The following is a 288,358-nucleotide window of genomic DNA, read 5'->3' as shown; positions in this document are numbered from 1 at the left end:
GATAGTCTCTCCAATAAGTGGTGCTGAGGAAAATTGGACAGCTGCATGTAAATGAGTGAAATTAAAACATTCTCTAACACCATACACAAGAATAAACTCAAAATGGATTAAAGACCTAAATGTAAGACTGGATACTATAAAACTCCTAGCAGAAAACATAGGCAGAACATTCTTTGACACAAATTGCAGCAACATCTTTTTGAATCCATCTCCTAAAATAATGGAATTGAAACAAAAATAAAGAAATGGGACCTAATTATACTTAAAAGACTTTGCACAGCAAAGTAAACCATAAACAAAATGAAAAGACAAGCTACAGAATGGGAGAAAATATTTGCAAAGAATGCAACCAACAAGGGATTAATTTCCAAAATATACAAACAACTCATGCAGCTCAATATCAGAAAAACAAACAGGGCTTCCCTGGTGGCGCAGTGGTTGAGAGTCCGCCTGCCGATGCAGGGGACACGGGTTCGTGCCCCGGTCCGGGAAGATCCCACATGCCACGGAGCGGCTTGGCCCGTGAGCCATGGCCGTTGATCCTGCGCGTCCAGAGCCTGTGCTCCGCAACGGGAGAGGTCACAACAGTGAGAGGCCCACATATCGCAAAAACAAACAACAACAAAAAAAACCCAATCAAAAAATAGGCAGGAGACCTAAATAGACATTTCTCCAAAGAAGACATACAGATGGCCAATAGGCACGAAAAGATGCTCAACATCGCTAATTACTAGAAAAATGCAAATCAAAACTACAATGAGGTATCATCTCACACTGGTCAGAATGGTCATCATCAAAATGTCTACAGATAATAAATGCCGGAGAGGGTGTGGAGAAAAGGGGAACACCCTACATTGTTAGTGGGAATGTAAATTGGTGCAGCCACTATGGAGAACAGCATGGAGGTTCCTTAAAAAACTAAAAATAGAGTTACCATATGATCCAGCAATCCAACTCCCAGACATGTATCTGGAAAAGATGAAAACTCTAATTCGAAAGATACATGCATCCCAATGTTCATAGCAGCACTATTTGCAATAGCCAAGACAAGGAAGTAACCTAAATGTCCATCGACAGATGAATGGATAAAGAAGGTGTGGTATATACAATGGAATATTACCCAGCCATAAAAAGGATGAAATATTGACATCTGCAGCAACATGGATGGACCTAGAGATTACCATACTAAGTGAAATAAGTCAGACAAAGACAAAATGATACCATTTATATGTGGAATCTAAAAAAAATGATACAAAATGAACTTATTTACAAAACAGAAATAGACTCAAAGACATAGAAAACAAACATGGTTACTGACAGGGAAAGTGAGTGGGGAAGGGACAAATTAGGAGTTTGGGATTAACAGATACACACTACTATATATAAAATAGACAAGCAACAAGGACCTACTGTATAGCACACAGAACTACATTCAATATCTTATAATAACCTATAATGGAAAATAATCTGAAAAAGAATATAAAGTATATATATAAACTATATTTATAGTATAACTGAATCACTTTCGTCTACGCTTGAAACTAACACAACTTTGTAAATCAACTATACTTCAATTAAAGAAAAAAGCAGGTGGAATAAAAATATTTTAATCACAATAATTAAAATCATTTAAAATGCTTTTGCTAAAATTAAGAAACATCTTTCCCAAACAGAAAAAGTCCTGAAAACCAGAAACTGGGGCGGGGGGTGGGTAATGTTTAAAACGAAGCAGCACTTAGAAACATTTCGGCAGCTTTCGTATATCAGAGACTTGTAAGTGAACATCAAAACCAAATTATGATCCACAGAACAGCATTTTTCTTCTTCTTGTTTAATGGGAACTATTACAAGCAGACATGGCTAAAAGGCCATAGCAAAGAAAAAGAGGTTCTAAAGTGAAACCTAGAGCATTTCAGTAACCAAATATCTGAGTGAAGCTTGAGGAGCTGTGACATAAGAAGAAACATGTGTGGACACATTTCTGAGTTTCCACAGGTTCTTGAATCTTCTATCTTCAGTGAGAAAAAAACACTCAGACTCTAAGTTTCCCCGACAATGGGTCCTACTAGAAGTTTAAGGAATTCTAAATTGCTCTTCAGTAATTCTCAACCTGGAGTGCACATTAAAATCATCTGGGAAGGTCTTTTTTCTTTTTTCATACCAATGCCTGGGTCCCACTCTGATCAATTAAATCAGAATCCCTGGATATGGAAACCAGGCATTTTTAAAGCTCCCAGAGGTTCTACTGTACAGCCAGGGCTGAGACTCACCAGAAAAATGCTGAGAAAAGTCAAGGATGACTATAGTTACTGTGTTTGAATTTTAGTTGTCACAGAAAAAATTTTTCAGAGAGATAAATGTCTTTGCTAATGCTAGGCTGCCCTTCTTCTTATATGCTTACTGTCCAGTGTAGGATGCTTATTAAACCCCTCAAGATAATGACATCCACCATTAATTGAGCACTTATGTGGTGCCAGGCACCATGGTGGGTGCTACCCCCAACACAATTGATAATCCCCAGTATCCTGCAAACCAGGTATTAAACCCATTTACCCAGGCAGCTGTGAAGGAGGGGTTTATTTGCCCCATCACAGACCAAGGTGAAGAAACTGGAATTAGAACATACATGTGTCTGATTACAAAGCCATGTTTTATTTTCTTTTAATTTTATGTATTTACACTTTTAAAGTTAATCCAATCACATTTCAGAGGTTTATACACTATAAAGATTTATAAGGTGTACATGTAAGGTATATAAAAATCCACAGTAAATACAGTCATACCTAACTCCTGTCACTCAACCTCTCTATCACCTAGCCACTCAGTCTCCCCCCTTGGAGACCAAGTTAGCTGTTTTTTTTTATCCTTCCAAAGATATTTAATGGATACATAAGCAAATATGTGTATGTAAGCATATGTGTATATACATGCCATATATTTGGATTCCTCCCACCTCATTTTAAATGATGGTAGCATAATTCATACACTATATTGCACATGGCCTTTTTCACTTTAACAATATATCTCAGATATGTAGTGTATATATATATATATATATATATATATATATATATAAAATGGAATATTACTCCACCATAAAAAAGAAACATTGTCATTTGCAGTAACGTGGACAGACCTAGAGATTATTATGCTTAATGAAATAAGTGAGACAAGACAAATACTGTATGACACCAATTATATGTGTAATCTAAAAAATAATACAAATGAATGTATATATAAAAGAGAAACAGAATAACCTTGAGCAACTTAATTTCATAACTAAGTACAGATAATTATAGCTGTAGAATAAATTTTTAGATGTCAAAAGTTATGCCCTTTCCACTATTCTACGCTGCCTCAGGATTCTAAGAAATAACACAGACTCACGATGATATCCATTTTAATTATTTTATTTTAAAATGTCACCTAAATACCCAAATTACACTTTTCATTTTAATAAAAAATTAAAAATTGTTTTTCTGAATATGTTGAAGGACCAAAAGGGTCTGAGAGATAGTTTTATGCCAGAGAAAAATGACCTCAAAACCAGCAGCACAAATACTGTACTGGCTCTCACTTTACATTCAGAAGGTATCTGTTCCCGAGGACTCTGTGTCCCCCTGGACAGTGCTGATGCTCAGAGACTGAGAGCGGTCCTCCAGGTTCACTGAGGCTGGTGTCACGGACATCTTGGCAGGTGACGTCTGCGAAGTGAAGAGTGGAACTGCTTTACCACCTGTAAAAAGGAGAAACTCCTTCAGCTAAACAAGTGTACCTGAGTATTTACATGCCTTAAATTTTCCTAAATAATACTGGGGATCAAAAAAGGATTGCATTTGCGATAATTTCTTTTCTCAAGGTGCTCAGAACTTGTCACAGAGGTAAAATACACCCTCCTTTCCACTTCCACCCCTGAACAATTAAGAAACAACATTTTAGAAGTATATGTTATGATCTGAATGTTTATGTCTCCCCAAAATTCATATGTTGAAATCCTAATGCCTAGTGTGGTGGTATTAAGAAGTGTGGCCTTTGGGAGGTGCTTAGGTCATGAGGATGGAGCCCTCATGAATGAGAGTAGTGCCTTTATGAAAGAGGCCCCAGAGAGTTTGCTAGCCCCTTCGACCATGCTAGTCCTTCGACCATGTGAGGACACAGGAATCAGGAAGAGGTACCTTGATTCTGGATGCCCAGCCTCCAGACTGTGAGAAATAAATTTCTGTTGTTTAAAAGCCACTCAGTCTATAGCATTTTGTTATAGTAGCCTGAATAGACTAAGATGGTATACAAGTGCCCAAAGCTGTGGTACAGATGATAAATGCTAGGTAAGACCAAGTCAGGGAGGCAGTTTGAAATGAAGAATTCATTAATATGTTTAAAAAAACCCAGAGTTGACTACATATATATATCTATCTGCATATACCCTAATTCACTCCTCTAAGTTTAAAAAGCACATTTCCTAAGAGCATAAAGAATGCCAACTTGGTACTATCTGAGACCACAAAAATCCTCATTTCAAATTTCATGTACTTACCATATATACATAATAATAAGCATCTTAAAAGTAAATTATCCTAAATAATCTTAAAGACATCTCTGAGTCAAGAGTCATAGTAATTTTTCTAAAATTCCTTTATACTTTTAAAATAGCTGCCACAGTAATAAAGTGAAATTTTCCATCAAGTTTTTACAGGGACCACAGTAAAAGTAGTCAGTTTTGGAGATTCAATGATGACTCAATCACAGCTGTTCAAGATGATCAAAATACTTGTAAAAGAAAAATTCCTTTCATATTAGGAAGTCTAACACAGACTATTTTAATATACCGTTCCTTTTTGTTACTTGTATCAATTTATTTTTAATAAAAGAGGAAAGGGAAGTAAGATTTCGTATAATTATAGCAGTACTACAAACTGTAATGCAACAGCATAATCCTTTAAGAAGAAAGCAATTATTATATCAATTTAAATAGAACAAATATTTTAAATAGGAAAAGACTTGTTGAAATTTAGCTCTGTCAGGATATGATAAAAACTAAAATTAAGAAACATTGTTTATAAACTTATGGTTTATTCAGTACTTGTAGTCTCTGTGTCTGGAATGATACCAAACACATTTTAAATGCTGAAAAAATATATATTAAATAAACATTCAAGGGACTTCCCTGGTGGGGCAGCGGTTAAGAATCCGCCTGCCAATTCAGGGGACACGGGTTCGAGCCCTGGTCCGGGAAGATCCCACGTGTCGTGGAGCAACTAAGCCCATGCGCCACAACTACTGAATCTGTGCTCTAGAGCCCGCAAGCCACAACTGCTGAAGCCCGCGCACCTAGAGCCCGTGCTCTGCAACAAGAGAAGCCACTGCACTGAGAAGCCAGCACACCACAACAAAGAGTAGCCCCTGCTTGCTGCAACTAGAGAAAGTCTGAGCGCAGCAACAAAGACCCAACGCAGCCAAAAATAAAAATAAATTTAAAAAAGAAATAAATAAAAAAAAAGAAACAATAAGAACTTCTTTTAAAAAATCTTCATAGGGGCTTCCCTGGTGGCACAGTGGTTGAGAGTCCGCCTGCCGATGCAGGGGACACGGGTTCGTGCCCCGGTCTGGGAAGATCCCACGTGCCACGGAGGGGCTGGGCCCGTGAGCCATGGCCGCTGAGCCTGCGCGTCCGGAGCCTGTGCTCCGCAACGGGAGACGCCACAACAGTGAGAGGCCCGCGTACCGCAAAAAAAAAAAAACCTTCATAGGACATAAGCATTGTTTAAATATTCTGACATTTTACAAAGCCGTGATGCAGAATATACAAAATAACCAAGAGAAGTATCCAAGATCAGAGCTTACCTCGTCAATAAAGAAAAAACCAATACAGGCTATAACTAAGGCTTGAGAGCAAAATTAATTTTCAACCTGTAAAATTAAATGTTATCTTCCCCCGATTAAGAAAAATTCCATTCCTTGCATTACTTACATATCTGTCAAAAACTACACTGATGCCAGATATTCTTCTTTTCTTTGTTTTCCAGTTTCACAAAACTGCTTTACATGTGCCTTTATTTTCTACTCTGCACATTAAATTACTGATTAAATTGTTCAGTGATGTAACAAGAGCTATAACTATTTTTTATTTTGGACCTTGAAGAAGTTTCCAAGTCTCAAGGAACATATTAAATTCAATTATTGTAAAGTTATGCTATTTCTTATAGTTACTGCCTTAGATTTATACAGCAATTAAAATTTTGCAAAAATCTTTTGCCCATCATATTATCTCATCCTAACAGTAATTCTGGGAGGCAGACAAGGTAAAGGTAACTGAGGCACAGAGATGTCAGAGTGGGCGTTTCCAAAAGCATATGCTCACTAACTAAACATCTATACAAGCCTACTGTATGTGTGGAGCTAAGATGGTGTTGAGAAGATGATACACAGGTGAAAAAGAAATAGTCCTCATCTTCAAGAAGCTTAAAACCTAGTAGTGGAGATAAACATGTAGAGGAATACTTGGTTTAAATTAGGTGGAAGTAGCAGGTGAGATAGGACTTAAAAGATGTGGAAGGCAATGAAGAAAAGAGGACAACAAAATAAATGATGACAGAAATAAGAAAAGGACAAAGAAAGGTGAATAAAGAGAAAATAGAGGAAGACAAAAGGGAAGTGTTAGATAAGGAGGAAGAGACCCAAGAATGAAGAGTCACACAAGGTAAGAGTCACACAAGGTTTTCAAAAGAGTCTAGTATAATTCACCTAATTCATAATTGGTAGAGCTGAGACTACAACTCATTGCTTTTTGCCTGATACCAAATACCTTAATTATCCTCATAAAAAATTAGTACTTTTAAAGGTTGTTGAGGGAAATTCCATTTTAGTAGTGGTATGTAATGGTAGGGGCAGCTAAGGAGAGGAGCAGTGATGAAGTTTCAAGCACAAGTCCCTTTATGATCAGTCAAGTCTGGGGTCCAAATGAGATCTATTGTTCAGTCACCTGGGAATGGTCCCATCAAGACTGTCAGTGTGAGGTTTTCATGTGGGAAGGAGTAAAAGAGGAAGGGGGAGGAACAGAGCATGGACTCCATAATAGGGCAGGGCTAGGCTCATCCATTTGTTAACTCAATAAATATCAACTGAGCACCTATGTGCCAGGCACTGTTCTAGACTCTGGAGATTTCGGCAGTGAAGAAGACAAAGGCTCTAATCTCACTGACATCATATCCCAGCTGGATGTGAAGGGCAAATGACAAACAAGTAAGGAAACAAACATATATTATGTCAGGCAGTGATGAGTGCTATAATGAAAAATAGGTAAGGGGTATGAGGGAGAATGAGTGATAAGGGACTTTTGGAAAGTTACATAACTTCTCTAAACCCTCATTTCCTCATCTACAAAATAAAGGTAAGAGTACCTACCTCAGAGGGTTTTATGCGGATTAAATGGGATAATGCATATAAAGTGTTTTGAATAGTGCTGGCAAATCAAAAGCACTTAAAACAGATTAGCACTTACTTTTATGGAACTGGAAAGAAATTATCCTAAGAGGCAATGACCCTCAGAGTGGGCTGCAAAAGGCAGTCGACTTAGGAGAGAGGGATAAGAATGTGTCACTGAAATACACTAAGAAAAAAAACCCCACAGCTTTAGAAGGCCTCCAAATAATTAGGCTACTTTTAACTCTAGTAACTGAGTTTTTTTTGGTTGTTTTTTTTTTGCAGTACGTGGGCCCCTCACTGTTGTGGCCTCTCCCGTTGCGGAGCACAGGCTCCGGACGCACAGGCTCAGTGGCCATGGCTCACGGGCCTAGCCGCTCTGCGGCATGTGGGATCTTCCCAGACCGGGGCACGAACCCGTGTCCCCTGCATCAGCAGGCGGACTCTCAACCACTGCGCCACCAGGGAAGCCCTAGTAGCTGAGTTTTAATCAATGAGTTATATCAATAAAATACATCACCTTATCTAAAGGTGTTTGTTAATGTACATTTTGGAAAGGTTTTTTTGAAGTGCTCATTTACACAAGCTAAACAGTCACAGTTTTAGAGCTTTAAAAGAGAACTTTTTAGACTGGAAATGTTTTTCAAAAGCATCACTGTTAACAGGCAAAAAGAGTCACATTCATATGCAGTTATGGTCCTCACAGAGTTTAATTTGTTTTTAAAGAAAAGACATAATATCTTAATAAATCATCATTAAAGCAAACATAAATTTTCTACCTATATTAAATGTAGTTTGATGCTTTCAAAGTTTGACTTTTTAACTTTCCAAAGTCATGTCATTACTCTATGATGTAATTGTTTCAACAGCTGTTTTCAGATTTGTTTTTAAAAAAGGGAGATTATTCCTTGATTCTGTGGGTAGGCAGTACGTCATTTAACCTGGCATGCATTTAAGCAGGAGATGTCACTGAGCGAGACCATGTATTTGAAGCATCCTAAGTCGTATTTGTAAAACTCTTTAGGCATTTGAAATTCAATTTTTTTGCTTTAAAAATATTTAAAATTCATAAAGAAATTTTGTTTTCTATTCTTTGATTGTAAGACTAAGGAACAGAAAATCTAAAACTAATTTATTCTAAGTAATAAAATAATAATACGAGGTTTTTTATGTCCATTTAAGAATTTGCCTGTATATCACATGTGTATTTTTAAAAATACATATACAAAACTTTCTAAAAGCTTTTTAGGTTTAGATAATCCATTTCATCAGCAGGTTTTAGATTCTGACTCTAATCTTCAAACAGTTGGTAACACATTATTATGTCTCTGTTATTTGCAAACTGAGAGGAATCCAAACAAAGTATTCTCTCCTAAAACAACAGGAGACAAGCAGAGAAAAGAAGTAAAAAATTCCTCAGTAACTTCACAGAAGAATGCAGCACTGCACACTCCTCACTCAGATTCAGTAACTGCACATGGCATAAGCCACATAAACTTATGGGATTCTTCTATGAGTCGACGAATAGATAGTATAGTGACTTTAAATTGCCTGGATTTGGGTATTTCTACATGCAGGTCAAGATGAGTTTCTTATACACTGCACATTTAAAAATAAAATTAAAAAGGAAACAAAGGTAATAATCTTTAATCAAGTACCCGAAGGATCTGAATCCAGAGTCCATGGATGGGTGACCCAGGATCTATTTGTGAATACCCTGAAACCATATGCAAATTATTTTCATATAAGTACAGTTTGGAAAGGAGGCAGGTAGTCATAGCTATCAATGTCTCTAAGGGGTCTGCAGACCCTAAATACTCAAGAACATGTGCAGATGAATTACACTCTGAGTTGTTTTCCCAGCCGTAGTGGTGAAATACAGGGGTTCCTCTCCTGTTAACTGCGGATGCCTTATTCTCTGAAGGCAATGTTACTGCAGCACATAGGAGACTGCACTGTAATTATTTATGTGTCTGTCACATCCACTGGACAATATATTCCTTAAGAGCATGGACTGCAACTTACACTCATTGTCTTCCGAGTGACTAGTACAGTAGGTACACACTAAGTATCTGTGACCTTATCTCTTGTATTACTGTTATTTGCTTGTGGGTCTGTTGCTCCTGTTAAATGTGCCCCATGAGGACAACAACTTTGTCTTGTTTACGTCTGCATTCTACAAAGTTGTAGCATAATGCTAGGTACACACTGGGCCTTAAAATGATTGCTGAACCAAACTGATTTGTTTCTACCTAGAGAGTCTGTGGTTCCTTACGGCTACCAGCTTGCTTAGACTCATCCAGTCTTTAAAATCAACCCTGAGTTCCAGCAAAACAGTTGCTTCCCAGATGTCTATGAAAATGTTACAGTATTTCAGCTGTGTTTTACTGAGTTCTTGAAGCATTTTTTCCTGTCCACCGTGGGTTCATCTACTCTTGCTTAAATTCCTTGTTTAAGCAGCTGCTAAACTCTCCTGCTGTATTCAATTCTCCTCACATACTTAACCCAGCCCTACAGATTTTGCAACATCATAGCTTCAGTGCTTGAGAACAAATACTACAAGCCTTGATGAAGAAGATGCCTGGTCATTTGATGTTAAGTATATAGTATGTAAAATGAGATTTGCCTCCGCTTTACAGAATTAGTTAGTATTAAACATTTCTTTCCTTACTTTCATGTTTAAAAGAGTGATTTAAAATGTTACTATAATCTCATCCCAAAATGTGTTTTAGAAATAAACACCCTATTACATTTTTTAAGTTTACTATTGCTTCTGTTTTTTAAGTGAGTTGACAAATGCTTATTTTAAAATTTATAATTTAAGATAAAAATACAGCAGTTCCTATAGGAAGAATAAATGTATTGGCACCTGTAAAAACAAGTCCAAATCTTTTTTTCTCTAAAAACGTGAAAGATTTGTTTCTTCTTATGCCAGGTTCCAGCTGCTTCACTTTGTTTAAAACTGACTTCAAAGTTTAAACAGTGTCCTGTCCCAACAAATAACCTCCCCCAGATGGAATTATCTCGAGTACTAGCCTCAGTGCTCTGAATACCACACCTGCAGCCTTTTAATTCAACATTTTATAAACTTTCCAAAAGGAAATGATAGATTTTTTTTTGTCTCCTAACTTTTGGAGAGTTGAGTTTAGTGCATGAAGGGAGTTCTATACCTGGGGTAAGTTTATAGATATTTTAAAAGAATAAAAAATTGGAATTATTTTCTCTACTGTGTTGATTATTATGAGAGAAAGAAAGAAGGAAATGAAAAAAATCTGAAACTTTTAAAGTAAAAAATCTTACCTGTAAATACGGATGCTAGGTACAGATTGGGCTCAATTTGTGTCCGATCCATATCACCTGGTGAAGCTACAGTTAAAAATTTTTTTTCATAAGAAAATCAGTTAAGCATAGAAATAATCATGATTCATTCCTGCTATTAAAAAAAAAAAAAAAACCCACAAACCAAATGCACTCCCACAGTTACTTTCATAAAACCAGGCAAACAGAAGCCTGACCTTGTGGCCTTAATATGAAGAAGGAAGTTAAACAGCTGAATTTTAATGACCGCCAATAGAATAATACTTTACCTAATAGATGATTATCTTTATGCATCGAAGATTAGGGAAAGGGGGAAACTAAGGATCATGAAAGAATTTGCATAATTATTTGTATTTAATAAGAGAAACTCATGGGCCATTTCTTCCAAGGCTAAAAGTTTTCACAGATTCTCTTACTTAAGGATTTAATCATTATAAAAAAAAGTTTAGAATTTCCCTTCTCCCTAGGCCAGCCTGGGGCATATTGCCCAACACAATCCATGTGAAAAAACCAGTAAAGTTGTCAGGGAGCACAGAAGAACACTACCCTGTTAAACCAAAGCCAAATTTTAATATTAAAATGAAATAGGCTGGGGAAAAACTCTTTTTATAGCTAGAGAATTATAAAGCCGAGAAAAGTTAAATAACTGAAGAGAGAAACCTGTGGTACATATAGTTCTCAGGCCAAAAAGATATACAGGGTGCCTAAGGCATATGCCCCAGTTGATGGCATGCTGTTAACCTCTGCTCTGAAATATAGTCAGTTACTGTTAATAACCACTGTTATTCAGAATGATTCAGGAAAAATTTACAGTATGGTATAATCAGTATGTTCTGATTTTCTCTAAGATAAAAATCAGTAATCTCTCAAACTTCCTTTATTTCACGAAAATTTCAGGTGGATTTAAAAGAAGATAATTAAATGAAAGTGATTTTAAGCATTACATAGTTCACTAAGCCAAGCAATATATTCCCACTGGTGACAAACATTCATGTTAAACTACTGTAGTTACGCTGTAGGAAACACATATTGAAATGTTAAAAAATTAAATGCATAACAGTTTGTACCTCTTAATCCCTTACACCTATATTGCCCCTCCCCTCTCCCCAATGGTAACCACCAGTTTGTTCTCTGTATCTGTGAGTCTGTTTCTTTTTTGTTATATTCACAAGTTTGTTGTATTTTTTAGACTCCACATATAAGTCATATCATACAGTATTTGTCTTTCTCTGTCTGACCTATTTCACTTAGCATAATGCCCTCCAAGTCCATCCATGTGGTTGCAAATGGCAAAATTTCATTCTTTTTTATGGCTGAGTAGTATTCCACTCTGTGTGTGTGTGTGTGTGTGTGTGTGTGTGTGTGTGTGTACACACCACATCTTTTTTATCCATTCATCTGCTGAGGTACAAACTATTATGTATAAAATAAGCTACAATGGTATATTTTACAACACAAGGAATATAGCCAATATTTTATAACTATAAATACAGTATTACCTTTAAAAATTGTAAATCACTATATTATACACCTGTAACATATAATATTGTATGTCAACTATACTTCAATAAAAAACTTAAAGGCAATACAGATCAATGAAGAAAAATTAAAGCTTAAAAAGTATAGTTTTAGAAGAAAATATAATTTTATAAGGGTAAATTTGTAGGCGAATACAAATTACTTATACACTGATAATCTGAAAACTGACCCAAATTGAGCATCTGATTTTGATAATTTCTAAAAAAAAAATCTTTAAATACATTTTTTAAATCTTTAAAAGCATTAAAAGTGCTTACTATGATGTTACTATTAGACACTATCTACATTCACTTCCCCCTCTGTCTTTAAGTTTCTGAGCGTTAGCAGTGAGAGAAGTCACTGCTAGGCACCTTTCAGATTCTATATAGCACCTACAGTACAAACATGGAAGCAGAGGTATCAGTACCACCGCAGAGGCCCCCTCCACTGAAGAACCATTTGTTTGTAGCAAGTAAATTAAACAGCAGTCTTCTCTGAGGTGGTTGCCTGGAAGCCCAGAATTCAAACTAATCTATTGTATTATAGTAAGAAATAAGCAACAGCATCCCTTTCAGACTAAACAAAATTGGGTGGAAACTAAGAAAAAGAAAACCTACCTTAGGTCTAGCTAGGGTTCAATTAAAAAAATTTTTTTAAATACCTTTTATGTGTCCATCATTATTATACTAGGTGCTGTGAAGGCCACAAAGAGTAAGACATTTTGTCTCAATCCTCCTTAACTGGAGGACTTCCCCGGTGGCACAGTGGTTAAAGAATCCACCTGCCAATGCAGGGGACACGAGTTCAATCCCGGGTCTGGGAAGATCCCACATGCCATGGAGCAACTAAGCCCGTGCACCACAACTACTGAGCCTGCGCTCTAGAGCCCGCAAGCCACAACTACTAAGCCCATGCACAGCAACTACTGAAGTTCACATGCTCTAGGGCCCGTGTGCCGCAACTACTGAGCCTGAGTGCTGCAACTACTGAATCCCGTGCACCTAGAGCCTGTGCTCTGCAACAAGAGAAGCCACCGCAATGAGAAGCCTGCACACCACAACAAAGAGTAGCTCCCGCTCACCACAACTAGAGAAAGTGTGCGTGCGGCAACGAAGACCCAATGCAGCCAAAGGAAAAAATAAAAATAAAAAGTTAATAAAGAAGGTGCTAAATAGTGTACCCAGATACTTTGGAAAAAAGAGCTGTGATACCTTTTTCAAACCAGTGATTTTCAACAGAGGGTTGGGGTAGGAGAAGTGAAAGTCTGAATCACTTCTGGGGCTTTCTCAAACCAACAAGGGCTCCCTTCTATTCTGACAGGCTCACACTCCAATGGGGATGTATCCCCCAGAGGGAGTTGCTGCTACAATGGAACACTCTTCTAAATTCATAATAACTAAATGGGAATTTTATACACTCCATTTTTTTTCAATAAAAAATGGAGAATGTTTTCTCTAATATTCAGGTCCTTTGCTTAATAAAAACATTTTCTTGAAACTTTCAAAAGCAGCTTATTTTTGCTTTATTAAAAAATGAATTTTAACTAAAAAAAATAACAACTATTTCATTAGTCCAAACCAAGTAAATGTTAGTCATCTCTTTACAGCCAACAAAAAGTTAAATTATTAGTAAAATTGTTTAAATTAAAATAACATACAAAATCTGTTATTTTTTTTAAAGGAATGTCTCCAATAAACCACTTCATAGGCTGAAGTAAAATTACTGCAATGCCAGATTTCCTTAAAGGACAAGAAAATAAATGGTTCCCTCCATTATCTTTCTTCATTTTCCCTAAGATGCCTACTTCAGTTCTTTGTATATAATTGTTCAAGAAATATCCAGCTTACCAATGTTTCTGAAAACTTTATATGGAATGGATATAATACTCTATGATCTTTTATAGATCATTTTCTAGAAAAAATTGCTTTTTTTCTGTTCTTTCTATACTGTGGTATGCAAGATAAAAAAATTTTTTGGCAAGTAAATAACAACCAGACACTCTTATTAGAGAGACAGCTGTAAGCTCAAGGCTAAAAGCACAGACTTAGAAGCTAAGCTACCTGAATGCAAATCACAGTGCCAACCACTGTGAGACCTGGGAGAAATACCACACTCCGTGAAGTATCACCACTTTGTGCTTCTATTTCCTCTTCTAGCTCATAGGTTTCTTATGATCATTAACCGGAACGATATATATAAGTAACTTAGAGCAGTGCCTACAGAGGCACTCAATAAATGGTAGTTGTATTATTATTTAACCTATGATTATTTTCTAACTTTTCCCAATTGACAAAAAAATTGATCTCATTAAGGCAATCTTTTCAAAATATATTTTGACAGGGAGACTTTTGGTTTAAGATCACATATTACAGCAGTAGAACTATAAGGGATCTCAGAGATGATCTTATACTTACTAATAAGGAAATCGTGATTCAGGAAGTTTCACTGACAAAGAAATCAATGTCACAAATTAGTAGTAGGAACTAAAAACCCATAGTAAACAGTTCTTTCCCCACCACCCAACATTTTCATACTCTTCTACCAAGATGTATCTTCAGATATTGAGACCTGTAAGAATAATCAGAAATTATCTGTTCTACTTTTTAAAAATTGTCAAGGAAGGAAATATATAGTATGTTGAAGAGCATAGCCTTTGATTTCAGAATTGGACTTGGTGTGACTCCTAGCTCTATCATTTATTAGCTGTGTAACCTTGGGCAAAATATGTAACCTCTCTGAGTCTCAGGTTCCTCAAATATGAAATGAGACGACTATTACCTACCTAATTGGACTGATTAAGGATCTTAGCAGAGTACATCACATAAAGGAAGTAAACATAAATGGAAGCTATTACATATTGTCATTGCTGTTACTATAATCATAAACAAAACTCTCCTGTACCAAAACTGGGGGAGAATCTTTATCTCTACAATGATTTCTCCTAATGGTTAAAAAAAAAAAAAAGGCCACCATGTCAGTATCAAAGTTGACTATTCTCATTTTTTCCTGTAGCTGCCTCATAATTGTCACTTGCTGGTGACAGGGTTTACTGGAAGTGTGAATACTGTGCTCTGCAGGTGAGGATTAAGGTAGCAAACACAACTTCCACCATGGCCAATGTGCTTTGAAAACTGCTTATCAAGTTTGTTGGTTCTTACACTTCCTCATCCTGCTGTTCAAAATTGAGCAAACATAATACTCATTGGTATTTAAGTGAAAGAATGAGAAGAGAAAATTTCTAAATATTTTATCTATAAATTTCTATTAACATTTCTGTGGAAATTCTGAGTGGATAATATTGACTAAAAATTGAGTCATAAATTACCTATGAATATAATTTAGCCTTTTACCTTTATCACAAAAGGCAAATGTGTTAACCTTTATTTAAATGTTTAAAAGTACCACAAAATAAAAACAAATGATCTTAGATTTGGAAATAGAATCCAAGGCTGGGAAAGCAGGGATACTGCTGAAAAAGCTTTAAATGAGGGCACACCAACGGTACCGGGATTGTACCACTTGTACACTACGCTTCTTCCAAACACTCACCGTATTTCAGTACTTTAACTTATTTTAAATGGTCATTCAAAATCTTGTAGCTATATGGTGCCAATTTGAAAGTAACCATGTTGTATCTCAAAAAGTGGTATTTAAAAGGATAGGAATCTGGGCTTTATGTTCTACTCTTGTATTTAAAAAATTTTCATTTTTGGTTGAAAATTTATCTTCCGCTCTGTAATACTATCTTTAGTAAGAATCACTAGTATAGCAATACTTAAAGCTGTAAACCATTATATTATTGTTTTAAACAAATTCTTTACGTATTTAAGAAAACCATGTAGTACTACAGGACTGTTAACTGCAAAACAAGGATATAAAGATGAAGGCCTCCAAAACATGAATTTTTTTAACCCCAAAACAACAGTTTTTAAATGAGTGACATCCAGAATTTGAAACAAATCTAATAAGGAGAAATCTAAAATTAGTAACATTCAGAATAGCTGGTGCTTTTATACTAATTTGAGTTCACTGAAGGAACAAAAAAGGGAATATTATTAAAGTAGTTAAATATATATAGAAGAAGTTAACACTTTTGAAACAAATAAGTTACTCATTGGCTGCATATCTAATAGGTATACAACTCTTGTCAATAATAGGATTTTCAGAAATAGTATCTTGGCAGCATAAAAGCTTATATTCAAATGCCAGGAAACTGATTAGTAATTCAGAAAATAGATGACCCACCTAACCTGAATGCAGACATGATTTATTTGAATAATGTACACTCAATTATTAAGGCTCATTAAAAACCATTTAAGTGCTTGAATGTATTGCTGTGTAGTGTAATGACAAAGAGAGTTCCTGCCTTTCAGGGGCAGGAATGTCTAGAGAGACATTCCAGCATTAAAATGTGGTTGAGAACGGAGAGACGATGTTTTAGTAGACAACTTTATCTACAGGGTGCTTCCTGTTGGTTGAACAGCCTATGACACAGCTACTAAAACAAATTCCTCTCAGATAATCCTTTATAAAAACATGCCATAATGGTTTGAAAACTAAAAGAATCTTAAAAATTACAATAGGTTTGCCTTGTGAAAGAAGCCATACATTCTGTATGATTTCATTTATTTAAAGTACAAAAACAAGAGAACTAATCTATGCTGCTAGAAGTGAGAATAGTGGTTATCCTTTCGGAGGTGGAAGCTGTGTCTGAAAGGGAAAGTGAGGGGCTTTGGCGGTGCTGGCAATATTCTGTTTCTTGAGCTACGTATGGGTTTTACAGGCGTGCTCAGTTTTTGAAAATTCTTTCAGCTGTACACTTATGTGTACTTTTCTGTATGTATATTATACTTCCAGAAAAACTTGAGGTTGAAAAAAAACCCAATAGGTTAGTTTCATCAATTAAAAGATGATTCCCTTAGGGGCTTCCCTGGTGGCGCAGTGGTTGGGAGTCCGCCTGCCGATGCAGGGGACACAGGTTCGTGCCCCAGTCCGGGAGGATTCCACATGCCGAGGAGGGGCTAGGCCCGTGAGCCATGGCCGCTGAGCCTGCGCGTCCGGAGCCTGTGCTCGTCAGTGGGAGAGGCCACAACAGTGAGAGGCCCGTGTATCACACACACACACAAAAAAGATGATTCCCATATAGTTTTAAACTGCTTTTCCAATGAATGAAAATGCCAAATAACTAACAGTACTAGGTAGGCTTTCACATCAAGTTAACATCAGCAGCAGGCCACACTGCTGACTAAAGACAAATTCCTTCCTATTTCTTTTCTTAAAATCTTGAAAAACCTGTAAGCTGAAATTATTCAGAAGCAGAAGGTGAGTTTTTGCTTTTGTCGCTGTTGCTTTAGTTTGACTCTCACAAGTCTAGTTTGACTTACTACTTAGGATGCTTGATGTTCACAACAATCACCCACTCAATTTAATTGAAAGCACAAACCAATCTCAGTTTAACTAATCTTGAAGGCATTTCTAAAAGCATTTCTAAAATATTAATACATTCTGGGACTTCCCTGGTGGTGCAGTGGATAAGACTCTGCGCTCCCAATGCAGGGGGCCCGGGTTCAATCCCTGGTCAGGGAACTAGATCCCACATGTATGCCGCAGCTAAGAGTTCACATGCCACAACTAAGGAGCTGGCAAGCCACAACTAAGGAGCCTGCCTGCCGCAACTAAGACCCGGTGCAACCAAATAAATAAATATTTTTAAAAAATTAAAACATCCTGTAAAAGCCACTTAATTCCTTATTTTGGATACAAAAAAAATCCTTGCTGCTTCAGTTTATGTCTATAAAGCAATGATATCATAACTACATTTAAACTCAACTATAACTCTTACTCAATAGTAATTCATATAACTTTAATTACGTGAGGCCACAGACTGTTATAGAACGTCACTATTATCACATTCTTATAAATGATATTTGATAGCTAACAAAGCTGAAGGCAAAGTAGGTCCCTAATATAGTTACTTAACAGTTTGAATCTAAGAGCTTCTATAATTTACACACAGAAAATCCATTTTCTGAGATGGAAATTCTAATATGAAAACCTCTCTCAAGTTCTGGCCTGTGACTATAGCTAAAAATACAGTGTATTATTTGTGTAGTCTTTACAGTGGATTTTGCCATATCTAGTCATTCCTAACTAAATTTGGAAACAAAAATTAAATGTGACATAGTGACCAGTTCATGTCCCTCAAGGCCAGACCTGGTAACTTTTGAAAAAGAATGAAAGAATGAAAAATGAGCTTTCAAATACAGGAAGCCACTAGAAAATAAGAACAACACTATTCCATATCCTAAAATTAGAGCTTTAAAGACTTTCTGTTGACTAGTAAGTTTCGGGGTGAGGGGGCAGGCAGGCAAGGGGGAATTTCTGCTCAGTGTACACACGACACCAAGGGGAATAAGGGCCAGTCCAAGTTCTATGTTACCATTACTCTGGGTAATAGTTCCAAGCTGTGAGGCACAGCTGTATGGGCCCTGCCAGCAAGGCCATCGCAGCATGCTTTGATAGCATGGGGCCCTGAAGTGTCAGGATATAGAGAAGGCAGCAGTTGTTGGCTGTGAAAACAGTCTGATACAAACCAGATGGGAACTTACTAGATGGGCAACACAAAGGAAAACAATTGGCTCATTCAACAAAGTCAGGCCCCTGCCCCAGAGAATTCACAGAAGACAATAACAGTCACCCAGAGTTGATGCAAACAAGAAACGGCCATGTGGTTACAGTTTAAAGAATTGTTTTTCCTCAGACTAAACGAAGTTTTGCTTTCTAATTCTTGTATTCATTAACTGTAGTTTGGTGTACAGGGCTTTTTGCCAAAGAAAAACATTTCATTTATACAATATATATTTTTGTGACACCAAGAGAAATATATGGCGGCATAGAAATTTTATGCTGCTTCCTGTAAAGTGTTATGAACATAGGTTAAGCTATTTCAAGAAATTGGCAAATTTAGAACATGATTTATCAGGCTGACACAGTAATTAGAAAATAGCCAATATAATATTTCCATGACTTCCTAAGTCTGATTTGTTTTAACGTAGGCAGAATAACACAAAGGCAGTAATCACAGACTTTCGGAACTACACTTCTACCTACGTGATTTTTTTCTGACTTTATTAGATGGGACAGTATTATTGCAATTATATTCACAGGAAAAAAGTGCCAGTGTTCTCCATAACCTTACTACCTGAGTCTCATCACACTAAAAAGTACCTGTCCATCTTAAGTTGACAATGTAACAGAGATTAACAATTAGATTCTAAGATAACTTTTGGCAATAACATTTCACTTAAAGACTTTGTATGTATATATTCCACAACAAAGCTGTTTGTTCTGCTATTTTAAAAGATAGTAAATAGCATTCTAGCTTAAAATGATTCACAGGTAACTGCATCTTTTTCCATTGGAAATCCCAGCACAACCTGGGCCTCTGCATTTACTACTAATTTAAAAACACACCCAAGGGACTTCCCTGGTGGTTCGGCAGTTAAGACTCCGCACTTCCAATGCAGGGGGCCCGGGTTTGATCCCTGGTCAGGGAACTCGATCCTGCATGCCACAACTAAGAGTCCACATGCTGCAGCTAAAACGTGGCACAGCCAAATAAATAAATAAATAAATATTTAGGGGGAAAAAAACCACACACACACCCCAAGAAAGCCTTATATTTGTAATCACTATTCTTAGGTGATGAATAAGGAGCCCATCAAAGAAACTCTGAAAATAAGAGCATTTTTCATGTACGTATTTGAACATATTTTATAATTAAGTAAACTGTTTTGTTTCGTACTTTCATAATAAACACATTGGTTTCTTAAAAGAGAAGACATGTATCTGTGGAACTGTGAAAATTACTGTGGTACTTGAGACACAACTCAGGTTTCCCAATTTGCATTTGCTGCACTATCCAGATTATTTTCATTGACTCTTCCCACCCTAAAAACTGAGGCTGAACACGTGAACACACCCTTCCTCAGTCTTCCTAATCTTAATAAATGGCACTATCATTTGCCCAGTAAGTTTCAGACCAGAAATCTAGGAGTAATTAATCCTTGACTCTGCTTTCAATTACATTCCACATCTAATCTGCTTTAATAAGTAACTTTTGAAATAATGTTATTCCTCAGCTTTATCAGGTATATGCCATCAGTACACAGCCTGAACCTGACCACTGTGACACCTCCACTAGGGCACAAGCCACCATCACCTCTCATGTGTAATACTGCAACGGTCTTCCAGTTGATCTCCCTGCTTCCATGACTGTCTCCCTATGGTCTGTTCTCCACCTAGAAGCCAGGGGGAACCTTTTAAAAATGTAAATTAGAGTTTGTCATTCCCCAGCTCAAATCCTCCATAGGCTTTTCATCACACTCAGAATGAAATCCAAATTCCTTCCCAGAGTCTGCAGGGCTCGACAGGATCTGCCTACATCTCCTATCTCATTTCCTACCACAGCTCCCTTGCACACTCCCCTCCAGCCACACTGGCCTTCTTGCTGTTCCTTGGGCACAACAAGTTCATTCCCACCTTAAAACCTTCATTCTTCCTACTTTTTCTAGATGAAATACTCTTCCCCAAATGTCTGCAAGTTTTCTCCTTCCCTTCGTTCTATATGGAAATGCCATTCCTACAGAGAGGACTTCCCTAACCACATGATCTAAAGGAACAAACCACTTACTTTGCTTCCTTCACTATTCATCCCTGCTTTATGTTTTTTTAAATTGATACTAGTAGAAATATTAATACAAATTGACATAGACATTATTTTTAAAATAAATAAAGCAATACCTTTTAAAAATGTTTTGCTTTTTATTTGGAAAGAATTTCATACTTAAGAGAAAAATTACAAGAATAGTATAAAGAACACCTTTTTTCACTTACCCAGATTCACAATTGTTAACTTCTTCCCCATGTTTTAGATTGGTGTGATATTTCCCTGTAACTACATTCAGGTTATGTACTCAGATATCCCATCTGGAGGCACACAGTATTCATTTGTTCCTCTATGGCGATACTAATTTTGATCATCGATTCTGGGTACTGTCCTATGTTTTCCCTTTATACTAAATGAACCAATCTATGAGGAGATACTTTAAGACCATGCAAATATCCTGCTCTTTATTAAAATTTCCCTCTACATTTAGCATTCATTGATGACCTCTGCCCCATCTAATCTTCACTAGGATGGTTACAAAATGCTGACTTTCCAACATTAGTAGTCACTCCACATTTGCCCGTTGACACCTGGCATTCTTCTGTAAACCTTTTATGTTTTTTCACAACACTTAACATCATCTGAAATTGCTGTAAATTAATTTACTTTTTTCTATGATGTACACAAGTATGTAAGCTCTGTGAAAGCAAGGATTTCAACTAGTATGTTCACCACAGTATCCCCAAGGTTTGGAACAGCACCCAGCACATAGCAACTACTCAAGAATGAATAGAAAAAGGAAGAAAACTGTTAACAAGGCCCTTGCACTAGATGGGAGAATAAGACTACCTAATACATTTGATCCAATAAACATTTACTGGGAACCTACCATTTAGGGTGCTGTGCTAGAGAGCAGGTGGTGCAGAGATGAATGAAACAAGGCCATTGTCTCTAAGAAATTTACTTTCTAGAGAAGGAGAGGCTATAAGAAAATAATCCTACAAGGTATGATGCAAGGGCTAAAAGTGATATATATACCAAATACTACGGGCCCTTCAGGGACACAAAGTGGACCAAGAATGTTTGTTTCTAGGTTGGAAAGATGGTGAAAGAGGGCAAGGGAGGGTACAGTTCCAAGTGAAGACACTGAGAAAGGCATGGCGGAGGGGAGCTTAGGAGATCCTGGTAAGTGTAGTAGGATGAGGGTTGAGAAGAAATAGAATTATGAAATGTGAATGGCCACAACTGACCTGAAGAATCATCAAGCCCAGCCCTCATTCTGTAGATAAGAATGAATGATCCTGCTTATTCCAACCTCATTCCCCTGCACCCCTGCTCTTTCCCCTTCTCCCCCTTCCCTTTCTCCTCTACTATCTCATGTAACCCCACCTTTTCCCTTCTTCCTATTCCCTCCCTTCCTTTCTCTGCACTCTTTCCTTCTCTCAGGATTATATCTTTCTCCCTCTCCCTTTGTCAAGAGTAGAAATGAGATGGGATCAAGGCTCCAGGTGGAAGAGTTATCTTTAAGGAGGTTTTAAAAAGCACAGCTCTTTCTTCAACCCAAAAGGGGAAAAAAATGCAAGGATTAATGTAAAGCCATAAGAAGTTGAAGCTAGAGTAGTTATAAATGAAAGAGTAGAACTTTTGAAACACATTTGAAAGAGTAGAATTTAGAAAAACAAAAGCATATATTAAAAGAGAATTGAGGGCTTCCCTGGTGGCACAGTGGTTGAGAGTCCGCCTGACGATGCAGGGGACACAGGTTCATGCCCCGGTCCAGGAAGATCCCACATGCCACAGAGCGGCTGGGCCCGTGAGCCATGGCCGCTGAGCCTGCGCGTCCAGAGCCTGTGCTCCGCAACGGGAGAGGCCACAACAGTGAGAGGCCCACGTACGGCAAAAAAAAAAAAAAAAAAAAAGCCATCTTAGAGAACTTAGTTCCAGCTAATTAGTACCCTACTACTTCTGAATGACATCATATAAGTCCAGGTCTTCATCTCTTCTATTCCTTAAAGGAGATCACTCTATGTACAAAGGGAAATAAGAGAGTCAATAACTTGAATTCTCCCTAGACCAGCAATGAGAACTGTTTAAAGACAATCCCCTTGGAATTTCTTCTTCTTAAAGACATCATAAACACTGTTCAAAATCAATAAAACTTGCCTAGAAGACTTCATAGTCCTAAGCTTAAATTTTAATTTGTCTCTCCCATCTCTAAACAATGTCTATGATTCTCATTTGTACTTCACTTCTAAATCACTACAGGTTTGCTTTGGTAGAACATGTCTTCAAAAGCTGCCATTAGGCCTGAATTACATGTTTACATATGAATTACATGGTTAAAAATATGCCTTTTACTTCACCAATGTTATTTGTTTTTTGTAGCAAAAGATGATCTTGGGAGATTTTTCCCACTTCAAAAAATGTTTTAATGATTCTGTAATAAAGCTAGTAGTATTAAGCCTACCCAGATGATGTTAGAACTTTGTTTGGAGTGGGGATAGGGAAAAGGCTGAGCCCAAAGGCAAAAATTGAGGGCATTTTATATAAATAAAATCTTATTCTATATAACATCAATAATAATAGTGATAATAGTGGTAAAAAGCAAAATTATTATGGATAAGAAACTTTAAATAAAGTACTAATTTAATAAAATAAAATATGTAAGTACAATAAAACGGTGAAAAATGTTTTTCAAGAACACATGAGGAAGGTTCCTAGGAATGACAGTGAAATTATATCGCCTTTTGCCATTAGAGTTACAGGGTTTTTTCCCTAAGAAATTTAATCATTTTAATACCTTTATGTGTACCCAATACTGCCCCTAATTTTAATCCTTACTTTTAATCAGGATGCCACAGCTCATAAATGATTACTGAGCTCTTGAGTTATCAGTTTCTCTCTTGGATTAAAAAATGAGAGAACTGCTGACAGAACGCAATTCACCAAAACAGTCACTTGCCAGTAGATAGGATTATAGATTGGAAATCATCCTGGTTAATAAGCTTCACTATATTTAATTGTCCAACATGCAAATCAATTTAAAAATTTTGTAAAAGAATTCTAGGTGTTGTTCGTTTGTTTGTTTTTGTTTTGTTTTTTTAACATCTTTATTGGAGTATAATTGCTTTACATTGTTGTTAGTTTCTGCTGTATAACAAAGTGAATCAGCTATACATATACTTATATCCCCATATCCCCTCTCTCTTACGTCTCCCTCCCACCCTCCCTATCCCACTCCTCTAGGTGGTCACAAAGCACCAAGCTGATCTCCCTGTGCTATGCGGCTGCTTCCCACTAGCTATCTATTTTACATTTGGTAGTGTATATATGTCAATGTCACTCTCTCACTTTGTGCCAGCTTACCCTTCCCCCTCCCCATGTCCTTAAGTCCTCAAGGTTTAATAAATATAAATTATCTTAAATATATGCACTGAAGAGTAAAAAAATTTGTTGAAAGTCACTTTATCTCCCTAACACTATATGGAACATGTACCATCTCTAGCATTTTCTCACCAACGTCCTTAAAGCTCAGAACCAATATAGATTCAACGACTATCTGTTAAAGAAGAGCTGATTACAACATGGTATTCAAAAAAGGAGAGGTGTCCTGGAGACAGTCACGCTAATAATAGCTAATATTTTCACAGCTCTTAATATGTGTCAAGTCCTATTCTAAGTGCACTACTACCTGTCTTCCACTAGGATATCAACCTTCTGGAAGAGATACCATATTACAGATGAAAAAAGCACAGAAAGGTTAAGCATCTTGCCCAAGGTCACCAGCTAGTGAATAGCTAGCAGAGTTAGGATTTGAACTCAGGCAATCTGACTCCAGAGTACAAGCTGTATGCTGTAGTGCTTCAAATTCTACAGTAGAACAGACATCAGCATGAACATCTGGAGTCATTAAGCAATGTTTCACAAAGGGTGGTCCTTCTTCTTCTGCATCAGAATGACCAGGGGTGCTAGTTTAACATTCAGATTCCCAGGCCCCACCTCAGGCAACCGATCAGAGTCTCACAGTAAAGCCAGGGATCTGCATTTTAAATTAGAAATGCAAGAGATTCTTAAGTCAAAGTTTGAGAGACAATGTATTAGAGACTAACAAACAATCCAGGAGTAGTGCATCCTACAAGTATAAAAATATTACTTCTCTGTTCTAATTCATTCTGAATTGAAATAATCCAGCTTCTCTTTTATTTAGGGTAGAGCTGGGTTAGTAGAATAATCCATTGTTATTGTGGTTGAAATAGTCTATCTAATTTGTATTTTATTTATATAAAACTAAAATCACAAAAAATTTAAATGATTATTCTGTTGATTGGAAGAAAAGCATCTGTAATACACTAACTTGTCAATGTTGTTAGTTTTACTTGGAGGAGGGCAGTGTAGTATGATAGAAATACTACTACACTAGGAGTAAGAAGATCAGATGCTACCACTAATCAGAATTATGACCTTTGGTTCTTGGGAGCAGGGGCATCATCCCCAGTTCAACAGAACCAAAAGTCATAATTCTAATTAGTGGTAGCATCTGATCTTCTTACTCCTAGTTCAGTATTTCATTGATATTAAAATATAAAGATATTATCAAATCTACACTTACCTCTGTGATTATTTTGGAAGGTTAAATTTTGCTCAGTGGCTGTTGAATAAAAAGGCTACTAAGTTTAATGAAGAGTTTAAATCATGTTTTACATCAATTTGGTTTCTAAAAAAAATAGCATAAAAACTTTAAAGTCAGGTTTCAGGAAATCTGGCTAAGAACAATGAAAGGGTTGCAGAGGTTTCTGGAATACTGGTGAGTCTTCAGAACAATCCTGGTATATGTATTTGGTGAGACAGGTTTAATATCAAAGACTTGAGAAAAATCTACATGCTCCATACACAGTGTATAAATAATTCTACAACAACAAGAAAATTAAATAATTTCCACAATTAAAATACTCTTACATAGAAAAAGAAATCACTTTAGCACCAACAAGCAAAAATGTTATGGAAATCCTTGAATAATTTTCAGTGTCTTTTCAAATAGATTTTCCCTATCAATCCTCTTTGCATTTTGCTTATTTTTAGGGAATAGCCTTAGTTAAGCACATTTATCTCCTAGATTTTATATATATATATATATGTGTGTGTGTATATATTTCTATTTTTTAAATCAAAGGTGTAAATCCTTTCTTGTAGGAACAAACAGTTGAAATAATAATCTATGATAAAAAGTCATTAATGTGCCAGAAGAGTGTCTTTTCTCATATGGTTTATGCTCCCACCTCCACCCATTCAGAAAATATAAGAAATGTATATACATAAAGACAATCAGCAAGTTGACCTAACACACTTGCTGCCATGTGTTTATTTTTTCAGCACTATAAGAAAAAAGTGACAATTTGACAGTATGATTACCTAAAGATGTTTGTCTTTTTGAATTTCATAGTATTCTAACAAATTATTTCTGAGACTCAGTGTTTTAAAGAAATTATTCTTCTCAAACTACCCCCTTTATTCTTCTTCTTCTTTTTTTTTTTTTTTGTGGTACGCGGGCCTCTCACTGTTGTGGCCGCTCCCGCTGCGGAGCACAGGCTCCGGACGCGCAGGCTCAGCGGCCATGGCTCACGGGCCCAGCTGCTCCGCGGCATATGGGATCCTCCCAGACCGGGGCACGAACCTGCGTCCCCTGCACCGGCAGGCGGACTCTCAACCACTGCGCCACCAGGGAAGCCCCCCTTTCTTCTTCATATCCCTTGAGAGCAGATGTTTTGTCTTATCCATCTCTCTAGCTCCAAAGCACCTTCTACAGTCCTTTACACAAAAAAGATGCTAAAAACACTGACCTAAAAATAAATGTACAATGGAACATTATTGAGCCATAAACAGGAATGAAGTAATGACATCTGCTACATGAATGAACCCTGAAAACATGTTAAGTTGAAGAAGCTAGACACAAAAACCACATATTGTATGATTCCATTTGCATAAAATGTGCTGAATAGGTAAATCCATAGACATAGAAAGTAGACTAGCAGTTGACAGGAACGGGGGGAGGGGAGAATGGAGAATGAATACTAATGAATATGCGATTTCTTTTTAGGGCAAAGAAAATTTTCTGGAATTTCCATAACTTTTTAAAAATATTAAAAATCACTGAACTGTACACTATAAAAGGGAAAATTTTACGATATCTCAATTAAAAAAAAAAGAATGAGTGAATGAATGCTCACACTATTTCTCTTTCATTTAGAGTTAAAAAATACTGCCCACTGACTAACATGTAACCCGATTTAACTTTCTCTACCCTTTAGCATATGCTTGGTTGCCCCTTCCCCTTGCTTAACTAATATGTCCTCCAAGAACGAACAATTTTTATACTACAAAAGAAATCACAAAATCTTTTAGAAAAGTAAAACTGACTTTACATTATTCCACCGTGGCTGTCTGTACCATGTCTACATTCAAAAGTTTCAACTGAAAAATGATTATAAGGAACTATTCTCATTTTTCACCTTTTCTTCTTCCTTGTACCTTTTTACTAAATAACAGCATTAAACGTTGTTTGGTGTCAAAAGCAAATGATGGAATGAATTATCAAATTCAACTCAATGAACACATTGACTGTATTTAAGCACAGTGCTATGTTGGGAAACAAGGTCTATTAAATAAATAGGAAAACCTATCTTAATAAATAAACCACAAAACTATCCCATATATCACTTTCTCTGAAACTTTAAATAATCAGTCTGGAGAATACAGTGATGGTAAAGGCAGCTCTTGCCACAAACTGTTAAGTCACACAAATATTTATTAAGTGCTTACTCAATAAAATGGTATAAAACAAGGAAAAGAGCATCAGCTTTGCCCTCAAGTAGATATGGGCCTGAATTCCACACCTTCATTTGCTAAACTGTGTGCGTTGGGAAAATTAGTTAACCTTCATGAATCTTACCCTTTCTCGTATAAATGCCACACTACCTGCGTGGCATGGTATTATGAGGAATAAATGAGATAGCATAAGGTGCCTAGCAAGGCTTCAGTAAATGGAAACTATTGTTAAGATTATGATTATGTTCCGGGCACCAAAGATCTGGAGGGTGGGGTTAAGGATGAATAAGCCATTTTCAACTGGAGGTTCAGTAAGGACTCAGGAAAATGCAGCTGAATGTTGAAGAATAAGAAGTTTCAATTCAATTTGGTAATATTTTGTAGAGGAATTTTCTGTTTATGTTCATGAGAGATATTGGTTTATAATCTTCTTTTCCTGTAATGTCTTTGCCTGGTTTTGGTATCAGGGTTATGCTGGAAAGAATTCAGTCCTTCTGGCAGTGGCGGCCACTCTCCTCTTCCAGGCCTGCACCAGTGAAGAAGAATCTCTCCAGTCTCCTAATCTTTCTGTTTCTAGAGGTCTGTGGAGAAGGGACTGCAAGTGAGAGTGAACCACTTTTGTATCAGTAGCTACCAATGGCTCTATGCTTGGCCTTTAGCAATTCATTAAAGAAAAGTCTAGTCAAATACATCTTATCTGCTTGTATGGTGCCTGGTATCTCTTCCTGTAACTGTGCTCTGGCACAGTGACAGGGTTCTTGTGTCTCATATCTCGGGAGGAGTCTGTCTTTCCGTGGACTTCAGGCTACTTAGTTGCTGTACATCATAAGTCCTCTGATGGGTTCAAGAAATGTTATGATTTTAGAGTTTATCTGACATTTTATTACAGTTAGGAGAAGAGACACTCTCCACTTTCATCCTCCTAGGTGGAAACAGAACGCCCACATTCAGCAACATTTTAAAGTGAATTTCTATTTTATTAATCAATAATAGCATGGATTTGTGAAAGACACATTTATTCAGATTACACCTTTGGATTCATGGACTTTGGGCAGATTTATTACTCTGTGCCCCATCCCTTCCCTATCAGAGATCTACACACATGGCTTTTAAATCACTGTCATACTTTATGAGAAAAAAAATCAATTTAAAAAACTTTTAACTGTGATTTTAAAATTACTAAAATCAATTGTAATTTTGAGCTATTATAATTTAGGTATATTTCAAATACAAAAGCAAAAATTTTCATTTGCACATACGGTTAGAAATGGCTTCTAAATATATATAAGCTTTGAATTTCCTAATTCTCACATATCTAAAGTCACAATCACTGTATGTTAAGGTATAAAAGGTGCTACGATGGCTAGGAATTAAACTCAGGACATAATGTCAAAAAAAACCTATTGTGATTTCCCACAAAAATGTAACCTGCTTTTGATAAATTAGTGCAATTACATTAGTAATTACTTTTAGCACTTTGATACATATTTTCTGAGCAACATATTTCATCTACAAATAAGAAAACTGAAGAATGCTGTGGTTTTCAAACAACTTTGACAACTAATCTGTCCTAGCATTTAACCATACAACATATGTTCTAATTTTCCCCCATTGATTATAGTATAGCCTATTTGACTTTCTAATTATTCTTTATTATGCGGTTCTTAAAATTTTAAGAGAAAAACTAAAGAAGAAAAATATTTTTAAAAGTGAACTATTTTAATACATCACTTTATAGAATTTAATTGTTCCTGGGTTCATAACAAATAAATGGATTGAAAACTAGTCTCTCATTTGTACTGAAGAAAGTTAACTGCACAGTGAAAGGGAAAAAAATTTTAATGACTTACTAAATTACTTAAAAAGTTTGCTTTCACTATAAAACTGTTAGACACATTAATCAGGACTTAGAATCAGATAAGTGGTATCATGTGCTCAAAAATATACCCAATGAATTAAATACCAAAAGAAACAGATATTATCTTTCAGAATTCAATTCAATTTCTCTCTTTTGTATTAAAATCTGAAAGTAATAATCAAGCGGAGAGGAAGGAGACAAGTACTTTAAAGATATCCCAGAAGCATAGTGCTAGAACTTACGTCCTACCATATCGTCAGTCAATTTTTAATGGATGATCACTAAACTACTGCTACTGCTAGTAAACGGCTTGATTTCTTTATATACATATATTAAACTACTATGCATTTCAAAGTGAAATACATAATACTTCTTCCTGAAACAGCCATAATTTGGGCTTCAAGTATTCTTAGAAGCATTTATCTTCCAGAAAAGATGTGGTTTTGATTCCCTTGTGATAAGGTGAATTTCCTTCATTATCTTCAAGCCCTTTGTATATGATAGGATTGAATTCCTTCAAGGTCACTCAAAGTTGTGAAAGCCCTAGAGGATTATTTTGGCACTCTGACTCTCTTATTCTTTGAAACATTTGGCAGTGTATCAGAGCTTCATCAGAGAAAAAAATTAAATCCACAAAATTTATAGGGGAAAAAGTCATGACTGACTATATTTGCCAAGGGAATTGTATTCATTCAAAAAATATTTAGTATGGAGATATGTATCAATTATAGAGTGAAACACCTGGCTCCTATTTAAAATGTTTTATCTATAGCCCACTGGGTATTTATTTATCTTGGTTAAAACTGACATAGGCCTGCGGCTCTCCTAACTTCTGTATTGCATGTAAAATTAAATGAAAATAATTTTTACACATATTAAATCCAACTGTTCTAGATTCTTTCTAAATAAAACTTCCTCCTACTAGCTAACACATTGGTTTCTTTTATTTTTATTATGATTTTTACTGACATTAAATGTTAACTGCACACTATTATTTAATGACGTTGTAAGTCAACAAAAATTTAAATATTGCCATCTTGTGGTCAGACATTCATATATGTGAAACAGAAAACAATGCCACTTTCCTAAAGAGAGGTATTTACCCTTAAAATCTTACCAAAGATATTTTCCTATCAGGTGAGAAAAATGATCACACAACATCCTCCAAGAAGACAAAATTCATTTATAATTTTAAGAAATTATAATTTAAAAAAAAAACTAAATTAAATATATAGTCATTCATCATGAATAGTAACAGAATTCAGTAGAAGGACATCAAGTCAGTCCTGATATTATCTTAGAAATATTCATTTGCTTATATCTATATACTGTCATGATTAATTTTTAAACACAATGAGGAAAGTGTTACAGGTAATTTTCCACAGGATTTTAAGATATAACACTAACACTACTCTACCACTGTTAGGTTTTAAAAAGTGGTCAGGAGGGGAAAGTTCTGAAAAGCTGGAGCAAGAAAGGAACAGAAAACAAGCAGAAAAGTAAAAACCTAAACCTCATATAACATAATCTTAAGCACTTCCTCATTTAGGTCCTCCCCAAACTGCCCAACAGTTACATTTGTAATTATATTGGCATTCAATATATGAGATAAAAAAAACACAATTACAAAAGTGAAGAGAAACATTCCACTGCTCAAAATACTCCTAATACTTCTACCTGGACTGTAGACAGAAAGTTTTTAAACAGAAGACATCTTAATTTCTACTGCCAAATTTCAGAATTTAGGTTATATAAAATTTAAATGACAAAGAAGCAAGAAGGCAAACTAAGCACAAGGCCAACAGCTTTGCAGAAACACAAAGACAACATCAAATGCCGGGATGCTGACTGCAGAATCATTTAGCCACACAATTTTGGTAATCAAGCAGTACAGAAAAGTTCATTCATATGATAGCATCTAACATGAGTTCTTTGTTTTCTAACTTGTACCTGTTGATCAAATCGCCACACAACATAAATAGCCTTTACAAAGCTCCTTAACAACCATAACCATTGCCTTTATATTATAATTTAAAACAGACAACTATAATACAGATACAGACTTATACATAGATAAAAAGACACTGACATTCAATTGTACAAGAACCAAAAGGTAAGATTAAAATAAAAATACTACCTAAGAGTTTTTAAAATCCATTAGAAATAGTGTTTATTGGTAAAGAGAACTAACAAATATACTCAAATACAATACCAAATTCTTTATCCCAAAGGGCTAAATCAAAGAAAACAAAAAAAACCCCTAGAGAATAAGAATAAAACTTATATAAAAGAATTCTCATTATATATGTGTTCAATTCACAACATATATCAAACTCTTATATTATTACAAGGAAACAAATCTTACCTTGTTGCTGTGAAAGTGAAATATCACATTTATTTCTTACACGTATTAAACGACTTTGAACTGGCTTGTGTTCAACTTGCTTAACATCTTGGTCTTGTTTTTGTTGGTACTGAAGAATTTAAGACATGAAGTCATAATATTATTTTTTAAGTTACTTTAAAAAGATCTGAGCAATTAAATTATTTAGGTGTTTATTATATAAAATTTGGATATCATGCATGCTTTCTAACTACCAAATGGGTGATGGAGTACATATTACTAAAGAAAAGATATTGCAAATAAAATCTTTCAAAAGATTTGGGTAATATACACAGATTTCAGATATTCAAATCATTTCTATTTTTCCTAGAGAATTCAGAGCTACTTATAAACCAACTATTCTAGATACATACATGATGGATTTAGACAGGATAAAAACTTAATTTGACTGTAAGCACTTCCATATAACCATTTTTGCATAAAATGAAAATCTGCATAATGTACTGCAATTTTCAAAGAGCTTTTATATATAATAACATCACTGAATTCTCCCAAGTGTTGAGTAGGTATTGTTACCCTCCTTTGCCATTCAAGAAAAGTACACTCTACCATAAGCCCCATCATCTCTCTTCCTTACTACCACCTAACGAAATTTGAAATTTACAGTAGTCACAAATTCCTTCACAATCACACATTACAAATTGTGATGACTTTAGCCATTTTCTTTCTCCCCTTTCCTGTTTTATGAGCCTAATTATGAATGAGTCTCTGAAAACAACTGTCAGATATAATTTGACAGGAACCTAAAAAGGTATCTCTGAACTCTTAACAACAGATACAAGCAGAGGAGAATCTGAAACACCTGTCCACATGGACTCAAATGTAACCACTCCAGTTCTGGCAGGTACTTATTTATCTACAGATAAAAATGAGTAGCTTTAGTCTGCAATAATAACAACTAGCCTCACCTCTGGTCTTCTAAGTTTAGAGCCATTAGTCATATAGGTTTCTTCCCTGAAGGAAATATTATTTTGGTGTGTATTTCTAAGATGGGTACTATGACTCTTTTGTGCTGCTTCAATTTAGAACCTTCCTACTGGCTCCCTTCCTTAACCACAGGGATTAAGAGCTGAGTATTGTGGAGCTAAACTGCTCGTGTTCAAATTTGGCTAAGTCATTATGTAGCTTTGACCTTGGGTTAAGTTACTTAACCCCCCAATACCTCTATTTTCTCATTCATCAAATGGGGATGATAATAATAATAACTACCTCAGTAGGTTGTTAAAAGGATCAAATGAGTTAATACATAATGAACTTAGAACAGCCTCTGGCAGAGTAAGCACTATAAACAAGTGTGTGCTAGTATTAGTACTAGCCATATTTCTCTGTTAATAAAAGAAATCTAACAAATGAATTTTTTTGAAGCCGTTCTTCTGGTAACACCTTGCAGTTTTATTTTAAAACAGGCCAATAATTAAAGGAGAGCAATCTTTCTTTTATTTTTTAGAATATCTTTATTGAGGTATAACTGATAGACAATAATCTGCATGTATTTAAAGTGTATCATTCGTTAAGTTTTGACATATGTATATACCCATGAAGCCATCATCACAGTCAAGATAATACGATGAACATATCCACCAAGCTCAAAATAACCTGAATTCCCTCCTATAACTATAGATTAGTTTGCATTTTCTAGAATGTCATGTAAGTGGAATCGTAAGGTATGCACTATTTTGGGGGAGTGGGGGTTCTGGCTTTTTCCCCTCAACACAACTTTTGTGAGAATCGTCCATGTCACTGTATGTATCAGTAGTCCATGGCTTTTTTCTTTTTTAATAAATTTATTTATTTATTTTTGGCTGTGTTGGGTCTTTGCCACTGTGTGTGGGCTTTCTCTAGTTGTGTCGAGCAGGGGCTACTCTTCGTTGTGGTGCATGGGCTTCTCATTGCAGTGGCTTCTCTTGTTGCGGAGCACTGGCTCTAGGCGTGCGGGCTTCAGTAGTTGTGGCACACGGGCTCAGTAGTTGTGGCTCGTGGGCTCTAGAGCACAGGCTCAGTAGTTGTGGTGCACGGGCTTAGTTGCTCCATGGCATGTGGGATCTTCCCGGACCAGGGCTCGAACCCGTGTCCCCTACATTAGCAGGCAGACTCTTAACCACTGTGCCACCAGGGAAGTCCATCCGCAGCTTTTTATTGCTAAGTAGTATTCCATCTTATAGATATGCCACAACTTGTACATTCAGCAATTGATGAATATTTATGTTGTTTCCAGTTTGGGGCTACTACCAATAAAGTTGCTATGAACATTCATGTGCAAGCCTTTGCTTAGACATATGTGGTAGTTTCTCTTGGGTAAATAAATACCTAGGAGTGAAATGTCTGGGTCATATGGTAGGTGTACATTTTATCAATACTTTTTAAAGAAATTGCCAAACTCTTTTCCAAAGTGGTTGAATCATTTTACATTCCCAGCCAGCAGCATATGAGAGTTTAAGTGCTCCACACCCTCGCCAAAACTTGGCATGTTAGTCTTTTTAATTTGAGATGTTCTAATGCCTGTGTAGTAGTATTTCCTTGTGGTTTTAATTAGCATTTCCCTAACGATTACCGATGTTGAGAATCTTTTTATGTGCTCACTTGCCATCAGTATATCTTCTTTGGGTAAGGTATCTGTCCAAAGATTTTATCCATTTTTTAATTGGATTGTTTGTTTTCTTAACATCGTATTCTGTGAGTTCCTTATATATCCTGCATATAAGCTTGTTACCAGATAAGTGATTTGCAAATATCTTCTCCCAATCTGTAGCTTGTCTTTTCATTCTTTTAACAGTGTGTTTTGAAAAGCAGATATTCTTGTTTTTGATAAGACCAGTTTATTAATTTTTTTTCTTTCATGGATAGTGTTATTGGTGTCATTTTTGCCTAACCCAAGGTCACAAACAATTTTTCTTTTATTACAGAATTAATTAACAGATATTTATTCATGACTAGTTTTTTCCTGATCTTTGCTTGGTCACAGGTTATTAATACTGAACCCTACATAATAGTGTGTTCCATAAGCAATCTTTATTTTATATACTTTTGGCTTTCACCCTCAACACCATGCAATGCAACACAATACCATACCATGATGACTATTTATTGAATAAATTAATCTACAGTGAGATTACACAGATTAAAAAACTGTATTTAATTTAACATGAGCATTTTTTTTTACACCTTGGAGAGTAATTATCCTATTTTTTCAGTACACAAGATTGCATGGGTCATTGGCTTAACTCAGTATGAAATATCTCATACTTTCACGGTAACACACTTCACAAATTTTAAAAGAATAAATTTTTATTGAGTACCTATTATGCACAAACTACTAAACTAGATATTGCAGGGGAATATAGAGGTGTAAATGATAATAGCTATCTAACTTGGTAATAGGCATTTTTACATACATTATTTTAATCTTTAATTTAAAGATGAGGGAATTAAGGCTTAGGAAAAGGCTAAGTATGTATTCAAGGTCACAGCTAGAGATTGGATGAGCTAAGATCTATAGCCAGGCTTGAGTTAGTGAAAAAAGGAGGCATGATTTGAGGCTGTCTGACTCCAAAGACTGTGCTCTTGACAGTGTTCTATGCTAAGGCAATATTGTTACCATTCTGATTTAAGTAAAGTACAAGTGCTATTAATTGGGTACCTGAGGAAAATCTTCAGCTGCTACTGATAATTTAACATCATCTTCTTGTGTTGTCAGAAGTTTTGTGGGAAGGGCAAGGTGAGGATCTGGCTGCAACTCCAATTCTCCCAAACTCATTGGACCATGACTAGCACATAAATCTTCATAAATATCATCTGTTATCAAGTATGTAAATGAAAAGTTAAAATAAATTATTTCTTAGAAAAAGAAAAATTGGCTAAAATTACCAATATTTCTTACCTGCTGAATTAGAAGTACTTCAACAGAAAATACGTGTCACCAAGCCTTCACTGCAATTAAATCCAAAGCTCATAGAGAATGCAAAAAGTACCTATGTTCAAACAAATCTATGGACTATTCTAAGGTTCCAATCAGCAAGCCGTTCACGCAGTCCACACCCAACACTCACTCCTACACACCAACTCCTAACACTCCAGATTACTTTTTCTATCAATAAGAGTCAATAGAATACTTTCCATCTAAAATGTAATCTTAAATCAAGGGGCAATTTCCTGACTAGAAAATGTTGGTATTGCTTAGTTCTGTTCTGGTATTTTTCTTCAAAAGATCAAGCTCCTCTTTTCCTCAACCAAATGGCATCTCAATGAAATCAATAAAAAGAAGACAATAAGAGCAGAGATAAATATTTATCTACTAATATCACTGTACATTTACATTACATTTTATACTCCAAGCACTTTCACATATAATATCTCATTTAACTTGAACCTCACAATCATTCTGTAAGGCAGGAGGATCCGATAGTTTTATAACTGTCTTTCACTCTAAGGCTCAGGGAAGTTAACTGTCAAAATATCAGAGCTAAGAGGTGAAAAGGAACTAAAATCCTCATCTTTCAACTCCTAGTCACTGTTCCTTATTTCACATTCTTGCTAAATTATTTCTAAGAAAATTGTTTTTCCTAATTAATGGTCACCTTTTAAATATAGCACAATGCAGTCTCATTTTAATCAGTAGAAATAGACCTGAAGCAATATACATAAATTGTTTTAAATGAAATGACATTTTAAAGACCCCACAGGTATTTTCTATTTAAAAGCAGTATGTTGACAATTTCTTAGGTTTAGCAAATAAGCACTCTCTGGTTTTTTTATGTTAATCTATATTTTTAGGTGGGTTTTACATAAAGCAGAATACATACACTGACTTTTAAGTTTTACCTTTCCAGAATTTGATCTACACAAAACAATTTCTCAAAATTATTACCTGTTTTATTCTCATTTTATTTATAAGATTAATTTAAATAATTGTAATAACATGCATCATTTAGAGCAACCATTGTTCCAAGCCTCACATTGGCCTTTTTATATTCTGATATGGCTTTTTCTATTCCTATGTCACTTTTCCTACATTTTCTTAAGACTGGCAAATGAATTAAGATAAAAGAATTCATACATACATAAAAACTTTTTGTACTGATTATATATGATTATATACCTAGAAAGCCCTGGAGTCCCTAGTGAGGAAAAATAATTTTATTAGACGTAATAAGACAATTTGGTACTATGACTGGATACTAAAAAAATATACAAAAGTCATTGGTTTCTCTCTATATTATGCAATATGCACTTAGAAATAGAAAAATAATCTTTTACTATAGTGACCAGAACTGTAAAATAATTAAGAAAGGTATAGAAGAAGAAAATGAAGAAAATTATGAAATCTTATTGAAGAGCACAAAACAAGATCTGGACAAATAGTAAAATACATAAAATGTATTTTTATACATACATATAAAAATGTCAATTCTTCCAATATTAATACATAAATTAGCACAATTCCAATCCGGGTGATTTTTAATTGAAAAACATAATTTTAGAGTTTATATGGAAGGATAAATGCCTGAGAATTGTCAAGAAAAGCAGGAAATTTTTTTTTTTTTTTTTGCGGTACACGGGCCTCTCAGTGTTGTGGCCTCTCCCGTTGCAGAGTACAGGCTCCGGACGCGCAGGCTCAGTGGCCATGGCTCACGGGCCCAGCCGCTCCGCGGCATGTGGGATCCTCCCGTACCGGGGCACAAACCCGTGTCCCCTGCATCGGCAGGCGGACTCTCAACCACTGCGCCACCAGGGAAGCCCCAGGAAAATTTATTTTGAAAAGTAAACTTGCCCTATCAGATAACAGAATGTACCATAAAGACACAGTATTCCAATGTGTTTTAGATCCTAAGGAATCTAGAATACTTAGAATAAAGAATCGAGAAAAAAAAATTCCTAGATCTATGAGAATTTAATATACAAATTGGTTGATATTTTAATTCAGTAGGAAAAAGATACATAATAATTGGCACAACTGACTACTTATCTGGAAGAAAATCAAATTGAACTTCTACCTTATACCACTTGCAAAAATAAATTCCAGATAGACTTAAATATAAATATATACTAAATAATGAACTTGCAAAAAGAATCTGAGACTACAGGTATAAGCTTGTATTGGGGGAAACCTAACCATGTGATGAAAACACAGGAAGTATAAACGATGTAAACAATTCTGTAAAATTTTTTAAATTATATGGAAAAGAATATAAATAATGTCAATGAACAAAGTACAAATCTGGGAAAAGACATTTGCAATACAGATGATAGAAAATATCTAAAATACAGAAATAGTTCTTACAAAGTTACAAGAAAAACTTAGAACCTAACAGATGGGGGAAAAACTTAAGTAGGTAATTCACAGAAGAGCAAATACAAATAGCCAACAAACATAAACTCAGCAGTAGTCAGCCATATCTTTATACTTTAACTGACAAAAATAAAAATAGTAGTAAACACAATTTCTAGAAGGGATATAGAGGGAAGGTTGTAATATATTACTAATAAAAATAAATTAGTTTAAATTTTTAAGACAGCAACTTGGTATATCTATTTTAAATTTTTAAATATATTTTCCCTTGGGCCCAGTAACTACTTCTGGGAAACTATTCCCTAAATATAAAATGCAGCAATATGTTAGGATACACACGTGTGAATATTTACTTTAGCACTGTTTATAGTAGGGGCGAAATGATAATAAAGTAAATATTCATCAACAGAGCAATGATTGAATACATTATCGGAAATCCATACTAAAAGTGGATAAAAAGTCAATAAAAAGATGAATTTAAGCACTACTACTTGACCTTGAGTAATTTCTGCAGGGTTTACTGGGTGAAAACAAAATGCAGGTGAGTGTGCACGACACAATCTCAACTTGTAAAATAACAACAAATACACACACATCGTATGTACCTATCATGTATACTGTATGTGTGTGTGTATATAATTATTATATATGCATAAGGAAAAAAAACCAGGAAGGTTACATACCAGAATCTTAACACGAGTTAAGGCATAAAGTGGGACAGGAGAAAATGTGAGGAGGAGGGGTAGATGAAGAGCACTCAGAAAAAGTCTATAACTTAAAGTAATATATGATATAACCGTATTTTATTTTTATGTAAAATGATATGTGGCTGATGTATGGGTGTAAAGAAAAAAGTTAGTTGAAAAGGACACAAGGGGGCTTCCCTGGTGGCGCAGTGGTTGAGAGTCCGCCTGCCGATGCAGGGGACACGGGTTTGTGCTCCGGTCCGGGAAGATCCCACATGCCGCGGAGCGGCTGGGCCCGTGAGCCATGGCCGCTGAGCCTGCGCGTCCGGAGCCTGTGCTCCGCAACGGGAGAGGCCACAACAGTGAGAGGCCCGCTAAATATAGAAACAAAGAAAGTGTATAATCAAACATCGCCCAAAAGCATTAAAAGTGCATAATAGCTTTCAGCTCATATGACACCCTATCACTTAACCTATATTTACTGACTATGCTACATACTCTGCTAGATGACAGGGCTATGACAGTGGACAAGATAAAGTCTCCATTTTCAAGTGAGATTACAAATCAGTGTGATAAGAGCAACATTAGGCAGGCGACATTAGAGGACTACACAGAGAGCATATTTGACGGTACCTAACCCAGTGATAAGGGATCAGGAAAGGATTCCATGACAGCAATCACAACAATGTTGAACTTGATATGTCACTTCTAAAAAGTATGCTCATTGAGTGTAATGTACGTTAGTTAGCCCTTTGTAAGAAACACTTAAAGTATTATTCCATTCAAGACAAATTTAATTAACCATAATTTAAAATCCCTAATTTTACTTTTCTAGAATCTTACTGCTTTGAAAAAGCAACCATGGTAGACTTTCAGAGAAGACTAAGTCTGCTTGAATTGCCAGTGCCAGCAGCAGCTTTGGTTCTTGCCTGTCTAATAAATTATTCCATTTGTATGAAACCCAAAGGTACCTCAAATTCCACATAGATGAAACCCCACTCATTTTTATTTCCTCCTAATTCTGTCTTTCCTCCAGAATCCCTCCCTCCCTCAGTGAATGGAAATACCATCTATCCAATCATTCTAGCCAAAAACCTGGAGTCATCTTAGACCCTCCCTTCTTTTGCACCTCTCATATTCAACTAAGTCTTGTCCACTCTCCTCCTCAAATGTCTGTCAAGCCTCCCTTTTCATATTTCTTCGCTGCTGAATAATGTCTCACCAGGTTTACTTTAATAACTGTCTAAGCCAGAGGCTCCTTGCCTCTAGTCTTAATCCTCTGCAATCTATCCAACACACTGCACCTCACATGATCTTGCTAAATAAAAGGCAAATATAATCATGTCACTCATTTACATACAATCTTTAATGGATCTGTGAATATCACAAAACATTCAGAATTGACAGAAATTCAAGACTGAATTTTCCATGGGCATAAATATAAAGTAAGATTGGAATTACTTTCCGTTTTGCACACAAACGAATCTCTACTGTCTTAGAGTAAATCGAAAAACCACTTGATATTATTATCTATATCCACCTGGTTTCTGCTACTGTTCCAATCCCATTGCATCCTAAAGTCTAATTCACTGATAAAGTACTTACATTTCCCCGCTGAAGTTTCACTGTTTTGTTTTGTTTTTACTTTATCCCCTTGTCTCATTGCATATTCTGCCTTGGAGGTTTCTCTTACACTTACTACACAGCAAACATCTATTCATCATTGAGAACTCATTTCAAGTTAGCTCCTCACACATGAAGTCTTTCTTGATTGCCCTCCCCAGTTACAACTGACCTATACTCCCATCCCATACAGACTGCTTCACAATAACTACAGTAATTTATTGCATGTTTTTGCCTTCTCTCTACTACCTCTACTAGAGAAAAAATTCATTATGGACAAGGCCTTACCAGGTTTTATATTCCTACCACCTAGACTGTGCTTAGAGCAGAGCAAGCACTCAAAAAATATTTTCTGAATAAGTAAATGAATAAACTGGAACGTGCTTATCACACTTCATCATCTGGCTGATTTCTCTAAGATTCAGTTTCACATTGGCTCTTGTGGGAAACCTTCTCTGAGCTCTCATGTGTGGGCTGTTCCTCCTCTGTGCTCCCAAAGCAGTCTGTGTTGTGCATTAATCACGCAATATTAAAATTGCTGTCTCATATTCTTCTACACGAGTTTGTAAACTTCCTCGAGAGCAGATGTCTATTACGTCTGCATCTCAAGACCCTAATATTGTACTAATATATTGGTACCGAGTACACAGTAGGTACTCAATACAAGTTTTCTGAGTAAATGAAGAGCTATAATTGGTAGTAAGTCCCAGAGTCCTCACAGTTTGTTCAAAATACCAGTTTACACTTTAGGGTTCTCGGGACAATTCTTCAAACCTTATTTAGCATCTTTTTGTTACTCAACCCAATGTGAAAGCCTCAGAATTAGAAACAGTGATAGGGGACTATAGGTTGCAAATAGGATGCTTTCTGAAAATGAGCAGGGGTGGGGACAGGCAAGGTAAGAATAGCTGAGCCTCTGTAAACAAAGTTACTAAAAATCAACATGAAAGGCATGAGATTAGCCAGCAGCAGAAATAGTGATACACTGGGACTCATTCTTCTACAGTAAACATAATGTAACAAAATACTTAAAGCAAGAGGAACAAACTAGCTCTCTATAGGCACCTTCCTTTTAAGCAACTGTGGATAGTTTCTGGTTCCATTAAATACATTTGAGAAGGTATTGATATTTTTACATTCTCCAAGCATTATTAAAGATAGTAACAGTTACCATGTGCCAAGCACAGTGCTAACTACTTTATGTGCATTGTCACCTACTACCCACCCCTAATAACCTGAGGAGGTAGATATTGTTTGCAATAAGCAGCCTCCACGATGGTCCCCTAACATCTGGGTCCTGGTATTCACACCTTTCTGTAGTCCCCTACAATATTATTCCAGGATTGGTCTGTGTTATCAACAGAATGTGGCAGAAGTAATGGCATGTCACTTCTGAGACTAGGTTATAAAAGACATCGTGGTTTCCATCTTGGTTGTTCACTTTCTCTCAGATCATCCACTCTGGGAAAAGCCAGCTGCCATGTCATGACAGCTCTATAGAAAGGTTCCAGTAATGAGGAACTGAGGCATCTTGCCAGCAGCCATGTGAGTGAGCTTGGAAAATAGATCCTCCAACCCTAGCTGAAGCCCTCATATGACTGCAGCTCTAGCCAACAGCTTGACTACACCTTCATGAGAGATCCTGAGAACCATGCAGCTAAGCTACTCCCAGATTCATAACTTTCAGAAATGTGTGAGATAATAAATGTTTGCTGTCTTCATCTGCTAAATTTTGGGGTAATTTGTTACATAGCAATAGGTAACTAACACATTAATATTATCCCCACTTGATAGATGAAGAAACTTGGGCTCAGAAAGATTGTTACTTGCCCAAAAATACAGAGCTGGAATTCAAACTGATTTCTGAAACTCCAAAAGCTCGAACTCTTAGCCCCTCTGTCATACTGACCCATCTATATGCTCAATCTTACGCCACATTGCTTATTATTTTTTCCAATTAAATTAAATATCTATAGCGTGCCTACAATTAAAAATGAACTGTACTATAAGTAATCTGCTAGGCGATACCAGGGTATAAGGAGGGGCTAAACAGGATATATCCTCATGGATTTTATTCTATAACATTTATTATTTATTTATTTTTATTTTCTGTAACAATTTAACAAGTACCTTTGTTCGCCAAGTACCAAGCAGCTCTCAAGTGATCTGCGAGAGCCATCTAGTGTCAATTCTATTTAATTGCACTCTGTACTGTTAGCTGGATACAAATATAGAAGTCATATTTTAATGCCACTTTGAATACTAATTTTTAAAAATGTAAAAAAATTAATACTCTTACTATGTGCATAAAATAAATAATTCAAATATTAATTTACATTCATTCCCATAGAAAATTCAGTCTTGAATGTCTCTCAGATATGAATGGTAAGGTATTCGCTCATACTTTGTGCCAATGTTTTTCTAACTTCCAGCATCTCCTCTTCTAACTTCTGGCAAATCTGCATACCTCCAGAAGTTCTTTTCATTTAAGAGAATGCAGCAATGGGCATGAGAAAATCAATAAATGAGAATAAAGCTGATCCTCATTAATTTGAAGATTCCATTTCTGCAAATTCACCTATCTGATAAAATTTATTTGTAACCCTGAAATCAATACTCACAGCACGTTCGCAGTCATTTGTGGACATGTGTAGAGCAGCAGAAACCTGAATCACCCTACACACACTTCAGCAGATGAGGTTGAACACGGTGCTGCTCTGCTTTCTTATCAGCTCTTACACTGTGAACAAGAGTTCTTTTTCGCTATTTAGTGACACATTTTTCACATTTTTGAATGCTTTGTTGGTGATTTTGTGGGTGTTTAAAATTGCCCCCAAACATAGTGCAGAAGTGCTCTCTAGTGTACCTAAGTGCAAGAAGGCTGCGATGGGCCTTACAGAAAAAATATATGTGTTAGATAAGTTTCATTCAGGAATGAGTTAAGTGCTGTTGGCTGTGAGAGTCAATGTTAATGAATCAACAATATCTATTAAATAAGTGTCCTTAAATAGAAACACACATAAAACAAAGCTATGTATTGATCAACTGTCAAAAATGTGATAATCAGAGGCTCACAGGAATCTAACCTTGTATTTCCCCTAGAAGCAGTGGCTCAGTATTTGCTAATTCAATGTTTCTGGTGACTCTACAGGACATAAGTACTATAGATAATGAAAATCAACTACATATCCTAGAAATTGGTATTCTCTATTCTACTCTTATTCCCAAAGTGTTACAGCAGAAAGTTTAGTTAATAAAATTCCAAAACAGTCCTGAGTACACTGAGCACTGAGTCAGAAGACTGAACTTCTACAGTACTACCTAATTTAACATTGTCCTACACAAGATCTGTTATGTCACAGTTTTGATGTGCTGGTTATATTTTTCCAGTATATATTAAAATAAATACATCACTATTAAAAATTTTTAGGTGGACACATGCATATTACCAAAATTATCTCATGCCCCATCCAGTGACTCACGTACCAACACTTTGGGGAAATACTGCTATAAATACCATAGAAAAAGTCATTATCAAACTTTTCAATTATGAATACCCCTTTTAATAAGGAAATTTTGTAAGCCCCTACCTGAAAATAGTTATGCTTTTCTTAATTCAGAGCAGGAACACTACTGTAGATTATAATACAAAATACAGCATTCAACATGGAAACAGTAACCAAAAAAGTATGATGGGATTCGAAGTGAATATTCTAACAGACAATACATCAAGAAGCAATATTTTGGTGTATACCTGTAACTGTGTCACACTGCTGAGATAATGGCTTAGGAGCACATCTTTGATCTGAAGACTCTGCGTTAGTTACAGGCTGCTGCATATAGGTGGAATGTCCCATTAAGATGTTCTCTGCTGCTGCTGTCAGCCTGGGCCTTTGTCCTTCACTAAGTTCACCTACACTGTTTTCCAAGTCCTGTAAAAAGTAGAAACCATTGTTACAAACATTACATTAAAATCAAGTCAAAACAAGAAATATTTGTCAAATGTATCATGATGCAGACCATGTGACTGCTTGAAAGCTATTTTAGGAAGTCCTTATTATGCCACATACACGCTACAGGAAAGTTAGTTTAATAAGATATCTAAGTGCAGGCTTTGTTCTCCATATCTTATTTCTTATGAAGTTAAATACCCATTATCTGTTTTCTTCAACCTCCAAATTAGACAACAATAAAACACACTGGAAAAATGTTATTATTTAAAACACTAAATGCTGTCACACATTATACATTGTTCATACAGCTTAATTAGAAGAATAGAAAATTCACCTCTTGTTCTTTATGAATGAAAATTGGCTAAAGTTGCTAGCGTGAACTTTATAATAAAACAACTGATGAAAATGTACAAAAAGTATGAATATGTTTATCAAATACACAAAATAAATAAAAACTAAAAAAATGATGAATTCTATTTTCTTTTGGTATTAAAAATAATATGCCCTAATCACTAGCGCATCTTGTGACTTGGAGATATTCTAATAAATGAGTTTACTAATCAAGAACTGAATAAAAATTCCAGTATATGAGAGTTCTCATGTTTTTTATTAAAAGGAGTTTAATTTCAACCAAGTAGAGTTTTTTTACTAGAATATATGAAGAAATCACTGCTGAAACATCTTTGATGACTCTGTTGATTACAAAATAAAATCTAACTGTTTAGCTCATCATTCAAGATTTTCTACAATTTGCCCTAATTATCCTCTACAGATTTGTAGCTCCCCTTATCCTGTAATCTGACTTTTCTTTAAGAAAAGTTGCTCAACACTCTTTAAAAAGAAAAAGATTGTTTTGCAATTAATATAAAACCCTTGGAGATTCTTGGGCAAAGTTTAGAATGACAGCAGATACATTTTCCCTAGAAATTAATTAAAAATATTTCACAGTGCCTATTTTACTCTGCCACTACCATATAAATGTTGTGCAATATATAGTACCTTCTCTGTTGTGAACCAATTTTTTTAAGGTACTTGTAACTGCTGAACTACTTAACACCTTAATACTCTATGACCCTACTGAAGATTTAGCTTCCCTATTCACAAAATGCTCTCGTACTCATAAGCAGTTATCATTTTAATATTATACTCAAAGCTCAGACTCATGTCAATTCTAAGTTAGGCTACCTATGATCTCTAGTAGTACACCTGGCCCATCCACATAAATGTACAAATTGCAGTTTTGTCATCAGACTACTCTCACTGACCTGATGCTCCCTCTGGGCAAAGAGTTGTTTAAGCACAAAGAATGGTTACTATTTTCTTACCAAAGCAATATTTTAACTTACAAATCTATCATTACTACCAGTTCTTATTACAAACAAAACAAATGTTTGATAGTTCTGTAAATGTAGGATAACACACTAAACGTCGCTGTTAATCAGACTGGCAAAAATTTTAAATTAAAAATATCATATGTGGGCTTCCCTGGTGGCGCAGTGGTTGAGAGTCCACCTGCCAATGCAGGGGACACGGGTTCGTGCCCCGGTCCGGGAAGATCCCACGTGCCGCGGAGCAGCTGGGCCCGTGAGCCATGGCCGCTGAGCCTGCGCGTCCGGAGCCTGTGCTCCGCAACGGGAGAGGCCACAACAGTGAAAGGCCTGCGTACCGCAAAAAAAAATATATATATATATATCATATGTGGTGTTGGAAAGGAATCTCATATAGTTGAAAAGCAATTTATTAGTGTCTGTTTAAATTATAAATGCTCGTGCCTTTTGAGTAATTCCACCCCTCATCTTCTATAGAAAGGCAATTCCTCATAATGTAATTCTTATTACAGTTTGGAGAGAAAAAAAATTGGAACCAATCTAAAAATCCTTCAACAGTGGAATAATTAAACTAGGGTATACTACATGGTAGATAAAAAGGATATGGTGGATCTTTAGGATTTATAGTTAAATTTTAAGAATCAGATGGCAGAAAAACACATACACATACCTCAAAATTATCCACACATGACCACACACAAACATACACAACCACACATATGCAAATGCTTAGATGCTTAGAAAAAGATCTGGAAAGGATAAACTTCCAACTTCTGGGCTTCTGGTCTAGCCAAGATGGCACACTAACAAAGGCTGCCAGCTCCCTGTCCCCAAAACAATGTTGTAGTAACTACATACGTGGGAAGAAACCAGGATTCTGAGAACTAAGTAAAAGTTGTGAAAAACCACTAAGAAAGACTGATGACTAGCTTGACTTGGTGTGTGTGGGGAGAAAGGGGCTGCATCCTGAGGAGGAGGGTCGCTAGAGGAGGTTTAGTGAGAAGAAAGATTGGTACAAAGTGCTGCTGTCATTCCCTTTTTCCTTCATTAACGTGAGATCATCACTGCTTGTCCCTTAACCATAAAGATCTTGGCAACAATCTGGGCTGCAGATACTAGTACCCCAGAGTAACATCAGGGAGCATGAAGGCCCAGCCGGGGTAAAAAGTTATAGGTGACATCTGACCAGGAACCCATGACCATTCATTCCTTCACTCTCTCCCTTCTTCACCCCAGGACAGGAATACAAAACTTCCCAAAGAAACTTCTTCCTAAGGGTTTTAAAGACACAACAACCATCAGAAACACTAAACGGTAGAGTACCAGCAAACAGCAGTGGCCACGATCAATAGTGGTTCTGTGCTGCCTGAGACGCCCATCCCTGGGGCTCATCTCCTCCTCTCTTCTTATATTCACAGGAACAGAGTATGGCCTGATTTTAGTCCTTACGCAATACGATTTCTCACAGAATAGCTTATTCCCACCGCCACCACCCCACCCACCCCGGCCCCGGAACATGAGTTCATATACCAAAAGAAACAGATTCTCTTATAAAGCAGAAACTAACACATCATTGTAAAGCAATTATACTCCAGTAAAGATGTTAAAAAAAGAAAAAAGAAAAAAAGAAACAGATACTCGAGGAATCAATTAGTGTTTTAAAAAAAAGTGAAAAACATTAATCATACATACATACACACAAGGAATAAAGAAAGATATTAACAATGTGAAACAAAAAAATCATTAAAAAAAAGAACCAAGTAAGACTATCAGATATGAAAAATATAATAAATCAGGTAAATAGTAGGCTAAAGAACAACTTAGTGGTTGGCAGATCAGATTGAAGCACTCTCCCAGAAGAGACTAGGAAAGAATGAAGACGTAGAAAGTCTAAGAGATAAAACAAACAGAAGCAGAAGTGTTAATATCTGGAAATAATAGTTCTAGCTAGTGGGGGAAAAAATGAGAGGAAGAAAAAAATTGAAAAAGTAGTGAGAGAAATTTCCCAGCATTAAAAAGATGGAAAAGTCTGAGCATCGAATTAATAAATGAACCAATATGACTGATTTCCAAAATGAAGGAAAGCGGGATTAGTTAGTGGAACTTCTAAACTACACTGACATTTCTACTAGTTTTTGTGCCATTTGTTTGTCTCATTTTCTCTCTCCTCTTTCTCTCTCAGCCTACTGGTTTCTATAGTAAGCAGCATGGTTTCTACAGCTATGAGAGTACTTTCTTGAGTTTAGCAACAGCAATCACAACTAGTATCTTTCCAGTGAAATCAATTTTTGGTCAAGCTAAGTAAAGTTGCAGAAAATTTAGTCATTTTTCAATAAGAAGGAGTAAGTAAATTTCCATTTTTTCCATTACTAAGTTCCATATCGTTTTTCTTCTACCTTTCCTAAGAATTAAAATTTTTAAGATAAAAATTAATAGAAAATAAAGCCAGCCATCTCCTTGGATTCTGTATAGTCTTCAGATCTTCAGCTCATCTAAAGCCAGTTTCACACCTGTTCAAGCAAAGACAACCAAATACAATAGAAAGAATACTAAATAGAATCAAGAATCCTAGTCCCACCTCTATCATTAACCAGCCTGAGCAACTACACTGTACATTTCCACCTGGAATTTCCTTAAGCACCTTAAACTTAATGTTTCAAATCAAATTCATTACCTTCCCCACAATACTTAGCACTCTTCTCTCTGCTTTTCTAAGCCAACAGCTACACAACCACAACTTCCCTTAACCAGTGACCAATTACTGCCAATCAGTACTCATATTTAAATCTCTCTCCTTTCTATTTCTACTTAACTGCCTTTGTTCATGTTCTCATTCTGGACTACTCCAGTGGTGTTCTGACAAACCTCTATCTTTCCCTCACTTGTCCACGGCTCCATATGTCTTCCTAAATATCTTAGCCTGTGACTCCCTTGCCCAAAAATATCTTAAGGGGCTCCATAGTGTCCAAGCCTTACCATGGCCTACAAGGTTCTTTACGATCATATTGTTCAATCTACTTCTCCAGCTATTTGATCAGTTACTGCATGGCAGAGTAATTGTTTAAGCTCTTTTCTCCCTACAGGACTGTAAGCTGCTTAAAGGTAGGGACCCTGCCTCATTCATCTTTGTACCTTTTCGGAGGTTGTGTCTGGCATATAGTAGATACTCAGTAAATGGTTGCAGAAAGAAAGAAAGAATGAATGAACGATCCTCACAAATCATTTGAAAGGGCTTCAGCTTTTTTCATCTGTAGAATAAGAGAGTTGGAACAGATGGCCTAAATTCCTTTCAGCTGTAAAAGTCATAACTACGGTTCTAGGTTAAAGTTACTGCAAGGCTGATCCCTGAGTAAGCTGAAGTATTAGAGTGCTTTAACTAAAAGTAGGAATATTTTTGTTATCTTTTTCCTGTATTTAGATCTAACAGAAAAAAAATTAAGGTTAAAAAATACCTCTGAATGATAGACCATTTGCTGTGAAACTAACGATTCCTGGTTTTGTTTAGCAAGAAGAGAAAGAATTGCATCAGCATGAATTTCTTTATGGGGCATCCTAATCACTTGTCCTTCGCTGGGAGGATCATCTTCCTAAGTAAAATATAAAGACAATACAATAAAAAAACAAAAATTAATGCATCAATTACATTTTTCATAATTTATGATTAATAAAACTTAACAGTCATCATGAACATGGTCATATTAGCACTTTACAGAAAGAAGATGGACTCTTTATTATCATTTAGATCTCACTTCCATTCGACTATACTAAAAACCCTTTATTTTTGCCTCAAATGTAAATAACAGTATAAAATAATTGGGTTACATTTAAACTAGGGATTTACTATAAAATCATATGAAAGTTGGACCCTTTGTCCCATGTGATTGAGTTACAATGATTCATAAACGTTTTATACAGTGTCATCAAGTTTTTGGCTCACACGGTTTCCTGCTTCATGTTGATGCAGCACACAAAGCTGCGCCCCCAGTGTGGCAATGGGGGCAAAGCACTGTAGCAGTGGTGCAACCTGGACCACAGGCAGAAATGAAAAACTGCAGAAATACGCTGAGGCACCTATAGACCTTTGATTGTCCATTTGCCTTTGCGCTGACAGCCAGTACTCGCTAGGGAGCAGGTACTGAAAGTCCTAGTTGGAAGACCCAGCTTAGACTTCTTGGTGCCTCAAAATAGACCAGTCCCGAAAATGAAGGACAGTGTGGGCCACAGTCAGAAAACTGGATTCCCTTGTAAATACAAGGATTAGCATGATTTTAAACTCCATTAATAGTATTTTTTTTTACTTAAGTATCTTACATTTAATGAAATAAAGTTTAACTCTGGAGTACAAGTCTTTATCCCCCAGGTGGACACAGATAAATACCTACTGGTACATAACTGCAAAGTTAGTCTTTTTCAAGATTGTACTTCTGCATGTGATTTTATCATGAATTTGTAGCATATCTGATTTAGGCTTAGTAAAAATATCAAAATTAAAGTTTAGTTTCAAATGTAAAAAAAGAAAGATGTTATAATTTAGTCCTGGTTCAGTTCAGCTATTTAAACAAACTTAAATGTGCTTTGGCACCATGATAAAGTTCTAAGAATGGATAAAAATGCCCTAATGACATATTAAGTAAGCCAAATGTTAGTGTAATGCTCCTCTGAAAATAAAGACTTCTCCTTTATGCTTCCCCCCCATATTATTTTATAAAAGTGATTTCCACTCTCTTCAGAACAGACTCAATTACTTGTAATAAATAATTACTGTTTAAAAAGTAACTGCTATTAAAATCTTATCAAAACTCTCCTTCATTAATTATTTCATACTCCTACATATAGTAAAGCAAATTGTTTTAACACATTACTTGAATATATGAATCTCCAGATTTGGCATCTTTACCCTGTTGTGTCTTTAATAGTGTAAAGATGCTACATGGCATCTTTTGCTTTTTGTTTGTTGGACTTGACAAACACCGGACACACACACCCAGCTGCTTGCAACTCAAGCTTTAGGATTCATATAGCTCCTATTAGAACTCAAAATTTACAGTTTTTAGCTTAAGTTGATAGCTTAAGATGAAAGACAAATTATCATGTATCCATATAAAAAGAGTTGTGGATCTATCACTATACAGCTATGTGACACAAACAAGTGATTTAACCTCATTCAATGCAAAGTAAAATGAGTAGTTACTATTTTTAACAAAGAATGAGCATCATCTTTTGGGATGCTTTTTAAAAACATACAGGTTTAGGCTTCTAACTGCCCACACACATGCATGCATACCATATAACACTCATGACCTACCGAATCAACATATCAGAGGGTGGGGGCAGGATGCATATTTCTAAAAGCTCCACTGGTGAATTTAATATACAATCCTAGTTTACATCACTTGAATAGGCTGCTTTAAAGAAATTTCTAGGGAGTTCCCTGGTGGCCTAGTGGTTAGGATTCTGGGCTTTCATTGTTGTGGCCCAGGTTCAATCCCTGGTCATGGAACTGAGATCCCGCAAGCTGCGTGGCACGGCCAAAAAGAAAGAAAAAATAAGAAATTTCTAGCATTATGATTGTAAGGGGATAGAAGGGCATGATGTTTCAAAAGTACACCAATCTCTTTCTTTTTTCATCATGATCCTATATAATGATACAAATGGAAAGATAAAAATGCAACTAGACTTCTAAAACTTCCAGTCAAGGTGGAGTAATAAGAACCAGATACACCCACCCCCTTGAAACAACTAAAAAATGGACAAAGTATGTGAAAAACTGCATTTCAAGACATGGAACATCAGGTAACAAAAGACAGTGATCCCTGAGAAATGAAAAACAAGTCAGAAGAACCCTATGACTGCTCCAGCTTACCATCTGGGAGTTCCCAGGCTGTGGCACAGGAGCCTAAGCTAAGAAGATGGAGATGTAACTCCAGGGAGGCCAAGACAGCTAGAGTTCATAAGACGGACGGCTAGAAAAGTGAAAGCTGCAGAGGGAGAAAACTCTGGAAATCTGCAGAAGATCCCCCTTGAGTATTAAGCTAAGTACTACTCAGCAGATGCTTTGGAGATAACTACATGAGGCTGGAGGAATGAGCACCTGAGAAGGGACTGGATATAACACTGCCTGATGCTCACACAGGGCTTGGATAATGGTTGTTCCCACTAGCCAGGCTGGAAAACCTCATTAATGAGGCACTGGGTGGAGTACATAGAAGTGTCTTCTCTCCATAGCGGGGGATAAATAGCCCTAGATTGAGTACTGTTCTGGTACTGCCTAACAAATCTTAAAAGCAAGACTCAAAAGGGTAAAACTGTCTCTAAGTACTTAACCATGTCCTGAGCAAAGCTCCAAAATATTTATAGTAATATAAAACCTAGAAGGAAAAAGTCTATGCAAAATTTTGGCAGATGAAATTAAACAGCTTTTCTTTTTTTTATTTAATTTATTTATTTTTGGCTGCATTGGGTCTTCATTGCTGAGCACAGGCTTTCTCTAGTTGCAGTGAGGGGGGGCTACTCTTCGTTGTGGTGTGTGGGCTTCTTGTTGCAGTGGCTTCTCTTGTTGTGGAGCATGGGCTCTAGGCATGCGGGCTTCAGTAGTTGTGGCTCGCAGGCTCTAGAGCACAGGCTCAGTAACTGTAGCATGTGGGCTTAGTTGCTCCGCGGCATGTGGGATCTTCCCGGACCAGGGCTCAAACCAGTGTCCCCTGCATTGGCGGGCGGATTCTTAACGACTGAGCCACCAGGGAAGTCCTAAACAGCTTTTCTCAAAGATTAAGATATAACTACCATATTATCCATCCATTCCACCCCTAGATATTTGCCAGAGAGAAATGAAGGCATATGTCAATACAAAGACTTGTACACAAGTCTTCATAGCAGCTTTATGTGTAATAGCCCCCAACTGGAAATGAACCCAAACGTCCATCAACAGGTGAATAGGCAAACTGTGGCACATCCATACAATAGAGCACTGCTCAGCAATAATAAGGAATGAACTATGATACAAAGTATAACACAGATAAATCTCAAAATAATTATACTGAGTTAAAACAATCAGACAAAAAAAAAGAATACATGCCACGTGATTCCATTTATATACATCTAGAGATGCAAACTAATCTATAGTTACAGAAAGTAGGTCAGTGGTTACTGGAAGAGGTATAGAGAATGAGAGGAATGATGAGAGATGAGAAGGAGGGATTACAAAAGGGCCTGAGGAGAGATTTGGGAGTGATGGATGATGAATATGTTCATTACATTAACTGTGGTAATGGCTTTACAGATATATACATATGTCAAAAATTATCAAATACGTTTTTTTTTTAAAGAGCAACAATAATAGCAATGCTTAGCAAAGGCTATGGATGAATGTAGATGAAAGTTGAGCACAACTACCCTTACTTGCTTAGGTTGTTTGAAAACATAAAAAGTAAAGATTTCTATTCCTTAATAATTTTCAAAAGAAAATCCCTATTATCATTTCTGTATGGTATTTTTATATATATTATACATGTTGATATATTATATATGTTAAGATATATATTTTTAAATGCGAATTTTCCTTCCATAAAGCTAGATAATAACTAGGAGAGTTAGTACCCTTGGGTCCTATTTCAGTATTTTTTAAATTATTTTTTAAAATCTTTACTTATTTATTTATTTTGGCTGCGCCAGGTCTTAGTTGCGGCAGGTGGACTTCTTAGTTGCGGCATGTGGACTTCTTAGTTGCGGTATGCGGACTCTTAGTTGCAGCTTGCATGTGGGATCTAGTTCCCTGACCCCACAGCTCCTCAGGGATCAAACCCGGGCCCCCTGTATTGGGACCACGGAGTCTTACCCACTGGACCACCAGGGAATTCCCAGTATTTTTTTTTAAAGCCACTAAATTCAATTATTTTTTAGCATAAAGAATTATAATCACGATTAGGGAAAAATTACAAACGTATTATAAGAGAGTTGGTTTCCACAGCTAAGGTCCTGCCTGAAACACTGTAAAGGCAACATATCCAGGTGACAATGTGCCTTGACTTAGATTTTCATTACCTAATTACATTAACTGCATTTTTCAACTACTGGAGCCACAGGGGTTAACAACAATTTTCTATTCATTCTCACGATTATGATAATGAAATGTGTAAATATGATAATGACATGTGTAAGAAATCTTAAATTCCTTCATGGATATTTTATTAAATTTTATGACTATAACTCAAATATTTGAGAAAAAACCCTGATCAGTAGCAACAAGTTCATCAAGATATTCTTCATCTCAGAATTCAATGTGGAGTCAATCACTTCTTACCATTTCGAGGGCATCATGCAGAGTACTGGATAAGCTATCATTTAGGTTTGTCAGATACAGTCCTTCATCTCCTAAAACTAGAAATTAAAATGCAAAAATTTGGAAAAAAGAAGAAACATAAATTTAGTAAATAATCTCACCATAAAGCCATAGAATATTACACTTAAAACTTACACAATAAAAATACTGGCAAAGTTCATAAATCATAGTTCACAAGCTATTCAATCTCACTAGCTCTTTGAAAAGCACATTTTAGGGGCTTCCCTGGTGGCGCAGTTGTTGGGAGTCCACCTGCCGATGCAGGGGACGCAGGTTTGTGTCCCGGCCCGGGACGATCCCACATGCCGCAGAGTGGCTGGGCCCGTGAGCCATGGCCACTGAGCCTGCGAGTCCGGAGCCTGTGCTCCGCAACGGGAGAGGCCACAACAGTGAGAGGCCCGCGTACCGCAAAAAAAGAAAAGCACATTTTATAACAAAGATGAGATTTTTGTTTCACTTACCAGCTTGTCAGAAATTAAAAAGAGCTATTAAACATCAACTGTAACCATGAAATTAAAAAGAGGCACTCCTATATACTACTGATATAATTAATAACTGATTAAAATTAAAAACTGATTCACCTTTCTGGAGAGCATGTTGGCAATGTATTGCTATTTAATTTTATTTTTTTGGCCACGCTGTGTGGCTTGTGGGATTTTTTAGTTCCCCAAACAGGGACTGAACCCAGGCCCCTGGCAGTGAGCGCATGCAGCCCTAACCACTGGATCGCCAGGGAATTCCCTATGTATTGCTATTTTAAAGGTGCATACTCTGACTCAGCAATTCCACTTCTAGGCATGTATTCTAAGGAAGTTATCAGTTATGGAAGTTCACAAAGATAAATAAATATATGTGCAAGGATGGTCAGTGGAGAGTTATGTATAGTATGAAAACACTGAAAACAATCTAAATGCCCACCACTATGGCACTGTTTTAGCAGACTACCCAGCCACTAAAAAAAAGAGGTAGGGCTATATGTATTAATATAGAAAAATGTCTATAACATATTTAAGGTTAAAGAATTCAGATTTCAGAACAATATGTATAATATGACCCTACTTAAAAGGTAAAAATATATATACATACAAATGTATTTAGGTGTCTATATATGCATAGAAAAAAAAAGACTGGAAGGGTATACCCCAAACTTTCAACAGTGATATTATTTCTGGAGGGTGGGATTTATGAGGGAGATTTTACATTCTGAGGTTAAGGTGTAGAAAAGTTAACTTGCGGAGTCCATGTTCTTTCTACTATACCCTGTTACATCTTGAAAATTAAGTAAAAACACTTTAAACAGAAAAGCATTACTTAGGAATTATCATAAGCTAACCAGTGAAATCAACTGATGCAAAATTAACTTACGCTTACGAGCCACTTTTTGACCACAATTAAATAAAATCTCTCCTTCAGAGATGGGTCTATCTAAGGTTTCAGTTTCAGTGGCAGTAACGCTCAAGGTACTCTCCACTGTTGATGAATCTGAACTTGACAACTGTATGGGGGAAGGGGCCTTGGTGCCAGCAGGAAGCGGCATAAGGGGAACTGGCTCTGGAGGTGCAGGCTGAGCAGGGAAGTCCATGCTCTCAGGTTCTTCATCCTTGGCCACAGACATTACACTAAGAAGAAAGAGACATAGTTTGAATGTATTACATCGGTGAAGGCCTATATTAATTTTTATATAAAAAATAGATTCAAAAGTACTATGTCTCCTTTAGACATTTCTATATCAATATATAGATATATCTATATATTTCTATAATCTGCACTACTATAATTAACCAACAAGATTTATTTTTCCAAAATCATCTTCGTGCTTTAATCACAGACCATCTTGAAAGTTCTACCATCTCTAAAATAAATCTACATAGGGATATATGGTAATATAAAAGTTAACTGATCATAGTAAATGAAGATTCACACTGGGGAAAAATCTTCTTCTATTTTATTAACAATATTACAGTTATCTTTATTTTAATCTGTTTTCCCCAAAATTTTGTTTTAAAAGAAGAGAACTGAAAGTATAAATAAATCTGGTAAAAATTTTAAAAACATAAAATTTATGAAACTTCTTCCTACTAAAGTATAGATTAGCTTGTGGTTTATCAACCTTCATTTATCATTTCTGATGTTTTCAATGGGTCACCTAAGTCAACATAAGATGAAATGTATAGTTACTAAAAATGAATATACTGTCATTTACATAGCTCTCGGGTGAAGTTCTTTTTGAAGAGAGTTGGGATTCTCTTCTTCCAGTGGCAGGTCTCCATTACTCCATGGCTTGGGAAGCTCTGGGCTTGACATCTTCAATTTATCAATAGAAGTCTCTGACAAAGTTGGGGTAAGAGCTGCTGCGGGAGGAGGTGTAGTTGCAGGGGTAACAGTTGGAGTATTAACAAGTGTGATGGGAGGCATATTATTTCCTAAAGGTTTTTTGTAAAAGCAAAAAAAAGTCAATAAGAATTCCACAGGAAGGCAAGATATATTGTTTAACATTTTGGCATACAAATAATGGCAACAAGAATTAATAATAATAATGATGGCCATTAATGGGAAAAGCTCCAAATTAATTTAGTAAAGTACAAAAAATAACCTTGAAAAGACATCACTTTCAACATCACCATGAACTTAAAATAGTCTAAATGTCTACTAGATTATATACTTTAAAAAGTGGTAACCAACCCCTTAGTTTCCTTGTAAGAAAAAATGACTTACTAGAACCTAGTAAGCAACTCAGGTATGTGTATACTAATCTATAAAGACTCTTATAAAACAAACCATGATATTTTATTTAATAGTTGCTAAAATTAAAACTGAGTTATAGAAATAAGGTTTCTACCTTCTTCAGCAAATATTTCTTTCATGGGTAAAGCTACATCATGATCTGAAACACAGGGAGAAGAATCTGGAGTTTTTACCAACACACGCTCCTCAGGAGGTGATGAAGGTGAGAGAGGAGGAGTTGGCTGTGGGGTAGCCACTGGGGTACACACTCTTGCCTAAAATAAATAAAACAAGATAAGTGGTGCTTACAATCCCCAAATAAGGGTAATTTGAAAAATAAACTGATCTCATTCAGAGTTACATAAAATTTAAATGGATGGGGGGTAAAAATGGAGTCCTCTGTATCCTAGCTCTTGAACTTCTAGCTATTAGTTTCAAGACCGGACTACAGAAAGCCTCCAGCAACTGAAACAGCTCTGCCTCTGAACTAGGTCCCCTTATCTAATATAGAGAGGAAGATTAAACAGACAGCTGAAGATCAAACCCAAACACAAACTGGGTAGACCATGTAACAGAAAGAGAGCATTTTAACTAACTGACAAGATTATCAGAAACCCCCTTTCAGTACAAAAGAACAAAGCTTATAAAAAGCAATGGAAGGCAGGAATAAAGACACAGACCTACTAGAGAACAGACTTGAGGTTATGGGAAGGGGGAAGGGTGAGCTGTGACAGGGCAAGAGAGAGTCATGGACATATACACACTAACAAACGTAGTAAGGTAGATAGTGGGAAGCAGCCGCATGGCACAGGGATATTGGCTCGGTGCTTTGTGACAGGCTGGAGGGGTGGGATAGGGAGGGTGGGAGGGAGGGAGACGCAAGAGGGAAGACATATGGGAACATATGTATATGTATAACTGATTCACTTTGTTATAAAGCAGAAACTAACACACCATTGTAAAGCAATTATACCCCAATAAAGATGTTAAAAAAAAAAAAAGCAATGGAAGGATAAGAAAAAGTAGGAGGGATAAAAGGAAGACAATGTAGAGATGGAAAGTCCTGGGGAAGAAAAAAGCACACATTTTAAAATCAATTTGTTAAACAGGTAATTCAAACGATTCAAACTTCAAAAGGATGATGGTGAAAATTAAGTCTCCTTTCCTACCCATGTCCTGTCTACTTAGTTCCTTTCCTCAGAATTATCAAATATAATCTTGTCATTTTTTATGTCCAGAATACTCTATTTTTAAAAATTTTTATACAATTTTTAAAGGTTACACTAGGTTTACAGTTATTATAAAATATTGGCTATATTCCTACTTTAAAATTTTTTTTATTGAAGTATAGTTGATTTACAATGTTGTGTTAGTTTCAGGTGTACAGCAAAGTGATTCAGTTATATATAACTGAATATATATATTCTTTTTCAGATTCTTTTCCACTATAGGTTATCACAAGATATTGAATATAGTTCTCTGTGCTATACAGTAGGTCCTTGTTGTTTATCTATTTTATATATAGTAGCTTGTATAAACTACTAATTTGTTAATCCCAAACTCCTAATTTATCCCTTCCCTACCTCTCCTAGGTAACCATAAGTTTATTTTCTATGTTTGTGAGTCTTTCTGTTTGGTAAATAAGTTCATTTGTATCATTTTTTAAGAATCCACATATAAATGCTATTGTACGATATTAGTCTTTCTCTGTCTGCCTTAGATAATCTCTAGGTCCATCCATGTTGCTGCAAATGGCAAAATTTCGTTCTTTTTCATGGCTCAGTAGTGTTCCATTGTGTGTGTGTGTGTGTGTGTGTGTGTGTGTGTGTGTGTGTGTGTGTGTGTGTACACACCACATCTTCTTTATCCATTCATCTGCTGATGGACACTTAGGTTGCTCCTATAACCTGGCAATTGTAAGTAACGCTGCTATGAACGTTGGGGTGCATGTATCTTTTCAAATTAGTGTCTTTGGTTTTTTTGGATATATACCCAGCAGTGGGATTGCTGGGTCATATGGTAATTCTATTTTTAGTTTTTTGAGACTTAAGTCATTTCATATGTGTATAGATTTTCTACAGAATAAATTCCCAGAAGTGAGACTGCTTGGTTAAAGGGCTAATTGCATTCTTAATTTGAATACATATTACCAAATTTCCCTCTACACGGTTATATTATTTTATCAATGCAATAACACCAGAAGGTATGAGAATTCCCAATTCCCAAAGATTTGCTGAACCATGGTGTTAATCAAACTTTTAGAGTGTTACCAATTTGATCAGTAAAAATGGATTCAATGATTTTTTTTTCTCACTATCAGTGAGACTGACCATCTTTTTGTATGTATGTGGGCCATTTGTATTTCCTTTTTGTGTGTGAACTGTCTGGACATGTCTTTTCCCCATTTCTCTATTTGTCCTTTTTTTCTCTTTCTAAAACATATTTTTATAGTGGGGTGACTGGCCTTTATTCTGTATTATGAGTTGCAAAGAGATACACAATTTAAAAATTATGAAGCACACAGAAATTCTATAGAATTGCTTAATTATTAGCATATCCTTAGCTTTGTTTTTTAAGTGACAGAAATATACTATGTTTTATTCTTCTTGACTGCATAAACCTATAGCCTAAGACAGCTGTTTTCAAATATAATGCTACTGACTCATCATCATGAGAGGATTTAAAGGTATCCTACTAGTCTTGGTAATGGGTAATAATGATAAACAATGAGTTACTGAGTATTTACCAAGTTCCAGGCCCTAGATTAAGCTCTTTCATATACCATCTTATTGAATCTTCCACAAAATCTTCTATGATAGCTCACAAGATACAGTATCATAAAGATGTCAATTCTCCTCAAATTAAACCAATCAAAATTGAATTAATTCCCCCCAAAATCCCAACAAAATATTTTACAGAACTTGAAAATTAATTTTAAAACATATATCAAAGATGAAAAGGCCAAAAAAAGTCATGGCAATTCTGAAGATAAGGAACAATATGGCAATGGGGGAGGGGAACTTGGCCTCCTTAATATTTGGAAAGCAGATTTTGGTAAAGCCGTCATCATTTAAACTCTGAGTATTTTATCTCTAGTATACAGACAAGACTAAAGTAACAGAGCTGAGGGTTCATATTCAGAACTTCCCAACTCCAGAGTCCATGCTCTCAACAATTACATTTATTTCCTATTTATACTGATTTTTCTGTATTTTCTCATTAAATCACCCTTATGAAAATATCCGAAATATATGGGCAGAAGACAAACCAAAGTTAATTAGCATAGAGATAACCACAATTCTGATATTGGCATGCATTACTAATGAGCTAATAAATAAAGCACAGAACAAAAGTATGTACCAAATCTCTGGCACACTAATCACACTACACCAATTACATTACACCAACCTCCATAGAATTCAAATATGTAACTTTATGTTTATACCTCAGATGAGTCAGTTTAAATGTTTCACCTATATAAAATGATGTTTTTATGATCAACAGGATCAGAATTGACCATTAAGTTTTAAACAGTTGGTAATACAGAGTACATTCTGGTTTTGTATAATTTCTTTTTCTTTTCAGTTTTTTTAAATTTTCATACAGTTTTTAAAGGTTACATTCCATTTACATTTATTACAAAATATTGGCTCTACTCCCTGTGTTGTACAGTACATCCTTGAGCCTATCTTACAGCCAATGGTTTGCACTTTCTACTGCCCCACCCCTATATTGCTCCTCCCACCCTCCACTGGTAGTGGTTTTGTATAATTTCATGTTGCTATAATAAATTAGAAACTCTATTTAACATAGAAAGGCTGATTAAACAAACAATAACAAAAATGTCTGAAATATACTTTCTTTTAAAGATTAAAAATATCACTTTACATAAGAACCAAAAGCAGTACATGTGATTTTTAGCTATATCTTGAATTTTAAAAGAATTAGCTATAAGGATATTCTTGGAACAACTGGGGAAATTCAAATATAGACTCTATATTATATAGTATTAACAGATCCATGTTAAATATGGAGAGCATAATAATGGTATTTTGGTTATGTAATAAAGAATCTTGTTCTTAGGAGATACTACTGATGCTTTTAGAAGTGTCATGATATCTGCAACTTTCAAATGAGTTTTAAAGCATATATAATAAACAACATATAAAGACAGACAAAGAAAATGTGTCGAAATGTTATCAGCTGGTAAATGTAGGTAAAGCTTACACAGATGTTCATTGTATCATACTTTCAACTTTCTATAGATTTTAAAGTTTTTAAAATAAAATGCTGGAGGAACTGTTATTGTAATCAAAGCCACAAGAAACCAATCTCCACCACAAACTATGGTCTTATGACCCAATTTAAAATCTGTCCATTTTACTGTTCTTTAACAAAGGTATCAAAAATTCCCCAGCACTCCAAGTCATGAAGGAAAGTCACACTTACCAGCAAGTGTGTTTTGCTTATTGAAACATCCCCAGAAACACTTGTAACAACAGGACCTGGCTTCTTTGCTTCTCTGTCACCCAGCAAGATGGCAATGGTTTCAGCAAGAGCTTCATTCACAAAATGCCTAATAATGTCTGAATTCACAGGAACACCGGCATCAACAAAAAGCTGGAGGGCACCACTGCTGGTTCCTTCCACTAAAAAAATGAAACAATTTCAGAGTAAGTGTGCAGGAAACATGCTTGCATTCTAAGCCTTAATTCTTAAAATTTTAGAGATGTGAACATATGTGTATGAGATGGTGTGAGGAGGAATAAAATGAAAATACAAAATCTACTTATTGTGACAGAGAATAAGATGGTAACTCACATAATGAACATCCTCTCTAAACAAACTAAAAAGGGGAGGAAAACATCCGATGAAAATTTACTTATATGGCCTCTTCCCTACCACTACAACATTTAGTGATAAAAAGGATTTGCAGGGACTTCCCTGGTGGTGCAGTGGTTAAGATTCTATGCTCCCACTGCAGGGGGCACAGGTTTAATCCCTGGTCAGGGAACTAAGATCCTGCATGCCGCTCAGCATGCCCCACCCCCGCAAAAAAAAAAAAAGATTTGTATCCACATTAAATGTTTTCATCTGAAAACAATCCACATTTCCAAGAGTAGGGCACCAGGAAACACTATGATAGATCTTGGCAAAACACAGGGACACAATGACTGTGGGGGGATTTTAGAGAAATGGCAGCTTCTTCATAAATATGAAGACAAATCTTACTTCCGTCTAGTTTCAGACACTTCAGTTACTAACATTACAGGCTAATCCTCCTCAAACTTTTAGAGAAGTTTAGGTGCTTGATGTCAGCAGCTCTATAGGTATATTAATTTTCCAAATGGGTTGTACTTTTCACTTGTGTGAATGTACATGAAATTCAGTAAAACTTCCTAAACAGACTTTATTAGGCTTAAAGTGGTTATATTTCTAAAGCACTGTGTGGAAAACATGTAAACAGTGATCTGTAAAATTTGATGGAGACATGACCTCTCCAAAGAGTACTCCTTAATTAGTACAACTATGGCAGCATTACAGAGAATTCCCTAATAGGTAGGTACAGGTGTCTTGGCATCACTTGTTGAGAGATAAGTAATAGCAATTTACTCTGGAGCTCCATAGCAAAGACTATCACAATCCCAAATTTATATTCAACAGTATATATCAACACATCTCCATTTTTAGTTCCCATAATTCATTGTTTTGGCATGACCAAAAATCAGAGTATCTCTGTTAGAAAACCCAAAAGCCCTACCCAGACATAGGCAAAACAAAAGCAAACACACATGCTTTTAAAGAAAAGGGAACAGGATCTAAATACCCTCTATATTAGACCATCTTTCCTTAAGGCTACAAAGCCTGAATTAGTCTCACTGAAACCACCACCCGACCCATGTGAAGGACTGCTAAGAGGACTATCACTAGCCCTGATTTGCGCTAGCAGGAGAGACTGGTGGAGAGTCCAAGCACTCCAAAATATGCCATCGAGGTGTATGACCTAGCAATGAAGAAAGCATCTGGCAGTTTGGACAGTATCCATCATAAACCGGACAAATCTTTGGAGACACTTGTTTGTTTTCCTGGACTGGTCTCCTTGTCTTGGGACTGCTGAATACCATCTCCACAACAAGAATTTTGACCAAAAGCTACAGAAGTCCGACTGTGTTTCTCCAAGGCATATTTCATGGTCCTTTGCCTTTTTAGCTTCCAGTTCTTTTTTATTCCAGTTTCACTTGGTATTTTCCATCTGTTCCTTTTTCAACAGATTTTGAAATAGTCTCAGAGCAATTATTTGTATGAACTGGTTTTGGTTTTCTTTTGGATTTGTATTCCTAGATGTCTTCTTCTGAAAAAGTATCTTCTAACATGACAAAATGATTTTATCATTAAAGAAGCACTAATCTTAAGTAAAAAAAATTTCCTCATAACTTTGTTGGTCATTTTATTCCTTCCTTCAAAAAATGAGAAGATGAAAGAAAACCTGGGATAGTAGCAGTGGAAGAGGCATTCAAGTTATACTAAATAGGAAGAATTAATCAAATATAAGAATAAATTGCATGGAGCCAGGACATTGGACGTGGCTGGGTGTGGACTGAGGAAGACCAAAGAAAACAAGGTAGAACAAGTGATATTCCAAGGCTTTGGAAACTGGGCACTTGGAAAATAGTGGTATCATTAACAGAAAGAGCAACAAAGGAGAAATAAGGTTGGTTAGAAAAATGAGATGCATTCTGGACACACCAAGTTTGGTATGCCAGTGGAGCATCAAGTAAAATATTCATCAACAGGCAAAACTGCAAGTTTACAGCCTAAATGTGTAGCTTAGGGGTCATCAACTGACACAGGATAACTATCGCCAAGAAGAGACTAGAAAAACAGAAAAGAAAGAGGGCAGGGGACAGAAGCTTGGGGGAAATTTTTTATTCAAGTAGAAAAAAGATGAGGAAATGAGGTCCTAAAGAAATTAAAAAGATAAGGGGAAGAACAATAGAATGAATTCTAAGAAACCAAAACCAGTAGAACATTTTAATAATTAGAGGTAGTCAACAATGCCCATACTAGAGCCTTCTAGGAGAATAAGGATTTGAAAAAAGGTTATCTCTGAGAACCAAATGCTGTAAGAGAGGAATTTCATTAACGAGAAGGAAGAAGAAAGCCAGCTCATAAAAACTAAAGAGAAAGTGAGAAATGAGAAAGTAAAGCAGTAAATACAGACTCTAATGTCTAGGATTTAGGCAGTTAAGGGGTAGTTTAAGAAGGAGGAAGAGGAGGTTATTCTGGACTGGAAAGAAGTGGAAAAAAAATAGAGGTAACAATATATAGGAATGTTAAAAAAAAAAAAGAGCTAGAAAGCTGGAGAACTTATACCATCCAATTTCAAGACTTATTTTTAAGTTACAATAATCAAGAAGCCCAGTGTTGATGTAAAGACAGACTTGTAGATCAATGGGACCAAACAGCAAGTCCAGAAACAGATCCAAACATATATAATAGCCAGATGATTTCCAACAAAGGTGTCAAGGCAATTCAGCAGGAGGAAGGATAATCTTTTCAACAAATAACGCTAGAAAAATTGGATATCCATACACACAAAAAAAATCTTGATCTTTACTTCACTCCACATATAAAAATTAACTCAAAACACACCATAGACCTAAATTTATAATCTAAAACTATAAGGTTTCTATAAGAAAACACAGGAGAAAATCTTAATGATGTTGGGCAAAGATTTCTTAAACAGTATACCCCCAAAATCACAAGCGATAAAAGAAAAATTGATAAATTAAACTTCATCAAAATTAATCTCTGGTCTTCAAAAGACAATGCTGAGAAAGCAAAAGGTAAGATAAAAACTAGGATAACACATTGCAAAACATATGCAATAAAGGACTTGTATCCAGAATAAAGAACTCAATAATAGTAAGACATAGACCCCAGTTAAAAACTGAGCAAAAGAGTTTTAAAGATACTTCATCAAAGTAAATATACAAATGACAAATAAGCACAAGAAAAATTGTACAACATCATTAGTTACTGGGGAAATGCAAACAAAACCCACGATGAGATATCTCCACATGCTTAGTGAATGGCTATAATTAAAAACATTGACAACAAGCATTAGTAAGGATGTGGAGCAGCTGGAACTCTCATTCACTGCTGGTTGGAATGCAAAATAGAACAGCCACTTTGGAAACATTTAGCGGTTTCCTATAAAGTTAGATATCTACTTACCATATGACCAAGAGAAATTAAAAGATGTATGTAAAAGATTAGTTTGCAAATATACATAGCACAGCTGTATTTATAATAGTCAAAAACTAAGACTACAAATGTCCATCAACGGGTAACTGGATTAACAAATTATGGTACATACATGGAGTGTAATATTTATTACTATATGCAACAACATGATTGTCAAAGCATTATGCTAAATAAAAGAAACCAGACACAAAAGACTAAATACTGTATGATTACATAAGTATGAAATTCTAGAAAAGGCAAAATTCAATGATAGAAAGTAGATCAGTGGTTGTTAGGGTGTAGTAGGCATGGGAGGGGGTTAGGGATTGACTGCAAAGTGGCAAGAGGGGACTGTTGGGGATGATGGAAATGTTTTTCTATAACATGACTGTGTGGCTAACACGTGGCTGTGTTTGTTTAACAAAACTTGTCAAACAGTACACTTAGCATTCGTGAATTTTACGGCAAGTAAATTATGCCTCAAAAAGCTAATGGAGAAAGAGGGGGAAGAAGAGGGAAGGAGAGGAGGATGAAAAGGAGGAAGAAGGAGGGAGAGAAGAGGAAGAGGAAGGAGGAAGAAGAGGTGAATGGTGTGGGCTCCCTAAAGAAAGAGGCTCTATCCATTCAGGGAATACTTAAACTCTTCTTAGGTGTCAGTCAAGGGCTAGGCTCTAAAGGAGAATCACGCTTACTTGTGAGTAATTTATAGTCTAGTGAGTGAGACAGATATGCAAGCCAATCATAATACAGTTTGATGGTTACTATAACAAAGGTACACAGACACAGGGGCCTCCCTGGTGGCGCAGTGGTTGAGAGTCTGCCTGCTGATGCAGAGGACACGGGTCCGTGCCCCGGTCCGGGAACATCCCACATGCCGCGGAGCGGCTGGGCCCGTGAGCCATGGCTGCTGAGCCTGCGTGTCCGGAGCCTGTGCTCCGCAACGGGAGAGGATACAACAGTGAGAGGGCCGCGTACCGCCAAAAAAAAAAAAAAAAAAAAAAAGATACACAGACACACAAACAAACACACACAAAGTGCTATGGGAAAGAATGGAGAGATTGGGGGTAGGAGGGATGGACGCTGATAGCATAATCTGAATGCTGCAGTATGTAATAAGGGACTGAGGGAGAAATAACTTCCACTACAGAAAACTGGGAAGTGACGTTGAAAAGAAGACGACTTTTATCTTTTGTCAACCAAGGACTATGTGACCTCTACAATATATAAATCCACAACAACCTGAAGGTTTTGTCTTATAATAACAAAAAAAGCTAAAAGATTCCATTTCACTTACCAATGTCAGAAGTCAATGGCTCACTGGCCTCACTGACTGAGACACTGATGTCAGCTGTGGCCTGCTGTTGGACTGGAAGAAGCCCAGAGATCATTCTTGACATTATTTCTTGTTCTACCCTGGGGGAAAAAAGTTAAGGATTCCTAAATTTAGTTGAAATGTATAGTGGTTAGAAATAACACCCTTAAAAATAACTGGTACCGGGCTTCCCTGGTGGCCCAGTGGTTGAGAGTCCGCCTGCCAATGCAGGGGACACGGGTTCGTGCCCCGGTCCGGGAAGATCCCATGTGCCGTGGAGCAGCTGGGCCCGTGAGCCATGGCCACTGAGCCTGCGCGTCCGGAGCCTGTGCTCCACAACGGGAGAGCCCACAACAGTGAGAGGCCCGCGTACCGCAAAAATAAAAAAATAAAAAAATAAATTAAAAAAAATAACTGGTACCCATGGACACAAACATTTAAATGTGAAAGCAGTCATTCTGAAAGTTGAATCTGGAAAGAAGAAAAACTTCCAATATATCTCCTAGAAAAACAAACCGAATCTCTGTGGGAGACAGTTTATCAAATTAAAATCTTTCTGATCAGTCTAATGAAAACTTCAACAGCCCTCGTAAATTCAAAATAAGGTTTAGGTCAATGATTACCTGGCATATCATGCACCTAAAATGTTGGGTTCCCTACTCTGAAAGCACATATAAAACCCCACAAGATCAAAGCTAGAAAAGGAGTCCAGCTGCCCTCTCTTCAAGGAAATAAATATATAGACTGCAACACAGGTAGTTTTCCTCTGAAAAGGGAAAGAAAATTTCAAGGTCATTTTTAGGAAGGGAAGTAGGACAGGAAAAGGAAGGGAAACACAATAAGAGACTGCTTTTTTGTACATTTCTTTAGCGAAGCTAACAGCCTTCTTAATTATTATTATACAAGTAATAGATGTTCATTGTAAAAATCAGAGAACGCATAAAAGTTAAAAAAAAAAATAAGGCTCACTCACAATCCCAGATTCAAGAATAAACAAAGTTAGTTAACAATTTGGTATTATTTTTCAATATTTTTCGCACGCACATTTATTTTTGAGTGAGCTCTTCTAAACTGTGGTTGCATCATTAGTACCCTGCTTCATTTATGCACCAGTGTTATTAATATCTTTCTACATCATTAAGTATTTTTCTAAACCCAATCATGATAACTGTATGAATATTCAGTTGTTTAGTTTGTTCCATAACTTCTTTAAGGTTTCCCACAGGTAAATATAGGTATAAAAGTAGAGTTTATGAGTTTATATAAGTAACAAACAAAACAGTGCCTTGTTTGTAGTAAGCACTATAAGTGCTAAGTATTCTATGGCCTAGTAGCAGAACTGATTATTTCCTTAGGATAAATTTCTGTTAATAAACCACTGGATTAAAGAACTTGTACATTTTTAATGCTTTGTTACTCAGCAATAGCCTCTTTTGTCATAATAGACTGCCTCAGTACAAATATTCAAGGACAGAAACAATACTTGCAACAGTTAGTTAAACCCTCAGCCTCATGTCAGATAGTGTCCAGTGACTACAGCAAAGGAAAAATTTAATAAACAAAAGGAGACAAGGAAGATTTTCAACCAAAATTTCATACGTTCCATTTACACTTGCTACTATAATTCTGTTCATCCCAACACCACTGTAAACTCACCATTGAATTAAGCTATTTTCCAATGTTTCTTTTCTCTGAATTACTTCATCCAGAACATCAGTAGTGGGCTGAAAAGTAGAAGCAACTGGTGGAAACGGAGGGCCATTATATTTTGTAGAAACAACTTTAACACTTCTGTTAAACTCCAGAATTGGTTCAGAGTATTCCAGAATTTCATCACATTTTTCCTCTTCCTGGTAATAATAAAAACAAAACTATTATATTCATGTATCTATTCAACACTTACTGAGTGCTAAGTAGAGATAACTTAGGTAGGTGAATTAACCAACACTTCTAAATTAATCAATAGCATTTTCTAATTGGTGATATCACATTATTTATAGTATACACACTTGTCATATAAATCACATTGAAGAAACTTAATTACACAATTATATTGTGTTTTTAAAGCCCAATATTCAGGGACTTCCCTGGTGGTCCAGCGGCTAAGACTCCATGCTCCCAGTGCAGGGGGCCTGGGTTTCAACCCTGGTCAGGGAACTAGATCCCACATGCCGCAACTAAAAATCCTGCATGCCACAACTAAAAGATCCCACACATCACAACGAAGGTCCCACGTACCACAACTAAGACCTGGCGCAGCCAAATAAATAAATAAATATTTAAAAATATATATATTTATTTTAAACAATCATAAAACAAACTAGAAAACTTGGTTATTCCTACATAAAACATTATTAACATTTCCCTCTATAAATTTATTATCATAGTAAAACTAACACTTCCAAATATTACTGCTCACCCTTACAGAACATATAATTTACAGTTAAATATGCAGCTAGGTCATCTTACACATTATTTGTACCATCACATCATGATCAAAAGAGTTACTTCCGGAATTTTTAAACTTTTTATTATGAAAAATATACATGTTTAAAAGTGAACAAAATAGTGCTCATGCACTATATCTGTTACATATAAATAATAAGAATCCCACTTACCTGTTCCCCAGCTTTAACAATTATCAACTCATAACGAACTCTGTGTCATCTATACTTCCCCCATCCACTTTCCCCTTTGCACACCATTTTGAAGTAAACCACAGATACCATATCATTTTATCTGTAAATAATGCAATATGTATCTCAAAAAAAGTTAGGGCTCTTTAAAAAATATAACTCAATAATATTGTCCCATTGAAAAATGAAGTCCACAGCTATTAAGTGGCAGAGCAAGGATAGAAACACTTGTCTTTGAAGTCCAAATTCTTTGCTATTTCTACAATGTTCCTTTCACTTATATATTGAACAGTTGTCTAATGTCTTTGTTATATTCTTACCTTCAAAACATTCATGTTGAGCTCACATGAGAAGACACACTGGTGAGCAAGTAACATTAATGTAGGGCATATCTCTTAATGTTTAAAATAGGATTTTATTTTATGATTGACAAAACTAGTCTTGGTTCTGAAAGTCTAAGAAATATGAACAAATGTCTTCTTTAAAGTTCACTGACACATCATTATTCAAGTAGTCTCTATGTTCTATGATCTTTTCTCCCATCCTTTATATTTTACTTCCAGCTACTTTTTCCCTCCTTCTATTTAACCATTTCTATCATTTCTATATCTCTTCCTGCTATATGGGCTCTTCCCTTGGATTTTAGACCCCTCACAACTTTTTTTCTGAATATGAACTAACTGGCGAACTTGCCAATAATCCAGAAATGAAAACAGACAAGTGTAATAGAATGAAGAAAGGACAGACTGGAGAGACGGAAACCAAAGGAAACAAAAAGGAAGAAGGAAGTAGGAAGCAGGAGAGAGGACATGCAGGTGGGAAACAGCTAACAATCATTAAGTTTCATGGAGGTAGCTAGGTGATATAGAAGATAATACTGTACTACAGAATAACAACCTTACAATTTTAAAATAAAAATATATTTAACTGCAAAGTAGAAGGAAGTTTCTCAAAGCTCTGTTACATAATACTGATGGTCAAAAGATATTCAACCGTCAGAAACAAGGCAAGGATGTTCCCTCTCACCACTCCTTTTCAACATTGTACTAGAAGTCCTTGCTAATATAATTAGACAAGAAAAGAAAATTAAAGGTATACAGATTGAGAAGGAAGAAATAAAACTATCTTTGCACATGACATGATCGTCTATCTTTGCACATGACATGATCGTCTATGTAGAAAAGCTGAAAAAATCAACAAAAAGACTCCTGGAATTAATTAGCAATTATGGCAAGTTTGTAGGATACAAGGTTCACATACAAAAGTCCATCACTTTCCTATATGCCAACAATGAACAAGCAGAATTTGAAATTAAAAACACAATGCCATTTACATTAGCACCCCCCCCAAATGAAATACTTAGGTATAAATCTAACAAAACACGTACAAGATCTATATGAGGACAACTACGTAATTCTAATGAATGAAATCAAGAACTAGATAAGTGGAGAGATATTCCACGTTCATGGAGAGGAAGACTCAATAACGTTAATATGTCAGTTCTTCCCAAATTGATCTATACAGTCAATGTAATTCCAATAAAAATCTCAACAAGTTATTGTGGAGATATCAACAAACTTACTCTAAAAGACATATGGAGAGGCAAAAGACCCAGAATAGCTAATATGATATTGAAGGAGAAGTACAAAGTTGGAGGACTGACACTATCCAACTTGAAGACTTAACAATAATCAAGACAGTGAGGTACTGGTGAAAGAACAGACAAATAAATCAATGGAACACAACAAAGAACCCAGAAATAGATCCACATAAATATAGTCAACTGATCTTTGGCAAAGGAGCAAAGGCAATACAATGGAGCAAAGATAATCTTTTCAACAAATGGTGCTAGAACAAATGGACATTCACAGGCAAAAAAAAAAACTTAGACACAGAGATTACACCCTTCACAAAAATTAACTCAAAATGGATTACAGGGCTTCCCTGGTGGCGCAGTGGTTGCGAGTCCGCCTGCCGATGCAGGGGACACGGTTTCGTGCCCCGGTCCAGGAAGATCCCACATGCCGCGGAGCAGCTGGGCCCGTGAGCCATGGCCATTGAGCCTGTGCGTCCGGAGCCTGTGCTCCACAACGGGAGAGGCCACAACAGTGAGAGGCCCACGTATGGCAAAAAAAAAAAAAAAAAAAATGATTTACAGACCTAAATGTAAAATGCTAAACTATAAAACTCCTAGAGATAACATAGGAGAAAACATAGATGACTGTGGGTATGGCAATGACTTTTTAAATTTAAGACCAAAGGGACAACCCATGAAAGAACTAATTGATAAGCTGGACTTCATTCAAATTAAAAACTTTTGCTCTGTGAAAACAAATGTCAAGAGAATTAGAAGATAAGCTACAGACTGGGAGAAAATATTTGCAAAAGACACATTCTGATAAAAACTGTTATCCAAAATATACCAAAAAACCCTCTTAAAACTCAATAATAAGAAAACAACCCAATTTTCAAAATGGGCCAAAGACCTTAATGGACACCTCACCAAAGGTGATATAACGATGGCAAACAAGCATTTGAAAAGATGCTCCACATCATATATCAGCAAAATGTGAATTTTTTGATTAATTTTTATTCGAGTATAGTTGGTTTCCCATGTTGTGCTAGTTTCTGCTGTACAGCAAAGTGAATCAGTTATACATATACATATATCCACTCTTTTTTAGATTCTATTTCCATACAGGTCATTACAGAGTATTGAGTAGAGTTCCCTGTGCTATACATTTGGTTCTTATATTACTTATCTATTTTATGTATAGAGTGTGTATATGTTAATCCCAATCTCCCCATTTATCCCTCCCTCCTCTTTTCCCCCTTGGTAACCATAAGTTCCTTTTCTACGTCTGTGACTCTATTTCTGTTTTGTAAATAGGTTCATTTGTATCATTTTTTTAGATTCCGCATATAATCAATATCATACGATATTTGTTTTTGTCTGATTTCACTCAGTATGAGAATCTCTAGGTCCACCTGTGTTGCTGCAAATGGCATTATTTTGTTCTTTTTTATGACTAATATTCCATTGTATATATGTACTACATCTTCTTTATCCATTCCTCCATTGATGGACATTTAGGTTACTTCCGTGTCCTGGCTATTGTAAATAGTGCTGCAGTGAACACGGGGGTACATGTATCTTTTTGAATTGTGGTTTTCTCCGGATATATGCCCAGGAGTGAGATTACTGGATCATATGGTAGCTCTATTTTCAGCTTTTTAAGGAAACTCCATAATGTTCTTCATAGTAGCTGTACCAATTTACATTCCCACCAACACTGTAGGAGGGCTCCCTTTTCTCCACAACCTCTCCAGCATTTATTGTTTGTAGATTTTTTGATGATGGCCATTCTGACCAGTGTGAGGTGATACCTCATTGTAGTTTTGATTTGCATTTCTCTAATAATTAGTGACATTGAGCATCTTTTCGTGTGCCTGTTGGCCATCTGTATGTCTTCTTTGGAGAAGTATCTATTTAGATCTTCCACCGATTTTTTGATTGTTTGTTTTTTTGATATTGAGCTGCATGAGTTATATGTACATTTTGGAGATTAATCCCTTGTCAGTCACTTCATTTGCAAATACTTTCTCCCACTCTGTGGGTTGTCTTTTCATTTTGTTTATGGTTTCCTTCGCTGTGCAAAAGCTTTTAAGTTTCATTAGGTCCCATTTGTTTATTTTTGTTTTTATTTTCATTACTCTAGGAGGGGGATCAAAAACGATCTTGCTGTGATTTATGTCAGAGAGCATTCTGTGTTTTCCTCTAAGATTTTTATAGTCCCTGGTCTTACATTTAGGTCTTTGACCCATTTTGAGTTTATTTTTGTGTATGGTGTTAGGGAGTGTTTTCATTTCATTCTTTTACATGTAGCTGTCCAGTTTTCACAGCACCACTTATTGAAGAGACTGTCTTTTCTCCACTCTATGTTCTTGACTCCTTTGTCACAGATTAGGTAACCACAACTGTGTGGGTTTATCTCTGGACTTTCTATCCTGTTCCATTGAGCTATATTTCTGTTTTTGTGCCAGTACAACACTGTTTTGATGACTATAGCTTTATAGTATAGTCTGAAGTCAGGTAGCCTGATTCCTCCAGCTCCGTTTTTCTTTCTCAAGGTTGCTTTGCTATTCAGGGTCTTTTGTGTTTCCATACAAACTGTAAAATTTTTTGTTCTAATTCTGTGAAAAATGCTATTGGTAATTTGATAGGGATTGCACTGAATCTGTAGATTACTTTGGGTAGTATAGTCATTTTAACAATATTGATTCTCCCGATTCAAGAACATGGTATATCTCTCCATCTGTTTGTCTCGTCTTTGATTTCTTTCATCAGCATCTTATAGCTTTCTGAGTACAGGCCTTTTGCCTCCTAAGTAGGTTTATTCCTAGGTATTTCATTCTTTCTGATGCACTGGTAAATGAGATTATTTCCTTAATTTCTCTTTCTGATCTTTTGTTGTTAGTGTATAGGAAAGCAAGAGATTTCTGTGTATTAATTTTGTACCCTTCAACTTTACCAAATTCATTGATGAGCTCTAGTAGTTTTCTTTTTTTTAATTAATTAGTTTATTTATTATTTATTTTTGGCTGCATTGGGTCTTTGTTGCTGCATGCAGGCTTTCTCTAGTTGCGGCAAGTGGGGGCTACTCTTCGTTGCAGCGTGTGGGCTTCTCATTGTGGTGGCTTCTCTTGTTGCAGAGCACAGGCTCTAGGCGCACAGGCTTCAGTAGTTGTGTCACATGGGCTCAGTAGTTGTGGCTCGTGGGCTCTAGAGTGCAGACTCGGTAGTTGTGGCGCATGGGCTTCGTTGCTCCATGGCATGTGGGATCTTCCCGAACCAGGGCTCAAACCCGTGTCCCCTGCATTGGCAAGCGGATTCTCAACCACTGTGTCACCAGGGAAGTCCCTCTAGTAGTTTTCTGGTAGCATCTTTAGGATTTTTATGGATAGTATCATGTCATCTACAAACAGTTTTACTTCTTCTTTTCCAATTTGGCTCCTTTTACTTCTTTTTCTTCTCTGACTGCCATGGCTAGGACTTCCAAAACTATGTTGAATAAAACTGGAGAGAGTGGGTATCTTTGTCTTGTTCCTGATCTTAGAGGAAATGCTTTCAGTTTTTCACTGTTGAGAATGATGCTTGCTGTGGGCTTATATATGGCCTTTATTATGTTGAGGTAGAGAAATGTAGATTAAAACAACAATAAGATACCATTACACACCTATTAGAATGGCCAAAATCTGGAATGCTGACAACACCAAATGCTGGCAAGGATATGAAACAGCAGGAACTATCATTCATTGCTGGTGAGAATGCAAAATGGTACAGCAACTTTGGAAGACAGTTCAGCGGTTTCTTACAAATCTGAAAATACTTTTACCATATAAGTCAGCAATTGTGCTCCTTGATATTTACTCAAAGGAGTTAAAAACTTATGTCCACAGAAAAAATCAGATGTTTGGTTTTGTTTTGTATTCGTTTGTTTGGGGTTTTTTGGCTGCACAGCGTGGCTTGCGGGATCTTACTTCTCTGACCAGGGACTGAACCCGGGCTCCTGGCAGTGAAAGCACGGTATCCTAACAACTGGACCACCAGGGAATTCCCTCAGATTTTTATAGCAGCTTTATTCATAATTACCAAAACTTGTAAACAACCAAAGTGTGGTTTAGCAGGTGAATGGATAAATAAACTGTGGTCCATCCAGACAATGGAATATTATTCAGTGCTAAAAAGAAATGAGCTATCAAGCCATGAAAAGATATGGAAGAAACTTAAGTGCATTTTACTAAGTGAAAGAAGCCAATCTGAGAAAGCTGCATACTGTATGACTCCAAGTAGACTGCATTCTGGAAAAGACAAAACTATGAAGACAGTAAGAAGATCAGTGGTTGCCAGGGACTGGGGTGGGTAGGGGGGACAGATGAATAGTCAGAACACAGAGGATTTTAGGGCAGAGAAAATACTCTGTATAATAGCATAATGATGAACACATTTTTCCAAATCCATAGAATGTACAACATAAAGAGTGAACCCGGGCTTCCCTGGTGGCACAGTGGTTGAGAGTCCACCTGCCGATGCAGGGGACACGGGTTCATGCCCCAGTCCGGGAAGATCCCACATGCCGCGGAGCAGCTGGGCCCATGAGCCATGGCCACTGAGCCTGCTCATCCGGAGCCTGTGCTCCGCAATGGGAGAGGCCACAGCACTGAGAGGCCTGTGTACCGCCAAAAAAAAAAAAGAGTGAACCCTAAGGTCATTCATGGACTTTGAGTGATTATGAAGTGTCAGTTTTTAACAAGTCAAAATTGTTGGGGTATGTTGATAATGGGGGAGACCATGCATGTGTGGGGGTAGGGAACATATAGAAAATTTCTGTACATTCCTCTCAATTTTGCTGTGAACCTAAACTGCTCTAAAAATAATAAAGTCTTTAAAAAGAAAAGATAATCAAATCACGTAAAAAAATGCTAGTAGAAAAATAAATTCACATGATTGCTAATAAGCTTTGTTACCTGTATGATATCGATTACTTCATCGAAGTTAGTTCCTGGAAACTTCACCTCTTCTTCATCTGCCTTCATAAATTCTGGAGTCTAAGAAAGCATTTTCAGAAAGTTTTGGTTGTGTTTAATGTCTTTTTAATTTATACCTAATTTATCATAATACCATAGCATAAGCTTATAATTACATGCCCCTATTTTTTATTTTGATATCCTGCTCAGACTTGATTTAACTAGTAAATGAAATCCAAGCTAGTCTCCAAGTTATCATTTCAATACCTATAAAAAACTAGGTATCAGTTTTTCTATCAAGGACTCCACCAACAATGCAACTTAAGTCAATTGATCAAGTTGATATAATTGTGATTTCTCTCCTAGAATTAAGGTAAAGAAATGTGTTTGTATGTATAGATATATGAGTTTACACATATACAAACTCACAAAAAGACAGATACAGAATCAAATAATTTAGAAAGACAAACAAAATAATTATTTTACAAATTTAGCCTCTAGGCCTCACTATATATAATCTAGTCACCAAAAACCACAATAGACAATTCCTGAGAGCAGAATGATGAACAGTCCAAAAAATTATTTGTAATCATATATGTTTTAATAAACTTCTGGTTAAAAAAATTATTGATGAAAAATAAAATTAGGCACAAGAGCCATTCAGGGCCAGTTCTATTTTACTATTTCTGATTGTGAAAAAGTGATGTTCTTCCTCTCCTTAAAACTGTATCCTCAATGAACAAGTTTGCTTACAATAGAGGAAACCTGGGGAAATGTTACAGTGCTATTTTGCTGTGTAGTAAAGTCATAATTTTGTCATTCAATCACAAGCAGCAAAGAAATATTAGAAAGAAATGCATATTTTTGCATCGTGTCAACAGTATGACGACAAAGTAACATCCCAAAACATAAACTCCAATTGTCACTATAAAATTCACATTCAGGAAAACTATAATTTAATTCCCATTTAAATCAAGATTCTTCTCCAAAGAGACAGAAATTCTTTCTTCACATATGAGTCTTACAACTTAAGTTACCAAATAGTTACACTAAGGATTATCATTTTCAGAACATTTATAAATGTAAGGATATTAAACAAACTTTCTTTTTCAAGTTCATAAGCAACTTCAGGGACTTCCCTGGTGGAGCAGTGGTTAAGAATCTGCCTGCCAGTGCAGGGGACAACAGTTCGATCCCTGGTCAGGGAAGATCCCACATGCTGTGTAGCAACTAAGCCCGTGCACCACAACTACTGAGCCTGCGTGCCACAACTACTGAGCCCACGTGCCACAACTATTGAAGCCTAGAGCCCGCACTCTGCAACAAGAGAAGCCACTGCAATGAGAAGCCTACGCACCGCAATGAAGAGTAGCCCCCACTCGATGGAACTAGAGAAAGCCCACGCGCAGCAACAAAGACCCACGCAACCAAAAATAAATTAATTGATTAATTAAAAAAAAAAGCAATTTCACATTTGTTTTGAATCTTTTCCTTAAAACGAAAATTATTAAAATAGATTATAATGGAAGACTTTGCATGGAATAACATTAGTTAAAAATCCATAGTAAGACATTGCTCAAAGATATAGAATACATTTCTGAACATACCTGTATCCAGGTTTTCAGAGGAGGAGGAGGAGATGCTTCTTTGGGACAAGACGGAGATAGACCAACATCAGCACTACCATTTGAAATGCTGTCAATATCTACATTGGGTAATACCTAAAACAGAATACAACATCCAGTTTTCAGTTCATCATTTTGACTTAAATATTTGTGAATCTATGTATCAATAACATATTTAACTTTTTATTGCAAAGTCAATGGATAACAAATTTAAATTATGAAAGCGTATTTTACAAAATTTGGAAAATAAAAGGGAAACACAAAGAATCCTATTATCTTACGACAACATCATTTTTACTATTCCCTTTATGTTTTTACTAACCACTTATGCATAGCTAAAATCTAAAACAGTTTCATTCCTGATTTTCCATTGTAATTAGGTCATAAACACCTTACTATACTTCCATATAGACTTCATAATAGTATTTTAAATGACTATATAGTATTTCAAGAAAATACATGCCTTATTTAATCATTTCCTGTTGGTAAACATTTAGGATATTCACTATTAGATAGATAGATATATATCACTCCAAAAAACGTCATATATACATAGGGTTTTTTTCCCTGAACTTTGAATTATTTCATTATGCTAGATAGCCAGATATTAGGCTAACTTCTTGAGCCAAAAAGCATAAATATTTAAGATACTTGGTAATTACTGCCCAAATGCAATGAAGAGCTCTATTTCCATCATCAAAAACATAATTAATTGTTTTATCCAACCTTCACCCAAACTAGATAATAGAAGTGTTTCAGCCAGAACAGTTTTTAAATGGAGGTATATTATTGTTATTTTAATTTGCATTACCTTGGTAACTAGCAAGATTTAAATTACTCAATTTGATTGCTTATAACTTCCTCTTCTGTAGAGTCTTATACATGTTCTTTGAATATTTCTGGATTTGCTCTTATGTTTTCTTATTAATTTATGGAGGTTTTTATATTTAAAAATTAAAACTTTCTGTCATATTCCTTTCATATGTTCTCACTGTATGTTGTTTTTCCTTTTCATTTAGGAATCTTTTACATATATAAGTTTTAGATTTTATAGATTCAAATCTATTTTCTATCATAACTAAGATTTTTCCTCTATATCCAGACTTAACTTCATTTTTGATAAGGACTACACGCAATTATCTTCTAATTCTTCTATGTTTTTATATCTTGTAGTTATACTTTAGCCTATTGCCTATTTGGAACTCACTTGATACACAGTAAAAGTTTAGAGTCTAAAACCGATCTACTTTCCACACTGCTAACTAATTATAACATACATTATTTCATTTAAAATAATCTTATTTCCCCCTGAATGAACTATCTATCACATATTACAGTCTTTTTAAATAACCAAGGCTATTTCTGAAATAGGACCAGTATCAAAACACTTTAACTTTTCTAAACCTTTGTTCTTTCAAATGTCAAAATGATCCTAAAGTTCAGGTTTTAAAAAAATATGGCTTTTATTGTTTTTAATACAATTTCACTTAAATTGTACATTAACTTAGGAAGAATTGTCATATTGAATATTTAAGCTTCACATTATAAGTTCTCTCTCCATTCATTCAAGTCCTCTTATATATGTTTGTATAAAATTAAAGTATTAATTATATAAGACAAACACATTAAGTCTTTTTAAAATTAATTATTATATACTATTGAATTGTTCCCTTTGGAATATCATCAAGTCAACTGGATATGAGTTATCAGCTTAGAAAAGATAGCTTAAATCATGCAGAACAAGGATAGCAATATCACATTAATATCATAGTTTTAAAGAAGGAAAGACCCATCATGAAAGCACAGTTTTCATGAAGCGATATAATAGATTTTAAGTACTAAAGTTAAGCCAAATATTTTTTTCCTTAAATTTTTCTGTTCATGCACACTGAATACCTGCACAGTAAGCTGAGGAGGATCCCTTTTTTCTGACTTCATTCCTACAACTGCTATGTTAGGTTTCTTTACTCCAGTTTCTGTTTTTCGAGATGATGGTGGAATAGAAGTAGTCACTGTTACAGGGTGTGGCTTGTTTACAATTACTCCAGCAGGTGGCATGGAATCACTATTACTTTGGGTTTGTCCTAAAAAATTTGGGGGGAAAAGAAGTCAACCATTTCAGAAGTAAAGAGAAATTCTAATATAAAACCTAGATCTTTATGCCTAAATTCTCATAGGAAAGGAAAGCACTATCTGCAATCACCTTTTCCTCTATCATCACCACTGCCATCATACTCACCATGTCATCCTTTTAGCAGCGACTAACATTAGGTGCTCATATGTACTAAACAGTTCACATACACTATCTAATTTAAATAAGCCTATGGAGTATTAATATTATCCACATTTTACATTTGAGGGAGCAGAGGTTTAGAGACATAACTTAATTTGCCAAAGGTTATGACAGTAAGTGGCAAAGCCAAAACTAAAGTATATTGCATTGTGTTGTATTATTTTTATTCTCAAATCTTCATAGGGCAGCAACAGACAGAAATAAAACCGACAACAAAATACTAGTGTTTGACTACCAATAAAGAGCACGTAGGCCAACTATCTGCTAACTATCATAGCTGTCAAAATTTTGTTACCTTTCACTTCAAAAGTTCCACTTGTTTCCTAAATTTCAAAGTAAAGAGGGACAGTGCAGTGCATTCATTAAAAACACAGACTCTAAAGTCACACTGCCTGGGTTTGACTCTTGGCTCCACTCTAGCTATGTGGCCTTTGACAAATTACTGAACTCTTCTGTGCCTCAGTTTCTTCATTTATAAAATTGGTACATTACCATGCATTTTATACAGTGGATTAAATAAGTTAATATATATAAAGTGCTTAGATCTGTCCCTGGCACACAGTAAGGACTTTATAAGTATCAGCTATTATTTTAGTAGAAGACATGTTTGAACAGACAGCTACCAAGTTGACATGCCATTAACACATAATATCAAAAATAAAAAATTCTCTTATGTTGAAAAATATTCACATTTAAATAATTCACCAAAATTAAGAATCGCAGTGATATTTAAAGAAAAAAATAGCTATCAAAATTTGAAGAGCTAGTGTGAGAACAAAAATTATTTGCTCAACTTTTACAATGATGGATCTGAGAGGCCTCAAATAAGTTAATAACAAACTATTAGCTTAGAACACACAACTACATAATTTTTACTTATCACGGCCTAGTGCAAAAGTATATAGAAGGTAATTCAAAGTACTTTCTCGTAAGATATGATGATATTAAACCAATCAAAATCCTCAAGTTCTTTAATTATTATGAATATCTATGACATGTCTAAACATTATTTTAATTTCATTTCATCTACAGATATATATTATAAAATACCAAAAGAATGTTTCCTGTAAGTGAAAATATAGCATCATTTCAGAGACTGCTACTACACAAGTAAGACACATTCTGAGGTCCTACTCACAAATACAAACAACACATAAAGGAAAAGGTAGGTGACTACTATGTCAGTATCACTTTGTAATTTCTGCTATTGCTGATTAGAATTCTAAAATTTACCCCATATATTTTGTTGCGTCTTACCTAAAAGAACTGCCATAGGAATTAGATGACCTTCCAGTGTACCTGAAAAAGTAGGCATTTCCCGGCTTGGGCTGAACAAATACTGCTGCTCACCAGGAGACAGTGTAGTTATGGTATGTTGCAGTTTAGAATCTGTCTTTGTAGGTTTTGTTGCATAAAAGTCAGTTTGTGTTCTTATTGACTTCACTTTAGTGCCTATAATAATGACCAATGGCAGATATTTTAAAATATTGTTTGAACATCTACTATGCAGTCATCTACAAATATAGCAACCCTTCTTCACAGAAAGATCTCATTCTATATAATAAGGTTACAGGGCCCCAAAATATAAGTAAACCAGGGGTTGGCAAACTTTTTCTTAATTGGTCAGATAGTAAATATTTTAGCCTCATTGGCCGTGTGGTCTCAGTGGCAACATCTCAACTCTGCTGTTGTAGCATGAAAGCACTCATAGACAATACTTAAATGAATGAGGATAGCTATGTTCCAATAGAGCTTTATTTATAAAAACAGGCAGCTGACCTGCAGGTCATGGTTTTTCAACCTCTGAATAGATATAACAACTTGTGCAGCTACTATGATAGAAAAGATACAATAACTAGAATAAAATGTTGAATAAAGATTCAAAAGAATATTCAGAACGTATTATTTAACTCGTTACGTTTTTTCCTATAAGAAAGTTAATAATCATTTTTGGAATTGAAAATTTTTTCATCCTCTCATTATTCTGTATAACCAGGCTTTATCCTTTGAAATTATGTACAGATAATCAAATTCTATACTTATTAAAACCTTGCAGAAGTTAATAACATTATACATTTTTAATCACTAGTAAACCTATATAGATATTAAATCCTGAATTCTTAAATAATTAGAAGTTATCTGTCTCTCTGGAGAAGAACATAAATTTCTGTGGAACCTGAGAAAAGTGAAGAAAACTAAAAGTGTAAAGGAAAAGAAACTAAAATCTCCTCTATTGATAAATAAATACCTGACATTTCTACATTTTTACTTTTAATATAAGAGTAGTTTTATAAATCTAGACTTTTAAATATAGTTTTATGATCCGAGGAAGAAAAATATTAGTACCACATCTATATATTTTTTTCATCATGTTCTCAAGTATTCATTCATTCAATTGAAGGAATATTTTTCTTGAATGTTTATTTATTTTTGATAAATTTATTTATTTATTTTTGGCTGCATTGGGTCTTTGTTGCTGCGTGTGGGCTTTCTCTAGTTGTGGTGAGCGGAGGCTACTCTTCGTCGTGGTGCATGGGCTTCTCATTGCTGTGGCTTCTCTTGTTGTGGAGCATGGGCTCTAGGTGCACGGGCTTCAGTAGTTGCAGCACACGGGCTCAGTAGTTGTGGTGCATGGGCTTAGTTGCTCCATGGCATGTGGGATCTTCCTGGACTAGGGACCGAACTCATGTCCCCCTGCATTGGCAGGCGGATTCTTAACCACTGTGCCACCAGGGAAGTCCTCCAGTTTAAGAGGATTAAGACAATGTCTTACTCTTTGTGGCCTTCATAATACCTAGTATAATAATAATGGACACATAAAAGGTATTTGTAAAAAACTTTTTAATTGAACCCTAGCTAGACCTAAGGTAGGTTTTCTTTTTCTTTTTCTGTTTCCACCCAGTTTTGTTTAGTCTAAAAGGGATGCTGTTGCTTATTTCTTACTATAATACAATAGATTAGTTTGAATTCTGGGCTTCCAGGCAACCACCTCAGAGAAGACTGCCATTTAATTTACTTGCTACAAACAAATGGTTCTTCAATGGAGGGGACCTCTGCGGTGGTACTGATACCTCTGCTTCCATGTTTGTACTGTAGGTGCTATATAGAATCTGAAAGGTGCCTAGCAGTAACTTCTCTCACTGCTAACACTCAGAAACTTAAAGGCAGAGGGGGAAGTGAATGTAGATAGTGTCTAATAGTAACATCATAGTAAGCACTTTTAATGCTTTTAAAGATTTAAAAAATGTATTTAAAGATTTTTTAGAAACAATATCAAAGTCAGATGTACACGGGCTTAGTTGCTTAGTTGTTCCACAGCATGTGGGATCTTCCCGGACAAGGGTTTGAACCCATGTCCCCTGCACTGGCAGGTGGATTCTTAACCACTGCACCACCAGGGAAGCCCCTTGAATGTTTATTTAAAATATATTTTTTCAGCATTTAAAATGTGTTTGGCATCATTCCAGACACAGGGACTACAAGTACTGAATAAACCAACTGTATTCATGTAGCTTACACTCTAGTAAGGAAAAAAATTGATAAACAAATAAAAGTATAATGTCAGATGGTGAAAAGTGCTATGAGGAACAACAGGCAGAGCAAGGGAATAGAGAGGGTTAGATGATAACATTTTGGATAGGATGGTCAACATAGACCTCTCTGAGGAGCTAACAGCTATGAGCAGAGATTGAAAGAACTGAGTGAGCCATGCAAGGGTCTGAGGGAAAAGCCCTCCAGGCAGAGGGAATAACAGGCACCAAGGCCCAAGGAGGAGCCTGGGTCCATAGGTTCTCAATCACTTCTACCATTAAAAGGGTTACTTCATAAAGTGATTTTTGGATTTAAAAGTATTTTAAAACCTTAACTTATTTTTTTGCAAAGGCTTACCAAACCCCAAATATAAGTCAATAGCAAGGTCTAAGAAACAAGGAAACATTAGGGTAAATATCATCCACAAGCCTAGTAAAATAAAATCTATAGGATTTCAAGATAAACTGACACCCTATATGATCAACTAACTTTTGGAAAGGAAAGGAAGGAAAAATAAAGCAACTGCCACAGCTCCAACTTCCAGAAAGGATCAGAAAGGAAAATGAGTTGGGATCCATGAGTGACAGCATGTTGTCAAAGTGCCTTACAGACTGCTAAAGCAACAAGTTGAGAAACTTCAAAATGTAACCAAAGTCAACGGACTCAATATTTAACTAAGAGTTATATTTAAATATACTAGTGAAATGGTAGGTGTGAGTCAAAACATATAGTGATAAATAAAGATATTTTTAGTTGTGTACAAAAGTAACAAAAAATTTTCCCCTTTGCTAACTAAGGCTCTTTGAGGACAAACCAAACTGCAAAAGTGCCCATAAGCACTTTTATGATAATGTACAGCATATGGCTTATCTTTCTGTTCATAAAGAATGTGATGGGGCTTCCCTGGTGGCACAGTGGTTGAGAGTCCGCCTGCCAATGCAGGGGACGCGGGTTTGTGCCCCTGTCCGGGAGGATTCCCACATGCCGCAGAGCGGCTGGGCCCGTGAGCCATGGCCGCTGGGCCTGCGCATCCGGAGCCTGTGCCCCGCAACAGGAGAGGCCACAGCAGTGAGAGGCCCACGTACCCCAAAAAGAAAGAAAGAAAAAACAAAAAAGAATGTGATGGAGTAAGTTTTGCAAGGAAATGTCTACGTTCCCTAGATTATAATTTAAATTGCTTAAAAGTCATCATCTCATAAATTTTCTCATGCTTTATCTGAAGATACCATCTAATCCTATTTTTTCCCCACTGATCCTATCTTGAATCTGGTCTATTTTTCCTTACTTTCCTAAAAGGAAATATTTCCATCCCTAAGCATTACATAATTTGAACAGTATTTATAAGTAATAAAAAGCAAAAATTAAACTTTACATATTAAACCGATACCACAAAAAATGAGTTTTATCACCAAAAAATGAGGTTCCTTACCTTTAACTTGTTCTATTACTTTTGGTCTCTGTGGTCTGGACTTAGGAGATGGAGAATTAAATCTGAGATATGGTCCTTTTTTAAGAGTGCTGCGATGACCCTGATAAACTGGTTTTCCATAGATTTGTAACATATAATCCTTGTCTTGTACCACTGTGGTTGCTTTCAAAAACCCCTAAGTACACAAAGTTATTCAACTCACCAGCAAAATAGTCATCAAACACTTATCTCATTTTTCTAAAAACTCCTTTTGCCAGCTTAAGTACTATATTAAGAATGATCAGGTCAGGAAAGTCCTCTATGTTGAATGGCTCTTAAATTCTGGAGATAGTTCTCAAACTACAGTTGTAAAGTTTTCCAAAGCATAAAAATTAAATACAAAAATCATCCACCCAAAAAACATGAAGGTTCTTACACTACTAAGCATAGTATCAGCACCAAAAAGTAAGCTTAAATACATTTTACATATGAAAGTAATAACTGTCAAGTACAGTAAAATAACATAAATCAAGTCTTTAAATAATTTCCTACATTCCTGATCTCACCTTCAATCATAATCTAAATGCCACAGAAAGGTAGCATTTATTGAGCATCTATTAAGTACTTAGTACTGAATTAATCAGATGCTTTATGAATCTGCCCAACAATCCATGTTTGGCATTAACAAAGTTACAGCTTAGTTAGAACAGCCAAAAAATTCCCTCTAGGATCTAGTACCATGCCTCCCAATCACTAGGCACTAAACAGACATTTGTTAAACTGAAAAATAAACAAACTAAAATTGATACACACACACACATATACAACATACAAAGATGAAATACAATTTTGAATACCATGAACTAGAGGATCTAATTTTTGGACTAGATGATCTCTAGATATACCTGCTGTAACTGAAATACTGTGATTATAAGTGTGAGATGTCAGAAGGAAGGAACTGTGTACTTTGTGCAGTGATTTCTACATTATGGATATCCAAAACTCTAAATATCAATAGTTTAAAGATGGTTTTACATTTGTATAGTCATTCATATTTTTAAAACATTTTCACAGTCATTTCATTATTTATGTCTTTAAAAAATGATCAATTATAATGCAACATTTACATCACAAAACCAGATTAGGATCTTACCTCTTTTCTCTCTTTCTGTAAGCTTGAAGCAGGCATGCTCCTTGTAGGTGGATTTCTAATTTGCTCCTCTTTTTGTTTTTGAGAATGTTTTCTTGGAATTACAGAGTTGTTTACCATTTTGTCTTGTGTGTTGGTTTTAATATCTTTACTCATGTTCTGAACTCTCTTGGTCCTTTGGTTCTTCTGATCAAATCTCTTTTGTTCATAATCTTTTCTTGCCAGTTCATCCTTAACATAACCAAAATTAAAATTACTTAAAATCTATCCAAGTAGTAATGCTTTCACATCAAAAGTACTAGAATTCATTTTCTGCTGCTATAGAAATATAATTTAGCAGTTTTAAAGGCTTTATAAGTAAATGATATTGGTTTACATATGAATAAAAATTCTTTTTAGAATAAACGAAAAATTTAAAAGACTGGTGTTTTATGGAGCAGAGGGAATGAGAAATAGTAGATGATGTTCAGGGATAAGAGGGCAACTTTTCATTATAAAGCTTTTTACACTTCTTGATGTTTAAACCATATGAATATAGTAACTGTTCCAAAAATTAAATTAAAAAATAAGTTTCCAAAAAGTAAACAATTTTGTAATAAAACGCTGAGATTTATTTATAAATTAAAGTTACTTGTAGGTTTAAACAAGCATATTTTGCATGAAATCCACAGTTATAGAGTGACATATATTGCTAGTCGTCTGCAGAACCAGATATGAACTCCAAGTCTTCTGACGCTTAGCTCACTTTTTTTCTGGCGCATTACATAGCAGTTAATATAAATTCTTTATAACCACATTAAAGATATATATTCTTAAAACAACAGTGTTTAAAAGTGTATATTAGGGAATCCCCTGGCGGTCCAGTGGTTCAGACTCTGTGCTTTCACTGCTGAGGGCCCAGGTTCGATCCCACAAGCTACACAGTGAGGCCAAAAAACCCCCCAAAAACAAAAAACAAGAAAGAAACAAAAATAAATCCCCCAAACCAAAAAAACTAACACTTCATCTTCTACCACTGTGAGTACGTAGATACACACATCTTACAGTCAGGAAAAAACACTTTCCATCCCAAGGTAAAAATGAGTTACTCTGTCTAGTTTTGCTTCTTCAAATACATAGAATTTTAAGAATTTCCTTTAAATTACTGACCCCTTGATAAAAACAACTGTCGTGGATTTTTGCAATGCTAATGTCTGAAGATACACCATGAGCTTTGTGGAGGTGAGAAAGTGGCGGTTTTTCCAGCTGGAACTGACTTCTCTAAACTTAGTAACCTTAAAAATCTTGTGGAGTATTTTCCTTTTAAGTAACTTTGATGTTTTTACTTTGGTAAGCCAATGCTTCTAAATCTGCTGTCTTTTTTTTTAAAGGATCCTTTTTTGTAAGTATACTTCTTTCTTTTCTAAATGCTTTTGCTAAATTTTCTTTCAAATCACTCATATTTTAGTTATTATCCACAATTTTCCAGTTAACAGCCATAATATAATTTATGAGACAAAGCACATGTTAAGTAAAATGAAACTTATTACTAAGTAAGTATAAAGGGTGAGAGAGTGAAATTAAGAATTATCAGTGGACTTAAAAGGAATATTTTGAGAATATGTATGATACTTGTAAATTGTAATAAATGTTATCTCCTAAGAATTCAATTAATTCTTTTTTTTCCAATACCTACTTGAATTTCTGCAGAAATAGTTTTAATCCAGTTATCTACTGCCTTTCTGATCCGAATCTTCTCTGACACCTCTCTACAAAACAGAAAAAAGAATTTTCTTAAATTAACATTAAAGGTCCTAAGAATAGATCTCTTACCTAGTTTTGAATCTATTGTGTAGCCCAATATCCTTCATCTGAAAATGAAAAACCAATGTTATTAGTTTCATCAAATGTTTGAAAAGCACATGTAGATCCCAGAAGAAATGTACCAAGGAGAGAAAAAAACAGGGAAAATTAACATCTGTGAAAAATAATAGCAACATGTACATACCCAAATTCCAACTTTATAATAAGTCCACATGTCAAAGGCAATGAAGAACATTTTCTAAACATTAAAACACACTAAAACAAAATGAAGCACTTAGAAAAAAAATATGAGAGCCTGTAAACTGGCAGTTTCATAAAAAACCTTGGGATGCCAACATCCTGTCCTACCTGTTGGTAGATAGAGCATTGATAAATGAATACATGGCAGCTCCATCCTTTGCACGAATAATAGCTTCCAGGTTTTCTTCAAGTACTTTTTTATTGTTTTGTACTCCTCTCAAAATCTTCTCAGCATCTTTCAATATGGATCTCGTATTGGTTATTTGAAGCGTAATGGAATTCTGTGGAAGATCAGCAACCCCTGACACAATGTGAGATTCTTTTGGCTTAAAGGATAAAAAGGCAAGAATGTTAATATGTAAAACTCATATTAATATTTTAATCCAAATAAGAGCTATTACTATAGTTTGGGACATATACTATGCCAATATAGTCTAAGGAATCAATTTGTCAAATTGAAGAGCTATAAAAGAATACTTGGCAACTAAAGTTTCTTTCCATTTAGAAGCACTAATGTGAATGTTCAGTGAAATGGGGCTGGGAAGCCCACAGCAGTTCGGTGGCCAACAAAAGCTCTATCTGGTGAAGAAAGCTAAAACAAAATAAGAGCAAGTTGGCTCTAGGTAGGCAGAGCAGACAATGTGAACTGGATAAACGAGGGCCATTCACAGTTCCCTTCCGCCTTCCTTCCTCTCCAACAGAAGCTGGAGAGCTACAGGTTGCCATGTGGCTCAGTCTTAGCCAAGGAGCAGTAAGTAGAAATCACTTGATGAGGGCTTTTGGAAAAGTTTTGTAAGGGGAACAGGCTGGGCTGACATGTCTTTCCATGCTTTGTCTTCATCATTCCTCTTGCTTTCTGTCTTGATAACTTTATTTCTTCGTGATTTTAACCTTTACTAATCATTAATTTTAGTATCTTGTTCCCACCTTACCTGGAGTATGCCATTTGTTTCATTCCTCTTTTGGCCAAGATCATGAAGAATATCATCAGACTTCTGCACAGTCACTTTAGCTGTTCCTAGTTCTTCATAGGAAGGAAATTTCTGAGTGGATAGAGGGTCAATGCTGTAAAAGATTTAAAATTAAAGTTTTCTAAATTGTCATAAGTTCAGTAAACAGTTGATTATATAAATCTTTGATACATTCTTAGTTATATGAATTCTAAATGAGTCTTATTAAAATTGTACAACAGAATTAATCAGTTATGTGATTAAACATATGAAACACCAAAAATTACAAGAAACAAGATTACTCTGGTTTAGGAATAGTAGAAAAAGAGCAGGAAAAAGCTAACGTGCAAAAGCACTTCTGGAATGGTGGAGTAAGAATCTCTAAAAATCTACTCCTGTTAAGAGTAAAGAGAACACTAGCAAAAATGGTCAAATCAGCTTTTGCAGAATGCTGGAAATTAAACAAAAGCTTGCAACAACCCAAGGAATATTTAAGTAAGAAAATGGCTGACAAGAACAGCAAGCTCTATGGCATTTTTAACTTGCCCTATTCCCAGAGCCCTTTCCCCAACTCTGTGGTAGCTTTGAACATCAACACACTCGGGAATTCCCTGGTGGTCCAGTGGGTAAGACTCCATGTTCCCAATGCAGGGGGCCCGGGTTCAATCCCACATGTATGCCACAGCTAAGAAGTCTGCATGCTGCAACTAAGAAGCCTGCATGCAGTAACTAAAAAGGCCGCAAGAAAGATCCCACGTGCCACAACTAAGACCCAGCACAGCCAAAATAAATAAATAAATAGAACATTTTTTTAAAAAAGAAAACCAACAGCCTCACAACCACTAAAAAGTCAGAACGAGTTTGGAGCCCCTCAAAAAGTCCCTTCTCAGGGTTTCTCCTTAGACCTGACTCAGACTTATCTCAGTGAGAAATCCCATCCCCAGGTCATTCTTCGAAAACAGTGCCAATTGTTCAACATCTTAGCTGCCTGAGGGGGTCATGCCAGTTGAGGCAAACAAGAGGGTAAACAATAAACCAAAAATTTGGGGAATGAGATGTCCATGGTGGAGTTCTGAAAAGCTCCAACACGTTACTGGGGATCTAGAAGGTCATGTGCATGTACAGGGCTATGTGCATGCAAAAGAATGACCTAAAAAGGGCCTAATCTTTCACATCTGACTGATCGTGGGCTCTGTGCGAGTAGGAAGTTAAGGTTAAGACAGACTTATAAACTGCTGGAGCACTGAAGGTATGCCCCAACATGTAGATACACACACACACACACACACACACACACAGCCCCTTGCAAAGACAGGGAGACTTATTCATTCAAAGCAGATAAGGAAATCTCCTTCCAATCATTATCAGACTTAGCTAACCAAATAGAGACTTGCTACACATGATAAAGAATTAAAATTACAGAATTAGTCCAGGAAAATCACTTAACAAACAGCAACAACATGAACAACAACAATCAGCAATACCAACAAACGCTGGTTGGGGGCGGCAGTTGTTGGAAGAATCTGATTTCCAGAACTGGCACATTAAAATGTCTAATTTTCAACAAAAATGTTGTGAGACACAAAGAAACAGGAAAGTATAACTCAGACACAGGAAAAAGCATAGTCAGTAGAAACTGTCCTTGAGGAAGCCCAAATATTGGACTTACTAGAAAAAGAACATAAATGAGCTACTACAATTAAAAGAAAGTATAAGAATGAAGTCTCAGGAACTCCCTGGTGGTCCACTGGTTAGGACTCCGTGCTTTCACTGCCGAGGGCCTGGGTTCAACCCCTGCTCAGGGAACTAAGATCCTGCAAGCTGCACGACACGGCCAAAAAGAAACCTAAAAGAATGAAGTCTCACCAAAGAATATCAATAAAGATAAAAACTATTTTTAAAAAAATAGAAATTCTGAGAGTTGAAAAATACAATAACTGAAATGTAACATTCACTAGACGGGCTAAACAGCATATTCAAATTGGCAAAAGAAAGAATCAGCAAATTTAAAGATAGATTAATTGAAATTATCCAGTTTGAGGAACAGAAGAAAAAAAGAATGAAAAAAATTAAAAGTCTCAGAGACCTGTGGAACATCATCAAGCATACAACATAGCCCTTGGAGAGAAAAAAAAGGTCATGTGCACTATTTAACTGTGTAAAGAAATAACGGCCAAAAACTTCCCCAATTTAATGAGTATTAATCCACTCATCCAAGAAGATCAACAAAATCTAAGGAGGATAAACTCAAAGAGAGCCACACTTAGCTACATCATAGTCAAATTGTCAAAAGCCTAAGACACAGGGAGAATCCTGAAAGCAGCAAGAGAAAAATAACTAATTATATACAGTTTCCTCAGGAAGATTAACAGCTTACTTCTCATCAGAAATCATGAGGTCTAGAAGGCAGTGAGATGACATATTCACAGCACTAAAAGAAAAAGAGTGTCAACCAAAAATTCTACATCTGGCAAAACTACCCTTCAAAGGTAGAAATTAAGACATTCCTAGATAAACAAAACTGAGAGAATTCATCACCAGCAGACCTACTCTACAATAAATACTAAAAAGAGTCCCTCAAAGTGAAATAAAAGGACACCACAAACTAACTCAAATCCATGTGAAGAAACAAAGAGTACTGGTAAAAGTTAACTACATAGGTAAATATAAAAGACAGTATTAAATTATTTTTGTTTATAACTCTTCTATCGGATTTAAAAGACAACTGCATAAAGCAATAATTATCAAGCTGTATAGACAAACTTATAATGCAAGAAGACATAATTTGTATGACAATAATAGCAGAAAGAAAGGGGGAGGGAATCAATCTATATCAGAGCAAAGTTTTTGAATCCTATAGAAATTAAATTGGTATTAATCCTAACTAGATCATTTTAAATTAAGATGTTAATTGTAATTCCTAGGGCAACCACTGAGAAAATAACTCAAAAAATATAGTAAAAGAAGCAACAAGGGAATGAAAATCTTATACTAGAATATATCTATTTAATAAAAAAAAAGACATTATGGAGGAATAGTGGAATAAAAAAAGACCTAAGATATAAAAAAACATATAACAACATGACAGACATAAATCTTACTTTATCAGTAATTACATTAAATGTAATGGACTAAAATTGTAATGTCTTCTTATGAAATTATGCAAAATGTGACACGTTTAGTTTTTATTATTGTAGTTTTCATGACATTCAAAAAAAATTATAGTGGCTTAGATTTACTTGACTTTTTAAAAACTCTTTATAATGTAAAGTTTCAAACATACACAAAAGTAGAAATAATAGTATAATGACCTCTATATACCTTTATTCAACTACAAAAATAACTAACTTATGGCTATTCTCATTTCATTTATACTTCCAACCCAGTTTTCCCCACCCTGCAATGGATTTTTTTAAATTAATTTATTTTATTTTTATTTTTTTATTTTTGGCTGTGTTGGGTCTTCGTTGCTGTATGCGGGCTTTCTCCAGTTGGGGTGAGCAGGGGCTACTCTTCATTGCGGTGGACCGGCTTCTCATTGTGGTGGCTTCTCTTGTTGCAGAGCACGGGCTCTAGGTGCTCAGGCTTCAGTAGTTGTGACTTGCAGGTTCTAGAGCGCAGACTCAGTAGTTGTGGTGCACGGGCTTAGTTGCTCCACAGCAAGTGGGACCTTCCCGGACCAGGGCTCGAACCCATGTCCCCTGTGTTGGCAGGTGGATTCTTAACCACTGTGCCACCAGGGAAGCCCCTGCAATGGATTATTATTGAAGCAAATCCCAGATATCATTTCATCAGAAATGAATAGTAAATAATCCACAGTTTGAGAAAATTAGATGTATTCATAATTATATTATAGAAAAGAGGAAAGATCTATTAGCAGAAGAAAATAGTAACTAAATCTAAGACAATTTTTAAAAGCAATGTTTTAAATTCACTAAAATTTCTAAAAAAATTTTAAAAATATAAACAAAGCTCTTTTCAATGTAGCTTTTATTCCAATCTCTTGTTTTTACCTGTTTCTCCTCTCAGGATTCCATCCTATTTTTGATCTAGTTAGTAAGTTTTTGTCTGAAGATTCACTTATTCTTGTCAAAGAATCATAGCTATTCAAAATTTGTTCCAATAGTCCTACATTTTCTACAATAGAAGAAATACAATATCATTTTTCAAGTAATAATTCATTTCTCTTTTATATACTATCTCACATATATTTGTACTAAATTAGTTTCATGTGGTGATGACCTACTCAATTTACAATGTAGACTACACATACATTCATCAATAAAACTAAATATTTATAACTCAAGGAAACTATACTGGTAAAATTTTAGGCCTGAATTTATTTCCATCACAGAAAAAAGGAATTTGAACGAGAAGTAACATCATCACAAAGCCCAGTAAACTGTAACTATTTTTTTTTTTTTTTTTTTGCGGTACGCAGGACTCTCACTGCTGTGGCCCCTCCCGCTGCGGAGCACAGGCTCCAGACGCACAGGCTCAGCGGCCATGGCCTATGGGCCCAGCCGCTCCGCGGCATGTGGGATCCTCCCGGACCGGGGCACGAACCCGTGTCCCCTGCATCGGCAGGTGGACTCTCAACCGCTGCGCCACCAGGGAAGCCCTGTAACTATTTTTATAAACAGTGAAAGGGAGATTTAACTATTTCTTCACAACAACTATTGGTTGAATCCTCCTTTTAGCCTCATCTTTAATGAGACTACATAACAAACTTTTTTTTTTTTTGGTGAGGTTAGTTTTTTTTGGTGAGGTTAGTAATTAAAGATTTTATTATCTTTTAAATTCCTTAAGATTCTTTAAATGTGTCCAAGACAAGACTGGAATGCATTTAAATGACTCCAAAAATGAAAGCTTATATTTAACATTTTTACTTACTTTTACTAGAAAGGCTATATTTTAAGTGTCTATAACAAATTATTATTTCCTGTCACTTATAAAGGTTATTAGCACTTTTTCCAATTGAACACAATAATAAATGTTAAAATTCTCTGAGTTTTAGTATTTAAATTCACACTTAAAAACAATACAAGTAAACATGATAATCAACCTTACCTTCTATAAAGCATTATTTTTTATTTATTAATAACAAATTTTTTTCATTAAAGGTTTAAGTAATAACATGTTGAAGATAGTCAGAATAATTATAAAGGTATATCTCCAACTCCTTCTACAAAGAACCTAAAGAAGCTTGATTTGCCCAGAAAGTATCATTTAAATACAAATATTAAAAATAGAGATCCTACTTCAGTTACTACAAGGCACATTAGAGAATTATAAATCATGAGTGTGGAAATCTGTTCCTAATTTGAGATGGGTCTAATAAAAGTAGTGGGTGCTAATTATAATTGCTTTATTACCTGTATGATGTGATATCTCCATATTTTCTTTTTTATCCGTAGGATTTTCCCTCTTTGATATTTTATCATCCTTTGAAACAGGTACAGGAGCAAATCTGCGGGGTGCTGGTGTCTCCAAAGGAGATTTCTGTTTATCAAAATTGGTATCTTCAACCTCTATTGAAGGTGCTTCAATAGAAAATAAAGAAAATAATAAATTTAACTTACTTTTTAAAAACGTTTAAATTGTAATATTACTCTTCCCCATATTTTAAAAATAAAACAAAAATTATATAGGATACTCAAATTATTAACAAATATATAGAAATAAGTTCATCCTCACTAGAATCAGAAGAATACAAACTATAAACACTTTATACTTATACCTAATAAATAAGAAAAAAATATGACAATATTCAGTGCTATTCAAGTTGTGGTGAAAAATGGCATAGCCAGACACTGCTCGTGGCAATGAAAACTGGTAAGACCATCTGGTGCTAAGTATAGCAAGTCTTAAAATTTTTATATACTTTGATCTAGAGAGATCCCACTTTAGAGTACAAAATACATTAGACAACTATGAACGGTGAGCGTGGAAACCTGAGTTCCGGCTCTAGCTCTGACACTTTCACTCTCAAGCCAGGTGACCTTGAGCAGGCAGTCATAACCTTTCTGGGCTTCATCTTCCTCCCTTTACAACTTAGAAACTGATTCACATCACTTCACAAAAGTTTTGTAAGACCCACTCATTTGGGGGAAACGTAAAGCACCTTGCAAGTATAAGGAACCTTTAACATGTCTGTAATCCAACAATGTTCTAACAAATCAAATGTCGGGAATGTTGTACTCCATGGATCTGTATATCATTAAAGGGATAGGCCCTTGATTTTCATTAGTTCATTATTCAAATATCAATAATTTGGAGATACATTTATTGATATAGTTTAAATTCCAAAGGATTAACACAAATAAGCTATGTATTCCTTTGTTTTTATAAAGAGATTTTTAAAATTCCATTAAAATAGACTTGCATTACTAACTCTTTGAAAATATTTAGAAATAGTTTCTAATTGTACTCAGATGGTTTCTCCCCTGACAGAATCAAGAAAACAGCAAATATCCAGTTTGTCAGAAAATTGGTGAATTGATGACAAGCATTTTTGATGCTAGATAAGTAAAATTTTTCTAAATTTATATAGAAGTGCTTCTGACAATTTATGAAAGTTATTAATTAAAACCATTAAGTAGAACATGATCCATAACTTGACTGAACAAGTTTCAAAATAATCTAAAACTTACTTGACCTTAAAAAAAACAAAACCTAATTTTATAAAACAAAGAGTCTCTCACAACCTTGTAAGTAAGTTTTCAGCTTATATACTGCAAAGAACATTCATAGCTGGTATTTTTTATTCATAGAAAACTACATATTTTTACCTTGTTTGGAAGCAAAGGTGTTATGTGAAGATAGATTACTGCTACCAAAATTCAAATGGTCTGGTTTTACAGAATACTTTTCCACTGCTCTAGAAGGGGGCACAGTAACGGGCTGAAAACTACTAGTCTTGAGTGCAGCACTAATGAAGTGAGTCTAGAAAACATAAAATTACTTTGTTAATTTCAAATATCATTTGAAAGAGTTAGATGACAAAATACTTCGAATTTATTAGAAGATTTGAAAACAATCTATTAGATTTAATAAACAATGAAAATACATACATTACATGCAACTATCTACTGCAGCAGCAATGCCACTGGAAGCATATAATAGCACTTGGGTTAAGTCTGGCTCTGCAGTGTGGCCCTGATCATTTAATTTATTCTAAACCTCCGTTTCTTCCTTTTCACCTCAGAGATGGCTCAAGAGACACTGAAGCAGGGTAGGAGAGGACCAGGAAGAAGGGACCCTAGCCCTAGACCTCTACTTAAACCAGAGAATTTAAAACCAAAACATCTCATCTTTTATATCCTGGATGGTAAGATTTTATTTTAATTAAAGGTTTAAAAACCATTGACAGAAAGCACTCAAATAAAATAGTAGCCGCGCATAGTAGCAGCAGTAATTTATGCATTTACGTATAAATGGAAACTATAGTGACAACACAGTTTTAACACTATTAAAACATCTGAAATGTGTAAGTATCTTAACTAATAAAATGGATTTTAAAAGAGTTTTATGCTAGACAAAGAAAAACCGGAAAGATTTATAGTTTTACAGAATTCTTAAAAGTGTGTTGAGATCACTCTTCAAAAAGAATTTCATTTCATTAAGCCTTAACTGAACTACTAAAATACTCACTGAAAGTTCAATTTTCTCTGTAGTTATAGGCTTTATAAATAAGATGTCTGAATTAGCAAAGATTCCATTCTTCCAAAATCAGAAAGTTAATAAATTATGCGTTTATTTATGGAAGGATAAATGAATGGCAGGCACCTAGAACTACCTTAAAAAAACTCAATGTGCTTTTCAAATGTGTCATCTCATTCTATCCTGAACCAAAAATATTTTCTAGGTAAAGAAATCAAGGCTCAGAGAAGCAAAGTTACCTGTAGACTGGGGACCAGCACTCTGATAGGCCCACTCCTAGCCTCTCCAGATGACATGCTGCATACTCAATTTTAGCAATGTATGGAGTACTTAGTAAAACTTTATTTTATATGCCCATAATCATTCCAATAAAAATAATATCTTAATCCCATGAAAATTTCAAGACAAGCTCTATTAGGAAGTCTTGAAAATAACAGGACATTAGTGTTCACTCTGTGATCTTATATTGAGCTATGATAAGCTTATTTTTATATATTCTTCTGAATGTTATATTTTAATTTTATTTTTAAAAGTTTTTAAACTGCATACTAAGTAGGGAAAAAAAGTAAATTAAAACCAATGCAGGGCTTCCTTGGTGGTGCAGTGGTTAAGAATCTGCCTGCAAATGCAGGGGACACGGGTTTGAGCCCTGGTCCGGGAAGATCCCACATGCCATGGAGCAACTAAGCCCATGCACCACTACTGAGTCTGAGATCTAGAGCCCGCGTGCCACAACTACTGAGCCCACGTGCCACAACTACTGAAGCCCGCGTGCCTAGAGCCTGTGCTCCGCAACAAGAGAAGCCACTGCAATGAGAAGCCCGTGCACCGCAACGGAGAGTAGCCCCAGCTCGCCGCAACTAGAGAAAGCCCGCGCCCAGCAACGAAGACCCAACACAGCCAAAAATAAATAAATAAAATAAATAAATTTATTTTAAAAAACCCAATGCATTTACGATGCTGGTCATTCACTCATTCAAAAAGAAAGTATACTGAGTACCTGAGTGCTGGGTAGTATCCCAGGACTTAGAAATTCCAAAATAAATAAGAAACTATACTATCAGCTCTCTGTGAGGATAATTCTTCTTCTTTTTTTTTTTTTTTGCGGTACGCGGGCCTCTCACTGCTGTGGCCTCCCCCGTTGTGGAGCACAGGCTCCGGACGTGCAGGCTCAGCGGCCATGGCCCACGGGCCCAGCCGCTCCGCGGCATGTGGGATCCTCCCGGACCAGGGCACGAACCCGTGTCCCCTGCATCGGCAGGCGGACTCCCAGCCACTGCGCCACCAGAGAAGCCCAATTCTTCTTTTTATAATAGCCCAGTGCCTCATATTCAAAAGGCATAAGAATATTCATTCTTTTTAATTAAGTAAATGTAGAAGCAAATAAGTATACTAGGTGGTTCTCATCCAAGGGTGTGCAACAGAATCATTAGAGAGCTTTCAAGGATTCCCAGACCCCATCTGAGACCTGCTGTCTCAGACTTTCTGAGAGGTACAAGCACGTGTATATTCATAAAGCTCTCCAAGTGAGTCTGATGCACATTCCCAGGCTAAGAGCCACTGATGTAAACAAAAAACTGCAATGCAATAAATGCCCTTTAAAAACGCCGTCAACGGAAATACCACAAAAGAAGGAAAAGCCAACTATAAGGAGAGGTCTCACAGAGCTAGACGTCTGAACTAGAACATGCAGAGTTACCCCCTAGAGGAAAAGAATTCTGAACAAAAGCAAATCATTATTTAAGAACTAAAACTGTTACAATCTCCTGAGCTATTGCAATAATCAATGAATATTAGCTTAGAGATCCACGTGATAAAAGGTCATGGAATGTGTAATCCCTTTATTACCTGAATATCTATTTGTTGTTGCTGCAGTTTTTCAAGATGCCTAATGTACTGCTCCATAAACACATTCATTTGCTTTCCATGATCACGGCAGTGTAGTTTCTCATGTTTATTCTGAATGGTTGTCTGCTGCTCTGTAACGCGTTGTAGCTGTTTATCAGTCTCCTGTAACTTATTGAGTAATTCTGTAACAGTATTGACCTTTGATTCCAACTCACTCTGCACCTAAAACAGTAAAAATACCCAAAGATATCAAAAATATGCTCAATTACTAGAAAGATTATATAAAGTGATTGGTATTGAGAAATTATCAAACCAAATTTCTGATGATTTTATGCCTTTATTTTTAGAATCAGAGAAATAAAAGGCAGAAGATAGTTATCCTTAAGTAGATCTTTTCTCTCATAAAAAATAACAAATTTGTCACATACAATTTTTATTTCTTAAGTGGAAATTAAATACTTAATGGAAATTAAAAATACTTAAATGGAAATTAAAAAGAAGGAAATAGCAAAACAAAGTAGCTTTCGATACTTCACTAATCTGAGGCTGAGTTAGGTCAGCAGTCCTGGCTCTCCCCCTATTGGCTCTAAGACCTTATTGCTGACTCTGACCTGTTTCTCATTTTTCCCATTTACAAACTGAGGGGTTTGGCATAGATGGTCTGTATGGTCCCTTCTAGCTCTAAAATAAGGATGACCAAACATCCCAGGTACCCAGGACTGAGGGGTTCCCAAGATGATATTTTTCAGTGCTAAAACTAAGAAAGTCCAGGATTTTCTAGAACTAACACAGGGATGAGAGATAAATCTCACAACTTCTGAGAAATAATTCACAACTACAGACAGCAATATCCCTAGCCAATGGCTGGACACAACAATTACAGAATCAGTTTCTAATAAACATTTTTACATTTTACAAAGTAGTAATGACTATCTGGGAAGAAACAGATATACTTTTATCAGTGGAGCTGCTGTTGCAATGGCGGCAGCAGTTGCTGCGGCCACAGTTGCAGCTGAATCAATTCCACTGGGTGAAGTTCTACTCTCCTGAATAATAGGGTCCTTTTCTGCGCTGGCATCTTCTAAAAGCTGTACCTTTACCTCCTTAAAGACAGGCATGCTTTGAGCTCTGTAAATAAAAAAGGAATAAAATCTATTCAGTAACCTCTACTGAACCATTAGAAGAAATACCTACAAGTGGTAATCTGCTGCAGGTGAGTTTTCTTGATTTTTTTAAGTTAAATCCCTATTTTTCACTATCAGCATCTTATCAGTCATTTGGTTAATGAAATCTATTAAGGCTCAGGTCACTACACACTAAAGAAATAAAAAGGTAATTCCTTGAAGGCACTGATATTTCAGAAAATATGACTTAAGCATGTGGAAAAGACATGGGCACAATTACAATGATTTATAGTCAAGAAGTACAGATTTAAAACATGCAGAAAAGGCTCTAAGAATTTAGGTATCAAGTTTTACCCCCAAAATAAGACAACCCAAGAGGGATCGTTAAAACTGCTGAAAAGAATTTTTAAAATTCTAACTCATTTAGATTTAATAAATGTCACCTAGTTTATTAAAATGGGCACAAAATACACTACTAGGCAGTCTGGATTAAAAATGAGTCCAGAAAACAGACACATATTCACAGTAAGGCATTTAACTAAACACCTAAAAAAAAAAAAAAAAAAAAAAAAGACTGGTCAATTTTGTGCTGTATTTGGCCTAAAAGAAATCAATGAAAGAAAACACTGACAAAACTGAAGACTCCCTAAGGTAAGTCTAAGTAAAATCAACAGGAATGAGCTCCATCTCCAGCTGCTGAATTTCCACCCTTTGATTTTTCTTTTTGTTTTGTTTTGCGGTACGCGGGCCTCTCACTGTTGCGGCCTCTCCTGTTGCAGAGCACAGGCTCCGGATGCGCAGGCTCAGCGGCCATGGCTCACGGGCCCAGTCGCTCCGCGGCATGTGGGATCTTCGCAGACCGGGGCATGAACCTGTGTCCCCTGCATCGGCAGGCAGACTCTCAACCACTGAGCCACCAGGGAAGACCCCCATCCTTTGATTTTTGAAGAAGGCCACAGAGCTCTTAAACTTACTCCTCATTGATGTTGCCTCATTTCTATTAAGAGCATCATTTTTCTCTCATTCTCAAAATTTTGAAGTTAACTTCTCTATCATCGTTTACCTTCTCATGCCCAGCTGAGTCATCAGGTTTTGTCAATTATTTCATCACAATTGCAGGACTAGTGTCATGGAATTATGGAGGTAGGGGGAACCCAGTAGCCCATCTTTCCTAATTTTCACATCAAGAAACTGAGGTCCATAGAGGTAACGGGATTTACTTGATCACGTCACAGAACTAGTAAGTAGCTGAGTTAGGACCAGTTCCCAGAGATCGTCCCATAACACCAAGCTTTCTCTCTCAAACAGCACTTCTCCCTTCAGACTTCTGCTCTAGTACAAACCATCATCTCTGGCCAACTATTTCATTCTTCCCGTTTCTAATTGCTTAAAAACTCTCCACACACATTTTCCCACCATTCAAAAATCTAAAATCATTCCTTATAGACAACTGAATAGGCTACTTTCCTGTTTGGCCTTCCACACACTCCATCCTCTGGCCCTGCCCTATACACACTGCACTTTTCCTCCCAAAACCACCTCTTCCTGAGGCACACTGCTCTCACTTACTACGCCATGCCACTCCCACAGCTGACTCCATGCTTTTTCTCACTCTCTCAACCTTCTTCACCTAACTTACTCTATCCTTCTAAAGATACAACAAAAGCCTTACCTTTTTCAATAAGCCTGCTCTCATAACATTTCCTCTTGATCTTTCCATTCATTAATTACTTTTGCATTTACTTCCTATACCACACAACTGAGGCTTGACAGTCAGCCATCCTATGGTTTAAATGTCTGTACAGAACGGTTTAACAATGTATTGAATGTTTCCGCTCACAGCTCTAATCATGCATTCCTCCATATATCTACCTATTCTCTCCCCAGCCAAGCTCTAAGCAACCTGGGGTGGGGGGCCGGGGACTTCTTTTATACCAAACAGCAACTAAGAAAGAGCACATAGTAGGTGCTCAATATATATTTAGCTGACTGAGTGGTGTACTAAGAAAATGTAATTCAGATAATCTGTATCTTTTAGAATTTCTGTCTGAAGTCTGAATGTGATTTACCCTTTAAGATCTTTCATTCTACTTTAATACATTAAATTGACCAACAAGAAAAATAACATTATAAGGCTAGACATCAACTTCTTTATAGGCTTTAAAATTTTATTTTTTCCAATTATCAAATTAATAAATGCTCAATGTAGCGAATGAGCTTCTAAGTGTAAAGAACTAGAAAAAATGCACATAACTCTCCCATTCAGAAGAAACTGTTTCCTTCTAGTCTTTTTCTAGAACTTTCTTCTTTATTCCTAAATCCTCTGAATCTGGCATCTATCCCAATGCTACACTGAAACTGCTCTTACCAAGGCCATTAATACCTCGTCTTGCTCAATTCAATGGACACTTTTCAGTCCTTATCTTTCTTTACCTCTGAGCAGCTATCAAACTTAGAACCTCATTTCCCTTGGTTTTGTTAAGACCATACTCTCTTACACCTCTGGATAAACTTTCTGAGTAACATTTAGAAGCCACATTGCTTTCTTTGCACATCTCTTAAAGGTTTGGTTTTCTCAGAGCCCTACCCTATGCCATCTCTTTTCACTCTCACACTCTCACCGAGTCACTTCAATCACTTCCAGAGCTTAGACTACTATCTACATACAGACGACTTATGGATTTCTAGCTTAGACCCCTTTTGTAAATTTGACCTTTATATTCAATTTCCTATCAGACATTTTTCACCTGGATGTCTCATAGGTACCTCAAACCCCTGCTTACGTCTAAAATGAAATTTATTCCCCCAAGGCTTCCATTTCTTAATGAATACTACTACTGACTATGCATTTATACAAGCTAAAAATCTAGGATCCATCCTTAGCTCCTTCCTCACTCTCACATCTAAGCAGCAAGTCCTGTCAATTCTATCTCCAGATCATCTTCCAAACCTGTGTACTCCTCTACAGCCCAGCATGATTCCCACCCTCACATTCCACCACTCCCCAATGTACTCAGGACCAATCTAATTCATCTCTTTAAAAGATTCCTGAAAAATTTATAGTCAACTGGTTTCCTGGACTCCAGTCCAGTCCTCTTCCAATCCATTTTTTCATAACTACCTGAGTGAGCCTTTTAAGAAAAATATATCACACTTTAAAACTTTTAAATGATTTGCTGTTTCTCTTTAAGTCCAAACTTCTTTAAAGTAGTTTATAACCTCACCCCTTGCTTACCTCTCCAGCCACATGTAAGGACATTCTACCCTTGTTCTAGACACTCTGGACAGACTCTTCATTCCTCAAAGGCTCCAGCTGATTACCTTTTATCACAGCTTTACAGCATATTATAGTAGCAAATAGGGCAGATTTTCCATCATTCCATTTCTGTTTCTCCAAAATTAGCTATTCTCAACTGTGTGCATTCTAGATGTATGTATTCTTAACAGTATGTGTATATATTCTCAATTTGTGTGTCCTTCCAAGTAAATTTTAGAATCACTTTGCCAAATTCCATCCACCATTCTCAAAAAAAAAAAAAAAAATTCAAGTGACACTAACTACAGCAAAATCTCTCTTAACCCAGTATGAGAGTCATTTTATATTTCTGACTCAATTATTATTCTCTACATTGCAATGACCTTCTCAGAGGCCCTTCCTAGTTTTTTTGTTTTTTGCTTTTTAAAAAAAATTCTGTGCATCCATCCTGAAATGGGGAGAGATCTACTGTGAACAGATAAGAGGCGTAGTGTTCACAGTTACCTCTCACTGTCCACTTGTATATAAACAACTTCTCCCTCTCGGATCTGAGAGTTCTGACTTGAAGGCAAGTTGATAAAGTCCCCATTACGGTTGCAAGCAGCCACTTCCACCTGGGGTCAGCTGGATGGAAATGGTAATCACTTTCTCTCCAAATGAGTCAGATGTAGTCTGCAATTTTTAGTTCAAGTATAGAATCTGGGAGACTGCACTACTCCCTCATGCCCTTACTTTTGCCTTTTCTTATATATTTACAAATCCCAGAATGCAATTTACCATCCAAATTCTCCTCCTAACCACCATATCACATATTGGGAACTGGAGGCTGATCAAATGTAAAAAGGAAAAGCACCATTAAGCAAAACAACCAGTTGTGAAACTCTGGCTGGCTCAGATCACACCCTTGTAGTTTGGAGGTAATATTTATTTCGTTAGTGTTTCCCAGAGTATAATATGTATACCATGGATAACTATAGGTGAAAAAGAATAAACTTTATCTTAATAGTTATATACTTATTTTCATTGTATTATTAGAAATACCAACTTTCCACTTATAGAAGTAATCTAAAATTTCCTTTTTGAATAAAATGAGAGTTCAAAAGTAAGTAAACATTTTTCCTATTTTCTAAGGGGCGTCCCGGGCTGCTCTGGTTTAGGAGTAGAATACATTTAGCCTAAGAATATGTATCTCATTCCACCGTCACTAATGATAAAAAAAAAAAAATTCCTCCAGTGATATATTCTTTCATGTTTAGCATGGTGCTGTTGTCAGGGTTGGTTCTGTATTTCACTGGCATTAAAGATAAAGTTGGGAGGAAGCATTTGCATAGAGTAGTAGCCACATTCCCCTTCACTCCATCCAGATGCTAAGCTTGTCCCTTTCTCAAATCTTAACCAGAAAAAGTCTAAATGTCCTTTGATAGTAAGTAGTAAGTATTATATATTTGGAACTACTTGACTACTGCTATAAGCAGTATAGTGAGGTGACTAAGAGAGGACTCTAAACACAGACTACCTGGGTTTGAATCCCAGCCCAGTGAATACTTGCTAAATGACTTTGGGAAAATCAATCCCTCTCTACCTCAGTTTCCTTATCTATAAAATGGGGATTCTGTAAAATTGGGATAGTAATGGAATCTATTTCATTGGATTTTGAGAGAATTCAATGAGTTAATGCACATAAAGTGCTTAGAACAATACATCTTCAATAATAATAATAATAATTAACAGCCACTGAGTATTTTACACATGCCCAGCACCATGAAAAATGCTTTATACATATTATCACATATATATATTTCACACATTGGAAAAAAAAAAAACTTTTTCCTAGGTGCAAAGTATAAATAAAGCTGATTTTAGAGAACCATATAGAAACACAAGAAATGGCCCACCTATTTTCTGTAAATGAAACTTACTTTTGTTTTAAAACTGCTCTTAGAGCATCTTTCTGTCCCATAGTGTACTGGGAAATAAAGATGTCATTTGCTGCAAAATCAAAACACAAAAATATACTTTAGATTCCTGAAAATTTATTAAATTTTGATAAGCTACTCAAAGAAAAACTTTTTTAACTAAAAAAAAATGTTTGGGGATTCAGCAATATGACCTTTCAATTTAAAAAGGTAAGGAACACATTAAATGACTGAGTAATAATAGTTATAACCCTAGACTGTAAGAAAAAAATTGTGTAAAAACACCTGGGGCCAAATTAGAGACATTTGTTCAAACTCTAACAATAAAACTGCTTAGATGAAAATAAAACCAACTACTTTTTAACTGTCATTAAATAAATTTTTTCAATGCATATTTTAATCTATTATCTTACCAAAGACTATACAAAACTTGAATTCAGCATGTATAAACAGGTATCAAATACCAAACCTATGCAATATGTTGGCAATAATAAAAGTATCCTTACTGTTACAAACCATTTTCTGGACTTTAGAGATTCCATTAGTAGCTTAATTTGGAAGGAAAAACTAATTAAAAATGAAAATAATAAGAAAAAACTGTAAGGCTGTTTAATGAATATCTAAAAAGAAAAATCAATCAATGTCTAAAAATCTAAAATTCTATCCTTACCAAGGAAATTCTTACACGTTACAACATAAATGAACCATGAAGACATGCTAAGTGAAATAAGTCAGTCACCAAAGGACAAAAACTGTATGATTCCATATATATGAGGTATAGTGGAATTTATAGACAGAAAGTAGAATGGTGGGAGGGGGAATAGAGTTAGTATTTGATGAGTACAGAGTTTCAGTTGGGGAAGATGAAAAGTTCTGGAGATGGACGGTGGTGATGGCTGCACAATATGAATATACCTAATGCTACAGAACTGTACACTTAAAAATGGTAAAGATGGTAAATTTTATGTTATTTATGTTTTACCAAAAAAAATCAAATCTATCCTTTTACCTTTTTGTCTGTTGTTCTCTTCTGTTTTATCCAAAGGCAACACTTGCACTGCAACATCTTTAGAAAAATCCTTTAAGATATGAAAGGAAGAAATGAAAGGCTAAATAAACTTTATGATTTATTATTCATCAATTACCATTTACTAGCCATGTGACTGCTGTGCCCTGGGAGGACAGGGCTGTGTGTTTTATATGCTTAATTCCCAGCACCACCATAATGCTTAGGTACCTTGAAGCTACTCAAAGATTTGCTGAATGAGTAATGAGCTGTCATCAAGTGAACGAATGGGTAAGTGAACAAGCAAGCAACTGTGACCTTGAAATTCAGATTCAAATCCTGATTTGGTACTCTCAGCAGAGCAACTTATGTAACATCTCAGTGGCTATAGTTAAATGTGAAAATGTGATTCACTGTGAGTCAAATGAAGTTCGTAAGGATGGTCAACGCATGGCACAATATCACAAATTAATCACAGTATTCTTTGTCACTAAGCTATAATGTGGTCTCAGAAGACTTCACTATATAAGTGACACCTACTGGCAAATAGCTTTCTGCTCACATGTGTAACCCTAGACTTCGTTTCTAAGATTCTATTCAGTGCCAAGACACCATGACTTTTTAAGTACTAGGTTCAGTCAACATTGCTTCATCTTCCTTACACACACATTTTTTTTCCCTGCTAAATCATTAAAGGGAAAAGAGAAAATCATAAAAGAAAACTGATCCAAGCTATCTGCTGATAACAGGTGTTAACTTCCTAAAAATAGCCAATGAGGCTAACAATACAGTAGAATGTATCTGGGAAATTAATGTAAAGAACTCCCACAAATCCGTTAGAAAAAGCACAGCACATAAATATGTAATTCACAAAAGAGTAAATACAGGTGGCAATATAAATGAAAAAAATTTCCCCTCCACTAATAATAAAAGAAATAGAAAATAAAACAATGAGATGCCTTTTTCACCTATCAAAATGGCAGGGGTTTTTTTGGTTTAATTTTAATGCTTCGTATAAATAAAGACGGGGAGAAATAACCCCACTAATTCTTACTCATGACCTTGCTGGAGAATATATATTGATACAGTTTTTCTGGAGGCAATTTAGAAACATTGCAAAAAAACGTGCATAATCTTTTATCTAATAATTTTACACCTAGAAATTAATACAAGGAAATGAGCTAGGATATATACCAGAATGTTCATCACCTGCTTGTTTATATTATAAAAAACGGGGAAAAAAACCTTAATGTCAAATGACAGGAATATGAACAAATAAACTTTGGTACATACATACACTGAAATTCTGTGAACCCATTAAAAGTTCCTAGGAAAGGCGCCTGGTGGCGCAGTGGTTGAGAGTCCGCCTGCCGATGAAGGGGACACGGGTTCGTGCCCCGGTCCGGGAAGATCCCACATGCCGCGGAGCGGCTGGGCCCATGAGCCATGGCCGCTGAGCCTGCGCGTCCGGAGCCTGTGCTCCGCGGCGGGAGAGGCCGCAGCGGTGACAGGCCCGCGTACCGCAAAAAAAAAGAAAAATAAAGTACACAAAAGGCTTCAGAATAGTTTGAATGATATATAATTTACACCTCACTTTTTTTTTATTATGTTGTTACGGCTGCTTTACCTTTACCTTACAGTTTGTAAAAACATTTCTTTGGTAAATGCAATTTAAATAAAAACAAGGTCTGTTGCTAATCAAACAAAATTTTAAAAAGCATTATTTGCCAATACTTAAAATTTTAACATGAGCATAATTAAGAATTCTTTTGCTTACACTTTCTGACACAGTGGGATTTTCTAATGGAGGCTGCTGATAATTTCTGGCAGAAGTTAAGTCTGATGAACCTAACAAAATAAAGGAATCAATTTTAGTGATTTTTAAATCAGGATGTTACCTTTTGAAACTGTACAAATATAATTCAAGAACTATAAACTCCATATTAATGCAATTAATTAAATTGGAAGCCACTCTTCATGCAAAAATCTTAAAATATACTTAAATATATCCTGATGAAGTTTTTTACATCTGATATTTTGGAAAATAAGGGCTCAGAACTGACAATCAAATGAGATAAGTATAAAATGTTATAAAATATATCATTACACTATTGGATTTGGACAAACTATGGGTACAATCATTTGTCAGGAATAAAACATGCGCATGATATAAAAGCCTGATTTAACAGCAGGCCTATGTTATGCTGTACCCCTCAAAAGCAGCACTATAAAAGCTGCTTTATTCTTTTGTTTTTTGCGCTTATATTCATTAATTTGATTACCAGTGAAGTGGGTAAAACGTATGCTATCTTCACTTTCAGGGAGCTCCAGACAAGTGAATTGGGACATGGAAGCCATCAAAATGCAGAAATTGTGCTTTTCTACTATCCAAACAGAAGGTAAAAAGCCAGCACTACTGGTGAAAAGTAAGCACATCACACTAGCTGAGGGTGTCCATCACAGTTGTGGACAAGAACAGTGTGCCAAAAACACGCAAAGAAAAAACAAAATACAAAATGTTTTATTCATTCTATCTATTCAGTATTATTCGATGTAGACTGTGGGTACCTGGCCATTTTCCCAGGAAAAGGGGTCACTTTTCAAACGCCTGTACAAACTAGACATATATTTAGGAATTTAATCATCAAAAGTCCTCTAAATTTTGAAACACAAAAAACGAAATGAAAATAAAGACTAAAGATTTACAGAAGTGAAAACTGGTTGAAACTATTCGGAATCACATACCACATAACGTTCCATTCAAGCTCTTCCCAGTTCTAACAGGAAGACGTTTATTTGCAGACAACGCTGGAGGAACACGGCACAACTCATCTTTCAGCAAAGGCGAATTATCTCCCTGATTTGGAGAAATTACCTCACGAAGTCTCCTCGCTGGTATTTTAACCTTTTTTTTCTTTTCCGGGCTAAACTCAGAGCCTTTCATATTACTGGTAACAAAACTAGTCCCACAATTATGAACAGAATTTTCTTCTGGGTCCATTAAACTTCAGAACAAAATTTTCACCGCTTTGAGGATTTCGGGGGGGCAGGGGTAGGGGAGAAGAAATAAAGTGGGAGTATGATAAAGAAAACGTGAATTTCAAGTGATTTTGAAACATGCAGTCATCAACTTTTAAATAAAACGTCTAAAGAGACTATGCACAAAGCTAGAAATTTCAATTTGGTATTTAATCCAGGATTAGAGACGACTAGAACATATTTACCCATTAATCCCACTCAGTCTATTAATGCACCATGCCAATGAATCTGAAAGTGGGGATGACAAGAGAATGACCGCATAAGCAATAATAACAATAACAGAGCACTCCCCAACCGGAGAGATGGCAGTGCAAAACCTACCAGATGTGGAGGCGGAGTTAAAATTTGAGAAGAGGGAGTCAAGCAGGTAAAACCGAAATGCTATTTTTTTCAAAATCACCCACATAAGAAGCTTAATAGCTTTCTTCAGCCAAAGAGTCTTACACACCCCTCCAGAAGCAACCATCAGACACCTAAATTCACCCCTCTGCGTCTTCCGAACCCTCGGCAACAGCGGAGTCACAGGTCTAAGCTGACAACAGCTTCAGTTAGCCGCGGGTCAACACCTACTTCCCTTTAAACCCGCCCTTCAGACACAACACGCATGCGCGCCATGAAATCGTCCAACCAAAAAGCTAAACGCTCTCCGGTGCTCTTCCATCCCTCTCCGGGTGGAAACAAACACCCAACATAAAAGGCTTAAAACGGGTGTGAATTTTTTGTTTTATTAAAGGCAGTACATTGCCCCACAAGGCTTAAAACATTGAATAACACTCGGGAGTTTCATCCAAGACCTGAAGAGCGCCCAACGTAGATGACAATACCAATCTTGTTTATTAGGGACTGTTTACAGCGTAGCTCCCGCAGACCGTTAGGGACGCGAGATTAAGTAAATTAGGTTTACAAAAAGTTTCTACAGATTCGTGTTGATATTGAAGAGAAAGTCAGAAATAGCTTTATCTAAGCAGACAATCAAAAAATCAATTTTCAGGGGATTTTAAAATTCGTTTATGATATCGGCTTTTTCCTCTAGAGTTTCCGGCGTTATAACGAATCGGTGAAGTAGGGTATAAGAGCTATTTGACATCGCCATTCCCACGTGTTCTCCTTCATCCAGCGGCTGCGGCGCCGGCCCTGACCCAGATCCTCCGCCCCCGGACTCGACTGGCAGCGGAGCCCCGCAGCCTCCTACTGGTGTCGGATGCGAGAGCCTGTCCTTAAGTATGGTCTCTTTTCTCTGTCCACAGAATCCCGGGTTTCCAGGTGGGGGGCTGCAAGCTACGCTCGGGAAAGGTGGCAGGGTCTCTGAAGGAGGCCGCCGCGGTTACCTGGTGCTATGCGGGGGCTGCGGAGCCGGGCAACGCGTCCCCAGAGCGGGTTTGGGACCTGCCTTGGAACAGTGTCATCACTGTGGCGAGGGTCGAATACGAGGCTCTGAGCCACCTTCAACCCAAGTTTGGGGAGTCGGGGTCTTGTTTTGGGACAGTGAGTTAGACTGTAAGGCATCCACCCTGTGACCTTGAGCTGAACCCTCCTTTAACTGAAAAATTCTCTCTAGACAGAAGACCAGGGCCAACACACCTTATCTGATTTGCTGATTTTCGAGGATGCATTACTTAAACGTTTCCCTTTACGCATTACTAAAAGATTAATCAAAGCAAAAAATGTAATCTGATGTAAAGGTTAAATAACAAATTTTTATTTATTTTTACATCTCAGCTGTCTACTTTGATAGAAGAAATCCTAGAATTAAAAGAGACCTTAAGGGCTCAGCTTTAGAGAACCTTTTAAATCTTGATGAGTTTCTGTATTTCAGTTACATTTCCTTCATTACCAGGCTTTTAGGTAGTATCTGTTCACAATTTGTTTTATAATTTATGTAAATTAAAAGATATAATGACAGTGTCAGAGCTGTAAGAGACTTTTGAGATGATTTATCTCCCTTATTTTCTAGGTGAAACTTAGATGTAAAAGAAAAAGTGACCTTTCCCCTCTAAGGTGTGCTCGTAGGTGTAGAAACTCATTAAAAATGTGACTTGTTTTGGATCTTACAACTCTTCAATCAGAGCTGGGATTAAAACCCAAGTAATCTTGCCCCCATCTAGTCCAGTGCTCATAGGCTCATCCTTTAAGGCCTTGAAGCCATCCTTTAAACCCAAAAGGAGTATGCAGTGATCTTTCAAAAGAATGTTTTGCTCTGATTAAGTTAGGGTTGCCAGTTAATCAGGCACAATTTCGTAAAGCTGCTGCAAATGATCTAAAGTAAAGGGACATGTGGTAGAGTCCTATTTTATGTCAATCTAGCAAGTTAGTTCAGATCAGTTTAGACATCTGACCTATCAAATAAAGAACAGATAGCCCGGGAACAAAAAACATGGCTCACAGGATTGTTCTTTCATTTGTTTGTTGTTAACACTTTTACTTATTTCCTTTCTCTTTCCCACTCTCATATCTCTATATATACATATACAGAGAGATATACAGGTTTTTTTTGCTGAACCACTTACAAGTTGCAGACATCATGACCTTTAACCCTTATTTCTTCAGCATGTATCTCCTTAAGAACATACTGTTACATAGCCACAATATGACTATCACACCTAAGATAACATATTCAGATTTCTCCAATTATCCCAAAAAGTCTTTATTTTTAAAACTCAAAAATGGTTTGGAGTTCCAAAGTTCACAACTGTTTAGTTATCTTAATTCTTTAGTCATATTCTAGAACAGCCCTTTCTACTCCTTTTCTTTATGACTTTTTTAGAAAAGACCAGTCTAGTCATCTTACACATAGTCCCAAATTGTGGCTGTTCCTAATTATTCCCTCATAATCAATCACATAAAACATTTTTGGCAAGAATAGCACATAGGTGGTACCACACCGGTTAAGGTGGTGACTGGCAGATCTTCCCAATGTAAAGGGACAGTTTTCTTTTTGTGATAGGTAACCTGTGGAGATGCTTTGATACAATGCATATATCCTGTTCCCCAACCTATCACCCAGTAGTTTTATCATCCATTCATGATCCTTGCCTGAATCACAAGATTACCAATTACCAGTACCAGCCATGCTGCGGCCAGGATCAGTTATAGTGATAGTGGCCAAGGACATCAGAAGAATCACTTATTGTAAACTAAGTTTGAACAGAATTAGAAATTTGGCTCCAGACCTGGTAGAAATCTGCATATGATTCTAAAGACTAAATAGAGGGTATCTTCCCACCACATCCTGATTAGTTTATTTTTTTTAATACTCAGAAATTTCTGGGAATTGTTTGTCCTTGTATGTTCACCTGAACATACATATTACATGGCAAAACAGGATATTAAGTATTTTTTAATACATAATAACACATATGCTAAATAACTGTAACCTCAGAACAGATTGAGGAAACTAATTTCACTTATTGAAAAGGAAAAGGCTTTTCAAAAAATGACTTAGCCAGCAGAAGTTTAGATTTCATCGAACAGGCTTAGAGCTTGAAGGGGCCTCAGCAGTCATACTGTAATCCCCTCATTTTTCAGGTGAGAAATCAGGCCTCACTGGAGACATTCAAGCAAAGGTTGGACAACGACTTTTCCAGAACAGAAAGGAAACTCATGCATCAGAAAAGGTTTGAGCTTGATGACTAACAATTCTCTTAAGTTCCCTGGTTTTATGATACATTTTGTTTGACACAAAAATTACTTAGCATTGCTGTAATCATTCCTAAGGCCCAAGCCAGAGATGCTAGAACTCTCTATCCCTTCCCTCCCTCTTCAGGTTTCAGGGATATAACCAGAAGGTATCCCCTGATTGGATATTTGCCTCTACAGTAACAAACATTTGCTTGTAATATCTGGTAATTAGGACCTAATAAAAGGGCAGCCACATTGCTTCTACCGCTTCTCACTATCAGGTGGTTTGTATGGCTGTTGGACTTTGTCAGTCAACATAACTAATGATTAAATAACTGCAAGAGAGAATGCTGGAAGACTCAGAAGACACAAACTAGCAAGTAAATTTGAAAATCATCTATTCACTCAACCGTCTCCAGTATTTTCTAGGAACAACTGCCTTCACTTAGGTTTAAAAAAAAAAGACAATATCAAAAAAATTCATACAAACAACATTTGGGGGTGCTCCTCATCTATATCTCTTCAAAGACTTCCCAATAACAATCATCATTTGTCACTATGAGTTGTATACCAAGAGGGAAGTGAGGTAGAGTCAGCAGTGTTACACAACATTTAAAGATTTCATACTTTCTGCCTCTCTGACCTCTGCTTGAAAAAGTCATATTATACGTGAATTTTAACCTGAAGAAATACTAGGATAGGAACAGGAAAAAGAAGCTGATTTTGGCATTATAATTAGCAAACATGAACAGGTCTTTGGATAACCTTTTGTGCTTTCAGCTAGAGGCCTGCTGGTGAACCAGGTTCCTTTAATTCCTGTTTTATTGCTCTTGTTTTTTGTTTTTTTTTTTTAAGTTCCCACAAAGTTTTCTTTTAACACCTAACCACAAAAGTTATCTTACCAGTTCTTGGATCTTTTCAGGCTGTTTTCTGAGTAGGAAGCCAAAAGAACTCTAGTTCTGAACATTTGCTAACATTTACCACAATGCACACTGTACCTTGTTCTTTGGCAGGGATTAGAAAGCTGGGCAACCTCAAACTTTTTGAGATTATTGTAGATTCACATGCAGTTGTAAGAAAAAATAGAGCTCCCTTGTGTCATCTACCTAGCTTTCCACAATGGTAGCATCTTACAAAACTGTAGTACAATATCACAACCAGGATACTGATGTTATTACAGTCAAAGTACAGGACATTTCCATTTCAAAAGTCTCATGTTGCCTTTTTATAGTAACACCTACTTTCCTCCTCCCCTACCCCCTCCTTGACCCCTGGCAACCACTACTAAGTTCCCCATTTCTGTAACTTTGTCATTACAAGAATGTTATATAAATGGAATCATATAGTATATAACCTTGTGGGATTGGCTTTTCACTCAGCATAATCCTCTAGAGTTTCATCCAGGCTGTTGTGTGTATCAGTACCTCATTCCTTTTTATTGCTGAGTAGTATTCTATGGTGTGGGTGTACCGATTTGTTTAATCATTCACCTGTTGAAGAACATCTGGATTGCTTCCAGTTTTTGACTGTTATGAATAAAGTGTATATAAACATTCATGTACAGGTTTTTGTGGGAACATAAGTTTTCATTTTTCTGTGAAAAATGCCCAGGGATGCAATTGCTGTGTGATATGATAGTTGTACATTTAGGTTTTTAACATAGTGCCAAACTGTTTACCACAGTGGCTATATGATTTCACATTACCACTAGGGAATATCTGAGTGATCCAGTTTTTCCTCATTTTCACCAGCATTTGGTGGTGTCACTATATTTTTTTAATTCAGCCATTCTGACAGGTGTGTAATGCTATATATCGTGGTTTTAATTTGTTTCCCTAACGGCTAACAATGTTGAGTATCTTTTCATGTGCCTATTCGCCATCTATATCTTTTTGGTGAGGTGTCTTTTGCCCATTTTCTAATTGGATTATTTGTGTTTTTACTATAGAGTTTGCAGACTTCTTTATATTGTCTAGTTATTAGTTCTTTATCACATATGTAGTTTGCTTTTCATGTGAAGTCTAAGAATTCTTTGCCCTAAAGCCTGAAGATTTTCTCCTATTTTTCTAAAAGTTTTAATGGGTTTTATGTTCTGTATTTAAGTCCCAGATCCATTTTGAGATAATTTTTGTATAAAGTGAAAGACTTACTTTGAGGTTAAATTTTTTGCCTATGGATGTACAGTTGTACCAGCACCACTTGTTGTAAAGGCTATCTTCACTTAACTGGTTTTGCATCTTTACCAAAAATCAATTGGGCATATTTGTGTTATTATTTCTGGGTTCTCTATCCTGTTTCATGGATCTATGTGTCGGCTTTTCCACCAAAATCACACAATATTGATTACTGTAGCTATGTAATAAGTCTTGAAATCAGGTAGACTGATTCCTCCCACTTTATTAGTCTTTTTTTGAATTTGTTCAAGTCCATTTGCTTTCCATATAAATTTAAAAATAATCTTGTCTATATTTATAATAAATGTTACTGGGACCTTGATAGGAATTGCATTAAGCCTGTATATCAATTTTGGGAAAATTTACATCATTACTATGCTGAGTTTTACAATCCACGAACACAATGTGTCTTTCCATTTATTTAAGTCTTTGATTTCTTTCATCAGCATTTTGTAGTTTTCAGCATGCCTTGTTATATTTACCTGTACATGCCTTGTCAGATTTACCCATAAATCTTTTTTTTTTGAGTGATTATAAATGGTATTGTATTTTTAATTTCAGTAACACGGAAAATTACAGTTTTTACAACTGATTTTTGCCATGTTTATCTTGTATACTGTGATCTTGCTGACTTGCTGAACTATCTTGTTCTAGGGTTTCTTTGTAGATTCTTTGGGATTTTCTATGTTCACAATCATGTCATCTTCCAAGAGGGACAGTTTTATTTTCTTCCTTTACAATTTATATGTCTTATTTCTTTTTCTTGAGTTACTGCACTGGGTAGAACTTCCAGCAGTATATTCAGTAAGAGTAGTAAGGGCAGACATCTGGCTTTGCTCACTATCTTAGGGGAAAGTGTTCAGTCTTTCACCATTAACTATGTAGTACAGGGTGTAGGATTTTTTTGTAGGTGTACATTACCAAGTTGAAGAAGTTCCCCTGTCTTCCTAATTTTCAGTTTTTAACATGAATGGGTACTGACTTTGTCAAATGCTTTTTCTGCATCAATTGATATGATCATGACTTATTTTTTCATCTATTAATATGGTGGATCACATTTATTGATTTTTAAATATTGAATTAGCCTTGCATCTCTAGAATAAACCCTACTTATTAGAGGTGTGTATTTTTTTAATATATATTACTGAACTATATTTGCTATTATTTTGTTAAGGATTTTTATGTCTATTTTATGAAGATATTTTTCTGTAGTTTTCTTGTATGTATCTTCTTTATCTGGTTTTGATATCAGGATAATAGTAAATTCATGAGTAAGTTGTTAGATTTATGTATATAGAGTTGTTCATAGTTCTGTTATCCTTTTGATATCTGCAGGGTCTATGGTACTATACCTTGTTTTATTCCTGATAATGATAATATGTGACTTTTCTTCGTTAGTCTTGCTAGAGGTTTGTCTGTTATAGTCTTTTCAAAGAACCAGCTCTTTATTTCACTGATTTTTGTCTGTTGCTTTTCTGTTTTCATTTTGGTTGATTTCTGTTATTATTTTCTTCCTTCTACATGCTTTGTGGGTTTATTTTGCTCTTTTTCTAGGTTCTTGAGGTAAAAAGAAAAAAAAAGTTGACTTGAGGCATTTCCTCTTTAATGTACGCATTTAGTACTATAAAATTTTCCTCTTGGCACTTGATCTAGCTGTGTCACACAAATTTTAATATGCTGTATTTTCAGTTTCATTCAGTCCAGTGACTTTTTTAAAAAGTTCCTTGAGACTTCCTCTTTGATTCATGGATTATTTAGAAGTGTTATTTATTTTCCAGATGTTAAGAGATTTTCCTGTTATCTGTTACTGGTTTCTAGTTTGATTCCATTGTGGTCTAAAAACAGACTCTGTATGATTTCAATTCTTTTAAATTTATTAAGGCTACTTTGTGGCCCCGGATATGGTTTATCTTGGTATGTGTTCCATGGGCACTTAATAAAAAATGTGTATTCTATGTATTGGGTGAAATGTTCTATAAATGTAGATTGTATCCTGTTGGTTAATGTTGTTGAGTTTTTCTGTATCCTCGTGGATTTTCTGTTGAGTTGTTCTATCAATTGTTGGGAGAGGGATGTTTAAGTCTGAAACTATACTTGTCTTTTTCTCCTTTCAGTTCTCTCTACATATTTTGTAGCTCTGTTGCTTGGGGCACACACATTTAGGAGTACTATGTCTTCTTGGTGGATTGACCCTTAATGTCCTTTTGTGTCTCTGTTAAATTCCTTTGCTGTGAAGTCTACTTAATCTGATGTTAATATATCCACTATTTTCTTTGTATTAATGCTTGCATGATAAATCATTTTCCATCCTTTTGAATTCACTCTGTCTGTATCACTGTATTTGAAGTTAGTTTCTTATAGACAACATATACTTGGTCATTTCTTTAATGCACTCTGCCAATCTGTCTTTTTTTTTTTTTTTTTTTTTTTTTGGTACGCGGGCCTGTCACTGTTGTGGCCTCTCCCGTTGTAGAGCACAGGCTCCGGACGCGCAGGCTCAGCGGCCATGGCTCATGGGCCCAGCCGCTCCGTGGCATGTGGGATCTTCCCGGACCGGGCCACGAACCCGCGTCCCCTGCATCAGCAGGCGGACTCTCAACCACTGCGCCACCAGGGAAGCCCCCAATCTGTCTTGATTCTTTAGACTACTTAATATTTAATGTAATTGTTTATTAAGGCTTAAATGTGCTATTTTATTTTTTATTTTCTGTTTGTTCTGGTTTTGTTTCTCTTTTCTTGCCTTCCTGTGGATTATTTGAATATTTTTTGTAATTTATTTTGCTTAATCTATAATGTTTTTGAGTGTATCTCCTTATGTTCTTTTTTAGTGGTTGCTCTAGGTATTACATGACATATACAAAGCTTATCACAGTCTAATGGTGTCAGCATATTACCAGTTTCAGTGAAGTGAGAAAACCTTACCTCCCTTTACCCTCCCCATTTAAAATATACATTTAGAACCATGTTAGACAGTTTTATAATTTTTGCTTCAACTGTCAAATATAATTTAGGAAACTCAAGAAGAAAAGGAAAGGGTACTGTACCTGTTCCTATTTTTATTACTATGTTGTTCCTCCTTGATGTTCCAAGTCTCCTTTTATCAGTTTTTTTCTGCTCAGAACTTTAATCCTTTTCAGGCAGGTCTGCTGACACAAAATTCTTAGTTTTCCTTCATTTGAGAATGTCTTAATTTCACCTTCATTCCTGAAGGATATTTTTGCTAGATACAGGTTTCTGGGTTGACTGATGAGAAATCTGCTATTATCCTAATTGTTTTTCCCCATAGAAGATGTCGCTTTTCTCTTGCAAGCGACATCTTGCAAGACTAAATTTTTTGTCTTTAGTTTTTAAATGTTTGACTGTGATGTATCTTGATGTGGATTTCTTTGTGTTTATGCTTTTTGGAATGCAATTCAGTTCTTGAATGTGTAAGCTTCTCTTCTTTTGCCACATTTGGGAAGTTTTCAGCCATTATTTTAGTACTTTAACAGCCCTGCCCTCTTTCTCTTCTTCCAGGACTCTAATAAAACAAATGTCAGTTCTTTTGTCACAGTCACACAGATTCCTGGTACCCTGTCATTTTTTTTATTCTATTTTTCTGTTATTCATATTGGATAATTCTATTTTCTATCTTCCTCCTTCCTTCACAGGTTCCTTTTTCTATCCCCTCCGATCTGCTGTTGATTCTGTCTGTTGAGCTTCTTTTGTTTTTTTCTATTTTTCACTTCTTAAAATTTCCATTTGGTTCTTGATATCTTATATTTCTTTGCTGAGTTTTATATTTTTTTAATTTGTTTCAGACATTCTTAATTATTCATTGAAGCATTTTTTTATAATAGCTATTTTAAGATCTTTGTCAGATAATTCTAACATCTCTCATCTCAGTGTTTGACATCTTTTTTTTCTTAAGATCTTAGTTTTTGGAATGAGTTTTGTTTGTTTCTGTTTTTTTGTAACCTAGACATTTTGCATCTTGTGTTATGAGACTCTAGATCTTGTTTAAACCTTCTCCTCTAGCTGACTGCTTTTGACACTGCTTCATGGGGTGGGGGTACCTTATTACTGCCAGGTGAGGGTGGAAGTCCAAGTTCCTCACTCTGTCACTAGAGAGGGTGGGTGGGGTGTGTGTGTGTGTGTGTGTGTGTGTGCGCCAGGGGGTGGGGGTGATGTTCCTCATTTCTGCTGGGTGAGCGTAGGAGTTACGGATCTCTACTAGGCCTTCATTGGTGTCTCCCTGGCTGAGGACTGGAGTTCCTCATTACTACTCCCCACGTGGCCTCCACTGACACCACAGGAGGGCATGTGGCCTGATTACCATGGGGCAGTATGTAGGTCCTGAATCTCAACTAGGCCTCCTTTGATACCACCCGAGAGGGAAGGGAGAAAGGTACTTCATCACTGACAACAGAGGTGGAAGTCTAGGCTCCCCATGCAGTTTCCACTGACACTTGGGGGAGGGGTCCTTATTAATGCCCAGCAAGAATTAAAGTCCCTGCTCCCTAATCACCCTTCTCTGACACTATTCTGGTGTGGGAGTTGGAGTGTCTCGTTACAACCTAGTGAGGGTGGAAGTCTATCTGGTTTATGCTGATGTGGGTGGGGATGAGAACCAGTTTTTTCTGTGTTGGCCTGGAGTACAGCAGTTATTGTTTAAATGAGTTCTGTTTTATAGGCAGGCTTCCCCTTTCCTAGCCTTTTGGCTAGAGAAGGCAGACTTTTGGCTGGGGGTACAGAGGGGCTTTTTGACTACTCCAACTGGCATTTGCAGATTGCCAGCTTTTTCAGCTCCAAGTTTGTGATATATGAGACCCCAGACAAGGGAGAGAATTCACTACTGTGATGTTTCTCGGGTCCCAAGGGCCCTAGCTAATATACTTTCTCCTCTCTACTTTTTAGTCTTATGTTTGTTTTATGTGTAATGTCCAGGGGTTTTAGTTGTACTTAGTGAGAAGAATAGGGAAAAGCACATCTACCCCACCTTCCCAGAAGCACAAATCCTAAACCTCACTGTATGATATACTTACAGGATTCTCTGTTTCTTGGCTGGTTAGTGATACAATTTTATAGCAGCTATAAAGATTCATCTTACCTCAGAAGCATGGCTGGTTTCATAAATAGCACAGTACTTGGTACATTAAATAAATGTTTACTGAATGAATATCTACCCATATCTATCTAGCAAAATAGTAACTGCTGAGATCTCAAACTGTAAATAAGTTTGAAGTTGATATTAGAAAATAATGGAATAATTAGGTTTGTATTTCTATGCAGTTCCATAGTTGGAGGGTGTGGAATCAGTGTTTCATGACTTAAGTGAGCAAAGAGTAAATATAATGGAAGTATCTTACCTGGGACGTATCAATGATGATAGTCACAGCAATACCTGAAAAATTGTGACCTTCAGTTAATTCCTGGTATTTTTCAGGTAGTTTATGTGGTTAAAATATATATATTATTTATAAATCTGTGAAGTAAAATAGGAATAAAGAGCGTTCTTGGTAACTTTTTAGGTGTTTATGGAACACTAGTTGCCTGCATGTTGGGCTAATCTGAAACCTCTACTGCATTGTTTGTAGCAGATATCGAAGAATTTTAATAGAAAAGATAGTTTATAACTGTTACTACTAAACCAGAGATTCCCTGAAGTATAGACAGTCAGAATTTTGGAATGAGACTAGGATAGCAAATAGAAAAGAACTGGTGCTTTCCCTTGCATGTGGAAAAAATAACTTTTTAAAAATGGCAGTAATACTTGTGAACATACAGGATAAGGACAAAAGAGGAGGGAAGAATAAATGCAAAAGGGGTAAAGTTTTATACATGGTTGGGAATGCTGGAGTGGAATTACCATTGATTGTATTTGTTAATCAAAATGAGAATTTTCTTTCACGATAGTAGCATACACTCTGCCCTAAGCTTGAATTTCCTACTTAATCTCCATGTGAGCTTCATGAAAATTTCGTGCTTTTCACAGCCACTTTAAATAATAATTGATGAGCTAGTAAGAATGACATACACATCCAGTTTATGAAATTTCATCTGTTTTAGAACTAGCCAGGATAGAATAAGTAAATAACGTGATACATTCTTACATCATAATTAACTGATCCTGGGTCCTCCATTTAGGATATGTGAAAATCCCAGTAATTCAGAAACACTCTTTGACTTCCTTATCTTCACTTCTCTGTTGCCCCCAAGTTAGATCAAAAGTGTCATATGTTCAGAAGTTTCTGGTAAGTCTCTGTGATTACCCTTTTTGAACTGTAGAATGTACAACTCCTGTAACTTTCTCTTAGAGTCTTTTAGAACTCTCTTTCATGAGTGTTGTTGATTAATAAGTGGATGGCGTTTGTTAATTAATAGAACCTTTGCATTTACATAGAGATAGTAAAAGGATCTTTAGTAGCACAGATCTAAGTTGTATTAGGAACCAAGGGGATAGTTAACTTAAGTACTTATAGGAAGACACCAGAGAGCTCTTTCCCATAAAGCCGTACTACGCATGGGACTTTAATACATAGCTTTGCAAGGTAACAGAGCAAACTGTCTAAAAAATGGAGATTTAGATAGGGCCTTTGGTTCTCATAGCTAGCATTAAGAAAATCGAGTTCTAAACTGTAAGGTTCTTATTAATGACCTGGGAGATTGTGGGGGGGCATATAATTACATAATCAGAAATTTATAAAATATGAACAGTAATTTCAGGTAGACTCGTTTCAGTGCTATTTCAAAATCTGTGCTTGTTTTGATTACCTTCAACTAGCCTAAAGAAATTTGTATACAAACTGACAAACTTTTTACTTTTAAATCAGGTGACTAATAAACATACCAAAAGAATATGGCTGCACAAATACCAGAATCTGATCAGATAAAACAGGTAAGGTATTATAATTAAGGAAAAAGGATTTTGTAAAAAATTAAGGCACTACTGGATATAACCATGTCAGTCAGTGATCTCACAAAATAACTATTTATATTTCATTTCCACAGATGGATGTTAAATGATATGAAGCATATTCATTTTTCAGATAATTTGAAAGATAATCCAGGAAATAATAAATATTCAACTAGAAAATCTGACTATATTTTGTAGATCATATTATACCCATTTAAGGTAGCAAAAGAACCTTTGATTTCAAGTATTACAGGGTATTTTGCCTAAATACATCAGTATTTAAAACATCTTTGTTTTAAAAACCAAATATTAAAGAACCTTCTGATTTGTTTGTAGTTTAAGGAATTTCTTGGAACCTACAATAAACTTACAGAAACCTGCTTTTTGGACTGTGTTAAAGACTTCACAACAAGAGAAGTAAAACCTGAAGAGGTATGAAAAGTGTTGCCCACTAAAAATTCTCTAAGTTCATCATAAACAATATAAATGGGATCCCCCTAAGCATTTTGCTTGTTCCTAGTTATTACAGGAATTTAGGCTACCTTTTATATGTTCCATTGCTCAGAGGAACTTGAAGCAGCCAGACTCGTGGCACTGAGTTTAACGATGCCAAATTTAATATCACAGCCACACTGAACTACGGCAGACTTTTTTAGAGAAGATGCCTGGGACCTGCTGAATACATTGTTCCAAAGCAAAGATTCTTAATAATTAGCTTTCAGTCAAGATGGCCAGGCTAGAGAAACTTGACATGGCTTTCCTATCTGACCTTGAAAACAGGTTAATTTTGGAAAAAGTAGAGTTTGAATTTGGTGGCTCATATTGCCTAACCCTATTAGAAGTCTTAACTTTTAATATCCTCTTCAAAACATTTATATATTGGCTAAAAGAGACATAAAATTCCTCCAGTGGAATATGTTGATAAATATTCATGCCAAGAACTTAACATATAACCAGCAATCAATAAGTGTTTGTTAAATAAATGACGAAGTTTGAGAGATGCTAAGTACAATAGTCTTATTAAAAAGTAAAAAGTTGAAAATTAAGAATGTTGTGAATGGAGTTTCTCATTAAAAAGAACAAACCTGATACTGGGCCTACATTTTAACAATCAGAATAAGAGATGGGAATGTGGGATTTCAGTTAATATTGAAACACACCTGCAGAAAATCTAGTCCAGAAGGCAGGGACTGACTTACCATTGTTTTTAGTACCTCCAAACTGGTAAGCATTCAGTATATATTAATTTTTGTAAATGGATGAAAGTATTAACAATTGAAAGCTATGATCACTTGCTACTCATTAATACCATTTAATTCTCAGATATATTCAAAGAAAAGAAAAATACCCACTGGTTATTTTTTTAGAATAGATGCAATTTCTTTTAATTAATATTTTTGTGTTGACTCTTGGATCTTTTTATTTCTAGACCACCTGTTCAGAGCATTGCTTACAGAAATATTTAAAAATGACTCAACGAATATCTATGAGATTTCAGGAATATCATATTCAGCAGAATGAAGCCCTGGCTGCCAAAGCAGGACTCCTTGGCCAACCACGATAGAGAAGTCCTAATGCATGGACTTTTGATGAAAGATTGCCAACAACTGTTGCACTGGAAATGAGGATTCACCTGACAGAATCCCATGAAAGCAGTAGCCACCATGTTAAACCATCTGTCATGACTGTTTGGCAAACGGAAACCACTGGGGAAACAAAATTGCTGTTTACCAGAATAATCAAAATAGGTCTTATTGTTCAATGAAAATAATAAGATGCAACACTTGTTGAGGCCTTAAGATTCAGCAGCTTGGTCACTTGATTAGAGAAATAAACCATGGTTTCTTCAATTATGACTGTTAATTTTAAAGCAAAATACGTGTTCAATCATGTATGAGATAGAAAAAAAATTTTATTACTAAAAGGAAAATAAATGGAAATATCACTGAGCAGTTTATACTATATAGCACCATAGCATTCTGACTGGATTGTGGATACATTGAAATGTTTTTCAATCAAGATCATCCTCCAAGTATTCCTGTTCATTCATGTCTGCCTCAAATTGCTGGTAAATACATAAAATCAATTTAATGCACGATCCTTTTCTTGCCTCCCTTCTTGTGTCAGGGTGGGCACTACACATTCTTACCCTAGCAACATTTTCATGTACCTTCAGGAAACATCCCATCTGAGACTAGCTTGCAAAATGTTTAAGAATTGATTATTGTGCTTTAGTGGAGACTATGTTGCTTTGTGTTTTATTCAAAAGCTGAGAAGCCAACATGAATGATTCCAAGTCAGACCAACAATATACAGTGTACTCTCAGCTACTGCATGTGATCAATGTAATAAAAAGTAAACCAAAGTTAAAGTAGTGTCTTAGAGCTAAATGAATCCTAAAACAAATCCAAACACTGCAGGAAACTCTAGTTGATGCATAAGTACACCCAGCAGTTTGGTATCAAATGATATCCATTCATGAGCCAATTTATTAATAGGTATTAGTCTGCTTACATTTACCAATATAAACTTGTACTCAAGAGAACACTAACTAGCCTATATGTTTAAATTTACCAAAGTGATTTCTATGTTTTGTCATATTATTGGAAAGTAGAAGTATTATTCTGCTTTGATAATTTACAGTTTTCTGTATTATATCTAATTTTTAAGCCATTAGGTCATTTAACTAACAATACCATTTAACTTATAGACCTCTGTTGACATTGCAGTCAGTCAATAATTGTGATGTCTTTGAAAGTACAAAGATAAACAGTGTTAACAATATTAACTTTAAAGTTGAAATGTTGAAACATGTATAATACTCAACAAAATATACAATTCATTATGGTCAAAGGAACATGAAAGAATAAGCTTGTTTCATCTGAAGACAAGAAAAGCAAACAAAACTTCGGAGATCTTACTCATTTAAAACTTTGGGCCATTCACACACATATCAATACTTCACTGTTTCTACTTAATTAAGCCCAACATGGTTATTTACAGTGTTCATTTCACAAAGATAATTAAGTATGTGCTTACCTGGCAAATGTGGGGAATTTTGCACAATAGCATCTCAAATACCTTGGGAGGAAGTGTGTGTTTGAAAACTTTCAGAAGTTCCTGTGGTTGCCCACACACCAAAAGGGCATTGCTGAGATGTTCAAGCCCCATTCAATGCTCCCCTGAAACAGATTTATAAGATTAGAGCAGAATTTTAAAGTTCTTCAAAGTATACATTCTACAAATTACCAAGAAAGCACCAAGCATTGAAACTAAAAAAACACATCAAACTAAAGACTATTTAGGGGACTTCCCTCGTGGTCCAATGGTTAAGAATCCGCCTTCCAATGCAGGGGACGCGGGTTCAGTCCCTGGTCAGGGAACTAAGATCTCACATGCCGTGGGGCAACTAAACCCACGTGCTCTGGAGCCCACGCACTGCAACTACTGAGCCCGCGTGCTCTGGAGCCCGTGCACCAGAACTAGAGAGAAGCCCACCCGCCGCGACGAAGAGCCCCCATGCCACAACGAAAGATCCCTCATGCCGCAACAAAAGATCCCACATGCCGCAACTAAGACCCGATGCAACCAAACAAATAAATGTTAAAAAATAAATAAAGACTATTTGAACAAGCCACAAAAAGAGTAAAGAGTATAAAGGGGAAAATGTTGAGCTGCCCATTAAATAACTTTCTGACCCAAATTACTATTTAAAAGTGCACTCTTGAATTGGAAATGTTCACGTTCTGCTATTTGGGTATGCAAGAGGGAGGTACTGAGTTTTTTTAAAAGGCTGGGGTTTGCCATTACTGATACGAGTTATCTTTAACTCTACATATGTGATCGATGAAGTATTACAGGTGAAACATCTTGATGTTCTAGCTAAATAAGACTTTTAAAACATAGACTGTATTATCAACGAGCTGAAACAAGATTTAGTGTAACATGAATTACATATCCAGGGGAGGAGAAGAGATTTATGAACTTTGATTTCAAGGTGGTTTTAAAATGAGTTTTAGGATGATTGGCTGTAAAGTAACTAAGAATGAAAATTTGTGAATAGTGGAAATTAATGATAGAGTCTCTCTTTAAGTTAAAACATGTAATCACTTAGTCTCACTACCTCATTTTAGGAAACGGGCAAAGATCAGTGAAATAATTTAAGGTTTCAAGCTAATTAATGCCAGAATTAGTAACAGAACCTAATTTTCTGAACCTTGAGACTATAGTGTGCTGCCTCTCTTCAGGTGTTATGTAATAACAGAAGTTGACATTTTGACATATTTAATATAACTAAGTAGGAAATAAACACTTTGTATCAAACCTTTTAAAGAAAGAAAAAGATATAATAGTGCCTCTCAAGTTGATGGAGCTAATGTAACCTAAAAACAGTAATCAGTTTGGTTAATTAGGTCAACCAACCAATAAATCCAATCAAATCAGCTAATCAGAAATTTCTCTTAAAACTTTTGGCTCTATGGTCCCTCTGGTTATATAGACATAAACACAACTGAGACGGCTACAGAACTACCTGGCAGCAAAGTAGTAAAAATGGGGTGGTGGCAGGAGGGAGTAGAGAAAACTGAGATTACAGAAAACTGGGTGAAAAATTATTGCATTAGAACACTGGTTCTCAACCAGTGTACTGTAATAACCTAGGGAGGTTTAAAGAATACTGACACCTATATATCTGGAGAAAACTATAATTCTAAAAGATACATGCACCCCAATGTTCACTGAAGCAATGTTTACAATAGCCAAGACATGGAAGCAACCTAAATGTCCGTCGACAGAGGAATGGATAAAAAAGATGTGGTACATACATGCATTGGAATATTATCAGCCATAAAAAAGAATGGCGCAGTGGTTGAGAGTCCGCCTGCCAATGCAGGGTTCGTGCCCCAGACCGGGAAGATCCCACATGCCGCGGAGCGGCTGGGCCCGTGAGCCATGGCTGCTGAGCCTGCGCGTCCGGAGCCTGTGCTCCGCAATGGGAGAGGCCGCAACAGTGAGAGGCCCGCGTACAGCAAAAAAAAAAAAAAAAAAAAAAGAATGAAATAATGCCATTTGCAGCAACATGGATGGACCTAGAAATTATCATACTAAGTGAAGTTAAGTCAGAGAAAGACAAATATATGATATCACTAATATATGGAATCTCAAAAAATGACAGAAATGAACTTATTTACAGAACAGAAATAGACTCAGAGAAGACAAACTTATGGTAACCAAAGGGGAGAAGGGGATGGATAAATTAGGAGTTTGCGATTAACATATACACACTACTAAATACAAAATAGATAACCAACAAGGACCTACTGTATAGCACAGGGAACTATAATCAATATCTTGTATAATCTATAAGGGAAAAGAATCTGAAAAAGAACAGATATAGATAAATATATGTAAAACTGAATCACTTTGCTGTACACCTGAAAGTAACACAACACTGTAAACCAACTATACTTCAATTAAAAAAAAGAAAAAAAAATTCTGATGCCTGGGTCCCACCCCAGAGATTCTTATGTAATTGGTTTTGGGTTTGGTGGAGGATTTAAAGAATAAGCAACCAAGATGAGAATTTCAGAAGTAAAATATAGTAGAAGTATATAACCCTAAAAGTGCTAATTAATTTAGGGGCTCATAGAAATAATGTTAATCACCTTTGAGAGAGAAAAATTTAAAAACTCAAGTTTGCAATTTTTGTTTTCATCATCTCAATATCTGTAACATTCACCTCTAAATCTAAACTATTACATGATAGCTCTTAAACATAAAGTAAGTAAAAATAAAATGTAATAAAATAATTGTTATTTTCCTCTCCATATTTATACTATCCCAGCTCAAAAAATGTTAAAGCTGAAAGGTTCTTTGTATTTTAATTGCCCCTATATCCAGGGAGTATCCTTAAGCAGTTAAAAATTTTTTAAGTTTTGATTCATACAACATTTAGTCATTTGGAAAACCCATTTACTTAGAATTTTATGACAGTAAATAAGGTGTTCTTGTATTTGGCTTTGCTTCTCCATCTGCCCACTTCCAAGACTGCAACCAAAACTAACACTAACTGTAACATCGTGGAGCTGTAACTGTAATAAAGTGAAAATGCTGGGACAGTTTCTCTTAAACTGAAGCAAGTTGGTTAACACGTCTAGTTAGTTAAGTTATCTGACATACCAATCCATAAATATTTCTCAAATATAAATTATCATAAATAACTGCTTACAAAAGAATGTTTACATTCTTACCTCTGGATAACCAAAGTTCTCCCATTCGTACTTCTTGCAGAAAAAGTTGTAATTTTTCATTCTTTGCTGGATCCCACAACTAAAAGAGTCACAGAATATTTAACAATAAGTAACGAATGTAAGGTATATGGTTACTCGTCAAAATTATTTAACTTTTATTTTATTTATTTATTTATTTTGTTGCACTGGGTGTTACTTGTGGCAGGCGGGCTCCTTAGTTGTGGCCTGCAAACTCTTAGTTGCAGCATGCATGTGGGATCTAGTTCCCCGATCAGGGATCGAACCTGGGCCCCCTGCATTGGGAACACAGAGTCTTACCCCACCAGGGACCACAGGGAAGTCCCTTAACTTTTATTTTAAAAGCACATCTTGGGCTTCTCTGGTGGCGCAGCGGTTGGAAGTCTGCCTGCCGATGCAGGGGACACGGGTTCGTGCCCCGGTCCGGGAAGATCCCACATGCCGCGGGGCAGCTGGGCCCGTGGGCCGTGGCCGCTGAGCCTGCGCGTCCGGAGCCTGTGCTCCGCAACGGGAGAGACCACAACAGTGAGAGGCCTGCGTGCCACAAAAAACCCAAAAAAAAGCACATCTTGAATCTAGTCTCTAAATCCAAGCATGACAAATGCAGTTGTTCTTTATATTTAAGACAATTTCTTAAAATGGAGTTATAATTTCAGGCGCCAAAAAAAAAATAAATAAATAAATAAATAAATATATATATATATATATATATATATATATATACACACACACACACACAGCAGGCGATGGCTGTGAATTGTCACCATGCACATTTGATGGCCTTCCTAGATGGTACCTTGTTAAACCAGCACATCCAGCGTCTGCCAGGCTGCAGCCTGGCCAGTTTTATTCTTCAGCTTCTCTAATCCCTTGAAACCTGGAACCCTGATTACCATTTTATATCAGCTCTTGTACTTTTCAATATACTTTCATGAGTTATATTGTCATTTAGATCTAACAACTCTGAGAAATAAAGTCAGAAGACTAGGGTAATTTCTTAAATTTAGCTCATGTTATAATTAAAAAAAAAAAAAGTTGAAGCTCCCTCCTAAAACAAACAAATGAAAAAAATGGCATATTCAAGTTTGGTTGAGGTGTTTGTAATAACTTCATATTTTACCCAGCTTGCTAAGTACACATAGGAGAAATCACACTGTAATCAACTATAACAAAGGTAAGTTTTCTTTGTATGTTGCAAACCTATTTTCCTGCCTAGGGTATTAACTGTGCTTGTTGATTTAGCAAAGGGCATGGCGGGGGCTGGCCGGGCAGCTGGTGATATTCAGAAGGATGCTGTGGTTTGCTGCAGGCTGGTTCATGAAGGTGACGAGGTTCACAGGATGGCATCATCACTGGTACCATGCCAAGGGCTGGTCTTTAAAGCTAAAGTGGGCAATCCCTAGCCCAAAGTATCAACTCCACTGCCAGTCACTTCAGCTTCAGTCTTTTATATTCAGAGAGTTTTTCTGTTTATTTTCCCCAAGAATTCTCTTTTTTAAATGGTATAAACCTGCAGATGAGATCATATTCTAAGCTTTTATCAGCAAACATGCTGATGATCAGTAACAACCCCGGGTTTCATTCATCAGATACTTAGTGAGCCAAGAGCAGGACCCTCTAAGGAGAGCTGGAAGGGGAAGGAGATCAAGACTCCTGTGCCCATCCCCATGGAGTCCAGAGTCTAACCAAGAGAAAAGACAAGTATGCTTGATATCAATAACACATTAACAACAAAGTCCAATGTCTCTGGGGCGCATAGTACATTCCATCTGGTTGGAAGATCAGGGTAAGTTTCTCAGAAAAGATAGCATTTGAGATGTGGAGAAGCTCAGTGAAAGTCTGATGAAGAAAGTACAAGTGATGCCAAACTGCAGGGAAAAATATCAAGTGAGCTTATGTAGCTGGATTATGATAGGGTGAATGGAGCAACAACAATAATAATTACCAATTACTGAAGGCCAGCTAGGGACTGAAAACTTTCCATGTATTATTTCTAATCCTTAGGAAAATAAGGCTGTCAATACAGAAGGCACCCATGGTGCCAAGTCCTTGGTGCCAAGCTGAGAGGGTTCGTCTTTCATCTGCAGAGCAGGGAGCTACTGCAAAGTGTTACATATGCACAGCTGCGGTTTAGAAGGAATTTACTCTGAGAGCATAAGAAAAGAGGCAGTGAGACAGTTAAGAAATTGTTACAGTATCTTGGGTAAAAGGTGATAAAAGCCTGAGGTAGTACAGGAGCAATGGAAATAGAAAGGGAATAGGGTATGAGATAGAGAACAGAAAAACAAGGCGATTGATTGTGGAAGATGAGGTTGATATTTTAAGCAAGATGAGTTGGGTCACAGCAGGGAGCCTAGGGCTATCAGAAGCATCACAAGGAAACAGAGGAGGAGGAACAGTGGCAAGGGATGAGATGATGAATATACTTCTGAACACACAAAGGTGCCAACAGATCATCTAGGCTACAGAGTCTGGCAGGCAGGCAAAATATGGGGCCCCAGGTCTAGAGCAGTACATCTGAGGTCACTTATGGAGAAGGGAAGGAGCTTCCAGGGAGATAAGGGATTATGCAGAATCTGAGAGCACTGTTTCACAAAGGATGGGCTGAACGAGCTATTAAAACTGCAGTTTTCTTGGGCTCCACCCAGACCTAGCAAATCAGTCTAAGTAGAGTCCAAGAATGTGCATTTTTAATGAGCTCCTCAGAAGATTCTTATAAATTCTGAAGTCTGAGCATCACTGCCCCCATAACCACTGGGCTACCCCTGACCTCCTAAATCAGAATGGCTGGTGCTTGGGTCAAATAATCTACATTTTGACAAATGCCCCAGGTAAATCTAATGCAGACTGACCACAGACCATACTTTGGGAAAGAAAAAGGGCCTGGGGTGAGGAGAAAGCGAGATCCTGGAAGTAGGAAGAGACATCTCTCTGTGCCTTAGTTTATTCATCTATAAAACTAGAAGAACAGGGCTTCCCTGGTGGCACAGTGGTTGAGAGTCTGCCTGCCAATGCAGGGGACACGGGTTCGTGCCCCGGTCCGGAAAGATCTCACATGCCACGGAGCTGCTGGGCCCGTGAGCCATGGCCGCTGGGCCTGCGTGTCCAGAGCCTGTGCTCCGCAACGGGAGAGGCCACAACAGTGAGAGGCCCGCGTACCGCAAAAAAAAAAAAAAAAAAAAAAAAAAAAACCTAGAAGAACAGAGTGGTTATGAGGATTATATAAAAGAACATTTGAAAAATCCTGCTTCTGCCTCTTCTTCATTTGAAATAATCCAGATCTTCATCATTTCCCACCTAGACTGCCACTGATGTTTCTGCCTTTGACTTCCCTCCTCCACCCCATACTCCAAAAAAAAAAAATTGCATCCATTCTCTGAAATAAAATCACCATCACTGGTTATCTGCCATGACAGAAAAATATCAAAACTTTCTGGTTTGGCATTCAAAGCCCTCCACAATAAGACACCAAACTACCACTCAGCTATCTCTCTGGCCACAACACTTTAAATATTGCAATTTCGTAGTCTGTGCCTCTGCACAAGCTGTTTCTTTCTGCCTACAATAAACAATATTCAACAAATATTTGCTGGGCACCTACAATGTACTGGACACTGTTCTAGGCACTGGAGAGCCAATGGAGAGTAAAAACACAGACAAGGTCTGCCCTTATGGAGCTGATTCTAATAAATAGAAAGCATTAATCAAATAATCACACAAACAAATGGTGTAACTTCAACCATGGATAAGGGCAATGAAGGAGAGGGACATGGAGCTGACCCAGGCTCTGCCCCAGGGAAAGCATCTCTCTCATGCCCAGCCATGGATACTCCCTGTCCTGCTTTCTTAACTCTGTCAATTGCACCTTTTTCTCTAAGAGACTCCATCTTGAAACCTCAGAAATCTCTGACTTCTGCTCTCCATGACCCTTTCATCAGACAGCAAGAACTATCTATTCTTTCTGGAAAATTTATCTCACATCTCTCATCACCGGTTGCCACTGACACCACCGCAGTTCAGGATTTTGATTACCTCTCACCTGTACTACTGCAATAACTTTCTTTTCCTCCACTCTATCTAGCATACTCCTGCCTGATGTAACCTAAAAAGTTTTTTGCTTTCCTCCTTTTTAAAAAAATTCCTGCTCAGAAATCTTCAGTAATTCCCCCATTGAATGTGAATTCCTTAACCTGGCCTTCAAAGCCTTCTCCGATGCGGCCCCTACTTAGCTCTCCAACCTCACCTCCCACTATCCCCCACTGGGACTCCTCTGTCAAACTGATTTACTGAATAGGCCTGGCAGATCCCCCATTTTGCACCTTTATGTACATTCAGTTCCCTTCATCCTGAATGCTGTCTCCCCTGAAACCAGGACCCAAATTTAACACATCCTTCCACACTCATTTGATGCCACCTCTTTTCCAAAGTCTTCTGTGAAGACCTGCATGTTCCAAAAACAGCCACAGCAATATTCCCAGAGCTAGAGGCTACTGCCTCTCCCCTTGAAACTGAGTGGGCCTCAATGCGGTAGAAGTGGCACCACCTGGCACGCGCCCACATGTTCTCTCTCACAAATATATGTATAAATACAGTTGACCTTGAACAATATGGGTTTTAACTGTCCAGATCCACATATACACGGATTTTTTTCAATAAATAGGCACTACAGTTGAATTGCTGTTGGTTGAATTCTCAGATTTGGAACCACCGATACGCAGGGCCAACTGTAAAGTTATTTTCAGATTTTTGAGGGAAGGGTCGTTGCCCCAACCACTGTGTTGTTCAAGGGTCAACTGTGTGTATCAACACACACACACACACACACACACAAATATACCACACACTTGCTTGCCCGGTGGGACCCATCAACCGTACTGCGAGGAAGACCATGCCACATGGAGAGGATATGTGCAGGTGTTCTGTGCAATAGACCCAGCTAAGTGGCCAGCAGCATTAGCTGCCCAACGTGTGAGGGAGCGAGCCTTCAGATGACCCAGCACCTAGCCCTGGGGTCAACCTGGCTGAAGCTGAGCGGAGCAGAAAGGTGTGATTCCCACCCAGCCCTACTCAAATTTTAGATTCAGGAGCAAAATAAGATGTTTTAAGCCACTAAGGTTAAAGGAGCAGTAGATCAGTAGAACACCGCCATGATAACCCTGCCCTGAAAGTGATCCTCTACCTCCTCTGTGCTCCTGTTACGTGGGGGATAGTCTTCCCCCCCACCACCCACATTACTAACCTCTGCCACACCTAGAACAACGCCTCACACGTAGGAGGTGCTCAACCGACTGAATGAATGAAAATTCATAGAAGGACCTAAGAACCCTCTGTTTGAGAGATGATGTGTTAGTTAAGTTGGACCGATTGCTAAGATGATTGTGATTATCTTTAAAAATAACTAATCAAATTCCATTTTGGAGAAAAAGAAGATATGTTCTGCTTTTGAGCAAGAAGGAAGGCCCAGTAGGACAGGAGTGGGCGGTGCATCACTGTCACCCGGCCGAGGCCCGGCGTGGGTTTCTAAGTGTCTGGTGCTGCTCAGCAAGGGCAAAGGCTTCTCTTTCTTTTTTATAAACTAAACGTAGCGCCTTTTCCTACCACGTTTACTGTATAGCTGCCTTTTCACGACCCCAAATGGTTCTTCCTTCGTTCCTTTCCTTTCGTAGCGGACAATAAAAAGTAAACGTAAGTTGAGCGGAAACGGGGTGAGGGCAGGCAGAGCGGTGCTGGGAAACGGCTTATCAGGAAGCTGCCTGGGACCCTGAGGCCGAGCCGCGATCTGCATCGGCGGGAGGTTCCTCACTGTAACGCCACCTCGGTGTCGCTTAAGTACTTCCCCTGGGCGCCCCGTCCCTCAGCCTTTTGCTGCTGGGCTCTTCTTTCTGCAAACAAAACGTGGCACGTGCTGGTAGGGGGCCGTCCCCACCCCGGCTTCCGTCCCGCGGGCCTTTCGGCGGCGGCGGCAGCGCCCGCGGCCCGGCCTCGCTCCGTGGGCCCAGTCAGCCCCTCCGCCACCGGCCCGGTCAGCGCGTCCGCCGCCCTCCCAGCCCGGCCCGCCGCACCTCCGCCGCCGTCGCACTCACTTTCCCGCCTTGGGGTCGCCACGCCGCTTCCGGTCGAAGTAGACGCAGTAGCCGAGGAAGGCGACGGCGCCACAGGCCGCCAGGGCCGCCAGGAGGCAGAGAACTGTGCGGACGTAGAGCATCCGGCCGCGGGCGTCCCACGAGTCGAGCGTTGGGCGCGGGCCCGCCAGCGCGGGGAGCCCGGCCGGCCGGCAGGGGGCGTCGGCGCGGCGCCCCTCCCAGCCTCGGGGCTTTCTGTGCGCCGGGCCGCGGGCGTGAAGAGCTGAGCGTCGACGCCTCGCACCTCGGCCGGCGGATAGAGTAGGAAACCCAGGGTCCTAGAGGAGGCGTGTGGGAGTCTCACAACCACCGAGTAGGAGAGCTCTGTTCGAACCCAGGTCGGTCATACTCCAAATTCCGAACCCCTTACCCAAACGCACCCCAGTCCCTCTGCCTACGACGCCCATTCCGGCAAATCACAGTATGTTGGGAATCTGGTTAGCTGAGGTACTGATCCTTCTTAGGCCTGTGTTCCCTCAACTGCAACTTTGAGTCGTAACTCTGGTCATCTCCTAGTTCACAGTACTGCCCACCGAGCACCTGGACACTAGTCCGTATTCCCCAACCTGGTATGCTTTGTCACCTGCAAGAACCCAGCAGTCCAAAGTCCCCAACCACCTTAGCTCGACAGCAGGAGGTAGGAGGCATGTTGAAGTAATAATAATAGTAACAACAATAATAATTTAGCCTAGAAAAAACCGTTAATTTGCTGGTCTGGGCCGGGCCTGACAGCCAAAGGTCCCAGAGGAAAAGCAACTCCAAGAGACCCATGACACTTACTAGCCTAGATGCTTTTCTAATACTTGCCTTATTCAGCAGACATAGCAGAAAGGAAGTAAGACTTTATTCCAAATATCAGAGTTTTGACTTTATACAAAGCCAAAGAGAAGGCATAAGCTAGGTAAGGACCTTCTTTTTCGTTTGATTGGTTATTCAATTGCTACTTACGATTTCCTGATATTACTACCATGTGCATAGCAAAATGATCATCTCTGCTGTGACTTCCACTGGCGCTGAGAAGCAGCCCATGGCCTCACTATTCAAAAGTTAGCCGGTGTAACTTACATGCATGTAATTGTTTTCTTGAGAACTGTGTATTTCTTCCTATAACTCAATCTACTATTTGGGAGCTTGGGCTATTGTCAAAACCTGATTATAAACACAAACAGAACATAGGGTAGAATCAGCCTCCAGTGTTACTGGTGATCTGGGAGTGCTTTTTAGCTCAGAATCCTGGTGATGGGTTTAGTCCAGCTCCAAACGATCTTTTTCTAGGCTGACTGCTCTTGTCTTCTAATAAAACTACTCTACCTGTCCCCCACTTCCCATCCTTCACTTCCACTGAGCTCATAGTTAATCCTTGTGGTACATGGAGAGGGGTGGCGCCAGGGAAACTGTGGAGACTAGCAGGGTGTTCAGGGACAAAGTAAACAGTGACATGTAAAGGTAGGAGAACTATTAAGGCAAATAGAAATAAACAGCTCACTGAAGTTGAAATTGCCACAGAGACCATGCCATAAAGTAATTGAAAAATTTTCAAGCAAGTTTCTAAGGTAAGGGTAGATTTTTCTTCTCAAATATAGATACCACTCTTGCTAATTTGGTGATGAGAATTCCAGTAGGGACTTCCCTGGTGGCACAGTGGTTAAGAATCCGCCTGCCAATGCAGGGGACACGGGTTCAAGCCCTGGTCTGGGAAGATTCCCACATGCCATGGAGCAACTAAGCCCATGCACCACAACTACTGAGCCTGCGCTCTAGAGCCATGAGCCACAACTACTGAGCCCTCGTGCTGCAACTACTGAAGCCTGTGCGCGCCTAGAGCCTGTGCTCCGCAACAAGAAAAGCCACCACAATGAGAAACCTGTGCACGGCAAGGAAGAGTAGCCCCTGCTCACCACAACTAGGGAGAAAGCCTGCACGCAGCAATGAAGACCCAATGCAGTCAAAAAAAAAAGAATTCCAGTAAAGCTTTTTCAAAATTGAGATAGCATTAATAATTGTTCTATGATGGATGATCGCTCTCTTTCTTTTCAACAGTGTTATTGAGGTTATAATTGGTATACAGTAAATTCCCTATATTTAAAGTGCACAATTTGGGACTTCCCTGGTGGTCCAGTGGCTAAGACTCTGCACTCCCAATGCAGGGGGCCTGGGTTCGATCCCTGGTCCAGTAACTAGATCCCACATGCCACAACTAAGAGTTCACAAGCCACAACTAAAGATCCCACATGCCGCAACTGAAGATCCCACGTGCTGCAACTAAGACCCAGTGCAGCCAAATAAATATTAAAAAAATAAAATGTACAATTTGATGCATTTTGACATATGTATACATCCATTGAACCATCACCAAAATCAAAATAATAATCATATCCATCATCCCCAAAAGTCTCCTTGGCCCCTTTTTTTAATCTGTTCCTCTGCTTATCCTTCCCTGCCTCCCCCACCATCCTCTGCTTTGTCACTATAGTTTGCATTTTCTAGATTATTATATACAGTTGACCCTTGAACAAAGTGGGGGGGTTAGGAGTGCCAATTCTCTGCGCAGTCAAATATTGTATAACTTACAGTCTGCCCTCTGTCTGCGTAGTTTCACATCCTCAGATTCAACCAACCTCAGATTGTGTAGTACTATAGCATTTACTATTGAGAAAAATATGTGTAAGTGGACCCAGGCAGTTCAAACCCATGTTTCTCCAGAATCGACTCTAAATGGAATCATACAATGTGTACTGTTTTATTGTCTGGCTTCTTTCAATCAGCATAATGATTATCCATGTTGTTTTATCAGTAGTTCATTTTTATTGGTAAATAGTTTTGATTTTATGGATATACTACAATTTGTTTAACCATTCATCTGTTGATGGACATTTGGATTATTTCCAGTTTGGGGCTATTACAGATAAAGCTGAGGGAGTTCCCTGGTTGTCTAGTGGTTAGGATTCCGGGCTTTCACTGCCGTGGCCCAGGTTTAATCTCTGGTCAGGGAACTGAGATCCTGCAAGCTGTGCGGTATGGCCAAAATTTAAAAAGAGAAGAGAAAAAAAAAAAAAAGACTAGCGCTTACAAAAATAAAATTAAAAGGATTAAGAAAACAAAACAAAGCTGCTACAAGCAATTGTATACAAGTCTTTATATGACACATCTTTCCTGTTCTCTTAAGAATACCTAAAGGTGAAATGGCTGGATCATATGGTAGGAGTCTGTTTAATTTTTTAAGAAACTGCCAAACATTTTTCCAAAATGGCTACACCAGTGTATGAGAGTTCCAGTTCCTCCATATTGTTGCCAACAGTTGGTATGGTCAGCCTTTTTAAATGTTAACATAATAGGCAGGTAGTGGATTCTCACTGTGGTTTTATCTTGTATTTCCCTAATGCCTAATGATATTGAACACTTTTTAAAAATAGACTATTTTTTTAGAGAAGTTTTAGATTCACAGGAAAATTGATTGAAAAGTACAGAGGGTTCCCATATACCCCCTGAACCCACACAAGCACAAACTCCTCCCTCCCACATTAGAGTGGCACATTAGTTATAATCAATGAACCTACGTGCACATCATTATCACCCAAAGTCTACAGTTTACATTACAGTTCACCCTTGGTGTTGTACAAATGTATGATTTGACAAAGGTATCATAACATGTATCCATCCTTATAGTATTATGCAGAATAGTTTCACTGCCCTAAAACCCTCTTCACTCCACCTCTTCATCCCTCTCTCTCCCCAACCCCTGGCAAGCATTAATTTTTTTTAGTCTCCATAGTTTTGCCTTTTACAGAATGTCATATACTTAGAACCATATAGTACTTAGCCTTTTCCAAGTCTTTTCATGGCTTGATAGCACATTTCTGTTAGTGCTTAATGATACTCCATTGTCTGGATGTACCACAGTTCATTCATTCACCTACTAAAGGACTTGGAAGCCTCCAAGTTTTGGCAATTATAAATAAAGCTGCTATTAACATCTGGGCAGGTTTTTGTGTGGACATGTTTTCAACCCATTCCAGTATATACTAAGGAGCAGGATTGCTGGATCATATGTAGGAGTATGTTTAGCTTTGTAAGAAACTGCCAAACTGTCTTCCAAAGTGGCTGTACCATTTTGCATTCCCACCAGCAATGAATGAGAGTTCCTCTTGTTCCACATTCTTGTCAACACTTGGCATTGTCAGCGTTTTGAATTTTTGCATTCTAATTAGATGTGTAGTCATATATCTCATTATTTTAATTTGCATTTCCATGATGACATATAATGTGGAGCATCTTTTCATGTGCTTATTTGCCATCTGTTTAGTTTCTTCGATGATTGTGTCTGTTAAGGGCCTCGGCACATTTTCAAATCTGGTTGTTCATTTTCTTATTGTTCAGTTTTAAGAGTTCTTTGTTTATTTTGGATAAGTCTGCTATGACTTGAACGTTTGTGTCAACCCAAAATTCTTATGTTAAAATCCTAATTCCTAATGATGGTATTAGGAGGTGGGGCTTTTGGGAGGTGATTAGGTCATGAGGATGGAGCTCTCAAGATTGGGATTAGTGCCCTTATAAAAGAGGCCCCACAGAACAACCCATCCCTTTCTACTCCAAAAGGCCCTCACTGGACCATGCTGGCACCTTGATCTTAGAATCCCTAGCCTCTGGAACTATAGGGAATAAGTTATTTGTTTTTAAGCCACCCAGTTTATGATATTTTTGTTATAGTAGTCCAAACAGACTAAGACATAGTCCTTTATCAAGTATGTCTTTTGCAAATATTTTCTCCAGTCTATAGCTTGCCTTCTCATTCTCTTCATGAACATCATTTGTATGTACTTCTTTGACATTCATGTATCTTCCTTGGAGAAGTGTGTGTTCAAATATTTAGTCTTTTTTTTTTTAATTGCATTGTTTGCTCTCTACTGTTGAGTTTTTAGAGTTCTTTACATAGTCTGGATACAAGTCCCTTATCTGATAAATGCTTTGCAAATATTTTCTCCCAGTTTGTTTCTTCTCTTTTTATTCTTTTAACAATGTCTTTTCAAGAGCCAAAGTTTTAAAATTTAATGAAGTCAAATTTATCAAATTATTCCTTTATGGATTGTGCTTTTGGTGTTGTATCTGAGACGTCTTTACCTAACCCAGTTACGCACAAGGTCGCAAAGATTTTCTCCTGATTTCTTTTTTAAAGTGTTATGGTTTTAGGTTTTGTAATCCATTCTGAGTTTTTGTATATGGTGTGAGGTATGGCTCCAAGTTCATTTTTTCTGCATATGGATGTCCAATTGTTCCAGCACCATTTCTTTAAAAAGACCGTCCTTTCTTCATTATATTGTCTTTGCACCTTTATGAAAAATCAATTGTCCACACATGGGAGGCTTATTTCTGGACTCTCTTTTCTGTTCCATGAGTCCAGACTCTCTATTCTGTTCTATGGGTCTGGACTCCCTGTTTTGTTCCAAAACAACATTTTGATTACTATAGCTTTATAATAATTATTGAAATCAGGTAGCATTAGGCCTCCAACTTAGCTCTTATTCGAGATGATTTGGCTATTCTAGGTCTTTTTCATTTCCACATGAATTTAGTAATTAGCTTATCAATTTCTACAAAAAAGCCTCCTGGTGTTTTGATTGGGATTACATTAAATTTGAGAAGCAAAAAAATTCCTAACAATATTAGGTTTTATGACCCATGAACAAGGTACATGTCCTCATAGATTGTCTCTATTTTTTAAAAATTTTATTATTATTTTTTTTTGCAGTACGTGGGCCTCTCACTGTTGTGGCCTCTCCCGTTGCGGAGCACAGGCTCCGGACGCGCAGGCTCAGCAGCCATGGCTCACGGGCCTAGCCGCTCTGCAGCATGTAGGATCTTTCCGGACCGGGGCACGAACCCATGTCCCCTGCATCGGCAGGTGGACTCTCAACCACTGCGCCACCAGGGAAGCCCAGATTGTCTCTATTTTATCTCAGCAATTCTTTGTAGTTTTCAGTTTAGGTCTTTCCATCCTTTGTCAGATTCATTGTAACATGTTTTCATGCTATTGTAAATGATATTTTTAAAATTTCAATTTCTGATTATTTATTGCTAGTACATAGAAATACAATTGATTTTTATAATCTTGCATCCTACATTCTTGCTAAACTCACGAGTTTGAATGCCTCTGATTTCTTTTTTCCTGAATGCTTTAGAACCTCCAATACAGTGTTAAATAGAAGTAGTGAGAGTAGCTCTCCCTGTCTTAGTCCTAATCTTGGAGAAAATAATGCAGTCTTTCATCATCAAGTATGATGTTAACTGTAGGTTTTTCATAGATGTCCTTTATCGGGTTGAGGAAGTTGCCTTCTATTTCCAGTTTTTTGAGCTTTTTTTTCAGGAACGGATGTTGGGTTTTGTCAAATGCCTTTTCTGCATCTGATGGTTTTTCTTTTTTAATTTGTTAATAAGCTGAATTATATTGATTTTTGAATATCAAACCAACCCTACATTCCTGAGATAAACCCTACTTGGCCCATGTCGTATTATCCATTTAATATGTTGTTGGATTTTATTTGCTAAAATTTTGTTTAGAGTTTTTGCATACATATTCATTAAGGATATTGGTCTTTAGTTTTCCTTCCTTGCAATATCTGGTTTTGGTGTCAGAGTAAAGCTGGCCTCATAGAGTGAATTGGCAGCATTCCTTCATCTTCAATTTTTTGGAAGAGTTTGATGAATTAGTATTATGTCTTCCTTAAATTAGTATTAATATTATGTATTCCTTAAATGTTTGGCAGAATTCATGGTGAAGCTGGACCTTTACTTTGTGGGAAGGTTTTTTAATATTAATTCCATTTGATAACATATAGGGTTAATCAGGTTATATATTTATTCTTGAGTAAATTTAGGAAATTTGTGTCTTTCAATGAATTTTTCTATTTCATCTGAGTTGTTGAATTTATTAGCATAGAGATGTTCATAGTATTCCTTTATTATCCCTATAATAGCTATAGATACAATCTGCAGTGATGCCACCTTTCTCACTCCTGACATTGGTAATTTGTGTCTTCTCTATTTCCTTTCCTAATCAGCCTGGCTAGAGGCTTATCAATTTTAAAGATAGTTCTTTATTTTTGAAGTCTATTATTGGCAAATTGAGTCCATTGTGCTAAAATCCTACTCTACCAGAGCAGTACATGGTATGAAAGCACTCTACTGATCCAATGAATGAAAAAAAAAATCCATTGATTTCTGCATGTAAAGTCCTTTTAATATTATTACTCTCTTTTAGACATTAACCATTTCCTTATCTCTTAGGTCAATTATTTAGGGCTAGTAAGATACAAATCAGCAAAATTGCCAGAGGCCAGGTTCAATGCTTGAGGATGTGTTCCAAGAGAAGGCTAAAGGGAGGTGAGGCAGGTGACTGGCACTGAGAGAAGGAACCTTGAAACAATGAAGAAAACAGATGGAGGCTGAGGACACAGTGAATCAGAGAAAAGTATAATAAAACTATAAGGCAGGAATCTTGGGATATTAAACTAGCAACTTAAACAGGATGAAACAGTATAAACTCTAGTAACAAGAAATGAAGGTCGAGCTTCCCTGGTGGCGCAGTGGTTGAGAGTCCGCCTGCCGATGCAGGGGACGCGGGTTCGTGCCCCGGTCCGGGAAGATCCCACGTGCCGCGGAGCGGCTGGGCCTGTGAGCCGTGGCCGCTGAGCCGGCGCGTCCGGAGCCTGTGCTCCGCAGCGGGAGAGGCCACAATAGTGAGAGGCCCGCGTACCGCAAAAAAAAAAAAAAAAAAAAAAAAAAAATGAAGGTCACATAAAATCTAATTCAAGAGTGACTACTCAAAGTTACGGTAAAATATTCAATTTAATAGCATCAGTGTTTCAAAAAGATATTTGAGAAATGTTCAGAAATTAGAGGAAAAGGTTACATAAATTAGCTTCAGTAAATTATGAAAAATAGGATTTCTATTTATACTCAACACTGAAAAATAATATACTGGGTCTATTTTACCTATGTTAGCAGGAAGATCTTAAGATTTCTGGTCAGATGAAGGAACCTCAAAAGGGTCATAACATATGTAGGTGGGGAAAAAGCACAAATTTCTCCTTGCTTTCCCCAGGCTAAAAAAAAATCACTGACTTGATTAAACTTGAGTTTTGTACTAGCCAACCACAGTGACTTTGGGTTTGCATGTGCCCTATGCTTTTTTGATTTAGAAGATTGTTTTCCTTTACATTCAATCTGCACACATTTAAAGTATACACTTTCATTAATTTTCACATATGTGTACACCCATGAAACCATTATCACAACAACCAAAATAATGAACACAACCGTGACCCCCAGATGTTTCCTTGGCCCCTGTGTAATCTCTCCCTCCCAGGCCACCCACGCCACGACCCCCACCAACTTTCCAAGAACCCAATGACTTGCTGTCGCTCTAATGTGTATTTTCTGTAATTTTATATAAATGCAGTCAAAGTGTGTACTCTGTTTTACCTGGCTTCACTCAGCATAATTATTTTGAGATTCATCGAATTTGTTGCCTGTATCATCTGTTCCTTTTTACTGCTGAGTTGTATTCCACTGTATGGATATGCAATAATTTATTAATCTATTCACCAGTGGATGGGCATTTGGATTGTTTTAAGTATTTGTTATTAATAAAGTTGCTTTATGTGGACATGCTTTCATTTCTCTTGGCTAAATATCTAGGAGTGGAATGGCTAGGTCATATTGTTTAAATTTTTAACAAATTGCCAAAAATTTTCCAAAGTATTTGTACCATTTTGTATTCTCACCAGCTGCGTAAGAGAGTTCTAGTTCTTCTAAATCCTCCCCAACACTTGGTATGGTTAAGGAGAACTTACAGGGTCTGGGATTCTGCTCAGTAGGATTTATAAGCAGTCATTTATAACTTAGCTAACTGTTTGAACATGGGCAAATCACTTGACCCTTCTAAATATCACAACTGTTAGAACTGCTAAAAAACAAAAACATCTGACAATATCCAGTGCTGACAAGGACATAGTGCAGCTGGAACTCTTGTGTGTTGCTGGTGGGGATGCAAAATGGTACGGTCATACAAAAGTTACTCCTAGGTGTTTACCAGAGAAATGAATATTTACAGTGGCTCTATTCATAATTATTAAATGTCTTGTCATAGAGAAGTTTTTAATTTTAATGCAGTCAGATTTAGTTTAGGTTTTTATTTAAGAGTAGGTTTGGATAAGGATCAAAGAGAATTTCTGAGAGCAGTTAGCAACTGGTGGGAAAGGTGCCCCATCAAAGGAACACTACCAGTAAAATCTGTGTTCACAACTATCTTGTTAAAGCTTAGCTATTATAGGGCCAATTGTGGAGATAATGACTGCATCACAGAAATGGTTAATTCTAGAAATCACTTACGGACTTCCCAGGACCATTCATCGTTGGAAACCAAGGGAGACTTCAGCAGTTTATTATCCTCCATCAGAGACCAAGGTTCTCTAGAGGATAACATGTACTGGAATATAACAGTAAAGGAACTAGCTGTGGGATTTGCAGATAAAATATAGGATGCCCAGTTAAATTTGAATTTCAGATAAATAACAATTTTTACATGAGACATACTTATACTAAAAAATTATTTGTTGTTTGACTAAAATTCAAATTTAACTGGGTATCCTGTATTTTTATTTGCTAAATCTGGCAACCCTAAACTGGTGAGACTCTTGAATCAGATTGTCTTGTTTAATGTAATTTAGCCTTGAGAAGAAATCCAATTACCTGTGAAGAGTAATCATTTATTATATTTACATGGAAGTTCCTTAAGTTTTTCAAAAGTAGAACTTTTAAAAATGAATTTTGCATGGTATAGATTACAAAATGAAGATGGCTTCATAATTATGGTAACTACAAATTCCAAAATTATAAACACTGCCCTTCTTATTCTGTTTAAAAAGATATAATGGGTCTCTATGAATAAAAAGGTTTTGTTGTCCTTCTCAACATGGAAAACAACATTTGATTTTGTTAGTAAATGTGAAGGACTAAAAAAATATTTATATGCTGAAAACACCAGGTATGTATTTGTTAGAAATTCCCTATTAGTGCAAACTCCATTTTAAGAGTCATTCAACCCTCACTAATGATGAATGCTATCACATACTGTAGTCTTCCTGTAATGGAACAAAAGTCTGTCTTTAGCTGCATGACAGTAATGGAAGAGGGAAGGGAAGAAGAAACAAGGAGAGGAGGGAAAAGAACTCATCAGCTTAAGAATATTTTAAGTTGGGGATTAGACTGTTAAACAAGTTTTACATTTTTCAAATGATACTTTTAAATCACTTTATGAAAAGAACACCAAAGACAACTTTTAAATGTCTGACTTTGTGCATAAGGATCACTGGTAAAAATACAATGGCAATTCAAAAGTAATTTTTCTCAATTTAAGTAAACATAGCTTTTGACCATCTTACTATACGTTAGATGCCGGACCAGGCACTTTGTGGGATACCCCTGTGACTGAGGAGTACTTAGGGAACTAAACATCTAGTCGGGTAGAAAGACACAGGCATAAGTAAATGCAATATATTCAATACAAGGTGAGTTGTCAAGTAAAATAATACAGATTGAAAATGCTACCAGAGCGTAAAAGAGTGTGATATTCTGGGGGGGTGGTAAGAAGTCAGCAAAAGCTTCCCGGAAAAGTGGCTCTTGAAATGGCTCTGGATGAGTAGGGATGAGGTGCGGGGGACAGGAGGAGCAAGAAGCCGAGGTCGGCAGGTATAAGATTTAGGCAATGCCTGAATAACTCTGCTTTACCTGGCGCCTGCTTCTTCTGCCTCAGGTCTGTTCTCTTACCACCAATTTCTCCTCCTCAATGTGCCTGAGCATTTTACTCACCATATCGCTCCTCCCATTTGTCTAACCAATTTATAATCCCCACTGGGGCCCAGTTTTACTGTTGCTTTCTCTGCAAAGTCTTCGCCGACCATCTTTGCCTTCAAACTAGTTGGGCTCTGTATCGTTTTCTCGTGGCACACCATAACTTCATATGCTAATCACACCTGCAGTTAAGAATTACATGGGGGCTTCCCTGGTGGCGCAGTGGTTAAGAAACCGCCTGCCAATACAGGGGACACGGGTTCGAGCCCTGGTCCAGGAAGATCCCATGTGCCGCAGAGCAACTAAGCCCGTGTGCCACAACTACTTAGCCTGCGCTCTAGAGCCCGTGAGCCACAACTACTGAGCCTGCGCGCCACAACTACTGAAGCCCGTGCGCCTAGAGCCCATGCTTCACAACAAGAGAAGCCACCACGAGAAGCCTATGCATGGCAACAAAGAGTAGCCCCTGCTTACCGCAACTAGAGAAAGCCCACACGCAGCAATGGAGACCCAATGCAGCCAAAAATTAATTAATTAATTGAAAAAAGAATTACATGGGATAATTGTTTAACATATAACTCTTTAGGTTATGCAGTCCACAAATACAGGGACTTTTTTCTGTCATGTTCACTGTTAGGTCTCCTGAGCCTTAGCACAATGCCTGGCACATCAAAGATACCCAATAAATTTTTTATGATCAAAAATTCATAAATTTTTGATGACTGAATTCTAAAACGTGTGGTTGAATATAGCTTCAAATGCTTTCACAATGTTGATAGCTATGTTATACTACAGGGCGTGTAAGAAAGGTATAGAAGCAAATTAACAGCATGATGCATAAAGATTTCCAATTAAAAGCAGTTTCGTAGAAGACATAGCATATATGTGCTAGATACGAACGTCTTTCTTAGTGAAGGGCAGGAAAACTAGAAATTTAACATAAACAATAATAAAAGCACACATGGAATATTAAAACAGAAATCTCCATAATCTTCAAATAACTTGACTTTATAGATAGCACCTTCCATTTTAGATACTAAAGAGTATATTTTTATTTTTTTAGTCATATGCAAGAGCTATCTACTCAAAATTTAGCTAATCTCAAAATATGGTCAATATCTGAATTTAATACCTAGTCAGTATTCTTACAAATTTCAGTAACTTTCATAATCCTTTCCAGCCCCCCAAAATAAAAGGATTTTAAGTGTCCATATACCCATATGGGTCCATATACCCATATATCCATATACCCATTCAATGAATTTATAATTTTACTCTCTGTAACAAGATCCCAGTACATCATCACCAGATTCATATTGATTAGAAAGGACAATATTCATCATTAAAATATCTAATGTATGAATCTAAAGTTGCCTCCTAGTTCCAACTGTATTTGAATGACACACTTTTAAAATTTTTATAATTAAGTACTAGAAATATTTAATTGTAGAAACTGAAGAATATATTGAATATGCTTTGTTTTATGAAGTCTGGTTTTCCAACTGTGAGTTATTGGCACTTAGGGGAAAAAAACAATCACTTAAATGAAAACTAAAAATATAAAGCCTATGTTTAAAACATGGCCTTTATTAATACTGCCCACTGAGCTCCATTTTTATTTTACATTGAAATACTTCTGCTTTGCAAAGAAAAGACAGAAAAGTGCATTTTACAAGAGTACTTTTTTGTTTTTAATTCTCTGCGAAAATGGAAGGAATCTGAATCACAAGTTCACAATGTGGTAAAATGAAATTAAGAAACAATGATTTCATTAATGCTATGCCATCACTAGTGTTTGGCTCTGACTCTGTTCTTGTAAATCAGATCCTGATATACAGTCTAGAGCATCTAGATTATTACTCTACGCATATTAAACACAGGAAAGAAGGTTTAAAAAAAAACCCTTTCAATGTACAAACATGAATTTAAAAACTGATTTTAAAAAATCACCTTTTTACATAATGTATATGGCAAAACTGCTTTAAATACATGGTTTTGGAAGAATTATTTACAAAATGTATCAGTCTGTGAAACAATTCACAAACAAAGCATACATAATTGCTTTACTTAGTTGTTGCATCTCAACTTTGGGAGATATAAATTTATTCGGCAGTATAGCAAACATAAAAACTGTGACAAAATATCTTAAGGGCAACCAAAAATTTGATCCTCAAAACAGTTTAAGTACTAGGACTGCCAAAGTTTCTAAACAAGGACATACTTTAATGATCCAGATGCCCATTTATAGTTCTACACTGTTTGAAGGACTGAGACAGACTCCCTTCAGTACAGGCAAAGCCGCTGGATGCAACCTCCTGTAAAAGGGACAGCTGAGAGCTATTGTCATTCGAAGAGTGAATTAACCTAGAATTTTCTTTTTTTCAATTTTATTAATATTTTAAAAAATACATAAAAATACAACATCCAATGTCTGAATAAATATATTTAACAAGTTGCAAGATAATACCTTATTTTACACAAAATTTTCAGCTTTAGAAATCTTGTTAAATAACTTCATTGTTGTTATATATTTCATTTTTGTCTTTTTGTAACAAAATAAAAACTCTGAAATTACATAGAAAAAAGACAAAATATTTTTGTCAAGGGATAAGATAGTCCACTGAAAACTTATTCACAATTCCACTGTAAACATTAATAAACATTAAAATATTTGCATAATTGTGTGCTCAAAAATCCTATAAAAAGTGGAAGACTTATTACAACTGTAGTTTTCAGTCAACTACACTTCCTTTCACAATTTATTTTGTCCCATTTACACCTTAAACCTGGGCACACTGCTGAACATATACTTTGGCAGTTCTAAATAGCAAGTGCTTCCACACAAAAAAAAAAAAAAAAAAAAAAAGAAAGAAAACCAACAACAACAATAAAAAAACACAACATAAACCCCCTAGTCACCAAGTGTTCAAATACATCTCAGTGAAAGTGCAGCAGTAACTATTTAGCTGGATATTTTGATGTTTATCATGTGCACTTGCTTGTCTATGATTTCTATAACACCTGAAAGCTTTATTATACAAATTCAAATTTGCTAAGTGCCCTTTTTCTATCTTCACAAAAAAACGAAAAAAAAAATTAAAAATTATGACAAATATGGCAGGCTGCCTAAACTTCAGTTATTAATCAGCTTATTTTTCTTGCAACAGAAAAAAAAAGAAAAGAGAAGGGAATAGATACAATCCATCCTGGAAAAGTGTACAGGATATACTTAGCAATGTCAAACCAGTTGAGTGCTTTCTGTGGTTGTATTTCAGGGATTTGGGATTTATGTCCTTGGCAGCAAACTGCTGGGAAGGCAGAGAAAACATTTATCACCTGCATTCTACAGCAAGTACGTTCTGTGGGGGAGATGATGAGGAGGGACTCATTCCAGTGTCTGATGAAGCAGATGACATGGAGGCTCCTGCATGAGACACTGTAGGATCAAAGAAGCTACATTAGACCCGACAACTATCACACAAAGATACCCAGCCACCGGCAAATCAAAAATAAATTTCTTAACATTATTCACTTCAATTACAGTCCTCTTAAATGGTGCATGAAGGAATAACAACATTTTGTCAGCAAAAATTTTGTTTGGTTCAATTGAGTGGAATCAGTCTCTCATCACTTAAGTAACTCAGTTCAAAAAAGGCACCGAAAATGTAAAGACTAAAGAGATATAAAATCTTAAATCCCAGGCTTCCCTGGTGGCGCAGTGGTTGAGAGTCCGCCTGCTGATGCAGGGGACACGGGTTCGTGCCCCGGTCCAGGAAGATCCCACATGCCGCGGAGCGGCTGGGCCCGTGAGCCTGCGCGTCTGCAGCCTGCGCGTCCGGAGCCTGTGCTCCGCAACGGGAGAGGCCACAACAGTGAAAGGCCCGCGTACCGCAAAAAAAATAAAAATAAAAATAAATCTTAAATCCCTACTTGAAACATCCCTGAAAGAAACTCACCTTGTCCCAAATCAGAAATGAGATCAACCTGAGATAAATTTTCACTATAGCAAATTCCTGCTTTATCTCTGGGTTATAGGACCATAAAAGAATTCACTTATCCTAGAGAATTTCTTTTAACCAGCTAACCATTGGCTTCCTATCTTTATCCTGTCCCAATATACCCGATGGACACAAAACTCTCATAAGCAAGAAGCAGTAATCTAAGTCAGGTATCAGAATCATGGGATCAGGATGGAAATGTGGGTGAGTGATTAGAAAAAGTCTTCAAATGACTTTAACAAATGACTTTAACAAAACTCTCCAGGAGCATGGAGCTTGGATTAAAGATCATTACTCTATACATCAGGTGCTCTGTCATTTTTTAGTTTTTACTTTTTTCTTTGCAGGGCCCTCCTATCTCCTGCTCATGTTTGCCCAATTATTCCTATTTTACTTAAAGTCTTAATTTTTGTTTAAGTATACATTCCTCAATGTGTGTACTGCCAAAATGACATTTAACTCATTACTACAAATTCTAATATGTGTGCTAGAAGTCACTCAATGTTTCACTTTAATAACTCACTTCACACACAAAAAATTAAGAAAACAAAAAAGGGAAGAAGACTATAAGAAAATCATCTTTTTAGTTGTCTGAACTTATATGACCTTTAGGAAACTCAAAGCCGTTGAAGGTTCTCTGAAGAAAAGCTCAATTTGTTAATTTGTTCTTCTTTCTGTGTTTAAAAATGCTGTAAAGACTTCTTGCTATTTACAGTTTTTAAAGAAAAGGACAGGGGCTTCCCTGGTGGCGCAGTGGTTGAGAGTCCGCCTGCCGATGCAAGGGACACGGGTTCGTGCCCCATTCTGGGAAGATCCCACATGCCGCGGAGCGGCTAGGCCCGTGAGCCATGGCCACTGAGCCTGCGCATCCGGAGCCTGTGCTCCGCAACGGGAGAGGCCACAACAGTGAGAGGCCCGCGTACTGCAAAAAAAAAAAAAAAAAAGAAGAAGAAAAGGACAAACATGGAAGGTCGATCTCTTTCCTTTTGCTCCATCACATTTCCAGGAATTGAAAACTGCTGGACTTGGAGTAGATTCAAGACCACATATGACACAGGCCATTTTATTAGTATTTCATCCCCTAATTCTCTGCCATAGATAGAAAACTTCTCTCAAGATGGGCAAGCCTATCAGATAATTTACTGTTTTTTTTCGTAAAGGGACATCCCTCCTAGACCCCTCCCCTCCTGTTCCATCCTATTCCTGAAATAGTTGCTTTGTAGGCCTGTTATGTAGTGATCATTCTAGGGCTTCCATGTGCCATCACCTTGAGATTTTCCTTACTGTTTTCCTACGTGGGATTCCTTGTTTGCTGGATGTCATGTTATCTTAATAGCTTGGCTTCTAGTTTTTAATGTCACCATTGAGAAATCTGACGTGAGAAATCTGATGCTGTTCGGAGACCCAGTTTTTTGTATATACCTTTATATGGTAAGCTTTTGGAACCTTACCTCTATCCACAGGGTTCTGAAATTTCATAATGTGCTTTGGTGTGATTTTTTCCTCCATTCTTTATAGAGGTCACAGGGAGTCCTTTCAATTTTCTAACCCATCTCCTTCAGTTCTGGAAGTTTTTCTTATTTCTTTGATCACAACTTCCTCCTATGTTTATTCAGTGTTCTCTTTCTAGAAATCCTATGATTCAGAAGTTGGATGTCCCAGCCAGATCCTATATTTCTCTTAGTTATTCTCTCCTATTATCTTTGATATTTTACTGGGATTTCTTTAGCCTTGCTATCTTACCCTTCTATTTATTTATTTTTTATTCCAAATATCATATTTTTAATTTTTAAGAGATGAATTCATTGATAGTATCATATTCTTGTTTCAAGACGGCAATATCTTTCCTGTAACTCTGGATATTAATTATAGTTTGTTGTTTTTATATGGCACATTGTCCAAGTTACTTTTTTCTATTGAATATTTTGGTTTCTGTCTTTATGTAAAGGCTTTCCTCAAACATCTGGTCTTGTGGCTTCCATATTTAAGGGGGAGCATTAAAAAGCTAACTGGAGGCTATACATGAGGCCGCCGGGCTTTTAAATGTTGGGCAGTGCACACATAGTGATTTGTAAGGATTTTGCTTTTTGGTTCAGGAACCTCCAAATGCTGGTATCTATGTTAGATCACTTCCCTTGGGCTGACCAGTTTCTCCAGAGGAATCTTTCAATCTCCTTCCAGGAATGAGCATAAGCTTGGTTACCAGCTTTCAGAGAGACAAGAAGATGAGATTATTGGTTGGAAAAGGGACAGAAGTCTCATCATTTAGTACTGGAAACTTTCACTCAAGCTCATTATTTTTGGTTTAGCATCTAACCCTCACCTTCAGCTATGGCTGGTGTCCCTGGGTCTTTCTATAACCCTCACCTTCAGCTATGGCTGGTGTCCCTGGGTCTTTCTATAAACCTGTTGATCCCTCTTAGCCTCCAATAACTTAATCTCCTATTTTCTGCTGGAGTTAGGGGAAAAAGTAGTTTGCTTCAGAGGGTGGGATGAAAGGATCCAATTTCTCCTTCCTTTTTCAAACCATCTCCAATTTTCATCCTCACACCTCACACTGTCCTCAGAGCTCTTCTGGGGTGATGTAGTGTGAATTAGCTTGCTTCTCATTGTTTTGTCCCACTAGAAGGATAAACAAGCTTAGGTGTTTAGCATTCTGTCATCTGCTAGGACAGTTACAGTCCATCTGCTTCTCAGCTTCCAAAAGATATGCTGCTGACATTTCTTGTCTACCGTAGTCAGTCTGCTGTCCCATTCTCTCGTCCTTGTGGGTATAGGGCTTTTAATTTTCTTTACTATTATTTTAGTGAGGCCTGGGCTTGGGGTACATATGAGATGTCAATGTTTAACTAGAAGTCAATGCTATACATTTTTAAGGTTTATTTCAGATGCTTTTCTCTCCTCGTGATTATTCCGAAGTCATCTCTCCTTCCACCAACTCCTGTTCTTGTTAATATCACCCTCAGGGCCCTCAACATACAGTTCCACTAGACGTTAAGACTCTGAGATGGAGGTCTGTATCTTATTCATCTCTGTACTTCCCCCACCTGAAAGAGGGCCTGGCATATGGTATGTGTGCATTAATGTTGTAAAGCTGAACTATCTTATATAGTAGTTGCTTAGGAAATGACTTATGATCCCAACAAGATAACCTCCTAGAGGATAAGCCATATCCCTCTTCATTTTGATGAACCCCATAATGAAAAATATAGTGCCTGTTAATAGGCAGCCAATAAATGTTTGTTGAGCAGTGAGAGAAATTCAGAGGGAGTAAGCTCTTCTTAAGAACCCACCACATTTAGTAAAATCACATATTTTGTAAAACAGTTCATAGTCTCTTTCAAGAGTCTCATTTGGATTCAGTTGTTGACTCACTTCAACAATAGCAACAAAGAAGAAAACACTAGGAATCTAAAGATAACAATAAGTATATACTATATTAAAAAGTGGCAAACCTAAATCTTCTAAAACGATAGGACATATATTTGAAAAACGGGGAAGAAAAATTATAATCAAATTACCTTCTCTGTCTTTCTTTTTTAATCTTTTTCTCCTCCTATCTATGGTTGCAACTTCAGACTTCAAAGACATGTAATACTTTCTGATTTCCTGTAGTTTTTCTTGGAGAAAAGAGATTCTCTCCGTACTGTTCATGTTATCTAATTCATCTAAAAGGGAAAAAAAGTTAATCTGGATTTAAAAATAATTCTATGAGAAAAAATGATGGCAGTTCTATCAAAAGTCCAATTCATAAATCAACAAACGCTTTAGTTTATTAAAACCTAACAGTACACTAAATAAGTCTCTATAAAAATGGAAGGCCTTAATTAAATTCATGAATAAGATTTCTATATATATCCCAAATATTCCACTAAACATGTATTACTTAATGATGTATTACTGAAATAATCAGAAAAGCACAAGGAAACATCAACATTCAGCAACTCTGATCTATAATTGTAGTTATTTATCCAAATAGTGTCTTTGTATTGATGTTTTCCTCATTTATTAGTTATTTCCAATTGTCAGTACAAGAAAGGGTGTTTAAGTTTCATCAATTTATATAAATCATACATGTCTCATTCCATAACTGGAGAGCTTTCTCCAATCAATATTTATCAAGTTAGTATTATAAAAAGACACAGATTTGTATTTAAGATAATAAGTAGTGATTATTAATAAGACAACATTTAGGATACGTAAATAAATGAATTTGCTAATCATTATTCCTTATTTTGACATTTCAAAATATATACCACTTTGTAATATACATTCAAGTTTTCTGTAAGTTTCTTACTGAGTTGAAAACTCCACTTATATGTCCGAGGAGATGAATTTGGATGTTTTTCTTTCTGTTTATCTTTTTCTCCATCTTTGATGTGAGGGGATATTCTTGCAGGAGATCGTGCAAGCTTCTGTGGCTTAGATACACTAAGATGCTTTACTGGGGTACATTTACTTGAATTGTCTAGGACAGGAAGATCTTCACTATCACTGCTTTGTCCTATAATAAGAAAAAGTTGACTCAGGTTATAAATGATAAAAATCTCAAATATTAAAATGCAACGGACCCAGTAATTACACTTTTCGGTATCCTAAAGAAATAAATGCACAAATGTGCCAACTTTTATAACAATAAAAAGATGGAAGTAACCTAAATACCCACCAAAAGGGAAATGGCTAAGAATTATATATCAGTATTATTGAATACTGTGCTAAAGTTGTTAAAAAGAGTAAGCTAGAGTTCCTAAGAACAAAAATGGCAAAATATCCAAAATACATTGTGAAATGATAAAGTTAAAAAACAATAAGCACAGTATTGCCCCACTTATGTTTAAAACAAAACATAAAAACCCAAAAGGGGACCAACCCAAACTACACATGAACAAGCATAAAATACACATCCAACTTTTAACATATGTATAATATATAAAGTGTGTCAGGTATTTGTTTGCAAGTCTACATCCCTCCTCACCAAATGTGTATTTAAAGATGCTTTTGGTTTTCACTTAATAACAAATTAGAATTTTCTCTCAACTTTTTCTGCTTTTTTCCAAAGTCTACACCCTACTTCCATCCTATTCACTCTCAACAGCCAACCTTCCCTTCTACTGAAAAGGCAAAGTTGAGGGTTACACACTCACTTTCCCAGCCCCTCCCCTACTGTATCTGTCCTTATCTCCCTTTTTGGGCCTCAAAAAGAGGAGACTGTTAATTCTGGGCAAACTAATCTCTTCAGCTATACTCTTGAAACCATTTATTCCCAGCTCCTCTGAAATATCCCAATGTTATTTTATCTTTCTTCTTTTTCCAGATGCTTCTTTAAGCATCTTTTTCCATGCCTAAAGCGTTCCTACCCTTAGAGAGGGAGGGAGGGAAGGAGAGGAAAGCCTCCCCCTTTAGCTGGCACCTCTTTCCTTCTCTTTAGGGTCAAATTTCATGAAAGAGAAATTCTTTGTCTTTCTTATTTCCATACTTTCTAATCATGTCTCCTTCCCATGCTCTTGTTAGGGCCCCAAACACTTACTATTCACCAAATTCAATGAATATATTTTAATCCTACTTGAATATTCTATTGCATTTGAAACGTCTTTCTTATTCAAACCAACTAGTGTTTACTGATTTTCATTTATCTCTAATCTGCTTCTACTCTGCTATTCCTGGCCCATTTAAAGGGATATGCCACATAATTCCACGTCTGGTTCTTTTTCTTCTCATTTTACAACTCTCCCATAGCAGTTTTATCATCTTGTAATCCTTCAACAACTATCTTCTAAAAACAGACTTTCTTCGAAGCTCCAGAGCCTTATTTTCCTAATACGCGGTATCTCTAAAAGCAACATTCCCTAAATTACTCTTCCAACAGCCTGCTGCTACTCCTATATGCTATATGTCAGTTAACCAGTTCCTCATATCTAACTAATAATAATTGAGTACTAGTGATTTTATGTCCCAATTCTCTTAATTCATTCCTTCTTTCACTGCCTTAGTTAAGCCAAAGATTCTTTCCAAAAGGAAAAACTGATCATCTCCTTTTTTTTTTCCTTTTTAATCTTTTTAACTTTTTATTTTGAGACAATCTTCAAACTTACAAAAAAGAGAAGAACAATTACCAAAGAATGTTTTTCTGCCATTTGAGGATAAGTTGCCCTGCCATATTTGAATACTTTAGTGTTCTCTTCTTACAAATAAGAACATTCTCCCTGTATTAGTTATCTTCAAATTAGCCCAAAACTTAGCAGTTTAAAACTACAAATGTTTAGTATCTCACACGGTTTCAGAGGGTTGGAATCTGGGAACAGCTTGGCTGTGTGGTCCAGCTCAGGGAATCTTGTGAGGTTGCAGTCAAGCTTTTAGCCAAGATTCTGGTCTCTGAAGACCTGACTGGAGCTGGAGGATATGCTCCAAGATGGCTCACTCACATGGCTGTTAGTGAGTTTTGGGAGGCCTCAGTTCCCTGCTGGCTGTTGGCAGGATATGCTCAGTTCCTCAGCACGTGGGCCTCTCCATACACTGCTTGAGTGACCTCACACCATGGCAGCTAACTTCCCCCAGAGCAAGTGATCCAAGGGAGAGCAGGAAGGAATTTGCAGTGCCTTTTATGACCTATTCTCTGAAGACATACTCCATCACGTCCACTTTATTAGTTAGAAGTGAGTCACTAAATTCAGCCCACACTCAAGAGGAAGGGATTAGGCTTAGCCTCTTGAAGGGAAACGTATCAACACATTTGTGGATATGTTTTAAAAACCACCACACTCCTAAAGAACCATAATACAACCATCAAAATCAGGAAATTAACACAGATATATTACTATCATCTAATCCTCAGATCCCACACAAGTATCTCTACTTGACCTGATAATGTTCTTTACAGCAATAGGATCCAGGTGAGAATTATATACTGCATTTAATTATCACACCTCATAAGTCTCCTTTAATCTGGAACGGTTCCTCTTTCTTTGACTTTCATAACCTTGACAATTTTTAAAATCATAGGCCAGTCATTTTATAGAACATCCTTCAGTTTGAATTTGTTGATGGGTCCTCACGATTACAGTCAGGTTATACATCTTTGACAGGAATATTACAGATGTGCAGCTATGTTCTTCTTATTGCGTCCTGTCAGGTGGTACATTTCACTTTGTCCCATTACTGGTGGTGTTCACTTCATTTGACTAAGGTGATGTCTGCCCAGCTCAGCCACTGTAAAGTTCTCATTTTCCCTTTGTAATTCCTGCTGTCTTTCTAGTCTCATCTCCCATCACTCTTTCTCCATACTCTAGACCTGTCTTGTCCAGCCACTAGCCATACCTGGTTATTGAGGACTTGAAATATGGCTCAAAGGTTTTTCTTTGAAATGCCTTTTATCTTAAATAAATTATATGCCCCTTCCTTGAAATATGTATCTACTGTAATCTAGAATTTCCCTTTCAGACTTGTATGAAGGCATGCTTTGGAGGTAAAATTTTCATTTGTTAAAATCAACCATGTTTATTTCTATTTACTATATTCTACAACTTAATTTTACTCCTTATTGTACAGAAATCTGTTTTTCATGTAATCTATTCTTACTGGTTTACTAATTTTCCTGTTTGTTTTAGTAAGAATTTTATTTCCCCGTATTTCAAACTTACTGTGTTACTATTTAAAAGTCAGTTTTTCTAGATGAAAGGAGAACATTCCATTCAGAAATGTAAACTTAATCTGCTTTTATTACCAGAGCAAATGTTATTTTTCTTTTGTTCAAGATTCCCAAATGTAGTCCTCTAATATTAAACTGCTTTACATAAGAAATACAAATGAAATAAGCATAAAAAATAACCACAGCTATCCCAGCTCTAAATAAAATTGACAAGCACCTTCAGATTAAAAACTAATGGAAAAATTGCTACTTTTCAGAACATAATAAACCAAATTGAGTTTTAAGCTGACACAAATGATCAAGCCAACAAACTGCTGAAAGTACTAACACCATACTAAAGCCAGCATTGAAAAGTACCAACCTGCTCCATTCTTTTCATTTTTGGCTACAGCACTTGTTCGCTTTGGGGTTCGCTTCTGCTTTTTGGCCAATAATCCACTAGTTCCATCACTTGGCCTTTTCTGGCCTGAAATAAGTGAAAAGAGATATTTAGAAAAAAAAAAAATCAAGAGCAAGAACATTCATTCACCTATTTACTCTACAAGAATTTCCACGTGTATGTTAAAAAGAAAAAAAAGGAGGGGAGGGAGGGAGAGAGGAAAGAAGGAAGGAAGGAAGGAAGGAAGGAGGGAAGGAGGGAGGGTACGTAACAGATCATTAGTTCCTAAAACTCTTGGCTCACTAGTTTTTGGTTTTAATATAACGGTTGATTTTCTCCCTAGGAAGTCCTTACCCTTCTCTCTGCTCTCTCTTTCTTGAACAATTATACTACAGGTACCAGAGGCAACGCTGGCTTCAAATCCATTTGCTGATTCCCTCTCACAGAGACCTTCTTGAGATTCTTCAGCAATACTATCGACCTCAATGGTTACGTCACTCTCACTTTTTATACTTCGAGACTCATCTTGGCTGAGAGTAAGTGGTGAAGCCACTGAAAAGTTATGCTGTACTGCAGGAGGTAGGGCAGGTGGAATAGAAACAAGAGAGTTAGATTCAGAGCTTTCAACTACTACATCCTCAGTACTGGTCTTATCCTTTTCATCCAAATCGTCCAAATCTACTTCATGGCAAACCAAGGTTTCCGGCCCAATCAGAGGCATTGCATCCTCTTCTTCTTTTAGCGGAGTATTTACAGTTTCTTCAGCTGGACTATCAAATTTTTCTTTAGTCAATTCTTGAATGCATTGGTTTGGCTCTGCTATTAATGATGGCATTCCTTCATTTTCTATTTCAAAGTGTTGTTCAAAATTTAAGTTTTTCATTCCGTCAGATGCAACACAATCACTGGTCCTTTCTTGAGAAATACTATTTGTCATTTCCATTCCATTCTCCATTCTTACTTTTTTCTCTGGTGATGACTGTCCCAGTATTTTCCGTTTCAACTTTTTTTCTTTTGCACACTGGTCAATTTCATCTTCTGTAGCAGAAGAAAAGTTTTTATTGTCTAATGAAGAAAATTCTATACTCTGAGCTTCTATATGAGGTTCAGTTCCTGCTTCATCCTGGCTAAATGATGAAATCTTTATAATTTCTAAAGAAAGATCTTTTGTCTTGCTTCGTCTTCCCTTTCCTTTAGGAGATTTTTCTGCCTCTTTCTTAACTTCTTCTACTTGTTCCACTTTATTTCCAAAAATCTGTACTATTTGTTCATTCTCTCCAACTTCTAACTTCAAGGTTTCTAAAGGCTGCATTTGAGTCCTATCATTTTCTTTTAATATATGTGCAGCAATCTTTGGATTTTCTTCATCTAGTTTATCATCACTTAAACTTTCATTTTTTTCTAATTCTTCTTTAATATCAGGAGAAAGTTCTTCATTCATCAAATTCTTTTCTAAAAGGTCTTCTGTTTCACTATCAGATGAACAGGAGTCTGCAAGAGGAAATACTGTATTACAAAGGTTTCTATCTTAATTACCAATGCAATTTTATAATAAAAATTCTGCCAAAGACAAAACTCTTTATCAAGTACCTCTGAATACCTCCTTGTAGAAATTTCTTATGTAAAATAAATCAGGACTTCCCTGGTGACACAATGGTTAAGAATCTGCCTGCCAATGCAGAGGACACGGGTTCAAGCCCTGGCCCGGAAAGATCCCACATGCCACAGAGCGACTAAGCCTGTGCACCACAACTACTGAGCCTGTGCTCTAGAGCCCACACGCCACAACTACTGAGCCCGCACGCCACAACTACTGAAGCCTGTGCACCTAGAGCCTGCGCTCCACAACAAGAGAAGCCACCACAATGAGAAGCCCACGCAGCAAAATGAAGAGTAGCCCCCGCTTACCACAACTAGAGACAGCCCACGCGCAGCAACGAAGACCCAACGCAGCCAAAGATAAATAAATAAATTAAAAAAAAATAAATCATACATTTGTGCCAAAATGGGGGAGGGGAGACCTCAAATTCCATGTGAAAATACATTGCATAGAAAATATTACTGTCTCAATTCCATAAAAGAGCTATTTTGCAATTTTTACTAGTATCGTATTTAGGCTACAGTAACCCCTAGAAAAAGCAAAGGACTAGTACTGAGATATGAAGTTAATATGTTAAGTGGTTTGATCTGAGATCTAGAAGGTACTGATTAATAAATAAGATGCCCATTTTGTGTCCTTAGAAAGGAATATGATATTCTACTTAATTCTGAAAAGATGTACAGAATGAGAAGCTTGAATTCTCAAAACTTTAAATATTCCTCTGATTAAGAGACAGAAAGTACAGGCCAGCTACCTTAAATCATTCTCTTTAACTCAGAAAATTTTTAAAATAATAACTAGGGTTCTAAGATGGTATAGAAGTTGTAAAATACAAAAATTCTACCCACATGGTGCTCATATTCTAAAGAAGTGCAAAAAAGCAAGCTTAAATGTACTTTTTAAGTGAAAAGGTGTGTAGTTTTATTTTGTGGTTTTATCATATACAGAATTTAGAATTTTTTCTCATGGTAAAAAAAGTAGGGACTTCCCTGGTGGCGCAGTGGTTAAGAATCCACCTGCCAATACAGGGGTCACGTGTTTGAGCCCTGGTCCAGGGAGATCCCACATGCCCCGGAGCTACTAAGCCCGTGCGCCACAACTACTGAGCCTGCACTCTAGAGCCCATGAGCCACAACTACTGACCCCATGTGCCACAACTACTGAAGCCCGCGCAGCTAGAGCCAGTGATCCGCAACAAGAGAAGCCACCGCAATGAGAAGCCCACGCACCACAACGAAGAGCAGCCCCCGCTCGCCGCAACTAGAGAAAGCCTGCACGCAGCAACGAAGACCCAACGCAGCCAAAAATAAATATAAACAAAATAAATAAATTTTTTTTAAAAGTAGTTTTTTACTTTTATGAACTAGTTTAGCAAGACCATGTACAGTTCTGTAGACTATACACTGCACATGGGCATGCATCTAAGAGGGCATCTTCCACTTTGTGGACGTCTTGCATTTGTGTATTATGACAACCTTCCAGCAGATGGCAGTAAAGAGGAAGAAAGATGCCGTTTTCTCCACACGATGGACTCCTGGCAATCCTGTGGTTCAGAAAAGCTTTTTTCTTCAAGGGAGGGAAATTTTTATATGAACGTTTTTCTAAATTTAACATTTCTTAAATTACATGGAAAAATATACAAAGGTAGAAAAGTGGGAAAAACGGTAAAATCAGAATAACATATGTTCACCTATATTCATCACAAAACATGCCTCTACCACATTAGTTTGTCCTGTCTTTGAACAACACAGTCACAACTTTATTGAAAGATCCTAGGTGAACAGCAATAGATTACAGGAGACACTGGCACATGCTTTGTAGGACAGTGCAGCACACAGGAGGACGCATGGCTTGTCAATGCACCCTCTGTTAAAATAGAATATTCCTAGGGGGGATTCCCTGGTGGTGCAGTGGTTAAGAATCCGTCTGCCAACGCAGGGGACACGGGTTCGAGCCCTGGTCCGGGAAGATCCCACATGCCACGGAGCAACTAAGCCCACGTGCCACAACTACTGAAGCCCGCGCACCTAGAGCCCGTGCTCCGCAACAAGAGAAGCCACCGCCACCGCAATGAGAAGCCCGCGCACTGTAACGAAGAGTAGACCGCAACCAAGAGTAGACCCCGCTCGCCACAACTCGAGAAAGCCTGCGCACAGCAACGAAGTCCCAATGCAGCCAAAAATAAATAAACAATTTTTAAAAAGAATATTCCTACGGTATTAACAAGAAAAGTTATTCCTAATTAAGTAAAACATCACTAAATTTTAAATAAACATGATACAGCAAAATAAACATTTTCTTCAAATCAAATTTTGTAGTTTAAATCATATAGTAAAAGCCTAGGGACTTTTCTGGTGGTGCAGTGGTTAAGAATCCGCCTGCCGAGGCAGGGGACACAGGTTCGATCCCTGGTCCAGGAAGATCCCACATGCCGTGAAGCAACTAAGCCCGTGCACCACAACTATTGAGCCTGCGCTCTAGAGCCCGCGAGCCACAACTACTGAAGTCCAGATGCCTAGAGCCCGTGCTCCGCAACAAGAGAAGCCACGGCAATGAGAACCCACGCACCGCAACGAAGAGTAGCCTCCGCTTGCCGCAACTAGAGAAAGCCCGCGCACAGCAACAAAGATCCAACACAACAAAAATAAATAAATAAAATTGATTCCTTAAAAAAAAAAAACCTAGATGACTTGCTATGAATCTCTCGCAAAACTGAAGTTTTATTATTTTTATTATTGATTTTTAAAAAACCAGTGATTCTCAGAATTCAGCACCTTCCATTCCATTTGACAGAGGTGAGCTGTCTGGCATATTGATGTGAGCACTTCTGGTACCTGATTTTCCATCGCTGTTTGGAGTCTTAGACAAACCATATGGCATGTTTGATGAAAGAGTAGATTTTAAAGGAGGTCGTCCCCGTTTTGACTTCTGCCTCTCCTCATCCCTCTTTTCATCCTTTTCACTGTCTTCTTTGTTCTGGGTAACAACAACAAAATGTATGAGAAGCACCAGCCTATGAAAAATGAACAGTCTACTTCTCCAAGGAAAACTATAACTCAAAAAGGTTTGTTATGTCAACTCCTAATCTGTAGTTATGGAAAAATTAAAATTAAATCGTTTTCTAAAATATTTTTGTACTTATGTGAATATGATGTTCTACAACTTCAACTTGTAACACTGCAATTATATTGTGAAGGTCAGAGTCAGTACATTAGAGAGCTATACACTACTCAGCTCTCCCCCTTGTTTCTTACTATTCCCTGAGGAAAAGAAAGATACGTCATCATCTCTACAGCAAAGGCTGAAAATTGTGGGTGTGCATGAGGGTACAACTGGCCAACGTATGTCTTAAAATTTAGTATCAGCTTCCAGCATTTAAAAATTAGATTTCGCATTTTAAAAAATACAGTTGTCTTGAAAAATCCTAAAATCTGGCAACCCTGGGTCTGCATCCCACAGCAGAGTAGTTAGTTCCATTCTCTCTAGATGAGGAACTTGACCTCTCCTTTGTCACTCTCAGTCCTACTTTACAACCCTTTTCCAGAGAACCTCACAGGCCTTTGTGTTTGAAGTCTGTGCCCTAGGGGTCGCTGTTTTTCACCTTTCCTGAAACAGCGTGGTAATGTGTTTACATTTTTTACTTTTTAAGCTTCTGTGTTGAAGAGAAAATCACAATTACTTTGAAAGACTCAAGATGATTATACAATGAGAAAACAACGTTTACAGAAAATACAATATGAATAATTCCTGTACCTATCATAAAGGATATGGCACCTATGTACATACTTTAGCTTTTTTCTTCTGTTTTTTCTTTGGTCCACCTTTGTCCAACGGCCAGATTATCCTGTCAGCCTTCACCCATTCATCATACCTTAAAATAAAGAATGTATTAAAAATTCACAAGAATACCTTATTTGAAAGGTACTCACCAAATAAAAACAACAGTGAGATAGGCTAAAGAATTTGGTTCTAGCGTTGGCAGAAATGCGAAGGGCACGGATGCTAGTTTGCTGGTAACATGTGTGCCAAGTACTCTACTAGGTGTTTTATGTACCTGCCCCCAACAGGGCAAGGCAAGAGAATTTCTCAGGGAAAACAGGCTTACAGGGATAGCAGGGTAGGCAAACTCTAAATAGATTCAAGATTGTTTGAACTGCCTTCTTTCCCACAACTCCCACACATCTGAGCCTAATGAAATAAGTGATTCTGCACTGGAATTCATTCTATTGATCGAATAATGCAAAACAAGTCAGGTAAATTCAAGTTTGTAATATGCTCAGTTCCAGATTATTTTATGAAGTCCTTTTCAACTCTTTTCCTCTCAGAACTCTCTCTAGCCTCCAGTATTTCTAATAAAATTTTATTCTGAATTGTATCACCCCTAAGACTGAAATTTTTTATAGATATTTCCTTTACCTACGTTTATTCTGTTTAGCTCAAGTTGAGAACTCCTCATTTTCCCCTTTCCCAAAATATTGACATCACTTCTAAATTTTAACATAGTCAGTCCAAGTTACTAATCAGGGGCAAATAAGGTATTAAACTTCCTAGAACTAAATAACAACTTTCATATTATATGAATATATAGGTATTTATAGAGCTCAACCAGAATCTAAAATTTGAACATTTAAGCAAAAAAACTACAGGCAGTCCTTGCTTTGAACTGCACCATGATGATGGCAACCATACCCTCACTTTGTTACCGAATTACCGTGAAGTCACGCAAAAGGACACTGTTCCAATATGCGCAAGTTCAGCTGACACAGTACCACGACTACCTATACTATGGTTTAAAAATGATCTTCTCCTGCATTAACCCAATATCTAGCAGTATGGAAGGTCAATGAAAACCCAAACCATGTGAATTCCAGTTAGGAAGAACATGAGCATGTAATAAAATGACTGTGAAGAAGAGTCATACAGTAAAACATTAAAAAAATGAGACAGAAGGATGACAGAAGGGGGAAATTCTGGAAAGCAGAGAAGACACACTGATGGTAAATAAAAGTAGATGGATGTGAACTAAATAGAATCTGAGGAAAAAAGGCTAAATGGGCTGCAACTGCAAAGCAGGGACTCGAGGTTGGTAAGTGCGGTCTTTCTTCCCAAATTCAGTACATACATACAAAACAACTGGGAGATGGACGAAAAAGTTTGTTTTTAGTGTTGGCAGAAATGTGAAGGGCACAAGGGCTGGTTTGAGAAAAAAGAAAAGAAATTTTCAAGTTTTATACGCTATTCGTTAAAACCATACTCTTTTAAAATGACGTGAGAGGACAGAAACCAAACTCCCCCTCACTAAAGAAAAGTTAATGTTTATTGAGCACTTACTAACTATATTAGGCACTAATTATATTAACTTTGCATGTTAATGTAGATATTAGCACTGCTTCTCACAGAATCCCTGTAAAGTAGGTACTCTGTCTTCCCCAATTCAGATGAGGGAATTGAGGCATAACAGGGCACACACTGAGTATGTAGGGAAATTTTGGAGCACTCTGGCTCAAAGCAACTACAGGGCAAGCAGAGATACTGAACACACAAGACTTTCTAAAGGAGAAAGAGAAAAGTAGTCCCTGCCATTCAGGAACTAGCCTGGTACTATTAGCTGGGCCTTGCTGTTGCTACGGAGCTGTTCTGGCCCTCACAGCTTGGGCGTGTTGTTCTCATGTTGAATGTGAACCATTTCACAGAACATCAACATCAGACAGGTCTGTTCCGTGACCATAATGGATCAAGACAAAAACAAGACCACTCCCTAGTTGTGTCTCAACCCAGAAAAAAACAGGAACATTTTCCAAGCCACAAAAATGACCAAGCATCCTTTTTTTTCCTGACTGCTGCTGCTTTACCAATTATAGCATTAACCCTGCTCTAGTCTTCTCTCCTTATAGATAAGATTAAGATAACCAATCACAGAATTACCCCCCACTTCTTGACAGCATCCAGTCTAGAGCAAAGCCCCATTTCCTTAAACCCACCCCAAAATCACCTAACAGAAGCTCAGATCTAAGTCCTATCTAATATTCTTTTTTTATTAATTAACCAATTCAGAATTGTTACAGTGCTTGATACAGGTTTGATTTCTGATAAATTTAATAAACAAACAAACAAAACCACTTGCACTGTTGGGCGCCATGGGCCTGGCTCCCTACAGGATGTTTCCACAGAATCCTGGGCTATTGCTTTTCCCCAAGGTGGTACTGTAAGCTTTCACAGATCCACCCTCTAACTGAGGTGCCACGTGGTTCTCCAAGCTGTGTGTTCTCCCTCACTGAAAATGAGTAATAAATCCAACTTGTTCAACTACAGATGTGATCCTGGTGACCTTTGGCTGGAAGTATTGACATAGCTAGTAAAACAGTGGGAATGACAGGAGTCTTGGAAAATTCAGATACAAGGTGTGCTTTGTAAATACATATATACTATTTGCTTTAGTTCTTTAAACATTAAATTGATCTTTCTGAACCAATGAAAGAAATTTCAAAAAAAGAAAATAATTTCTTGCTTACCTGACATTCCATCCATAGTAATGTACCAAGTATAAAACTTCTCCATCATCAATTTCAGTGCCTTTAATACTGGCTTCATAGATTTTCTGCGTTTTCCCTCGTCCATATTTTACTTTCACTTTGGTTCCTGTTAGGCAAGGTTCTGTGTCTTCCTCATCTTCCTCCCCTTCAGAGTCACATTTGCTTTCGGTTTCTTCCCTGCAGTAAGTTATAACATTGATAATGCTACTAATAACTTAATGGAAAACAAAATAATATATGCTAAAAGAATCCAACATGTAGAAGAGTCATAACCTAATTCATGTCAGTGGAGGAGGAGAAGAAGGAGGAGAAGGAGAAGATTTTTACAGACTACTTACTAAGGACTTTATTTACTATGTAAAGGTGCACTGTACCAAAAGGAAATCCATACTTCTTAAAGGCCAATCAATAATCACAGTTAATGATGATGTGGAGTCAAATAAGTCACTTTTGATAAAGCAAAATAAGGACAACATGCTTTGAAAAAGTCTTTAGGATTCATACTCAAGTGCCACCTTACAGGTGAAAATGACCTAAAGATAGTTTTTAACTTCCTGCAACTAAAATGCCTTTTAAGTCTACTTTACTACTACTTTCCGCTCAATTCAGAACGGTTCTTAACCAAGACTAGTTTTTTGGTGGGCAAAATAATGAACAAGGGCTAACTACCTTAGTAACTCTATCTTTTAAATTATTGATAGTTTCTATTTTAAAGGTTTCCCCACCCTAACAAAGAAACGATACTTGAGTATTAGGCCACTTGTTATAACTGTGGCATAGCACCAGGAGAACAAAACTTTGCATATCTAATGTTGATTCCTATTTGTTTTTATGCATCTCCCATCAGTTCTTCTTTGTTTTGATAATCAGATATAAAGGAGATTCACATAGGGAGGTCCAACAGTATTTTTCATATTTTTATAAATAAAACATTCTTTATTAGCCTGGCAAGGATTCAGAAAAGATTTGCATCAAAGATCACACTAGTGTCACAAGAGTTTTAAAAAGCTTAAAAGGAGGTACTGTGTTCTGTCATAAACATAGGGCATTATTTTAGGGACCACTGGGGGACCCGACATGAAGAAGCTTTGATAACCCATTAGCAGTGGGAATGTTTTCTTTCCAAGGGCATCTTCCAATTATATCCTGATAAGGTAATTTCAAAACACCATGAGAAACTACTTAAGACAGAAGTCTCTATAAATAAAAAAGTTTCCTATTTCCATAATTCCTGCTACTGAATGAGAATACAGACTATGTTTGTATATTCAATTTTTATTTAGTAAAAGGAAATACCATTCTTCATATTCAAGTCTGAAATTTTCTGTCTCTAAAATAAATATTCCATTTACATATCAATTAATTATAAAGGCTTTTCAAACCACATAGTGTGTATGTGTATATATGTGCATTACACGTTTGATGCATTACTATAAAATATACACATTTTGATGCTTATTTTTAACACATCTTCAAACTGTAATTAGGCCTTACGTTTTAGGTGGTTTATCTTTGCTTAAATTTATTGTCTGAATACTTCAAATACTATACTCACATCATTATACTCAACTCGAATTACTTCCTCCCACTTTCCCTAATCCTAATCCTATTTCACGACAGAACTTGCTTTATTCACTAACCTAATTCACATGTAATTGTGAAAGCTCCTGCACCTATTTGTACTGAATCATAAAATTACCTCCCGCTCACCAATCATTACTATTTTTCCAGTAATTTTCTCAACGGTTAATTTTCAGATGGGTGTCAGCCACTAGTCGGAGGCAGCAGGCCACTGTTCCCAATTTTGCTTAGTAACTCACATTTCTAGAAAATTTAGCATCAGATGATAATCAAAAAATAACTATGGAGGAGAGCTTCTATACAAGTAAGTGTGTTATGCTGCTGTTGCTGAATTAAAATTCATTTTTTAGTAGTGTCTAAAAATTAGTAAATCCATTTGACAACAAAGAAATGGCCAACTGAACATAGTTGGACATTACCGTGATCTAGCTAGACTGCCTAATCATTGGTTATTTTTAAGTCAATTCAGTCCATACGTGTGTAATACATGAGAAAAAACAAAAACAGTTTTCATTCAACAGCAAACAGGATGAACATTAAAAGGCCGAAATTTAATTGTCGTGATGTGGGGCAAGAATGTACTTTCCAAACTAGAATCAGGGGTGCATGCCACTTATTCTAATACAATAACTTGAAAAAGAAAAATGTTCTTAGATAAAGCTAACACACAGAAACATCTGCTAGTACTGTGCACCCATGTGTTTGTTAGCTTTCCCAAATTGTACCTTTTTTAAAATGGAATTTTTGCTGTCGCTGTTTCCTCTTGTCCACTTCCTCCATTTTTCTCCAGCTCCCTTCCCTGCTGTCAACTGCAGGACCTTTCTTTTGACTGGGTGGCGCAGCCTTCTTTGAGGCCACTGTTTAGGGCACAAGTGCTATTAAAATGGTGCGACCAGTATATTCTCCAATTCCGAAAGGCGATACACATCATCTTCACAATGTGTCTCACCTTCATTAGACAAGAGGAATGGAAGTCCCAATAAGAAAACATTCCCTCAAACCTGAATCTCTAAGCAGGAACAGAGCGCTGCTGTACCCCAGACAGGTGCTTCTGGAGAACAAATATAAGATAATGTACCTCTCTTGGCTCTTCTCTTCCTCTTCCTCTGAGTCTTTGTCAGAATCCTCCTGCTTTTTAATTTTCTTCTCCTTTTGCTTTGGTGTATTTTTTCTCCCCAGTAGTAACTCATTTTCTTTTTTCTCTGCAGTTTCATAGTCATCATCTTCATCCTTATTTTCTGTATCATTATCTTTTAATTTGTCTTCTGTTTTCTCTTCTTCAATTTCCTTTTTAATAGAATTTGCATCTCGAGCAATTCGCCTTCGTCCCTAATAGGGGGATAAAAGCTTTAAAGTAACTATCACTACAAAGGGCAAAAAAACATAGAAAAATGCATCTTTTCCTTAAACCTTCACAGCAATGACTCGTCTTCTCTCTAGCTTGAGGCATGACACTGGTAACCCATCAACTCCTGAACACTTTTCTCTTCCTCTCAAAAGGAAAAGAATAACCCATGTAAATCACTTAATTATGTCCAAGTGTACTATGATCCCTGGCTACATACTACATAAAAAATAAAGATTTTCTCCTGTGTTCACTCTATTATCTCACTTTTAATATTTCCTGACTATAATAAAATTTTTTAAAGAATTATCTAAGTGTCAATGATGTAAGTTAATAATAATAAATTAGTCCCTTAAGTTTTTAGAAGTTCTGTCATCTCTAATTCTACTGTTTACTAAGATAAAATTAACGTATCACTGTGTTTCAGTGTGATTACATTTTAAAAGGACTGAACTTTATCAATGGCCAAAAAGTGAGCTCATTTCTTTGAATGAGTATCTGGAGAGCTCACTAGGCCAGCAGTAACTTGTTATACGCCCAGCAGCTTTTATCCAGTCTCTTGCTGCATGCTCAAATGACCATGAAACTGTTGAGCCATTTCATTATCTCCTAAATTCTCCTTCCAGTCAACCTCTATACACTGGCAGAATTCCCCTCTACTTGGAATAAAGTGAGGATAAAAAAAGAGCCAAGAACTTTGGGAGCACTAGAATACTTAACAATACCTCAGTATAACAAATGTTTTACCTAGTTGCCGACTATGTGCTATTTAAACATCAAAGGTCGGGGGAAAAAAAAAAAAGAACTTAAATGTAAGTTCCATGAGGGCAGGGTCTCTGTCTTATTCACTTCTGTAACCTCAGATCTAGACAGTGCCTGGCACATGGCAGGTGCTCTTTAAATATTTGTAGGTAAATGAATGAAAGCATCTGTTATCCATCAAAATTTAGGTTTGTATAACTTATACCTTTATCCCAGAAATCCCATTTTTAGAAGTCTGGCCTCTGTATTCAGATAAATGAGGAGGATATTTTTACAAACCTCTACATTTAGATAAATGGGGAGGACATTTTTACAAGCATATTTATTGCATCACTTTTTATAATCATAAAAAATTGGACAAAATCTTGAGGAAGGTAAATTTATGAAACATCCGTACTACACAGTACTCTGCAGATGCTTTACATAAAGATGAGGAGGGTCTTTATGTAATGACAAGGAAGTATGTCCACAATACATACAAGGGATATTATTCAGTCTTAAAAAGGAAGGAAGGGCTTCCCTGGTGGTACAGTGGTTGAGAGTCCGCCTGACGATGCAGGGGACACGGGTTCGTGCCCCGGTCCAGAGAATCCCACATGACGCGGAGCGGCTAGGCCCGTGAGCCATGGCCGCTGAGCCTGTGCGTCTGGAGCCTGTGCTCCGCAACAGGAGAGGCCACAACAGTGAGAGGCCCGCGTACCACAAAAAAAAAAAAAAGGAAGGAAATTCTAATGCATACATGGATGAACCTTGAAGACCTTATGCAGAGTGAAATAAACCAGTCACAAAAGGACAAATATTACATAATTCCACTTATATGAAGTACCTAGAGTAGTCAAATTCATAGAAAGTAGAAGGGTGGTTGCCAGAGGTTGGGGAAGAGAGGAATGAGGAGTTACTGTTTAACAGGTACAGTTTCAGTTTTGCAAGATGAAAAAAGTTCTGGGGATGGATGGTGGTGATGGTTGTACAACAATGTGAATGTAGTTAATGCCACTGAACTGCACGTGTAAAAACGGTGAAGATGATAAATTTTATGTTATGTGTATTTACAATTTTTAAAAATTAAAGAAAGAAAAGAAACAAACCACTTTGGATGTTTCATGAAATTCACTAGAAGATTCCATTTACTAGATGATAAAATGGACAGTTTTAAAAAATGGTTTCTGAGCAAATAAAAGAGAAGATGATTTCACCTTTTCTTTTAAATACAATTTCACTGAAAAATAAGATGCATTACAATAAGTGAACTTCTTTGACAGTTGTGATTAAATTTTCTTTCTACTTCTAAAATTTGATAAATCCTACTGTGTAGACATCATCAGACAAAGATCAAAATAGTGAGGGACAATTCCTGATTTGAGTTATATACTAATGGAGAGGAAGAGTAGAGTTAGAACATAAAACCAGTGTGCACATGACTAGGAAACAAGGCAGAGCATGAAAAACTGCCACAAGAGCTGTACAGTGTGTTGTGAAGTCAAGAGAAAGAAAAGATCCCACCTGGCTGAGGGCACAGGTATTATAAAGAGGAGATTCATTCACTCAACAACTATTTAATAAGTCCTTACTATGTGCCAGGCACTATTCTAGATGCCTGGGATCTCTCAATTAATGGAATAAACACTAATCCCTGCCCTTGTGGAGTGTGATACTAGTCCAGAGTGGGGTAAAAGAAACAATAAATAGTAAACTGAACAAGTAAGTAAATTACAGATAGAAACAGCAACATTAGAGGGACTGCCAGTGCCAAAGAGAGGAGGTAGGTTACAATTTTAGGTAAGGTGACCAGGATAGGCTTCAGTGAGGTGACACTTTAGCAAAAGACTTGACGGAAGTGAATATTTGAGACTGACCCCAGATGAGAATGGCTTGAACAAACATAAACAGAACAAGAGGAGGAATGTTTTTTCAGGTAGAAGAAATAATATGTGGTATATTTAGAGAAAGGGAGCTAGGCTAGCCTGGCTGAAGCACAACCAAATACTGGAAAATAAACTAGGTTCATAGGAGTCTTTTTGTGTATATCTGAAAATGCCCATAATAAAAAGGTTAAAATAATGCTAAAAACGAACTAGATAAAACTAGTCTTAACTACTTACCCTTGGCGATTTTAATTCTGTTTCTTCTCTTTCGCTTTCACTGTTTGAATCAATGTTTTCCTCAGGTTCACTCTTCACTTCTACTAAAGGCATTTCTTGATCTACTTTTGGAGCCTCTTCCATGGATTCTTCTAAGTCTTTTTTTTCCTCTTTTACTTTTGGTTCATGGTGGTGAATAGTTCTAAACTGAATATTTGCAGAACGGCAGTACTCCTCAAAACCATAGAGATACCTAAACAAACAATATTTCATTTTAAGAAATCTTAGTCTTTACATTTAACTTGAATACTATATTAAACACACACGTTTTTTGAAAAGTAAAACTCAAGCCTTTTTTTTTTACAAAGTATTTTTTCTGTTACTGAATTATTGGTGTTTTATATAGGAAAACAGACAAAAATATTGATCAGAAAATAAAATTTCTTTCCTGAAAAATCTGAGCTTGTGCTAAGTGAACACAGTTATCATAGTTTTGATGTGAAGGCTGTTCACCACAAAAGGTACAACTCTATAACATGTATCGTAATTTCAGACTATAAACACTGCCTGTATCTGTGATTTTGAAAAGAAAATCAGAACATGAAAAATGGAGTAAAGCAGACTTGGTACACTGAAATAACTTTCAATCACAGTATTTATTAACCGAAACCTTTTTATATACTTTCTCTGACTTTAATGTTCTTCGACTGATGTGTTCTTATTTAACTGTTAACAAATTAAGTGGAAAATACTCCTTGTAAATATGTATTCTTTGATGAATAAACTATACTACTTACTTTCTATAAGCAGTTTTTACATTGTAGGAAGCAGCTGAATTCAAAATAGGAATGCCAAGGTCCATATAAATTTGCTTCCATACAGCACCACTATCAATCTGGAAAATTAAGTTTTTATTTGTTAATGTTTGCAAAGGGAAATAATCTTTACACTAATACTGTATGTTCATTAAGAAAATGTGCTTATTACCTAAAGTACATATTATAGTGCAACATTAGACAATTTAACTTTGCATTACAGTCTTACTTACCTTGTCACATCCACCTTGATGATAAACCAGTCTGAAAAGTTTGAAGAGATTGAGATCTTTATAGCCCAATACAGGTGGTTTGTTGATTGGAGTACCTTTTAAATATCAGAGAGCAGAAATACCATGTTAATTCCAATGGAAAATACTAAGTTGAAAACAAAGCTTATCAATTTCTAATTTCCCAAATATCACTAATCAGAGGCATATATTTAAAGAACCTCAAATTATATAAGACAACACAAAATATTCTCTATATTCTTTACACAGTATTGTGGTGGTCTTTAGTTTTACTGCCACAACTAATAAAATAACCTCTCTAACTGCCACTGAATTGGATAAAACTAAATCAAACCTTGGGCCTGCAAGGTGTAGCCAATGATGTTGCTGGTTCAAGAAGCCTGGGCAAGAAAACATACAATGGAAAGGGCACATTTTAGGCCATGGTTCCATTTTGAATGCTTCAACACAAACGTTAAGACGGGTGGCAGTCATCTGAAGGATCACTGTTGAAGGCCATCAGAACTGATTTATCTGAGGATTTCCAGGACTTACATAATGCCAGTAAGTATGATGATTTATAAAGCTTCTATTTCTTCTAACTTTATTAGAAATCCTACTCCGTTTAGATAGGGGCTATTATGTTTAATTTGTTGAGACCAAGGATCAGACTAGTTTACTTGCCACAAAAACGCCATTAGTAAATAATGGGTATGTAGATTTACATTATGATTGTTCACTTTCTATTACTCAAATATTATTATAGTATTTTCTGGTTTCATAAGTCTCAAGAAGATAAAATTTAACTACACCAAAACTACTTTTCCTCTACATTTGTACTCAAACTAGGTATTAGTAGTTGTCTGTATTCCCAATACTTATTATTATCAGCTATAACTGATTCTTAGGCTTGAAATCCAAATCCCTGTACCAGGATTTGAACAAAAATAATACATAAACCTAGAATATAAAACAGTAAAAGAAATGTCTACTTTTTTTTTTTTTTTTGGCCATGCCGCACTAGTTCCCAGACCAGGGGCTAAACCTGGGCCCTCAGCAGTGAAAACGCTGAGTCCTAATCACTGGACTGCCAGGGAATCCCCAGAAATGTCTGCTTTTAAATAATAAGCATGAAAATACCTCTGTCTTCCATAAACTTATAAAGCTGTTGAAGGAAGCTGTCCCTCTCTTCAGGATCAGGTTCTTCCTCAGGCTGTAAAGATAAACTACATAAATATACAGAACAATGAATAGGAGATACACTGTCTTCTTTGTTTTTTGTTTTGGGAACCCAAGGTAAGGGGATAAAATTTTAATGAAGCCAGAAAATATGAATTTTTCTCAAAATCCTACAACGCCATACTTTAATTCATATTTTGATAGAGCCGGTTTGATGCCACTGTCAAGATATACAATCTCTACTCTTCGCCCCATTTATCACTTGAAGCTTCCTGTTAATTATCACTGTGGGGACTAAGATTAGCCATGAGGAAAAGGTTTAGGAATGGGGTGAGAATGTTTTCACCTCATCTAGTGTTTTTTTAAATATCCTCAAAATATCATGTGGCCCATAGGAATATACTGATAGATAAGCATAATAATCACAAATGTATTTATTATTTTAAAATAATCCACATGTTAATATTAAAATTTTGTTACTGTTGAATAAATATAAACTGCGAAGTCGCATGGCAAAGGTTTTTTGTTTGGATAGCACAATGTTTTAAAGAAATTTAAATGCACGTAAATGAGCCATATAAATTTTATTTTGTCCCAGACTCCACCAGCCCCTCTTGTATCACAGTAGCCTGCTTTTCTCATTTGCCTTTCTTGCAGGGCCTCTGTAGTTGACTTTGCAACCCCTTAAAATAGAACAATGAAAATTATTTCTTAAGGAAGGAAACTATATACATAACTACAATTTAGTTCTATGGAAAAAAAAATTAATGGAAACATTCATACAGAAACAACTATTCCTACAAATACCTATTCGTGTGTTACATTTTACTAATTATATAAACCTAATGATTTCTTCTTATGCAAACAAATGGATTTGGGGTTTTAATATTTCCTTTTCTGATAGACTACTTATAAATTAATATTTGGGAAAATTCTTGAAGTTTAACAATACTATGGAGAAACAAAGAAAACACTGATATATTTCTTTCATATAAATTATCATAATTTAATTTCAGAGCACTACTTTTTTTTTTTTAATAGATTTATTTATTTATTTATTTTTGGCTGCATTGGGTCTTCGTTGCTGCCCGCGGGCTTTCTCTAGTTGCAGCGAGCAGGGTCTGCTCTTCGTTACGGGGCGCGGGCTTCTCACTGCGGTGGCCTCTCTTGTTGCGGAGCATGGGCTCTAGGCGCGCGGACTTCAATAGTTGTGGCCCATGGGCTCAGTAGTTGTGGCTCGTGGGCTCTAGAGTGCAGGCTAAGTAGTTGTGGCACACAGGCTTAGCTGCTCCGTGGCATGTGGGATCTTCCCGGACCAGGGCTCGAACCCGTGTCCCCTGCATTGGCAGGCGGATTCTTAACCACTGTGCCACCAGGAAAGCCCCAGAGTACTACTATTTTTCCATGATCCAAAATAAGAATTCAGACTTTTGTCTTTCAAAGCCATATTCAAAGCAAAGGCAACTGTCAAGCAATAAATATTGAGTGCTCACAAATCCAGAGAGCAAAAAAATTTTTTTAAGTTTTTAACAGCTAATAATATAGCCAAGATCAATATACATGTAGTTAATTAAAATATATTAAAAAAAATGAGGCAATCAAGGTCGATTAAAATATATAACATAAAAAGCATGAGGCAATCAACAGAAAAGTCTTTCCCTCAGTACAGTCTTTTTTTTCTTTCAGTACATTCATTAAGAATGACTTACAGGGCTTCCCTGGTGGCTCAGTGGTTGAGAATCTGCCTGCTAATGCAGGCGACACAGGTTTAAGCCCTGGTCTGGGAGGATCCCACATGCCGCAGAGCAACTAGGCCCATGAGCCACAACTACTGAGCCTGCGTGTCTGGAGCCTGTGCTCCGCAACAAGAGAGGCCATGATAATGAGAGGCCCGCGCGCCGCGATAAAGAGTGGCCACCGCTTGCCACAACTAGAGAAAGCCCTCGCACAGAAACGAAGACCCAACACGGCAAAAATTAATTAATTAATTAATAAACTCCTACCCCCAATATCTTCTTAAAAAAAAGACTTATAGCATCGGAGTACTTTCAGTTTAACAAAATTTAAGAAACTGAAGTCGAAGTTCTAGTAAGCCTCAAAAATTAGCAATATACGGGCTTCCCTGGTGGCGCAGTGGTTGAGAGTCCGCCTGCCGATGCAGGGGACACGGGTTCGTGCCCCAGTTTGGGAAGATCCCACATGCCGCGGAGCGGCTGGGCCCGTGAGCCATGGCCGCTGAGCCTGCGCGTCCGGAGCCTATGCTCCGCAACGGGAGAGGCCACAACAGTGAGAGGCCCGCGTACCGCAAAAAAAAAAAAAAAAAATTAGCAATATACAGACTTAATAGTTAGCAATATACATACAGACTTAATAATCACTACAGAGTTAACAGAGGTCTTTACTAATACTCAGATCAAGACATGGCAATTTTTCCCCAACTGCATTAAAAAATTTTGCTTTCACAAGGTTGTGAAAACAACTGCCAATGAGTTAACTCAAGAAAAGAGTAATCTGGTAGCCTAAGAATCATTTCAGATACTAATTTTAAGGACTTCTGGTATGGGGAAAAAAACAAAAACAACTTATACCACACTGGGTCTATGCTTTGCCTGTCCCTCGTAATCACAACAGTCTCTCCTCAGACTAACACCTCATTTTTAGTATTTATGATCTTACAGAATTCAAAGAAGACTGTTGTATCCAGTATATGTAAAAGCAATTGTTTTTAAAAAGCACTGGTTTGAAATCAAAGTTTCTTCCAAAAGCAAGTAAACAAAATGAACCCATCAATTGCAAATAAGGTATTTATTAAGGTTTTACCAAACATCTGATAAATTCTTAATGATTAAGAATATAGTTTTATAGATAAAAATTGGTAGTTTAAATTCATTGGAATTAAAAGTTAGTGGATGTCAAGAGTGTTTTAAGTACCATGAGAAACTATGGCCATAAAATTTTAAGTTCAGAATGCAGTTATCATGTGTAAAAACAAGATATAAATGAATAAAGAATTCTACTTAAAAACAACTGCCTGCTTGAAAGGAAATTTATTTCGAGTAAAAAAAAAAGATGATGCTATAAACAAAGTTTTAAATTTACCTGATGGTCTTTGCAAAACTCAAAACTGCTTAATCTCTTACAATAAGTAATTCTTCACAATCATTTTTTTTAAAAAAACAGCTGTCTTGTTAGTCACCTTAGAGTAAAATTGCACATGGTAGAAAATGCCTCCAACTACTCCAAAGACTCTGCCTTTATGACTTTTGTATGGGGGCGGCGCTTGCTATCACAATACCTGCAGGGTCTCTCTCCCGGTTGGGAGCCAAGAGGGTTTTCCATCCCTCAAGGGTTCTGAAGTGGGATAGGGCTATAATAATGGGAGGTGGAGCCCACTAGACTGCTGATGAGCCTTCTTCCCTTCGTTTAGTCAAGGATGTGAAGAGTAACTATGCACCCAGTAAAATGCCAGGGCAGGGAAGGGGGCTAAGAATATAGAAGAGGCATGAATATGATCATAATTTTAAGAAACTTACAATTTTAGTTAGCAGGAGTATAACTTCCTAGTATTATAGTAGTTGTATATCTATCTACTACTAGATTATGGATTTTCTGACTTTGGACACTATGTCTTCAAATACAGCTCAAGCATTTTTGATAGTTACCATGAATCACAGACTTTTGCAAAAGTATTGCAATTCAAATCAGAAAACTTTTGGCCCTCAAGTCTGGCAGGAGGTGTGGAAATGTAAAACCAGCCAATTCGACAAAATGTGGTAAGTGTTGTAAAATACATAAAAGAATACAGGAGCAAGGTGAGGGGATGAATGGTTCTGCTGGGGCTGTGGTGATGGTGGTAATAGTAGGGAAAGCCTCAGAATGTGAAGAGCATACAGCCCGGGAACAAGAGCAAACAGCATAAACATGAGGCTTGCAAAGGCAGGCTGTGATTAGGAAAGGACTTTGTAATGATATGTTAGAGAATCAGAACTGGACACTCTGGGTAGATGTGAGGTTTGAGAGAGCTACAGAGGAATTAGGTCAGATTTGTATTTTTAAAAGTTCTCTGAGTTTGATGGATTGGAAGGGAAAGGGGAGCTACTGTCACAGTCCACAAAGAGAGGATCAATGCCTGAATTAGTCTTGCCACCTGATGATGGAAAGATGACCCCTCCCCCTGAAGCAGAGAGAAAAGAGAGCATGGGAGAGTGAGAGAGAGGTGTTAATGCTGAGATTTTTTTTTAGTTTAGGTTATTCATGTTTGTTGTCCTCAAAGTTTCAACATGTTATAAGTGCTCAATAAATTCCATGAAGTTAAAGACATGCTGATTTTAGTCACAGTTTTATTGTCAATGACTGGTATTTATTTTTATTTTTGTGCCCCAAAATTAATTTATTCCAAGAGGAATCTCATTTTTATATTTCTAGTTTTAAAAAACCTACTTCGATGCAGTACAGAGGAACAGACTGGAGTAGGGAAAGCATGGACATGGAAAGAACAAGTTGCTACTGCACCAGTCTAGCTAGGTGAAAGAGAAGAGTGGCTTGAACTAAGGTGACAGAGAGTAGGAACTGAAGGAAGTGGGCAAATTTGAGAGCTATAAAGTAAGTAGAAGAGACAGGATCTGATGTCTCATTGGATAGGGAGGCAAGAGTGAGAGGATTAAGGCGACTTCCATTTATCTAGCTTGAGTAATTGGGTGGATGGTGCTTCTATTCAAGTGAATTAGGAACAAACAGGTTAATAAGGACAGGTTTGGGGGAAAAGATGAGTGCAGTCTTGCACATACAGAGTTTGAGGACTTACAAAATATGAAGAAATCCTCATTGGAATTTTAATATAAATGTCTGGAGTTAAGAAAGAGACATCTTTGATGCACATATAGATTTGGAGTCATTACATCATTTAGTTACGAAGTAAACCAGAAAAAAATGCAATGTCATGTATGTCAGGTGATTTAAGAAGGTAGGCATGTCAAAGATGCTGAATGCCTACTAAGGAGTCAAATGAAATCATGACAAAAATTTGTTGGAGGTCACTGGTGACCTTAGTTAAGTTGTTTTAGGTGTGGTGGAAGTACAAGATGCACTGCAGTGAACGGGGGGCAGGGTGGTAGTGTCAGGAAATAGAACGGTGTATATACCTCTGAGCAATCTGGCCATAAGGTGGAGGGGTTGGTGGAAGGAATCTGGACAGGTTGCTAGAAGGTTGGAAGAGATGTAAGCATGTTTTTAAAAGCTGGTAAGAAGGTTACAACACAAAGGAATAGATTAAAGATGCTGGAAAGAAAAGAGATACTTCACAGTCTAAGACAAGAAAGAAGGGAATGAGATCCAGAGCCTAAAAAGATGGACTCATCTTACAGAAGAGGACAACATACTATCAATTGTACATTAAAGGAAGGAGAGCAGGCAGGTGGGGTTTAGAGCTGGCTCCCAATTTGAAGCTCCTAGTTTCTTTGCAAAGTGAGTGGAGTGGGGGTAGCGTTGCTGGCTTAATGGAGGAGATAATGATTAGATTATAGAAACTGAGAACCGACCAATAGTATCGAAGGCCCAGTGAAATTTGTTCATCATAAAATTTAGAGTGGTACCATTCTTCTCTGTTGTGTACACTTAAACAGAAAATTTCAGAAACCACAAGTCATGCCTAATATATTCATTATGTGGTAAGACACTGTTTTATAATTTCACAGAACAGTTTACAAACAACCTGCCTATAACAAATTAGTAATTCCCCCCCCCCATTTTAAAAGGTACATATATCTTACTTTCAGTCATCAAGCTGTGGTTCACATGCTATCAAATCTAAGGTTTTAAAATCAGTCTTACTAACACAACTATAAAATACCTTTTTCTATAAGTACATTAAAATGTAGGTGTATTTGTGTGTACAAATGTGCAATCCTCATTAATCTGATGAGGTGATCCCAATTTGGTTAGAGTCTTATGCTAACACTGTGAAGAAAGGCTTTGCTAAAGACATTAGGATATTTTTGCTTGCTTATTTAACAGGCTACATTTTAAGACCTTAGCAGGTAAGTTATTACATTTGAATGCAAGCTAAAGTCTCAATTATTCATTGAAGGTTGGCTTTATAGGGTCTGCTTAGAAACACCTGATTGGCAGCTGGAGTTATTAGATATACCTAAAATACTAATATTACCTTTAAATTTTTCTGTAAATTTTATTGACTTAACAGGATTTTCCTGAGTTATCAAGCATTTACTATAGGTTTATACCCAAAGTGATCTTGAAAGATTACTAACAAATGCCTTTATGGTTGATCTACAAAAAGGCATAAATACACAAAAAACACTTGATTTAAACATTAAAAAAAAAACCCTCACATTTCGATGAATTAAAAAGTTCAAGCACTTATGATTTTTGTAATAGGAGAATGTAATCCTAGGAATTAAATTTAACAGTGATCCCTAGAAGTTCAACGACTGGAGAAATGGGTGTCAATACTTCTAAACAAAAAAGAGCATTTCTTGGGCTTCCCTGGTGGCGCAGTGGTTGAGAGTCCGCCTGCCGATGCAGGGGACACGGGTTCGTGCTCCGGTCCGGGAAGATCCCACATGCCGCGGAGCGGCTGGGCCCGTGAGCCATGGCCGCTGAGCCTGCGCGTCCGGAGCCTGTGCTCCACAACAGGAGAGGCCAAAAAATTTTTTAAAAAAAGAGCATTTCTTATAAAAATTCACTAAATTCTAATTTTCATTACTAAATATGAAATTAGAGGAGATTTTTGAAAGGGCCCAACATATAAGCCTACCTATAGCAAACCAAAAGGATAAAAGAACTAAGACTAGTCAAATTCCCACCTGATATTCAGTCTTCTAAACATTCACCGATTTATTTTACCCTTAGACAACTCTCCTACATTCATCCAAAGTGAATATAAGTCAGGAGTAAATGAATACCTGACATCATTGTTTATGTTTACATGAACTTTTCAATCAATTTCAAAGCTCAAAAGGAAATTCAGTAATATCTTTTCTAATATAAAAATGTCCTAACAAAAGACATTTAAGTAATACCCACAAAAATATTCTCCAGAACCTTTGTCAATATAATTATCAATGACTTAAAATGTAGAGTCATCAATATAGGTAGGACCTACTTCCTGTCAGACTCTCAAGTCTCTTCCTACCCAGTAATAGTATGAAATATATTTCTTGTACTCAAATCCTGAACTACCAATGCTTAGGAATTCAAAATAATATTAAGTATAAAAGATGCTCCTCCACAGTAAGTCTCAAATCTCCTGATTAAGGCTATGTTAGGGTACTCAAAGTATCAAATATAAAAACAATGTGCACTGCCCATTAGTACTGCAGAAGTATCTAACACTTGTATGATTCTACTGCATAAAATTTACAAACACCAAATGGCTGGCTGAAGTATTGTTACAGTGGTTTACAGAATATTATAAAAGATCTTTTTGATCATTGTCAAGCAACATTAAATCCTCATGGAAAGCATAGCATAATTACATTTTGGGAAGAATATGATCTGTAATGTAAATATAACAGCTTAGCCTCACTTATATAGTAAAGGCCTGTAATGACTAAGCCAGGTAGGCCCTGGCTTATCAGATTTTAATTCATTTTATACCATATCCATTTTTTTCCTTTGCTAAATATAGATTAAACTGCTTTTCAGTTTTACAATATATCAAACTTTAAAAAATTACTGTCCAAGACAGGTTAGAATGATTCAGCATCTAAATCTTAAATCCAAGAGCAAGAAATGCAGCTGATTTTTTTCTAAAGCAACCCAATCTCACTAAAGAAAATCTACTTGTACAGCCAGAGAAAAAGAGGAAATTAGTTTCTATTAGGTAATTCAATGAAGTATATGCATGAAAATGAATATCTGAAAAATAGTTTTAAATAATCATATAATCAATGACTACATTTTGCGATTGTGCTTTTCTTTCTTTAGTAGATGAAAAGCATCTTGGTTCACTTAATTTTAACAGTTCATAATTTAAGTAATACATTTTAAGAAGATACTATCCTTACAAAGGTCCTTACCTTTTTAAATTTCTTTACTTAATACCTGCAAACAATAGGTAACAGAGCTTGCCTCTGCTCTTCATTCTTTTTTACTAACATTTACTCACAGCTTAAACAAAACATTATGACTTTTACAAAATTAATAGCTATAATAAGACCACTATTTACTACTTACTATTTTACAGCCATACTCTCTACCCTTACTACTCAGCCTTTTTAACCCTCTTTGTTTAAAATTTCAGGTTTTTTGGGGGGGTGGGGATCAGGGAAAATGCATTTTGAAAGGGATACAAATCAAAAGTATTAGCAAAAATAAAGAGACTATGTATTTCAGTATTTGGCAATATAAGATCCTAACTTCAATGTTTCAATGTTAATTCAAAAAAAAAAAAAAAAAAGCAAAACCAGACTCCAACAGTTCACACCCTGAAAATGTGGCCTATTTACCCTGAAAACATATAATCTATAAATAAATACAGATAAAATACAAAAATCACATTTAATATTTAGACTTTAAATCCCAAAATTTTTCCAAACTGTCATTTTCATTTCAAACTCTATCTTATGTTTCAGAAAAATAGCCTTCATCCTCTGATATTCTAAAAATAGACTCCTACTGTCTCTTTTACATGAAACAATTACGCTTGGTTACGAGTCCTACCATATCAGCCAAATCATCAATACCTAAAATTCTTATTTAACCTCATTTCTGGCAATCAAAATGGTAATATATAAAAAAAATCTTACCTATATGCTGCATTTTCTTTCACATGTAAAATGGTTAGATTCCCCTTCTACTTAATCAGTACAGTATCTGAACATTTTTCAGTCTGACTTGCAATATTTGCTTTTCCTCTTAGGGCATAGCATCCGCAGGGTTATACAGCACTACTTACATTCTCTTCCACATAAAAATCAGACATTACATGAAAGGAAAAGAAAGACAGCCCATTTCAAAGCATCTGGCAAACCTCCATTGGCAACCCGCCAAGCCTCTGCAAAACCTTCCTGTCTTTCCGAGCATGCTCACTTAAAACCAACAGCCCGTTACTATGGCAACTCTGTAGGCAGCCTGTAAGTATGAACCGCCATTCTGATTTCAGAGTGCAAAAAGCCAAATACTGCAGGGGAAGTAAAAGGGAAGAAACACCCTATGTCCTATATCACATACAAGTACACTCATTTTGTTTCAAAAATTCTTATTTGTGTATGTAAAACAGAAACAAACATTCCACATTTTCCAAGCAAATATTTTTCATGCTCAAATAGGTCTTTTTCAGTAAACTCATTCTCTTTGTCTGCCCCGAAGCCCCTTTACCTCATAACAACCAAAACTATACTGGACAGTTTATCCCACTTGACAAAACACTGCTGAAAAAATAGACAGCAATATTCATGAAAGCAATTATGTGGTACTTCATGAATGATTTCCTACAATTACATATACATTCTTAACAACACAGTGATATTACAAAGAAAACCATTAGCACCTATAAAATACAATCTAAATCTTTTCTATGATTTATCCAACTGCCAAATGAAATATTCTTCCATTTAGATAGGATTTTTTTAATCCTCATTATCCTTGAGATACTGTGAAATGTCTGAAAGAGGTGAAATTTCAAAGTTAAGACAGACCAGACCCGTGTTCAAATCCCTGCTCTCCACATTTGAGCTGTGTCATCTTTGGAAAGTTATTTAATCTTTCTGACCCTCACTTTTCTCTCTAAAGTAGAATAATAACAGTTACTCCATCTGGAAATAATTTAAATGAGTTAACACATGTAATATACCTAAAAGTTACATTTCCTTCCTCCTTGGTTATTTGGAAAAGATGTTATTAAAAAAAAAAGTCTGCACTTGCTGCTCATTTAACCTGAAAAGTTCTTCTTTGTAATCTCTTACCCACTAAAAATTAGTTCTGATTTGCCCACTAAGCTAAAAGCCAGAAAGCTCCCCCTTCCCCAAATAAAGCTGAGCTAGAAAAAGACAGCAACAAATAATATAAAGAATCTAAACACAGGGAAAATATATGAAGGTATTATTTTTAGAGTATTGAAATGTTTTCATATGTTACAAACATGAAATTTCACCTACCATCTCTTCTTCTTCCTTTTTGGCCTCCTTTTCCTTCTCTTCATCATTTTCTTCAGCTGGGCCAACTTCATCATCACTACTGGATGACTCAAGGATTTCACTTATATCCATTTTCCAATTATCAGGAACAACTCTAGTTTTTAAGAAGATGCTTGCTTTCTGCAGCCCTAAAAATAAAAATGTACTTCAGCAGTTGTTATGGAATTAGCACCACAGAATAATACAAAGCCATGACATTCAGAGTCAGAAGATCTGGATTCAAATTCAGCTGTCATTTCTAAAATGATACAGTAAATTTGAACATATAAGTTATAATATTATATTAATGTTTATTTTTCTCTAGGGAATACTGTCAGAAATGTTAGTGGTAAAACATACAAAGAATTAAGGTCAAATACTTTATCTAGATATTAAAAAAAGGCATTAAAGAAGAGTGGATACCAACTCTAAACAGTTAAAATGGCACCAGAAAATATTCAGTCTTGCTTTTGCCACTAAATTTGCCATTTAGAGTCACATCATGAAATAATGAATTGATTCATCCTTATTTTACCTGGTTTAGCAGAGAGCTCAGATTCAGGTAGACTGAGAATGTCTACTTCCTTGATATCCTTTCTTGCTATAGAATAACTAATTATAGAGAAAAATAAATAGGAGGGAAACCATTACTAAATAAGAATTATCACTTAAAGCGTCATGTTAACACACAGAAAATATAAATCTCAAAATCAGAATTATTTTACTTATAAATTGTTTTAAAAAGACCATGTATATCCTAATCCTTAATAAAGGGCAAGAGGTAATATAGGCAAAGTTAATATCTTAATTCTAAAGATTCACATACTCAAAGCACACTAATTTGAGAGCCTCACATTTGTAATATTTCAATTTATGCAACCGTCTTACCTACAATATGGGGTAGGTTATTTATATCAGCATGGTATTTTCCTTATAGTGTCTATTTTGATCTTTCATATTTCTCAAATTTACTATTCAGTTCAGTATGAAAAATTTAATAGATGGCAACATTAAAATACTTTTATCATTGTAAGATATATTATGGTATCAAGTTTTTCACAGAGAATCACAACTCAATGAATACATAATTTTACATTTTTTGGAAACAAAGCAAAGTTGAAGTGAAGGAAGGTTTCTAAAACTCTGACCTTTTTTTAAATTAATTTTTATTGGAGTTCAAAATCTGACATTTAATCAGAAAAAAAGTCAAAATAATTATTCTAGTAATATAAATTCTATTAAAAGTAAATTTCATGTTTTATAATATGAAATAGTACACATAATAAAAATAAAGAATTCTTACAATTAGGGCTTCCCTGATGGCTCAGTGGTCAAAAATCTGCCTGCCAATGCAGGGGACACAGGTTCCAGCCCTGGTCCGGGAAGATCCCACATGCCGTGGAGCAATCAAGCCCATGCGCCACAACAACTGAGGCTGGTCTCTACAGCCCGTAAACCACAACTGCTGGAAGTCTGCACGCCTAGAGCTCTTGCTCCACAACAAAAGAAGCAACCGCAATGAGAAGCCCGAGCACCGCAAAGAAGAGTAGCCCCTGCTCGCCACAACTAGAGAAAGCCCGCACGCAGCAATGAAGACCCAACGCAGCCAAAAATAAATAAATAAAATAAATTAAAAAAAGAATTCTTACAATTAAAAAGAAAATCAATACTATGCTTTATTTTAAAACTTTTTAAATATTATTCTCAAATACTGTTGTTCAGTTTTTATATAAAAATTTTAGGGATTTCCCTGGTGGTGCAGTGGTTAAGAATCTGCCTGCCAATGCAGGGGACACGGGTTCGAGCCCTGGTCGGGGAAGATCCCACATGCCACGGAGCAACTAAGCCCATGCGCCACAGCAACTGAGCCTGCACTCTAGAGCCCGCGAGCCACAGCTACTGAGCCCACGTGCTGCAACTACTGAAGCCTGTGTGCCTAAAGACTGTGCTCCGCAACGAGAGAAGCCACCGCAATGAGAAGCCCGCGCACCACAATGATGAGTAGCCCCCACTCGCCGCAACTGGAGAAAGCCCGCGCACAGCAACTGAAGACCCAAGGCAGCCAAAAATAAAATAAATTTATTAAAAAAAACTTTTTTTTAAATAACCTACATTACAAAGAAGTCAAAACATATTAGGTAACAACTTCTCAGTTCATGAAATGATTAAATTTTAAAAAATAAAGTCTTGATTTCCATTTTTTTCTCCCAATGTAACACTATTAAGTGATTCATTACTCACAATTTAGAATCGATAAATGACCGAATTAAACACTGGTCTTTTTTCACTGTGATATCATCATTACAACTGGGAGATACTACCTGAAATATAAAATAAAAGCAGATTGATTACTACTTTCCCTACTCAAAGAAAGAATATATTTTTTAAAATAACAATTCTGGATCCCCTAACTTCTTGAAATGATTATATTTGACAAGAAATACGTTCATTGTCAACAGCTTCCATACCATAATAAATTTACTTACAAAAGATTGCCTTATAATTTTTCTTTAGCATATTGGCTTTCTAGATATTTAATATACACAGTCATTAGATAATAAAATGAATAATTAATGAAATATAAACCATAATGTGACCACTTTAAAAATATTAGGATTTATTCTAAGCCAAATAATAACAACTCATTTACTGTCCAAAAAACAAAATGTATGATCTATGATGAAGACATGCCATATTATTATTTTTTTTAAATGCACTTAAATCAGGATCAATTTTGAAATCTGGCTATTTGGTTAAAATAAGCACCTAAGTTCCCATTCTTACCAAGGCATGTACAATTTTTAGTATTTAAACAAGTCAGAGAAAATCTGAATGAAGAACTTTTAAATTTCTTAACTTTTAAAAATAACAAATGTCTTAACATTTGTAACTAACCAATCTCTGTTTATTCTTTATAGAATTTAATATTTAAAAAACATTAAAGACTACTAATAAATTGCTGAACTGTACCTGCTCAACATTAGCCCCTCTGTGGTAATCGAGCACCAACCACAGAACTTTAGGCAATGATGGAAATGTTCTCTGTCGGCACTGACCAATATAGCAGCAATGAATCACATGGGGCTGAGCACCTGAAATGTGGCCAGTTCAACTGAGAGACTGAATTTTTAATTCTATTTAATATTAATTAAGTTACAATTTAAACTTAAATAGCCACACATGGCTCATGACTATCATATTAAACAGTGTTATGTCCAGACAATCAAAAATTCTTGGCAGTTGTATCAGCTGTTTTAACATCAGATGGTATTAAATGTTTTTTTGTTTGTTAGGTGCTGATAATTACTAGACTAATAATATAGTTGTGTCTGCCCTCAAGGAGCTAACACTGAAATGGAAGGGTAAATACAAAAAGATATACAAAAAAAACATAACGAAGGCTAAGTACAGTGATACCAACTAGGCATAAGATAAAATATCAATAAAAACACCTAGGAGGAAGATTTAACCAGACCTGGGAAGGGAAAATGTGTGGCAGCAAAGGCTAAAGGTAAGTCTTAAAGGATGAGTAGACAGAACCCAAGGCTTAATTACCTCACCTGTGAACCATTCTAATGGCCTCCAAATTGATTCCTATCACCTCCACTCCTTTCAACAACAATCCATCCACCATACCACTGAGTCATTAACATTCCTAAATATGCAGCTCAAATAATGTCACTCTTCTGCAAAATTCTATGCAGAACTATGTCCAGATTCTTTAGATGAAATTTTAAAGACCCTTCTGCCCTCAATCCAAATTATTTCCCAGTCTTCTTTCCTATTATGCCCCTATTCACATCTAATATTTAGCCAAAATGAGTTCCCAGAGCAAATAGTTTCATGAACAAACCCCCTTCTTTCCTATTACTTATTCTGTTTCTTCTAAGAAAGTTCTCTAGTGAAGCTCTGCTAACTAACTTTAAATCCTTCAAAGCTCAGCTCAAAAGCTTCATGAAGGCTTTTTATTTTTTTTCTTTTTGGATTTCCTTCAAATAAATGCAAGGTCTCAGGACAAGAAGTCCTAATATTGAATGTATACTATTTTATATTACAGTTACTTGGATTAATCTCTGCAGTACACTAAAATCATCAAATGTAAGATTGATTCTTACATTGACTCTTACTCATCTTTTATTTTATTACCTGGGAAATGATAAACCTGTTGAGTAAATAAAAGTTTTTTTTTTTTAATCTCTTGACAAATTATGACCTGAGTATTCTGAATCCAAACCCATTTACTTGTTGGCCTATACAACTGAAAGGTTCAAAGGATTTTCAGACTTTTCCTATGTGAAGTAAATCTACTACATAGGAATTGAGTAATGTATTTACATGCACATAGAAACCTAAAAAAAAAAAAAGGCCTCAGTTCTTTAAAGGAGACTAACCTAATTTGGGAGGTATTTTGTGCCAAAATTATTATTAGAGATATAAGTGATATCAAAACTCAGAGAAGAAGGGGCATACTTATGTTAAAGTGGTTAGCGGAGAATCTGCAGGAAAGGTAGGACCTGAGCTGAGCCTTAAGACATATTTAAGAGAGGAGTAGGAAGAAGAGAAAGGGGAGATAGGTATTACCAAGTACTATTGATTCCTCTTGTGAAGTAATTCTCTTGCCCATACCTTCTCATTCCTTTCCCAAGTAAGCAAAGGTTAGTTTTCTCTACCAACCTACCCAAGATTTGCCATTTCTAAAGCTTAGGTATACCCTTCCTTTCCCTAAAACTCTTTGTCCTATTCCAGTGTCTGCACCAAAAGTTTTTTAAATTACTGTATAATATTTAACTACTACACAGTCTTTGAGATGTGTATAGTAAACTCCTTGAGGGCAACGCGTTATGTCTCATACCTCTTTCTTTTCTTAAGGAGCTTAGAGCAAAGCTGAAGTCACTGCAAATCCTTAGTAAATACTAATTGATTTAAGGGGTAAAGGACTGGAGGAGTGAAGTGTCTTACACAGGGAGCAGTTAAGAAACAGCCTAAGTAGACAGCTTACACTGAAAATGAGAAACTAAGAGCTAAGGATGACCACAGATACCCATCTAAAAATGCAGAATTGATTCACTAGGCAGAGTCAGTGCCGGTTTTGTTTTGTTTTTTTGAGAATGGGACTATCATGATTAAATCAATGTTTTAAAATTTCTCTATAAAAGTTACTTCTAGAAAATAAGTCTGAATTTAGTAAAGAAAGCATTCAGGCATCAAGTTAACAGAAGCTGGTGGTAGGTACTATACATCAGGTGAAAAAGGTGATGGGAACAGAGTAAACACAGACCACTGGACACATTTTGAAGGAAAAACTGAAAGATCTCAATAAATACTTGGTTACAGAGAATTAAAGAAAGGAAATAACGAAAGAAGACAGTAAAGAATGTGGGACCTGAGTAGGACTACTCAATTTTCCAATAAAGTCCAAACTAAATTTGTGTAACACTCTCAAAATATTTTAAATGCTTTCCTAAAATCCATGTTAAACAAATACTTTAAATGGTTAATTAACTCTGCAAAGAAACCATACTTACCAAAGCAGGATACCATTCACTCTTCTCAGATGTAGATACCACACTTACAACTTTTCCTAATAATTCATCATTGAGACGTCGCTTATCTTCATCTTCCTCTTCACTACTTTCGTCTTCTTTTTCATCTTCGTTACTAAAAGTTAGAATAACTTTATCATGATCTTAACATCAACCATTTTTGATACAGTCATTATGCCAGGGTAGTAGCCTCTTCATTCAAGTCGGAATTGAAGAAATGGATACTTCCCTAGCCCTAAAGAGGTAGTCCTGCGCTGTCCATGGTAACTCTGAGTCCACTTCACTAGATCAGTGAGGACCTGGACTTAGACTCTCATGCCAACCACTGGCTGGGACTGAAAACCTATATCACCAGGAAGCATTCACTGTGCCAAATACAGTTTAAGAGATTGCCCTTCCACTTTTTATGTATGCCAGGTTCCAGATAATATAACTCTAATTCTCCAACATGTTAGGAAAAGATCTCACCAAACACATCAGGAGGTTTATTTTAGATAACCTATCTGGATAACTAAACAATCAGACAAGGCCACAATGAGGAAAAATCTACAAAACAATTGGCCTGTACTCTTCAAAAATGTCACTGTCATGAAAAGACAAAAAAAGGCTGAGGAACTTTTCTAGATTAAAGGAGACTTAAGAACCACGTAAACTAAATGCAATGCATGATCTTGGATTGAATCCTGGAATCAGGTGATGGTATAAAGGCTATTATTGGGACAACTGGCAAAATCTGAAATATGTATTATATATTGTCAGATAATAGTATTCTATCAATGTTATCTATTCTGAATTTGATAACCATACTTCGATTATATAAGAGAATGTCCCTGTTCTTACATAAACTATTTAGGGGTAAGAAGTCATGATGCTTGCAACTTCCTCTTAAATGGTTCAGCCAGTTAAAATTATTATTAAATAAAAAATAATTATAATATATGTATATAAAGACAGGAAATGATAAAGCAAATGTGTCAAAAAGTTTTAATAATTTAGTGAATCTGGATGATGAGTATATGAAAGTTTATTGTATTATTCTTACAATTTTTAAACTTGAAATGTTTTTGAAATAAGAAGGCTAAGAAAACACATATACGCACATAACATAGCAAAATAATCCTATCAATTAAGGAATTTGGCAAAGTAATTCAAAACAAAAATAGCCTTTTTTAAAAAGGGGTTGAGATCATTATTCCTATTACTTTGTCCAAGAATTAAGAACAAAGTCTACTCAGGGTAAAATGTCTAAAACAAGGATACAAGATGCTGTGGAAAGGCCACCCAAACAAATTTCACCACCGTAGAAAAACCACTTATTTAATGTCGTGATAATTGTAATGTTACTGTACATGAAAACACTCACACAGGCAGAGAGGACCTCCTTCCTCTGTTCGTCTTCTTTGCAATTACTGGAGTTCCAAAATGCTCTGGATTTGTTAATGGAAGCTGGTCAAGAGTCTGGATAAGAAACAGACAAATTAAATCACTTTTTGCTTCTACATTAGTAGCTGTTGTTCAATTTAAAAAGTCCATCCATGTTACCCTACCTCACTCTCAGCAAAATGTCTCTCTCCTTTTAAGCATAGTGAGGTACGTCTCAATGTTCTCTCATCACCATCATCAAACACTGCAATAGGCAGAAAATATCAGAGAATTTATGCACACTTATTGCTATTTACCTGGGGCTTAAGAACCATTGTTAGTTACGCTTCAAAACCTTTTAAAATTTACACACATTTTTCATTCTATAGATACCAAACAAACACAGGTTAATGACTGCCCCAAACTGCTTAAGTGTCTCCATTCACTTTTTCAATCTCTATCACTACAGAATGACCTTCTTAAACCATGAGCAACCTAGTCAAAGCACAGATATTAAATTACCTTTAATTTTAGAAGAACGAGCAAAAACCTGGTTTAAAAAAAAGAAGTAGGGGTTTCCCTGGTGCGCAGTGGTTGGGAGTCCGCCTGCTGATGCAGGGGGCGCGGGTTCGTGCCCTGGTCCAGGAAGATCCCACATGCCGCGGAGCGGCTGGGCCCGTGAGCCATGGCTGCTGAGCCTGCGCGTCCGGAGCCTGTGCTCCGCAACGGGGGAGGCCACAGCGGTAAGAGGCCCGCATACAGAAAAAAAAAAAAAAAAAGAAGTATTATGGGTTTTTTTGCAACAGTTATCAATGGAGTATCTCTAATGTCCAGAAACTGCCTGACTGCTCGTAATGCTGTTGGTTCATTCTACTGCTTCTACTTATTTGCATGATAACCTAATACAACAGAAGTACTGGCTGCCAAATTCTAAAGTCATAAGATTCAACTTGTTTCTTTTGCTAGAGGAGGATGCAAGAAGTTTAGAAATAAAAGTTTAAACACCAGAAAGAGAATTTTTTTAATTCTAAAAAATAAGTCATAATTGCACAGAAGCTTTCTCAAGTTTTTATTTCTACTACATTTAAAAGAAATACTACTTGGAAACTATGTGTAAATATTTCAAGAAAATGGGGGCAAGGAATTTAACAATTTACCACCAATGCTCTTCATATATCTAGCTATATATATTATTTTGATAATTTTATAGGGTTTTTTTTTAACATCTTTATTGGTGTATAATTGCTTTACAATGGTGTGTTAGTTTCTGCTTTATAACAAAGTGAATCAGTTATACATATACATATGTTCCCATATCTCTTCCCTCTTGCGTCTCCCTCCCTCCCACCCTCCCTAAGGTTTAATTTTCTAGAAAGGTACTCTGATTTTACCATCTAATATTCACAAAGAAAATTTTCTCAGAAGATACCTGATGCCCAGCATTTTGAAAAAATAAAATACAAGAAGACAGAATCCTTACCTCTGATACTTAAAATGCATATACACATCAACAAATGTTTATATATATTATGGAAAAAGCACATACACAGGAAAGCATACATAAACAAAAGTGATTATTATTTTAAGATTTAATCCTAATTTTTATAATTCTACATGTTTTTCAATTTTTTAATATTTTTCCAATTTAACAGAATATATTAATGTTAAGAAAGGAAAATTCTACATTATCTTGATTTAATATCTTAAAATCTTTACCTTGTTACCTATATAATTACAATCCTGAATTTTTTTTAAAAGGGCTGCTTTATTAGCAAAAACTTTGCCTTTGAATCATAAACTTTTTTCACGGTAGAAACTTAACTATGTAAGAGTACTCAACTTCTTCAATATTTATCCACCTCAGTCAGTTCCTTCTCTTGGACTAAAGACACCTAGTTTAGATTCTCTTACATGCAGGAGACAATGCAGAGAATATTAAAAGCTCCTGGTGCACATATTTAAAGAACCATAATAATTCCGCAAAATCATCTGTGTTATACACTGTCAATGATGCAGAAATTAATGACCACCTGCAGACACAATGACAGGATAAAACACAACATCCTCCAACAATTACATCACCAATCTACACTTGAACACTGCTTTAAACATTTGTATCACAATTATGATTTATATGGTGTCATCGAGTCTGATAAACCACTGCTCTTTGAAAAATTCAAAATCATGAAATTATCATACCAAACTTAAAATAATTTTTCATGTTATTATTAATGTCCATAAGTATGCTAAAGAATAAAACTTAAAAGTTCCAATTTTCCTTAATGCCTACAATAGCAAAGACGGTGACACTGGACACGCACATATACACTACACCACATTTAAGTGGTGGAGATGTGAGAAAGGAAAATGAGACTATAAGACAAATCACTAATATCAAATTTACGCAACAAAATCTTTTCCACAAGGTTTTATTATTAATCAATGGCAGCCCCAAATCAAAATGCTCTGATGAGAAATTTCAACAATTTAACATTCTGAGTTCTTGTTTTTTTAAAATATTCACCTTGAAAATATATCAGATTTTTGAAGGAAAAAATTAATCTCACTTCAACACAATTTTACCATGGTTAGAAATAAGGTAAGGACCAAAGTCAATTGTGGTACAAATAAGCCTTTTACATTTTTTCACAGGAACCGAACCCCTTCCAACTTCAAGTGAACAAAGAGAAACAGAATTTTCTCTGTTTCTCTTAAAAAATATTTTTAAGAATTTTTTTAAATTCATAAAACTATACAAAGGTATGTATTTGAGTACTTTATACAAGTTTGTTGAGCCATATAACTTCTCAAGATTTTCTGAAAGACAAACAGAAAACCTGACAACATAGTGGACCTATTTAATCATGACATCCCTGATTATCAAAATCATCAAGAAGTTCCATCTAGGGCTTCCCTGGTGGCGCAGTGGTTAAGAATCCGCCTGCCAGTGCAGGGGACACTGAATTGAGCCCTGGGCTGGGAAGATCCCGCATGCCGCGCAGCAACTAAGCCCACGCGCCACAACTACTGAGCCTGTGCTCTAGAGCCCACAAGCCACAACTACTGAAACCCGCGCACCTAGAGCCCGTGCTCCGCAACAAGAGAAGCCACCACAATGAGAAGCCCGCACACTGCAAGGAAGACCCAACGCAGCCAAAAATAAATAAATAAATTAATTAAATAAATTTATTTAAAAAAAGTTTCCTCGGGCTTCCCTGGTGGCGCAGTGTGAGTCCGCCTGCCGATGCAGGGGACACGGGTTCGTGCCCCAGTTCGGGAAGATCCCACATGCCGCAGAGCGGCTAGGCCCGTGAGCCATGGCCGCTGAGCCTGCGCGTCCGGAGCCTGTGCTCCGCAATGGGAGAGGCCACAACAGTGAGAGGCCCGCATAACACAAGAAAAAAAAAGTTTCCTCTAGGGAATTCCCTGGCAGTCCAGTGGTTAGGACTCTGCACTCTAACTGTCAAGAGCCTAGGTTCAATCCCAGGTTAGGGAACTAAGATCTCACACGCCACGCGGTGCGGCCAAAAACAAAAAGTTTCCTCTATAACTTCCATGTTAGAAATATCATCTTAAAGAACACATAATTTGAAGGCATTGAACACTGACTCCAGCATTTTGATAAGAGTGAAATAATTAACTGGTGTGTGTATAGTATATTAAGCTTATTTTTGGTTCAAGGTGTATACTACAGCACGCCAAGAGAAAAAAAGTCAGAGTATAAGGATTTAGTAATTATAAGATATGAAATGTCTTATACTTGCCAAAAATGGCATTTGAATAGATCATTCACTGAGTGCAAGAGAGCAGATACTACAAAAGTTGTATCTCTGTTAGTATATTACATATAAATTCTAAAACCTAATTTGAGGACAATGACAAAGCTAAGACTCTCTCTATAACATTAATCGTACTAGACAAAATAATGCTAATGGAAACAAAGCCTGACCCTAAACTGTTAGAATTCAAAGAAACAAAAGTAAAAGGGATCTAATCTAACTACTAAATACAAAAGATTTACCTGTTATCATAGCACTGTTAGATGCTGGAGAATAATAAGATAATAACAACAGTAAATTAACTTTATCTATCCGAAGATATAATTGGCTATTACTTATTAAGCTTCTACTATGCCCTAATCCTCACAGCCGCCTCTACAGGGTCGGAATCACTATCTTCCTTTTATAGATAAAGAAATTGAGAATTAGAAGGTTCATCTATGAGCTACAATTTAGTTAAGGGGGGATCAAAATGAATTAACAAACAGGTAAGAAACAGAGGCATAAAATGATCACTGGGAAGAGAGTTTAAGAATTCTAACTTGATAAACAACAAGGTCCTACTGTATAGAACAGGGAACTATATTCAATATCCTGTGATAAACCATAATAGAAAAGAATATTAAAAAGAATGTATACATATGTCTAACTGAATCACTTTGCTATACAGCAGAAATTAACACAACACTGTAAATCAACTATATTTCAAAAATAAAAATTAATTTTTTTAAAACCCTCAAACTTTATCTTAATAAACAAAAAACAGACAAAAAAAAGAATTCTGACTTGGTGAAAATAAGTATTATTGTTATATCTGCTTATATCGGTAACAATTAACAAAACATTTCACGTGATACAGTAAAAACTTTAAAATTAAAAATATATGCATACCCTAGGTAAAACCAATAGTTCTGTTGCTCATAAAATCATCTGTGATAACTATAGAAGCCCCTCAGCAGCTAAGATCAAAAACTTCAGGAATCTGGAAATTTAAGAAATTAACATTCAAATGTATAATTATGTTAACAAAATATCATGAGATGTTAAGTCTTACAGAAGGCTATTTAAACAATGGGTTAAAGCCTATCACAGGACTAAATAGATTTGTTACTTAGTACTTTTTTTCTTAATGAATGATTTTCTAGTCAGGGGAATAACCATTTGGCTTTGAAAACATTTTGTGGTTGATTCTGGTTATAACAACATTTGTCATAAGCAGTTCTAATCAAATTAAAAGCCTTATAAGCCTACAGTACAGTCTACAAAAGTCAGTCCATTCACCAGGTTAATGTAACCCTCCTCTACTCCTTTAACTTAGAATTTCCATGAGATCTGATCAAACTGATGTGCAAAATAATAAGAAGGTATGAAAAAAATCCAGAAACTTAAAAAGCATTTGTCACAATATATCAATGATCGAAAATATTTTAGTGTTAAACTTGATATATGATGTATGTGTTTACGTACATTTATATATAAATTATTTAAATTAAAAGCAACTTTCTCCTTTACATTTTTCTTATTTTTCAAATACCATGTGTTATTTTTATATTCTAACAAAGCAAAAGAAGAACAGTTTTAGAATGTCTTACTGACAGTTATATTTGTCAGGAATTAAAGGCAACATTCAAGTGGAGATATGAATTCTAATCCCAATTTTGGTATCTTCTGAATGGCTGGACAGATAACAATATACTTCCATACATTACAGATTCCTTATCTTTAATGCAAGGAAAAGAACTGCCAAATGAATAAGCTACTAGGAAGCATTGTTTTATGATAGGAAGGGGAAATATTTCAAAGTCTCAAAAAACATAAAAATCCATGAACTGGTGTTATTTGTTGTTCAACACTGGAGGGCAAGGTATTATTAGATTTTTTTTAATTGAGTTATATTAGATCCATAATCTTTTTCAAAATTGATCATTCAGCTATAATATGAAAAATTAATACCTATATTATATAAGGAGTTCATAACAGTTTCTCAGATAACTTTTGATCACTGATAATTATAACTCCTATTTAATCCAAATCAGCAGTATGGTATCCCCTTTTGTTTCATTTTTAAGAGCCTGACATAATTTCAAGTTCTTTTAAAATCAAAAAACATCAAGACCATTAACAATACTTTGAATACTTTCTGATTCTACCTATATAACACTTTGCTAGGAATTAGAAATCAAGAATCCAGAAAAGAGCAATTAAGTAGTCACTCAATTAAAGAAAATTATAGAAAGTTGGTGTCCTGTGAGAGATCACACATTTTATTTTGCCATCTTTTAATAAGGATCATTCTTTATGTGGCCTACATCCTTCAATACGTAAACATTCTTTATAGCAGAGTGCTATAAAGAGAATAAGAGAATATACTTAATTCTCTTAATACTTAAGAGAATAGTGCCTCTTAATAGTTAATACTCTTAATACTTAAGAGAATAGTGCCTCTTAACATCTTAAAATTTTTTGGTCACTGTCTCTCATTACACAGATGCAAAAATTTTAAGTATTTTGGATTCTTCTCCCCTAATTGGTCTCTGTTTCTACAAATGTGGTCTGTTTTTCTAAGTGTGTACTAACTGCATTAGATTCAGCCAATGTGCTTATAAAAAAGATTCTTGGGTTGCCATCCCAGACCTACTAAATTAGAGAGATTTGGGGTCCTCAAATCCTTTTTTTTTCAAATGAGCACAAAGTGATTCTTATGTACACTAATGCTTAATATATGAACCATATGCAATTAAGATTCTAAGCTCTTTGAGAACAAGAATTATACAATTTCTTCTGTTATTGTCTATCAAAGAAAATCACCACAGAGAATGCTAAGTAGCAACTAGTTTTCATCAATACTAAAGTGCCATTCAGGTAAAGGACAGAGATTGCTATTCATAAATGAAGGATTATTCTGGGGTGCAGAAAATCCAAAATGTGAAAACCTGAAAGTATTGCTGCTGCAGAAGTGTAAGCATTACATCAGGAAAACTTCACAAGTATTGTGAATGTAACCTTGATATTGGGCACCAAACAGGATGCATGTTAGTATTCAAACATGCATCATATTATTTCCCATGACTCTGCACACATCAACTCCTGTAATTTTTACCACTGCTTTGTTTAATATAGCAAAATTGTATCCACTTAAAATCTAACAGTTAATTTTAAGCTTAGTTTTTAAATCTCTAACAACTATCAACAGTCACAATTAAGCCTCCTAAAAATATATAGTTCAGGGCTTCCCTGGTGGCGCAGTGGTTGAGAGTCCACCTGCCGATGCAGGGGACAGGGGTTCGTGCCCCGGTCTGGGAAGATCCCACATGCCGCGGAGTGGCTGGGCCTGTGAGCCATGGCAGCTGAGCCTGCGCGTCCGGAGCCTGTGCTCCGCAACGGGAGAGACCACAACAGTGAGAGGCCCGTGTACCGCAAAAAAAAAAAAAAAAAAAAATATATATATATATATATATATATGTATATATGTATAGTTCAGAATAATAGCACTATTGTGAACCAACACCAACTTGTAGGAGGTCTAAGAATAAAAATGGTTAGAAAATATTAGGTACATACAGCACATTGCTACTACTAATAGAAGCCACAGAGTAAGACACAGGAAGTACAATTTTCAACCAAAGCGTGTTCTTCACAGCTTTGAGCATCAACTACAGATGAATGATGTTTACCCAAAGCAACAAATCAACTAAACTAAAAATAAACCTAAAGGGTCATTTCTTTACCTTCTGCAAGGAAACCACAACACTATATCTTTTATACCAAGACATAAATGTAAAAACCAAATAATGCTATAGATGTTCAGTGTAAAGCCAACGATTGGATGTTATCCACAGGACTGTGTAGTCTGAAAGTAATGAGAGGAGACTTGGAAATCTTAATTATTGCTATTCTCATCAACATAATGACAGCAACAATATAGGTACTACATTTAGGTTTTCATTTACATGCACTGTGACACTTGTTGCTACTCACTACAGTAAAGTTTTTTAAAGCCAGTATAAGCTTATGCATGAAATGTTAAGAATGAATTCACATTAGCAGCATATATATCTTTCGTGAAAGGTGTTACTAAGAGAGTCCTGACTGCACTGAAAATCAAAAATTAAGCTATGATCACCTAGGCTTGAATCTACTCTGGCCCAAATTTTTTTAGTCTGTAAATTCTGTGGTAATATCTATAGCACCCTTATATAGAATAGGCAGCAATACAATAAAAGACTGCAACTATGCAATTTTAATTGTAATTCCAGAAAAAGTTTAAAAGTCTGATGACTTACAATACTAAGTTGTATTGACTTTTCTAACGGAAGAAAAATAACCATATAATTTAACTTTCTTGAAGGGAAATATCAAGATAACCTAAAAAAGAAGTACATTCTTGGATGAAATAGCCATAAGTGGCCAAGTTACTCTAAAGAGATAATTGGGTTTTTTTTTTTTTACCATCAGGGTGTCATTAAAATTTTAGCTGTCTATATCAAGTAAATTGACAGGAAAGAATACATATTTCTCTGCCAAGGTAATAATTCAATGATTTTACAAAACAGAGAGATAGATATGAAACCCAAAAATTAAATCCTCTATATTAAATTACCTAACTACCTACCTACAGTATACCAACTAGCATCTGTCAACTTGCTGATAACAGCTTCCTGAAAGGATCCATCAGATGTCCTTGTTTCAACAATGGCTCCAACCTAAAACAAAAAAATCGAAATTTCATCACCAAATTTAAACAAACAAACCAAATCACTCGTACCAACTATATGACCTGGGTTAAAAAAATATATCTATTTATGGTAATTATACCTTACATTGGCTTAGATCTTTATCATTTATAGTGTTCATACATTTACCATGCAATTCAAGTCTCAAAATGCTTAGGCTTAAGTAAGATAGCTATTATTACCCCTATTTTACGTGTTGGAAATTGTGGTTTAGGAAGAGAGAATAATTTGCAAAGAGTCCAGGATGAGAACCCAGTCTTTTAAGTCTCATTTCAGAGCTTTTTTTTACTACATGATACTGCCTTCAAGAAAATTGTGGAATGTAAGAACCAAAACACCATAGGACAGCAAAAACAGCTTCAATTTTCTTTCATGTAAATATTGAATATTGGATTCAGCATTTGTATTTAAGGGACCTTTTAGATAAAGGTTCACCTGGAGAGAGAGGGATGGACCAGTTGACCTTCTTTCAGCTTCCAGACCTTTGTATATCAGATATTAACCGAAGTGGTACTCTGACATAATGAAGATTTATAACATAAATGGCCAGAAATGGATGGAAAACATAATGTAGGTATTCATTAAATTGAACTATTAAGTCAACATAGTTTACTTGGTAAGTTAGAAAAACAGAAGATTCAGACTTATGATACTGGTATATTACACTTATCAAGCTAAACACCTGTGGCAACAATATGAAAAACAAAATGTAGTATTCAGTCCAAGAATTCAAAACAAAAGGTAGCTGAAACTCATGTCCACATATATTAAATTATCCTTCTGTAAGATGTTTAACATTCTTTAACTAAGGATACAGCCATTGTAATATTGTAATTTATACTAACTCTACAACACCTTATTTGTAATTTTGTTTTCTGATTAACATTTTTTAACATTTTAAAAGTGTATCTACAAATATAAAATCCAATAAATCACTGTATGAATTTACGATTCATCATTTCAGATTGTAAACTGTACAAAATACGTACTCTTAAAGGACCCTTTACTTGGTCATCTTGCACCAATTGTGTAGTATTATCCTGTTTCAGGAGTACCTAAAAAACATTTTTGCACAATAGTTTGCATGTTACTTTTAAAACAGTACATTTATGGTAATACTGTAACAAAAATGTCTTTATACTTTCTTAGCATCCTGGGGTTACCTCTGGTATAATACTTATTCCATTGTATTTACGTTTATTGTCTCTCTCACTAACTGTGAGCTCCTTGAGGGCTGGAGTCCTCCTCACTATATCTCTAGCAGTTAGCAAGTGTCAATACATATTACAGGCACTTAATAAATGTTTGCTGAATTGACTATAGAAGGTTTATAATCTGTAGTGATTATTGTAAAACCTTAAAATTGCCTTCATTGCTTTTTATCAACTAGTCATAAAGGTTCCGTCGCCAAGTATATTTAAAAAAAAACAGCATCAAACTTTATTGCCTACATGCAAGGTAAACAAATTAAAACCAGAAGTCTTCTGGTCCTCTATAAAGTAAACCTAAATAATAATCTGATATGCAATTCAGTCACAAATAAGTGCTCCCTTCTACTACAGATCCTCCCACATATATAAGGTAACCTGCTCTATTAAGAGAGAGGGAGAATGGGAGAGGGAGACGGAAAGGAAGCATGTACCCAAATAAGGGGAAACTTCAAATTCTAGGTAATTTATGTATAAGACCTCCCCAGACAATCACTGTATTGATTTTAAATTAAATAAATTAATCTACAAAGAGCCACAATACTAACAAAAAGTTAAAATTCTCAAAGAATTCCAAGTAAATATTTAGTAAGGAAATCCTGTATAGCTGACATAGTAAAAAGGCTATATGAAACAAGGAAGAAATGAATGTCAAATGATATCCTAAGAATACTCGAAGAAAAGTTTCACCAGCAGATGGAAATTTAAACAGAAAGTTTATAATAATCATAGATAAATCTATTTGTCTACCACACAAATCACACTCCTCTAGTTTAATGGTTCTCAAACTTCAACATGCATCAGAAACACTTGAAGGGCTTGTTATAACACAATCATAGGACCCCATCCTCAGTGTTTCTGACTCAGTTTGTCTGGGGTGGGGGCCTGAGAATTTGCATTTTAAACCAGTTCTCAGGTGAGACTGATGCTGCTGGTCCTGGGTCCACTGTTCACTTATTCATTCAACACATTCTGAGCGCCCCCTGTTTATAAGGCACTGCTCTAGGTATTGTGAACAGAACAAGGCAAACATTTCCTCCTTCCAGGGTGCTTAATTTTTGTAGGAAAGGATCACATATGTAAGTGAAAAGCAAATTGCAAAACTGAAAGTACAGAATGATCCAATGATAATAATAACATCAACACTGTTACTGAAAGGCACAGCACAAAATTTGGTAGAACACATAAAGGCTCTTTGGAGTAATATCACAGAGGACCTCCATGAACTTCATTATACAGTTCCACAATGTTAAAAAGTTTATAATAAGCATGGATTACCTTTGTAGTCTAAGTAACTAAGATTATTAAAAGCATTTATATAGAAAAATTACTAGGAGTAAACACAAAATGATAATAGTAGGATTTCTGAGGTCAACTATGGCTTTTAATCCTTCAGTACTTTTCTGTACTTCCAAATATTGTACAGCAATCAATAACTTTTTTTCTGGTCACAAAAGCATCTTAAAATTATCTTAGGATAAAATTCTTAAGTCATTTTTATCGCTGTCTTGAAATGATAATTCCCACTGTTTTGTTTTTAGTAATCTATTGTTTTTTCTAATCACTTGAAATCATCGCTACCTGAATAATATGAAAGGAGAGAAAATAGATTATAGCCTAAGTAAGCATGCTACCGCAAACAGGAAAGATCCAAATGATGGGAAGTATCATGAGTATGGTATTTCATGGAAGCACTTGGAATAATTTCTCATCTTGAGTTCTTTATTTCCCAATTCTTAATGTGCTTTTCCTATAGTTTTGTATATAACAGTGCTTTCACATAGTAATGATTCACGAAGTGAAGTAATAGTTCAGTAAATAAAATGTTGATTTGTAGTCTCCGAATTCCATCCCTAACTCTCTTCAATCGAGTTAATAAAGCTGTTCCATTAAAAAAAAAATTACCTTAACTTTTACCAGCCTTTTCACAGTCTTAATTTTTGCCTCACAGAAGGCACCTCGGTACTTGGCACTGACATCAGTTCCCACTGTCAGGTAGGCAGGCTCATCCGCCGCCTGATGAAAGGAACATACAATATGAATGTCACTACTATTTTCCCCTACTCCAACCCCAAGTCCCATCAAAAGGTTCTGTATTTCAAGTAATAAGAACATTAACATTATTTGCTTATTAGTACCATTGATAATTTGAAAAATATCCCTAAAGCAAACACTTTATTAGCAATCCTTTACTTTATAAACTATATCGCGAAAACATAAAACAATTTAAATTGTAACTAGAAAGTATCAGTAGGAAATATAATGTTTTTTCATTCAGATACAAAATGATTCAACAATTTTATAATATATTTAAGAAATGAAAAAATTTAAAAATCCAGAAAAGGTATATTTATTTTAAGTGTCTCGTAAAACTTTAAGTTAGTCAGTTATGGCCTCCTGAAATTTTGTTTTCAAATTAAAAGAAATATTGCTATTAAAATTAACACTAACAAATACATAATTAAATGTGTTTTGTTTTGTTTTGTTTGCGGTACGCGGGCCTCTCTCTGTTCTGGCCTCTCCCGTTGCGGAGCACAGGCTCTGGACACACAGGCCCAGCGGCCATGGCTCACAGGCCCAGCCGCTCCGCGGCATGTGGGATCTTCTCCCAGACCAGGGCACGAACCCGCGTCCCCTGCATTGGCAGGCGGACTCTCAACCACTGCACCACCAGGGAAGCCCAAATGTTTATTAATATAGCTACATAAAGGCAACTGTTTTTGGATACATAATAACTGTACAGATAATAAATGAAGCCAACCCTTTTGATAAGGAGAGCATTATTTAGAAAAATCATTGGCTAAAAGCTGCATTTTAAAGCTTTAAATCTAAATTAACTGATGAATGCAGAGATGTGAACTGAGGGTAGCTGTACCTAGTTTATCAATATTAATCTTCTTGGTATATTTAAAAAAAAAAAGTTTCACAAAGAAATACCTACTTTTAGCAAATGTCCGTGATCAGAATGATACATGGAAAGACGTGAGAAATTTCACTCCACCATTCATTTTAATCTTGACAGTAACAGAATGACTGCTATCTCAATCTGTCATTTTAAGAATATTTTCCAAAAGTTAAGTGTATTGATAAAAGCTCAACTCAACAATGCTAAGTGCAAAGGTTACAGTGTACACTTTAGAGAAATACTTTCAAGTAGAAAATGATTTTTCATTAAGTTTTCCCAACTAACATTAAAGAAGGTACACTGTCATTTCAAGGAGATAAGAAAGCAAGAGGAAGTTTGGGAAAATCCTGTATTTCAGAGCTTAATACACTGAAAGAGTAAATGAGTAAGGAATCAAGTTTAAAGTTAGTGCATTTACGAATAACGCAAATTGAAAAGAAATACTTTTTGCAAATAAATATCTGACCTGAAACATTCAATGCCACGGAACTGCAGGATGTTATACCTTCCTTTCCCTTTAAACATCACATACGATGTTTGCAATATTTGTTGTCTTCAGAAGAATTTTTTTTAGGTTGGATATACATTTAAAATATTTACTGAACTAAAATTAAGTATTATTAGTTATAATAATAATATATAATAATACTTAGTTTTAGTTCACCTTCAAATATTTTACCCACAAAATTTCACTTTATCCCCAGAAAAAATGGTATCTCCCTTACACAATCCACACATTCCTTCCTTAGAAAATCGCATTGGCACTGGAGAAGAAAAAAAAAAAAAATCAAAAAATCCCCCAAAGAACCAAAGCAGGACAAAAGCTTTACTTCTGCAAAGGTCGCTGCCAACACAGGAAGTGTTTAAAAATACTAGCCCAATGGACAACAATGGAAAGGCTGCAGCAGCCTTTCCAAAGTGCTAACTGCTTCGGAGAGGGGCCCAACTGACCGCATTTAGACACAATGATCATCTCTCACCCATTCAACACGTCCTCATTTTCAGAAAGCGCTGCTCAGCAGACGAATCAATTTTGAGTAGCAAAAAAATGACATTCCATAGCACTGGCCTCATGACAGTCAGTGTCCAGGGCACGAGGTTCCGAGCAGCGTCGACTCTACTTACCTTCATTTTCACTGGTGATCTGTGGGGTTCCAGCTCAACGAGCTATTTTCTCCGTCGCTGGAACCAAGGGGAGGGGAAAGACAGGCACAGAATCAGTCAACGAGGGGAGCGACCCGGGGAAAGAAAGTAAACAAATGCCAGCGGGGAGGGGCAGAACCCTCACCAGGGAAGGGATAAGATCCCCTCCGAGGGCAGCCAGGACGCAGGAGCCGAGGGGGTGGCAAGAACCCCACGGGCGCCAAAGGGCAGTGGGTTCCGCCGCGGAGTTCGCCAGCGGCCCACCGCGCCCCCGCCTCGCTCGCCACTTTGACCCGGAATGCTCAACTCAGAGCCCCAGGACGGGTCGCTCTGGAGAAGGGCAGGGCGCCGTTTGGGCTTCCCCGGGCCCCCCACAGGCGCGGTCGCCGAGCTCAGCCGCCCCCCGGATACCCCAACTTCGGCCCGCGCCCCGCCTCCGCCGATCGGCCCCCTCCGCCCGCCCCGGGCCCGCGGTGGCGGCAGCGGAGTGTCACGGCGCCATTGCTCTCCTTCCTTTCCTCTGCACCATATCAGAAAGGAGAAGCACTTCTTCACCCGAAGGGGCAGGGGCCGTGGCCTTCAGCCCCGAGGCGCGCGAGGGAGGGAAGACCCGCGAGGGGAAGAAGGCTGGGGGGGCGGAGAGAAGGAGGGGAGGTGGCCCGGACAGGGTGTGGGAGGGGAGGGGAGCCGCACAGCGGCAGCCGCCGCCTCCTCCCCGCGCCCGCCTCAACTTTTTGTACCCCAGAGCAGTACCAGCCCCCAGGCCCTCGGGTCCAACCACGGACTCCACGGGGGAGGACGCACTGGGGAGTTGGGGGCCGGCTGCCCCAAGCAGCCCGCTCCTCGCCTCGCGGAAGCAAACTTAGCGGCGCGGCCAGCCCACAGCCATTTTCCCGGGGAACCCGGGGAAGCGGCCGACGAGGCAGCTGCGGCGGCTGTTCCCGCAGTTGCTGCCGCTGCTCCACGACTTGCCCCTTCCCCTGCGCTCGCCGCCCCGCTTGCCAAGCATCCCCCTCCCCACCTCCAAAGCTTCCAACTGCACCGGGACCCCGGGCAGCAGCACCAGCTGCTAGTGCCGCTTCTTCCATTCAGTATCCCCCGCTTCTCTTCTCCCCACCTACCAACTGCCGGTGAAGTGCGCGCTGTCAGCCCCCGAGTCCTCCGCCCCACTGACCCCCGTGGGCCCCAGTCCGGGCAGCACCACTCCCGGCCGCGGCAGCAGTTCCTGCGCCCCGTTCCCCACTCGCCCGATTTACTGCCACAATCCACCAAATAACAAGCTGTTGAGCAGACTCGCTTCTACACGAACTCCTATTGGCTGCTCATGACGCCGAAGAGTTTCGGATTGGAGCTCGCTACCTGCCGTCCTCATTGGATGTAGCTCTGAAACTTCACGGATTGGTGCGAAAAACAGCAGGTAGGACATCTGCCACTTATGATTGGCTGCCTCCGAAGACTAACGTTACTGGAGAATCAGGTATTGAGTAAGCAAGTCCTGAAAAATGATTGGTAAAGACGACTCCGGATGTACTTAACTGAGCATTGATTGGTCAATTGAGGGGTCAGGAAGAGCAGTTCGGCACGAGGATTGGCGGTGGGGTGTCCCATGGAAACCGAACCCGGAGCTGTGGCCAGGACTTGCACGGGGGCGGGGCAGGGTCTTTCCAAAGCGCCTGCGCTGAACCAGTTTCTCGGCGCCATTTTGTCTGGGCAGCGGTGGCTGCAGGTCTACCGTATTTTATGTTTCTGGCGAGACGAGAGCGGAATCTTTATCCCGTGGATTCATTTAACTGCGGCAACCATCCACCGTTCCCTACAGGACAGCACCTAGTGAAGATCGGAAGAGTAGCGATCTGTCAGAAAGGTCAGTTGGAAGCGGTAGTTGTCCGGTGGACTGGGGGATGGCGCAGCTCTAGCGGCACCGGCACCGGAAGTGAGGGGGCCGCTCGGCAGCCATAGCAGAGTAAGTTCTCCCTGCGGCTGGGTGGGGAGCTGGGGGCGGGCTGAGAGGGGGCGAGGCTTCTCTCGCGGCCCTAGAGAAAGAGGCGGAGGGGACGTGCACGTCTCTTTTCTCCGGCCTGATCCTTTGGACTCCTCTCGGGAGTGTGAGAGATGTTCGGGATGCCGCTCCTCTCAGAGCAGTGCTTCCTCCCTTTGGAAGTGGATTTCGGCAGCTTGTCACGTTCTGCGACCAAGGCCACCGGCTGTGTGCTCCTCCTTAGTTAAGACAGGGAGGGCAGGGTTCTGAGGCAAACCGGTTCTGCGTGGGGAGGGGTTTCCGCGTGCTGGTCACGCGTTTAAGTAGTGAGGAAAATGAAGGAAACGCTGGGCTTGGGGTGCTGAGGAATTCCCTAGGTAGCACAGACGCTGCCGCTCTGGCCTTAGACAAGTAGCTGTGCCACGCTGCACGAGGCTTAGGCTGCTTTTTGAAAGGAGCGAGCAGTGGTTTTGCAGGGACGGGACACACCTTAGATAAAAATACAAGGGCCTCCCCGATAGGATTTTGTTCAGGGTAGCCATTGATCTCGTTCCATTAGCACGATCTTGTGTTCTGTTAAAGAAAACAAAACCACATTTGAAATGGTGGAAATAGAGTATTGATTGGCAAGTTGTTTTAAAGAATGAAATAATTAAAAAAATGTAAAATATCGACGGTAATCCACGTTGACTAAACTTACTCGTTAAGAAGACATGTTAACTAAGGCTGCATCGATTTTTCATTCGTAAGAGTGATTTTTTCAGAATTGTTGAGAAAATGAAATGCATGTTAGTATTTCTGCTGAGTGACCTAGTCACACTGATCTGAATAGCTGCTTAAAATTATCCTCATAATACTTCTGTTTTGAACCCTATTGCTGTATTGGTGGGGACTAGAAAATGATCGAGTGATTTAATGATTTGTTGGGGTTTTTTTGGCAGTTGGTCTGAAGAAAAGGACAGTTAAGTGACAAACATCCGGAAGTATTACTGAGGTGAGTTCTAATGTCTGTAAAAATCTTTAGAATTAGGGAGACCAGTAAGTAGAGCCATAAATAGCAAGATGGAAGAATGGTAGTTGAAAAGTCTTTGTTTGGTCAAGGGTTCAAATGAGTCTGTGATTAGCTTCCTGATATGATACTTTAGAATGAAGTCTCAAAATTAGGACATACTTAAGAATTTGTTTACCCATTCATGCTAGTCCCATTTCTAGATTTTTAAGTACTTAATATTTTTATCAAGGAATAATGTGGACATTTTCATGATTTTTTACTCAATATTTAAAAATTTGGCATGTAGAAAAGATATTTCAGTAAGAGTTTAGAAGTTAAGCAATTTTTTTTCTTAAGGAAATTATAGGACATGTAAATACTGCTTAACTTCCCGGGTCGGAGCGGGTGGGTAATCACCTATAATTCCAGTACCTGACTTAAAACGGTTATTATCTGATCCAAATAATGTATGTCAGTGGGCATTTGGAAATTACCAAAAAGCCAAAAGAAGAAAACAAAATCTCTTGTATCACCACCACCAAAAGGTGATTGCAGTTTGTACTTGTACCTATGTGTTATTCAGAGGGGTTTCTCTTTCGCTGGTTTTGTTTTACAAAATAGAGATCATTCTAGTCATGCTCATTTTGTCACTCAGGTTTTTTTCCTTTTTGGAAAATATTGGGAACATGCTGCACGTTTTTCATGGCTGCATAGTGTCCTGTAGGATAGATGTACTGTATTTTATGTAACCAGATCTCTTAATTTTTATAATGGCAGTAATATGTCTGAATATCCTTGTGCATGTTTTACAAAAGATTTTCTCTGAGAACTGACATCTATGCCTAAAATTTCTAGGCATCTTGATATTCCCTCACATGCCTGATTATTTCTCTAGAATAAATTTCTATAAGTGGAAATACAAGGCCAAAGAGATTATACCATGCTTCATCAGAAAGCTTTTGCTCTTTTTTTGTTATCCTTTTTCCTTTTATTACTCTCCTCCCCCCCAATCCCCATTTTAAAAATTTAATTTAGCTTTATTTTTGAGCTTTTTCTCCTGGGTCTCTGTTTATTCAGGTAAAATTATCAGTCTTTCAAGTCACACATATAGTAAAATAAACTTGAGAATTTTTTGGACCTTAAGAGTAATTTCTTAAAATTAATTTATTTTTTGCTCTAGAATAGTTAGGCGTTTGTACAGTGAAACATTTTGCTATGCAGAAGTGACACTTAGAGGAAACTAAAAACATTGTTTTTTATGGTAGAGTTAGTTGAGTTTAACTATTGTTTCCTTGTAGCCTGGCTTAAAGTTTTCCATCTTTCTGTGCATTCTCAAGGTGCTTTTGTACTGTCATAGGACCCTTTACATGCCTCTCTCATCACATTTACTTTGCATTTGTTTGGCTCTTCCCCAGTTTGAGACTTTACTCCCAGAGGGTAGCAATTGCTGTTTTAATCACTCTTATGTTTCCTTACCTGATACATGGTATGTGCTCTGTCACTGTTTCTTATGAATCGTTATGTACTTTCATATACAAAATATGTGAAGTAAGCTAACATGTTTTCTTTAACAGCAGTTCTCTTCTGAAAATTCATGATATTCCACAAATGCTGTCTTAACTTTGAAATTTTTTTTAATGTTCCAAATACTTGATTTAATACTGAGTTGATTTCTTTTTTTTTTTGAAGGGAGCAAACTTTTTTTTTTTTTTATTTTGGCTGCATTGGGTCTTCGTTGCTGCACGCAGGCTTTCTAGTTGCGGCGAGCAGGGGCCACTCTTCATTGCAGTGCGCGGGCTTCTCATTGCGGTGGCTTCTCTTGTTGCGGAGCGTGGGCTCTAGGCTCAAGGGCTTCAGTAGTGGTAGCACGAAGGCTCCAGAGCACAGGCTCAGTAGTTGTGGAACACGGGCTCAGTTGCTTCACAGCATGTGGGATCCCCTCAGACCAGGGATTGAACCCGTGTCCCCTGCCTTAGCAGGCAGACTCTTCAACAACTGCTCCACCAGGGAAGTCCCAGAACTGACTTGATTTCTAATTGCTAATAATAATGTAGGTTTAGAGAACTCATTGAGAATAGTTATTCTTGACTTTTTTCCTCAATTCTTTTTTTTTTTTTTAAAGATTTTATGATACCTTAGCGGAAGGCAACTATAGATGAATATTAATTGAACACTCAAATCATCTCTTAGGAATAAATGAATGAAAATTAATTTTGATAAAATTGATTTTTGTAACCTATTTTAATGAGCCCAAACTAGTAGAATAATGTTTCTACAAAATCAAAATGGTCAAATTTTTAATAATGTTTTTATGAAAAAAAGCTATTTTGAAAGCAGAATGTTTTATTTATTTGGTCAAGAATTCAAATGAGGGCATGAAATTAGCTTCCCATCATGGTATCTTAGACTGAAATCTCAAAATTAGAACATCCCTATGAATTTTTTTTTTACCCATTCATATGGTTCCCATTTCTGGATTTTTAATCACAGAACACTGTGAACATTTTCATGATTTTTTTTTTTCTTTAACCCATGGTAAAATACTTGACATATAAAGATCTCATCAGGAAAAGTGTTTAGAAGTGAAGCAAAACAGTCTGTTCTGAGTGTGTGGGCTATATAACATACTCAAAACTTTAAAAAGTCTTTGTCTTCTAGAGGAAGCCTCGCTTTGTGGAATAATGAAGGAAAGTGTTCCAGTTTTTAAATGACTTGGATCTGCTCTCTGTTGAAATTGTAATTCTGGTATGCAGTTTTACTTAACTATTCTTTAGTAATCGAGATTGGCCATGTTGCCTTTATATGTATATCTCTTTTTAAAAATGATAGAATTTGTTCCACTGTACAGTTATTCCTGTAACTGTCTGTGTATGTTGAAAAGCAGAACAGATTGTTGTGTTGAATGTAGCTGCTTTCCTAATGGTTTTGTTATTTTTTGGAAAGTTACTAAATTTGCTTATTTGCAACCAAAGCAACCTTTGTAATCTCTGTATGGTCTTTTGCCCTAGTAGATGTCACTGCTTATTTTATGGCCACATGGAGTCATAGATAACTGGTTTTCCTTCATATATAATGCAAACAAGAGCATTATTTTAGGATTTGGTAGATTACCTAGTGGCATTCCTACTAGGATCTGTCCTCAGAAGCTTACTGTCAATAAAAAGAAAACCATAATTAAACATGTGGGTGTTAATATAGTTATTTCAAAAGATTCCATCAATTTAGATTGGTTTAACTTTTTAAAGATTTAAATCATGGCACACGAGAAAAATAGATTTGTCAAAGTTCAGTGTACAATTGGATCTAATTGTTTTAAAAAACAAATTGTTTTATAATACAGAACAGAAAGAAATTTATTTAGCCATCATTGAAGGCTTTTCAAGGTTAATGATATGTAATATGTAAAATTAGAAGAAAGGAAGTCATTCTAAGTGGATGTAGCTTGTGAGCAAGGATGCAGTTATTTGGGTTGGCCAAAAAGTTTGTTCGGTTAGTGAATACATTATTCAATAAAATTCTTGGTGAAAATGAAAAATGTGTCTTTTATAGTTAAAACTGAAGGAACTTCTTGGCCAACCCAATATATAAGAAAAGCTATGTTTGGGACAGTAAGTGAACCAGTTTGGAGAGGATGACTGATTAAAGATTACATTGGGAAAGTTGTGTGAAGCCAGCTTGTCGAGGTTTCTAGAATTAGCTGCACATCAGAATTATGTAGAGTGCTTGTCTTTTATAGGTTTGGGAACTTCCAGAGGGCCTTGAAAGGTGGGATATGAGCAGAAAATGAAGGTTATTTTTTGTTTTGTTTTCAAATTTTACAAATCAAAATGGAATTAAACAAACAAACAAAAACTTACTTCTAATCCCACCCTACCATTGGATTTTTAAAATTTTCTTTTTCCTTGTCTGTATGCATATTCTTTCTTTAGACTCAGAGAAATTTTTATTTTTCTTTGTTACTTAACGTTGTAATAGGCATTCAATGTGACTGCATGGTCTCCACAGTAATTTTTTTTTTAATTTATTTATTTATTTTTGGCTGCATTTGGTCTTCATTGCTGTACATGGGCTCTCTAGTTGCGGCGAGCGGGGGCTACTCAGTGTTGTGGTGCACGGGCTTCTCACTGCAGTGGCTTTTCTTGTTGCGGAGCATGGGCTCTAGGCACGTGGGCTTCAGTAGTTGTGGCTCGCGGGCTCTAGAGCGCAGGCTCCGCAGTTGTGGCGCACGGGCTTAGTTGCTCCACGGCATGTGGGATCTTCCCAGCCCAGAGCTTGAACCCATGTTCCCTGCATTGGCAGGCGGATTCTTAACCACTGCGCCACCAGGGAAGTCCTCCACAGTAATTTTAATGTCTGAAAATATTCCATCAAACTCTGTTATCTCTGACTTTATTTTCCTATTGCTGGACCATTTAGGTTTCTTTCTAGTTCTTAAATATTGTGCTGTAATTATCATCTATGTACATACAGTATTTTCTGTTTTTTTGCACTGTTCTTTTAGGATTGATTTAAAAGGTCATTGTATGAACATTTTTATGACTCTTTGAAATGTTGCCATGTTGTTTTCCAAAAGAGTTATAATTTACACTACCTTCCCTGTGAGTTTAGTTACCAACATTGGGTAGCCTGTAATTATAACTTTTGCTAAGTTACTAGGTACAAAATATGTTGAGCTCTCTTTTTCTCTGTAATATTTTTGTGAAGTGGGACCTCTTTCCATAATTTCATTTACTGATTCTTAGTAGTAGACAAGTTGTCTATTCAAGACTTTTGTCCATTTATATATTAGAGTTTTGATATTCCTTAATTTTTTGAGCTTATTATATAATATTTAGTAGTAATTTGCTACAGATATTTTTCCATAAAGACTTCCCTTTTGATTTTCATTATTTGTGTTGAGGGTTTTTGAATAGACAAAATGTATTCCTGAACGATTACTTGGAAATAGTGTCCAGTATGACTGAAGAAGTGACACAGGAATTGGAGGTGGGGAGACAATTAAGATACTCTTGCAGTGATGTCAGCATGAGGTGAAACTAGAGTGAGTAGGGCCTGGAGGGAGGGTAAGGAAGGATAGGTGAGCAAGAGACTGTGAGAAAAAAAGAGTTGATAGCATTTGATTTCTAATTGATTATAGAGGTAAAAAGAAAGAAAACTCAAGATTTTAAAAAATGGGAAATAGATTGTGCCATTAATCAGTTTGGAAAGTCAGGAAAGGCTACTGGTTGGTAAGGAAAGTGAAATCAGTTTTAAACATGCTAGTTAGAGCTTGAAATGTCCAGTAAGCATCTCTTCTTACTTTTGTGAAAATGGCTATAAGGTCCCTAATTGGATTAAGGCATATGCTGGACTGTATACTGTTTTCTGTATTCCAACTTTTGTGGCTGCGTGGCGTGGCACGTGGGATCTTAGTTCCCCGACCAGGGCTCGAACCCAGGCCCTTGGCAGTGAAAGCGTGGAGTACTAACCACTGGACTGCCAGGGAATTCCTTGTATTCTGACTTTTAATTCTATTCTTCCATTAGACTTTTTGGGGCTTTTATTAGGGTTTTCTTATTTCTGGTTTTAACTTGAAAAGTTAAAGTGGATTATTAAGTAAAATAAACGCAGGAAAACCAGATGATTCCTGAACTAAGTTAAAGAAAGGTTAGTTTTTCATTCTTTTTTTCTTCCAGTTTTATTGAGGTATTAACATATAGTAGTGTATAAGTTTGTGTACCGCATAGTGATTTGACTTAACATCATGAAATGATGACTACAGTTTAGTGAATATCCAGGGAATTATTCAGGGATAGCAAAGAAGATACTTCAGCTTTAGAATGTGTGGGTGTAGCCAGGCTTTTTGTGGGGATGGGTGGTTTAGGGCAGATTTAATCTCTGCCTCATCTGTAAAATAGGGATAGTAATAGAACTGACCTGGTTAGGATTAGTATTAAATGAATTAATATCCATAAAGTGCTTAGAATGATTCCAGATATTATGTGGTGTTGTTAGTATGTATCGTGCTGTTTCATAATGTCTGTCATTCAAGAGTTTAAAAGAAATGTTATATTTATATACAGAAATAAAGCACCTAGACTCTTTGCCTCTCCCTTCCTGAAGGTCATATTGACCTCTCTCCAAACTTATTTCATACTTCTTCTCTTCAGGTATTATTTGCTGCAGTCACACTAAAACTATCATGGCTCCACCGCACAAGCTCTGTATTTTCCCAGTTCTTTGTTTTTATTCATATTTTTCCCACCATCTGGATCGTTGCCCTATTGCCACATATTCAAAAGCTGCTTTTTAAGTGATGCTTTCCTTGATACCTCTGCAACTATAGGTAATCTGTCCGTATGAATTTCATATATTTCCTTTTATGTGATTTCTACCACTTTCTGTATTGCATTTTAGCTTTTTGTCCACTAATATGTCCTTCACTAAGTTATGACATCTTACAGACAGAGAACTGCACCTTATTCACTTTTGTAGGTTTAGAACCTGTCACAGGCCTTGGCACTTAGTACGCACTCATTTGTGGAGTGACAGTTTATAAAAGGTATAGCAAGCTAAAAGGTGACATTTAATGGACAAATGCATGCCAGTGAAAATGTGCTTTGTCAGTTTTTGTACAAGAGGAACATCTTGCCTGATGAGTTGCTTAAAATGAGAGATCGCTTGAGGTTTAGGAATTGGGTCAGATTCCAGAATGTGTAGTGGGGGTAGATCACTCTGGGGACTATCCACGGGTCAGGAATTTTCATTAGAATGATTTCCTATTGTTTTATAAAGGCTAGTATGTCTAATTAACCACCAGAGGGATTTTTCTTCTGACAGCTGATTTTTCACGGATCTGCCAGCCCACCAATCTTCTCATCCTCAGTGGTCCAAATTTGTGAAAAGTTGGGCCAGTACTAAGGGTACATCTGCCAATAACAGAATCTACAAACCACGTGGCTCGATTGGTTATTGAACCCATAATCTCACTCTGTACATACATTTTTCTTTTCACAATACCGTAATGCCTCTAGGCATGAAAATAGGAGTAGGCTGAAAATAGGAACTGGGTGAGACATTTCATGAGGACACTTACTTGATCTTTAGTTACTGTAAGATTGACGGGGTCTATGCCTCTAGATTTAGAAGAAATGGAAATGTTGGGAAATGGGGAGATAAGTTAAAAAATCAGGCTCATAGTAGGCATTTTTAGAGCTAAAGCAGCAGTTATGTACTCTTAGCTCGAAAATGCTCAGAATTTTTACAATAGTTCAATGGGATGTTGATTTCAGTACTGTAGAAACACTGGATTTGAAGACCAGGTGTTCTGTGTTCTGATCATAAGCCTGTTTTCATTGGTTGGGATACATTACTCTACATGAGTGTTTGCTTTTAAAGTGTAAGGGACATGGGGCTAGGTATTTACAGCTCTTAATACTTAACGGTTCTAATCCAGCACCATATTTTTCTAATAAGAATTCCTAAGCATATTTCTAATATTTATGTATCCCTGAAAGGTTAAATGATACTTCTGAAAATCAGAAGTATCAGACACTGACTTGATAATTTTAGCACTTAAGGAAGTTGCTGCTATTATCAAATTGACAGAAGCTTTAATGTCCTTACCTACCTCACTGTTTTATATAACAAGTGTTCTAGTAAAACAGATACTTGAAATAATAGCTAAGGAAGGTCATGGATTAATTTCTTTATAGTGAAGTTTCTATTCTGTGTATGTGTGTGTATTGCTCATACACACCACAGATGAAAGTACAGTGCCCTCCAGTATTTTGTCCTGTAGTTCACTTTTTTATAAAATCTGTTGTGACCCACGAATTGATTTTATGACTTACTGTGGGTCTGAACCTGCTTTTGAGGGGTAGGCAAATGGACTAGATAACAGTGCTTTACATTTGTTTGGTAGTTTTTAACATTCACTGGGCACTTTGATATACTGCTGTACCCTTAAGTGTGATAGCTTAAAAGTGAAGATACAAACTAACTGTTAACTGAAAATGCTTCTAGTTGTTTCAACAACAGTTCAGTTGGGGCTGGGGGTGGCAGCTGGAAGGAGTCATGGGGGAGGGATTCTTTTCTCCTTAGTATGTTTGCTAGTGTGTTATTGACTCTGCTAATCCTAACAGCCCATTTAAGGGTGTATATTTATATTTGTATTTATTTGTAGTTAGGATACTGTATTTATACTCAGATCCTTCGGCAAACGTAGACCAAAGATTTTCCCCAAGTATGTTCTCTCAAACGAAACCAGAAATCTTTGTTTTGTTTTGTTTTGAATCTTTGTGTTTCTTAGTTTTTATATAGTCACAAAACTCCTTTCAGTGTTTGTATAATTTTGGTGGCTTAGATCTTGGTCTGACAGGGTAGGGAGAGGGATTCTCACATGAAGTACCATAACAAAAAAAAAAGCCATCTTCCTGTTTCTTATTCCTCTATGTATCATGTGATATACTGTCTTTTTAAGGCCTTTAAATTGCCAAGGGAAGCTTGGTAACCAAGGCAAGTTTTTGCTGTTTTCTTCTCAAATTTGTAGTTCTGCATTTTATTACACAGTCATGAAGAACTTAGTCTGTTACCAGTAAATACTTAAGCCGCAAGACTTGCTTCTCCATCCTGCCAAGTACTTCCTGTTTTGTCAGATTTCCATGTAGGGAAAAGAATGGATTTAGAGTAGACAAGCTTGAGTTTCATGTTTAAAGCATCTCTTCTGAAATTCTTTTTGGAAGCTGTCCAAATATCTAGATTGAGGGATGGGGGTGGCACGTCATGTCTTCACATGAAGTCATCTGTCAGAAAGTTTCATTTGGCTTCATATCATGAAAGCCAGGGTTGCCGACAAGGAAGGAAAAACTTAGTTGTCAGAAATAATTACTAATGTATGACTTGCCAACATTGGTGGCTTGCCTTTTAGACTTTCCCTGTCAAACGTGTTTCAGTTTGTGAATGAATCATTGTATTGCCTCTGAAGGAAGTGTTGTTATCTGTGTTCACTTCTAGTAGACCTTTCCTCTAGAAATATGTAAGAACTGCATTCAGCCACATTTACTCCATTTTCAGTAGGGACAGGTGAAAGGTCAAATGGTGATTAGAATAGAAATGGGCTGCCTTGTGAATATTGAATATCTTTGGGGGAAAGTTTGCAGTAAAATGATGTTACTCTTTTGTTAGTAAAAGTGAGTAAATACAACATTTATCTAAACAATGAATTATCTGTCACTTATTTTTATCCTATGAAATGAACTTCGAATTAGGTGTTAGTAGAACGTGTCAGTAGAAGATACTTTCAGTGTAAACCTGAATCCCTTGATATTGCTGGTAAGGGAATCTTGTGTTAAGGTTCTTTTGCAGTGGCAGAACTGAGCCCTTAATATAAAATTTTCTTTGGCCATATTGACCTGGCCTGTCTTAAGTCGGAGCTATTTTTCTTTCTCTTGACCTGTCAGTAAAATATAAAAGATGCTTTTTAATCTCTGAATTCATATGCATTTTCTTCTTTATCAGCTCCCTGGCTCTTTGTCCACCCTCATGTTGGAAATGGTGAGAGAACTGATGCTGAATCATAAGGTATTAGAAACCATCTATTATAAAGTTTCTATCAGATACTTCTCTTTTTATCATCTAGTTATGTGCTCCTATTTCTGAGACATGTATTTCTTTAAAAATCCAATGGAAAAAAGTTTTCCCAAGTACCCATCATGCCCTACAGCTTCATCCTCCGTTTTGCTATATATCAGAAATCTCTTTTCTTGAAACCCTTTAATAACCATTCTGTTGCTGTATTCTCATTTTAATAAGCTGTGTCCAAATCAGTGATTCTCAAATTTTAGTGTATTCATAAGCATTACATCAGTTGTTTGTTCAAAATACAGATTCCTGGGCCTCGCTTCAGATCTGGTGAATTCAAATCCATGGAGAATTCTTATGTGGGTGGTCTCTGAACAAGATGGAGAAACAGTTATCAACTTACGTGCACGCCCATCTAAATTCTGTTCTTCATATTCTTATATGGATTAGTTTTTTTACTTTGTTTCAATTATTGACATCTCAGATTTTTTCCTATTATTGTCATCCTTAGTTTTTCATCCAGTTCACTGAATTGGAGAGCTAATGCACCAGATATCCAGGGAACTGTCCAAAATTCCTTGTCAGGATTTATCTCCTCCCCTGCTCCCCCCTTCTCAGAGTACACATTTATGGTCAGTATATACATACAGGCTATGTATACTTAATAATACATGAACATGTATTTCTTTTTTTTAATGGATATGAAATATAGTATTTTTTTTTTAATTTTATTATTTCGGTTGTGCCGGGTCTTAGTTGCGGCCAGCAGGCCCCTTAGTTGTGGCATGTGAACTCTTAGTTGCAGCATGCATGTGGGATCTAGTTCCTTGACCAGGGATCAAACCCACGTCCCCTGCATTGAAAGGCAGATTCTTAACCACTGTGCCACCAGGGAAGTCCCCATGTATTTCTAATATACTTTCCTAGTGATTTTTAAATGTGTCTGTTTTTCCCACTGGGGAAAGAATTGCGTATTATTTTTTTTTAATCTTTCCTGGCAGTATGATCCATTTTAGACATCTAAATTTTTGCACTGAATCTTTACTATCACTTGGTTGCTGCTGACTCTTAAACCAATCGGTCTACTAAAGGTAGGTTATCATCTTTATATGTCAGATTCTACCATATTATATCTTGAAGCCTATTGGCTTTTCCTAAAAAAATTAAAAAGTTTTAATAAATCCCATATGGATCATATAGTTCAACTTATTTAAATGACTTTTTCCTGAAATTCCACTTCATGGTTCCACATAGTAAAAATCAAAATCAAATTCCAAATCATACACTTCAAACACAGACTCAAGGTGTGTAAGTACCCTTGCTCTTCAACATCTTTATAATTACACTAGCATTTACTCTTTGAAAGAATTAATATTTATTGGCTGGAAGGATATACATAATATGGTGATTACCTCTTGCAGGGTTAGGATGGTTAAAGAAGGAACATTAGTTTTATTTGTAATATGAATTATCTGAGTCTTTTGCCCATTTTTAAATATTGGGTTGTTGAATTTTGAGAGTTCTTTATACATTCTGGACAAATATCCTTTGTCAAATATGTGATTTGCAAATATTTTGTCTAGAGTTTTTTTTCATTCTCTTAAAGGAGAGCAGAAGCTTTTAATTTTGGTGAAATTCACTGTCAGTTTTTTTCATTTATGTATCATGCTTTTGGTGTAGTATCTGAGAGCTCTTTTTTAAACCAGGGTCACAAAGGTTTTCTGTTTTCATCCAGAAGTTTTAGACTTTGAGGTACATTATTTTTTGGGGGTTTTTTTGGCGGTACGCGGGCCTCTCTCTGTTGTGGCCTCTCCCATTGCGGAGCACAGGCTCCGCGCAGGCTCAGCGGCCATGGCTCACGGGCCCAGCCACTCCGCGGCATGTGGGATCTTTCTGGACCAGGGCACGAACCCGTGTCCCCTGTATCGGCAGGCAGACTCTCAACCACTGCGCCACCAGGGAAGCCCTGAGGTACATTTTGACTTATCACTTTGAGTTAATTTTTGTATATGGTACAAGGTATGGTTTGGTGTTTGGTGTCCAGTTGTTCAAGCACCATTTGTGGAAAAACACTATCTTTGTGCATTGATTTGCCTTTGCACCTTTGTCAGTTAACCATATATTTCTATTTCTAGACTCTATTCTTTTCCATTAATAATATTACATTAATTTTATAGTAAGTCTTGAAATCAGATGGCATAGGCCTTGTAACTTTTTCTCTTTTGAAATTGTTTTGGCTATTCTAATTTCTTTTCCCAAATAAATTTTAGAAATAGCTTGTTGATTTCTTTCCACAAACACACCTCTCCCCCCCCCAAAAAAAACCCTCTTGCAAATTTGATTGGGTTTTACATTGAATCTATAAATCAGTTTAAGGAGAACTGACAATACTGAGTCTTCTAATCAGTTTGTTTATATAGTTCACTTTCTCACCAACATTTTATAATTTTCAACACAAAATCTTGTACAAATTTAAATTTATATCTAAGTATTCCTGTTTTTGATGTCATTTTAAAAGTGGTACATAATCCTCATTTTATAGACGAGGGAATAAGTAACTTGCCCAAGGTGACACAATTATTAAGTGACAAAGCCAGTATGAAACCTACGTTAGCTTATAAACCACTATCCTGGTTTTAATTATGATGCTGGTTTTCTTATTCTGAAATTGTGGTTACAATGGTGACAGAGAAGCAGCCCCAACTTTTTTTAACAAGAAAAAATCCCATTATCATGATGGTATAAAAGAATTGATTCCCCCAAAGTTTATGTTTCCTGAGCTTAGGTTTTCCAGATCTGTTCAAATCGTTTTAAACCACGTTTGTCTTAATTTAGAAGCCTCTGATCAATACAGTAGTGAACCAGTGTTTTTAAATATATTGAATATCTCACCCTGTAGTTAACTAGTATGAGTTTAGTTTTAAAAATACATACCTTTAGCATTTGATTACATACTGTGTGCTCACCAGTAGAGATACAAAGATAATTTCTTGAACAACTCCCAAGGGAGGGTGGGGGAGGAGGAATACATTTATATAATTATAGTAAATTTTACTATAGTAAACACTGTAATAGATATATACACATGGTCAATGGTGGAACAAAAGCTTCTACTTGGTTGGGGTTAAGAGTAGGCTGCACTCTTATTTCATATTTCGGAGTTCCTTTTAAAAAAAAAAAGTTTGAAAACTATTAAGAGGGAAACGTGTAAAGGGCTTTGAGAGGGAGAAATCTGTCAATCATTTCAGAAGGCTTGCTTTTGTAGGTGGTGGGAGTCCTTCAGAAAGACCAGTTAAGAGATAGCCTAGGCACAGTAAATACAATATGGATGTGGTAGAGCGCAGGAAAGTAAAAGGTTCCGCCTGGGTTTCATTTCCAAGGTGAGGAACAGCATTAGAATTGTTTTACATTAAGACTTCATTTTTTTCATTTGTGGATTTCTTCTGATTTCTTAGTAGCATTTTGATACATTTTTTTAATGAGATATTAATTTGTAACCTTAATTTGCTTTTCAAATCTTAATTTGAAGAGTATTTTAATGTTTCAATCAGTTAAACATATTGAGGACCTACAACTTTATTTTTCTCATTTATTTTTCAGGTTCCTTTGAGAATGATAGAAATGAAAGCAAAGGGATAGCCTTACCAGATAAGTGCTTTTTTATCTGAATGTATTCGGTTTCTTCCATAAGATGGCTTTAGTAGTGCTTAGTTGTCTTTAACTTCATTTGAAACAATTTTGTTAGATTGTATTGTGATAGCTGTCATATCAGCGTACTTTTTTAAAAAAAGCATCAAAATTGGTGAATTTTTGTGTAGCCATTTTAATATTGAAGATGGAAGGAAAAAAACAGCAGCATATTATGCTTTATTCAAGAAAGGTTAAAACACAACTGAAAAGGCAAAACATTCGTGCAGTGTATGGAAAAGGTGCCGTGACTGAACGTGTCAAAAGTGGTTTGCAAAGTTTTGTGGTAGAGATTTCTGACTGGACGATGCTCCATGGTCGGGGAGACCAGTTCAAGTTGATAGCAGTCAGATCGAGATGTAAATTTCAGAACAATCAACGTTATACCACGCAGGAGATAAGCCGACACACTCAAAATCTCCAAATCAGGTGTTGAAAATCATTCGCACCAGCTTGGTTATGTTAATCGCTTTGATGTTTGGGTTCCACGTTAAGCGAAAGAAACCTTGACCATATTTCTGCACTGCGATTCTCTACTTACGTAACGAAAACATTCCGTTTTTAAAAACAAATTGTGATGGGCAATGAAAATTGGATACTGTACAATAATGTGGAATAGAAGAGATGTTATGGAAGAATCCGAACAAACTTCTTTGGCCAACCCAATATTATTTGTAATCTCTAAACCAAAACTTTATTCTTTAAAACGTTTGTAATTTTCTTTCCTAGGTACCAGTATCGAGGTTTACAGTAATAAGGTATTCAGTCTTTGCTGAAAATAAATTTGTTATCTTGTCAAAGTAAAATGTGCCAGCCATTTTTTCCCCCCAGAGGCTAATCATGCCTCAGTGGTGCAGTTACTAAGTGCCCCTACAGCTGAACCTAGATTATTTATTAATCCTTTATATAGTTTTATGAAAATCAATTGCTTTTCTTTTCTAATAGCTGAGAAGCTTAGTTTTAGATTTATCTGATATATGTTTTTGAGGTGGCTTAGCTGCTCAGATTTAAGTTTCTTGAGAACCATTGTCTGTTTTTTTAAAGAGGATTATTAGCTATTCCAATGTGAATTTAAGAACGGAGGTACTCACAGTACAATGAAAATAGAAGATTCATGTGCCATTCATACTTTGGAAGTTGGAAAAGTATAGAATGGTCAGACTGGCTTAGGGATACTCAACTTATTATCCATCCAGCTTAAGTTGTTTAGGTGTCTGCCCAAGGCCACTGGTGTCATTCTGAGTTAAATATACGGGTTGTAAGATGTAGCAGGTAATTTTACATAAAAGCAGCCATGGTAATGAGATACTGCTCTCGAGTTGTTTGTATAGTAGTTAAGTATTCTGGTATAATGATTTGCTGTTTAAACTATACAGATGCTCAAAGTCCGGCAACACCCTGCTGCTAATAAACTCAGTGACCTCAGGAAAGCATGACAGTTGAATGGAGTGATACTGGCATGAGGCCAATAAAGGGTGTGTGTATGCCTGGCACGCTTGGCCTGACTTCAGACTGTTTCTTCCAATACTCATTTTTCCACTCAGTATCAGTTCTGTTTCCACATGCATTCTAATTTATTTTTAAGCATAAAATGTGGGTATTTTTATTTCAACTTTACAGATCAAGAAATTCTTTTAAGTGACAGGATAGGGGCTTTCTGAATCCTTAAATCCACTCCTCAAAGTAAAAAAAAAATAAAATTCTAAAGATTAACAGTGTCTGATGACCGACAGTCATCTCACTAAATACAAAATTGCGCAGTGGCATCAATTGCCTACAAAGTTGGTAGGTACTTTTTACACAACAGCCCAGCAGGATATGATCTTTAGGTTATAGATGAGTGAAGAAATGGAGTTTTGAATTAATCTGATTCCAGAGCAAGGAATTTTACAACAGGCATAAAGCAGCATCCTAATGCTGAATAAATATGTGCTCAGCTACCCCCACCAATTTTGTCAAGCAGATATTAACCAAACTTCAGTCGTTACAAGACAAAGATTTAATGAAAGTTTGTCAGTGGGTATGTATTAATCCAAAGGGCTAAATAGTTAAATAGAAGTAAACGAAGTAAATGTTACATGTTATCATCATCTGATTCATCTTCTTCCTTCAAAGATTCCTGTTAAAGAGAAAAGTGTTTAAAATCAATTTTTAGCATTGCTATAACAGCCTGAATCTAATTAAGCACTTGTCATTAAAATTCTTTGTAAGTGAAAATGAACACTGGTTTAGAATAAGACATTCAGGTAAAGAAACAGGTAACTAAAGTACATCTTGCTGTAACAATCAATGACTATATTCTTGATAGGATACACACAGTATGAAAGCATTAAATGTCCTGAAAAAACTTTGCCATTTTCACAAGCACAAAAAAAATTTTTTTTGGAACCAGGGCAACTTTATCCCCATTGAGGATAACCTAGAAAGTTTTCATCCTTCAGTTCAGCTCAACTCTTAAGGGTTATTTAATAAAATTCAACGTATCTCCATATCTTCAGCTAGAATTGTTTTCATGCTGTGGCTTACCTTGGCATATTTCTCTGCCTCTTCCCTTATATCTTTTGGAACAATTTCATGTCTTCCGTTAGTTACTGTAAATTAAGCCATATATTTAAATGAATTAAAAACAAGGACTGTAATTGTGATTTGCAAATACCATATAATCTAGCCAATCTACAAGTGTAATACCAGATTCTCTGAACTCATCTTTGTGTGTTTTATGCTAAGATTTATCCTGATGCTGTTAAGTCCTGAGCATTCATTCACAGCATGGTTAGATTTTAAAAGCTGTCCTTGAAGCCCTACAGTTGCCATGCTAGAAAGAAAAATGGTGATTTCCCAGTAATTCTTTTTTAAAATATGCAATGGGGCTTCCCTGGTGGCGCAGTGGTTGAGAGTCCACCTGCCGATGCAGGGGACACGGGTTCGTGCCCAGGTCCGGGAGGATCCCGCATGCCGCGGAGCGGCTGGGCCCGTGAGCCATGGCTGCTGAGCCTGCGCGTCCGGAGCCTGTGCCCCACAACGGGAGAGGCCACAACAGTGAGAGGCCCGCGTACCGCAAAAAAAAAAAAAAAAAGCAATGGATGTTTCAAAAAAAGTAAATAAACTAGTCACAGCTTTAGTCAATTATTAAGCAGAACTTTTCCTTCAAAAATAGAGTACCTCCTAAATTTGTTTTGGCTCTGTTTGTATTAGAAGGGCACCCAGTGGTCAGAACACATTGTGGCCAATATTGCAGTTGAATGTGTGCCTATTTCATGACCCAGCAATTCCACTCTTAAGATATATTTCTAAAATGCTACTACATATGTGTACCACAATAGATGTACAAGATGTCCACAGCTGCATTGTTCATTTTACAGTAAACAAACACTGGAAAGTGCCTAACGGTGTAACAACAGAAGAGGAGATGAATAAAGTGTTATTTTCAGACAACAGAACACTGTACAGCAAGCCAAATGAACAAAAATACTACTGTATGTAACAAAACTGATTTACACAAATATAATTTTGTGAAAAGAAATGAGGAACAAAAGAATCCATAATGTCTAATTCCATTTATATAAAATTCAACAACAGGCCAAGAACTATGGTGTTAGGATTCAGGATAGTGGTTACCTCTGGGGAGAAGCCTAAGGGGTGATCTGGGGGGCTGGTCTACTTGTTGACCAAAGCAGTATTTACATGAATGTATCCATGTTGTGACAGTTATCAATTCATTTGTTATTTGTGTACTCTTATATGTGTATACACCATTACTAATTTTTTGTTGTTTTTAAGAAAAAATAAGGCACCCAGTAGTACATTAGGTTTGGTACAGATGACTCTGAGAGCAAATAAATGTAGAAAAATAACTTACTTTCACCAACCCAGCTGAGCTCTAGTTCAAAAGCTTTATCCTTAACTTCATCATGTACTATGTAAATTCTAGAACAGAAAGAAGACGTTAACATTCATTTGGTCATCTACATACATAGTTCATGCACCCAGCTCAGCAAATTAGAACAGCCATTCCTAATGTAAGTATCTAGAAAATGATACACACATTATATACAGTCTATTATGAAAATTACACTAGGACTGATAAAAAATTAAACACTCACTACAAAGGATTCAATATACCTTACACCTTTACAACCCAAGTTGTTTATTTTGATATTCTTTTTTTTTTTTTTTTTTGTGCTGTACGCAGGCCTCTCACTGTTGTGGCCTCTCCCGTTGCGGAGCACAGGCTCCGGACGCGCAGGCTCAGCGGCCATGGCTCACAGGCCTAGCCGCTCCACGGCATATGGGATCTTCCCGGACCAGGGCACGAACCCGTGTCCCCTGCATCAGCAGGCGGACTCTCAACCACTGAGCCACCAGGGAAGCCCTTGATACATTCTTTTAGAGACATACCTGAAAGATACCTCCTAGGGAACATATATTCAAATGGGAAAAGGCCATCATTCCCTGTGTGCCTTTTCAGTATATTTTTTTCCATTCATTAACTGATTTTTTTAAAAAACAAACTAATTCATTAGTTTACAATTAGTGGTCTCTTCGTTCTGCACCTTCTTGGCAGGAATATTTTTAAACCCCTTAAGGTATGTCCCTTAACCTGGCCTTCAAACAGTACATGACAAATTGCTGCCAGCAAGAAGGCACTGTCACACAACATATTAAAGTAGAAGTAAAAACAAAGTATCAGCAAAACTTTCTTATTTTATACTTTCCACCATCTTATACAACAAAGTAACAAAAGTAATTTGGAGAGTATTCCTAAAGCCTTGCTTTAAGAAAGCACCTTAAAATTGCTAGAACTAAGTAAAAGAAGCATAGTGCTCCATTTTATTAAATGATAAAGGGATGGCTTTCCTACACGGAACAAAGTAGAGTCTAGTGTTATATTTAAACATAAAAGGTGCAGGAAGAACTGATTTCCAGAAGACTTCTCAGTGAAGGAAATTGAGTTATCATGTTAAACTGCTGTGCAATTCAATAAGGATTACTTTTTAACTAGTTCTATTATATGTTAGTTGCCAGTGTCCCCTAGGTTGTTATTAACTGACAGTCATAGAATGGAATGGATTCTGCTTCTTCACAACTGGAAAAGGGGGAAGGGTCTCATGGTAAAGGGGGGTGGGGGGTGGGAAGTGAGGGTAGCAGGAGTGGTGGACGATTAGTACAAAATTATAAAACACTTGTGATTTTAATACTTTGCTACAACCATCAGTATAGAGATTAAGGGTACCATTCAAATAGTATATTTATTATATAATAGAGCCCTCCAAGACTTTTCCCTTGCATGTGTTATTAGATGTAAAACCTGAGACACGTGCACAAAATGCTGACTAGACCATGTTCATGTAGTTCTAATGTGGAATAGTTAGAAGTCTCTGAATTCTCTGGAATATTACATTTACTACTTTTAACTCTGAAAAGCTGGCTGCAACACCAGCATTTTATTAGATTTTTTGAAATACCAAATGCCTGCCTTCTTTGATGTAAAAAAAATCATGGGCTTCGAAGCATGTTCACTGAGCTTTTACTGGCTTTGTTGTTGCTTACTATTACTGTAATATGAACTACTTCAGGCTTTCTTCAGCTATTGCTAGATGTTTTGAAACACTGCTCTTCTCATCTTGTTACAACTTTAGCTGTAGACCTTAAAGTTGTAAGCTAAGGTTAATATTATCGGGACTTTTGAGATTTAAGAAGTCGGGAGCTATCAAATGAAGTCCCTAGAGGTTCACTATATCCTCCTATTCTTGAATTCTGTCACCTGAACAGGAGTATATTTTGTCAAAAGCTATTTTTCCCCATCCTATTCATTGTCACTTGGATATTCTCCTTAATGAGCCTTCTGAGAATGTTGGATTCACCTTCTAAAACTTATGCAACAAGTTATTTCCAAACAAAACGGCCTCAGGGTTAATGTATAAGGTAAGGTCAAGTGAAATATTTTTGTCAATGCTAAGGAAAATTTCAACTTACATTTTTGCAACTTCTTTAACAACATCACAGCAGGTCATTTCTTTCATCTACAGAAAATAAAATATATATTCATTATGTTATGATTCAAAGAAGAACGCTTTCCACTTGTGTAACTTTCCAGGTTCTTTCCACAACTTTTATCAGTAACCCCATGCTCTTGAGATAGATTCTCAGATATAAAACCAAAGAAAATAACCTGAAATACAAAAAGACCAGAACCAAAGTTTTTTATTTACAGTGTAATGTTTTTTAATGATTATGCCAAAACATATTCTGGACAACCCTTGGGCACCACTAATTTTGTGAAAAATATTAAAGTTTGTAAAAATCTAGATTCCTTTATGAATTTATTCACAGGTAGACCCTGACATTTAAAACATTAGCAAAGAAATGTTTTTTCTTTTCTTCTTTATAGCCAATTCAGGATAATAAAATGTAAACAAACCACGAATACCTTCTATATTCTAGAGGGGGATGAAGGAGTGAAATAAACTGTCCCTCATGAAACTGTTTGAGACAAAAATGCAAAATGTCAGGGAAAGCTTTGAAGAACCAAGATCTGAGTGGGGTCTTAGTTGGATCTGATTTGATTTTGAGGAAGATAAATGAACAGCACAAAGCAAAAGTGAACATTTGGAAATCAGGGTAGAAAAACAGCCCTTAAATGCCCAGCAGAAAAGTCTGCTGTACTGTAGGTACTGGAAGTAACCAATGCAAAAATTTTTTTAGGTATATGTGTTTCTGAACACAACTGACAAACAAAAAAAGAGCAAACTAGTGTTCATATTCTGGATATGTGGAGGAGGATGGAAAATGGCGAAAAATAATGAATATAGTCATACAGCAGTCCAGACTTGAGGTGTATATCTAGGCTTATTATTTATTTTTGGTATTTTTTTATATTTAGAAATCTTGATGACCCAGCTTATACAAATAGGTAAAATACTGGAAAATAACAACTGTTCACTCAATCTAGATGGAGATATTTTGTTGTACAGTATCTTTTCTGATGATTAATTTTTTTCATGTTAAAACTGGGAGTGAAGAAAAGGAAAATACCAATATTCATACTTTTGCCCTTACATGTTAAGTTCTATATTTAGTATATTAATTGTAACATACAAAGACAAACTTAAACTTGAAAAGATACATCTTAAATGTCAAAAATATTTTTATATATGTTGGTAAAGTTTATTTCATAAAGTTATATTCTTGGTAAAACAGAACACAAGCAGAAAAGCAGACCAGAGTAATGCAGGGGTTGGCAAACTCTTTTTGTAAAAAGCCAAGTAGTAAATATGTTATTAGACTTATTGGGATATGGTGTTTGGTCCCCGTCACCAACTAAACTCCACTGTTGTACTAGGGCAAAAGCCAGAGACTGAATATGGCTGGGTTTCAATAAAACTTTAAAAAGCATTGCAACTAGAGATTATCATACGAAGTGAAGTCAGAGAAAGACAAATAACCATATGACATCACTTATATGTGCAATCTAAAATATGACACAAATGAACTTATCTATGTAACAAAAACAGACTCAGACACAGAGAACAGAGCTGTGGTTGCCAAGGGGGAGGGGACTGGGGGAGGGATGGAGTGGGAGGTTGGGGTTGGCAGATGTAACTATTATATACAGAATGGATAAACAAGGTTCTGCTGTACAGCACAGGAACTATATTCAATATCCTATGATAAACCATAATAGAAAAGAATATAAAAAAAGAATGTATGTATTTGTATAACTGAATCACTTTGCTGTACAGCAGAAATCAGCACAACATTATAAATCAACTATACTTCACTTTAAAAAAAAAAAATGCAGGCAGTGGGCCAGTTTGCTAACCTCTGATTTAGAGCATATGTTTTCATCATTAAGTGTACATGTTCCTCAATAGAAGTAATCGTTCTCAATTCTTAAGTACGATTTGTTAGTATTCCCATTCCTTGCTAGGATTTAACCACAGAGGACAAAAGAACAATTGTACTAAACAATCTATTTTCAAATTTCCACATAATACTACGGAGAGATCAAAGCAAAAGAGAAGATAGTAGAAGACAGGAACTTAGCACAAACCAGGGAGTATATGATGGAAAAGAACACTGGTCTAAGAGTTATTAGGTCTGTGAATTGTTCATAAGCAATATTCTATGACTCTAGCCAGTGTGTTTAACCCAGGGCTGGACTTGGACTAAGTGATCTCTAAAGTCCTTTTGTCAATTTTATCAATACTAAAATACCAAACATAAATTAGGCTTTTATACGTCTAGAACTTGCCATTAAATTCCAAGCACTAAAAAAATGTTTTCTAGGACCTAGCCTTAAATAAGCTGAATAAGTTAATTAGTTGAGCAAGGCTCCAGTACAGCATTAATATTTAAATGTATATAAAATTTTTTCTCACTGTAAGTTACCAAAATGTTGATGAATCATACACCTGTCTTTAGGGAAGTTTCTGATAAGCAATGAAGAGTTGGTGGGTACTGTTTCAATATAAAGTTGATCAATTTATGGCTAAAAGGAAAGCCAGCAAATTTTTAAGAAACCTTTTTCACAGTAATAGATAGATGATGGGTTCCCATGCCCTATTTAGCTAGGAACAAAAAGGAAAGAGAAGCAAAGGAGCACAGACTCTTAATGTGTAAGACTTCCACAGACAAAAGCTGTTCTCCAGATGGAAGAAATGATACAATAAAAGAGCAAAGTTCTCAGCCTAAGGGTCACAGGGCTCCATGAATGGGCTTCAAGGATTTTGTGACATTATATGAAGATTTGTTCGTATTTTTTTTGGATTAAGCAGCCACCAAAATCATAAAGGGATCCATGACCCACCTCTACAGGTAATATGCTACCAGCTTTCCTACTCAGCCACCTAGCTAGCAGCTTCAGAAAGCTCTACTCAAAACGGCAAACCACACTTGGAGTAAAAGGTTTAGTTTGTGGTGATAAAATTTCACCACATGAGGATAATGCTATAGCAAAATTTCAAGCAGTAAATATGTATGTATTACCTGAAGCTTTTCGATTTCTGTCTTTGCAGCTTGTCTGGCTTTGCCAATGGCACAGCCCCAATAACCCTATTTAAAAAGAACATACACGAAAAATACATATGTATTATTAAATTAATATACTATCATAAGTCGTTGTTAAATGACATTCAAAAGCACATCTGGAGAAATATAGTCAAAAGACATTTTAATGACCAACAAGGGGCTCAAAAAAATTAAAATAACTTAAATCTAGAGTAATCTGTATTATTTTCAAGAAGTATATCCAAAGAAAAACAAATTATTTCATTATGTATATACACTTCATGAACTAGAAGCATTTCTGAGGACAGGAATGGAAAAAATTTTAGCATTCTGACAATGGAAGTTATTTGAGAGAAAGAAATAATTCCTAAGAGTTAAATAAGCCTTTTTTTAATATATACATATGAATTATGTGTGTGTGAATATATACTTTTTTTTTTTTTTTTGCCACACCAGCACAACTTGTGGGATTTTAGTTTCCCAACCAGGGATTGAACCTGGGGCCTCAGCAGTGACAGCACGGAGTCCTAACCACTGGACAGCCAGGGAATCCCCTAATTTATACTGTAAAGGTTTTTTTACTTGTGTAACCAGTGTATAATGACAAAACATAAAGAACATTTTTTTTAATGAGTATAAAAAAACCATAAAAATCTCAGAAGACACTTAAGAAAAGGTAATTAGAGAAACGTCCAAGAAATCCCACTTGAAATCCTTTTTAAAAAGGGAATTGGGGAACTCCCTGGTGGTGCAGTGGTTAGGACACAGGCTTTCACTGCCATGGACCTGGGTTAGATCCTTGGGTGGGAAACTAAGATCCCACAAGCCGTGTGGCACAGCCAAAAAAACACAACAAAAACAAAACTTTAAAAGGGACCGCATTGGGCTTCCCTGGTGGCGCAGTGGTTGAAGAGTCCGCCTGCCGATGCAGGGGACACGGGTTCGTGCCCCGGTCCGGGAAGATCCCACATGCCGCAGAGCGGCTGGGCCCGTGAGTCATGGCCGCTGGGCCTGCACGTCCAGAGCCTGTGCTCCGCAGCGGGAGAGGCCACAACAGTGAGAGTCCCGCGTACCGCAAAAAAAAAAAAAGGACGGCATTACATTCACTTTTACATTCATTTTTAAGATACTGCTGATATTTGTAGTAATAAAGGAAATAGCACATATTCAAGATTTTATCTTCACTATGCAGTTTCTATAATAGCATATTTAAAGCCACAAATCTGGGACTTCCCTGATGGTCCAGTGGTTAAGACTCCACACTCCCAATGCAGGGGGCGATCCCTGCTGGGCGAACTAAGACCCTGCATGTGGCATGGCTCGGCCAGAAAACCAAAAAAAAAAGCCACAGATCTTCCTCTGCCTCACATCCATAGGTTATTGTCATTAATGTTAAAACAAGAAAAAAACGTTACCTTCCTTGAAAGAATATTAAAGAAACCTCATATAATCCAAATACATGATTTAAGTGCTAATGAGAGACCATTAAACTAGAAATAGAATTTCAGATGATTCAAAACTACTCACATATGAAACACCCGATGGGTCAATCATGTAGAGTTGTGCACCATCATTCACACTGTAAGACCCTAACATGAAACTACATAAAAGTAAATTAGTAATTTTAAACCATGATTCTTAATACCAGAGAAGTATTAAAAAGTACAGTGATAGGGCTTCTCTGGTGGCACAGTGGTTAAGAATCCGCCTGCCAATGCAGGGGACCCAGGTTCGAGCCCTGGTCCGGGAAGATCCCACATGCTGCGGAGCAACTAAGCAACTAAGCCCATGTGCCACAACTACTGAGCCTGCGCTCTAGAGCCCGCAAGCTACAACTACTTAAGCCCAAGCGCCTAGAGCCTGTGCTCTGCAACAAGAGAAGCCACCACAACAAGAAGCCCGCGAACCGCAACGCAGAGCAGCCCCCACTCGCCGCAACTACGGAATGCCCGTGCGCAGCAACAATGACCCAATGCAGCCAAAAATAAATAAATTTATAATAAATAAAATTTAAAAAATAAAAAGTACTGTGATAAAAATGCAATTGTACTTTCTAAGACAAACATTTACTAATACCCATATAACTCATAGTAAACACTTTGATAATGTAGTTTGGATAAAAACTAGTATATACTTGAAAACTTTTCACAATTCATGTGCCTTTGTTTAGTATTAAACTTTCTGATGAAACTTTCCTGAGAGGACAGCAGTGGAGAGAAAGGAGTACTGATAGATGGACAAGTAATAAGGGGGCCCAACAGCTAAAGGAATAAACATGAAAAAGCCAAGGGGACAAAATTCCTGATGTGAATACGCTGAAACTACCTAAAACTCTTGTTCCACCCTTCATTCTTTTCTGGCTATTCCCCGGTATTCCTCCATTTATTTTCCTGCAATAAAAATTGCAGGAAAATTGGTTCAATGCATTTTTTTTATGCTCAACAAATTAAAATTAGGGTATTAAAAAATCATATGAATTACTGATATTTTGAAATTACAAGTAGAAAAGAAACCAGCCTTATCATTTCATGTGCAGAATACTGTAACAGCTACATCCCATTTAAGAACATCTGACCTATTGCTTGAAGTATATCAGATGGAAACTAATGAGAAAACTGAAGTGTCAGTATAATTGGCTACTAAATAGTAACAACATGGAATATATTTAAAATCAGTTTGCCATTTCCTGAAAATGTTTGGGTTTAGTTCCAGATACTTTTTTCCCCCAGTTTTATTGGGAAATAATTGACATACATTGTTATATAAATGTAAGGTGCACAGCATGATGGTCTGATTTACATACACTGTGAAATGATAAGCACAATAGGTTTAGTTAACATGCATCATCTCATATAGATACAATTAAAAGAAAAAAAACTTCCTCCTTTTGTGACGAACTCTAAGGGATCTACTATATTAAAAATTTTCCTTTTTATCACACATCAGTGTTAACTATAGTCATCGTGTTGTACATTATATCCCTAGTACTTTAAAAGTTTATATACCTTTTGGGACTTACCTTGTGGGGCAGTGGTTGGGAATCTGCCTGCCAGTGCAGGGGACATGGGTTTGAGCGCTGGTCCTGGAAGATCCCACATGCCACGGAGCAGCAACTAAGCCCGTACACCACAACTACTGAGCCCGTACACCACAACTACTGAGCCTGCGCTCTAGAGCCTGCGCGCCACAACTACTGAGCCCATGCGCTGCAACTACTGAAGCCCACATGCCTAGAGCCCGTGCTCCACGACAAAGACAAGCCACCTCAATGACAAGCCCGTGTACTGCAACGAAGAGTAGCCCCCTCTCGCTGCAACTAGAGAAAGCCCGTGCACAGCAACGAAGACCCAACGCAGCCAAAAATAATTTTAAAAAAAGTTTATATACCTTTTGACCACCTTCCTCCAGAGAATTTATTATAATTAGATTAAAATATTACTATGAATTCTGTGTTTTATCCTGTCCAAATCTGCATAGTCTTTCATTTTTCAGTTTTTATTTTTAAGTACATCATTTTATTTAATCACTGCCCTAATACTTCTTGATGATACTTCATTTTTTAAGGGTATAAAAGGCTAATTAGATTCTGAGAAAACAAATACCTACAGTACAGATATCACTGAATATCTCAGTAAATTTCATACCTGCAGCCAAAAGGTCTAACAGCACTGTAGAGTGTATAGGCATGTACATACATGGCCACTCTGTCTGCAAGATGCTGTGGGGAAAAACAGAAGAGCTTATTAATACTCTTCTCTTTCTGTTCCAAAGGCTCTTCAACATGTTATCAGCTTACTTTTAGTGGAATGTTATATCCAAAGTTAGATCTAAAGTTGGAAGCCTCTTCTCTCGCAATGTCTGCTAAAGAACGAGCATCTGCCAACAAACCCGCTACGGCCTGAAAGAAAAAAAAAGTACCAATTCAGTAGATAACATTCCTATCACAAATCAAGGAAAGTATGTAATTATTACAGGCTTATTTGATATTTTTAACAAGTATCACTATTAGAATAAATCTGTTTGGCTTAAAGGTCTTTCTTTACAAGGCATTCTGGCATTTTGATGCTTGAGTACGGGATTACAATTTGGAAATTTCCCAAGTGTGACTACATTGTTTTGTCCATTGATCACATTCAGAAAAACCTCCATGTCTCCCCATTCTCCACTTCATTATAAAGAACAAAACAACAACAAAGAAGAATATAACCATTTGTTTTGGTTAGAACTGATCCTTTATTTAAAGCCATTCTGTGTTCAAAAAGCTATTAAAAGTTTTTACCTAAAAGGCACAACCTCAAATTCCTTTTTCAGCTTAACTAATAAATTGTAATGACAAACCAAAACATGACAAACCACAAATCTGGTGGCTTAGAATTGCAATTACTAAACCACATGCTGAGACATCCCAGGGCACTATAGTGAACTCAGAGTTGTGGGGCATTTTAAGTTTGGGGGAAACATATGTTGAAGTACTTAACGGTTTCAACATTAGATCATTCTACATTCTTTTTACTGCCATCCGCTCGTTGAAAAGCTGGGTTGCCATGATATAAAATAAGTACTGTGCAAAAAACAATGCAGAACAGGAAACGGGGTGGAGGTGGGGGGCGGCATCTAATCCAATTCCAAAGTTTAAGAAGTTGTGCAGTACATATTAGTTAACTGTGACTGTTTAAAAATATTTTTCTTTTGCTGTATGTGGTGAGTTTGTTTTTGTTTTGTTTTTACAGCTACTAAGTTTTTAGGACACAACCACTTAGTTGTTTAGACCTACATATATAATAAACAGAACCACTGGGTATTTCTTTTGGTCTAGGGAAGCCATGAAAACAGAAAAAACTACTGAAACACTTATGGGTACTGGGAACCAGTGGCACAGAAGATTTGCAGAATTTAAAAATAAGTACTATCAAAATTTTTAATAGCCTTTTTTTCTACTGCTACCTAGTAGTAGTAATAATGATGAAAATCCTTAACATATTATTGATCATTCATTACATGCTAATAAGCATTTTACATAATTATACATGAAGGTAGGTAGGTACTATTACCACCATAGTTTTGCAGGTTAGAAAACTGCTGTTTAGAATAACTTCCACAAGGATACCCAGGTAGTAATTTTCACCATTTAAACAATCTTCCATAGCTTTGGATAAAACCCACTGTGAAGTCTAAAAATTTATCAAATCACTTGGAGACAGAACATTAATCCTTCATTTTCTCCAACCCTGTTCAATGTCTAATGTTTTGCCAATTTCCAGCTATAAGGAATGCCATCAGTTTCCTGGCTTTAAATAACAAATGGGACAAATGTGAAAATCCTAGGATGATAAAATTCTTTCCATCACTAAAGTGCTTATAAGCATATATGATTTTTTTCCAAAATATACCTATCTAAAGTTTTTTTAAGTGAAAGAAAGCAGGATTCCTTACCTCATACCAGCTAGGTTACAATCTGGCAAGTTTCAAGAAAACATACCAGTTTCACTGGCAATAATAAATTTGTTCAGGAGAGAAAACAAGTTCAAAAAAAAAAAAAATTTTATCTGTAGCTTTATAGTTTACTGGCTATATTTTGCTAGTCCTTTTTGTGTTTGTAACACATCTCATTTAGAAATAACAAAGCTACTCGTATTTCAGCAGAATGAGTAGATCCTATAGGATCTCACCCTGCAGAATGGTCTCTAGAGTAACACACAGACCATGCAGACCCAAGTATGAATCCCAGCATATTTCTTTACCACCTGTGCGTCTTTTTCTCATCTGTAAAAATGGGATTAATATTATTTGTACTGGGTTGTCAGGATTAAATGAGATAATTTATGTAAAGAACTAGCATAGTACCTAGCACACGGTGTTCTCTTTTCTTCCTTGACTTTTCAGTAAGCAAAGTTAAAAATCATTTCTTTTCTTTTTTTTTGGATTGTTGCTCTTACTGAAGAAAGTCTGACATCTATATAGGATGACTTCAGTATATACCAGTAATGTATCTATGTCTTGGCCTGCAACTGTGCAAAGCAGTCACTCAAGATACCAGCTACATGAAATAAATACAGTGATGCTTATGAAGCTACTAGAAAGCATGTGTTCACTTTTCCCTTCATCGGACATCCTTTCCTGATGCTCCACCTTACTATAAAGGTCTTCTCTTTCTGATAACATCTTCAGTGTAACAGTGATCCCCAGAAAGGATACAAAAAGCCAAAGATTCATTGCCTCTCAAGCATGTGCCTTCATTGATCTATACTGCCAAGATTTCTTTTTAACCCATACTCCTCACCCCCTCCCCCCCTCCTTTTCTTAAGGCAACTTGGTTTTTCATATCTATCTCCAATCAGGTTATACAATAAGAATGCTACCTTCCTTTTAGACAGTGAGCTGTTCACAAACCAGTAACTTTCTGATTACTTCTATAGCTGCTCTCTGCTGTTTCTGCCTCAGTGCTAAAGTATTAAATGGGTTCTTAACAATCACATTTTCACATATTCCAGTTAGTTATTTCACAAGAAACTGGACAAGGCAAAAAGGAACATTTTTAAATGTAACCTTACCATTCCGACATGCCGATCAACATTAAAAAGTCGTTTGTTAGAACCTTCTTCATAAAGTTTAGAAAGGACTAATTTTTCTACCCCAAAGACAACGCCATCTTTACATCTGATTCCAATAGCTGTACTGAAACAAGTAGAAGAAAATCAATTTTTTAACTGAAAATAAAAGAAACTTTGTAAACCCAAGTTTAAAAAACAAAAACCACAAAAACGGGCAAATTTGTTTCTTAAAGCATATCAAGTCTTTAAAATAAATACATTTGAAAACTAGAAAGGACAGTCTAAAATGTGATGAATTAGATCCATATAAATAATCATGTGACCAAAAAAATCTCATATCATGACATGGAAAGATATTAATACATAAGTGAAAAAAGATGCCAACAAAATATGTACCAAATGGCACAGTGTCTAGCATATATTAGCCATCTTACAACAAATGCTGACTAAAGTCATGTGCAATTAAAACTGGTATGTAAGGGCTTCCCTGGTGGAGCAGTGGCTAAGAATCCGCCTGCCAATGGAGGGGACATGGGTTCGAGTCCTGGGCAGGGAAGATCCTGCATGCCGCGGAGCAACTAAGCCCGTGCGCCACAACTACTGAGCCTGCGCTCTAGAGCTCGCAAGCCACAACTACTGAGCCCGTGTGCCACAACTACTGAAGCCCATGCGCCTAGAGCCCGTGCTCCACAACAAATAGAAGCCACGGCAATGAGAAGCCCGCGCACCGCAACAAAGAGTAGCCCCCGCTGACCACACTAGAGAAAGCCGGCATGCAGCAACGAAAACCCAACGCAGCCAAAAAAATTAATTTATTATTTAAAAAAAAATGGTACATAATATGCATACAAAAGACAGGCTACATACAAACTAAAAAGTTACCAGTGACTATTCTCAGTGGAAAGATTATAATTCTTTTTCTTTCTTTTGCTTTTTCTGCAATAATCATGTGTTGCTTACTATTTAAGTGTAAAAGAATAAACATTTTGTACAACTGTTTAAAACAAAGTAGATCAAAAAATAATCTGAAGTAAAATGTGGAGAAATTATACATTGCCATTTCAAGATGAAAATACATGAATTACTTTAATCTTCTAATTCTTTTAACAAAGAGAAACAACCAGAAAAATGAGCTGAGCCACAGGCACAAATATGTAAAGAATTGCAGACACTCCTTCCCCCACACTTCAGGTATCTTTTCAAGTTTAAACTCCTTGGCCCAGCTTTCAGCACTCCCCAAGAATCTGCAAAGCCCATCTAGCGAATTCAGTTTCCTGTTATAGAGGTCTTGTGCTCTACCAAATTCAACCTCACTGTCACCCCTCAAACACCTTAATGTTCATTTTTGCTTTTCTGTCTTTATTGCGGTTATCCTGGGTACTAGAATACACTTCCTCCTCACCACTGCCCATTTAAATAAATTTCCACAAACTTTTGCAAAGTCACTTGAATAGCCTCAGGTAGCCATTCCCAATTATCCCAACTCATCATCTTCCTCACCTTTCAGAACCTAAAACATTCTTTTTTCTAAACTAAAAGTTCTAAAAGTGTGGTTTGTGAGGTCAAAATTATTTTCATAAAAATACAAAGACAGGGGCTTCCCTGGTGGCGCAATGGTTGAGAGTCCGCCTGCCGATGCAGGGGACACGGGTTCGTGCCCTGGTCTGGGTGGATCCCACGTGCCTTGGAGCAGCTGGGCCCATGGGCCCTGGCCGCTGAGCCTGCGCGTCCGGAGCCTGTGCTCCGCAGCGGGAGAGGCCCCAATGGTGAGAGGCCCTCGTACCGCAAAAAAAAAAAAAAAAAAAAAAAAAAAAAAGTGTGATGTTTCTGATAGTTTATAATGAAATATGTCTAATTTGGAAGCTCTGTTATAACTCAGTGAACCAATATTTTCCAAATGACCAACTCACAATGTTGACGGGTAAAACATGCAAAGTGTAAGACAGCCCAACAGATTTTAATGTAAAAGTAGAAAAAGTTCATTGTTATGTTTTCTGACTCCACACTGCAACTAATCTTTAAGAAACTAACATTTGTCCAGTTTTGGTATAGTATCATAAAACAACATGAAGCCTGATTTGTTTCACAAGCTCCAACAAAAGTAACAACATACTGAAGCAGAAGGAGATATGAGACTCTCTTTAATTAAGATTCAATTAATTATTGAGATTTACAAAAATGTAAAACAATGCCACTCTTCTCACAACATTTTTTTCTATGTTTTGGAAAAGTAATTTGCATTAAAAATGTTATTAATGGGCTTCCCTGGTGGCGCAGTGGTTGAGAATCTGCCTGCTAATGCAGGGGACACAGGTTCGAGCCCTGGTCTGGGAGGATCCCACATGCCGCGGAGCAACTAGGCCCGTGAGCCACAACTACTGAGCCTGCGCATCTGGAGCCTGTGCTCCACAACAAGAGAAGCCGCGATAGTGAGAGGCCCACGCACCGTGATGAAGAGTGGACCCCGCTTGGCACAACTAGAGAAAGTCCTTGCACAGAAACGAAGACCCAACACAGCAAAAATAAATAAATTAATAAACTCCTACCCCCAACATCTTCAAAAAAAATGTTATTAATGTTACTCAAATATTTTAATAAATGTTAATTTAAATTATTTGTTAACATGCAGTTGTGTTTATTACTGTTACTTAAATGAATTTATAAGTATTTTTAATTTTTCAGTTTCAATTTCTAATATGGTAAATATTGATGAACCAATAACCTGCATAAATAAATGCTCTTCAGGGTGATGTTAAATATTGATAGAACCTACATCCTACATAATTAAATGTTCTTCAAGGTCCTCAGTGATTTTTTTTTCCAGGTATAAAGGGGTCCTAAGGCCAAAATTTTGTGTACATTTTTGTTCCAAACAATCTAGCCTTTCAGTTATGTTGCTCAATCTTCCTTTCATATCCTGTCTCCTCAATGAGGCTAAAGGGAACGATTATAATTTTACCCCATTTCTCCTTTTGCATATTACCTGCTAGGAGCATACTTTTATAAAATAGTTTTGATCATGATATATATATATATATTTTTTTTTAATAAAATGTTTTTAAGTATTCACTTATATGTCAATTATTTGTTTTGGTAGTTCCTATGCTTAACGTAACAGGTACTCAAAAGTATTTGCCTTCTAAATTCCCGAGACTGAATTTCTATCTCCAGGACTTCCCTGGCAGTCCAGTGGTTAAGACTCCACGCTTCCATTGTAGGGGGCATGGGTTTGATCCCTGGCTGGAGAACTAAAATCTGACATGCTGTACAGGCACAGCCAAAAAATAATAATATAAATAAAAAATTTAAAAAAAAAGAATTTATCTCTTTTTAATGCAGAATATAATCATATCAAATTATTTGGTTAAATGTTTTCTAACTATCAGTTTATATGCCAGACTCGTAAGAAAATTCATATGTAATTTTTCTATTTTCTACTTTCTGTGCCCACAAAACAAACATTTTCAAATTTCATTCTTATGGTAAGGTATATGAAGTTAGATGTCCACATCCCAATTTTACAGACAGAAAAGTAACATTCAGAGGACTGAATAGTGGATACCTATATAATATTACCATTAGGCAGCAGCTAGGAGAAAAACTCACATCTTCTGATCCTCATCCAGTATTCCATCATACCAAGTTACAGAGATCCCTTTAAAAGAGGAACTTTCCTAGTAATTTTTCTTTATGCAGAAAAAATACATTAATTTTTAATGTTTCCATTTTAAAAAATTATATTTCTTCAAGTTTGCTTAAATGTAACTGTTTTAAACCATATTTAGAAATACTTTATAGAAAACAAATTGCTAAGATACCCAGACCCTCACAGGCTAGTCTCAATTTTCTGGGTTACAGATGACTTCAAAATGCATCTCCAGTTTTTCTCTTAGTCAAGACATCTCCCACCAGTTTTTTACACCAATGAAAATGCAAGAATGCAAAGGAGGAAGAGAAAAACAATGACTTCCTCAAGTCTTTCTCCAGCTCCTTGGCCTATGAGCCTATCTTCTTTAACCAACAGGAAAAAAAATGTGTCAACTTATTTTTTTCTTTTTTTTTTTTAGGTCTTTAATCCATTTTGAGTTTATTTTTGTGTCTGGTGTGAAAAAATGTTTTAATTTCACTCTTTTACATGTAGCTGTCCAGTTTCCCCAGTACACTTATTTGCTTTCATTTTTTTTTAATTTTTAAATTTTTTTATTGTCAACTTTTTTCTTGAATTTGACTCTCTTCTGAACTCTTTCAGGCCTTGTACACAACGACAAATACAGTGCAGCCTAAAATTCTTAACAGCCTTACTTCTATTATATTATCAGATACTGACAGTTTGTAAGTAACAATATCTATAATAATACATTTAAACACAGAATCTACTAGCTTCATTAACAAATCCTGTAAGAAGACTTAAAAAATATTTTTGCTCAAAAACTTTAAAATACTATTTCATAAACCATTAGAAATCCACATACCTTCTTTCTACCACCCAGAAAATGGAACAAAAAATGAACATTTATTTATTCAGTAACTACTGAGGGCTATGTGCTAGCCCATGCAAAGACCAGTTACAGTCTTACCCTCATGAAACTTCCATAATCAAATATCGAAGATACTAGTAGAAAGTGAAAAAACTACATCTACACGTGGACTTTTCTAAAATTCTGGAAACATTTCCCTACTACACAGGTTTTCATTATAATGAAAACACCAAGCTCAAACATCAACACCATTTGTTTAGTAGGCCTAAAAAAAAATTTTTGAGAGATCTGAATGAGATGTCATGAACAAAATTTTTTTCATCCCGAAGCTGCTTTAGATTCAAAAATACGATTATTTTTATATATATATATATACATATATATATATATATATATATATAAAAAACTGAATCACTGAGCTGTACACTTGAAACTAACACAACATTGTAAATTAACTATACCTCAATAAAAAAAAAATTAAAGGGGCTTCCTTGGTGGTTCAGTGGTTAAGAATCTGCCTGCCAATGCAGGGGACACGGGTTCGAGCCCTGGCACAGGAAGATCCCACATGCCGCGGAGCAACTAAGCAACTCAGCCCATGCACCACAACTACTGAGCCTGTGCTCCGCAACAAGAGAAGCCACCGCAATGAGAAGCCCAGGCACCGCAATGAAGAGTTGCTCCCGCTCGCCACAACTAGAGAAAGCCTGTGCGCAGCAACAAAGACCCAACACAGCCATAAATAAATAAACAAACTCTATTAAAAAAAATTAAAAATGAAACCAGTTTGTGCAGACTATGTTCAATTAGAAATGATTTTTTTTTTAAATGATCATATGAGAGACACAGATGTAGAGAACACACGTATGGACACCAAGGGGGGAAAGCGGCGGGGGGTGGTGTTGGTGGTGGGATGAATTGGGAGATTGGGATTGACATGTATACACTGATGTGTATAAAATGGATGACTAATAAGAACCTGCTGTATAAAAAAAAAAATTTTAAAAAAAGATCATATAACTGATTGCAAAAATTCTTCAATATAAGACTCAGAGAATTTGTCAATAAGCCAGTAATTCAACTAAGATGTTACAGTGGTGGCAAGGAATCATTTTAGTGAATTACTCTAAACAAAAAAAGACAGAGTGAAGGAAATAAGTCCAACGGGAAAATATCTTAGTGATCCTACACCTTTTGGAGTATGGCAGCAGAAGAGAAAAATAAAAAACATCCCTGCTGAGATGATCACGTGACCAACTGCACAGGACATTTAAAACACAAGGAAATAAAAGATCAGACGATAAAGTCACAATCCTAATGGCCAAGGAAAACAATGATATGTATCAGGAATTTGAAAAAGGAATAAAGGTCTAGCAAAGATGTTGATGAATTTGGTTTTATACACTTCGTTTGAGACTTGGCAGAATGTCTAAGTGGATAATTCTGGAGTCAACTGAAAATATAGGCACATGGAAAGATCTGGCCTAAAGAGAGATCTGGAAATGACTAATAAATTGAGATTATTTTAGGGCATATATTATTCTGTGCCAAAGTAACATAACAAACCCTAATTACCAAAAATATAGAAAAGAAGACATTTAATACCTGGTTAAAACATGGTAATTTCAAGTAAAACAATGTTTCTTACCTACTATTTTCCACAGCCTTCATAGCATACTCAACTTGAAAAACTCTTCCATCAGGAGAGAATGTAGAGGCTGACAGGTCATACTAGGAGGAAAAGGCAATAATAAGCTTATAATGATGTATCTTTGGCAGTAATAACCTTACACTTTTTTCCCCCCTAAATGGCTTACACATCAGAAATGTGTGTTAAATCTCAACACAGATTTTGCTTTAAAGAGAAAGGGGAAGCATGTCAGAGCAGCAACAGAAGCTAAGACAAAGTTATACACTTTAGATTTCTGCTAGAAAAGCAATGGATACAAGTCCTGCATCAAGTCAGAACTTTTCCCACACAGGACATGGCTCATTTCTGAAAAAACTGCTATGGTAAAAACAGCATTGGAGCATTTTAATTCATAGCTGTGGCACTAAGAAACTGAGGGACCTTGGACACATCATTTAGCATTCAGACATTTAATAAGCATCTATTATATGTTAGTCACTATAAGGAAATACAAAGACTACTCATTCTAGAAGTCCTTCATCTTCAAAAATCAGACCATGAACAAATCTAGGAGCTGAAGATACAGCAGTAAATCAGAAAAGGTACTATGATGAAAATAAGACAGGGTGAAGTGATAGTCTCAGGGACTACCACAGACTACCTGATCAAGTAAGGCATTGTTGGGGCAATTATATTTAGTTATTTAGGCTAAGCTAGAATTAATAACAAGTAATTAGTCATTTAGGATATGGAGGAGCGGCGTCCTGGTATTTGGCATAAAAGACCTTAGGGTAGAAATAAGCTGAGCACAATAAGAAAAAGAAATAAGGCCACTGTATCTTGAGCACCATAAGTGGTAAACAGAAGAGTAAACTATATCAGAGGCATATAAGGGCCAAACTATGTTAAGTCTTTTAGGCTGGAGTAGGAAGTTTTCATTTCTATTCTAAATCCAACAGAAAGTCATTGGAGTTTGAGGGGAAAAGGGGGAGAGGTTATGTCTAATTTTTTTAAAACGTTGTTCATCTGGAAAATTAATTAGAGAGGGAACAAGAGTGGAAGCAGAGGTTAAGTATTCCAAAGGTAGTGTCTTAGACTATAGAAAAAGAGATGGAAGGTGTTATCGTTGGAGGGTACAATCAGAAAAACCTTGCTAATGGATTGGCCCTAGGAGTAGAGTAAAAAAGAAATTAAAAGTGCATCATAGATTATTTTTCATTTGCGCAACTAGAACTCGCCCATTCACTGAAATGAAAATTGTAGGAGATGCAAAATGGCAAGGGAAAAAGAAAACCCAGAGATCTACTTTGGACATGTCATTTGAAATGGCTATTAATCAAGTGGAGAGAAATGTCAAGAAGACAGGTCTTCATATCCAGAGTTCTTGGGACAAGTAAAGACAGGAGATAAGTCTTCAACAGTGGTGCTTCCTGGTCTCAGTTTGTTGATTTGTTAAATGAAGATCCTTAACTCTACCACTGTAATACCGAAATATCTCACCTGGTTATATTATCAAATATTTTTAAAGGGTTTGTAGAACCCTTTGGAACACTATTAATCTAGGGTAATATTAATGTAGTTGCAAAGTCAATTTGCTACAACAGGCATTACTGAGCATCAACTAATCCAAAAACTATATGACAATCTTAGCATCTCATAACCGAATGGATTAAACCATTCCAAGTATAAGTTGCGTATTATCAAACTCGGAAAACCAGTATTTGGGCCTAATGGTGAGTATAAAAGTCGTGTGCACAGTAGGAGTATAAAATGAACTGAGAAACCCATCATTCAATGCCTCTAGTGAAAACCACCAATAAATATTTCTAAACAAAAACTGTATTTTCTACATGGAGAAATACATAAAAGGAGTAAGCAAAAGATTGCATATATGCAGTTCGTTTGACAAAGGAAAGTAGTAGGCCGAAAAAGTTAACAAATCCAACTCCAAAATCCTGAACTGTCTCTTCAAAGTCAGAAGCGGTTAAGTCTGTAGCTAACCATTTAAACGCTTAACGGTACTGACACCTCATAGTGCTGTTAAGTAATTTGTACAGGAAAAGCTGAGACACAGGAAAAATGGAAAGGATTCTTCCGATTCCGCTTTTTAGACTATTTTTCTTATCAGTTCTGAGAAAGCTCCAGGGACTCATACAGAGCGGTCCATCACTACACTCGAAGGAAAGACAGAGAATCCCCGTGAGGCAGCAGCACCCCAGGAACTGCAAAGGGGTTCCTTGGAAAGCGGCGTCTCAACCCTTGGACTCTCAAGCCGCCTTGCCTCAGTGGTTCTCAAAAGGCTAACTGTCGCCCAAACCCTTCACTCACACACAATTTCAGGCCCCACGAGTTTTCACTTTCGGTTTCCCTAAGCGACTAAAGAAAGTGACTCAGCAACCCAAAGCGGCTCCAAATCTAACTGCTGCGCGGCAAGCCCGCCACACCTGAGCTGAGAAGCTTCAAGCCACGGTCACTGCAGACGCGGGCCTAGCAATCAGCGTCGGAAAGACCCCCAGTCCACCGCGCAACTGGAAGCGGCCCACCTGCCTCCAGGAAGTACCAGCGCACCCCGGGCCGGCGCACCCCTCGCGGTCCGTCCGCGTTCCCTTCCCACGCTAATCCTTATGTAGACTATCACGCCGAGAGACAACGAACTCACCCCGGTGCCAATTGAGCTCATCGCGCTAAAACCCACGGGGACGCCTAGGTCTTCAGGATCTAAAGCGATCCCCCTACGCTGCAGCACGCAGACGAGTAACAGGCTCTCTCATTGGCTGTTCTTTCCACCAATAGCCTTCTCTGTGGCTCGTTCCTGGGTCCTTAGCCCAGGAACAGAGGATTGTGGGAAAAAGAAGGGGATGTGCGTGGGGTGCGACGCGCATGTGCAGAAGCAATAGAAGTGGGGTTACGTAGGATTCAGCTTACTTCTGACAGTTAGGTTTCGATCTTGAGGGTCGTTGAGAAACTTTAAGTTTTCGGGTGGCTTGAGGAGCTGCGCCATTCCTTTCCCTAGGAATTATTATTTTTTATCCCTCTCTTTCTCTGCCTAATTCTTTCTTAGAGCAAAGCAGAGAGATGTTCTTATACTCTTACAAAGACCAGAGAAAACGGTAGGGGAGAGGGTTTCCCTCCACCCTTGGCGGCCTTGTTCTAAACCAGTATATTGATGGCATCCCCTTCATCCACCTATTCTAACAAAAAAAGAAGGAACGTGCGGTCTAAGGGTATCACCTTTAAGCTCAGGTCGGAATTTTACAGAAGCATTAGGACTCTTTGAGTGTGACTCTATTTAGTAGAATTAAGGATAAGACTGATTAACTATTATTTGTTGAGCTCTTTATGTCCCAAGTACTCATTTAAATACTGCTGGCTGATAAAACGGTGAAGGAGACATTTATATTCAGTGGGAAGAAATAGGCAACAAAGAGTAAATAGGCAAATAGTTGCATCTTGTGGTAAAAAAAGAAAAAAAGACAATGGAAGTTTGAACTTTAGACCTATTATTGATACTTAAGGAATGACTTCCTGAATGGGTGATATTTAAACTGAAACTTGGGGTTGTTATCGAAATATAAACTTGGCTTGTTATGGGAACTGTCAGATCAGTGTGGCCTGTCATAGAGATTAAGTGGGGGAGAGTGACAGGAAGTGAAATCAGAGAGGTGGAAGTGGGATCAGACCTCGTAGTGGTTTGGATTTTAATCTGATTTTAAATGGAAAGCCATTTTTCCCCCCCTTTCCCCTGGAAAGCCATTTTTAACTGCTAAACACTTCAGTGTGTATTTCCCCAAAATCAAGAACATCATTTTACATATCCACAGTAAAACTATGAAAATTAGAAAATTAACAATACTTTTTTCTGATCTGCAGACTTCATTTAGATTTTGGCAAATCTCTCAGTAATGCCCTTCATAGCAAAAGAAAATCCAAGATCACACATTGCATTCAGTTGTCATGTCTCTAGTCTCCTTTAATCTGGAAAATTGTTTCTTAATATTTCTTTAGGTTTCATGGCATTAACACTTGAAGAATACAAAACATTTACTTTGTAGAATATTCTGCAGTTTAGGTTTGTGTGACTTTTTTCATGATTAGATTTGGGTGATGCATTCTTTGTCAGGAATGCCACAAAAGTAACCTTGTATTCATATTAGAATCTTATATTAGGAGGCACATGATGTCAGTTTGTTCCACTACAGATGATGTTAACTTTGATCACTTAAGATTTCTCCACTATAGTTTCAATTTTGCCCTTTGTAATTAATAAATATCTTGTGAAGAACCACCTTGAAACTATGTAAATATCCTGCAACTCCTTCACCTTTCACCCACTAATTATAGTATCCCATGATTCATATTTGAATCAATTATTATGATGATGGTTGCCAAATGGTGATTTTCTAATTCCGTCATTCCTTCCACAGTTAATGATTGGCTTTCTACCATGAGGTCATCAGCAGTTTTTTAAGCAGAATGATATGATCTAATTTATTTATTAAATGATCTCTCTTGCTTCTGTGTGAAGAATGATAAATACAGGGAAGAACAGAAGCACAGAGACTAGTTGGAAAGCTATTGCAGTCCGGTGGGCAAGCAGTAATGGAGAATGAGCAGAGTGGCGGCAGTGGAGGTGGAAATACGTGGATGGATTTTAGAAGTGTAGGGCTTGCTGAAAAATTAGATGTAGAAAGTGAGAGAGAAAGAGGAAATTCAATTGCTAATTTCTGCTAATGAAGCATTATAATCAAAGGTTAGTTTTTATTCTTGAACAAATGGATAAAGAAAGGATTTGGATATACTTGGAAGACTAGCCATTTAATTTGCCTAACCCTCACTGAAATATTCTAGTTGCAATTTTTTCATGAAGGGTCCTGAGTTAGTCCAGGGTAGGCCAAGAAAGTGCTGAAGAAAGCTGAAGAGTATAGTCCTAGGAGGGTTCACCTTGAAGGTAAACTACAAGTACTCCAAACTTGTTTAGGGATCCAGTTAAACTCTTAATTAACTTTCCTGCTTGTGTGTGATAAACACAATTTGAGTGTCTAATGCCTACTGTGTATTGATTAATAATTATGAATTTGGAACTGTTTCTGAACTCGATGAACTGCCTATTTGGGGGCTGGATTGTTGATATATCTCGTATCTTGGAAGAATACACTGAATTGTGGTCTAAGGTTCATGACTGTTTGCCTGATTCATTAGAAGACTTAAAAGGTGTGAGTATGGATGTGTTTGTTTTAATTACTTTAAATTACTTTAGAAGTAGTGCATATAAAATCGGTATGTAATCTACATGTCTTTCTTAGAGGGTGATAAGGTATTTTTGGTTATCAGAGTCTGGTTTATACTTCCATCTATTAGAATACATAACACAGTGCTTTGCACGTGATAGGTACTTAATAAATGTGTTGAAAATGCAAATAAATACAAATTCACTTCCCAGTTACATTCTGCCAAGTTATAAAATTGTCAAAATAAGCCAGAATTTGCAACTGCAGGAAAAAATGGTTGGTGAATAATTGCATTAATATTTCAAGCTTGGAAATTTTAAATATTCTACTTAAATCCTAGGTGCACTTTGAGGAATCTAAACATATTTTATGCCATACCTTATTATTATGTGTTAATTAAGCAGCTCGGAAATGTGATGCGCAATGTGTTTAACTTCTAAATACTGTGTTTTAGGGTTTCAGGGATAGTAACCTAAGGATTCTGTTACTCCCAGGTTTACAATTAGGCTTTAGCTTGCTGTTCTGAGCAGTAGGATAGACACCACTCCCATCACAGAAATCTGCAGAGTTCCTTATCTAGAGAACTTCACTAGTATCTCAGAATATATGTATTTCCATAGAAGATTATTCCATTGTCTCAGCTTGTCATAATTTGGTCAGAATCAGTTCTTCTCCTTTTCTTCTAGAAGTAACTTTCTTTGCCAGAAGACCCACAGTCTCTACAATCCTTTCCTCTCAGCTTGTCTCTTGAGATGGATGGTAATGACAACCTCTCAGGGTCCTATCTTTCAATTGTCAGGCAGTTACCGGAAAGAGGGCTTATTTTAACTGAACCAGTATCCCCTTCCTCAATTTAACTTTCCTTGACTAGATCCTATTAAAGGAAAATAGCTAAGCTCCATTTTTCTTCCGTGTGTGTAACTAACTTCATTAAAAACTTTGTTTTTTAATGCCGCGCCCAAAATTGTAGGAATCCATTATGCCATTTGATAGAAAGTGAACAGTCTTGATACGTGTTTATGTAAAGAAGATAACGTATTGGGCAGTAAATATTTTAAAACACTTCAGAGAAAGAGATTCAGTGATTCTGTAATGAGAAACGCGTGTTTTCAGTGCCTTTGGGATACACACGCACTAAAAAATATTAAATCTAAATACAATTAAAGAACTGTTTCAAAGAATTTAAGAAACGGATTTGGAGGTTATAGTATGACAAATTTTTTAATGTAAATAAAGAATTATAGGAAAACAAAAATCAAATGTAATTGAATTCTTCAAGAGAAGAAAAAAGAAAACTGGCACCCAAGTGCCCGGCTAGCTCAGTCGGTAGAGCATGGGACTCTTAATCCCAGGGTCGTGGGTTCGAGCCCCACGTTGGGCGCAAGACACCTTTTGTTATAGCACTTAATTTCCCTTGAATATTTTGAGGTCTCTCCACAGCACTGTAATTAAGGACGGTTTTGTTTGTTTTTTAAACCGGATTAATTTACGTACTGTCAATATTAACCAGATCTTCGGAAAAAAGACCAGTTTACAAACGAAACAGTTCTCAAACTGCGCTTGCGCACTTAAAAGCGCAAGTTTTTCTTGCTCTCCCGGATCCCTCGCCTACTTCCTCCGTAAAGCACAGAAGAAACTGAAAAGGCCACTGTTTAAAGTTGAAATTGATTTTTTGTGTTACTGTGCATACCTGCATTATTGCTGATAGAGGGCAGTGTTTTATTCTATCGGACCAAAATTATGAGCCTCAATATTGGCAGCTTTTCTAAAACAAGCGATCCTATGTAAAAGCAGTTACAGAGTCGGAGGACTTCAAAGAAAGTCCTTTCTTGTTTATTTTACTTTTTTTCTTCTCAATATAGGGCTTGTCCTGGGGTGGAGGTGGGGGAATGTCTTGTGGAGAAATACACAGTGAGAAATGTTTCCTTCTATTGTGAGATCTAGACAACTAGGGCACAATCAGGTTTTCTCCCATTGTTCGTGGGACTGTATTTGGAATCTAACCATACAGTTGGATAGGTATTAGGGAAATTAATATTCCGGTAGAGGGGAGGCTCTTTGAAACAGAAGCACAAAAGAACTGAGACGTGAAATTTCGAATAGGCAATTAGATATTGTGGGAGGCAGGACTTCCGCCTTTTTCGCCTCTTCACTGAGAACTTTGAAGTAATCAGGAAGAGAATGTCCACACCACAGCCAGGCACGTTCCAGGATCTCACTCACCCGACCCTGCAGGTGAACGACGCATGCTCCTACCTGAAGCACTAGTTCCTGTACTCGGCGTGTTACCCACTAGCTTTTCTCCTGCTAAACGACCCATTTGTCTCTCTCGGTTTTTCCCTTCAACGTACAAACATGCTGTTAATTCTCTATCTTAAAAGAAAACGAAAACTTTGACCTAGTTTCCCTGCAGGCTACCGTTCTACAGTATTTCTCTGTTCCTCTTTGGGGTAAGTTACCCCACAGTCGCCTAAGGTCACATTCCTCTCCTCCCATCTCTTAAACCTGACAATGCCCTTCAGCCAAAAAAAAAAAAAAAAAAAATCCCTTGCAGCGAGGGAGACCTGTGGGGTGTCTCAGTAAGAGGGAGTTACAAAGAACCTATTATAGGATTGGGGCTATAGTTGTGGAATTTTGCGGAGGGTCTAAGGAAGTGAGGGTTCCTTTTGCATTGGGTGTTCTCAGAAAGCAAGGGCAATTCTATCATCTAAATAAATCTTACCTATAGGGAAAACAGACTAAAGGAGGGATAAAGCTGAAACTGGTAAAGTCACTCATTTAGCAGGAGAGGATGATGTTTGGTGTTTTGAGTTGGACAGGGACCAACTTGTCTAAAGTGAATGGTTCTGTGAGATGCCAATTCCAAGTCCAGGCCTCCCCACTTGTGACAAACCCACTATAAATCAGGGGTTCTCACAATCTCTCCTGAGGTTTGTTAATTTCCTAGAATGGCTCACAGAACTCCGGAAAAGAGTTTACTTATTCCTGGTTTATTATAAATGATACAACTCAAGAGCAGCCAAATGGGAGAGATGCAGAGGGCAAGGTATGGGGAAGGAGCATGGAACTCCCACGTCCTCTCCTTGGCATGGCACTCTCCCAGCCCCTGAATATGTTTGCCATCCTGGAAGCTCTGTGAACCCTGTATTTTAGGGATTTTTATGGAGGCTTCATCACACAGGCATGATCAGTTATTGATCAGTTTCCAAGTTCTGTTTCTAATCATGACTTAGACTTTCTGGCGACCAGACCTCATCCAGAAATCATCCAGGAGCCCTCCAAGAGTTGCCTCATTAGAACAAGACACTCCTATTACTCAGGAAATTCCAAGGGATTTAGAAGCTCTGTGTAAGATGCTCCTAACACCCCCATCACGCAGGAATTGACAAGGATTTTAGGAGCTCTGTGTCAGAAACTAGGGGCAGACACCAAATATATATTTCTTATTATGTCACACTTGCCTAATTTGTCTTTGAGTTGCTATAAGCCCAACCACAATCACCCTAATTGGCAACTACCCCACCATCCACTTTATCCTACACTATTTTTTCTATAGAAGGTATCATCTTCTTTTATTATTACCTCTCTTCACTTTCACCCACACCCTTGGAATGTTGGTCCACAAAGGCATGATCTTTATCTTCGCTCACGAATGTATCTCAAGCACCTAAATTAGTATCTGGCAGATGTTCAGTAAGTATGCGTTGAATTAGTGAATTAAGAAGGGTGTATTAGTTTCCTAGGGCTGCCATAAACAAAGTACCCCAAACTGAGTTACTTAAAAGAAATGTATTGTCTCACAATTCTGGAGGCTAGAAGCTTGAAATCAAGGTGTAGGCAGAGTCATGCTCTCAAAGGCTGTCTTGAAGAATCTGTTCTTTGCTTCTTTCTGTTAGCTTTCTGCTGTCATCAGCTACCCTTGGTGTTCCTTGGTTTGCAGGTGCCTAACTCCAATCTCTGCCTCTGCTGTTACATCCTTTCTCCTTGTGTTTCTGTCTCACATGGCATTTTCCTTTTTGTATGAGGACACCAGTCACAGTGCCTGATTAGGACTCACCCTAATAACCCCATCTTAATTTGATTACATCTGCAAAGACTTTACTTCCAAGTAAGGCCACATTCATAGGTGTTAGGAGTTCGGACTTCAACATCTCTCTCTGGGGCATACAACTCAACCCCTAAAAGAGGGCTCCATTCCTTAACCTCAGCCACTGGGTGTCTGCCGCTTTATAGCTTTCTATAAAGCTATATTTCAGCTTATATTTTGTATTATTCAATAATGAAAATCTTCTAATAAATAATCCAAATTCTACAAAAGACAACTTTATGTTTACTACAAGAGATAATGTTAATAAAATACTGAATCCTTAAGACTGACAATGAGTACACCTATTCCTGGCCATCCCACTGGTGGGTTTCAAAGTTAAGAAATGGAGACTTTGTTCTTATGGAACTTATATTCCAGAAAGGAAGATAAAACCTGAATAGAAACAAATACAAGGTGAAATTGTAAGTGCCTCAGTTACAGATAATGTGCTTATGAGAGAGATCACTACCTTGGGGGAAAGGGTGCTGTGGAAAGCAGTAAGTCCCAGAGGGCAGAGGGGTCTCACTTTAGGAATGAATATATTGGGAAACTGGATGGTAAAACTGAATTTTCATAGTTTTATTCACTGGTTTAATATGGCTTTCAAGTTCTTTGTGATTTAATCCTAAATTATAATTTGCAATGCTTCATCTCAATGCTTTGTGTCGAGAATTCAGTTCACATAGCCTGGAGTAACCCCCAGTTATTGAAATTCTCCTCATCCTTCAGGAACAAGGTCAAAAGCCTCCTCTATGAAGGCTTCCTTGGCTCCCTGGTTAGAAACAACTACATCAGCAATAAGCAATTGATCCCTTTATGGCACACACCACACTGTTTATCATCACCTGTGTACACATCCACTTCTGCTAACCTGCAACCCCTCTAAGGGCAAAGGTCCATGTCTTCCTGTTGCAGCAGTTATAGAATCTAAAACTATACTAGGTACGCAGTAGAGAGTCAATAAATACTGAATGAATCTTAGTTTGGGGCTACTAAAGTAGAATTACATGGTGACAAAGTAGAGCTAGTAGTATTTTTTAAAGTAATACACACACACATACACACATGCACACACACACACAAATGAATCCTTTCCTATTCTTTTTTTTTAAATATATTTATTTTATTTTTGGCTGTGTTGGGTCTTCGTTGCTGTGCGCAGGCTCTCTCTAGTTGTGGCGAGCAGGGGCTACTCTTCGTTGCGGTGCCTGGGCTTCTCACTGCGGTGGCTTCTCTTGTTGCGAAGCACAGGCTCTAGGCACGCAGGCTTCAGTAGTTGTGGCTCGCGGGTTCTAGAGCGCAGGCTCAGTAGTTGTGGCGCACAGGCTTAGTTGTTCTGCAGCATGTGGGATCTTCCCAGACCAGGGCTCGAACCCGTGTCCCCTGCATTGGCAGGCGGATTCTCAACCACTGCGGCGCCAGGGAAGCCCCAATCCTTTCCTGTTCTTAATGCCAGGAACCAGCTCTTTCAAGTGTGACTTGGTGTTGGTATCTTCATACATAAATCATATAGCAAAAGTAGGAAGGATCCAGAAAAAGGACAATCAAAATGATTGAACTATGAGTAAAAATGGACTTGGGATATATAGTCTAGAAAATGTATAAATTCATAATCGGTCTTCAGGACTATGAGCATACATACGCATATATTTCCCATCTTCATAGGTATTTAGAAAGAATGAAACCAGCAAAATTCTCGTAAGAGGCAGTTCATTAAAAACAAAGGAAGAAAAACAAACAAAAATAAAAATTAAATAATGACTGAGTACATATTTCAAAGAACCCCTGCCTTAGAAGATAAAAAGCACAAAAGATTAAAGACATTATGAATACATGTTTATAAAGCAGTTTCATAAAAATGCATAAAATGAGTATCTCCGCATAAAAATGAAATATCTTTTTTCTTAGCAATTCATAAAATAAACTGTAAAGTTAAAAAGTGAACATTTCCCCATTTTCCTTACCAAATGCTTAACTATGCTACCCAACATTCTCAGCCCAAAAGTAGCATAATTATAACATGGACACAAACATCAAAACAAAAGGATTTTAAGACACAGACCCATGTTAATACTTGAAATAACTGGAAAAGGTAACATTATTCTTTAAATAAAATAATTGTTGAACACAATGAAATTAATGAAGTCTCCAATGCCCAGGACAGATTATGTGAATTGTGGAGGGACAATGTTCTTGTTCTTTTTGAAAAATGAACTATGCAACAAACTTCCAAAATTAACTGCTTTACTATATTTTATTGATATAAATACAACTAATTTCAATAAGCATCAGCTACCATTCTACCATTACACCAAAGGCAAAATGATTAAATACTAATGTGAAGTATAATTACAGAAACGCTTGCACTTCTACTAAAGTCATCTCTAACACCACCCTATATACTTTGTACAGTTTGCTTGTAATTGATATTTGAAAAGAAGCAAAGCTGAATTTTAATCAAACTTTCATTTCTCAGTGGAAAATGCTCTCTTCATCAGAGGTGGTTGAGCCTTCCCGACATCAAACATCATTTCCAAAGGTGGGTTATTAAGAGAACACCAATCAGGTATACGGCCTGTCTGGTTATAATATTCCTTTGAGACTGAACGGCTCCCAAGTATGTCTTGCAGTGCTCCAAAAATAGCTCCTGTGTGGTAAACATATTTTTATAGCTGATATGAAAACTTTTACTGGAAAATTTTATGTACACATACGTCCACTTCATTATAAGACAAGAGAGAATAGGTAAAATTCAGTAATGCATATTCACAGTCTTCAAATTAATTCCGGTTAAGTTGTTCTATATCCTATATTTTGAAAAACAGGCTAAGCCATAACTCCTGTGTTGAAACTAACTTAAATGTTCTAAACTAGATTATAGTGAAAATGATAAGTATTACTGTGTTTAAATGCAGGTAGAGTGAGGTAGAGTAAGGTGGAAAGTATTTTCAACTCTGTGTAAACACAAGAAATAATAATCTTAGTTTTCTTTGCCACACTCTAAGATTATATGTCAGTAAAAAAACAGCAGTGCAAAACTCAATAAGCCAACCATAGTATCCTAAGAGTCTATGCTGAAGACCTTATAAAGACCCACAAGGCAGTTTCAAAAAAATAACTTAGTGACCAAATCCATTCTTCCTAGATCAAAATTACGTTTTGACCAAATTCTACTTTATAAGAAATATAATACGTATCAATTTAAATCTCAAGACTTGTTTTTTCTCTCTAAATGATCCTGATACCTATGAGCTGTAACTGCATCATAAGACACATATCAGAACTTACACAAATATACACATCTATGATTGTTCTCTCTTCAAAGTAGTCTCTTTATTAGGCTATTTCCGTATTTCAATAAAACTAATAAAACTATCATTTCCTAAAACATTCAATAAACTCAGTCACAAAATATAGTGTAATTATAAAATAAAGAGATCAGTTTTCATATATGGCTCACAAATTAGCTTTGTAAGGAATTAAAACAAGGGTTTTAAGCAATGGTAGCATAATTAAAATAAATGCATAGCTATCACTATCATTATGTGGGATGACTTTAATTGGACAGAGTTCACTGAAAAAAAATAGAAGTGCAAATGATAAGAGAAATAAGTATATAATTCTGAAAACTAATAATTTAAAGAAAAGTAAATGTTCAAAGAAAATTATTTAATAGTTCTATTAGTTTACTAAGTACACAATTTCGAACAATGAATCATCTGTTCTAATATAACCATTAGTAATGTCATTCAGGAACCAATTACTATATAATCATTATTTTTAGAAGTGAAATTCTTGGGAATTCCCTGGCAGTCCAGTGGTTAGGACTCCACACTTCCACTGCTGGGGTGCCCGGATTCAATCCCTGGTCGGGGAACTAAGATCCCGCAAGACATGTGGTATGGACAAAACAAAAACAAAGACAAAAACAAAAAAGAAAAAAAAGCAGTTCTTACCTCCCAACCAGGCTACACAATTAGCCTTTGCAGGTGGAGTATGAATTCGGAATGTCTTGGTGCCAAGTATTTTTTTATATTTTGGTTTTTCTACCAAATACCTTATTTCTGCAAGTAGTCTGTGGAGGAATCCTGGCAACATAGACGTGCCACCTATGACTACCAAGTTCTCTGCTAGTTGCTTCCTAGTGTCTATTGGGCACTGTTATTAAAGAGAAAGAAAAAAGAATTAACTATAAATAATGCTGGATTGAATTTAAGAAAATATACAGATTATTAGGTAATCATTTGTATTACAAAAAAGGGCCACAGCAAGGTTTCTTTTCTTTAATTAATTAATCTATTTATCTACCTATCTATCTGTCTTTGGCTGCATTGGGTCCTCGCTGCTGTGTGCGAGCTTTCTCTAGTTGTGGCGAGCGGGGGCTACTCTTCATTGCAGTGTGTGGTCTTCTCATTGCAGTGGCTTCTCTTGCTGTGGAGCACGGGCTCTAGGCGCATGGGCTTCAGTAGTTGCGGCACACAGGCTCAGTAGTTGTGACGCATGGGCTTCGTTGCTCCACGGCATGTGGGATCTTCCCGGACCAGGGCTTGAACCCGTGTGCCCTGCACTGGCAGGAGGATTCTTAACCACTGCGCCACCAGGGAAGCCCTTTTATCTTTTTGTTTTTTTAATTGGGGTATAATTGTTGTACAATGTTGTGTTAGTTTCTGCTGTACAGCTAAGTGGAGTTCCCTGTGCTATACAGCAGGTTCTTATTAGTTATCTATTTTATAATATTAGTGTATATATGTCAATCCCAATCTCCTAGTTCATCCCATCCCTCAAAAAGGGCTACAGCAAGGTTTCTTTAACAAGAGTTTTTCAAGTGGCAAATAAACCCCATGATAATATTATCATGTACTTATATAAATCCTTAAAGATTTAAAAAGCTAATAGTGTAGACTTATAAATTCCACAGGGAATATAGTAGTAATATGGGAGTATTCTCATTTTCAGGGTAGAATGACTGAGCTATGCAAAGAACATGAGAAGAAATAACTTTCCATTTCTTTTTTAGTAAGGAAAACATGTGGAAACCTGATTTTTCTAAGGTACTATATCCACTATATCCAGAGCCTGTTATCGAGTGGGAAGATAACATTCTTAGAAAAATTGTTTCCACATCAGTTCCCTCTAAGCATCAGGAATGTTACAGTCCTTAAATGACGTTATGTTTTTCATAAAGTCCTCAAGTAGAGCCATAGAGGTAGACAATATCTCCCAAAGTGATAGTATTTTATAGGAGTTCTATGGTCCCACAGTCATTAAACAAAAGAGACATATACCTTGTGGAATGAAAAACTTAATACTACACAAACCTACATTTGAAGAAACTACAAGCCATACTAGGTACAAAATAAAAATCTGTTATCGTTGTCATGGAAAAAATGCATGATGTGTCTATAGAGCATATTATCCCGGATTTGAAATGTTGTGGGTACCATATATAAGTGCCAAAGTAAAACTCATTAACTATAAAACTTCACATAAAAGCTAAAAAATGTAACTAATGGCTAAAATTAAAAAGACAGACAATATGATTTTTAAAATTTCTCTGTAAAAGGCTGTATTCATAAATTGAAACCTTTTACAAAATAAAAGTACCTGCATAAGGGAATCCAGTATTAAAGTGGCAACTGATTTCTCTTCATTATCTTGCTCAAAAAGGATTTCCACAACCGAATCTCTAATGAGATTAAAAACAGACAGTGTTTTGTTGGCATCACATAATATGACATAGTACATACCATTAGTTCTACTGACATATTTTTAGGTACCAGTACTATATTAATGTAGAGTAATGGTTAAAACACAAGGTGTTTGTATTTGTAAATGAGAAAAATAATAGCACTTGCCTCACAGGTGTTGTGATAGAGATTCAATGAGTTAATAGAACAGTGCCTGGCACATAGGAGGTACTCCCTAAGTACTAACTATAACTATTATTATTATGTATAGATTTACAAATATTTTGTCCACCTTAAACCTAATAACAGAAAAGGAGCGAAATTGTGTAACAGTTGGTAGAATTCAACAAGCAGATCAGTAGTGATACAACAGATTTAAAACCAAACAAGACCCTCCCCCACCCAGCCCAAAGTATTTCTTTGTTTTTAAAAACAATACATGGCAAAGATGGCTAGTTGCCTAATAAAATATTCATGTGCCTGTTCATTTTCAAATTAAAAGATATAGAACTATTAGGGTTATTTTTGGTAGCAAAAGGAAGATCTTTGTTGTGATGGAATAGTTCTATATCTTGATCGTGGTGGTGCTGATTATGGAAATCTACATGTGATACAATTACACAGAACAATATATACACATTGCACCAATGCCAATTTACTGGTTTTGATATTGTACTATAGTTACATAAGATGTATCCATTGGGAGAAACTGGGTGAAGAGTACATGGGACCTCTCTATATTATCTTAGCAACTTCCTGTGAATCTGTAATTATTTGAAAATAAAAAAAGATAAAACTCCTATAAGCTGGATACAATGCCCCTCCCCAGTTGAAACACTGTATTTATCAGCCTCCCTTGCAGCTAGATATAGCTAAGTACCGGACAATGAGATGGAGGCAAAAGTAGTATGTGGGACTGCTAGAAAGTCCACTTTAAAAGGAGAGGAAGCATTTTTCTCTTTTCCTTCCTAGGATTGCATGCTTGAAACACGGATGGAGTAGCTAACTTTACCAACTGCCCTGGACCCCAAGGACAAGGGCTACACCTCAAAGATGATAGGTGGAAGGAAGCTTGGGTCACTGGTAGCAGTTATCATACCATCCTTGGACTATCTACCTCTGAACTTCTTTTAAATGACAGACAAATTCTATCTTGTTGAAGCCACTATTTTCCGGTTTGTATAACTGGTAAACAAACTGAACCCGAACCAATGCAATATAAAGCTATACATATACATACAATATCTTTTAAAATAAAACTGGGACCATACTATGCATACTACTTTAAAGATTTCTGAATCTTTTTCAAAACATAAAATTCTCTTCCTGATATTCAACCTACTTCCTGTCAATTTTGTTAGTACAGTATACTGAGGTCTACAGTATGCTGAACACTCACTCACTCATAGTTAGTTAGTCACTTGCCTCTATGCCTGCGTACTTGTGCTTCTACCAGTTGAGCTAAATACTCACAAAGCATCAGTTTTCTTTTTCCAAATCTTTGTCAGTTAATTTGATATTGAAATGACATAATTTAACAATTATCACTTAAGCAATGAAATATTACGGTAGAAAATAAACACTTATTTTCTTCTCTTATTCTGGGCTCCACTAAACAATCAGGAGAAATTTTTACGTAGTAAATTAGTGAATATAACTTAACTAAAAGGTAAAATGATAAAAACTTACTACCAAAAAGTGTTACATTCTGACTTTTTTGTTTCCCCAACCTACTATCTTTAACATCTGTATATTTATGTTCATCCTTCTAGTATCTCAACCTCTATGTTAATTATCTCAAAATCTAACAGGATCTTCTATATTTATATAATTCTTTTCTGTGCATCTTCTGATCTAATATTTTACAGATGAAACTTTTATAATACAAATTTTATATAGCTTGGGTATAAACAAAAATTACATTGTTACCAGTATAATCATGTAAGTCCTTGACAACTTATATTGCATCATCAGACCGAATAATGAATAATAAAAAGGTGAATTACTAACTGGTCCTAAAGATTTAGTATATTTGGAAGAATGCATTCTTTCTAACAAGACAATGTTTTAAAGCAGGAGTCAGCAAACTATGGCCTGCAAGCCAAATCCAGCCCACTGTCTGTTTTTGCAAATAAAGTTTTATTGGAACACAAGTCATGCTCACTCATTTACACATTGCCTATGGCTGATTCTGCACTCCAACTGTACAGCTGAGTAGCTGCAACAGAGACCATATGGCCCACCAATCCTAAGGTATTTACCATTTGGTCCTTTACAGAAAAAGTCTGATGAATCCTGTTTTAAAGTATCATACTTTATTCTCCATCTCAAAGAATGGTTGATTCTGAATTACTTTGAAGAACAGAAAAAAATTTTTTTTTAAGTTTTAAAACATTAAAAAGTCGAATAATAAAAATAAACACGAATGATGAGGCTTAATGAAAAACACATAATTATTAAATCAACAATACTAAAGGCTTATACAAATATTCAGGCCAAAAATTTATTTTAGTTCATTATTTTGCTCATAAAAATTAAGGTCTAACCTGATTGATCCAAGGACATGTAAAATCTTCTCTCCATCTAATGGGTAGTCAACATTTGGAGGTGGTGAGGGACGCTGAAATATAAGTATCATAAGCATAAGTATACAAATTACAACCTCTGAAAAAAAGAATATACATTTATTTTTAGCTTACCTCAGTATTCCCATCAATATTAAATTTTGCTGCTTGGATTTTTAGTCCACGCTTCAGATCACTAACAAAGCAAGTGCGCACTTAAAAGAAAAGGAGACATTGTTATGGTTTGTGATTGAGTCAATGTCCCAGTTAAAACAATTCTATTCAAGTGGACATGTTAATCATCTGTTCCTTCCGATTTTATAAACTATCTGTCTTTAGTTGTTATGGTTTGTGATTGAATCAATGTCCCAGTTAAAACAATTCTATTCAAGTGGACATGTTAATCATCTGTTCCTTCCAATTTTATAAACTATCTCCGTCTTTAGTTAGCTTATGACAATTTATACACATATAAAAAACTTTTCATTCACTGAGGAATCATAAGACATGTTCCATGTTCGTCTTCCACAAAGCCACATTAAAAAAAAACAAAACCATATTTGAGGAAACTTATGTTCTTTGATATTCCTTGTATAAAGAGTACCATAATAAAAATAAATTTTACCATCATGAAAATGTAGCCATTCTAATTGAACAGCATATCTCTTTGAACCAGATAGATTTATATCTAATCTTACTTATCTATCCTATTCTTTTTTAAAAATGTTGGTTGGTCAGAACACAAAGCTAAATTTTGGTCTTAGTTACAGTAACACTCCTTAGTTTAGGGTTTTCTGGCATGATAATTTTCTCCCTCTTGCACACTATATCTTCTTTTCTTTCACTATGAACATTTATTCTTTTAAAGATTATTTCTGTTGCAAAGTACCTTTTATAATAAGCGGGTGCAAATTATTTTCAGAAATAGGTAAGGAATAAAAAATTTTTTCAAGTGGAGACAAAATTGATGTTGAGGGACTTCCCTGGTGGCTCAGTGGTTAAGAATCTGCCTGCCATTGCAGGGGACATGGGTTCCAGCCCTGGTCCAGGAAGATCCCACATGCCACGGAGCAACTAAGCCCGTGCACCACAACTACTGAGCCTGCACTCTAGAGTCCGCGTGCCACAACTACTGAAGCCCGTGTACCTAGAGCCCGTGCTCCACAACAAGAGAAGGCACTGCAATGAGAAGCCAGTGCACTGCAACGAAGAGTAGCCCCTGCTTGCCGCAAATAGAGACAGCCCATGTGCAGCAATGAAGACCAAATAAATATATATATATATATATATATATATATATATATTTTTTTTTTTTTTTTGCGGTACGCGGGCCTCTCACTGCTGCAGCCTCTCCCATTGCGGAGCACAGGCTCCGGACGCGCAGGCTCAGCGGCCATGGCTCACGGGCCCAGCCGCTCCGCGGCATGTGGGATCTTCCCGGACTGGGGCACGAACCCGCATCCCCTGCATCGGCAGGCGGACTCTCAACCACTGCGCCACCAGGGAAGCCCCAAATAAATATATTAATTAATTTTTAAAAATTGATGTTGAGAGCAAGAAATCTAATGATTTGGTTAATGACTTGCAAAACATGCTTACATAAACTTATATATTATACAAAATTCTTTTCATTTACTAATTCAAAATATATTTGTTAAGAATCTACAATATGCCAAGAACTGTATAGCGCAGGAAACTACATTCAATAAAATCTTGTAATAACCTATAATGGAAAAGATTCTGAAAAAGAATATATATAACTGGGGACTTCCCTGGCAGTCCAGTGGTTAAGACTCTGTGCTCCCAATGCATGTGTTTGATCCCTGGTCGGGGAACTAAGATCCCATAGATTGCATGGCACAGCCAGAAAAAAAAAAAAAGAAAAGAATATATAAAGCTGAATCAGTTTGCTGTACCCTGAGACACTGTAAATCAACTATACTTCAATTTAAAAAAAAGAGTTTACAATATGCTAATATGCTAGACAGTAAGCTACGTGCTCAAGTTACTTACATATTTTACACTTTAAGTCCTCATAACTAAGCAAGGTAAATACTTAGACTTCAACATCTTACATACTTGGCATATGAAGGTGTTCTTCTTTAAGGAAACCAAATTCACTGAATTAAAAATCTAAGAACAGATAAATTACACTTAAGGATTTTAAAATAATTGAAAAAAATGTAGGTACTACATAAGTAACTAATATAAATGAGTGGGCAAGAGTATGTGTACGTATTGCATATTTGTTTTTAATAGAAACGGGTTCCTACTGTACATATTATTCAGCAACATGCTTTTTCCCTTAATACATTATGGATATCCTTCCAAATCAATACATCTAGCTCCTCCTTTTAAAAAGCTATATGGTGGGACTTCCCTGGTGGTCCAGTGGTTAAGAATCCACCTTGCAATGCAGGGGCAACTAAGCCTGTGCACCACAACTAGAGAGAACCCACGCGCCGCAACAAAAGATCCTGTGTGCCGCAACTAAGACCCGACGCAGCCAAAAATTAAATAAATAAATATTTTAAAAAACAAATAAATAAAAGCTATATGATATTCCTTATTATGAAGTCACCAAATTTCATTCAACATACCCTCTTAGATAGGATGCACACTTTTCAATTTTTATATATTTGTCAGAATGCTTTCCAAAGAGTTTAATTTTCAATTCTTACTAATAGCAATATATTAATTTTCCCATAATCTCATGAATACTAAATGTCTATCTTTCAAATTTTTGCCAATCTGATGTTTCCCTGGGTAATGGGAAAGTTGAACATCTTTTCACAAGATGGAAGCTATATGGAAAGAAACATTCCAAGGAATTATCAACTGTTACATCATAGGGGATAGGACTGGAAGAACAAAAGGGAAACTATTTATTTCACTTGAGATATTTCTGTATTACTTGAGCTTTTGCAATAAGCATGTACAAATGACTGAAATTTTATAATAACTGAAGAGATTTTAGGTAATTATACAACATAAGTAAGCAATATAATGAAGAACAAGATCCATTTTGCAGCCCTAGGTCTAACCCTACCTATTGTGTGACACTGAACAAATCACTTAATATTTCAGGGACCCAATTGTACCAGATTATCTCCAGGTCCCATTTAACTCTAAAATCCATTATTGTCTAATTCTCTATTAAATATTCTAGAGTATTAATTTTACATGACACTTTCAGTAATGAAGAACATTACATTATAGTTTAACTGCTTTTCCTTTTAGTGAATCAAAATACCAGAAAACTCAATTTAAATATTATCATAAAAATACACTCTAGTAAAGGAGAAGTAACATATCTTATTAAAGTGAATCTAATATACTTTACCCAACTGTAGAATTTCTGAAGTCAGTAAAATGACTGACCTTATAAAAATGACCTTTAAAATACTAGAGTTTAAAAAAATGCTAAACAACATAAAATCAGTGGCTTTCATAAGTAATGTAACTGTTAATTCATACTGTGAAAACTACTAATTCCCTAGTAACTCTCTATACTCTATCATTGAGAAGTTTCTTCAATAATACATCAGGCTTCCCTGGTGGCACAGTGGTTGAGAGTCCGCCTGCCGATGCAGGGGACACGGGTTCGTGCCCCGGTCTGGGAGGATCCCACATGCCGCGAAGCAGCTGGGCCTGTGAGCCATGGCCGCTGAGCCTGCGCGTCCGGAGCGTGTGCTCCGCAACGGGAGAGGCCACAACAGTGAGAGGCCCGCGTACCGCAAAAAAAAAATAATAATAAATAAATAAATAAATAAAAATAATAATACATCAAAAGTAATGCCAAAAGGGAATTCTCTGGTGGTCGAGTGGTTAGGACTCCATACTTTCACTGCCGAAGGCCTGGGTTCCTGGTCAGGGAACTAAAATCTTGCAAGCCACATGGTGTGGCCAAAAAAAAAAAGTAATACCAAAAGCTTCCATAAATCTGAAGAAAAACCAATATTTTATTTACGTTATTCTATAGCCTAAATGTTAAATATTTTTAGGATATTACATTATGAATTTAATATATTTTATATCTGTGTAAATACTTAGAAACACTTGCCCTCCAAATGAATACTTAATGATGAAGGGGACAAAAATGGGAACTTAGTTTACCTTTAATGTCCTCCAAGATACCTTCTGGAATTGAACCTAAAACAGAAATTTTTATTTAGAACTACAGAACTTTATAAGCAGAAACAGTCTGTAAAATTGCATTCACATTTCCATTTTCCATTTCAGCAACCTAAAAAAAAATTTAAAAGTACCATAATTTTTTAAAAGCCAAATAAAAAAATCAACTTTGCTTTTAGGGAAGAAACTTCAGCATTCGAAGCTAAGCCAAAGCACGGAAGTTGAAGCCAGATGTGCACAAGGTGCTGAAGAAAGTCACTAATACTCATAAATTTGATAAAAATAAGACCTTAAAAATATCATAGAATAATTGGCAGTAGATAGGAATTGACCAAGAAAATATTTTCTACCATAAAAAGATTTGCTGGTTATCTGTGTTAAAGTACTTAGAAGAAATGGTAGGGCTTAAACATGAGCTATTTACTTTTCTTTTACAAAAAGTGAAGTTTCAAGTTTGCTTACCTTTTCTGTGATAATAAATGACTGTCAGTGACATGCTAACCTAATACATATTTGTAAAAAGGATCACACACAGACTTTTAATTTTTTTCAAGGTAAACGTGACATTTTAAAAAATGAGTGAGAAAGTAGCTATTCAGAGAAACCTATATAATACAGGATGACTTTAGAAGATAGTATTTGCATATGTTACCACTGTTATGTGATTTTGTTGCCAATAAATCTAGGTTTCCAAGTCAGACTCAGAAACAAAGTTTTCTAAGTTTAGAATCTTCTAAACTCAGAATTTTTAACTCATTGTTAAGTATGTAAAAATATTCTGATTGATCTGTAAGAACAAATTATTTATATCAATGAAGACAGAAATTTATAGCTACAAAAGGAATCATGATTTAATAAGGGTAATCAGGCACTTCTTCCATCTGGAGCTACGTATCTTGTTAGCTACATCTTTACATTATGACAGCTACTGAAACTAAGAATTAAGATAAAATTAAAACCACACTTTCAAAATGTTAAGCCATAACTTTTTAAAAATAATAAACAATATTTAATCACATTGCTTTTCTGAGAGGGAGCAAAAAAAATTTACCATTAGTAAGTATGACTTGAGAATTATTATTTTACCTTTATTATATTGTCCTTTCCAAATTCTTACCTCTGTGTTTTGTAATATAGTAATAATGATACACATATAGTTTATAAATAAATATAGACATAAATATGTATTGTAGGTACATGCTCAAAATTTTTTTACTATGCCGTCAGTGTGTGATCAAAAAGTTTGAAGACTCCTATTGTTAAATGTTAAAATTTATCTCACAGGGGGATAAAGATTTCCAAAATGATTTAAACCTGGCTATGAATAGATAAGAGAAATGTAACTAGATTATAAGAACCTGCAAATTTAAGAATAAGTGCTAAAAACCGTAACTTTTCACATGTGCTAAACTCTCTCTAGGAATATTCAAATAAATTCCAACATGTGCCAGAGACATTTGGTAATATGAAAAACAGTTTTCTTTAGGCAACATGGAAGGCAGGCTTCAAAATAAAGGGCTTATTTTAGCTGGGCGTAGATGGTGCTTTGGGAAGGGACTTTTCAATCTTAGGGAATAATCACAGCCATTTAAACTTTGCAAATGAGGAGTAGAAATAAGAGGCATTCACTGGCTCTGGCTTTGAAAAATCATATTTAAATTTCAGCTAATTAAGGAGAATAAGAAGTACAATATTTTATATATAATTTACTTATCAACTGTACACTTTTCAAATCAATGTACTTAAGTTAGTCTTTGTAAGTTTTAAGGTAGTATATTCATTCTTTTTTGAACTAGGTTCTAAATACTAAATGAAAGAGGCTCATTCAAAGTTCACTTAAGGATATCCCAGTATATGTAAGACTTATATCTAATCTTTGCTAAGGACCTTGACAAGAGATATTTAAAATACATTTGCATTTCTGATCCTCCTAAGTGGATCCTTCAGCAAACAGTGATATGATTTAATTCCTCAATTATTAGGATTGCAGACTCAAGATTTTGGGGGCATATGAGAGGGAAAGATTAGAATCACAGTCCAAGACAGTTGGTTAAAGAAAGGGGTGTCCAAGAACATACAGTTTAGAATTTTAAGGAAATGTCATAGTTTTAGTGAAGAGCTTTATTAAAAACATCTGGGAGACTTCCCCGGCGGTCTAGTGGTTAAGACTCCGCGCTTCCATTGCAGGGGGCATGGGTTTGATCCCTGGTCTGAGAACTAAGATCCTGCATGCCGTGGCATGGCCACCAAAAAAAAAAAAGAAAACAAACTTGGGATGCTACACTAAACTTATTACCTTTGGATATCTTTTATTAACTAACTGTCATCATGATATACTAAAAAGGTAACAAAGTTTATCTGGAATAGAAAAATAATAATCTGATCTACAGAATGAAGAATGTGCTATTACCTTAACTACCTAAAGAAGAACAGGAAAACAATATATGCAAGGATAAATGTCCTAACAACCCACCTTTCTCTTTCCAACATTTATTCAGTGCCCAGGCACTTGAAAAATAAATAAGACACAGATTCTCAAAGTCTATTGAGGGAAACAGTTATCAGGTAAATGAGGCTGTTATATGTACTATAATAAATACTGCTGAGGGTGTAACAGAGAAGGGAGCAATTTATTCTGCTTAGGGAAAATGAGGAAGGTTTCACAATCGAGATGATCTTTCAGTTGAGTCATGCAGAGGGATCAAAAACCCAAATAGGTAAAGAAAAACATCCCAGGTAAAGAAATAGTATAAATGAAGGCACAGGGTTGTCGAAGAACAATGGTGCCAGGAAGATGTATGAAATTTACTGTAGCTGAAATAAGGTGCAAAGGGTTGAGTTTAGTAGTTAAAGCTAAGAGGTAGAATAAAGTCGGATTGTGAAGAAACATGCATATCAAACAGATAATTTGGGTTTTAACCTGTGGAGGCCAGCAAAAATTCTCAAGCAAAAGAGAAATGTAATCAGATTAATTTTGTGAAAGTTATTCCTGCTAACAGTGTGAAATAGACTAAATGGGTCCAAAAAGCAGGCTCCTGTAATAATCCAAGCAAGAAGCAATGAGGGCCTAGTTGACGTCTTTGTTTTCCGATGTTCTGTGTTGTGGAGGACAGAAAAAAAAGAGATGAAAAAGAGATTTCTGAGGGAGAATTGAAAGGACTGATAAACTCCCAGTTATCTAAAATGGGAGCTCAGTAAGATATTATCTTTATCTAACCATGATTTGTTAAAATGAATTTAGGGAAAGAGATAATGTATTTACTTCTGGAAGTCTTAAGTTTGAGGTGCCGAGAGGGATGCCTAGTTTATATCTAATAATCAATTGGAATTATGAATATGAAGTTTAGAAGAAGGGTTGGGCCCAGTGATACACTTAAGAACCAACAGCATATTGATGTAGCTGAAGTTACGGGAACACATGAGATCACTTTTTTTTTTTTTTTTTTTTTTGCGGTACATGGGCCTCTCACCGCTGCGGCCTCTCCCGCTGCGGAGCACAGGCTCCGGACGCGCAGGCCCAGTGCCCATGGCTCACGGGCCCAGCCGCTCCGCGGCACGCGGGATCCTCCCGGACCGGGGCACGAACCCGCATCCCCTGCATTGGCAGGCGGACTCCCAACCACTGCGCCACCAGGGAAGCCCCATGAGATCACTTTTAAAAAGACAGTAGGAAGAAAAAAAGAAACAAAAAATAAACCGCTAGAAGAATATCAGCAGAGAAAGCAAGAACAGAGGAAATTAAGAAGGAATACTTGGAGAAATAAGAGAAAACCATAAAGGAAGAAAAGTCCTGAAAGCCAAGGGAAGAGATAATAACAAGAGTATATGACAGGGCTTCCCTGGTGGCGCAGTGGTTGAGAGTCCGCCTGCCGATGCAGGGGACACGGGTTCGTGCCCCAGTCCGGGAAGATCCCACATGCCGTGGAGTGGCTGGGCCTGTGAGCCATGGCTGCGGAGTCTGCGCTCCGCAACGGGAGAGGCCACAACAGTGAGAGGCCCGCGTATCAAAAAAAAAAAAAAAAAGAGTATATGATAATCCAGATGCAAACTATTATATATAGGATGGATAAACGACAAGGTCCTACTGTATAGCACAGGGAACTACATTCAATATCCTGTGATAAACCATAATGGAAAAGAATATGAAAAAAGTATATATATGTATAACTGAGTCACTTTGCTATGCAGCAGAAATTAACAACGTTGTAATTCAACTATACTTCAATAAAATTTTTTTAAAAAGAGTATATGATAATCCATAATGTCAAAAGTTCTGGAAAGAATGAATAAAATTCAACTACTGGGTTTGGTGATTAACAGCTCAATGATGACCTTATAATTGGAGCCATGTCACCAGAGTGATGTGAGAAAAAGAGAATAGCTATGCAATGGGGGGGGGGGGAAATGAGTTGAACGAAAAGGGAATGTAAACCACTCAAAGTTTATAATGATTTTACCCATCACAGAGGGAAGGCTCTGTTCTTTAGCAGCACCTGTGTCAACAGTACATTGTTCCAATAGTTGAGTTTCCAACTCCCTGAAGATTAAAAAAAAAAAAGTTACTGGAATTACAATAATGCAACTGATGTCCTTTTCTTATTTAATACTTTTACTTCATAACAGATCATGATGCTTTAAATAAAAGTGGTTTTACCCTTAAAAGATGAATATATTCAAGGCTAGTAAAGAATGGAATAAATAACATTAAATGTCCATACTACAAGTCCTCTATTGATCACTGTAAAAAAAATTTGCATTTTTTTGGCACAGGTGAAGCAAATGTGCTAAATGCCAAGAAACTTACTTGTGAAGAGCTTTTCCTCCTAGGGGGAGTGCTCCCCAACAATTCAGTACTGGGATTCCTTCATATATCTATAAGGCAGTCAAGGGTATTACTATTTTAGGAGGTAAAATGTGTTTCCCTCAGTATTTTCTTCACCTCTGCATTATTGTTCTAAATCAGCTTGGCTGGCAAATTCTTATTTCTTTTTTTAAAAAGAGTTACAGAAAAATCAAAGAGTCTTTTTCCTTCTCCAAAGAAAACAGTTAAACATATACATACACACATATACACACACACACACACACACAATTCATTCGTTAGAGCTTGGGTGTCCAACAATGTAGCCACTGACCACATGTGGCTATTGAGCACTTGAAATATGGCTGGTCCGAATTGAGATGTGCTGTAAGAATAACCTCCACAGCAAACACAGAAAACTTAGTAATAAAAAAAAAACCTGTAAAATATCTCATTATAATTTATTATATTGACTATATATTGAAATGATAGTATTTTAAATACATTGGGCTAGATAAAATACACTACTAATGGCCTCTCCCGTTGCGGAGCACAGGCTCCGGACACGCAGGCTCAGCGGCCATGGCTCACGGGCCCAGCCGCTCTGCGGCATGTGGGATCTTCCCGAACCGGGGCACAAACCCATGTCCCCTGCATCAGCAGGCGGACTCTCAATCACTGTGCCATCAGGGAAGCCCCTGAACTTTTAAAATTTGTAGCTCTTAGAAAAATTTTAAATTACATATGTCTCACACTGTATTTCTATCAGAGCTGAGAGGATAGTGGACAATACTGTACTGTGGGTTTGCTACTTTATTTTATATATTGTTTTTGCTGATGTTTCATAAGTACATTATTTATGAAAAAGAAAAAAGTATATTGTTAAGAGCACTGGCTTTGGAGACAAACATGGGTTTATATCTTGGCTATACACTTAATATTAACTTGGGTCAACTACCATCTCAACTTTCAATCATATAATGAAGAGAATAATACTTTTGTTGCAGGGACTAACACACAAAATACTTTATATTTAAAAAAGCTATTGCCTAATTTAGTTCTTTAGGAGCTAATGATTCTTGATTTCCTTCCCATGAGTACTTCTTCTAATAAATACACACATAGGTCTCAAAATTGCAAGCGTCTTGCATTTATGTACTTCAAACTCCTTTTCAAATGTAGCAAATGTCTACTGTAACATTTCTAAGAGATGTTTACCTATACTCTACTTAAATTCTTCTAATGATGGGGAATGGATCAGTTTATAGTCAGTAATTTCATTGTGGAACAGCTTAAATTACTAGGGAGTTCTTCCTAATGGCAAATGATATAAAAACTACAGCACTTACTGTGCAATTTACGTGCGAGGTCTTATGCTAAATATTTTACATACATTATCTCACTCAAGATACACAATGCCCCTATGAGGCGGAATTATTATGATTCCCATTTTACAGGTGAGACTAAGCCCAAAAGAGATTAAGCTACTTGACCAAAATCATACAACTAGAAAGAAGCTTAGCTGTCATACTGCCCCCATCATAGCCTCAGGAAATAGATTGAAAAAAAAATCTATTTACTTTTCCACAGTGAGCCCTTCAGCTATTTGAAAGCAGATTTCACGTTGCCATTTAAGTTTTAACTTTTGATTTAACTTTCTCATTTATTTAAATTTTTTTATTTTTATTTATTTATTTTTCATTCCCCTATTCTACACTCCCTCTAGCCCCTGGTAACCACTAATCTACATCTGCCTTTTTTTCTTTTTCTTTTTTTTTTTGACGTGGACCATTTTTAAAGTCTTTATTGAATATGTTACAATATTGCTTCTGTTTTATGTTTTGGCTTTTTGGCCGTGAGGCATGTCAGATCTTAGCTCCCCAACCAGGGATCGAACCCGCACCCTCTGCACTGGAAGGCAAAGTCTCAACCACTGGACTGCCAGGGAAGTCCCTAACTTTTTCATTTCTGTTTCCAGTTATTCTCCATATGATCTTTTCTTAGAACTTGACTATCCTACCCATCTTCTTTGACACATCCTAATTAGCGGATATTCCTCTTAAAAACTGAACGTAATAGGTCTGATCTCTGGAGTTTATACTGGGACCAAGTCATAATGACAATTTCTACAAAAAGTAAATTTAAGTCTCACAATCCTGTGAATTTTTTCCATATGTCATATTTGTACATGATAACCCAAAATAGCTTGATGCAATAAAAACAATTTGTAATAAGCCTAATTATTCTAAAGTAGAGTAAAAACTGCAAAATTAGCTGGTTTACAAAAAAGATACAGGTAACACCAGGCTTTCCCTATATCCACAATCCAGGACCATGGCAGAGTTTATCCCAAGTGTAAGAAGAGCCATTAGATGACTTGGAGCAAGCAAGACAGATGGAACCTAGAAAACAACAAATCCAAAACAACAACAACAAAACCAGAATGAATGTCAGTAGTTGAAGGTGTTTCCCTTACATTTCAAATATATTTGAAAAAATTCATAATTATGATACCTACTCAACCATTTTATGGCACTAAATTAAGAATTAGTTGATTTATTTGAATTTACACAATAAACAAAATACACCGTAACAAACAGAAACACTCTTTAAGTTCTCTAAGTCTTTTCATTCTGAAATGACAATTATGAAGCATTTTTATTAATTCAGTTCTCTTTTGGAGGGAAAACTGAAAAGGATAAAAGAAGAGGTCCAGAAACATACATTCAAAGGAAGATGCTAAATTTAAAAAATAAAGAGATGCCTTTATCATCAAAATAGAAATACAGAAGAAGAATTCTTGATTGTCCTCATTCACAAAGTTCACAATATGAACTATATTCTAAAAATATTATAATATAGCAGTTAAAATTAAATTGAAGAACTACAAAAATCCTTAGCTCTAAGTGACATTTTTCAGTGAAAATTTGCCAGATCTGGTGACATCCCAAATATCAGGTAAATATTCAATCAAAATATGGAAGTCCATAATAACCATGTGGCAAACAAAATAATGGCTATATTTCCTTTATCTAAGTACAGCAGGTATTCTGGTTATACACCAGATAAGCATACTAACATAAATATAACTAAAATGCTAAGTTCAAGTAAAAATACAGAAAATCATCTATTTTATTCAGGTAAGAGCTAAAGTGACTTCCTGCTGTGTTTTGTGTTCTCCCTATTGCAAACCAAATTCCTGAATTAGTGACATCAGTAAGTACAGGAGGGTATGTAACCTGTTTCTCTGTGCCTGTCTTACCAAATTATAACTTAGAAATATTAACTGCCCTTATCTCATAAATACATTGTGATTTTTGATATATTTTGTGTTCAGTAGAATGTATGAAAATTACATTTACATGTGCTTAATTTCTTATATACTATACACATTTTATACATTCTTCTAAATTGCTGAAAAACTCTAAATTCCTAAGGCAGAGATTTTTTTAAAAAGTTAAATAATAAAGATTCTGGCCTACTATGAAATGTAATCATTTAAGTCATAATTTTGGTCTTTAAAATAATCTTGACTCCTATAAAATGAAAGCTACAAGTAGTATTACTAATATCAAGATATAAGAGTCACTCCTGGCACTGCCCACTTACTCTATGGGAGACATTATTTGAATACTCCATTTAAGGGGAATTTAAAGCCTAAAATGAAAGAATTGGAGAATTTAGAACAGTCAGCATAACTAAACAATGAAAACTAGAAAAGACCTGGAAGAAAAACATCAACTTCACAGCACAGAATATAACTTTTAATTTCAGAAAGAAGTCCCAAAACTTAAAACCTGTACTAAACTAAACAAACAAGGGAAACAGCAATAAAAAGAAACCTTCAATTATCTAAGTATTAGATGAAATGCTTATTACGCATGAAGTAACCACACAAAGAAAGAAAATAAACGGTCAATTTGTAAAGGATTCAGTTTATTTTGTCATCCAATTCCTCTTTCCAATGAAGGAAATAAAATGAGGACCTTTTAGTTTAAGCTTTGAGTACCTACTAAAAACAACAACATAAAAAACAGGTACCTCAAAATACTTGAAAAGAACACGAGTGAGTGTCTCTCTGAAGTGGGAAGGACATAATACCGACTCAATAACCACAACTCTGCGGTCTCTGGGATTCACCAATAGATGCCTGAAAAGTGATAGTTTTGTTTTAAAAGTAAATAAAAGTTTGTATTTATTTTGGTACATAATGCAATTTGTTAAGATTAGAGAAATCGTACCACCTTCACTTAAGAAGCTTTACAACAAAAAGACATCTTCATTTTATCTGTGAAAGATCACGTTTTCATTTTTTAAATTTTTAAATGTTTTAAAATTTTTTATTCAGCTTTGAAAGGTTATTTTCCATTCACAGTTATTACAAAATATTGGCTCTATCCCTGTGTTGTACAATACAGCCCCGAGCCTATCGTACACCCAGTAGTTTGTGCCTCCCACTCCCTCACCCCTATGTTGCCCCGGTAGCCCTTAGTTTGCGCTCTATCTCTGTGAGTCTGCTTCTTCTTTGTTATATTCACTAGTTTGTAGTATTTTCTAGATTCCACAAAGAAGTGATATCATATAGTGTTTGTCTTCTCTGTCTGACTTGTTTCACTTAGCATAATGCCCTCCAAATCCATCCATGTTGCTGCAAATGGCAAAATTTCGGGGGTTTTTTATGGCTCAGTAGTATTCCATGGTATATATCAATATATATGCCATAGAAAGATAACATTTTTGAACTCTTACTACGTGCCATGTACTGTGTCAGGAAATTTACATCTATGAACTCGTTTATCTCAGAAAACAAAAACTATAGCCTATTATGAATACTGAGTTGAGCCATTAAAAAGATATTTTCTTTTTTTAAGCTACAAAAGTAGTATATGCTCACAAGACTCCAAATATTATAGAAGCTTATAACTTGGAAAATACAAAAATACCATATACCTCTACTACCCAGAAACTTTCACTTACAGCAGTTTATAGATTTTCATTATTGTGTATGTATACGCATATATTTTAACAAAAATATTCATTCCATAGATGTTGTTCTGCAACATGTTTTCAATTATCAGAATATCTAAGACATCTTTCTGTATCAGTACATATAGATACAGAACTTTTTAAATGACAATATAGTGTTTCACTATATGGATGTACAATAATTAAATTATCCAATCCTCTTTATTAATAGACATTTGACTTATTTTCAATATTTCCTTATGCTTGCTAGTTTCCTAGTCTTCAAATATATTTTTGAAAAGATCGAAAATAAGAAAGTTAAAATGGCAATGGAAATTAACCTTTTTTTTGCATTAGAAATAATACAACCAAATATCAGTAGGATGGGCACTAGGAAAAGCTGGGGGGCGGGGGAAACACAATTGCATTTTACCTGAAATACAGTATGTGGATGAATTCCTTTAGGTAGGAATATAATTCTTCTGTATTGATATTATATTGTACAACTTTGATAGGCTATAAAAAATTAAAATGATTTATTAATTTATAATAATAAAATAATCTCAAACTAAAACATGCTTATTTATTTTTCTAATGGATTTTCTAAACAATTTGTATTGAGAATAGATACAAACATCAAATATAGATTAATCACTTAAATTAGAAATGTTTAAGAACTGGCATGTCCAAGATGACAAAATGTTTTGGTTTATGGAATAAAAATCTGTGTCCACAGTAAGTAAAGAGCTGTACTCATCACATTTTTCTTCCATCTGACATTATTTTGGCATCACCGATCAAAAGCAGCATCAATTAAAAAGCATCAAAGGCTTCCTCAAATACTCCAGACTTGGTTCAGTCCCTGTTATTTACTCCCAAAGCATTGACACTTTTTCTTTTGTAGCATCACCCCACTTAATTACTTGTAAAATGTCTACCTTCCCATTAGACCACAAACTCCATGGGGCAAGAACTACTTCTGGCTTGCTTATGATATATCCTCCTTCAACTGATACAGTGCCAGGAACAAAGTAAACAGCTCATAAATATGTGTGGCAAAAATGAAAACATGCACCATTAGCACTAAAGTAAACCCTACCAAACCATGGGTGCTAAGTCAACACTAACACATCACAAGGGCTCCATTTACTGTATCTTGCTCCAATATGTGCTTTTATGAAAACAAATATGCTCATATTTGTTAAATAAGGGAATAATGTCTATATGATGTGAAGGTTGTACAGTTCATATTAGGCAAGAGGAGCTGAAATGATGACAGCAGAGTTATAACCTTCATCAAGGTAAAGAAAGTCATCAACTCAGTGGTCACACAAATCAGCATTCTTTCAGATCTATTTTTAAAAAGTTTAAATGATCCCGTGTACCAGGGGCTCCCGTAACAGAGTGGACCCCTTCAAGACTCTTTATTGGGCTGCATTTCTTCCTGGTCCCACCTTAACAACAGCCAGAGAGGCTCAGAGCTCATTTTTATATCTGCATTGTCTCAGCACCCACCAACCAACAGTTTCAATTATTTCATTTTATTTTAAATATCCCCAAGAGAGTTTCCAGCCACACTCAATCGCAACTCAAAGCTATTCCAATTTTTTCCTGAGGTATTAATTTTTGTTTTTCTAATGCTCGGATTACAAAGTTTCATGGGTTTTAAATAATCTACCCCAACCTACTTTTCCCCAAAACCTGTTTTTGTTTGCTATCAAGAAGAGGTTTTTCAGGAATGCAAATATTAAGTTATGGTACAAAAATCTGTATTTGATTTTACAGGCAAATTTTATGGCATGTAAAATTATTCTTTCTATTGTTCTACAATTCCTACTCTACAAAATTAACTTTGGCAAGACTTGCTTTTAAAAACTGTGTTTTTCACAGGTCTTTTGAATTACAGATAAAGAAATGAGGACCTGGCTCATATTCTGAACAGGGTAAGAATAAAATGATTCTATAATTACATTACAAGGCTCAGGCAATTATTTTATTGAGCTCAAAAACTTTCTCTTAATGTTATATAATTTCATTTATATACATTAAATAGAAAAAGCAAATCTATAAGACAAAGAACATCCGTGGTGGGCTCGGGGTGGGAATGGGGATTAACTATAAGTAGGCATTAGTGATGCTACTGGAATGACAAAAATGTTCTAAAACTGAGCTGTGGTGATGGCTGCACAACTTGATATATTTACTAAAAATCACTGAATCGCACACTTAAAATAGATGAATTTTACGGTATGCAAAATTAAACCTAAATAAAGAATCAAAAAAGTTTTCTTGGAATACAGTCTAAGCTATACATTTAGCACTGTTCTAATCAATCTTATTTAAAGTCACATTTAAAAATATTTTACAGTACAGCATTTATTTTGCTAATTTGTCATAAAAAAAATACCTTAGGCATGCCAGCTTTTTTTATCACACTAGGAATTATGCATCTTGGACCAGTTTCTCCAGCAAATCCACATCTACAAATAAATAGAAAATTGAAACAATTCAACTTATTATAACATTCTTTTTATATATTTGTCACAGAAACAAGTTTTTCTGTATTTTTTTTCAAAGTAGTGGTCACAAAAACAACTAGAAACATCTCTGATGTATTCAAAGGGACAAAAAAACTAAGGAAAAGTTAGTACCATCTATTCATAATTATGTATTAAAGGTAAAAAATAAAATTGTTTCAAATTAGTGACAGTGAAATAAACCAGCGTATTATTTTAGGGTCGCATTTACTTTTTTTTCTGTTTTTAATTTTACTTGAATTTTAGGTAACACATCTCTACAGTCCTGAATCTGTACTCCACTATCTGACTTCATGTCTATAATTCATGTTACTCATAATTCCATCATTCTAATATCAGCTTCCATATTGATGCATTTCCTTTGGTCTAGTTTTATATGTGACATAATTATAATCACACTGTTCACACATCATGAATTCATAAAATAAGATTCTGCCCATATTGTTAGTCTTCACTGCTATCATTTTTTAAATTGCATAAAATATTTCATCCCTTTTAAAAAACTATTCTCCTTTCTAGAGTATTTAAGTATTTCCATTTCTGTTTCACGTAAAACAAAACTTTGCTAAAAATGTTGTTAAAAAGGATTGCCATGTAAGTTTAGTCTTAATATCTTTCCTTGTCCTGTCTGGTTTTCAGTACTGCTCTCCTCCTATTCCCAAATAGCTCTCTCCATCTTCTTTTAGTCACATCCCCATGTTTACTTGACTTGTACCAGTGCTCCTCAAATTCCCCAGGATGCACAAACTCATCTTATCACCCTCCTGTTGTCTTTGTCAATAACCGTCCTCCTATATAGTAGTTCCATTTCTCATTTCCACAGCATACCTAAAATAATTATCTTTGGGTGTCAGCCTCAAGGTACTTACTATGGTATTTAAATAAACCTTTAAAAATAAATAAAAATATATAATTATGGGAGCATCTTGCTTAGAACAGTAAGAGAATAACATGAACCAAGGACTATGTTTAATCTAATTCTGGAGCACCTGAAGTCCAATTTTCCTGTTTTTTTTTTTTTTTTATTTGGCAGCACTGGGCGTCTTGTGCGATCTTAGTTCCCCAACCAGGGATTGAACCTGGCCCTCGGCAGTGAAAATGCCCAGTCATAACCACTGGAGCGCCAGGGAATTCCCTCCAATTCTTAAATAGGCTCTTTTGACCACTTGTTCAACAAATAGTTATTAAACACATACTACATGTCAGGCACTGTTCAGAGACATACAAAATTTTTTCAAATGTTTCCATTTCAGATAGAAGATGCAATTCTGGCTGTCACGTTCCTTTTTCTTGAGAGCAGTACAAGGGCTCTCAATCCGGAGTCCAAGGACCACTGCGATGGTCCACCAACCCCTGAAATTGTGTGCAAATATTTTAAGGTTTGTGTATTTGTGGCTTTCTTTCGGTCGTCAAAGGGATCTATGCCATCCAAAAAGCTGAAAACCACTACTCTAGTGTTTACAAGTTGCCTTTTAAAATGCTAAATTTCCTAATCTAAGAGTTGGTGGGTGGGAGCAACGAAGACTCTCTAGAGAATTATCTATAGGGTTTCAATTTTTCATGCATTCAGCCTTCCTAATTCGACTTCCTACTCTTGGGAAGCAGTAACCCTGTCTTAAACATATTTGAATTTCCAACACCAATAGCATCCCTTTTCAATAAATGCTTAATAACGGAGGTCGTCATCAAGCATTACAGTTCGGTTGCCACCTCCCTAAGCAGATAAAGCCAGATAAGCGGGGCCTAGGTCATCGCTGTCATCCCCTGCATAGATGACCCCAAAGAGTCTGTTCAGTTTGGGGTGACGACCGGGGCAACAACGAAGGCAACTTTCCCGAAGCCTCCTGGGCCTCTCCAGGAGTCAGAACTTGACCGCTCCACCGGATTCCCGGGATTTGCATCGCCCACGGTGTAAGTAACAAGGGCCGTCATTTGCGGGTCCTGGGGGAAGAAGTGGAGACGGAACAAGCCGCCTCTGGAGCCTGCGACGAGGACCCGGGCTGGGCCTGGGGCTCGGCTACCCGCCCTCCCCTCGGGACGACGGCAGCTGGCGCCGCGACCACTCACTTGGTAAAAGACTCTCCCAGGTCTATCACGACCGCCGTTTTCTCTCCGCCGCTCCCCAGGCCCTCGTACAGCGGCATGGTAGTAAACAAGCCGGCAAGGAGACGAGCGCTGCCAGACCTCGGCTGCCGACAGCTCTCGGCTCTCGGGGGCGGGGCTGGGGCGACGGCGCGCAGGTGGTGGCGACGGCGGGGGCCTCGCGTGGCCGCGGCGCACAGGGCCCGGGCTGTCCCTGGCTGTGCCTCACTCCGCGTCGGGCTTTGAACCCTCGCAGGAGCCCGCGTCCCGGGGACTAGGAAGGTACGGGTGCAGGCAGCTGCTGATCTGGATGCGGGGGATGCAGAGGACCGAGGCGATCAGGCGCGCCGGGTGCCCCGAGTTGGGGCGGAGCCAACCCCTGCGTCCTTCCCTCCGGACACGCCCTCAAATGGCGCAGGGGCTGGGGTCCTTTCGAGAGCTTCTGTGCTTAGATCGCTGAACCTCTCCATTGCAGAGGACGCTGAGAGAAGTCACAACCCCAAAAGCTTTGATTCCTGCAGTCTTGGGACAAAATTTGCTGTGCCAGGTGTTTTGCCTATCATTTATTCTTCGCAAGAAATATCGGAAGTAGGTGTTACCTCCTTACGTGTTTGAACCGAAGTAATGTTCCCAGTGCCCCACCGCCAAGCCAGGATTGGACCCCAAGACTTTCTGATTTCAAAGCCTGTACTACTGATGCCTTAGAAAAGAACACGTACAAATTTTTATTTGGGGGTCATTCTGCTGAAAGTTAATTTTAATCTAGAAGAAAGCAGTAGCATCTACAAATCTGTCTGTGGAGGAACAATCAAGGTGGTTTAATGGAAGGAACATTGAATCGGGTTCCTGTTTACTCTAAAACTGAGGAACTGTGTAACCTGAGAAAAGTTAGGTTAGGTCTGTTTTCTTTCTGCTGAAATTGCCCGTGAAAACTGGAGTCAGTGGCGTAGGTTGGTGCCTTGTCTCTATGACTGTAGAAAGGGGAATGACCTGTTTTTCCCCAGTGTGTCTTTCTTACCTACTGTACGTGCCTGAACCTCCCCACCGAAGGATAAGGTCCTTCTATAATAAGAGTTAAAGCTATACAATGCGTAAGCTTGGTAAATGTGACGTTAGTATAATTCACTGATCAGTGGCCTTCCTGAAATTGAGTTGCCAGAGGTAAGAGGACGATGTTGGAGTTGTGAATGGGGAAGGAAACTTCAGAAAGGTTGAGAAAGGATGAAGCATTTTGCTAACTAGGATCAGAGTGTTGGAACAGGACTCATCTCTCAAATTCTGTTTCTGCCACCTTCTGTCAAGTCTCTAATACTTTTGATCATCCATTTACTTATATATAAACTGTCCTGCTACTTTTCAAGGTAGTTGTGAGGATCAATTGACATTGTATTTTGAAACTATAAAGTATTATTATCCATTCTGTGTTTTCCCTGACTGCTCACCAGCTGTATTAGTTTCCTAGGGATGCCATAACCAAGTACCACAAACAGAGTGGCTGAAAGCAATAGAAATATATCCTCATAGTTGTGGAGGCTAGAAGTTTGAGATTAAGGTGTCAGCAAGGTCATGCTCTCTGTGAAGGCTCTAGGGGGATACTTCCTTTCTTCTTTCTAGCTTCTTGTGGTTGCTGGCAACCCTTGGTCTTCCTTTGTTTGTGGATGCATCACTCCAATCTCTTGTCTCTGTTGTCACCTGGTCTTGTGTCTCTGTGCTTTCATATGACGTTCTCTTCCCATCGTTTTCACAACATTTTCTTTCTGCATAGCTCTCTGTGTCCACATTTCCCTCTTATAAGAAAACCAGGACTTCCGGGTTAAGACTCCGTCTTCCACTGCAGGGGGTGTGGGTTCAATCCCTGGTTGGGGAAGTTCCGCATTCTGGGCCATGCAGCCAAAAAAGAAAAGAAAAGAAAACCAGTCATTGGATTAGGGCCCCAATCCTAATCCACTATGATCTCATTTTAACTTGATTATATCTACAAAGACTCTATTTCCAAAAAAGATCATATTTTAAGGTTCCCAGTGGCCAAGAAATGGGGAGAATACTGTGCAACCCAGCACAACAGCTAAATGTTCTCCACAGCCCTGCCCTCAGACCTCTTTTCTTCTTACTGTATACACTCTCCTTTAATAATCTTACTCCCCTGCGTATACCTAGAACTAATATTTGTTGAGTTCTGTTTGCTAGCTGTTTGCTGTATATAATCCCATTCATTTCTCACAATAACTTTATGAACTATTATTATCTCCATCTTACAAATGAGGATACTGAAGGTGAAAGAGGTTAAATCATGTGCCCAAGGCCTCTCAAAATGGTAAGTGGCAGAGCAGGAATTCGAACCCAGACAGTCTGACTCCAGGACCAAAACTATACTGCATGGTTATAACGTAGTTATATATTAATTCAAGTAATTATATCTTATCGTAGAATTTTACAATCCTAGTATATGAAGTGATATAAGAGTTTTTCAAGTCTAAACTCCAACCTAATACAAGACTTTCCTGTTCATCTCTGATATGTATATGTATATGAAGTGATATATGAAGTGATGTAAGAGTTTTTCAAGTCTAATATAGTATATGAAGTGATATAAGAGTTTTTCAAGTCTAAACTCCAACCTAATACAAGACTTTCCTGTTCATCTCTGATGAGAATTATCTCCTCAAATGGTTCCAGGGGTGAACAGAGAACTCATGACTGGTTGGGATCTACAAGATACTGAAAATGCATTTGCTAATACACTTAGAGGTTTAAAAAAAAAAAACAAAAGAAAAAAAGAAAATGCTGTAAGGATAAGAATCACTTTTTTATTTCCTTTGGCCACGCTGTGCGGCATGTGGGATCTTAGTTCCCAGATCTTTTCGAACCCTCGCCCCCTGCATTGGAAGGGTGGAGTCTTAACCACTGGACCGCCAGGGAAGTCCCAAGGATAAGAATCACTTTAAAGAAACCCAACTTCCAGCAGCTTGGTATATGAACCTGAGTTTAAGTCCTAAGTCTGTTAGTTAGCCTACTGACCTCAGGCAACTCCATTAAACTCTCTGGGCTTCAGTTTCCTCCTTTGTTTGTTGTTTGTTTGTTTTTGTGCCCTGGTGGTTGCTGATTCTCCTTTGGATGGAATGATGACTTCTTTGCCAATCAGTCAGCCTGAGTAGATAATTGTAACTAGTATCAAGATTTATCCTGGTTCCTTAGGAAACCTGAATCTTTTTTTCCTCTCCAGTTTTATTGAGAAATAATTGATGCATATTGCTGTATAAATTTAAGGTAAGCAGCATGATGGATTGACTTACATATATTGTGAAAAGATTACCACAATAGGTTTAGTTAACATCCATCATTTCATATGGATACAATAAAAAGGAAAGAAGAGAAGGAAAATTCTTGTGATGAGCACTCTCAGGATTTACTCTTTTTTGTTTTGCTTTGTTTTTTAAATTTATTTAATTTAAATTTATTTATTTTTGGCTGCATTGGGTCTACGTTGCTGCATGCAGGCTTTCTCTACTTGCGGCGAGCGGGGGCTACTCTTCGTTGTGGTGCATGGGCTGCTTGTTGCGCTGGCTTCTCTTGTTGCGGAGCACGGGCCCTAGGCGCATGGGCTTCAGTAGTTGTGGCACATGGGCTCAGTAGTTGTGGCTCACGGGCTCTAGAGTGCAGGCTCGGTAGCTGTGGCGCACGGGCTTAGTTGCTCCGCGGCATGTGGGATCTTCCCGGACCAGGGCTCGAACCTGTGTCCCCTGCATTGGCAGGCGGATTCTTAACCACTGCACCACCAGGGAAGTCCCAGGATTTACTCTTTTAACAACTTTCCTGTATATCTTACAGCAGTGTTAACTACAGCCATCATGTTGTACATCACATCCCTAGTACTTATGTATCTTATAACTGGAAGTTTATAGCTTTTAACCATCTTCCTGCAATCCCTCCCGCCCCCCACTCTGCCTCTTTTTCTTTGAGTTTGGTGTTTTTGTTTTGTTTTCCTTACATTCCACATATAAGTGAGATCATAAAGTATTTGTCTTTTCCTGTCTGACTTATTTCACTTAACATAATGCCTTCCTCACTTGCAAAATGAGGTAGATGTATAAGCACTAATAACCTAAACTAAGTTGAACTGGAATCTTCATCCCTTTGGCTAATACTGAGTATTCTCCCCTGCTCTTCCTACCTTTTTTTCCCCCAAAGCTAGTCATTCCTATTCCTCTCTATCCCTCATTTTCATGGTTTTCAGGCCACTTATGAGCCCATTTACCTACTTCTGGAGTTTCTCTATTTTGGTATGGGCCCATAAATTACACAACATCGAAGATATGTCTGAAGAGCTCATGGTATGATAAGGCTCAACTCTCTTGCTCCAGCTGCATTCTCTACTAATATGTAGCAGTAGGTTTCTTCGGTTTTTTTTTTTTTTTTTTTTTGCGGTACGCGGACCTCTCACTGGGGCGGCCTCTCCCGTTGCGAAGCACAGGCTCGAGACGCGCAGGCTCAGCGGCCATGGCCCACGGGCCCAGCCACTCCGCGGCATGTGGGATCTTCCCGGACCGGGGCATGAACCCGCGTCCCCTGCATCGGCAGGCGGACTCTCAACCACTGCGCCACCAGGGAAGCCCAGGTTTCTTCGTTTTATTTTCAGTCATATCATACTGTTGATTCAGTTCTCTCTCACCTGGCAAATGAAAACCTAATGTCTACCTAAATTTGGAGCTTTAGACCTCTTTCTGTTAAATTGTTTTTTTCCCTTTGGCTGCACCGCATGCCATTCAGGATATCAGTTCCCCAACTAGGGATCGAACTTGCGCCCCTTGCAGTGGAAGTGTGGAGTCTTAACCACTGGACCACCAGGGAAGTCCCCTCTTTCTGTTAAATTTAATCTAGCAAGTTTTGTTTCATCTTTCCAGCCATTCCATATCATATTTTTAAAATCCAGTTTGCTTTTTTACATATATTTGCTTTATTAATCCTCATTAAAAAAAACTTGCTGATGTGGTTTATTTAACAAATAATGTGAACAAAGGTTTGGAAGGAATGATATCACAAAATTACATGGTTAAACAATGCTACAGCTGTAGTACAAATTTTGCTTTGTTTTCCAACTTAACATTTCTAAAAATGGGATACATACCACACTTAGGTTTCACCATGAATGTGACCTATAAAATCAATAATCAGAGACCACATCCAGCAACCCCAACATTGTCTACTTCCAGCTTATTCACAGGATCACTCCCCATGTATAAGCTCTCCTATCACATGGGACTCCGATATTCCATTGTCCCCACTTTCCATCCATCAGCCCCTAGCATTCCTTGTTCTTACTGCCTAATTTAATCCCCATTTACTCATTTAAACCTATTTTTACTAAGACAAATGATTCATAAGTTTATCTGACCTCTTACCATATATCCTGATCAAGATACCAATCCCAGTGACTCAAAATTCTTTCCTATTCAGTGGCTGCTTCAGATGAAGCACATTATTAGAATATTGATCCTCATCTAAATACAGAATCACAAATCCCAGTAACTTTCTAATATATCTGGCAATCCAACTATACCTTGGTAACTATTCTTTTGTGCTCCATAAACACGTTCATCCTTTTCTGAATCTTTTCCATCTCACACATACTCTTACTTTCACTTTCCACAAATGGGATTGACGCCTACTAATTGACAGATCACCTGAGTTCACTGTTGTTGGGCTGCACTCCACAGGCCTGCAGGTTCTGTACTTACCCAGCCTCAAGACCGAAAAAAGAGCCCGAGTCAGCAACAGAGACATCGATGGTTTAATGGATGGGGGGGATCTTACATGTCTGAAGCAAGGTACAGGAGCAACACCCCAACATGTGCAGCAGACTGCAATGGGCAGGACATGCAAGACATGGCAGCGGTCTTTGTTCCCTGGGGTGGGGAAGGGGTGTTTACCAGTTATAGGGGAAATTGACATCAGGTTGGCTCATCTGTTACCAGGGAAACCAGCAGAGGAGCACGCCCCTCACCACCCCTTTGATACGTTATCTTGGTGGAGAACAGGCTTTTTTTTTTTTTTTTTTTTGCAGTACGCGGGCCTCTCACTGTTGTGGCCTCTCCCGTTGCGGAGCACAGGCTCCGGACACGCAGGCTCAGCGGCCATGGCTCACGGGCCCAGCCCCTCCGCGGCATGTGGGATCTTCCCGGACCGGGGCACGAACCCGTGTCCCCTGCATCGGCAGGCAGACTCTTAACCACTGCGCCACCAGGGAAGCCCAGTTATCTTGCTGGAGATGTTCTGATCTAAAGATTAGAACAATCACTAGCTGGGGCTAGGGGCAAGTACTAGGCATTTACTGATTAGGCTCTATGATTAAGAGGGAAGGTCAGTCAGGGGAGTAGGGTGTAGGTGAAGCAGGGACTGGTCAAGCGGGGGATATACAGGGAGCAAGAGAACAACCATTTCGGCAGGCCTGACCATACCCTCCACCCTTACATACCCTGCACGACCCTTACAGTCTTGGTCCAGCCCTCTTCTGAGACATCCCTGGGTTGGGTCTATAGAGGGGCACTGCCACCAGATACCACAAATAGAATCCAGACAGCAGCAGCCAAGGGTTATCGAGAGTAAGATACCCAGTATGCTAAGAACAGTCATTTGCCAGGATATAGGCAAATCTTGGAGCCAATTGCTTACCAGGTCAATGGAGAGTCAATGGCAGCAGTGTCCTGTCCAGTTATAAGGAAGGTAAGTGCCACCCGGGTTTTCACAAACCCGGAGGCACCTGCATGGAGAGGGGAAGGCCCAGCTTTTAAAGAAACATTCTGGCGGCCTAGCCAGAAGTCAGCAGTCACAGTACAGGTCTGGCATCCCATGTTATTTTGGGTGCTATTAGGGGTGGACCAATTATATGACTTTCCAAACAAAAAGCAGTTAATCCTGCTAGTTGGACTTGTGTGTCCAAAAGCCAGCCTATTCCATTCCACACAACATAGCCTGGGGTGGGGGTGAGGGTGGGGGGCTCGTGAGCAGTAACCTTGGCAAAGTGTGTGATGTGTACAGTAATGTTTACCGATGGGGGTTCTTTTGACATACTGGCTTGCGGGACAGGAAAGTGGTTTGTCTTTTCCCCCCATTGTCAGTCATCCCCACATGGTCGCGTTACCTGGGTCAATTTTCCATGGATGTCCAGAGGAGGATGACAACAGCATCTCACTGTAGACCCAACAGTTAGATTCATCTTGCAGTGAGGCCATTGTTGCTTCCCAGTCCTCAAGGAGATTTCCTTTGCTCAGGCTAGGGATGAAATGTAAGACATATGTCTGAAGCAAGGTCCTGGAGCAACACCCCACTGTTTGCAGCAGACATGGCATCAGTCTTCCCTCAATCCAAATCTTTTTGAATCAAGAGTCTGACATTAAACATATTAAATATATTGCAACCCACAAGTTTGAGGAGCATGCTTTCAAGGTTTTCGTTCTTTTAATAAGTACCTACTGAGGGCCTATTATGTGCTAGGTTCAGAAACTATAAGAATAAAAAATGGTCTCAGCTCATAGACTATATTGGAGAGATAGACATATAAATTAATAAGTACTGTACCATACTGGCAATAATATGGTAAGTATTAAAGGAAGACAGAGGAAGGGACCTGTTAACTGCCTAGGGAATGGTGAAGGGCAGCTTCAGGGAGATGTTCATTTATCCATTCTTGAGTTCAAGCAGATGCTCTGTTAGGCACTGGAGGTACAAATGTAAAAGAAAATTACTAGCCTCAGGGGCTTATAGTCACATTTACAGACAAAAACAAACTTTTAAAACTATTGATAAAAGCTAATGCTTGGATGAACATGGTAGTTAGAAGCAGAGACCAGGGAGCAACTTGAAATTTTTTCAGGAGAGGTGGGAATGGGCATACATAATGGAGGACATAATATGTGAACTCTCTAGATGCTCAGTGGCAGTTTTCCAGTCTAGAGCTACAGGGAGGACATTCCAGGTTGAGATAACTGCACATGGCATGAGTCTAATAAAGTTGGTGAGGCATAGTAATATGCTGTCTATTGACAAGAAATGATGGGTCCAAATCTTAAGCCCTTTACTAATATGCTGGGGAGTTTGGGCTTTATAGTTATTAGTCACCATTCAAAATATGTAAGGGAAATACAATGTCAGCTTTGTGTTCAGTTTGATCAGTTTGTGTTCACTTATTCTGAAGTGGGATAGACCAGGGTGAAATGGAGGGGACAGAGACCTGTGGTGAGAAACCAATTTGCAAGCTATTGCAAGAGTCCATGAGAGAAATGATGACCGTTAATTAGGGAATAATAATGTATATGTGACAAATTACCTTTAAAATGTTATCCATGGGCTTCCCTGGTGGTGCAGTGGTTGGGAGTCCGCCTGCCGATGCAGGGGACACGGGTTCGTGCCCCAGTCCGGGAGGATCCCACGTGCTGCGGAGCGGCTGGGCCTGTGAGCCGTGGCCGTTGGGCCTGCGCGTCCGGAGCCTGTGCTCCGCAACGGGAGAGGCCGCAGCGGAGAGAGGCCCGCGTACCGCAGGAAAAAAAAAAATGTTATCCATATGGGAAAAGATGTAATTTTATATTTAATGACAGTAAAATTGTAATAAGGCACTGATCACAGTTTAGAGCTGTTTTCTCAAGCACTGTGCTAGAAAAAGAATACTCCGATTTAGTCAACTAAAGTTACATGGTCAGAGAGGTTTATAGTTCTAATTTTATTAGTGCCTCCTAATTAATCCTTTCTGAAGTACAAGATGTAATCATAATTGCAGCTCTCATAATGTAACTTTATTTTTTTTTCTAAATTTATTTTTGGCTGCGTTGGGTCTTCATTGCTGCGCGTGGGCTTTCTCTAGTTGCGGTGAGCGGGCTTCTCATTGCGGTGGCTTCTTTTGTTGTGGAGCATGGGCTCTAGGTGCGCGGGCTTCAGTAGTTGTGGCTCAAGGGCTCTGGAGCGCAGGCTCAGTAGTTGTGGTGCACAGGCTTAGTTGCTCCGTGGCATGTGGGATCTTCCCGGACCAGGGCTCGAACTTGTGTCCCCTGCACTGGCAGGTGGATTCCCAACCACTGCGCCACCAGGGAAGTCTCTGTAGCTTTATTTTTAACCTCTTTTTCAACTACTTCTGCAGGTTATGTCACCAAAATGAAAATGATAACTAGCTCTTGCCCATGTTAACAAACTGTTCATTCTTAATCATCAAAGCCCTCCTCAAAACTAACAATCACTTATGTCTCCAGGAATAACTCACCTTTTTTAACTCAGAAACCAATTTTGGGTCCAGAGTGGCTGGGAAGGTGACCTAATCTTAGGCTTCTTGAGTGCACTATACAAGCTCTCCAATTTTTAGTTGATGAAGAAGAGTTTTCATCAGCACCAATGACTCAAGTAGTTGCATTTATAGCCAGAAACCTAGAAGTCTCCTAGGCCCCTCTCATTCAGTCTTTTACTATCCTAATCAGTTGCAAAGTCCTGTTATAAGTTTAGTATAAACCTTGTCTTCTCCATTCCTACTATGCAATCAGGATCATGGCACCAGCTGCTTAATTGGTCTCTCCATCGTCTCCACAGTCCATTTTCTATATTGCAGGCAGAGTGAGCACTCTCACATGCAAATACAATCATGACACTCTTTGCTTAGTCTTTCAATGATATTCTGCTGTTTTCAGATAAGGCAGCAGCTATATCAACCTGCCAGTGGTTTCCCAAATGTATCCTGCTACTTCACACCTCCCATAATGTGCCTAGAATGCCTTCTTTATCTAATGTCTTTTCTTCTTTATCTTTCCAAACTCTGCTGAAGTATCACCTCCTCTGAAAAGCTTTCCCTGACCCCTGTGCTATTAGTCTATTTAGATCCTCTTATCTGGGTCTCCATGGCATCCTGTGCACATTACAGCACATTAAAATATTTTTGACTGCTTAGTTTACTGTTGTTTCCCTAGTGGCCTAACAGAGCACCTGGCATATAGTAGGTTCTGGATAAATATTTGATAAGTGACTAACACTTATTACTGTAACGCGATTGCTGATTTACTGTGCCTTCACCCGGAGAGCAGGGCCTCTGTAGACCAGCATCTGGCGTAGGACTGCCTATGGAGTAGGCACTCACTAGTTTTTTAAATGGATGACAGTGACATGGAAAAGTGGCCAGCTGAACTGCTCCCAGCTCACCTTGTAGCTGGTTGGCAAATGACAATAGAAAACTGCTTTAAACTCAGTATGTAGCTATCCGTCTACATGATTGACCACAATAGTGCTTTTGAAGCTGACCTCTCAAAGAATATTTCATGCCACATTTCATGAATACTCATGACACATTGTAATAAAACTTCAAGTAATGAATCAGAGCTTACAATGAGCTGGAATTACAGTGTTGTGTCCCCTTTTACTAAAGGGAAGTAATTCACTAGAGAATAGTACCGGGAACTGTGTTAAGGTCAGGACACATTTGGGCTGATTTATTACACTCTTCATTTCTGAGGAACTACATAATGAAGATTTATTGCTAACTATGAGGTATGGCAAGATCCTAAACCATCAATCGCAGAATCAGTTACCCACAGCATATTTAAACTTGTAAAAGCAGAGAAAGTTGACTTAAACATTTAATACAGATTTTCATAAGCCATACATTGAGCATAGAAGTATTTGCTGAACTAGCAACCTATTTCATTAATATTCTACTATAAATGATTTTCATTCTGTGCCTACAAATGGATGGACAAAAATGGAAGTTTTCTGGTTTCCTCACATGCATACTTCAGGCCAGGGTCAGGTTTGGAATAGAACCTAAGGATGTAGAATTTTTGATATTGTCTCTAAGATGAGAGAATTAGACTTTTTTGGTCTTTCCCATTATTTTTGTGTTAGTTTCAAACAGAAAAGTTTGATATTTTATTCTGAGAGGTTAGAATAGATAAAGATAGTTGAATTGACCTAATTTTAAAAAATAGATTCAAAATAGAATGATTTAAGAGAGTGTCTATCAGCTAC

The 288,358-nt window shown here is 36.8% G+C and overlaps 6 protein-coding genes, 1 long non-coding RNA gene and 1 other non-coding gene across 21 annotated transcripts; 3 read left to right on the top strand and 5 right to left on the bottom strand.

The window, feature by feature from the left end:
* Window positions 1-3,394: 3,394 nt before the first annotated feature.
* On the bottom strand, window positions 3,395-109,091 carry KIAA0586 (KIAA0586 ortholog). Of its 6 annotated transcripts, none has more exons than XM_033404680.2 (32): window positions 108,968-109,091; window positions 108,226-108,507; window positions 107,258-107,328; window positions 105,484-105,553; window positions 104,478-104,547; window positions 99,132-99,306; window positions 98,179-98,400; window positions 95,460-95,613; window positions 94,044-94,211; window positions 92,682-92,805; window positions 88,651-88,783; window positions 87,827-88,044; window positions 87,351-87,423; window positions 85,679-85,906; window positions 84,547-84,721; window positions 80,844-81,038; window positions 79,190-79,377; window positions 77,276-77,389; window positions 75,669-75,749; window positions 68,161-68,354; window positions 66,487-66,605; window positions 61,395-61,594; window positions 57,061-57,220; window positions 56,425-56,644; window positions 55,587-55,840; window positions 54,183-54,259; window positions 49,336-49,470; window positions 44,357-44,534; window positions 35,645-35,799; window positions 31,969-32,077; window positions 10,720-10,785; window positions 3,395-3,736 (listed from the first exon to the last, which is right to left on the bottom strand). In XM_033404680.2, the coding sequence occupies exons 2-32, from the start codon at window positions 108,479-108,481 to the stop codon at window positions 3,585-3,587; spliced, it is 4,734 nt and encodes a 1,577-aa protein (XP_033260571.1). In that variant the 5' UTR covers window positions 108,482-108,507; window positions 108,968-109,091; the 3' UTR covers window positions 3,395-3,584. The 6 variants fall into 6 exon arrangements, with proteins under 6 accessions (XP_033260571.1, XP_033260568.1, XP_049562321.1 ...); XM_033404677.2 differs by having other exon boundaries at window positions 108,841-109,082; XM_049706364.1 differs by lacking the exon at window positions 10,720-10,785 and having other exon boundaries at window positions 108,841-109,082.
* On the top strand, window positions 108,259-123,294 carry TIMM9 (translocase of inner mitochondrial membrane 9). The gene is made up of 6 exons (XM_033404683.2): window positions 108,259-108,375; window positions 109,553-109,740; window positions 112,045-112,133; window positions 121,124-121,188; window positions 121,543-121,638; window positions 122,636-123,294. Exons 4-6 carry the CDS (start codon window positions 121,150-121,152, stop codon window positions 122,768-122,770), a joined length of 270 nt encoding a protein of 89 aa, XP_033260574.1. The 5' UTR covers window positions 108,259-108,375; window positions 109,553-109,740; window positions 112,045-112,133; window positions 121,124-121,149; the 3' UTR covers window positions 122,771-123,294.
* TOMM20L (translocase of outer mitochondrial membrane 20 like) lies at window positions 123,218-133,677 on the bottom strand. Its single transcript, XM_004286961.1, is given in 5 exon segments — window positions 123,218-123,271; window positions 124,246-124,388; window positions 127,455-127,533; window positions 133,054-133,129; window positions 133,556-133,677. Coding segments are annotated over 5 exon segments (474 nt in total).
* Window positions 133,678-146,008: 12,331 nt separating this feature from the next.
* On the bottom strand, window positions 146,009-204,689 carry ARID4A (AT-rich interaction domain 4A). Of its 7 annotated transcripts, XM_012536547.3 has the most exons (24): window positions 204,518-204,689; window positions 203,379-203,435; window positions 201,254-201,364; window positions 199,130-199,195; window positions 198,020-198,110; window positions 189,814-189,893; window positions 189,630-189,724; window positions 188,249-188,381; window positions 184,965-185,044; window positions 183,259-183,335; window positions 182,706-182,872; window positions 172,552-172,624; window positions 171,415-171,509; window positions 171,164-171,261; window positions 170,388-170,619; window positions 167,257-167,507; window positions 164,577-164,774; window positions 161,851-161,935; window positions 160,899-161,040; window positions 156,819-157,955; window positions 156,447-156,551; window positions 152,738-152,944; window positions 151,962-152,108; window positions 146,009-147,878 (listed from the first exon to the last, which is right to left on the bottom strand). In XM_012536547.3, the coding sequence occupies exons 2-24, from the start codon at window positions 203,382-203,384 to the stop codon at window positions 147,775-147,777; spliced, it is 3,780 nt and encodes a 1,259-aa protein (XP_012392001.1). In that variant the 5' UTR covers window positions 203,385-203,435; window positions 204,518-204,689; the 3' UTR covers window positions 146,009-147,774. The 7 variants fall into 7 exon arrangements, with proteins under 7 accessions (XP_012392001.1, XP_049560715.1, XP_033260577.1 ...); XM_049704758.1 differs by lacking the exon at window positions 199,130-199,195 and having other exon boundaries at window positions 204,518-204,674; XM_033404686.2 differs by lacking the exon at window positions 204,518-204,689 and having other exon boundaries at window positions 203,379-203,691.
* A 383-nt stretch (window positions 204,690-205,072) lies between these two features.
* Window positions 205,073-221,314, top strand: LOC105748489 (uncharacterized). Of its 2 annotated transcripts, none has more exons than XR_004476562.2 (4): window positions 205,073-205,359; window positions 206,316-206,368; window positions 215,864-215,926; window positions 219,527-221,314. It is a non-coding gene; the product is annotated as an uncharacterized LOC105748489 (long non-coding RNA). The 2 variants fall into 2 exon arrangements; XR_001120049.3 differs by having other exon boundaries at window positions 205,075-205,260.
* Window positions 221,315-221,593: 279 nt separating this feature from the next.
* Window positions 221,594-244,097, bottom strand: PSMA3 (proteasome 20S subunit alpha 3). Its single transcript, XM_004279305.3, has 11 exons — window positions 243,941-244,097; window positions 241,300-241,382; window positions 235,174-235,297; window positions 232,419-232,520; window positions 232,267-232,340; window positions 230,150-230,222; window positions 228,602-228,667; window positions 225,590-225,636; window positions 223,473-223,540; window positions 222,140-222,204; window positions 221,594-221,732 (listed from the first exon to the last, which is right to left on the bottom strand). The coding sequence occupies exons 1-11, from the start codon at window positions 243,959-243,961 to the stop codon at window positions 221,688-221,690; spliced, it is 768 nt and encodes a 255-aa protein (XP_004279353.1). The 5' UTR covers window positions 243,962-244,097; the 3' UTR covers window positions 221,594-221,687.
* A 3,720-nt stretch (window positions 244,098-247,817) lies between these two features.
* TRNAK-CUU (transfer RNA lysine (anticodon CUU)) lies at window positions 247,818-247,890 on the top strand. Its single transcript has one exon. It is a non-coding gene; the product is annotated as a tRNA-Lys (tRNA).
* A 4,941-nt stretch (window positions 247,891-252,831) lies between these two features.
* ACTR10 (actin related protein 10) lies at window positions 252,832-277,545 on the bottom strand. Of its 2 annotated transcripts, XM_004279307.3 has the most exons (13): window positions 277,352-277,545; window positions 275,155-275,227; window positions 273,181-273,263; window positions 271,824-271,932; window positions 270,077-270,184; window positions 267,786-267,853; window positions 267,439-267,518; window positions 262,964-262,999; window positions 258,983-259,062; window positions 258,830-258,903; window positions 256,201-256,282; window positions 254,553-254,754; window positions 252,832-253,243 (listed from the first exon to the last, which is right to left on the bottom strand). In XM_004279307.3, the coding sequence occupies exons 1-13, from the start codon at window positions 277,426-277,428 to the stop codon at window positions 253,062-253,064; spliced, it is 1,254 nt and encodes a 417-aa protein (XP_004279355.1). In that variant the 5' UTR covers window positions 277,429-277,545; the 3' UTR covers window positions 252,832-253,061. The 2 variants fall into 2 exon arrangements, with proteins under 2 accessions (XP_004279355.1, XP_049561585.1); XM_049705628.1 differs by lacking the exons at window positions 271,824-271,932; window positions 273,181-273,263 and having other exon boundaries at window positions 277,352-277,510.
* Window positions 277,546-288,358: the final 10,813 nt, after the last annotated feature.

This window comes from Orcinus orca, chromosome 2 (assembly GCF_937001465.1).
Source record: "Orcinus orca chromosome 2, mOrcOrc1.1, whole genome shotgun sequence".
Taxonomy (NCBI): Eukaryota; Metazoa; Chordata; class Mammalia; order Artiodactyla; family Delphinidae; genus Orcinus; species Orcinus orca.
This window is presented reverse-complemented; position numbering and strand designations above follow the sequence as displayed.

Excerpts from the sequence above, each read along its gene's own strand:
- KIAA0586 (XM_033404680.2), bottom strand. The coding sequence starts at position 108,481 with ATGGACCCAGAAGAAAATTCTGTTCATAATTGTGGGACTAGTTTTGTT. Across the intron at positions 66,606-68,160 it reads GAAAATAGCTTAATTCAATG|GGTAGAACAAGAAATAATGT; the intron begins GTGAGTTTACAG and ends TTTTTCCCCCAG. Across the intron at positions 3,737-10,719 it reads CCTAGCATCCGTATTTACAG|GTGGTAAAGCAGTTCCACTC; the intron begins GTAAGATTTTTT and ends TCCTTTTTACAG.
- TIMM9 (XM_033404683.2), top strand. The coding sequence starts at position 121,150 with ATGGCTGCACAAATACCAGAATCTGATCAGATAAAACAG. Across the intron at positions 121,189-121,542 it reads AATCTGATCAGATAAAACAG|TTTAAGGAATTTCTTGGAAC; the intron begins GTAAGGTATTAT and ends ATTTGTTTGTAG. Across the intron at positions 121,639-122,635 it reads GAGAAGTAAAACCTGAAGAG|ACCACCTGTTCAGAGCATTG; the intron begins GTATGAAAAGTG and ends TTTTATTTCTAG.
- ARID4A (XM_033404685.2), bottom strand. The coding sequence starts at position 202,322 with ATGTATCATTCTGATCACGGACATTTGCTAAAA. Across the intron at positions 189,725-189,813 it reads GACATTTTGCTGAGAGTGAG|ACTCTTGACCAGCTTCCATT; the intron begins GTAGGGTAACAT and ends TTTCTTATCCAG. Across the intron at positions 185,045-188,248 it reads GTGAATGGTATCCTGCTTTG|GTAGTATCTCCCAGTTGTAA; the intron begins GTAAGTATGGTT and ends TTTATATTTCAG.
- PSMA3 (XM_004279305.3), bottom strand. The coding sequence starts at position 243,961 with ATGAGCTCAATTGGCACCGGG. Across the intron at positions 232,341-232,418 it reads GATATAACATTCCACTAAAA|CATCTTGCAGACAGAGTGGC; the intron begins GTAAGCTGATAA and ends TTTTCCCCACAG. Across the intron at positions 221,733-222,139 it reads AGGCAGAGAAATATGCCAAG|GAATCTTTGAAGGAAGAAGA; the intron begins GTAAGCCACAGC and ends TCTCTTTAACAG.
- ACTR10 (XM_004279307.3), bottom strand. The coding sequence starts at position 277,428 with ATGCCGCTGTACGAGGGCCTGGGGAGCGGCGGAGAGAAAACGGCGGTC. Across the intron at positions 271,933-273,180 it reads ATCCACATACTGTATTTCAG|GCATCTATTGGTGAATCCCA; the intron begins GTAAAATGCAAT and ends ATCACTTTTCAG. Across the intron at positions 254,755-256,200 it reads TACTGGATTCCCTTATGCAG|TGCCCAATAGACACTAGGAA; the intron begins GTACTTTTATTT and ends CTTTAATAACAG.